This window comes from Siniperca chuatsi, linkage group LG11 (genome assembly GCF_020085105.1).
Source record: "Siniperca chuatsi isolate FFG_IHB_CAS linkage group LG11, ASM2008510v1, whole genome shotgun sequence".
NCBI classification, from domain to species: domain Eukaryota; kingdom Metazoa; phylum Chordata; class Actinopteri; order Centrarchiformes; family Sinipercidae; genus Siniperca; species Siniperca chuatsi.
This window is the reverse complement of record NC_058052.1, coordinates 15,821,296-16,109,653: the sequence shown is the minus strand read 5'-3', so window position 1 is coordinate 16,109,653 and position 288,358 is coordinate 15,821,296. Positions and strand designations below refer to the sequence as shown.

General features: G+C 40.0%; 16 protein-coding genes and 2 long non-coding RNA genes across 39 annotated transcripts; 9 read left to right on the top strand and 9 right to left on the bottom strand.

Annotated features, from left to right (window-relative positions):
• Positions 1 to 49,132: 49,132 nt before the first annotated feature.
• Positions 49,133 to 55,602, top strand: LOC122884643. The gene is made up of 3 exons (XR_006379936.1): positions 49,133 to 49,511; positions 49,736 to 49,820; positions 51,659 to 55,602. It is a non-coding gene; the product is annotated as an uncharacterized LOC122884643 (long non-coding RNA).
• Positions 53,574 to 61,561, bottom strand: chst3a (carbohydrate (chondroitin 6) sulfotransferase 3a). Its single transcript, XM_044214803.1, has 4 exons — positions 61,084 to 61,561; positions 59,059 to 59,219; positions 57,637 to 58,176; positions 53,574 to 56,721 (listed from the first exon to the last, which is right to left on the bottom strand). The coding sequence occupies exons 2-4, from the start codon at positions 59,136 to 59,138 to the stop codon at positions 56,025 to 56,027; spliced, it is 1,317 nt and encodes a 438-aa protein (XP_044070738.1). The 5' UTR covers positions 59,139 to 59,219; positions 61,084 to 61,561; the 3' UTR covers positions 53,574 to 56,024.
• Positions 61,562 to 66,399: 4,838 nt separating this feature from the next.
• Positions 66,400 to 80,975, top strand: cdhr1a (cadherin-related family member 1a). Of its 2 annotated transcripts, none has more exons than XM_044213749.1 (17): positions 66,400 to 67,666; positions 68,452 to 68,547; positions 69,064 to 69,209; positions 69,306 to 69,356; positions 69,461 to 69,550; positions 69,645 to 69,731; positions 70,376 to 70,492; positions 70,868 to 71,011; positions 71,767 to 71,845; positions 71,931 to 72,031; positions 72,411 to 72,614; positions 73,182 to 73,334; positions 73,471 to 73,635; positions 74,665 to 74,732; positions 77,570 to 77,798; positions 77,900 to 78,157; positions 78,963 to 79,883. In XM_044213749.1, exons 1-17 carry the CDS (start codon positions 67,606 to 67,608, stop codon positions 79,161 to 79,163), a joined length of 2,250 nt encoding a protein of 749 aa, XP_044069684.1. In that variant the 5' UTR covers positions 66,400 to 67,605; the 3' UTR covers positions 79,164 to 79,883. The 2 variants fall into 2 exon arrangements, with proteins under 2 accessions (XP_044069684.1, XP_044069683.1); XM_044213748.1 differs by having other exon boundaries at positions 67,512 to 67,666; positions 79,750 to 80,975.
• A 3,210-nt stretch (positions 80,976 to 84,185) lies between these two features.
• On the bottom strand, positions 84,186 to 89,929 carry lrit2 (leucine-rich repeat, immunoglobulin-like and transmembrane domains 2). Of its 2 annotated transcripts, XM_044213751.1 has the most exons (4): positions 89,679 to 89,929; positions 88,630 to 89,420; positions 85,256 to 86,001; positions 84,186 to 84,978 (listed from the first exon to the last, which is right to left on the bottom strand). In XM_044213751.1, the coding sequence occupies exons 1-4, from the start codon at positions 89,786 to 89,788 to the stop codon at positions 84,952 to 84,954; spliced, it is 1,674 nt and encodes a 557-aa protein (XP_044069686.1). In that variant the 5' UTR covers positions 89,789 to 89,929; the 3' UTR covers positions 84,186 to 84,951. The 2 variants fall into 2 exon arrangements, with proteins under 2 accessions (XP_044069686.1, XP_044069685.1); XM_044213750.1 differs by having other exon boundaries at positions 84,186 to 86,001.
• A 566-nt stretch (positions 89,930 to 90,495) lies between these two features.
• lrit1a (leucine-rich repeat, immunoglobulin-like and transmembrane domains 1a) lies at positions 90,496 to 96,884 on the bottom strand. The gene is made up of 4 exons (XM_044213745.1): positions 95,135 to 96,884; positions 94,156 to 94,616; positions 92,933 to 93,238; positions 90,496 to 92,599 (listed from the first exon to the last, which is right to left on the bottom strand). Exons 1-4 carry the CDS (start codon positions 95,254 to 95,256, stop codon positions 91,533 to 91,535), a joined length of 1,956 nt encoding a protein of 651 aa, XP_044069680.1. The 5' UTR covers positions 95,257 to 96,884; the 3' UTR covers positions 90,496 to 91,532.
• A 1,527-nt stretch (positions 96,885 to 98,411) lies between these two features.
• Positions 98,412 to 102,946, top strand: rgra (retinal G protein coupled receptor a). Its single transcript, XM_044213747.1, has 7 exons — positions 98,412 to 98,602; positions 98,872 to 99,028; positions 99,519 to 99,640; positions 100,254 to 100,407; positions 100,529 to 100,646; positions 102,105 to 102,218; positions 102,777 to 102,946. Exons 1-7 carry the CDS (start codon positions 98,524 to 98,526, stop codon positions 102,918 to 102,920), a joined length of 888 nt encoding a protein of 295 aa, XP_044069682.1. The 5' UTR covers positions 98,412 to 98,523; the 3' UTR covers positions 102,921 to 102,946.
• An 11,908-nt stretch (positions 102,947 to 114,854) lies between these two features.
• Positions 114,855 to 117,512, top strand: slc18a3a (solute carrier family 18 member 3a). The gene has a single exon (XM_044213744.1). The coding sequence runs from the start codon at positions 115,370 to 115,372 to the stop codon at positions 116,924 to 116,926; it is 1,557 nt and encodes a 518-aa protein (XP_044069679.1). The 5' UTR covers positions 114,855 to 115,369; the 3' UTR covers positions 116,927 to 117,512.
• A 693-nt stretch (positions 117,513 to 118,205) lies between these two features.
• chata (choline O-acetyltransferase a) lies at positions 118,206 to 126,531 on the top strand. The gene is made up of 15 exons (XM_044213743.1): positions 118,206 to 118,413; positions 118,744 to 118,843; positions 119,298 to 119,489; positions 119,859 to 119,977; positions 120,607 to 120,660; positions 120,774 to 120,954; positions 122,176 to 122,353; positions 122,456 to 122,625; positions 123,128 to 123,228; positions 123,339 to 123,467; positions 123,553 to 123,675; positions 123,769 to 123,910; positions 124,148 to 124,210; positions 124,307 to 124,444; positions 125,106 to 126,531. The coding sequence occupies exons 2-15, from the start codon at positions 118,796 to 118,798 to the stop codon at positions 125,538 to 125,540; spliced, it is 2,073 nt and encodes a 690-aa protein (XP_044069678.1). The 5' UTR covers positions 118,206 to 118,413; positions 118,744 to 118,795; the 3' UTR covers positions 125,541 to 126,531.
• A 645-nt stretch (positions 126,532 to 127,176) lies between these two features.
• Positions 127,177 to 127,778, top strand: lg11h10orf53 (linkage group 11 C10orf53 homolog). The gene is made up of 3 exons (XM_044213742.1): positions 127,177 to 127,356; positions 127,462 to 127,581; positions 127,686 to 127,778. The coding sequence occupies exons 1-3, from the start codon at positions 127,263 to 127,265 to the stop codon at positions 127,748 to 127,750; spliced, it is 279 nt and encodes a 92-aa protein (XP_044069677.1). The 5' UTR covers positions 127,177 to 127,262; the 3' UTR covers positions 127,751 to 127,778.
• A 47-nt stretch (positions 127,779 to 127,825) lies between these two features.
• Positions 127,826 to 144,633, bottom strand: ogdhl (oxoglutarate dehydrogenase L). The gene is made up of 22 exons (XM_044213718.1): positions 142,744 to 144,633; positions 142,179 to 142,349; positions 141,301 to 141,403; positions 139,067 to 139,182; positions 138,814 to 138,968; positions 138,200 to 138,346; positions 138,017 to 138,107; positions 137,747 to 137,926; positions 137,491 to 137,619; positions 137,022 to 137,201; positions 136,785 to 136,937; positions 136,026 to 136,128; positions 135,785 to 135,913; positions 135,161 to 135,311; positions 132,587 to 132,714; positions 132,310 to 132,488; positions 132,102 to 132,173; positions 131,369 to 131,494; positions 130,448 to 130,520; positions 130,189 to 130,352; positions 129,930 to 130,084; positions 127,826 to 129,809 (listed from the first exon to the last, which is right to left on the bottom strand). Exons 1-22 carry the CDS (start codon positions 142,963 to 142,965, stop codon positions 129,686 to 129,688), a joined length of 3,051 nt encoding a protein of 1,016 aa, XP_044069653.1. The 5' UTR covers positions 142,966 to 144,633; the 3' UTR covers positions 127,826 to 129,685.
• A 1,153-nt stretch (positions 144,634 to 145,786) lies between these two features.
• Positions 145,787 to 171,912, bottom strand: parga (poly (ADP-ribose) glycohydrolase a). 2 transcript variants are annotated; one of them, XM_044213724.1, is made up of 18 exons: positions 171,743 to 171,912; positions 170,934 to 170,999; positions 170,028 to 170,696; positions 169,744 to 169,876; positions 168,821 to 168,943; positions 168,616 to 168,696; positions 167,639 to 167,713; positions 163,575 to 163,667; positions 162,195 to 162,349; positions 158,739 to 158,818; positions 158,570 to 158,630; positions 157,202 to 157,277; positions 154,904 to 155,051; positions 150,419 to 150,497; positions 150,161 to 150,269; positions 149,005 to 149,110; positions 147,742 to 147,870; positions 145,787 to 147,025 (listed from the first exon to the last, which is right to left on the bottom strand). In XM_044213724.1, exons 2-18 carry the CDS (start codon positions 170,960 to 170,962, stop codon positions 146,853 to 146,855), a joined length of 2,319 nt encoding a protein of 772 aa, XP_044069659.1. In that variant the 5' UTR covers positions 170,963 to 170,999; positions 171,743 to 171,912; the 3' UTR covers positions 145,787 to 146,852. The 2 variants fall into 2 exon arrangements, with proteins under 2 accessions (XP_044069659.1, XP_044069660.1); XM_044213725.1 differs by having other exon boundaries at positions 170,934 to 170,996.
• Positions 171,913 to 172,443: 531 nt separating this feature from the next.
• On the bottom strand, positions 172,444 to 193,144 carry myofl (myoferlin like). Of its 2 annotated transcripts, XM_044213717.1 has the most exons (54): positions 193,010 to 193,144; positions 192,478 to 192,533; positions 192,147 to 192,238; positions 188,893 to 189,001; positions 188,558 to 188,654; positions 187,813 to 187,970; positions 187,145 to 187,273; positions 186,695 to 186,757; positions 186,536 to 186,586; positions 186,354 to 186,384; positions 186,147 to 186,262; positions 185,917 to 186,043; positions 185,725 to 185,828; positions 185,562 to 185,630; positions 185,419 to 185,462; positions 185,249 to 185,331; positions 185,110 to 185,145; positions 184,678 to 184,802; positions 184,465 to 184,578; positions 184,007 to 184,184; positions 183,684 to 183,808; positions 183,457 to 183,566; positions 183,064 to 183,256; positions 182,750 to 182,905; positions 182,512 to 182,643; positions 182,241 to 182,404; positions 181,687 to 181,801; positions 180,769 to 180,871; positions 180,506 to 180,645; positions 180,250 to 180,414; positions 179,881 to 179,968; positions 179,574 to 179,651; positions 179,223 to 179,404; positions 178,890 to 179,048; positions 178,699 to 178,800; positions 178,318 to 178,479; positions 178,060 to 178,225; positions 177,897 to 177,967; positions 177,790 to 177,804; positions 177,599 to 177,697; positions 177,080 to 177,208; positions 175,722 to 175,877; positions 175,484 to 175,575; positions 175,181 to 175,351; positions 174,882 to 175,030; positions 174,596 to 174,735; positions 174,363 to 174,451; positions 174,192 to 174,287; positions 173,919 to 174,060; positions 173,702 to 173,801; positions 173,371 to 173,564; positions 173,174 to 173,283; positions 172,900 to 173,047; positions 172,444 to 172,758 (listed from the first exon to the last, which is right to left on the bottom strand). In XM_044213717.1, the coding sequence occupies exons 1-54, from the start codon at positions 193,095 to 193,097 to the stop codon at positions 172,720 to 172,722; spliced, it is 6,150 nt and encodes a 2,049-aa protein (XP_044069652.1). In that variant the 5' UTR covers positions 193,098 to 193,144; the 3' UTR covers positions 172,444 to 172,719. The 2 variants fall into 2 exon arrangements, with proteins under 2 accessions (XP_044069652.1, XP_044069651.1); XM_044213716.1 differs by having other exon boundaries at positions 173,174 to 173,564.
• A 6-nt stretch (positions 193,145 to 193,150) lies between these two features.
• Positions 193,151 to 199,086, top strand: LOC122884209 (centrosomal protein of 55 kDa-like). 12 transcript variants are annotated; one of them, XM_044213735.1, is made up of 10 exons: positions 193,151 to 193,266; positions 194,929 to 195,113; positions 195,337 to 195,456; positions 196,452 to 196,517; positions 196,761 to 196,911; positions 197,168 to 197,294; positions 197,395 to 197,584; positions 197,691 to 197,765; positions 198,111 to 198,233; positions 198,772 to 199,086. In XM_044213735.1, the coding sequence occupies exons 1-10, from the start codon at positions 193,188 to 193,190 to the stop codon at positions 198,961 to 198,963; spliced, it is 1,308 nt and encodes a 435-aa protein (XP_044069670.1). In that variant the 5' UTR covers positions 193,151 to 193,187; the 3' UTR covers positions 198,964 to 199,086. The 12 variants fall into 12 exon arrangements, with proteins under 12 accessions (XP_044069670.1, XP_044069663.1, XP_044069672.1 ...); XM_044213728.1 differs by having other exon boundaries at positions 195,337 to 195,579; XM_044213730.1 differs by having other exon boundaries at positions 193,228 to 193,266; positions 194,952 to 195,113; positions 195,337 to 195,579.
• A 711-nt stretch (positions 199,087 to 199,797) lies between these two features.
• Positions 199,798 to 203,357, top strand: LOC122884210 (free fatty acid receptor 4-like). The gene is made up of 3 exons (XM_044213741.1): positions 199,798 to 201,102; positions 201,197 to 201,328; positions 202,605 to 203,357. The coding sequence occupies exons 1-3, from the start codon at positions 200,563 to 200,565 to the stop codon at positions 202,989 to 202,991; spliced, it is 1,059 nt and encodes a 352-aa protein (XP_044069676.1). The 5' UTR covers positions 199,798 to 200,562; the 3' UTR covers positions 202,992 to 203,357.
• Positions 203,358 to 207,775: 4,418 nt separating this feature from the next.
• Positions 207,776 to 213,585, top strand: LOC122884208 (leucine-rich glioma-inactivated protein 1-like). Its single transcript, XM_044213726.1, has 8 exons — positions 207,776 to 208,605; positions 208,825 to 208,896; positions 209,479 to 209,550; positions 209,643 to 209,714; positions 210,692 to 210,763; positions 211,196 to 211,365; positions 211,472 to 211,636; positions 211,780 to 213,585. Exons 1-8 carry the CDS (start codon positions 208,409 to 208,411, stop codon positions 212,595 to 212,597), a joined length of 1,638 nt encoding a protein of 545 aa, XP_044069661.1. The 5' UTR covers positions 207,776 to 208,408; the 3' UTR covers positions 212,598 to 213,585.
• Positions 213,586 to 213,756: 171 nt separating this feature from the next.
• LOC122884205 (serine/threonine-protein kinase MARK1-like) lies at positions 213,757 to 243,978 on the bottom strand. 6 transcript variants are annotated; one of them, XM_044213719.1, is made up of 19 exons: positions 243,586 to 243,972; positions 240,616 to 240,816; positions 234,784 to 234,837; positions 225,663 to 225,711; positions 224,973 to 225,038; positions 224,543 to 224,613; positions 222,874 to 222,930; positions 222,474 to 222,710; positions 220,873 to 220,992; positions 220,089 to 220,188; positions 219,884 to 219,996; positions 219,595 to 219,793; positions 218,638 to 218,819; positions 218,307 to 218,398; positions 217,993 to 218,133; positions 217,632 to 217,883; positions 216,226 to 216,252; positions 215,563 to 215,607; positions 213,757 to 215,444 (listed from the first exon to the last, which is right to left on the bottom strand). In XM_044213719.1, exons 1-19 carry the CDS (start codon positions 243,634 to 243,636, stop codon positions 215,099 to 215,101), a joined length of 2,403 nt encoding a protein of 800 aa, XP_044069654.1. In that variant the 5' UTR covers positions 243,637 to 243,972; the 3' UTR covers positions 213,757 to 215,098. The 6 variants fall into 6 exon arrangements, 5 of the variants coding, with proteins under 5 accessions (XP_044069654.1, XP_044069656.1, XP_044069655.1 ...); XM_044213721.1 differs by having other exon boundaries at positions 219,640 to 219,793; positions 243,586 to 243,971; XM_044213720.1 differs by lacking the exon at positions 216,226 to 216,252 and having other exon boundaries at positions 243,586 to 243,971.
• Positions 243,979 to 253,533: 9,555 nt separating this feature from the next.
• Positions 253,534 to 273,927, bottom strand: efemp1 (EGF containing fibulin extracellular matrix protein 1). Of its 2 annotated transcripts, none has more exons than XM_044213713.1 (11): positions 273,714 to 273,927; positions 273,009 to 273,112; positions 272,764 to 272,809; positions 272,206 to 272,502; positions 259,466 to 259,588; positions 259,218 to 259,337; positions 257,894 to 258,013; positions 257,627 to 257,746; positions 256,729 to 256,855; positions 256,448 to 256,640; positions 253,534 to 255,474 (listed from the first exon to the last, which is right to left on the bottom strand). In XM_044213713.1, exons 2-11 carry the CDS (start codon positions 273,087 to 273,089, stop codon positions 255,313 to 255,315), a joined length of 1,389 nt encoding a protein of 462 aa, XP_044069648.1. In that variant the 5' UTR covers positions 273,090 to 273,112; positions 273,714 to 273,927; the 3' UTR covers positions 253,534 to 255,312. The 2 variants fall into 2 exon arrangements, with proteins under 2 accessions (XP_044069648.1, XP_044069650.1); XM_044213715.1 differs by having other exon boundaries at positions 273,724 to 273,927.
• A 3,393-nt stretch (positions 273,928 to 277,320) lies between these two features.
• Positions 277,321 to 286,387, bottom strand: LOC122884201. The gene is made up of 3 exons (XR_006379844.1): positions 286,302 to 286,387; positions 283,308 to 283,413; positions 277,321 to 277,519 (listed from the first exon to the last, which is right to left on the bottom strand). It is a non-coding gene; the product is annotated as an uncharacterized LOC122884201 (long non-coding RNA).
• Between the last annotated feature and the right edge of the window lie 1,971 nt (positions 286,388 to 288,358).

The window sequence follows — 288,358 nt, the reverse complement described above, 5'->3', positions numbered from 1 at the left end:
AAAGTAAAAGCACAGGGACTGCTTCTTCAGTGTAACTTGGTCCACTTGAGTGGACAACAGAATGCTGACAGCAAAACATAATACATCACTTCACTGTCTTACTTACTTCACTCTGCCTACCTAAACAATTACTTACCCTAGACAATGTGCACAGTTCATGTTATGGTATGTTAAAATATGCATAATTATCATTAGAGATTATTTCAATCATCCAAACAAACATCAATAAAAGCTAAAGTAACCTACAAAACAAATCTACATAAAAATGAATCATCTTATGTTAGCAGTTACTGCATTATTCTTTCCCTCACATTTCTTTTTAACAGAATGCAGTCACTACTGGAAGGAGTTAAGTTAAGTTATTCTGAGGTTGTTTGCAGTAATAATTTATTCCTTTAAAGTCATAATCAGGCAGCATCAGAGGAATGTAAGAAGTTCAGCTCCATTGCTACCTTCCCATCAGTGAGTCATTATTACAATATTGCTGCTCTTAAGTAGCTCACTGACTGGCTGACCAGCTTTCAAATACACACTAAACCACTTGCAAGCCTGCACAAAATGGCTGATTGGCTCATTGATTTCAGTGATAAAATGAAGAAACTCACAACAAGGAGAACACTGACACCTGCTAACACAAAGTTGTTTGTCAACTCAAACCTGAGGCATTTTTGAAGGATAACTTTTTAATGTGTTGTTCAGTTTTCGGTACTGACCTTATATAACTGCATTTAGTTCAGTTTTAGAATGAACTGCTAATTATTTTGACTAGAGAATGACCAGTTAAGATGCAGCTCATTAGAAAGTAGACTGTATGCTAACGTATAAATGCACATATTTATATATAAAAATAACAAAAATAATGTTTGTCATCATAATTTTGAAAGATGACATTTAAAACTTGCCTCCCTGTGCGCAAAAATGAATGTGTGAAAATAAACCCATTTTCTGCAGACAAAACCATTAGGACAATGTTGTTCAATTCAAATGAATCTGTAACATATCTTAAATGTATCAGGTAATCATATTTGATGACAGCTCCTTTAGGGCAGTGCTCATTTTGTTTGTGTCCATCACAACAGTTGCAAGTGTAATTGCTGCTAAAACCCACTTATTTGATTACATGCTGTTGATTATTGTGGATTAATATTAAAATTGTAAAACAACTGGAACATTTCGTACTATCAGTTTTCTAAATTATATAGCATAGATCCCCAAACACACACACACACACACACACACACACACACACACACACACACACACACGCGCGCACACACACACACGCACACTATGGACAGCCACTTAAATGAATTCATTTGTCCTGTGTTAAGCTCATTTCCAGGAGATGAGGAAATGGAGTGGGTTTTTTTCTTCCTTTTCATCTTTCGATAGGATTTAGGAAGCATGTAAGTGAGGTTTTCTTTGTTATTTACACCAGGGCCTGGGCCCCTAAGTTTATCCTACCTCATATGGAGCCAGCTTAAGGGGCGGTGAGCCCTGGAAACAATGCCTCTTAGAGGAAACAAAATGACTCCTGTGTTTCATCTGTTGTTATGGTAAAAAGTGGTGGCTCTAAATGACCACTTCTATGCATATGTGGATTGGTGTTTGCCTTTGCTCTGGCAGGGAGCCAGTGGCTGATCCTTCTGTTCCCCATATGGCAGCATTGTGGTGAAAATGCTGGACAATCGCCCCCTCGCTGGGAGAAGCCCCCGGGTCTCGCTGCTGGAAGAAAAACTCTTGATTTCACTTTTTATCAAAACCACCATAGGCGACCAGACAGCCTGCAGGCACACACATACAGGCAGCCTCACACTTGCACTCTTTGATTGATAAAAATACAGGTTATTTAACAAGCTTTATGATAGCCGTAAATGATTTGCATTAAACAGTGGGAGGCAGAAAGATATGAAGGAGGCAGAAAGAAGTGAAAGGGAGCGTTAGAAGTTTGCAATTCATACTAAAAGGATTAAATGTCATTTAATATACATGGGAGTGTTGTTTCTCTCTAGCATCAATTATATCATTGTGTATAATAATCCACTAAAGGAGAGATTTGAGTTAAATTCAATCAGTTCATAAACCTACCGATCTGAGGCTTTCTTTTCCTCTGATGCACATCTAAATAAACACCTTATCATTACAGCACCTCTGTCTTCATGTGATAAATCACTTTGTTTCATTTGCTCAATAGTTGATAAAAAAATAGAAACTGTACTACTGCAAGTGAGCAAGGCCCCTGGTGGAAATACCCACAGGCTCTAATAGCTCACTTGACTAATTTGGAATGAATTTTAAAAAGTTCATTACTATATGTAAATGCATAGCCACGATGAAATCTGCCGTATCTGCAAATATGCTGATGATGCAGCGACAGACAATGTAGCCTGTGTTGTTTTATTTTAATGAACAATGCTTTCCCCGCAGACGGATAATGTGATTACCCGTTGCTCCTCCTCTCCAGTTGGGTTGTCTCAGTTTGCTGAAGTTATCGTGTCTTCCCTGTCACTCTGCTCTGTTTGCATGGCTGTCACATCGGCCACCCTTAATGGAGAAATTAATTACCACTGGTGTCATCTCTCATGACACAGGAGTCAATTTGATCATGTTAACCAAATGAAAGGACCACTTGATATACCCGTCCTTTGTAATCATGCTTTGATGGAGAGGATTAAAATGCATTTAGGCTATTTGACTGTATTCATTACACAAGTGCCATTATGTGATGTGAACTATTAATTGTTTAAGGAGGTCACATTCTCACTCTTTAACCTTGATAAAAGTATTTGAATTGAGATGTCACACACATCAAATATAAAGTAAAGATATGAGGGATTCTAAAATACATCAAATTAGATTTTTTAATTGCTTGGCATTAGTAAGATCACATGTTATTAGAAAATAAAATGGAGAAAATCTTGGGAAAAAGAAAAGCTTTCATGTGTTTTGTACAAGGAGAAACGTTACACAGTTACCTGGCATGGCAGCTAAGTTTTGTAGATTTGCAATCAGTGGAGGAAAGTAACTAAGCAGATTTTCTCAAAAACTGTGTACTTACTTGAGTATTTCCATTTTATTTTACTTTATACTTCTACTCCACTACATTTAAGAGGTTTCAGATGTCTGTCTGTTGTTCGCAGTCCCACCAAAGAGACATTTCCCCTTCACTTCTCACATGATTTCATTTAAATAACTGTTCGAGGCACAAAGAGGTAAAAATATAAAATATTTCAGAAAAAAAGCAGAGAAGAAAAAAAATAAAAACAGATTTCTCCGGTGACCCTCAGGAGGGCCCTGACCTTACATATTGATGCATCAGTATTAACAGTCTAATAATACATCAGTCACAGAGGCCATTTTACTGCAGAACAAATACTTTTACTTTTGTTGAAAGTCTATTTTGCTGATAATACTTCTGTACCTTTGCTTAAGTAGGAATTTGAATGCAGGAACTTTATTTGTAATGGAATATTTTTACTTTGCTGTATAGGTTTGGTGCTTTTGCTTAAATAAAGGATCTGAGTACTTCTTTCACAACTTTTTGCGATCCTAATGTATCTTGTTAACCTACCGCTGACTTGTTAAAATGGGAATCCCCTGCCTGCCTCTTGAAAACACATACACACACACAGACACTAGACCTGTCAAAGGACTCCTTTGTTCATTTCATCATTCATTTCTTTTTCTACCAAAGTTCACTCCTAAGCCTACCCTGGACTCCCCTTACTAGAACCATCTGAATGTTGCTTTGTCACTCCTCGCAGATTCTTCATAGAGCTCAGACGAAGCTTAACTAATCACTCATAAATGTTGTGGACGGCCATCGCACACAGCAAAACAAATCACTCGCCATGAACACCCTAATTGGCTCCAAGGTCAGGCGAGTCAGAGTTTCAAGAGAAAACACTGCTATTGGAGAAGAAAAATGTATCTGTTTCTTCTATTTCCTTGCTTCCAAACAAACCTGCACGCCCATGCAAGCATGTACACATAAACTAGCACGCTCCTAAACACTCCCCACGACCCTCTCCACCGCTGTGTGGGTTTGTGAATTGTTAAAGAGTAACAAAGCTGTTTTGTGCCCGGCAGATAAAAGACCTGTATACCAGCGAGGTCGGCCACTCCATAAATATGTTGGCTCTTCTTATTACAAGCTGTGTCCATGACAAAGGACAAACAGCTGGGGAAAGAAATGCTACATGGCAGAAATGGACATGGGCCATTTTCAGCCTGGCTGGTCAGACACCAGCCCCTGAGCTGTCCCCGCGAAGGCTGTTTACTTGACCCACAGGAGAGAGAGAGAGATAGATAGAGAGAGAGGGAGATAGAGAGATAGATAGAGAGAGAGAGAGAGTGAGAGAGAGAGAGAGAAAGTTGACACAGTAAGACTTTAGCTCTCTGCCCTCCATCTCTCACTCTCTGATGACAAAGATTAAACCTTGGAACAATATCCCCAATGCTGAGGAAGGGTCATCAATTACCCTATGATACTCTTCATTACCTTCCACCTGTTTCATCCACCACCTCCCCTCGATGCTCTGCCTGGTTCTATGATGTTAGTCGCATCATGAAGGAAAGTTTAGAACAACGTGCGGAGCTGTATTTACACACCTGCTAAGCTGTCAGCTTTGCATGTTTGAAATAAAAAAAAAATAAAACATTCTTTTACAGTGTACAGTGCACAGGGTTGTATTGTATCTGGGAATTTGGCAGTTTTAAAGACCTGAATGAATTTACATTCTACAATTACACATACATTACACATGGTTGGTTTTGAAGGCTAATTCAAAAAAAATCTACACTAAATGTTTGAAAGTTTTTAGACATAAAATATTAATTTGATAATATTCCTCCCAGAATCCTGGCATTGTGAAGGCTTTGAAACAGCATTTAGGGAGATACAATGTACATAAAAATATAACTGAGAAGTTAAATAAATTATAAAATGAGTTATTTTGGTGGCTATAGTCAAAAATTTTCTTCAGGGGTGGGGTGGTGCTGGGATGGGATGGCCTCAGAATTTCTAAAATCCTGGCTACAGCCCTGAAGTTGTATGCATTATTGCATTAACAAAATCTTTGATTGCGTGAATAAAGTTCCCATGTATTTGTTTTTGTTTGAGATGCGACAGCAATCACATTTCATTATGTAAGAATGATGGAGAGATGCAAATCACAAAACATTGGAGGGTAAAAAACATTATTATTTTTGATTAGTTGTAATTTTATACTGCAAATTGCATCATATTCCTTTTTTTCTAAATGTATTTCATCTTCCGCTGTGAATTCTGCTTTAAGGTTTTTCTCTGAATTAGATTATTTCTGATACGTGGATCAGTCATAGTGGAAGAACCTGTTTGTCTGATAAAGATGATTGGTTTCTGAAAGAGAACAAATAAATTGGCAGTGTGTGAGGTGCATTCAGAAAGAGAATGATGATGAGAGTGATAAAAAATACCTACAAAAAAAGGCTCTCAGGCAACCACAAATTCATACATGAGTATTCTTTTTCAAGAGCTTGCCATCTCAGCCAACTCTGTTTCACAACTATGTTAATTAATGCTAATGTAATGTTTGGCCAATTCATTAACCCACTGCTATTCATCTCCTATACTCTGATAAAGGAAATCTGGAGGATCAGTTTAAGCGAAACTTATATTTTTTTTCTCATTGCTATCCTTTTAAAATTCATACTTATCGTTATGGGATTTTTAACTAAGCCAAACTACCAACAGACGTCGTCAACAAAAAAGCCATCGACCAAAGAGATACATCTTTGGTTTTAATAGTGTTGTTTTTAAAGGCTACTAATTAAAAATCATGAACATGACATGTCTTTTTGGCAAAATTATTGATTACTTAAAATTTTTGCTCAGGAACCTTGACTGCTTCCTGTATGAGGGAGGACTCCTGTTGGAGGCAGCATTTGTCAGAATGAGAGGGTTTTTTTCCGCCATTATATATTCATGTAAAGTACAGGATTTCTTATCTGGGCTGACCCCCTGTGCTTGCTGTGTGTCAGACCGGGTATGATGGTGGGGATTTGTTTATTCAGTTGATTTTGGCTGCAGTGTTTCTCATTTAGTTTCAGATGATGTTCATCAGAGCGCTGCTCTTTTGGGAATTGTGCTTCTGCTTTTCCTCCTCTGAGATCATTAATATTTAAAAGATGTTTACTAACTTTAAAATTCTTACAAATGTTGATTAGCGTTCAGTTAGTGCTGTGGAATCAATGTAGTTTCATTTCATAATCAAATGAACTTGCTTATTTTGTTTTACATACACATAAACAGACTTGCATACAATATTATCTATTAATTCCTCATTCTGATTATAAAAGTGCACAACATGTTTATTTATAAATACAGTGGAATGAGCAAGACTGTATGATTCCCTAGCTCTTATTGTTATTTGTGAGCAATATAGTCACCTTTTAAAAATAATGTCAACCTTTTTATTCATAAATTAGTGCAATATTTTATTTTAATGCACACATTCATTACTGAAATACTTCACATGAACTTTAATGGCGGCTCATACTTTTCCTTCGCTCCATCTCACAGCTATCTGTTTCAAAAGGCCTCATGCAAAATGAATTAAGGGGTATGTATGAAGGAAACCTAATTCCTGAGGGAGGGAGATTTGTCTAGGTGTATTTAAGAAGCAATGCTTGTAATTTATGAGTTTATTTTTTTTTGTAATTAAATACCACCTGAATATTTAACACCACAGTATGTTGTGCAGCTCTACAGCGAAATGGGCGCAATGCCGTTTGGACTATCAAGTAACTATTGTCTCACAAAATGAGATATTAACTGAATTGAAAACCATCCCCTGTCGCATTTGATAATTTATTTGCATAATAAGGTCTTAATTTTAATTCACTATGCAAATATATGCCCCTTTTAAATCGCATTTAAATGTGAACTGGATCCAATGTCAGGCCTAATGTGAATGTATTTAATTGTATTATCTGGAAAGCATGAGGAATTGTTCAGGGCTAAATAGGAAAAAGGAACAGCACTCATGATTTAACAAGATTTGAAATAAAACACTCAAACATTTCAGAACATTTAGGCCATGTCTCAGAAAAAAACAAATGTTTTCTCCTACAATAATCATGTTTTCACAGTGTCTCACAAGAACTTTGTGTTGAATTATACAGTATCTGTTTCTATTTGGATGTCCCTTCCTTTCTAGGGAGTGTTATCTCTTGTTTCACTTTTTAAAAAGGAGTTGTGCTTAGGAGGCATGTATTGCCATCTATTATTCTGTGAATCAAATGGGGGCAGAGACAGGGCAGCTGAGAGAGAGCGAGCCTCCGGTCCAGTCCAATGGTGGCCTTTGTGGACTGAGGGAATACAAACTCCAAGACAGGACAAAGTCAGAGGAAATTGACCTGCTTGATCCTTTCCCTGAGAGGGAGGCGGCACTCGTCCTTTCATCTTTTCCCAAGGGCCCAGATCTTTGGGCTACACTTAACAAACAAAATACTGTCTGGACCTAACTCAGGGTTGTGGTTGTCTTTGGAGCTGGGAGATGCTGATACCCAGGGTGGCAGTGGGCTGGTAAGGAGGAGGAGGGGGGTAACCTGAGACAGACAGGCCTCTGGGGCAGGGAAGTAGCCAAAAGGGACAAATTAGCTTTAGACAATAGGGGACCTTTTCCGCCAGGGGTATAATTAAACGTTTCTTCATCAAAGCTGAGACAGTTTGCAAGCTGCTCATTTTGTAATTCTATCATGTTTGCCCCTGAGATATGCTTTCTGTATTTTATCCACCCCCACCACTCGAACCCCTTCCTCAATCCATCGCCATTGCCAGTAATTTAGATACTGTTTGATTACTCTATAGGGGTGTTAATTATACAGTTAGCACTGGTCTAATTGAGCCCAGTGGAAACAGAGGGTCTACTGGAGTGGCAACATGTATGTTCCCTCTTTTCATACTGTACAAAGGCCTTTGTTTTCCATTCTTGCTCAGTGTGAGAACCATTCAACAACACATTGTGAGTCTTTTGCAATTATTGCAGGGCATGGTAACAGGTCGGTTTGCCATTGGTGATGAACTGCTGATGATAAAGCAGGGTTAAGAAGCTGCTTCTCCATAAGTTAACCTGAGGTATGGAAGATATAATCACATAACATTAAAACACAGAAAAGAATGTACATTAGAGCACTTTCATAAGACTAAAACTTATTTTTCTTTCCTGTGTGTATGCATGCGCTTGTGCTTGTGCTGTGTAGTACATGTCCAAATGGGGGTGATGCATAATGCGCATGCCTCTGAATGTGCGTATGGGTAAAAGACATTGTCCAATGGGTCTTTTTCCTTGGCCACTGAGCTGTGGACCACAGGGTTTGTTGTGTGCCTTGGATCACACGGAGGAAGCTGAATGATGTTGCCCCAGCTCTCTGAAGGAAGGCCATGCTTGGCTGACTGCAGAACAGCCTTAACAGGATATCACAGAAGAAACTGTGGCTTTTGTCCAGCTCTCCTTTAAAAAAAGCTGTGTCAAAGGGACTTGGGAGGGTGTTTCTTTTTCAACAGATGCTAGAACAGTGTGTAGTGGCTCTCTGGAAGCCCATATCTACAATGGCGCCTATCTAACCCTGTGACATCATCAAAGAGCGTGCTGTGTGGGGCTGCCGGGCTGCAGTGTAGGATTCATGCCATTACAACACCAGCAACATGTCTCGTAAGGCACCAGTGAACAATGCTGAGCGCCAGTGCTTTTACCCACGCTGGAGCGTTTTCTAACATACTGCTGCAACAAGGTAAACTAGGAGAGTTTGGATTTGATTCTGTCCCAGAAAGACAGTAGATTTTTCTGTACAGTTGTACACCTCTGAAAATAAATGATAAATATTGCATTTGGAGGGCTGAGCAAGATCTTTGCTATAGTCTTTGTGTTGGAGAGAGGATAACCAAATTGCACAAGTGCCAAATCTGCTACTTTGACTCTATGTACTATTTATTCACGCAGCATGCACATACCAACATGCATGTCTTTATATGTCTGCATGCACAGTACAGTATGTTAACAATATGCCTGCATTCACATAGGGAGCATTACAGAAACAGTCAGAGTGTTTGTCAGGGTATAGCCATGCTGTGAGCAGCCCATCTCTGTGAAAGTCTTAGCCTCCGGGCTATAGACAGACCCCTGGGACCAGCTGGCACTCAAGGGCCTATTTGTTCAACAGAATGTGTTATTCTATCACAGCAAGCCTGTCACAGCAGCAATCATTCAAATACCCATTCATTTCTGGAATTCTGGATCCTCAGGCCTCCAAGGACCATCAAGGCCCTGTTTATTTGTTTAGTTTTGGAGTGGGCTTGTCTCTTTGATTCATAGACACTGAAGTTGATATCGCTCAGAAAGACATTCATTTGTTCTTGCAAGATTTTAAGACCTATGTCTATGATGTCTCTCAACAAGCAAGACAATTATAGGAGCCTCATTTTGTGTAAAGAATAAACATAGTAATGATAAAAATAAATTTTCTGCCATAGCTAAGCCAGTCATTCACACTGGAGAATACAGTAACAATCTTTCATCATAATGACATATACTGTAATTGAACCTGTTGTCACCAGGGTTAAAGACTAACCTAGAAGTAATCGCAGCTATATTCAGTTATAATTACAAGTCTAAAAGTATTTGGATTACAGATACCTGTTGAAAAACAGATGGAATATACGGTAGCATGTTCAAATTAGGAATACAATTACAGTAGATTATGCGATTCTTGATACACATGCATTGTGATAGACCTGTCCACGGTGTTGCCCAATGCATGCTGGGATAGGCTTTGGCCTTGTGCAACCCTGAACAGGACAAGCGGTACATAGATGAACTGATTACACAAATGATTTTGAAATAACACAAAAGGCAAAAATATTTTTAAGACAAAGTAATCCAAAAGTGAGTTACTGAGTTAAGTAGGTAACAGATAAAGGTAACTTTCTCAACCCTGTCTTTCTCATTATTGAAGCTGAACATGATAGTTTTTGGATGCAAAAACTTAAATTAGCTGCCTGGTGTGCCTCCTGTTAGTTGCTGCAGTCATTTCAAATCCACCTCCATCCCTGCTCATGGATGTTTTTCTAATTGAAAGTGATATCTTAGTGCGAGTCGTTGGTCAGAGCCTGTGAAGAGTGGTGGTACAATAGACCTGTCAGGGTTGATGGATCTCCAACACAGCTGGGATATGGGTCCCCAGACCGAAGCCAATAAGAGCAGGGCCGGTATGTAAAAACAGAGGCTCAGAGCTGTCTGTCCGCGACTCACACAAACGCACATGAAAACACACCTACGTGCACACACACAGGCCTGATCAATAGTATATTCCTCTGAGGGAGAGGAGGTGTTCTGAAATACATAACTGGGATTATAGAGTGAGTGATATTGGAGAGAAGTGAAGGGGGCTGTGAAGATAGTTTCTCATAATCAGTATTTTGTGTTGGGCCACTGGATTTTTTTTATTTTTTGAGTATAATCAATGAGAGAGTCCATTTGGGCCTGGCTGGTTGATGATAGCCAGTCATTACAGATTAGCCAGTGTGAGTAATGGGAGCCCCACAGGGCAACTTAATGCAATTCAATAACTGCACTTGTGGGAGGGTGTGTGGTTTGTGGTCATGGTGATTATGTTTTTGGTTCGGGGGAACATGCTAACCTGGCCAGAATTCACCAACAAAAGCCCACTTTTATGCAGTGGTGTTTCTTTTATCTCTGGTTATCTGTGAGATAATGAAGGGGGTTAAAATGTGTATAGATAATGTTTCTTTTTATTCCATAACTTCATACACTAATCCCATCACCTGCTGTGGTGAATATTTCAGTCTAATCTCTGGCTTACTTTACTGTTGTACTACTTGAAAAACAAAACAAGGCACCCCTCTGATGCCAATTAATTAGGAGGATATGAATATTTCAGTGCTCTATGATACAATGGTGGCTGCACCGAGATAGAATTCACTACAGCTACTAATGGAATATTAATAATGTGGTGACGTTATGTTCTTCTTTTTCTCAGCTTCACTCAAGGTGTACATGTGGGTTCATACACTGGTCACACTCCTTGATAAAGAGTTATTAGCCTAAATGTCTCTTTTTTCCGTGTTAGTGGCAGAAACTGAAAACATTTAATTAAAATTCAATGCAGTTTTTGTTGTATTTAAGGTTTATTCAGATGATTGGTCCAAAACATCCATCCATAAACAAACCTGGAATTTTAAATTAATAAAAAAATAAGTGCTGCAGCACATTTGTTTTACACTCTTGCTGCCGTTTGCAACAGCTGTTCATAATTTCAAACTTAGCCCACTGTAGTTATAATGTTAACTAGGTGGAGATTTACACATCACTAATTAACTAAATGCAATAGACTGGGGGCGCTGTTTCACTTATTGCCTTTGAATATTGTCCACTGTACAGTAGGTTAACTCTTTGAAAATTAAATGTCAAATGCCATTTTCATTTTTGTTTTCAAATTGTTAGAAAATTGCATTTTCATTTTCATTTAGACACCATGGTGACATGTAAATGTAAATGCAATAGACTGGGGCGCCATTTTCGCTTATTTCATTTGAATATTACAAGGGGTACGGTCCAGACCTGCTCTATAGGAAAAGTGCAATGAGATAACTTCTGTTATGAATTGGCGCTATATAAATAAGTGAATTGAATATTGTCCATTGTACAGCAGGTTAAAGGTGGGGTATGCGATTCTAATCCAATACATGTCTTTTTGTCAAATTCAGTGAATCTGCTAGTTCAGTGTGTGCGCTGAAAAAAAATCTGGTGTTTGTACACAGCCCCGGCTCGGACCGAGCCACACAACACTATTCCAGCCATGATTTGTGTGTCAGGTAACGTTAAATGTCTTGCTCAGGGACATTCAGCTTACTTTCTAGTTTGCCAAGATATGAAGTTGTTGTGATAAATGGTAAATGGACTGTACTTGTGTAGCGCCTTTCTAGTCTTACGACCACTCAAAGCGCTTCACACTACATATCACATTCACCCCATATTCATACACTGATGGCAGGTGCCAACTGCTCATCAGTACAAAGAAACAAATTCAGTCACACACTCTAACACATTGAAGGCATAGCCCTCGGGAGCAATTTGGGGTTCAGTGTCTTGCCCAAGGACACTTCAACATGTTGGTTGGGGGAAGCCGAGATCAACCTTCCGATTACTGGATCACCTGCTCTATCGCTAAGCCACAGCTGCCCCTGATGTTTGCTATAGTAGCAGCAGGAGAGTTGTGAGTATCTCTGTCTGGAGCTGGTTTGCTGGCTCTGGCTCTAGGAAACCATCTTGTCCTCTCTAGCTGTTAGCTTCGCAGCAGCAACTCTAGGGACAATTTGCTAACCCACAACTTAGCTAAGGTTAGTTATATTACTTATTATATCTATGTCATGGTATTTGTCATGGTATTGGATTTCTCCAGAATCATATTCACCACTTTAAGTCTTTGAAAATGAAACGTTAAATGCAGTTTTCATTTTCATTTTCAAATTGTTAGAAAATTTCATTTTCATTTTCATTTTGACTTAAATATTGCTTGCATCAATGGAAAATCAGGTTACATTATTTATATTTCATTGTCATTTTCAAATTTGAATTAAAATTAAATGAATTAAAAAAGCTTTTACATTTTCATTTTAATATAGTCATAGAATGCCCATGTGAAAATTTTCATTTTTACTCAAATAGCACATATATATGTGGAAAAACTCTATTGTGGAATTACATTTTAATTTCCAAGTTTACATTATCATTTTAATATAGTACCTTCTCCTGGACTTAGAAAAAACTGCTATGCAGCAGCATGGATAGCTCCATTAATTAATTTAAAGGAACTGATCTTGTGCCTCTCCATCACCATCTCCAACACCATTTTGTATTTTTTCTGATCTCTCACAAAAAGTCTCACTACCCTCCCTTCAGCAAAAAGAACAAATATAACCCTCCCCCTTTCTGCCCCACCTCCACTGTTGTGTACAGTCCCTATTGGTAATTATGAAAATGGCATAAATGTTCTGTTTAGCAACATATGGCCCTAACATGGGCGTTATCCCTATAATTTCTCTATTAATTCACTTCAGAGAACAAAAAAACAATGTTAAGAACCTCAAAAGCCTCATTATATTTTTCAAGATTCATTACTGCATAGTAAGGAGGCCAGAGAGGGTCCTTTGTTTGAATATGAGAGTCCTACTGACCATTTACCAAACTTAAATAAACAAGAGAATAGTTGTGCTTACAATATCATAATGAAAGTGAGAGTCTGCGTTTCCAGCCATTAAAAATCTATGTCTGACATGAATGTCAAAAATGTGCAATAGTCACATCAGTTTCGCAACATTTTGCCAATCATTCCCTCATGTAGTTCTGCTTCATTTTCTTAATACTGACTAAGATTTGCATGAAGGTGTTCACAGATACCACAGGGGAAATATTTGGGACACAAAAAGCATTTCTGTGCCAACAAAACATTTCAAAGCTGTTGTTTTACATTTATTCATTTAATTATTCTTCATTTTCATGCCAAACCCATAATTATTTTCACATTAACACCTGCTGCATTTCCCATGAGTATGTATGTTTGTTCTATCTGTTTAATCTTCATCATTAGGTAGGTTAGCCTGGGCCATGCACTGGTATTAATTATACAAGAAAGTCAACTTCATATACTATTTGTTGGAAACTGTGTAACAGCATAAGGATAAACCTGCAGTTATGATATGAAAGAGATGTAGAGTTAGTTTCCCTCCTTTCTTCTCTCTGGCAAGGATCATACTGGCAGAGCTTATGTTATTCATGGACAGACTCATTTCCTGCAGCAGCAGCAGCACGGTTCGATAGTGAAGCTGTAAAACAGTTTCAGCTAGCCATAAACACATTTGATGAAAACAAATTAGGAGCGAGAAATATAACTGACGGAAAACATAACAGCCGGCAATGGAATCACATTAGAGGGGACGCTGAATGCCGCTGCAAATAAATGTACATTTAATAAATGGATAAATACAACACATAAAGCCCTATGTTGCCAAAACTCATTCATCATTTAAATATCTTCCTCTTTTTCCATTAAATTCCATTTTAAAACACCTTACAAATAAATGTGAGGCTTTAACAACTTGACAGCTCACCACTGCAGTAACCTGTTGACACTCAGGTCCTGAAACATCACTTAAGGGGAACTTAACGCCTTTCAGATGAAATCACTAATGGCAATAATCTTTTGACAACATGAGATGAAAGTCTCTCTGATTTGTTGCTGTGATGCAGTACTATTCTTGTTAATGAATTTTTAATATCCTTAATGACAGGAGAGGAACGATGTAATTAAAAGAGCAAGTTGGGAAAAACGCTGACTCCAACTCTTTATGGGGGCCATTTTAATGTTAGTTTAATTGGAACTAACACATTATCTTAATGAACAGATTGCCTTCAAGGAGACCATTTCCCCTCCCCTTTAGCAATCTCAAACTAGCTGCTATGCATATAAAGAAATTTCTTTCCCAATCAATAAAACTACAAAAAGGAGGGTTTTGAAGAAAAGCCACTTTGTTTTTTTGCTCTGGCATAATTTATTTTTGTAAACTTCAACAAAGCACTCTGTCACAAGGCAGGGATAAAGAGTTTAAGGTGGTGGGGTTGGGGGTTGGGGTTGCAGGCCCAGTTGCTGCAGAAGCTTTGTGGCATGAAATACATGCACAAAGCCAAACGTGGCCAACAAGCGGACAAATTGACCACTCCACAACCTTGACACCGCTGACACCTGGACACATATCAGTGCTCTGTCCGTTTTTTTACACCCTGTGCGGCTGAGAGGAAGACATGGGGAGGCGGGATTGAGGTGAGGGTGTTTTTACGCTGGGGAGCTTTGGGCAGTTGAGTTTAATTTGGGATTTACAAGTGACATTGTGCCCCCATGGCTGTCTTCTTACTGGGGCCAGGTTTATGGAGTGAGACAGTGGGGTCTTTTCCTTGTGATTAGCAGGCCTGCGACCAGCCATGCACAAAGTATTATAGCCCACAGCATTATGTATCAGAGTTTACAGACCCCCTCCATTTCTGCAGACCCCTTCATCAACCAACGATCAAACCCCCACCTTCACTCACACCTTTGGAAGGTCAAGTCTCTCAAACAAGTCAATAACTAATGAAGATGTGCAATGTCTCTACTAGACACAAGGAAATGAAAAAGAAAAGAACATTTTGAGAGAAAATTTTGCAGCACAAAAAATGTGGGACACACACACAAAAAAAACAGATTAATATTATTTAATGATTTGGGGTTTCCAACTAAGGGGGGAAAGCGGTGTATGAACTGTGAACAGCCACATGACGACCCGGAGGCTTATCTCGCAGAGGCTGTTTGGCTTAAGCCATGGCATTAATACACTGATAGCCTACGGAATAGCCAAGCATAAAATGAATGTGAAAGGATGAAGAAACAACAAGAAAAGGGAGGAAGAAAGAGGATGAAAGTGGTTAGGCCTCCAGCTTAACAGACCAGAAATATAGAACTACCAGGAGCATTACAGGGAGACCCTTATTGATATGAGTGTTATTTCTGAGACATGCTTTTGTCACTGCTTTACAAACAAAACCAAGAAAGACTAATAGAAATAACTTTTTTGGAAAGTTCTCCATGGGCCACAACATCTAGAAATGTATAAATATTGAAAGGCAAAAAAGATAATGAACTTGGACACATTTATCAACAAGACAGAATAATAAGGTGCACTAAGACTGATAATTGAATTTGATCAAACATAAAGATCTGGTAAAACAGCAGGGATTGAAGAAAACAAATACTCCATACAGCCTTTGTAACCTAGCCCAGTGCTGAGGCTTTTATCCCTTTATTTTATTGATTAAAAAAAATCCCAGAGGCACTAAAACGTACAGTCAATGATTAATGTCCCTCTCAGAAAAAGAAATTATATGGAATAAATTAAACTACTGCAGCAGCAAATTGAAAAATAAGAATGTAAATGAGCTTTGAATACTTAATATCATAGAGAAAAATAGGCAATGAGGCCCAAAAATGATGAGGGATTAGCACAGAAACATGACATTAGCTCTAATGGCAAAGAGTAGATTTTCTCTACTGTCAAAATTTAACTGTCGCATCTGATTTTCTGCCAGGTAAATGAAAAATGGGAGACAGTGTGTGGCAATCAAAAACTCTAACGTTGTTCACAAAGTGATAAAATATGGACTCAGAGTTGCATATCAGTACTCTAAGTCTGAAATAAGAGAATAGAGAAATAATATCTATTTTGAAATGCAATTATAGGGGCTAAGTAGCACTTATCCATTGTATGATTTTAATGTAGTTTTTACAGTCATAGGTTTTGTTTGCAGGAGTAGCAGGGAAATATCTTACAACTATTAAATAATGACAGACCACAGAGGAACATTTGTAATGGAATAGAAAAGATATATAGATATTGACCTGTTGTAGCTTAATGTTTTCTTTCCAGTGCTGTACTCACATCTGCACGGGAACAAACAATCTCTTTGACAGTACTTAAAATGCAGTTTTTGGCTGCTATCCTGCCTCCCACATTACTCCTCTAGTTATCCTGCAGGAGAGAGGAAAGGTGTGAACTGCATCAAGCAAGGCTCTCTCAGTTGGAACCTTTAATTATAACTTCACAGTATCAGTTACAGCAACCTTGCACAGATGCTAAAACCCTCAGAGGCTTGGCTACTCTACCTTACTTAATCTGAGCAGGAGGCACTGAAACAGTACTGTACCATCAGCCAATTCAATCAGAAGCCAGGACGGCACTGCATTCTGCATCAGGGTCCAATCACAGCCCAAAACAGTTCAAGTCACATGACCTAGCTATTTAGCATCCTTCATCAACACCTGTTTTCTTTTTTGTTGTGCAATATTGTTATTTGCCTCTTCCTCTCTGCCTCTCGCAGGCTCTCTCTTTCCAGAGGATATGGCGGGGTCTGTGCGTGCAGAGCTAAAGACGCTATAAAAATTGCTGAGGTATAAAATCGAAAGTGCTCAAGCTGTCTGCGACTGGAATTGCTGGCTGGCTCAGGCCTGTTGGAGGTGGTGAAGGATCCCCAGCCAAGACCCGCTAATGTTGTAAATCAGAGAAAGTTTGTGCTTGTTTGTTTACATATTACAGGCTTTACAGTGGGCCTACTACAGTACACAAGGAGCTGTGCTTGGCCCAGGCTATTGTATGGGTCATAAAACTAAAGAATATAATGGCTGTGTTCAACTTGAACCACCCACTCCGGCACTTGTTCACTGGTAATACTGTTATGTTCAGATGAGGGAAAACTTGTGTTACAAGAACAAATATTTGGAAAAGAACAACAAGGATTTCTTTCAGCTGAATATTGTAGGTGGGGGAAAAAATGTATTTCATGTTGTTGTATTTTTGGCTACATAAAAAAGGTTGATTATCAAGAATGGGTGATGAATGCAAAATTAATCAAAGCCGTTTACAGTACAGTATGTTAAAAAAATGAGCATTTTGATGAATCAGATCTCGGAAACATCTCTACAAAACCTGTGTGTATGTGTGTATAATCCCCAGTTGGTACACTGATATACTGTGGTACCCTGGTATACAGTGCATTTTAAAAACATCCACTCAGGTGTTACCGTGTCTTTCCAGGTGCACTGTGAGCCAAAACACTTATCCTTAAGAGAGATCAAGCTTGCACACTATCTTATCAGTGCTTACAGTGGTACACGTACAGTAGACGTACACTCAGCTACTCATGCAGACCCTGCTTAGAGAAGATCAAACGCAGGTCAGAGACTCCAACATACTTGTTTATAATCCACACAAGTGCCTCTCTGTATGTGTGTGTGTGTGTGCGTGTGTGTGTGACAGAGAAAGAGAGAGGCAGAAAGTGAGGGAGAGCGCTCAAGGATTTTTCTGTGTGTGTCAACAGCAGTGGTCTGGTTGTTTTGTGACAGTCATAGGCAGAGCACAGGAAATGCACCACGATGTGGCCAGTCACAGTTGAATTTCTTCAGTGATAAGGATAGATTTTTTTTTTCCTGAGAGGCCTGACAGTCCATCCATACAGTACCATAATGCATTTACTGAGGTTTGATCAGTAAAGCAAAATACACCAGAAAATGTATGTGTGTGTTCTTTGCGTGGACAGAGAAGAAAAGAGTTACTTATGTCAGCGAGACTGTTTTTTTCATGTGCATTTTATATTTCTATTTCTTGTTCTACTGTATGTGTCAAGCCTGACCTCTTACATATGCACTCACAAAGTCATACACACATAGACACATGCACACAAAAGGGGGGGAAAATGAAGGATAGAGGAAGGTGACAGGTAAACAAATTCAGTGTCATATTCTCCTGCTGTCTTCACTGTGCCACTTGGCATTTTAATGGAAGGGAATCTGATGTAACATATAGTGGTAACTACAACAGCAGCCTCGTACCAGAGGGGAAAACTTAACTCCTCAGACCTATGCATTAAACATATTGTAGAATAGAGTGTAACATTTATCACTGTCATTCCTAGAGAGTTTGTGTAAATTTAAATGCGCTCAAGCGTGCTGATTCCCCCCCCCTCCACAATGTATGCGTACAATGCCACCCCAAAGCCCATTTTCCTGAAATCCTTCTCATTGTTCTGCACGACCATACCACCAAACAGCTATTCATCTTTGGGGAATATGCTGTACAGAAATGTCTTTGTATGTGGATCTTTTTTCTGTTACTGTGTTCCATGTTTCATATAGCAGAATCTGTCCGCCTATTCTTCATGGTTTGAAAAAAAATGTAACTAAAGAAAATATTTCCAACAAGACTCCATATTTATTTCACTGTAAAGGACATTTGTAGGCTGATTTCAGCAAGATATGTATAAATTATTACCTAAAAATGGGTTTCTGGCAAAGGGAATATTTTATATGTCGAGGTTATGTGTGGTATTTCTGATTTGGTCATTTTTAAAAAGAAATTACATAGCTATAATATGGTTTTTGGTTTTCACTCTGACCTACAGAAAAAGGTATCAACCACAGAAAGGCCTAAAGACAATTAAATAAGACTTTGTGGATTATTCATGACAAGTACTTTTCCAGGATTGTGAGCCGAAGTAAAATGGAACAATAATGCCTTTAAGTGTGGAATATATCGGGACAGTAGTGCATGGCAATACCAGCTGACACATTAAACATTAAAATAAATTACCTAACCTTTACAACTTGCAGTGCCAATAACAGGAAAAATGACAGATCATGGGTTATTATTCACTGAGGGATCCTATACATAATAATGATGTCATCAATAATGGCCATGATATCATGGCTCCTGCTGCTTTTAAAAAACATTTAAGGGAATTACTTTATTTGAAATCATCAGTCCAAGTCCAGGGCCCAACCACTCATCTGGAAAAAAAGGACAGAGTCTTTAAAAGAGTGTAAGAGAGACCGAAAGAGAGAAACAGAGCGAGAGAATAAAGAGTGCTGAGAGAGGAAAGAGAAAAATGTGCCACATTACGTTTCTGTTACCAAACGGCACTCATGAGTCAATTTGCCAAATAATGCGAGCAGAACCTGACTGAAGAGGCACATCAGTACTGTTAACGTGTACGATTGTCAGTGACCAGCAAACGACTAATATATCTCATCTGACAAATAACAGAATTATCCTGAAGGGGTTTACTGTCAGTGGTGGTCTTTTATTTTTGGCTGGGCTGTTGTGCTCCCTGCAAGTAGAAGTCATCTTGATTGAAGCAAGGACATTAAGCCTGTAAATGTGTATAAATACATGATGTCTTGATGCTTGTCACAATTCACCTTCATTTTCTTTGCACACAAAGAAAACAAAGCTCAACAAACGTAACTTCAGACCTCTATAGCACTGCATGCATACTGTATGTGCACACACAAATGAACATAATTTGCACACATTAAATTCAGTGCATAAGAAACGCTTTTTCTATGGTGGTTGTGCTTGTGTGTGGACACGTGCATCTGTGCGATACTCCATGTTTGACTGAGCCTGTACAAGTCTTTGTTATATCTATGCATTCTTGTTTCAATATTTAACTAAGACCACAATCTTTCCCTAACCTTAATGCAGTGCTTTGAGTGCCTGAACATAATCATTGAATATTGTAAGAAAAATAAATGAAATACATTGTCAGTGAACATTTTGCAGATATATTCTATATGAACATTTTGTGACTTGGCAGATACGTTCATTAAAAACGCTTCCTCATTATGTTAAAAAAGAAATTTAGGTGGCATTATATTTCTCACAAAAATGTATTTGCTAGTGCAAATTAGTAGTATTTAAACTTAATTTTTAGGAAACAGGGTACATGTATGAGTCACTTTAAAACCTATATGCTGACTGTATATGTATTTTAAAAGGTTGACTTGTGCATTTATATAAATAAATAAGTACATAAAAAAATAAGGAATTTAAAGGAGAAATCATTTAAGAAACTGACAAATTTTATTGCTCTCTTTGCCTTTGAAGTTCCTCTTAATTCAAAATAAGCTTGCTGTCACATCATAACAATAATAATCTACAGCAAATCAGTGGAAATAGTGGAGAGAAAAATAGCCTTCACTTGGAGAGCTGGCCTAATCAGTACTCTCTCTCAACTGTTAAATGTATTTAAACACTAAATTAACAACCCATAAAGGGCCTCTGGTACACTACATTCAAATTAGAGCCAGTTCTTATTTACTGCCACAGAACTGCAAAAGTGACACTTTCCCTGATCACATTAAGAAAAGCAACGGAGTGACCTTGGCGTAATGGAGGTGGATGAGATACGAGCGCCACCACCCTCATCCTCAAAAACACACAGATTCCCTGTATCCTCAGCCAGCAGGCGGGGATGAAAAAAGAGAGAATGATAGAAAGAGGATGACTGTCCTCATCTACAGTGTCATTAAATCATCAGCTAATGGTGTTAGCATCAGTTCAGCTACTAATGCCGTGGCGAACCAGTGAGATTTATGGGAATGACATCTGAGACTTGGAAAACAGAAGAAAGACAGAAACATTCCATGTCTTAGTTTTAGAAAAAGCCCAGCCAGCTTGCAGTTCACCTCTAAGTTCTGTGCCGGGGGTGTTGGTGTCATCTTGTTTAGTGGGAGTTGATCGTTCACATATTTAATGCTTTAATTACACCTCAACAGCTGTGCACAGTGATTTAAGTTTATGGATGTGAAAGCTCTTAATTATGAAGCAAAACGCATAAAGTAATTTCTGATGGTGGATGCAGACAATTAAATTTATTTAAGATTTTCTGCAGAGGCAGAGTAAACGGCTTTCTGAAAATGACCCTTACTGAAATGCACAATATGCTGTAATGTGTCCTATAATGTATGATCAGTGTGAACAGAAGGCATCAATCAGGAGGCATCATTGGAAAACAAAGAACAAATTCTTGTTTTTCACATTCAGACACAGTTTCTCTAAACAATGAAGGACAAATATGTGAGCCTCACACAAAAGAGATGTACCTTTTTATCTGGAAATATCTTGGGATTTGATGAGCCCTGACAACATGGCTTGCGCCTACTTCTCTGGCAGTGGTGGCAGTGGCACGTTATGATTTGGCATTGGCGCAAACAAACAAAGGAAAAAGTGTGTTTTTCACAAAAAGTAATCTAAACTAAAAGATAATTATCTAAGCCCATGTTCTTCTTACTATTTAGTATTTTGTCATATTCATGTATCATATATAGAACGTAATATATCTAGTATTTAAATTAAAAAATTCTGTTCATCTTGTTAATCTCCATAACAACTGGGTATTTGTAAAAACAAAGTAGTTATTTCTAGGAGACAGAGTTCCGTACAAACCCATAATGTGTTAAAATTTTGCATCCCTAATGAATTTGTGAAAGTATAGGTATACATTTTATTTATTTTTTTAAATCTGCATCTCTGGTCAGAATCATCAAATAGCTATACCATGACATAATACTTAACAGTGGTAAATCAAATTTGTACATCAATGCACAAGGAAACTGATACATGGCTTCATTCGCTGAGCTAAGCCCAAAGGGCAGCCTGCACTGCATATTGCTCACTCTCAGCCCAGTAGCTACAACTGATGAAGTCCTCAAGTTTTCATTGTCTTTTATTATTTTTCTGTAACTCACCACTTTCGCCCACTTCCTCCACAAGCTGAGAGCACACAGTGGCCATGAAAGCCACTAAGGCCCAACCAGCCACCTCCACACTACAGATTTCTCCTGACACCTAATGCCAGTTATGAAATTGGAGGATAAGTTAATGTGTCACAGTAGCATTGATTTTTCATTTGCTTCTCACTGCCCCAAGTCCCAGAGCCAGCCCAGGCCTTTCCTTCATGCTTCAGGATGGATTACTGTGGTCCCAGTTGAAACATAGTATCGTGGGGTGACAAGGGAGCCAATGCGGGTGTTCATGAGAGGTGCCACACCTGATTACAGGTGACACTATACCACCGTCATCCGCTGTGCCAGGAGAGCTCAAATAACAAGATCAACTCCTTGTTCAGTGTAGTTTTAATTTAATGTGTCAAGAGTACTCCAGTTTTAAAGCATTCCTCAGTATTACTTCTATGAAATATGTATTTTTGTGCATTTTTTTACACTGACAGACTTTTTACAAACTGAATATAATTTATTTTCTTTATCTGACCTATAAATTGTCAGAAATTTGAAGTCAGTTCTAATGATGTATAGAACAATAAGGAGGCCTCTACAGCGGGGATAAAATGAGTGGTACAAAAAATCTGTAGCTGGTCCCTATGAAAGGAAAAATACGCTCACGTAACAACAACACGGTGCTCAATGAGCTATGTCCTCAGTTCCATATGAGATTGGTTAATACAAAAGCTTGCTGGTGAAAAACATTGTCCTGCTCCCAGTGACAAAGACAAAGTGCCTGTGTTTGGCGTACGCGAGTCAAAGGGACAGGTGACGACAGGGAGGGAGACCAGGGAGGGAATTTGAATTTCACATCTAGGAGGAGGCAGCATGTCATTAAAAACCCTAATTTCAGTGTCAGGTAGACTTACAGGTGATCCATCATCTTGTCAGAAGAATTTTATTTATTTTCAAAGGAGTTCAAAGCAGGCTTTCCAGACTTTTTACTTCAGTTCCAATTAGATTTAAACACAATTAACAGAAAAGTCTAGTCCCATGTGTATGGTCGAGAGACACCTGCCCGTTCAAGCAGATCTGAGGGAAAACAATTTATAATACAACTTACTACCAAACATTCTGCATAAATAATAAAGGAACTAAACTCCTTTTACAGTATGTATTTATCCTCCAGCACAATGAAACTATATCATAATTAATAGATAATTACTTTCAAGTTAATATTCCAGTGTTGCACACATAGCTGCTGCACTGCTCTTCGTATACCACCAGCAAACAGCATATCAGCACCCATGAATGCCATTTATTGGTACATTTCTAAATGTTAACGCCTGTCAACTCCAATCTCTCCAAAGGAGGCGCTCAGGAAATAAAATGCATCGGAGGGGACCTGAGAGGAGGACACACGTTAACCCAGATAGGCTGTGACAAAACACCATTACCCTCTCCTGTTCACACAGCGACGTACAGGACAGCTAGTAGTCCCCTGTTCCTGGGAGGAATCCATCTAAACGAGACGACACACACACCGACACACACTGATGCACACACACACATGTTCTCACACTGTGGGAGAACATTCTTTGAACATGGACTGTAAACTTTGGAGTTTTCTGTTTCTATAATTAACAGGAGTGACTATAAATCTGCAAAGAAAACATAAACTTGTATATTTAACTATGATTTATTGTTCTTATAGTCAAGCAACTATTGAGCTGTAATTTTTTTGTTTTTATTTGAAACTCTTTCTCTTTTGCATGCTCCAGACTATGTAGACAGTGGTGTAAGCAGTATTCAGATTATGTATCAGTGTCAATACCACAAAGTAAAAATACTCCATTACAAGTAAGTCCAGCATTTAAAATCTTACCCAAGTACAAGAACATAAGTCAAGTAAGTTTTATTTATGCAGCCAAATATCACAAATCACAAAGTTGCCTCAAAGGGCTTTACAATCTGTATAGCATACGACACCCTCTCTCCTTAGACCCTCAATGAGGAAAAACTCCCCAAAAAAACCTTTAGTTAAGTATAGTCACAAAATTTACTTAAAGTATCAAAAGTAAAAATACATGTTATGTAGTAGAAAAAATGGTCCATGTGAGCTTTATATTATTTTATATATCATGTTATTGTATCTGGTGGATTAATGTATAAGCAGTGTTTCTATGTTGTAGCCGGTTAAGGTAGAGCTCATATACTGATGGGTAGTTTAATCAGTGGTGGAAGAAGTATTTTGGATAATGTATTTAAATAAAGTAGGAATACTACACCATAAAACACCCTGTTACAGGTAAAAGTCCTGCGTTCAAAAGTATATTTAAGTAAAAGTACATAATTAGGAACTAAATGTACTTAAAGTATCAAAAGTACTCATTATGCAGAATGTCTCCTGTGAGTGTTATATTATTATATTATTGGATTGTTATTATTGACGCATCAACATATGAAAGGTACTTAGTAGTTGGTTGAGGTGGAGTTCATTTTAACTGCTACATATACTACTGAAATATACTACTGGATAGTTTAATCTATAATAATTTATCATAAATTATAAATTGATCGTGGGTTTTATATGTAAAATCTTAAAGTGAAGAGTAACTATAGCTGTCAAATAAATGCAGTGGACTAAAAAGTACAATATTTTCCTCTGAAATGTAGTGGAGTTGAAGTATAGTACAGTACTTCAGTCAAGTACTTTAATTACTTACACCACTGAGTTAAATCTGTAACAGTGCATTGTGTTTTATAAGTTTATCATATGTTTTCAATTTAAAAAAGTGACTATAGCTGTAAAATGAATGTTGTAGAGTAAAAAGAACAACATTTCCCTCTGAAATGTGATGGATAAGAAGAACATACTGAGTAGAGTAGATGAGTAGTCGATGAAAATACTTAAAGTGAAGTAACTCAAAACTGAACATAATTTCAGTACTTTGTTACTTTTCACCACTATATGTAGAATGTGAATAGCTAACTCTGACTGCTTTCTCTGATAAAAGAAAATGCATACTGTAAAAGGCAAATCCTTTACACCCTCTAGTGTGTAGATATTGAATGGTGACAGACCTCAGATGGATGTGACACCAGCAGTCCAACCACAGAGTGCTCCTGCTGGTGTCGTAACATGGATATATAACCACTGTCGTCCTTACATCAGGCTGCCTAAATGGACAAAAATGCCAGGGCAGCAAAAAATAGCGAACAAACCCAGGGCTTCATTAGCAGAACCTTCCCAGCATGCTTTGCGTTGACAAATGATTGACTTGGAACAATATCTAAGGCGATCAGGATAAAGTACCAGCCATTTCAAGGCTCAGCTAAATTCAAATTCTAATTAGACCTTGCACCACATTCCAAATAAAAATGGGTCCCTAGGTGGTTTACCCTATCAGGTGTCTCTCCCAGACCACTGAAACAAAACGAATAAAGAAAATGATTAAAGCGATAACAAAGGCATAAAATTCAAATTATAGCAGCATCACATCTGGGATCTGTATGTCACTACACCACCCTTTCTGCTCTCCCTCTCTGACTCTCTGACTCTCTCTCACACACACACACACACACACACACATACACACACACACACACACACACACACACACACAGCATTCCTTTCTTTCTGCATGAGGGCAATCAAAGAACAGAAAAAAAGACAAGAAAGCAGGAGAGAGAGAGTGACAAAGCAGGGAAATTAAAAGGTAGAGAGCGAGAACGCAAATAGGCTCTCAGCTTTAAGGTTATTAATGACTCCTCAAAAATGTGCGACTTTTCCAATCTCTCTGAGAAGCGCTTGAAGGAGCCTGCAGATGAAGCTGACCTTCACAATGTTCTTTGGTCTTTAGTTAAGAAATTCACTCACCATTATGGCATCATTAGGGAAACAAGGATAAAATTACTCCATGGTTAATGACCTATAGGATCCCCACCAAAATTTGTTTCAGATCTAATAAAACTGAGCTTAACACACTCGAATGAATTATGAGGACTGCTACGCGGGGTATTAAAATGTGGGGAAATAGATTTTCTGAAGCTAGGAGGACTGGACTTTTCAAATCAGATAGTAGAATGGAATTTTCTGGGCAATAAATTCTACCATGTCTCAATTTCATTTTTTTTTTACCTCACAGAATTTTTCAGGCTATGATGGAATCTGTGAGTGGGATGGCCTCTAAAAATTCATTGCCAATTGCCGTCTCCTCCTCTATCCCCTTAAGGTAGATAGATTGATGGATGAATGGCTAAATGGGCAAATAAGTGGAGAAAAGTATAACCGAACGAAAACTCAGTGTATGATGGAAATAAATGATACACACATAGTGACTTAAAACATCCCAGAAGGCACAGTAAAGAAGACATGATAAGTTTTAAAAAAGTGCCTTCAAAAAGTGTATCAAAATCTGCATTGATGCTGATTATTTTATGTGTTTACATTTTCTCTAGCTTGCCGCTAAATTTAGTACATGCCAAGCTGGTCATTAGCATAATGCAAGGGCAGTTAAGAGGACACACAAAAACTCAATGAGGAGAACAAAATAAAGCTGCAGGCGACTGTGCGTCTGCAACATGCAGCACATACACATGCATCAAAGTGTACACGCTAATACACCTATGAAACTTTGCATGTAACATGATGAAAACCATCATGAAATTTTCCAAAAAGCCATTTTAACAGCAGCATTGGTTTAGCACAGTTTGGTTGCAGCCCCTGAGAAAGGGTTTGTGAGCTAATGGCATTTGCTCTCTTTAAACTTTAATCTTTCCTATTAATTCCCTGCAACTGGAGAATGTGCGAGAGTTAATGTTCCATGAACGTGTTTCTCACTCTGCAATCTCTTCAAGCTAATTACCTTCAGGTGCTAAATGGGGGGAAATTGCAATCCATTTGGAAGGGAGAAATTTCACCTCCCCTTTGCCTATGTAACACTATGGGTGCAGTTAAAAAGAAAGAAAATCAAACATATGAAGCCCGGTCTAGAGTACATTTAATCAGAAAATGGACACTGTGCAGAGCCCTGATTGGCTCCTTCTTTCCAAGGTAGCTTTGGGAGAGTAAATTGCTTCCTGTAGTTTCCCGCCTCACTGCTTATTTTGCAGGTCACTTGGAGGTCAGCAGGTGCAGCAGTGGACAAAACGCCAAACAGATGTTTGATTGACATGGATCACACAGATTGGCAATCAAAGTTTTCTGATGTGAAAGGAGAGGCTCACTGAATGGCCATTTTGAAGGGTGAACACCAAGGAGATAGGGAAGAAGCCGAAATACAAATTAAAAGCAGATTAAGTCAACGTGACAGATTCATGGTTGCTTGTACGGCACATTAAATCTCTGGGAGTGACATGGTATTCATCAATGACAGAATCAAGTTGCGAGTATTCAAATGGTTCCCGAGTCAATCACTAATCAGTAACGCAGGATGGACAGGCTCATTTCAGACAAATCGCTTTGATAAGTTTTACCTTTTAAGGGCTAGCCTGTGGAGGAGGGTCATGTGAAGAGGAAGTGGAGAGAGATAGGGTCAGGGCGAGTGAACAGTGGGGGTTCTTCACTCTCCTCAGAGGAGTCTGGAGCGTGGAGGGTCACTTTGTCCCCTGTTTGATCTTTGTCTTCAGATGACACGACAGGAAATTAAAGATGAAAGGAGGTTCTGACTACTGTCTAATAAACACAGAGACAGAACAGCCTCATTTGCTGCCACATATCCGGTCTAAATATGTAGGATCTGTGGGTGATCCACACATAGACCAGGATTAGCCAAGCCTTTTTGTACACAGGACCCTTAAAAGCGCAGGCTCATCGCATTGTCAACTTTAAGAATTGTGTTCTTATCAATACAACTTTATTTGTTTTCGAATCTCTTAAAAGTTACAAATTAAAAGCTGCGATACAAACATTTATTGTTTTTCTAACTCATTGCCAACGTCTTTTCATAATAATTCACTGTAAATGGTCTTTTCCATAGTCATTAGATACAGTGGCTGTGTTTAATTCATCACTGAATATATTTATGAGCACACTCACAAGAGATAAAATGATTTGTATTAACAAAAAGCCAGATTCTAATATGTCTAACTAATTCCAATTCTTAAACCAAAAGGGAGGCAGTGTCATGATGTTCAATGGAAAAAAACCAAACAGCAACACACATTTTTTCCCGGCCATATTTCTTGTGTGTAATAATAAATGAATTAGTGGTGGGGAGTACTACAAACAGTTCATATCTTAGACAAACACTCGTAGTGACGGCCCTGAGCTCCCACTGTGTTGAGGAATCTCCTACTAACAGCACTCCCTCCCATTTGTCTCAGTGGCTGAGAGCAGGAAAAAGAGCACAGGCTGGGAGGCTGAGGAAACATCAAAAGAAGAGCATCCCAGATAACTGCAGCTCTGTTTTTCTAGCGCCTTATGAAAAACACCTCCACGCTGGTAACTAAAACCCAAGAAGCAAGATAGCTTACTCGATTGCACTCTGTGTGGCCTTTTGCTAGATCATTTCATGCAGATCGCTTGAAGGCATAAGTAAACCTCAAATGGCCGCTGATGTTTTCTTGTGTTTTGATTTCTTTCTGAACCCTGTTACTATTCTTCTTTTTTTTTTTTACTATCCCCCTAAAATGCCAAAGCTATTTGGCTAAATCATTAGAGGTGTTATGGTCGTAGAATGGCTCAGGCGAGCAGCATCTCTGTGTAGTACTGAAAGGTTATTTTCTTCATGAACACTTGAGGGTCCACTGATCCCTTGTAAGTGTCTGTTGGAAAATGCATTGACATTTTACATGAATGGAAAAACCCTCCTCAATAGACTCTCTTTCATTGCTCTTCAGGTTTCAGGTCATTATACCCGCAATAGGGGACCACTCAACCTAGTTTGGTATTACCTGTGAGAAAACCCTTATGCTACTTCACTTACTACATTCACAAATTCGGTTTGGAAGTGAGACAAATAACCCTGACTTGAAGAAAGATTTCGCAACATGTAAAGGTGTTTGTCCGGTGTAAGCATCATTGATTCTTTTTTACAGCTTGAGTTTATGAAAGATAATGTCTAATTATGCATTACTGTAATTGTTTAACTTACATGCTTGCATCAGTACACATTTGCCAGTGACTACAATGCAATTGATTTGTTGAAATTTCAAAAATATAGAATATTATACAGCATAAAAAGCATTTTCTACTGCCGCAAATTTTGACAGGTGAATTGCTGCTACTTCAGAACAAACATTGAAGTTAGCTTGAAGCAGACATGTGCAGTACTCACATATAGATAAAGGGTATATGTATAAATATATCAGAGTACATGCAGGGGGTGGACAAAGCAACAGTCTGTGGTGAAAGAAATACCCAGAACCTTTACTTAAGTAAAGGTAGCAATAACACAATGTAATACTCCATTACAAGTATAAGTCCTGTATTTAAATATTAACTAAGTAAAAGTAAGAAGTAAAGTAAGAATTGGTAACAAAGAGAAAAAGAGGAAAAGTACTCATTATGCTGAAGGGATATTTTTATTGCAGTATTATATTGTTGCATTACTAATAATAATAATTACTAATACAACCAGCATTTTAATGTTACAGATGGTTGTGGTGGAGCTTATTTTAACTACTTTAAATACAATAATGTTTGGTAGTTAATCTATAGCAGTCTATCATATTTTATAATCCCATCATGTGCTGTGTATGTAAAATCTGAATCGGAGTAACTAGTAGCTGTCAGATAAATGCAGTGGAGTAAAAACCTCAACATTTCTGTCCAAAGGTAAAATAAATTGGAAATACTCAAGTAAAGTACAAGTACCTCAAAATCATATTTAAGTACTTAGTTACTTTCTCCTGAAAAATATAATGCAGTCCAAAACAATGCCATGCAACAAAATGTACCTCTCTGAATTTTGTAAGGTTTTAAGTCTGTTTTGAAAATGTGTTGACTCAACTATGTTAATTTCTTAGGCTATAAATTGTGTTATTGTTGTGTTGGCTTACATTATATTCCTGCTATTTTTGGAGAAAAAGAACAATATCACCTCCATAAGAGTATTGTTTTTTTTTACTGCAACGTTATTGCATTACAGTATAGTTTACACGTGTTGTTGTGTCCATCTCATATACATAGATTTAGCAGAAACTAAATAAAAGTTAAGGCAAAGTTTCATTCATCAGGCAGGATTCAGATATAGTCATGGGCACCAATCTCCACAGACAAGTCCATTCAATGCAAATGCTGCACCTGCCACGAGTTGTAAAAGCTTTTGCAATTTCAGTGAAAACAGGGTTCACATCATTTGGAAAGGTAGACTTGCCATTTCACGCACCAGTATCCCAGCAATCCGTAAAGACCAGGAGACATTCCTCGACAGGATTAGAATTTTACGATCACCAAGAGAACGACTTCACCCCTAAAACGTCATCCTTTCCTTATCTGCTTCTCTTACTTTGTCCCCAAAATTTTGATGTTAACTGCTTGTATATTCACTCTAATATACAATGTTTTTTCTATGTATCCTATAGCATACATTGTGAGCATTAAATTGACTAATTTTCAATGTCTTAAGATATATGACGAGTCATATCAATATATATATATATATATATATATATATATATATATATATATATATATATATATATATATATATATATATATCTTACATCAAATCCTGAATAATCCTGTCAATTACATATAATATACTATAAATCAGCCCACCAGCACTGAAGAGAGCTACAACACTGAGATGGTCAGAGACTATATGGATAGTAGTTGGCCAGGCTTCCAAGTCCAGTCAGGCTGAGTTGGTTCACACTGATAACGTAGGTAATGGTGTTTCTGGAAGAGTGAGGCCAGATGAAATACACCACACGGACAGATACCACAGGCATACTGGCCCCTTCTGTTGGAAAATTTCATTTTTTCCGGCAGGAAGCCATGAATGCTGAGGCTGAATCCAAATCCGGTTTTCCACACTTTATCAGCGTGTGGCCCACCAAGTGGTGAGATGGCGGGGGGAGTGGAGGGTTGAGGAGGGGGGTGATCCACTCAGCCGAGACCCTCCACTTTAATCCAATTTACAGCCTCCCCCAGCAAAAGATAATTACAACCCTTAAACCAGCTAGGAGAGGGGTAGAAAGAAAAGGCCTCACTCACCCAAACTGTGCCTCTGGCCCCTGAAGTCTCCACCTAGAGAAAGAGAAGAGGGGGGGCTCTGTTAGCAAGTCTCAAGCAAAGGCATTGTGACAAACTAAGAGTGTGTGTAGCTAATGAGGCAAAGTGATTTTTTTCCAACAAATGGATGCCCGCTGGGCAGCGGTAGAATGCACCCCAGGACTTCTTTGCTCGCTGATGTTCACCACAGATGTAGGGGAGGTGTATTTGAGGTTGGTATTTCAATAAGTGCGTATATACTCCATGAATCAATGTACTTCAAAAACACGTATTAGTAAAGCGCTCCAAAGTCTGTGGTCATCACTTTGTGTTTTAACCCTGTATCAAATAATCCTAGTACTTTTAATAAATTGTTAGTTTGTCAGGAATTTACAGTGTTATCCTTATTGTATTTTGCTATAAAAGGGGATTCCTTTGTTGTTGTTTACAATAAATAGATTTGCTTTTAAAGGAAATAGTTTTCGAATGCTCTGAAATTAAAGCTTAAATGTTCGCCATTTTTCTCCTAGACCGCATCTTTGTCAGAGGTCTTTGAAGTGCGAACGAAGGAATGGGGTTAACTTTTGCAAAAGAATGTGAAGAAATAATAATGAAGGGGCTCACAGGGGAGCGGAAACGCTGGCCAGTCCTAATTAATAGAAGGAGAGACACTCCCAAAGTCTCCCATTCACAAGCTCACAATGGAGTTCTCCACCAAGCAGAACCTGGAATGGAATATGGGAGGAGTGAATGGAGACAGGGTAAAAAAAAAAGAGACTCAAGCCCTCATTCTCTTTGCACCCATCTCTCTTATTGTATTTCTATTTTATAGCATTAGCCCCAGGCCTATGGTCCTATAGTCCATGTTCTATTCAGTGAAACTGTGTTCAGAGAATCCCACTGGTCAGTTTTGTAAATATGGGTCCTGGCAGTGCGTATGAAAGGATGGCACATTTCCAGAACTTGTCCAATGTAGGCCTCTCTCCTCCTGCTCTTTCAAATATTGTTCCATCCCATCCTCACCCCCGTGACTCTCTCCCTCGCACCATCTCTCTCTCTTTCAGGTACATTGACAGTGGCTGGAGTCAAGAGCGTTGGTAGCCTATACAGGGGGGAGGCTTATTTTGCCACAAGTCAAGTCAAGAGAGGGAGGGGTTTGTGAGGGGCAACAGGAGAAGTGTGGACCCACCTGCCACTGATTATCCTCCCAGTTAGAGGGTTTAGTCTTGACCTCTGAACTTCAGAGCTGCCCCACACCACTAATCTGTTAATTAACCGAGAAATACCCTGGAAAAACTTTGAACAGCCATTGTGTGTGCGTGTGCATGTGTGCACGTAAGTGTGTAAAAGGAAGAGACAACAAGAGCAGCAGAGAGAGAGAGAGAGAGTAGAGTATAGAGGTGTGTGGCATGTGGTTGCTCTGTACATAGCTGGCACATTCTCCCGCTGCTGTGTTGCTGGATAAGTAGGACACTTAAGCCATAGTTTTACATGGTCGGCACTTGACTTTGTTGCCAGTGTATTCAGCCTTCTGATAGAGGCCACCATCTCTACAGCTTGATGACACGCACTGCTTCTGACCCCAAATGTTCTGAGGACCCCAAAGGACAAGCAGTGTATATGCATATTGTTTTATTCTATATTTTTTGTAATAAATTGTTTGCAACAATTGTTTTTTTTCCAATGTAGTATACTATGTCAACAAGTCCTCCAAATTAAAGACAAAATACACATAAAAGCATTTACTGAACTGATGCCACTATCAACAGGACTTGTTAAGGTTAGGGGACCTTTGCTGTAATTTTTACAATAATAACTGCAAGGTCAAGGAACGACCACGGTGATGGTTAAAATAAACCAACAGTGACTGTGGGTTGGAAACAAGCAATATCCTGTCCATTGTTTTGTTGACCCAGCCATCCATCCCGACCTCCTCTCTACACTCTTTGCTTTTCTATTGTGACATGCTGGATATTTTTACATCCTCAGGCATTCAAAATTATTCGAATGAAATACTACAAGAAGGGAAAATTACTCTTTCGCTGAACATATTTAATCTATGACAAGGGGTCACAAGTGAACATTGATTTGCTTTGAGTTACAAGCCAAAAAGGTTGGGAACCACTACTATGTCCTTCATTTCTGATTAATGTATTATTATAAAAAGTTGTTTTTTAGGAAGAGAATCTTTTTTGTGGCAGATTTTATTTGTAAAGCTTGGGACAGATACATTTACATATCTTCTTTATAAAAAGGCCTGGATTAATTAAGCTGATTTCTGATACATTGTTCTCCAATATAATGACCCCATAACACTAATATAACAAACTATATTTTTCTTGGTTGATGAGACACACCTGGTAGTCCTGCTGTAAACAAACAAAAATCTTCGAGGTTGCTTTGACTGGTGAGGCAGCTGATAAGTGGGGCAACAAAGTCAATTAGTTCTGTGTTTATTAGTATGTGACAGGTGCTGGGTCATGCAGATTAACTCACAACCCTTGGAGGGATGGGACAACAATAATGGTGAAACATGTCCGTCCGACCAGAAAGTAAAGGTAGCAAAAGGAGCATAGCAAAGCCTGCTCAATTAATTATGTGGATTAATGAAGTTCTGCTTGATTAAATGTTGATGCCATTAAAAACGCCTATTTTTTCTCCTCAATGTGACATAATGGACACTCTTACATAAATAATGGAATCCTTCATGGTTAGGGAAACCAACACATTATATGTTATAAACCACTCCTCCTCCTGAACCTCAATCGATTAATTAAGGCTATTGCCCTTGATTATCCAATCAAAGGTTTCATTCAGGTTTGACCTCTAACCTTCAACCTTCTCTGACTGGAAGGATATTGATTGAGGGGAGTAGTTTATTTTCAGCTACTGGAACAACCTTACCTTTAAAAAGAGTTGCTGACAAAGTGTCCTTTCATTGACCCCAGAGAGCTGTTGCTTTTGTACACTTCAGGTTGAATGGCTCAAACATCAAGTTGCACCCAGTTAGACAACTATTACATGAAATAATTGTCAAAATGAAGTGAGGGATCAATAACACTCACTGTTCTCTGAAAGCTACTGATGCAAAAAGTTACTATCCTGTAATTCAGACACAATAATACCTAGTTTATTTTTACTTTCAATATAACAAATTTATTATTTCCACTATTTTACAGTATGTGGGTGCATGTGATTTGATTCATTTGACAGAAATGTTTCTTGTATTGTTTTGTGGTAAACCCACTTTATCAAATTTGTGTTTATTTCCCTTTTTTCTTATGATGGAGGATCGTTCTCCTTTTGTGACAAATTAAGCATGTAATGTTTGCAAATGCAATTACAGGACAACTGATGTTTATATAAATAAGCAATGCATCAACAAAATGCGCCAATCAATGGTTCACGTCATCCTGACCTGAAGGTGCTCACCAGTCAGTGGAGCAAAGCGATGCAGGCATAATGAGCTATAGTATGGTCAAACTATAGTCAGCCTCAGGATGTCCTCTTCATGGCAACACTTTGATCCGATTAATAATCAGCCCTGGTCTGGTCTTTACTGTTCATTTCAGTGAGTTTAATCTCCTAGGGTTGCAGTAGGTCTGGGTTTGTTCACAAATCTGCCTTAGCTCTTGTATAGTCAGTGATGTTGAAATGGATCAAAATGTATACACAAAAATAAAACTAGCTTCGCAAGAGGGTATAATCAAAATCAGAAGGGAATCATGTGTGATAAACCTCCGCTGTACGTATGCATTGACATGGTTCTTATGCCTGTTTCTTTGTAGACAGAATGTGTTTTTCCTTTGTAATTATTGCTTATTATTAGGATAAACAGCTACTACCACGGTGATACTTTTCCTTTCCGTTGTCCTTGTCATCACCATGGGGCCCAACTGTAAACAGCATTAACACATTGTTAATATTTAAACAACCAAAGTCATGACACAACTAGAATCTGCCCTCCAAATATCAGTTTTGGGTAGATGATTAACTAAAGGTTTCTCTTTGCTCTTTTTCTTTTTTAAGATGAAATTCAACAGGGTGACTAAAATTTTTGTTCTACTGCACCTTCCCCAAGTGGATTTGAACTGCAAGGATTCGTGTGAACAATTGTGCCCTTGGCAGACTTGGAAACACCACTGATGTGTCAACATATCAAATAACCGTTGTGAAATGCCATGGCTGCATTCATTCCTTGTTTTGGTGCTTGCTGAACAAGGCTGCGTGGGATTGCTCTCCCTCACCCTGTGGTCTGTCCTCTAGGGTGGAAGGAATCTGAGTCACTCACTGCACATCAGGCTTTCCCCCCGGTGGCCTGGGCACTGGCAGAGGCAGGTTAACAAACTGTAAAGGCTTCAACTGAGCAGCACACAAACTGTTTTCTCTCCACAAAGGGACTGGCTCCAACAAATGTCATAAGCCTATAATGAGATAGCTGATCTCTGTAGTAAAGAAGAAAAGAAAAGAAAAATGCTTCCCCTCTCCAGTCACTGGCTATTAGAGTCAGTGAGAGTAAAAAGGGGAAGCTTCCCCATTTTCTTAGAAGCCCTCGGAGGCTGGCCAACATGACAATGCTGGTCAATTAATTGGTGAAAAAGTGAAAATCCAATTAATGTGTATCAAGCTGGCAGTTTTGCATGATGATGGCTCATTAGGAGCCCAAGCTGAGAGTGGAGGAGTAGATGGGTGGAGGGGCTTAAACCCCACTCATTAAAGCTCTGTCTTTCTAAGTGGGGTTTCAGGGACTGGCTTATTTATGCAACAGGTTCTAAACAAAACCTCAATGTAACGCTCATTTAGTGGATTTGAAACTGATGAATTCCTAAATGGCATGGGTGGGGATTCTTTGGTTCTCAGGCAAAACTTACTTGTACCCATAGCTGCTGTATTTATTCGACATTCATCCATATTGGATACAACAATAAAGATGTGAACATTGAATGGATCCACTTTTAACATGCACACATTTTATATATTGATTTGTTTTGTTTTGTTATTTAATTCTGAATTTAAAAGCCTAACTAGGCAAATTAGCTTTAGCTACACGCTCAATATACATTACATCTGTTGCATTATTTCTTCTTATGCAACATTGTTTATCTGCATTGTCCCTTTTAAATAAACTAATAAATAAATATTCTCATCAACAACATGCAAACCATTGTCAGTTCACACACACGGATTAGCTGTTGATAAAATTGTAAAATGTACATATAATGCATCAGTGTTATATACAGCATTAGTAAAATGCACATCAAAACACATAGTTGTTTCATTACGTAACATTTACACACAAGAGATGCTATCAAATAGTTAAAAAGAGAGGTAATAGCCCTATCAGTGCATTATAAAATGAGATGATGGTGCTCTCTCGGCCACTTCTGAACCTCCCCATATACTGACAAAATAAAGAATGTGCTCCCATACTCTTGCAGCCAGAGCTGTGTTTGTCTAGCCTCTGCCTCTATGTGTAAGATTAATACTCTTGCCACACTCTCATAGAATAATGTCACTTTAATCTTGTTTGGGGCGAAATTCGAAGTGGAGTGTGTCTACTTGTTTCCTGAGATTACTTCATCTTTCTTTCGGCAGCGGTGTGTGACTCTGCCGCCTGCTGTCCCCTGGCATTGGATGTCCCATTACCCTTCACATGCCGCAACTTTCTGCTGTTTGCACAACACTGGCCACAGGACCCAACAGGAGGCCAGTATACTATTGATGTTTTTAGTTTTTCTTTACCATTGCCAAACACATTCTAGTTGTGTGAAGCCTACTATAGAGGACTATCGCCAGTGGCTGAGCCATTGTGAATATTTTAGATGCTTTAAAATGTTTCACCCAACAAAGAATATCACTGCATCATGTGTTGCTCCTGTTGTCTGCCCCAAACAGCATGTAAGAGAAAACATCATGTTTTTTTCTGCTTTCTTCTTCTGTTTCACAGCTGCAAGCCATAGTTACTTTGAATTTAGGCAGAATCCACTGAGCATTTAAATTTTAGCTAGTGTGCTGATATATAGATAATAGACATCTTTTTTGATCACATTTACTCTACTGCTTTCTCAGAAGCACATTTATGAAAAATCATTAATAATAGTGACTAATTTCAAATGTGTCTAGGTTTTTTAATCAGGTAGCCCATGAAAATGGTCTTTGCATATTGTATCACAAAGTTTCACTTTTCCGATTATGAGCTAATTTGATATTCAGTCATTTATATTTTTGCACTCTCCTTCAGTAATTTATAATAAGTGTTTCCACACTTATGCCTTTCCACTGTGTTGACCCCAGCATTTCTGAATGAATGAGCTGCAGTGCGTCAGCTATAAATCTCTAATGAGGCTTGATGTAAACACCACAATACAAACCACATAAATTCCTTACACAACATGTACACACACACACACACACATGCGTGTACACTCAAAAACACACAAACACAACCTCTGGTCCAATAGCTACTAGTCAAGATGTGTTTATTCTTTCTTGCTTATTGTCTTTTTTCTGTGTGTTTTCTGTGTGCTCTTTAAAAGCTCTAAATACTTCATTTGATTTGACAAACACTGTAGGTCTAAATTTACAACGATAATTGTATGTTTAACATTCTTGTTAGTGAATATGAATTATAATTTATGTCTGCAAATGGTCAGTGCTGCTATTTCCATAGCTTCTTTATGTCTGAGGCAGACAAACACACTTTGTATGGCAAGCTTTGTGCTGTTTGGAGAAGCAGTGTGTTTTCCCCTCACTTCCTAATAATCTATTCTGTTCAGCCAGCTGCATACATTGACAAATGTTTCCAGCATTAGGTATTTACCCTGTGAAAGGTAATAGATGCAAGGGTTTAAAAATGCCTGCTGCAAAAAAACAGCAAGCACAGTGGCAAAAAATATCACAATAGGAAACATTTGTCTCTTCTTCACAACAGGAAGATTATTTACAATGCACAGTTTCTCTATAAAACAAGGAGAACATTTTAGAAATTTCACAAAAACAAACAGGGACATTTTATGTCCCTTAATAGATGCATTTTTTAAACCTTTTTGTATCACTAATCTCTGTCTTCAGAATATTTTCCAAATAATTTTTCACTATTTATGGGGGGGTTACTCTGTAAAAATGTACAGTTTGACCTAAAAGTTGAAAGGACATGTATTTTTTCATACTTTTGTGTCCTGTGAGTGAAGAGTACTGCACATGGGGAGTTGGTGAGGAGGCGGTTCAGTTTGTGTGGCTTATCTGTCACAAGATGCTCTGAAGTTCTTCAAAGATTCACTTAAACTGTGTTTAAGATACAGGCTAATTCACTGCTACTCGTATAGTAAAACACACCCACATAAAATCAAGGGATTCAGTTTTTCACTTTGTCTAATCTGTTGATTGTCTTTTGGTTAGTTTGTTGTAATTTTTTTTACATCTCTTTCGTTCTTATTTATATCGGTGCAGCTTGTTCTTGGAGGCTAATGAAAGCTGTGACTGTGCATTCATGAGCCTGCTTATTTCAACTGAACTCCACTTCCTCCATTTACCTCACTCACTTTGTTATCCCAATCCACATTTCCTCCCCCACTCTTGTGTACTCTGTATCATGCTATTAACATTACACCCACTCCTTCACTCTCTTATCTCACACTTCTCTGAAATAGTTTTCTTATTTACCGGCTCTCACTAATGTCACATTCTTTAACATGAAACAATGTTGCTGATAGGATTAGCAGCATCATAATGTGATGTTGAGCAAGGCGATGACAGTAAAACTGTGTCAGTTTTTGAGAAACAAAAGATAATACTTTTGTTCATCTGTGTGTTTTTGCAAAAGTTCTTACAGTTTATCTGATGTACAGTAGGTGCAGTAACAATGTATTCCTGCCTTAGACAAAAGGGGAATTGCCATTGATGCATCTCTCTAAACAAATACATTAAAAAAGGTCAGTGTCATTTCTGTCATATATGTATCTTTATCTAGAATGTATATTGTACAACTTACAATAAAAAACAGACTATTATTATTACTACTACTACTACTAATACTATTTTTTGTGTCAATACTGCAGATGATGGTTGAATCAAAACATTATACTGGCCCTTTTCAATACAGAAATAAAACACAGAATTTATAAAATCATAAGCTCTAAAGCGCTTCATATCTGTCAAAGGCCCTTTTTGTATAAATTTCAGAATAATCAGGAAATTAATAAAAGAAAATAATAATTAAACAAGATAGTCCAAATAAATGTAAATGTAGGAATAATAGGAATAATGTCTCAGTATAGTACACATCCACTACTGGCAAAGGGATTTAAATGAACAAAACGGCATTACAAACAGAGCTAAGAATCAAAGAATTTTTTGGTGTTGTACGCGCGTACTCTGCTGGGATTAATGGACAACTCCAGTGAGAGACGCCTCTGTTCTTAGGCAAGACAAAATGACCACAGGCAGCCAAAGAATTTGGCGGTCAGTAACTGTGGCTGTTTCCCATACATATATTATTATAGCAATAGCAGCAGTGGTGATTGAATTTTTGACCTTTTGTTGAAATGGGAAAGGGGGAGGGGTGCATTTCAATTTTTGTTGTGTCATTCATGTCTTAAAATAACTACAGGGATGAAAGATCATGGCTTGATTCAATTACAGTGCTGTGTAAAGGCTAAAGATTACTGTATTCAACATGGAACCTCACTTGTACATATCTGAGATAAATATAAGTGCTGATTTCACACACTTTGGATTGGTAATAGGTTAAGCAAACATTTTTAGGATTGCTCTTTGGAGCCTATTTGGAGCCTAGAAAGCTTATATTGTAATAAACTACAAAAATGAAACAACACAGTTATTTTAGCCACAAATAAATCTAACACATGGCTCAATCAACAAATGATTTATATATACAATAGATTTTGGTTAGAAGGGATATAACTCCAGTTTCAGTTTAAGCACATTCTCAAGATGACAAACCTGATACTGGACTCTTCATACCACACAATCCATCCAGCACTCGAGAAACTAGAAGCCGCCAAACTAGAAAAGTTTGGTGGTAGAACCTGGTCGGCTCTGCCAATCAATAGCAAAGTTTACATTAAAAACTGCTGACAGCTGTGGGAGAGAGTTCCCACTTTCATCTAGCGCTGACTGGCCCTCCAGCTAACCTCACCGTCACCCTCTCCCTTCGCAGACCTGCTCTCTTTATTAATCTTTGTCGCATCCCACAGCCCGACCCAAAGAACTGCCCCAGCCACGATTTTCACTTATCACTAAACTTTTGGCTCATTTCATTTTTTTTTCTTTATCAAAGAACACTTCACTTGATAGCCTTGAACCGAGGGCCCTCCACTCCCCTAGTGGAGCCCACCCAGCAGCTCTGTCTCACCATATCAACCTGTTTGCTGAAAGAAGGAAAACGAGCTCACCGAATGAAGTGTGTGTATGTGTTTTGTGTATGAGGATTTGTTTTTCCCTTAAAACTTACCTTTTTTGTTCTTCCTGTAAAACTCAATTTGTTGTAGTAAAAACTAGCCAGAATATTACAGTATATAAAAACGGATAATAACGGCATACTTTGATTTTCAGTTGCTGTGTCTGTTGAACTTTGCTCCTTTGTTCCTTACTGCTGTTTCCTTGGTTGTGGAAATGAGAGGGTCCCACTTGACACTTGCTCAAAGATGACGTGCCTCTGGTAAATGCAGGCCTCTGCTGCCCCTTAGGGGTGGAAGGAAAAAGCAATATTTAAGAAGTCCCCTCAGCAACGGAGGAAAGACTTTGTTATGAATAACATCTATTTTTATGACTATTTACAATTAAAATTGAAATATTCATTAGTTTCCATTTTGTCCCAATGAGGATTATTTTGACTTAGAGTGAAAGTTGTTGTGTAGGTCTTGAGCTTTTCTGTCAGCTCACAGCCTAGTGTTTGGTGTGTGCTTGGCACATCTAATCCCATTAGTGCTGCTGATCCTGGGCCTCAGGATCTGTTGTGTCTCTATCAAACCTGCTTTATGCTTTGTCTGTTGAACCCCAATCTGTTTGCTTAGCAGCAGAAGTAAACAATCTTGTTTACAGGTTGTACACAAAAAGACCAAAGCAAAATCTCCTCAGGCTCCTTATACACATCTTTTTACAGTTTCAATTTGTATTTTGTCAACACCATGCTGAACAACTGTTTTTATATGACTCCTGAGGAAATATATAAGCATTATACCTGTACAACTACAAAGGTTAATGCAATATTACAGTTTTAGTTGGATTATGTACAGTCAATACTGCCCCCTGGGCATCAGAAAGAGGTTTTAAGTTTCCCACTTTGTCATTTATTTTTAAATATATCATTACAGTAATGAATTATATTCATGCTTACCTTAAAATTAAATGTCAATAGCATTGCAATTGTAAAAATAATAACTTCACATCAATGAAATAAATCAGGAGTGTAATGAACAAAATTATACAATTGTGAAATAATCTCCTTTTAATATAATGGAATTATAATTAACATGAAATATATTGTAAATCGAACATCTTTCCTGTTAATGTCATAATTAGAAAGTTTGAAAATTGGTTTTTAAAGCTTGAATAAAGTGCCTGAGAATTCTTCAGCAGTACGTATGCAGTGCCAATTTACAAATGATTCACAACATGCATTAAAGCATGGTGCCATGTTTAAAATGAGATGAATATTTATAGAAAGGAAATTATCTGGGATCCATTTGAAAGTAGAACAAAAATTGTTGCAGTGGAGACAAAGTGCATGCGACCACATCAGTTTTAGGTGCAAAACCTGTCAGCAAAGGTTAGAGCTACAGATGCTGTAAATATTTGTGGCAGAAACTGGCTCTTGGCATGAGGAATGTAATTCTTTTGAGTGTTTAGGAGGCTGAGCGGATAATCAAGTGGTACAGTTTATAACATATTTAATAAAATCTTCATAACAGTGGACAAACTGGATGATAGGGGTGGTCGCTCTACTTGTCTGACATGAGAGGTGCCGGGTCGATGTGCAATCGATGTGCAAATATTCATTACTATCCATGACTGGTTGCTGCCATAGTTGCCACTTGTTGAGTGTATACAATAGGTGCTAGACTTGGCTGACCCCATAGTCCTAAATGTAGACTTCAGTGCTTATATTGGTAACAACTAACCAACAGAGCAATAGAGTTCCAGATCTGAACTCAAGCTGTGCATTGTAACTGCATTTTTGCACACTTATTATCCACATCAAAACAGAAAGCATGAAAGCAGGTAACCTGATATCATTGTAGTCTGGACTGATTTAAAATTACCCCTGAATAAGCTTTTGGAAATACTTGGAGTTCTAACTGTGAATAAATAAAACTGCTCATCCTCCCTGAAGGCCCAACACCATGAGGCCTTACAAAGGGAAACAGGCATTTGTTAAACCTCAGTTTCAGAGAAAACAAGATTCTATGATGATCATGGAAGAGCTTGTTGCCATCTCAGATAATCAGGAGAACATGGAGGTTTTGCTACATTATGTTTTGTAAATCTGGAAAGGCCTATCACCATGTTACACAAGGTATCTTTTAGGAGGTATTGTGGGGAATTGGGTGCTGCACACACATTACAGCCTTTATCTGAATTCTTGACAAACATTTAAGCTTGTTTAAAGTGGACATGGGATTCTCACAAGGATGCACCCTATTCCCTTACTGTTCCTGGTACTTAGAAGCCTGCATACATTATCTGGGGGCTGTAGAGGTCTGAGAGGGTCCAAGGATGGTCCAGGAGTTCAGGTATCTCAAGGAATAATTTATGAGAGAGGTTAAAAGACATTAACTTCCAGGTTAATATATTCCATTAGGTTCTGTGGCTACAGCAATGTGAGTGACATCATGGATTTAGAAGAAGTCCAAAATAAGGTGGCTTACCTTTCTCTCTAAGGTAGTTGTTTTTAATTGGACTAATAATTATTATATTAACAAAGTAAATGTATGACCTTGACAGAAGCTACAATAAAATATCAAATCACCACATTATTACATTAATGATAGATTGTCAAGCAACTTATATATATACATATTTTCTTATTTCAGAATCTTCCCATTTGTCTTCCCATCTTGTGTAACAGGATAACATGGCAGTTTTCCTCTTTTAAGGGAGAGATGAGGGTAGCTAAATGGAAGGCCAAGAGGAAGTGTATGCAATGGCATTATATCCTAAGGTGTTAAGTTCCTTTTTGTGAGTATTAATACGTGTACTTAACCTTCAATCCCCAGCCCCTTTGGGCTTGTTACCTAAGAAATATGTCTCCTCTTTTCTCTCCTCAGTGGGGTTCCCCTGAAACTTGTCAACAAGACAATGTGGAAGGAAGTAAGAGATAAAGTTGCCTGGCTCTCTTTCTGTGCAGTGTTTATTTGCTGTGTCAAGGATTGAGAGATTACACTGTTTCTACGCAGTAAGGGAGGAATCTGGTCAAGCATTGCCTCAGGCTAAAAACATCACTTGAAGAGGCAAAAGAGGATTACTGACACCTGCATTAAGAACGAAAATCCTGACTTGGACCCATTTGCTGTGAGTAGGGAGTCATCATCAATCATTTGTGTGGAGAGGCCATTTACATTGTAAAGGCTTTATTTTGGGCTGGAGATACTAGAAACTTGGCCTGTACAGTATTAAATGGCTTTTCTCTTTTTCAAGTGAAAAGTTGTGGTAGACCACATCTGTTGTCTAAACACTGAAGTCTTTATGGGGATATAAGCATCAGCTTTCTCTGAAATCGCATCTTTGCATCAATTAATGTATTTAGCATTAAATGTATTATCTTTATTGCAAAGGGCTTAAAATCTTTTATGTATCCATTTATTCACAGTAGATTCATTGATAAAGGCAAACTAATGACAAACTTAAAATAAACATACTCACATATTCTGTTAAATGTGATAATAAAGAAGATTTTTGTTTAAAGATATAAGTTGGCTCAAGTCTGTGTACAAATGTTTGCCACATTCATGCACATACAGTACAATATTTTAACACATGATGCACCACATATTGGCATATTTTTAATTAATATATGTATTCTTATTAGTTATCACCTGTCCGTTGTATTCAATCTGCAGACGCCCACTCAGAGGCAGTGGGGATGGTAACACTAACCCGCATGCTGTCAACAGTGTGATTGATCACCAGCAGATAAACATCAGATTGGCGAGAGAACAGGACAGACATTGATCCCCAGAGGAAGAGAGGACTTGTCACACATCAGCATACACAAACCTCTGTGAAACATCTGTCAAAATAACACAACGACAGAGAACTGTACCTCTGTAACTAATATGGGAACCCACAGACAGCTGTCAGCTGTTTTGGATGCTGGTTGATGGCCAGAGAGTACAATTCTTTTCCATTACTTAATTATACTGTCCAAAGAGTAAAAAGTTTAAATAGTACACAAGCTGACCTACAAAAATGTTACTGATCAGTGTAAGAAAGTATAAAATTCTCCTTAAAAAGTAAAGAATTAGACAAATAGACAATTGAGATATTACAATGAACTCTTCCTGCCCTAAGGCACACCAAACAACAGAAGAGGGTGAAGTATTCCCTGTTGTTCGTCTTGGCCGCCACAAAGAATCCCCTGTGGCAGTTCTGTCACAAACAGAACAGAAAACAAAGTAAGAAATGTGTGTGTTTTCACAAAACGTCAATCCCAACTGGTCACATGAAGCTCTCTCACCTGGCTGGGCCCTGGATATGTTTTTCCTGTCATTAGCTACAGGCCTCATGCAATGCCCCACTTAAGAACAGAAGAAAGAGAGGGAAAGAAAATGAATGAGAAGTGAATGGTCAGTCTGACAAAAGGGGGCCAGCCTTGCGTCGACAGGAAGAAAAGCATTAGCACCCTTTATGTGCACGGTGGCGGATTTCCGTGTGCTACACTGTCAGTGTATTTTCCCCTTAATTAAAACAGTCACAAGTTTCATTGAGCGGTGAATCAAAGGGTGGCTACACCATAAAGTAGACTCAACTCTGTAACCCTGTGTGTGTGTGTGTGTGTGTGCGTGCGTGTGTAGAGTTTGGGAATCTGACTCAAGTGCACACACAGGGACCGGGATGGAGGGGATTTAAGCTGTGCCCATTCCCATGGTCAGTCACTCAGAATTGGTCATTACTGTCATGCCTGGAGATGAAAACACGAGCGATTAAGAATTACTTGGAGGAAAACATGACCATTTCTAAACTGCCTCCCCATAACCCTATGCCCTCAAAGACAGGAACGATTTTAGATTCCTTTGTTGTTTTTTTATTTGCAGTTTGTCACTCAAATAATACTCATTACAGTCGCCTGTAATGCTGCCAAGGAAAGTGATGTTTGATAAATAATATTCAAATCATCCAAAGACAGTAACTCTTGCAGGCAGGGCATTTCCCTCAACAAGCCACTTTTATATTTTAATTGTCATGTTAACCCATCCCACAGTGAACCAGAGCAGGCTTCTCCAATGACAAACCTTGTTGTCTCTCAGCAGAATAACACAGCTGGACAATAGCAGACTCAACTGAGGGAAGGAGAAAATGATTGCTCCACTTTGGTCAGTGTATGGGATCTCCTCTCTGCTGCTTTGTCATACTTGGTCTCTGGATCGGGAGAGCACCCGATCCCTAACGGCCTAATGACCCAACACTTTCCACACCATTTCATTTCCTTGATGGTGGAGAGGCAAACCTGCACCTACGATCATCCCCTCATCAATTATAAATCATCCAGTGTTTGGATGATTAAAAATGCAACATTATTTTTTTACTCCCACCACAAGACAAGCCCTCTGGGTTTTTGTTGGAGCAGGGTGGGATTCCCCTCTCGTGTTCTCTCCAGGGGACAGTCAAAAAGAACGGAGGGCATGAATTATGCAGGGTGGATACATAATGGTAGAAATTGCTAATCATAGCTCATGCAACTTGAGAAGGTTGGACCAGCAGAGTGATTGACAGCGGGGTGCAGAGGAGACGACATAGCATAAGGTAACACTGATGTTTTCAGAGTCTTCTGTGGGGCTCGCTGTGGGCTTACCTTGATGGGGTGCACGCATCACTCAGGACAGAGGTGTACTGAAGAGCACTGGCATTATAATAGAAAGGAGTTTATATTTTATTGTATTCGACCACAGTGCAAATAGAGGTTTGGACAAATAGAAGATCATTAGGTGTCAACACCAAAGGCAACTTTATGAAATTTGATTGCTAAGTGTGAAACATGATAACCATTTCCCAAATCATGTCAAAATGAGGCTGCAATAGTTGGATAAAAGCCACTGTTTTGGAGGTAGCATGATAACATTTTAATGAAGACAGTGGTGGCAGCAGTGATGAGATTGTATTGTCTGACAAAGCTGACATTCCCAGAGTGAGTTTTAATCCCCAACTCTGGCACTTCTGATAGACCTTTCCTATGGGGCTCGGTGTCTGGAGGACATTCAGCTGCACACTGTTACCTTTTGTTTCATGTCAGTCTAACATAACCTGGCTGCCTCTGTGAAGTTCACTGGGAGATTAAGGAGTGAATAGGAGGGCTTAGTATTACTTAGAGGGCACAATACCATATGGTATCAATTTCTGTTGAGGATGCTGCTGCTATCAGTTTTGTAATATCAGTTACATGTTCATTGCAGTTTTTTACATGTTGGATTACAATGATGATTCAACAAAAGATATAACATTCAAAATACTGTTTGATAGAATTAAAAAGAAATATAATGTATGCAGCAACTCATGCTAGCCCAAAATTTGGTACAAATTAATTCGACACAGAAAAGAAACCTGAACTTGGCTGAACTTCTTAATTATATTTAATGCATTCATGATACAGCAACAGATACTGAATGTCTTAAATCAGTTCAGGATAAGCATTCCCACTTAAAATAATTGCTATTATATCAGGATTTTTTATTTAATTTTAATTAAAGTCACCTTACATTATTTTATTGCTACTTTGTACATATGTTTATAAGTATGTAATGTTTATATTAATATTTATATCTTGTTTTTATCTTTATTTGCACTTTATTCGAACATACTACTATACTGGGTCCATCTGGGCCAACAGTTGACCACCAAGCAAGGCCAATAATTGATTATGGGACACACACCCAGGTCTGATCAGCCTGCATGGGCCTGCCTCAGCAGAGGCTGTATTGTGAGTAAAAGGCTGAAACACCCAAGGACACTGACGTAGACAACTGAAGATGTGTCCCAACAAATAACATCCCCTGGTGGTCAACTTTCCGCCCAACATCAGGACAACCCAAGTCAAGTAAAGTACTGATTAACAGGGATTGTAACACTCAGTCCTATTAACCAATATGAATGTACATAACAGATCTTTTTTTTATTGCACCCATGCAGTTTAGATGTTTGATGTTTTTGTCTTGATGCTGTTATGGGTTTGTCTAAAGTTTGGTTAGGGTTTACACCCTGGTCTGTACTGTATTTCTCATAGTTAGAACGATAAATAGACTTAAACTTAACAGCTCTTTATTTTTCAGGTTTAACAAAATAAAACTTTAAAACTGTATTGGAAATTTTAGTCATCATTATCTTAGTAATTTAATGAGTGAGTGCAACTGATAATCCAAATATTGTTTACTATTACGATTACAGGTTTTTTTTAGTACATCTAAGACAAAGAAAAGATGAAGAGAGGATGTTTTACTACAACACTATTAGTACACAGAGGCAGTGCCACAAAGTCGGCACAGCAAAAAACATACAGCGTTCTATGTTACAGCTGGAATGGAATAAAGAATAAAAGAACAAATACAACATATCCAGGACATTTACTCTTCAAATCGAGGCCCCTACACAATTTGCTGTGTAATGGGACCAGCATAAAAGCAGTGATTAAACAAAAACGGGGCTAGTTGGTAGTGAGCATTTGTGTGTTGTCACTCCACTCTCTGTCACAATGATGGAGTGTCTGTCTGACAGGTGCTGTGATTTCCCTGACCCCATTGTATTCAAACAACACAGGCTCCTCACACAGGAAGAGCAGAGGAAACAATAGTACAGGTAAGTCTGGAAGAATTTTCCCTCAAGGGCTGCCCACCTGACAGTTAAGAGGTGTGTGTGTGTGTGTGTGTCTTGATTCTAGTTATCTCAAAAATACTACTTTTAAATGTGCAGCTTTTAGTAATATGGACAGAAGAAAACTCGTCTAGTAATGTACTCTGTGGTTAAAAGTTCAAAGTTGACCCTCTTTCGCTCATTTCATCCCATGATAATTCTAACTTGTCTTTGTCTGTAATGCATGTGTTATATTGTACGATGTTCCCCATGAGGGATTGCTCTATACCGTCAAAGATTAGTAAGTAAGGGGACATGTGTGTTAAGTCCAGCCCTGCCTGCCTGTCATTATTTGTGGATTAGTGCTGGCCTGCACCCACTTTGATGTGGACATCTTTCACACTTCCGTCTCATTGAGCTCTAGGGACGCGGTGAAGGGAACAGAGGGACCAACAATGGATTGAACAGGAACAGGCATAAGCAGGAGTCATTTTCTGCTTTGTCTTGAGCTGCAGGAAAACTTCCTGTAATGAGGAAGATAAAACGTCACAACAATTACCGCTGCACATGTGAGCGATCACCTGAGAGAGGCCCCACACACATGCAAATGCACATATGCCCACATGCATATAGAACATACATATATGCATTTCTGTACGCTTGTGTGCACACACACACACGCACACATATACTATACACAGTCATATGTTCTCTGTACACACACACTCACACACACACACACACACACACACACACACACACACACACACACACACACACACACACACACACACACACACACACGACAGACTCTTGATGATCCTGTGGGGTCTACTGCCCTCTGCAGGACACACAGGAAATAAATGCAGCATATCACAGTATGGCACTATATTCTAGCTAACATTATTTATCCTGAAATTGTCACTGGAGGTAGCTACTACAACGGCATTATGTAAAAGTTTTGGGTTTTAGGTTTAAAACTTGTTTTTTTAGAGCTGATTCCTTTTTGGGGTGTTCCACACGTATGGCTGAGTGGAGCCACCTTACAGAGGCAAACACAAGGCCTCTTTCAGGCATAGCGGCTCCAGAGGCATATGAGGGCACTCAGTGTTCCACCCCAACCACAGGATTTATTTACCTTCCAGTGAGGGGCAGCCAGTAAGAGGAGATGGAGTGTGCTTTGAGAAAGGTAGGGGTCCAGTGTGTGTGTTTGCTTGAGGGGTGGAGAGCGGGATTGGAATAGCATAGTGATTGTGTGACACTGGATAGCTTAAGATAGAAAGAGGCTGTCATGATCCCAAAAAAAAAAAAAAACAAAAAAAAAAACAGCACAAAGCAGGCACACACCCAAAAAAATAAAACAAAAACATTCCATTTCAAGAAACCTGCATTTGTTTATCTTTCCAAAAACAGTTATTACCTGTCCAAATCACCAAGAAGACTGAGGTGGGACAGGGGATGTTTAAGGAAGGAGGAACATGGATGAGAGCCAGAAAAGGTGGGTTTCCTGTTTCTTTAGCCCTCTCCCTTCCCTTCCACAGCACAAGTAGAGTCATTGAATCTGTGTGTGCATACAAAGACACTGTGTGCATCTGTTGGTACAGTAGTTTTAATAGCATGACAGTCTAAACCAGTGTCACCCTTGGAGCAAGTGGTGCCAAATTGTACCTTAAACTATCTGGCCATGTTATAACTAAAGTGAGCTAGTCATCTATGTATAGTGTTACAGATAAACAAGCAGGTTACTATGCACTGATTCTTCTAATATGTGTAGGCCTACAGTACATCATACAGCACAAATCAAATTTTCATGTTTTCATATAGCCACAAAATGTTTGGTGTGTTTACAAAGACGATGAGCTAAAACAAAAATTATATATATATTATAATAATAATCATAATCAAGAAAAACTAATTGCAGGGTTCATCAGAATTTTGGGATCAAAAACTGAGCTCATGAGCCACAAAAAGGTCCATTGTGGTGTACAGCTTACTCTCCAGTTGTCTTTAATTATCACAGTTACATGTTATCCAAAAGGTTTCATTAGTATAGAGACCAGACTTACAAAAAATAATTCTTTATCTAGTTGTAACTAAAATTTGTAAAGTATTCAAGTTGTTTACTTGGTAAAACAGCATTATCTGAAACAACATTTCACCTCTTCTGCCTTCTTCAAGATAAAAACACAAACCATCTGGGTGACATATATAGAGTATAGGGCAGGTGAGTCAAATCAGTGAGCTCAAGGGCAAGCAACATGATCATAGAAACAGAGTCCATAGAGAGGAGGGCCTCCAGTTTTAATATGGCCTCATTCTAGAAGACAGTAAACACAGAGAGTAGAGAGTAAGAAAAATAAAACATTTGGATGCACAAATTTAAATTAAGCAATAATTCTACAGAATAATACAAAAATGGAGCCAATCACACATACAATATTCAAGCTTAAATAAAGAAAGAGCAAATATCTGCCAAGTAAATATGTAAATTTGAATAACTGTACTAAACCTATGCAATAACTTTAGAACATTTTATTGACGCTATACATTGTTCAGTTATCCGAACACTCCACTCCACACACTTTCTGAGTGTCTATTTTCTTTTTGTCTTATCAACAAAAGTAATCAAATAAATAATTAAACAAACATTTTGACAAAAAGGAAAAAAAGGATTTTCAGACAGACAATGTTTGAAGCGATTACATCTGTATGTGTGATTGCATTGAGCAGACCATTACATCTATAATTGCCATCTGGTACTCGAGCAGGCAAACATTATGAAGATTCAACCTGAGGAACCAAGACAGAGCTGAATATATCTGGAAGCTTAGGTTGAGGAGAGAAGACATCTAAGGGAGATTCAGAAAAAAAAGGCATTTATCAGACTGAAGTATGTGTCAGTGTTATGTCTTACTTCAAATGTTTGGAGTATTTTGTCGTAAGGCCAATAGAATAAATACTTTTTTGTCTTTGAGAAAGATTTTCTCCACAGTGCCAATAATCTGTGAATTTGAGTAGCCCCTTTGTCTAAGATAGCATTTCTGTGACATTACGATTAAATTCAGCTATTAAAAACATGGATGCATTTCTTGTACAGTAGACTTATATTTTCTATTTATATTTATGCACCTAAATGTTTTTCTTTTTCTGTATGTTTTTCTCTGTTAGATTCTGTACTGCTTTACTTTAATGTATGCATCCAGAAGTTTTCACTTTACTCTGTGAAATTGACCTCATTAGTATAAATTTACTTTACTAAAATTTACTTTAAATTTACTTTACTGTGATCTTCTTGATTTTTACTCTGTGACTTTCTATTGTATTGCTGGTTCCTAGAACGAGGACATGTGGATGTTGGGAGACCGCTATGAACAACCTCTCTATGGACTCTATTTCTACGTTTATGTTAATGCCCTGTAAGCTCATTGATTTCAATCACCTGTCCTAAACACTCAAATTAAAAGATTGCATCTGTGTTATGTGTGGCTCTCCCTCCTCTGATGTCTTCCTGTGAGCCAACACCTCACTAAAATATGTGCGTGTTTCCCTTTAGCTCTGCACCAACACATAAACACAACTCATTATGCCAAGTAGGAAGTTTGAATCCACATATATACAATTCCATGTCCATGTTTTGTTTTCCTTTTTTGAATGAAGATGTGGTATATTATTTTTAGAGCTCCTTTTCTTGGACCCCACTGAGGAAAAATCATGAAATCAGTAAAAACACAAGATGCTGAGTACCAAGTTATGAACAGCCCAGTTCCCGTGTCCACAGATTTGAATGCTGCTTGTTTGTATTTTTTCAGTTGAAATCTATCATGTGACTGTATGTGATGGGGTAGGCCCAGTTCCTGGGTCAATAACAGCAAGGTCATGGGTCAGAGGAATCAGTTCATTGTAAACAGTCAATGTTTTTCACAAAAGAATTGTATCCTCAGGGCCAAACATGTTCAAACATTTGCTAGCTTAAAACATCCACAAACCCTTTTAAACTGTTTAAACCTCTACTGTTTTTATAAGCTTGCTTGTCTTCCTCTTATATTTTGGTGCATTGTTACTTTTTGCGACAACTTACCTCCATCATGTGTCAGTATACGTGAAACTGTTAGGGGGATGGGGCTACTGTGTATAAGTTTAGTTTTCAGTGTATGTAATTCGGCTTATTGGCACAACTGATGACTGACCTAAATATCTCTCACAGTCTCATTTTGTACTCTGTTCTTGCACCCACAAATAGTGTGCATGTGCATCATTGTGCATGTGCTAGTAAAACACATTTAAAAAACCTCTGGGATCCACTTATCAAACTCACTGCTCTACAGCAGCAGTAGTGGTTAAAAACGACACCTTAAGGAAACTTGAGATTGGGCCAGTCCTGGCTCTTCAGTGGCTTATCACCAAGACTTTTCCTCTTTTGCAGGATGGAAACATCTGTTACGTTGCTGTGGGAATATTGAGCATCAGGGAAACAATGTAGGGTAGAATCAGCTTGACCAACAGCTGTTGAACTCTAAAGTGCTTTCTCTCAGCCGTAGAGTGAAACAGACTGAAATAATGCAGACTTGAATGGGCTCCCTGTTTCTGCCTTTTTTCTCTAGTTATTCCCACTCAGCCTTTTAGGGATCCTTGGCAACAGCATGTATTTAGATGTGGAGCAAGACTGAGAGAATGCAACTCCGTAAACAATTCCACATTAATCCATTTTATCCATGTCGTTCTCAGCCTCTATGCATACAAATGCTTAAAAAAATACACTGATAAGAAAGCAGAAATATTTGTTGTGGAATTAATGGAGGGGGAATATGCCAAAGTAGTGACTGTGTGTGCAGATTTATCTGGAATCAGGTTTTTCTGCTGAAAAGTCTTTAAAAGGAAATGCAGAGATCAAGGACCACAAAGAAATACACGTCTTCTCTCTTGGCAGTGCCAGAAACACTTTCTCTCTAGAACCGTTCCACTTCCTCTGCTGGGCAGTTGATGGGATTTCATACTGTTGGGAAAACTTGAGGAATTAATATTACCAGTGTATTTTGGCACACTGTAACGTGTTACATGTAAAATAGCATTTAAACATTAAAAGAAAATACTGACAGCTTCATAGCTTCAAAGCACAACAAAATAATAATTTTAATTATAATTTCAATAGAAGAAACTAACATTTACATCTGTGTGATACATTTCTAGTTGCTTAAGCATAACCTGTGCTTTGGCCCTTGGTTTCTTCTTCAAGAATAACCAGAATGCGATGGTAAAGAAGAAAGTTTTAATAGTAAACACTGACAGCAAGTCAAGAAACAGGGAACTATGAACCTATCAAACTCTTACCCACTGCCTCAATGAGAGTTAAAAGTGATTTTCCTCTATAACCTCTTTAGTCTTAAAAACTCTGAAGTGTGTTTCACCACAGAGAACAGCAGCTGTACTCAGCTTGAATTCATCTGTTTCAATGGCTACCTTAGGTGACAAGTTTTCACACCACAAAGTATCAAAACATGCAAAGGAATTTCTCGAACTGCTCCTGCAGCATAATCAATTTCTCCACTGTCCACCTGCATGTTAAATTTATTCCAAGCACTAATTGTTTCGCTAAAATATGGCTAAATACAGTACTTTCAGTAGAATTTTGAAAAGGGCGATGGCTTGACACAAAAGCACTGCATTTATTTTAATGAAATGAACAGACTGAGTATTGATAGACAGGGTTTCTGTTGACCAGAGCTGTAGACTTGTACTCAAAGTCAGATTTAAGTCACAAAAATTAGGACTTGACTCATGACTTGCAAGCAAAATATTAATGCCTCAGGTCCAACTTTGCATCACCACACGGTGTGAATATTTAATTATTAAGCTTATGCAATGAAAGGACTTGGTCTCAGCTATGCAAAAATCACTATTAACAGAGCTTTGGAAGAAGAATTTTCAAATACCATGGCATTTTAAAAGTCAGCATTGAGAGACCTGAAAGCCTTGTAACTAACTTACTGATGTTGAGACTGAACTTTTCCTCAAGGAACTGAGACTTTACTTTACAAAAGACTTTTAAAAAAGGCACTGCTTTTGATGTTTTGATACTTTTTTTCCACCATGAAAACGTTTAATTAAAGGTTTATGAATTAACCTATGTAGGTTGAAACACCAGATTTTTACAGTTTTTACCGTCGAACATATATCTTTATGACAGATTACATAACTGCAAAACTATATTGCTCCAAAATGATTATTGCTACTCTGGCTATCTGGGTGCATACACTGACTACACCCATTCTTTCAGGTGCAACTGGTATTTCACAGTATTCCTCTTGGCTTAAACACTTCAGTAGTGAGTCTGGGCAGCTCAAGGCCTGCGAGTTGTAATGTATTCATATTTATGTTTTAAACACTAACTTAGTATAAGCCCACTACTATATGTACCTCTAATGTATATCCCATTCCATGAGCAGTGCAACAGTTTCAGCGGTGCCTCAGCCAAGCTGAACACAATGCTGCCATTGAACTAGAGTAACAGTGGATACATTTATATACCATCAAGAGTGACAGTTAACGCAGCAGCACCTGGGTTTCACTTAAAAGTGATAGGCCATATTAATGCAGTTACATACGTACATCTTATATATCAGTTGTCACCAAAATCATCAACATACACAAATCTCACAACTAATACCTTTAAAAGGGCAAGGTCTTAATATTTCTGGTGATTTTATTTATCTGAGTTGGGAAGTGATTAAAACAACTCCTTTGCACAAGCATTTTGTTTGTGTGTCCATGAACACATCTGTCTGAAATCAATGTATCAGCTCTGACTCTGGCAGCCCTGGGAAATACATTACTACAACACTTGTATGTTGAAGACACATGTAGGTATCTGAAGCAAGATATAATTCTTCTATAGCGTGACACCGCTCATTTTATATAACCAAATGAAGATTATATATCCATCTTAATTGGCCTCTTTTTTAAGGTATATTGTAGTGACGCCTAAATTACATTACAAGAGAATTGCTTTAAAAATGGCTTTTGGCTAAATACATCAAAGATCATTCTGTATTTTCACACTGTGTGCTTTTGGGAAGATATGAATAAGCCACGAAATGCAATCCCAGATTCACTTCACCTGAGTCAGATATGTAAAGCCCTATGAAATCACATCAGGTTTAATCTAAAGTGATTCTATAAGTTGTCTAAGTCTAGTGCAGATCTATCAAACTACAAACCAGGTTGAACTAGGCAGAATTAAGCACTGGCCTTATAAACCCTATGAACAGAAACATCCTCTCTTTCAAACACACACACAAACAAAACACACACGACTTTCACTGTAATTTATCCCTGAAAATCTAAACACGATCAACTATTGATAAAATCTTTCATAATAATCTCTTACAAGTTAGGCTTGACATCTATGCATATTCCATTTTAAATGAAATACAGAGCGTGACGTAAAGCTTAAGTACCAGGCTTCTCAGTGGACACAGTATGCAAATAAATACTTCTTTTTATCAAGTGGCTCTTCATTGTTACAATGAGGCACATCACTGGTGAGTATGAATATTATTGTATGGCCCAAATCTTCCTGTCACCAGTAAAACATTGTGTCTTTCATGGCACCTTTGCTTACTAGTTTCGGTCTGTGCAATAATGGTTTCTTCTGGGTCCGCTCCATCGTGTGCGGTGTTTTGCAGATTCACATCTACATTTTTGATTAATGAAATAGTTTCTCCTCAAGCAAACTGATGGACTTATTGATCAGTGTCTTTTCATCATCCACAAATCTGTACCCAAACAGCTTCATGGTGGGTCCACACACTCTCTGCACTACCTGAGCCAGTGTAAAGGGAATGCTAAATCTCCATTTGTCTGCCTGTTCTGATGAGTTCTTCTGGGTGGAGTAAATCCCGCTAGCTTCCTGTGTGGTCTGGGTGTTCCTCAGAATCCACTCCCTAGCTTGGGGGCTAAACGGTATCCCTGTGAACCTGTACATCTCCTCCGCCTTCTGCATGGGGTAGCGTGCAATATCCTCATAACGCACCAACATGTAGCGGCTCCTCAGCCAGCGGGGTTGGCTCAGCCCCACCTCTGCAGACATCCTAATTTGGTCACAGTTTCCTTTGAGCCTCTTCACCTCCTCGTCATCTTCAGGCACCTGGCCGTCCTGCGCCCAGGCCTTCCACGTGTGGTACTTTGAAGAGAAAGCCACCATGCGGGATGCTAAGATGGCCCGTGGATCTCGGACTAGGTGGATCACTCGCACATCCAGGTGAGGGTCCTCTACCAAAGGCTGCAATGTGTCCAGCTGGCGCACACGGACAGTCTTAATGGCATGGTGCTGCTTGGAAAGGCAGGATTCAGATGCAAGGGTCAAGTTCAGCGGCCCACAGCGACGAGTCTTACAGTGATACCTAAAAGAAGAGTGGTATTATATGATAAATACCTTTCATAGGGTTGCAAAGTGGGAGGAGTTATTTCAGGCTTCTAAGATTCCTGAAGTAAATGTCTTGTATGGGCATGAAACTCTCTTGGCTGAATCATCAGTACAAAGGATGAGCAAATGCCTGGTTCTTTCAAATAAGATCAGATAAAAACTTAAGGGGTGAAGTCAACTATGACTCCCATTTCGGTAAGAAACATCCAATCACCATGCTTAAAATTTTGTTGCGTATAGGGTTGCAACTAACTTATTTTCATTAATCATTAATCTGACAATTGTTTTCTGGATTAATCTATTAAATGTCTGGTCTATAAAATGTCAGAAAACAGAGAAATGCCCATCACAATTTTCAAAATCCTAAGGTGATGTCTCAAATGTCTTGTTTTGCTAAACATTACAAGCTAAATGTACATGAAATTACTTTGTAGAAGCTTATTTGAATTCTGAGTCAATGTTAGATGAATTCAGCAACTATGGTGCAATGTTTTGTTCCCAGTTAGTTCTGAATGTGCTACAGCTCTGCAATGTAGGCTGAGGCTAACGGGTATCATACATAGTTTTTAGAGCAATTCACTGTACCAAAAGTAAAAAATGTACTTCTCAGAAACTAAGTTGATATAATTAAAACTGATGGCTATAACATAAACCAATAGTATCGTTAAATTATCCAGGAGACTTCTGTCTTCCTATGTTAAAGAACATTGAGGATATCATCATTAAAAGAAAACTTTCAGAGGGGAGCTTATAGTGGTAAACAATACTGCCAGAACCAGCAGCCCCTCCCTCTTTGCAACTGTATCACAGTTCAGTTTTACTTCCTTTTTCAGATTCGACCAACACTGTAAGCTTGATCAATAATAGTGAGTATCAAGAGAATTTACAGTACCTCTCAAAAACATCTTTGATTACAGGAGAGCAGACAGATTCTTCACAGAGCGATAAACTAGACTCTCTGCGGAAAAGAGCCGGGGTGACGTGGTCCTGAGGTGGGGGAGAGATGAACTTCTCAAGAGGAGAGAAATCACACAGGAAGAGCCCCTGGAGTACATCCCGGTAGATTCCTGCCAACACTGTCCCGTTGTTTGCCTCTGCAGCCATGGTCAACATGCGCTCCACATGCCACAAAGGCTCAAACAGGTAGAACATGTTCTCGCCGTGCTGGTTGAAAAATTCCCCCACAAATGAGGAACCTGTTCGTGTGGTGGCCAAGAGTAATATGTGCTTACGGCCGCCACTGTAGCTGTACGTGCCTAATTCATCTAGTTTTTCCTCCTCTTGCTCCTCAGAGAGACTGGAGTAATTCCTTTTTGTACCAGTGAGTTGAGAGAGCACCATCAGGGAGCCATTTTGTGTTGTGCTGCTATAATCCAGTGGAGTCTGTGGAGTCTGCTGTGGAGTCTGCCTCTGGATCAGCTTATCAGAGACCCTGATGAGATACAGAGGCTTGATTAAAAAATAACAATTAACAACAGATGAAGCAGTATAACCACCCAAGATAGCACTTATATTTTACATTTAGCTGACACTTTTAGGTGGAGCTAATGTTAGACGAAACGACAGATCCAGAGGATCACGGCCAGTCTGAAATCCTTTCAAGGAATAGTTTGGCTTATTCGCTTTCTTGCCGAGAGTTAGATGACAAGATCGATACCACACACGTCTGTGAGTTTTATACAAAGCTACAGCCAGCTGTCGGTTAGCTTAGCTTAGCATAAAGGGGGAGCAGTTAGCCTGGCTCTGTACAAAGGTAACAAAATCCACTGCTGGCGTCTAAGTAATAGTCAGGCACAAAACCCCGTAAAATCACAACTTTGTTACATTTCAGTCTTTGAATGGCTTAAACACGGAAGATATAATCTAAAAATGTTCATCAGTGAGCCTTAGGGTTGCCAGTAGGCTGATTTTATAACCTTTGGACAGAGGCAGGCTAGCTACTTCCCCTGATTCCAGTTTTTATGCTACGATAAGCTATCCAGCTGCTGGCTGTATTCATATTTAGGGTACAGATGTGAGAGTGGTTTAATAATAAGTGTATTTACCAAAATGTTATTGCTCTAAAGTTACAAAACAGTCTCTAGCCACTAGGATACAATTCCACCCAATCTGCTGAACACCACCAATATATTTTCATCAGTAAGCCAAGATGAAAGCTAGTTGGACGATACAAAAGCTCTGGCTCGAGTTTATGTGAAAGAGACAGGAGTTTGAGCTACAATTCCCCTATAAGTAATAACTCCATACCGAAGGATTAAAGTTCTTATGACTTACTGCATTTTCTTCAGCAAAGTCAAGATTGTTCTTCTCTTACCTTGATAGGATGTTGCTTTCCTTTTCGATGATGACCAGGGCCACGATACAGATGAAGACAATTGCATATTTGGTCTTCATTCTTGAGTGCTGGCTTTGTTGTTTCTAGAGTCTAGTCTGTGTGTTGGTCATAGCTTGTCATGCAGAGGCTAAAGCTTCATTCTGCAGTAAGAAAGGTACTCCAGTAAAGACAATAAAAACCAGAGTATGCAAAGTAGAAAACAATATATCATAATCCTGGTGCATTTAGTCAGGGCGACACGGCCGCGACTGTGTGATTTCAACACCCCAGTCTCTTTAACATGATGCCACTTTCAAAACTCAAGAAGAGTGTCTATGGAAGTGTATACGGGACTATATTCAAATGATAATGTAAACTCGAAAATGAAAATTTAATTCCACAATAGCATTATCATTTTCCACATATGTATGTGTTATCTGAGTAAAAATGAAAATGAAAATGCAATAATCCAATTTTCATCTTCACATACTTATGGGCGTTCTATGACTATATTAAAATAAAAATAGAAAAGCTGTTTGACATTTAATTTTCAAAGTGGTAACCCGCTGTAGAGTGGACAATATTTAAATGTTAATTAAAATTTGAAAATGACATATAAGCAATGTAAACTGGTTTTCCATTTATGCAAGCAATATTTAAGCCAAAATGAAAATGAAAACTGCATTTGACATTTCATTTTCAAAGACTTAAGACAACATTCAAATGCAATAAGCAAAACAGCGCCCCCAGTCTTGGAAATTATACATTTACATTTCACCATGCTCTTTTGGTGTCTAAATAAACCCACATTTATGTAGCCAGACCAGCACACACTGGTGTCACATTGCTATTCTAAAAGACTTTTGAACAAATGAACTATTTTGACATCGATTTTCATTTGAAATTATTCAGTACAACACATTTCTTAATTCTGAATAAATTGTCTAGGGACTCTTTTTTAATATTACTGAAAAAGAAATGTAGACTATGCACGCCTCCCCACATACACACATGCCATTTGGACCTGTCAAGAGAGTGAATAATTTCTACAAAGCATATCATTAAGGAGTGATTGTGTGCTCTGTAAGTAAATATCACCCAATTATCTGAGCTTAATACGCCATAGCCGTCAAACTGTCAGGCTGAAGCACTTGAGCTGAGCACTTTTACATATTCAAGAGTCACTGGAGCGTTTGGCAAATCTGACTCTCTGCTCAAGCAGAAACACACATCACTCTGTTTATCATCTCACTACAAATTACATTAATGGCTGCTTTCAAAGCCTTGATGCAGCATCTCATGGAGACGCTGAAAGCTAAATTCCCACTGAAAGCTCCGCTGTTCACCCAGGGGTATTTGTGTAAACAATTAACTGTTATAGAGAAATACTGAAAACCATTATAATTTGTGTAGGTGTTGTTTATCATTTCCATGTGATTGAGTGATTTTAGTTTGGATGTCATACTATTTGCCATTTGGAAATAAAGAAAACTACCCCTCTGTGTGTGTGTGGTGCCCATTTAATACTATAGCAGTCATTTAGGGGGAGGGGACTTTCAATTCAGGAGCGTTTCCAACACCCCCACTGTTCCAGAATGAATACAGACTAATGAATACTTCTGCATACTATTAATGCCTGATGCCCTGAGATGAGGGCATGATGCTTTCAAATATCCAAAATTAAACCTGTAAAAATAGTTATATGAGCAAGTCGCATCTATGATAGAAAGAATTATTGATTATAGTTGACTGCATGGCATACACAGCCTCCATATTTGCACAATCATCATTTATACCTGCATCATATGAGGAAACACCCATACATCACTCACGTATCGTTTGACAGCGGTGGAAATAGCGTTAGACTTTATCATTATTCATCGTGTACAGCGTTTAAGCGCATGGCAGCAGGATGTTTACAAGCTCTACCGTGCGCCGGTGGACCAGGGTTGTTTTTTTAAAGAGTCATTTCCTGCCACAATACATAAGATGTGGAGGTGTTTACGTATAACGGCTGTTACAAACCTTTAGCTGGTCTCTCTCTGCAGTCGAGCAAAACGTCCCCGATCTTGTTAGAAAACAGTATCGTCCCTTGGTAGCATCTTACGGCATTGTCTCGGACAAGGACACACTGCTTCATTGTATCCTCGGACGCGGGCTCCTCTCCTCTGCCAGATGAATGAGAGGCAGCGCGGAGGCACAGACGTCGTGAAAGAACATCGACATTAAGGAGAGCGAAACAGACGACAAGCGAGATGTTTGTTTTTTAAATCTTGATTCAATATTAAGTTAAAAAAAATAGCGCTGTGTCACAGGTGTAGCCTATTTGTAGAGTTTCCCGACACCCGGCAGACAGAAGCACTAACTTGCCAGAAAATTTGTTTTGTGTTAAAATATCATCGCTTCTAAACTTTTCCTCTAACTTTCCCCATGTGCTGAACCTCACTGCACGGGCGTACTGACTGTAGCCACGCTTCACGTCACCGCTCCCCATGCGTGGGACATCCTGTGCAGGGGAGGTCACGTGATCCCCAAACACCCTGCAATTTTGTATAAAGACCCTGTTTGAGGAAGCGCCTCCTGAATATGTCCATGCCATGCCACTTTGTACACTGCATCTTTTTTTTAAACAAGCATTTAATTGTATGTTGTGAATGCTGTAACCTAAACAGCCAATACGCTGTTTATTTAGGAAGTAAGATAAAATTAGATAAAATAAGGTTTTCCATGCAAGGAAATTGAAGCACATGAAGTCAAATAATCTGCCTCAGACATCATTCAACATCTTCAGAGCAACACAGTTTAGCATGTACTGTACACATTTTCATCTTATTAAAAACTCCTTTAACATGGGCTAGTTTTGTTAGGAAGACATGAATAAACAGAACACAACAAAACATACAACATACATACATTGAGATAATTAAGACATAAGACCAAAATAGAGGGGGTTTTAAAAATTGGAAATAAATGCAAGTATTGGTCTTGAATCAGCCTTAACATCCTTTGCTTTCATTTTGTACTTGGTTATAACATTCTTTGTAACTTGTCATGACTTGTAAATTTGTCCTGACTGCAACCCTGTTGTAAGATAAGCCACTTGAATTGAGTATACGTAGGCACAGTGTCACACTGTATTGTGAGCTTTAACACATTGTTATCCTTGGAGAATGAGACCTTACAGATGGGGACTGTAGATCCTGCATGTCACCTTCCTCTCACTGCTATCTGGTGGGGTTCTGTTGGGCTGGTTAACGTCTGTTAGAGGAAGTTAACGGCACCTACTGCAGGTCAAACAGTAGCCACTATCTATCATCACATTCCCAGAATTTGAAGGACAGTTGCGACGTCCTTCACATTGCGCACAAACATCAACTATTCCAAAAATGTGCACTATGTTTCTGCATCGCTCGTGCTGATCTTGAACAACCTTGAAGTTATTTAATCTGGTCCATTTTTTTTATCATGTACATACAGTAGTCCTTACAGGTATTTTCACTGAAGACATTTTGACATGTAACAAAGGCACAGGGCTGAACTGCATTTAGCTGCTTCAGTTTCAGGGTTCTGATAGTATGCACTGCACTCATGTCAATGCACAGTAATTTATTAGTACATTTATTGTCCACCACCAGTGTTTTACCACTTGGAGGCAGCAGTGTAAAAGAAAGAGAGTACTGAAGCAGTGTGAGAGGGACTGCCTGTCTGAGAGCACTGGCTTAGTTTCAGCACCAGTGGCCAACTGATGTACATCAGTATAATGTCAAATACACTTATAAAAAATATTTGATGCACCTCATTATTACAAATTTTATTTTAATACACATTTTAATGTAAAATATATTTTGGACAATAAAAAAAAGAATTTTGTTTCAGTTTGTACATTTTTATGAACTACAAAATCACTTCTTAGACTTGGTTTCACACACACATTTTAACATTACTTACATTTACTTTAATTGTATTTATGGTTTTTCTGTGTTGCTAACTGCTAAGGCCTCAAGGTTTTGTGGAAATCTTAGTAAGACCCACAATACAGGACTAACGTGTTCATAAATTATCTTAGCACCTCAGTGGACTGCTGCTAGTGGTCATTTCAGCCCATGATTATTCCTGCAGAAGTAGTGTGTCATATCTTTTAGGGTTTTGCATGACTTTTTTCATGACTGTGTATTCACTCTGCTAGCACTCACTGAGGTTTATGAAATGAAAGGGCTGCTAACCTACAGTATACTCTACATGGAGAGATTAAAGGAGTGACCTAGTTTTAGAGTGGACCAGGACTAAAAGCGAACCTCTGCCCTTGGCAAACCACACTAGAGATTATTAATAATAATCCAAAATGGTAAAGCTGAATTGGGTATCTTGACAACAGGTGCTCTAACAGACAGAGTGATCCTGTAGTGACACAAGTACTGTAGGCTACAAATTATTCAAAGTTTCCCTTTCTTTTTTTTGACCTGGTATATCTCATTTTTCCAAGTAAGCACCGGAATTCCTTTTTTAATGTATTTTTTACAAGCAGGAAGAAAACAGTAATGGAGATATGTGATTGATAAATGATTGATATAATGATACTTTTGATATATTTGGTGGGTGTATTTTTAGTATACTTAGGATTCTTGTAATCCAAAATGTTCTTGATGTCTTAGTAATAAACTGTTATTTCATAGTCTACATGTTTATTTTTATGGACCTTCACGTTTCAAAGACATGCACAGGACTGGAGCCAAACTAATTCTACTTGCAGCTCTCTCTGTCAACATCGCTTCTTGATAAATAGCCAAAAACATGCTCTAAACTTCAACCACATAATGTAATCATACACAGCAAACACAAATGTTGCTGAGGAAATATTTTTCTCTTTCTCATAAGAATTGCATGTCATTTGAAGATAAAATATATTAAATGCTTCAACTATTATTTTATTAATAACTGACCACATGTTTTTTTTTTTTTGTTTAATTAAAATCATACTAGTATTTTTAGAATGCACTAGCACATATTTATCAAAGGCTTTATTTTTAACCATTCACTTTGAGTGCCTGAATTAGATTGTTTTGTGCCACAGCCCCACCCATTGATGAGGGCATAATCAAAGTCAAAGAAATGCAACTTTACTTATACAGCATATTTCATACACAGGATCGTGCAAAGTGCTTTACGTAAGACTCTGAGATAAATGATAAAAAAGAAGGTGGGATAGTAAGAAAGCAAATTAAAAGGAAAAGATAATGACAAACTAATTAAGATGAAAATAATTTAAGAGGTGAAAGAATAACATTTATAGTGCAGATCTAAAGCATCTAAATCAATGGCAGATTCCTTGCTTTGATTTGAAAGTAGTCCATGTTTAGGCAAGCCTGAGATCTCTTAGAAGTGTGTTCCAGATATTTACAGCATAGAAGCTAAAAGCAGGTTCACCATGTGTGGATTTAATTCTAGGAACAATCAGCAGAGCAGTGTCAGCTGACCTGAGAGGTTGAGCTGGTTGATATTGCAGCAGAACTTCCTTGTTGTGTTTTAGTCCCAGAGAAAGATGACCTCTGCTCTTTTCTTTATGACTGTCTTATGATGTAGCAAAGAAGGAAACATATTAGTAACTACTATATGTGTCATCCTCTGCTGCTTTTGATTCCCTGAATTTTGTTTGTTTTCATGTAGATGCTTAACCCTTTATTGGTGACATCCTTTTTAAAGTACGCAATTGAAGTGGTCCATCTGCACAACATGATTTGAGACATTGTACTGTCGTGTCAGTGGCTGATTTATACCAATACAAATTACAATATTTCAGGATACACTGAGTCTATTTGGACACAGGTTTGGCCTTGTCTATTGATGACAGTAATCCAAATCAAATGATGCACATGCAGCAGCAAGATGAAGTCATAAGCATCTCCCTGAAATTTCCCTACGGGCAGCCTAATGACTCTGTCCCCAACACGAACAAAGAGGTCAGCATGTGCCGCTATGATTGAAGGCCCGGGATTAGAAACTAAGAAGATGACTAACAGATGAGCAGTGAGCTTTTATCCATTTAATTTTTTACAGTCATCATTGTAAAGACACTTTCATGTATAAGCTTCAGTGATGGGTTTTTATCACAGAATGCATGCACTGACACATCTGAAGGTTTAAACATTTTAAACAAAAGGTCATGGTTTGCTATGACAGATGATGACAGATTTGTGAACTCACATAATGTTGCACACGTGTATGCAACATATCCACCAGTCGACTCTGTGGCTGCTTGTAGCAACATTACATTGTGTGTGCTAATTGTGCTTTACATTTATGTCTGATGGAGCCTGTGTGACCACAAACAGGCTCTGTGCATTACAAGATGAGGAGAGATTAGAGCACAGTGGGTTAATCTTTAGGCCTGCCATCTGCCAGGACCATGAGAATTAAAGCTGAAGCCATGGTCACCAACATACAGAAGTAACCTGACAGGTGATCTTTTCTAGTGAATATATATTGTGTGACCATCGTGTGAAAGTTTTGCATATTCTGCATTAAAGGGCATAAAAGCCATTGATGCGCCTTTGAATACTTTGCCTTCTGGACACATTAGGTTTCCAATCTGAAAGCCTCAGTGTACATGCAGGGAATTTGTCTGCTGCCAGAGATCACTCTGAATGTGATGGTTTTCATTCTGTATGTGCGTGTCGTTCTTTTCCTCCCTGTGTGTGTGTGTGTGTGTCAACTTAGAGCTTTCTGAAAGCACAATTTGTACACCAAGCAGCCACTGAGCTCATGCTAAATACTGTACATTCTACCAATACCATGCAGATTATAAAGTAGATTTAATTTCATTTCAGTTTGAGAATGGACTGAAAGGTTTATTCATGTGTGTACATCCCTTCGCATGCAAGATGTTTTAATGGTGTGCATAGGCACCATACAATTGTTTTGTTTGTGTGTACCCCCATAGGAATGGCAATAATGATTTTATTTTGTCAGTATCTATAGCCTGTGCAGATTATAGTACATGTTTTCAAACACTAGGTAGTAGCAAATCAATTTGGATTTATTAATGTATATGTATGTTGGATTCACCTACTTTGTCTGGATTGATGAAAAAGATGTTAAAAATGTAACTAACTCTTAAACTTGAAGATAGTTTATTCTGTCAATGCGTTGGTAGTTGTAGAAATATAATCCTAGTAAAATGGACCACTGGGTTAATATTATATAACATTTGTTTACAAGAGTTTACCTCTAGGTGGCAAATAAGATTATCAAACAAGAAGATTAACCAGCCCCCCCCCCCAAAAAAAAACACATTCAAAAAGTCCCAGAAAGACATTAAGTTAATCAATGGGGTTTTTAATTAAATTGAGACAGTTGGTATAGTGAACATAGAAATGAGAGAAATTAATAAAGAAAGGAAGAATCAACCCAAAAAAAGAAATAAACAATACTTGCATGTAAAATAAAACACACCTTCTGATACGGTAAAAATGTCATCCTGCCTTGTTTGTCATCATCATTTTAGATTTCTCAGTTTATGTAATCAGGCCACACATTCACTTCATGATTTCTACCATAACACCCAAACAGGAGCTATAATCTCATCAGATCATTCATGGCTGTTATCTCCATCATCCTGTTTTATGATTATCTTAGAGTAAATAGTGGAGTTTCTCTTTTTCCTAATGCGACAGATTGTTGTGGAATGCATAGCAGATGGCGCTGTATACAAGATGGGTAAAACGCTGACCAGTAACGGTACAGTTTCTGCATCATGTTAATCCCTCCACTTTGTCTACGAGAGAGTTGGTCACAGCACTTTATGTAAAATAGTTCAAGTTAAAAAGGGCAGATTACAGAAGTTACATTTAATACAGAATTCTCATTCATGAAGGAGTGGCACTTTCTATTAGTTACAATTCAGTAAAGACTGTGTGGATGTTAATAAAGTAACATAGTCCAAATGTTAACAAGCAAAATATTTCAATAGCTGAAATTGTGATTATCCAAAAACAGTCGATAAATCTAAGTTTTAGGCATTTATCAAAGTTCACATCCTGAGAGTAAAGTTTGTAATGACAGTATTTATTTATTTATATGTATCAGACTGATGAATAGTATTGAAACAATCACTGACAAGTATAATGTGACATTTGTAAAGTCATAATATTTTTACAGTTTAGCTTTCCTGCCTTCAGACACAAGCATCTTTTTTATGAATGAAGGCATTTAGACATTATCAGAAAATTTCAATGTTTATATATTAGTTGTGGTAAATGAAAGCTGTTGCACTACATCAGAAAAAGTCTAAAATATACCTGTCCATCATCTGCAAAGTTACGGTATATCCTTGTTTGACAGAGCCATCTCCTGTGGATTGGTGGTTGAAGAAGCCGAGTTGGACTGAGGGGGCCCAGGTGTAACTCTTAAGATGTGTCATTGGATTAGCATGTGAGCATCTGCCTTTAGCCTTCTCCAGTCGCCCACAAACACCTTGAGAGCTGCATCTCATGCACAGGACTCTCGACGGCGCCGTCTTTATGGTGCGCTTTCATGACTTGATTCTTTAGGATGAAGAATGTAAAGATATTACATTTGCCACTGCTTTTTGTGTTTGTGCATGCTTGCTTTGGTAAGTTTCACTTCTAATTCTCTGCTTACAGTTGTTGTGTTTCTGTGATCGGATTGTGAATGCTGTTCAGATACATTTGAGAGCTTCAAGATTGATGATTGTAAATTTCTCAGTTTATTATTGAATTTTATTCTGTTTTCAAATCATTCATGTTCTTGCCTTGGTTGGTTGCTCTTATTAGGTATGTGTGAATTTATACTCTGTATGACTATCATACTGATTGATTATTTTTTATTTATTCATGAATTTGGTTTCAAAAGGTAATGTCAGTTATATAGCTAAAAAAAATAAGTATTTAGATGAATGTGATATTACAAATAAAAACAGCATTATTTCTGCCACCAGAGATCTCAGGTCTATGTATAGAAAAGGTATTTTAGTAGGTTGACGTAACTCAGCTGTAATCCCAGGCAAAGTGACTGAGAAAGCAGGAGGCGTAAGCGCAATAAATTCTAAAAACAGTGTAACAGTAGCAACAGAAGAGAAGAGTCATAAAGTTTTCAAACTGACTGAGTAATGTAAGGAACAAAACAGCAATATCTAACTTAAGTTTGCTAACATTAGCACCATAAGCTACTGGTCACACCAGACCAAGTAAAACTGTTGCAAAAACCCTGAGTGTACTAAACTGATTAAGGGTGTGTTTAACTTGTGAATTCAGATTTCAATTTGTAAAGAGGGAGACTGTTATTCATTCTTTTAAAAAGTTACATAGTCTCACTTTATAAGCTGAATTACATTAAACTTTCAAGCATTAAATGGTGGTTTTATGTCTCTGTCCTCAGCACAAGCAGACTTTGCCCCCTATTTCTACGACAATGGACCCTACAGCCACAATGGTAACCTGGCACTGTTCAGCCTCTCAGAGGACACGGCTGTTGGTGAGCGCAACCTCTGACATGCAGGTCATCTCGTGTAAACAGCTAATAGGCTGGTGGAACAACCAATCAACAAAATGGCATGTTTTGGTTGCCAATATAGAGTCCAGGATGTTAAATAGTCTTTGATAGATGAACAGATGTTGTGTGGCATGTGCATACTCACACTAACATGCTCATCTGCTGGTGCCACCTGTTGAGGGACAGTTTGCTGTCTGAGAATGTGGTGCAGCTGTCCCTTTACACCTGCCATCAGTCAGGGAACTTATTATACTGCTGCCTACAGTGTCTCATCCTAGTTTGTTCCACAGCAGTTTTGCCCAAACAATGGGTTAACTACTCTCGACTGCTAGTTAGAGACTGGTTAATATTGCATTTGGAACCAGTTTTACAAAGTTATTTTTTAATTCTTAAATTTAAGAATGTACACTTTTTTTTGAAAGATTAAGGTTTTCACTCTTCCAAATATGCCTATAACAGCTTAGGCTAATTTGACTAAATTATGACATTGTCTTTTAGGTACACAGATCTATTGTCTCAATGGCACAGACCCTGAAGGCCAGGAGGTGAGATATGGCCTTTCCTTTGATCCAGGGTCAAAAGAATACTTCAGGATCGACCCCATATCCGGAAACATCACATTGGTGGAACAGCTGGACAGAGAGGTAAACTTAGCATAGGCCTCAGGACATTAGGGTAGAAGAAATTATTGATATGCCTTTAAACTTAACATATAATCCTTAAACTCCATCTCTGCTCAGAAACAAGATTCTATTGATGTTCTTGTCAGCATCACAGATGGGCAAAGCAAGGTATTAACACCTATATCAATGTGTGATTTTGCCATTTAATGCCATCCCTTATAATGAATCAAACTAAAAAACTTGAACATGTTTCATGTGGGTTTCTTTCTTAGGTTGTGGAAAGAGTCACAATATTTGTAATGGATGCAAATGATGAAAAACCTGAATTTCAAAACATGCCGGCAATCATTGATGTACTGGAAGTAGGTTAAGCAAAAAAGTGTATGCTTTATGAACATAATTTCTTTTTAAGCCCTATACGCTGTGACCTGAATTAGTTTGTGTTTCACATTTTAGACAACTGAGTCTGGCAGCAGCATCTACAAAGCTGAGGCAGTGGACAGAGACACAGGCTCAGGTGGCTCAGTCACCTTCTACCTCCAGGTATCACTCGGCAGTAGAAAAAAAAAAAAACCCTGCCCAGTCACATCCCACCCACTCTGACTTCTGCAATAAATGAATACAGTGTGTAAATAAGCAATAAGCTCCTAATATTAAACTCTAGCTGAAACTGGCCAGTTCTAACGTTAATCTGCATGTACTGACGAGGTTATCAGATTTTCCAGTACTCGTGTGTATTTGTGCACGTGTGCTTGAATATGCTGGTGTAGTTATGAGAATGGGGATTAAATCACAATTACATTTGTGTCAGGTATTGGAGGCTTAGAGGGCTGCTTTGGCAGGGAATGTTAGTTTGCACTTTTGGACTATTAGGACCATGAACAGCTGGCCTGAAATGATAGTGACAAGTGAGGCAGTGCATATCTTGACGCAGCAGCTTTCACCTGACTGCCCTGTCCTTGAGCATATGGGCTCTTTACATCCAGATGGACAAAGAGATACACTTTATACAAGATGTGGCCTAATTTAAGTGGCTACAGAGTGTTTTTATGCAGCCATCTGACGGCTTTTCATGATATCTCACATGAGTGGCTGTAAATGGGGTTTAAGCTGGCCTTTACTCATGTGACCTAAAATGTGTTTCTGTATGTGCACGCTTTTGAAATCCTGCTTTTGTCCTGTTACAGAATCCTCAGTCCACTTTGTTTGCCATCGACAGACACAGTGGTGTCCTTCGTATCAAATCTGGAGAAATGTTGGACTATGAGAAAACAAAGACACACTTTGTCACTGTCTTTGCAAAGGTAATGGGTGTATCAAAACTCTGTTTGTCGTGCAATAGTGTACTTTCATTTTCAATTAAAAAAAACACTGGGGAACTAGCTAGGCCACTTGACAACAATTAACAAAGACAATCTGACACAGAACAAAATAAGCACACAGACTTAAATACACAGGTGAGGGCAGGATAATTAGACACAGGTGAAACTAATTAGGGCGGGGCAAACAATCAAAACTAGAGGGGAAAGTAAACAAAGACAGGAAGTAAAACTATACGAGACACATGAGGCCGAACACATTACAAAATAAAACAGGAAATAGATGAACACAAACCCAAAACCATGACATTATGTCTTTTTTTTAAATGCAGATTTAAACTGTGTTCCACTTTGTTCCAGGATGGTGGTGGTAATTTTAATGGCAAGGAGCAGTTTATGTCATCGTCTGCTACCCTGACAATCAATGTGATTGATGCACAGGACACTCCACCATCTTTTATTGGGACACCATATTTTGGCTACGTTTATGAAATCTCAGTGCCAGTGAGTATGAAAACATCCTTCAGAGACATTCTGCTTTGACTGTGCCCTTTAACTAAAAACACAAGAGTTTGTATAACAACTATAGCACAAGTCTTTACACATTTTATAAAGTTCTTATAATTTCTGTCATATGTTTCTTTTGTATTACAATAACCTAACCTAATATAGTGAATGCAATTTATTTCTATAATCACAGTATAAATAAGAACCAACAAAAGAGCCCAAAACCCAGGGCAGCATTACCTCATATCATACAGCTTTCATTGCTGGCATTTTACAGTGATGCCCATGCTGCCTTCTTCATAGCTTTTCTCACAGCAGGTGAAAGCCACATTATCTCCTCAGTCACAAAATGTCACTGCAGGAGCGTGTCATAGCAGAGAGATAACATATTCTGACTTTCATCCAAAAGGGAATAATTAGGACCATGACATTTCAATGTAGCTACCTTTGAAGACTCAAAGATGAAGATCAGGTGCAGAATAGATTTTTGTGGTATGTTTTGACTAGCTGTGCACCAGCCACAAGGTGATTCAATTAAAATTCCTGCTTCATTTTTGTACAAGGTGTTTTGGAACATCTTTATTGACAGAAAAATATATCAAGTACCAGTTATTGGAAAAATATGTATAATCCTTATATTTTACAGTAAACCAGCTGTGTAGCAGGTCATTCATGTATGTCTTTAACTCATTGTTATTCTTGTTTCACTATTGATTTAACAGCAAAAACTTTCCGATGATCTTCTCCCACAGGGATCTGAAATATTCACTGTTGTAGCCAAAGATGGCGATGTGGGAAACCCGAATCCAATCCGTTATTCCTTTGACGATGGTAAGTATTTCACTCAAAGGAGACTGGAATGATTTTGAAATAAAGCAAAAGTGCCCATAGGTCTGTCTGTTGCTTGTCTCGCCAGGTGACGACGGTGTTTTTAGCATCAATAAAACAAGCGGTTGTATCACTCTGCTGACTCTACCCATTTATCTGAAGAGAGAAATCTTTAACATTAAAGTCAAGGTAAGTTGAGGTTCATTCATCCATTCTGTTTTACAGTAAATAAAAAGTTTTTGCATTTTTCATTGCTGTTTTTACTTTTTTGCATGAGTCCACCTTAAAGATTGTACAGTATACATTACATTTAATAGATCTTAGTCATTGTTACAGTATATTCATAAAGAGAATAAACAATGGATCAAATGCAGAAAATGAGAAATTTTACATGAGATAGCCTAGCATATGAAATCACAGCAAATGCTTAAAATGGTTGAGTAAAATTCAGTCAACTGATCAACAGATCTGGTGAAACTGGTAGATAAAATATCTCACAGGCTCATCTACTGACTACATATGTGATATATGTGGGCTGACCTGCATAACTTTTACCCCCTGTGTCCAGGCATCAGAAGTAAGTCCTGAAGGCAGACTCATGGATTATGGGGTGACCACCGTGGTGATCCGTGTGGTGGACCTGAACAATAATCCACCTACTTTCTATGGAGAAAATGGCCCACAGAACATGTTTGAGTTGACCATGTATGAGCATCCACCGGAGGGAGAGATACTCCGGGGACTGAAAATCACAGTCAACGACTCTGATCAGGTAATATAATGAATAAACATTCATTGTACCACAACATTGTGTTCAGGCTAGTGTCTGCCTTTCTGTCTATGAAATTACTTTAAGCTTGCCATTAGCACAGACTATCCTTTTAAAATTGCATGAATTTGAAAGTAAGCCAACACAAATTAAAAGGTGCTCCCTAACTATGCCATTTGTCAGTTTATGCAAGGCTCTGTGTTTTCCAGCTCCTTGGATGAGCCTTGTCCAAATGGCTGATGTTCACCAAATGTATTCTCTGATAATACTATTACATCAGGGCGAGCTCTCTTTGTCCAATGATATTGTGTTCACAAAGAATATTACTGCTGCTACTGATGTCCTATTGATTTCTCATACATTACTGTAATAATGAAAAGATACAAAGCTTTTATATTGATTGAATAGACTATAAACTACATGGATTATACTGTATGTCTGCTTGTTTGTGATAGCTTTGTAACAAATGCATATTACTATAAATAGATTCATGCATGTATAACCTAACTCTGTCATTTTCACTAATGAGACATTGTTAATAATATGAGGATGTGTGTTGTGCTCTTGCAGGGTGCGAATGCTAAATTCAATCTGAGACTGATCGGACCAGGAAGGATGCTGCGAGTCGTTCCTCAGACTGTACTCAATGAGGCCCAGGTCACAATCTTAGTAGAAGACTCTGCTGCCATGGACTATGAGAAACACCATTTTCTTACATACAAGGTTAACACATCGCACCAAAAGTGGATTGAAATGGGATTAAATATCACAAATGCAAACATTTCTCAACAAATGACATCTGCGTCTGTCGTATATTGCTCTTTTTCACTGATTTATTTCTAACCTTTCTCCTCTTTAGCTACTTGCAGTTGAGATCGATACGCCTGAGAGATTCAGTGCCACAGCAGACATTGTCATTCATCTCCTGGACACCAATGACAACGCTCCCAAATTCTCCTCAGATTACTACATCGCCAGAATTCCAGAAAACTCACCCGGTGGCTCCAATGTGGTGTCAGTCACGGTGAGCGAGTCTTCATCCTGTCTAAAAATACATGCCATCACCAATGTACGTCACTCTGAGCTAAAGATGAATGCTGATTTTAACAAAATGCCCGAGAGGGCCATTAATTCCCTAAATGTAGACTTTTTGGGCAGTGGGGGTTGGGATAATATGTGAAAACATGTAGATAAAAGCTAGGCGAGGTAAGCTGCCAGATGGCTATCACTTTCATTTTGTTGTGTAACACCAAATTCCCAGATTTTTTCCTCCTAATGCTTTGTAGCACATGCAGCTGCAGCACAAAAATATGTGCAGAAATAACATGAACACTTTTAAGGACGTGTTGGGTTTTCAGGGTCATTTAGTTTAAAAACGATAGATAGATAGATAGATAGATAGATAGATAGATAGATAGATAGATAGATAGATAGATAGATAGATAGATAGATAGATAGATAGATAGATAGATAGATAGATAGATAGATAGATAGATAGATAGATAGATAGATAGATAGATGTTTTTTTGGATTATCTCTTCCTTCGCCCTTGTCAGTTCATATCAGCGCCCTGCAGAGGCTCAAAGCAACAGGGAGGCTCACTAATAAATCCTGCCCTTGCGTGAACACCACATAGGCTCATTTCGTTGATCCTAGGCAATTTCAATCAGATAAAAGAACAGTCAACAAGTGACCTTGGACACATGGGGACAGCGAACAGGCATCCCTGCAGCGACAGACAGACAGATTAGCTGATGCCCATGATGATGTTCCTATGACATCAAAAAGTCAGTCTTTTTATAGCTGCCCCCTGTAACATCATGTTCCAATCCAGCATAGATTCATTCAGTTTACTGAGTTCATGGTGGCAGACAGTTCTCTTTTCTGCTCATTCAGTTTAATAAAGAGATACAAACAAATCTAACATCAATATTTTGAGGTTTATCAGAATAAGTAAGTAAGTAAAGAGAAGGCACACACAATATTGGTCAAGTGCTACAACCAAACTCATATTTTTTTGTATCTATAATCTGTCTTTTCTGTTTGTCTACAGGCAACAGACCCGGACTCAGGGCCTTGGGGTGAAGTGAAATACTCTATCTACGGATCAGGGGCTGACTTGTGAGTATAAGACTGTAACTTAAACTGAAAGAAATGGGCTCTTTTCACAAGAGGCACCCCCTTCAAATTCCTTTCATCTTCATAACGCTATTATTCTATCTAGATATCTGGATGTAATATCTCAACCACAATACACCTCCACACATTCAACTACTGACATTTACTTATCAGTGCTTAAACAGCATTATCTTGCTGTCAAAATAAGACATTTAAAATCTAAATCCTTCCAGGGGTAAGAATTTGTTTTTTATTCTGCACAAGAAAAATAAATGAAAATTACAGATTCCAACCAAATCGTGTCTTCAAAGTGCGAGACTACCTTTTTGCTGCCTCCCCTGTGTCTATTCATTGGTCCTTGTATAGTGAATATGTCAGTGTAAACTTTGTGGTGGAAGTGGTGACATTCCAGCAAATGAGAATGAAAATATATTTTTTTTAAAGAATCCCAAATGCTTATACAACATTATTAGCAGCTGATACCATGAGTATTTGTCAGCAGTAGAAAAACAGACCACCCTGTTCATAAAAAAACATCTAAGGCACACTTATCTCAAGAAAATAGCTGCATAAAATGACAGAAATTGGATCTGAGCCTCAATGTGGTGTTTTAATTTTAGACTACTATACTAGTGTACAGTATATGAAGCCCACCTACAGCAAAAACACATCTGCCTGAAAGCTATACAGAAATATGACAAAAGACTTGTTTTTCATATTAGGACTTGGTTCTGTTTATTGCATCTAAGCACTGTAGTCCCTCAGAGGATTTGCTGGTATTTTCACTCAATTCAATTTTTATTATATTTCCAGTAGAAGTTTAACTTCTGAGAAAAAGGCTCAGTGGTCACTGTTCTCTTTTAGTGAAAATAACACACAGTATACCCACAGCTTGCCTTTCCTTTCATACCACTGCAGATACAGTCCTAAAGATCACCTGCGTTTTATACAAAGTTAGTACCTAACACATCTCAACACTGTGACAATCAGTACAGTAATTGTTCAAAAAATTGTTTGTTTTTTCAATCACATTTTTATCTGCATGTCTTAGAGGACCTGGATTTGGAAACATTTAGAACAGTAAAGCAAAGGAAACGTGAACCTGTAATGTGCAGTGCCAAAGTAAACAGACAGAGTAAGGACATGTTGAATCTGTTACCAATAAATTACTTGCTTTGTACAATGAAATATAGGTAGAAACAAAGTGTTTTTGGACCTCTCAGTACAGATTCTGAGCTCTTTAGCGATGCGTTATATGCGATGCGAGATATGTGATGTCACATGACATCCAGGAGAGGGATTTCCAAAATAAGCAGAGGAGAGAGATTTAGAACACTTTTATCTTAGTGCATACTTATTTCGTCAAAACCATTTGGAAACTGTGTCACCTCAGATTACTCCAAAATGCCTCTTTGAATGTGAAATTTGTTATGAAGCAATACATGGCTACATTTCTTGCTTCTGCATCTGCAAAGATTTAGCATTTTATATTTCTGACATGACTTTTTTTTACACAAGACCATGCAATCCTGATCTTTGCCTGCTCGCCCTCTCTCTTTGTTAATCCTCTAATGGGATTGGAGGAGAAAATAGATTGCTCTTTGCTTCTGACTACCTTTGCACTGTGACAAAGTCACTGTAGGGTAACTAAACAAGTCAGTCTAACTCCACTCTTGCTCTGTATGTTTACAGTTCAATCTTTCATGTCTAAAGTTTATTGATGTGGGACAGTAAAGTGATACTTAAGAATAGTTGAACATTTTGGGAAATACACTTATTTGCTTTCTTTTTGAGTTAGATGAGAGGATCGACACTCTCCTGTCTATGTGTTAAGTATGGAGGTAGAGCCAGGAAGTGATTAGCCTAGCTTAGCATAAAGAGTGGAATTAGGGGAAGCAGCTAGCCTGGCTCTCTCCAAAGTTAAAATGTCTGCCTACCAGCACCTCTACAGCTCACTATTATTACTATAAACTTGTTGTATCTTGTTTGTTCACAGAAATCTAAAAACGCCAGTTTGTGGTTTTAGGAGGAGTTGGGTGCTGCTTTATCCAACTGCCCGGTATGTTATATCTCTGCAGTGTTTCCACTTGTTCCAAACATAACTCCCCATAAAACCACAAATTGTCATTTTTACATTTCTGTTTATGTACAGGTTACAACATGTTAGTTAGTTAGTTTTAGACATGCTGGAAGGTGAATTTTATAACTTTGAAGATAGCCAGGCTAGTTTGTTTCTGCTTCCAGTCTTTATGCTAAGCTAAGCTAATTGCCTGTAGCTCCATACTTTACGCAGTGGTATTATCTCACTTTCAGAAAAAAAAAATGAATAAACTTATTTCCCAAAATGTTGAACTACTGCTTTAAAGTTTTAAGTGCAACATATACATCTTGTTTGAAAAGTTACTTTAATTCTTTGTAAACTTTTCAAACCCATTCATGAACTTTCAAAAAATGATGCATTCCAGGAGTAATATAATCTATTTTCTGTTTGCTCAGCTAAAAAGCTAAGTTTCTACACCTAATTGTCTCTCTTAAAGTTCTGACCTGTCGGATTTAGGTTAGGGCTATCAGTAGCCTAAGTAATAGTAAATCTAAAGCCCCAAATCCCTGCAGTAAATGAGAAAATCTAGGCGTGAGTGTGAAGTGCTACCTATCCTTACACAAAGGTGGTCTTGAGCAAAATGCTCACATCAGAAAATAGAGTATACATTCTCAGTCAGTCTACCCTAAGAACAAAATAAAGGTTTACACAGTAATCATAATCAGTCTAAAATATTCAAGACTGTGTGTTAATATGGTAAATCTGAATTAACTTTCCTAAATCAAGTCACGATTTACAGGTTCCTGATCCAGCCTGCATCTGGGATCATCTACACCCAGCCGTGGGCAAGCTTGGATGCAGAGGTGAGGTCCAAGTATAACTTCTATGTAAAGGCAGAGGACGCAGAGGGGAAGTACAGCCTGGCTGAGGTCTTTGTGACTGTGTTGGATCTGAATGACCACCCACCTGCATTCAATGACAACTTCCTCGAGACGACTATGGTGATTGGAGCACCAGTGAAAATAGAGGTATTTGCTCTTTCGTGATGTACTATGTCAGATAAAGTGAAGCTCAAGAATAATGTAAGTACCATTCTGTTTTTTGATTAAATGCATCTACATCTACGCAGGCTGTAGACGATGATGCAGAAGTACCCAACAATGTTATCGAGTATGCCATCATGAAAGCTGAGCCAGACAACAACATCTTTGAAATTGATGCTGACTCAGGGGAGATCATGCTCAAGTCTTACATCAAGTCAATGGCGATCATTCATAACATCACCAAGCAGAGAGACTGTACCTGGTCACTCGTGGTGCAGGCCCGGGACCGAGGCCAGCCGTCCTTCAGCACTACTGCAGTCGTCAAGATCGACATAACTGAAGCTGTAAGTTGCAACAAAGTAGATGAGTAGCAATATGTCACTTAAACCCATAGGGGTCATATCTATACAATATGATGAATTCTACAGATTTACCACAGAAATTACACACTTCAAATACAGGAAAAATAGAGTGCGCAACTATTAATTCATCAGTGATTAATTATGTTAGTGACAAAAATATCATCATCATTTCATGTCTTATGCTGCTTATTCTAGCTGTAACTACAGGTTATGAGTATTATATAGAAAATTGTAGCAATTATGCTTTTTTTATCCAACAAAGCCTTGTGTAACTTCTTTGCACCACCCAATTTCCAACAGTATTTTAAAAATCAAGAAAATAAATAGAAATTTACATTTTATACTTAATAGTATATGTAATATATACTTATATTAAATTAAATAAATAAATAAATATAGTGTAAAAACATTTTCACTGCACTGTAGCCTAGAACATAAAGAAGGAATTGGTTCTGCTGAGGATATAGTGTGACTGCTTATTCCCTCCATATTCACAGTGGGTAATTATCAACTATTTGTAATGCAAGCCCTGAAGCTAACGTTTGATCAAAAGTGGAGCTGCAGTTATTAGTTAAAATATACTGTAAATAGCAACTGTTCTACTTATCTGTTTAATCCTTCCCCATTATCAGTTTATATCTAGATTATGTGTTGAAACATCTGATCAATTTGTATGTGAAGGTGCAGCTTTTCTGCAGAATAACCCATATCAGATGTTTGCTTAGGTAGCAATTAAAGATTTGCAGTCATAAAAAATCTCACACAAATGCAATTGTCATGTTTTCAGATCAAATCCAGATTATTCTCTTACTTCTTGGGCCTAAGGAAACGTCCAGGGGCTGTATTTGGGATTTGTTTGACCGTTGTCACCTTCGCCATTTCACTGACAATCTTCATTTCAACTCTTATATACTGGAACTCTGTGAAAAAGTCCCGTGTACAATCTCAGGGCAAGATCAGAAAGATTATAAGGAGGCCTGTGCCATAAATGAAGCTTGCCTTGAGATCATCAGCACAGCAGAACTGCTGTTTTTGTGGTACCAAGAATTTGTAGCAATTCATTTTGAAAGGATTTGGTGGTTGAACAAGGCTGTGTCTGTAAAAGAGTACAGGAGCACAATATAAACTGTCCTCTCAACATGTTCCCATGGTTTTTTTCAAAATAAACAAAGCAGTTGTGCTTTTTCATTTTCACATGAATTCATATATTTATTCTCAGATGCTGGATGGTCTCAGCTATTTGTTTCCCAGTCAACCTCTCTGATCTTGTCTTGACAAAATATAAAACAGTAGAACAATCATCATTTGTAGTGTTTCATTTGCAAGACATCCACCAGGAAACAGACAAATATTCTGTTTTTATACAAACAGTATGATGGCAGTACATTTGCAGTCATTCATTTCTGGATTTTACACAGTTTTGTATTTTTCACCTCACATGATATTTTTGGCCAAATGATGAATACATTTAATACTAAAGTACATACACGGGACAGTATATAGAAGTTAATCTTTGTGTGACAGACTATGACTTCAGTCCCATGGATGTGAATTCTCCCTGTGCTCTTTTACAGACCCAACTCAGTGGGGGGCCTTTGGGATCATTTTTGATGCAGAGTAGAAACAAGCCATTGCAAATCCTAGGCATGCTTGCCGGTATCATTACTCTCACGGTCATAATCACAGTAATCATCTCCACTGCAACATTCATGCGCAACAAAAAGTCCAACCGGATCCTGCCTAACCGCCGCATAAGGAGGAGGCCAAGGAACCAGCACACCTGGAACTTCAAAAATCCCTTCAAGAAACCAGAAACTCCCGGAGAGAAATTCAGAGTGGAAGAGGAAGAGCGGGAGCCGGAGGTCATCGTGGAGAATGTTAACTATAACAACAATGTCAGCAATGTTGTGAGATCCTGGCCCCCACCCACGCCACCTTGCGCCCCAACTCTGCCCCCTCCACCACCCCACTACATGTCAGGGGAGAGGCAGTGGGCGGTACCCACCATCTCAGCCACAGTGGTACCCAAACCTAAAAAGAAGTCAGTGATGACCAGACAGGACACTGTGAACAATGCACTGGTTTCAGAGCTCAAGATGAGACTGGAGCAAAGGAGGATGCTGAAACATTAATAGTGCTTGACAAAACAATCTCACCTCAAGGTCCATTTAGTAGCAGTCCTGGACCTTTCATCATCTTAATCAGCAGATCCAGTCTGCCCAGTTGTCATGGAAATGTAGACGTACAAATTTCCATTTTTTCATAGAACTTTAAGGTCTTCTCATCCATGTAGCCGTATAGACAAATGAAATTTTTAAAATGGAATTTTTAACATCCACATATCTGACAAGTGGGTAGACTTCTTTTGAAGATGAAGTGATGTGATCAAAAGCTCCAGAATAGCCGCTAAATAGACCTTGAGGTAGAGATTGTTTTGTCGACTGATGTTTCCAAGGTCAAGAATGAACATTAAAACTCAGTCATTCATAGTGCTTTGTGTGTGTGTGTGTGTGTGTGTGTGTGTGTGTGTGTGTGTGTGTGTGTGTGTGTGTGTGTGTGTGTGTGTGTGTGTGTGTGTGTGTGTGTGTGTGTGTGTGTGTGTGTGTGTTTTCAGAAAGATGAAATATACTGAAACAGCTAACAGCTTAATTCCTTGTGTATCAATAATGTCATTTTCATGTGACAGGAAAAAAGTTCTGATGTGTATCATCATTCAGACCCTGCTTTTAATTCACAACCATTCATTGTTTCTGCTTTCTGTGTCATTTTGTTACATATAAATCCCACCTTTTGAACCATTTGTTGACACACTAGTGGCTTAAAGTTCCTCAACCCAGATCCCTTGTCTGGAATTAAGTCATTCAGATTTCAACAAGCGAGACTGTTTATTTGGGATCCAACCAAGCTCCTTACAAGAGATTACATGACACTTGAACTGACTAAAGAGATCAGTCCGGAGGAAGGGAACCAAAGTGATCACGTTAGGAAGACCTTTAAGCCTACTGCGCAGGTGTTTAGAGCCTTGTTTTGCAGCAGTCACAGTGAAAATACTCCATTACAATAAGAGTCATTGACAATTTTGCTGACATTATGTAAAAGTGTCAGCAACAAAATGTACTTAATGTATAAAAGTAAAAGTACTCATTACTGCATGTCGAGTGGCCCCTGTCAGTGTTATATTATTATATTCTAAATTATATAATTACTGATGCACTGACATGTAAGCAGTACTTTAATGTTGTAGTTGGAGGTGAAGCTGACTTAACTGCTTTCTATACTTTTAGGTAGTTTAATCTATAACAGTGCATCATCTTTTGTAAACTGATCACGTTTTGTGATCAGTTTTGTGTCAAAATCTTAATCTGATAAGTAACTAGTAACTACAGATGTTAAAGTAATGTATTGCAGTAAAAAGTACAACACTACTAACACAGTACTTGACTAGATGTACTTAGTTACTTTCCCCCACTGAATTTCAATGTTACATGAATATGCAGTTGGATTATTGATAACAGCAAGCAGAGATATTATGCCTTTTGAAACTTTAACTCACTCAGTTGTTTCTGAAGATATTCAGGCTGCCAGTGGGACAGTGTGGCCTATCTGATCACAACCAGCTACAACTGTCCAGCATTAGAACACAGTGAGTCCAGACAGATTGTAGACATGAAGGCTCTGTGAAACACAGAGAAAGCTTTGTTTCCATTAGCACAACACCTCCTTAATGAGCCTGCAAATATACTCTACTGCCCCCTTCTGGAGACAGAGGAGAAGCTGCTTGACCACAGCCCTCTGTTGAAAGACAAAGTGCGTCACAATCCTCAAACAAAATGATAATGACTAAAACTGAAGCTTTTATGGCCTTAAGGGAGATTTTGCTGGATTATATTGTCCATCCCTACTGACAAAGCAGAGGAAAGAAGTTGATGCAGCATGTGCTAAGCTAATGTAAAAATTAGAGAAATATGAAGCAGTGTATCCCAACACTGAATAATAGCTATGTAGAACAAGATTCAGGAATATGGATATTATGGGAGTTAGAATGAGGTGTATGAAGAAGGCTTTACACAACACTATTACATTTGCTGTTGTTTTTAGTACAACCTCACCAGATGTTCAGCATATATGTAATATATTATCGTTATACAAGCCCCTTTGCTCTCCTCAGCTCCAATATCAGTTTGAGCACTACCAATTATGAAGTTACACTGAAGCACTCACTGAGTATTTGTGTAGACATCATGACCAAACATGCACACTATTTCAAAGTTAAATAAAACATGAAATTTGCAGATTACACTCTCTAATCCAAGGACCAACTTGTTCATCTTTGAACAATATTGCATCCTTGGCTACAAACCAAAAGTCCATCTGCCATGATCTAGTTTAGACTGACAAGATGTGTGTGACTGGCAGCGAACTTTCTGCAGCTTTGAGGCCGACACATTTCACATGGTTATGATGACGCAGAGCGGACTCTGGGGATTTAATTTTTTTTATTTGACAAAAAAGACCTTCCTCCTAAACTCAGTCAGATTGTACATATATATGTGCTTTTCTACAAATGTGTGACATGCTGTTTTTTTCAGATCAGTAGCTGAGCTAACCAAACCCAGATTTTAGGTCAAAGTCGACATAAATAAACACAACAACTTTTCAGTTTTGCAAACTGTTAATGCTCTGAAATTAAATGAGGGAATATGAGGAACAGCCCAAATGATCATGCATTATGCCATGTAAGAGGCAGCCAGGATTACTGGGCTATTTGATGGAGGATTACAGAGTTAAAAGTTGCAAAGAGCATTGATGCTGAATGAAAGAAAGCTATGCGCAGGGTTGTGTGTTTGAAGCAACTGAGGTTCTAAAGGGTAAATTAAATATGTGCTTTTCTGAATAAGAAAATTAAGAAAGAAAGCATTACGCGTACATGGTTAACTCCTGATCTTTGAACATTGCTGCCCATGAGATCAGCAGCCGTTTCACAGCGTAGCGTTTAATACACTGCTTTATGCAACATTAAGGTATGTAAGGAAAAAAATAAGATAAGCCCAAATAAAGATGTAATTCATGTGTTCTGTGCTTAAATAGCTTAAATTGAGCATTTACAGAATTCACATTGTCTTGTGTCATACGCAATGGATAAGGATTACAACAAAAAGCAGCATCAATCCCCCACCCGTAAATCATATAAACACATCTGAACAAGCAAGAAAGCAGATGTGTGTCTGTGCTCCAGAAAATGAGATCTGCCAATCTCAGCCAGTCATTTAAAACCATGATCTTAAGTCAAGTGAAGCGGGTCCCAGCAGAGATAAACTGATCTCCTTGCATCCCAAGAGACGGCACACAGAGATGGAGGAGGGGGCTCGTGTGATCTGATCATAAAGTGACGACAGGAGGGGATATTGGAGAGGATGCCAGTGTTTGGGTATTATGTCATATGAACAATTTCATTGGCTGAGACATAACTGATGTGCCATCTGTCTGGGCTGGGCAGCGCAGGTCATGTGTGACGCATGACTGCTTTGTGTTGTGTTGACAGAAGTGGGAGATGAGGAACTGTGACGTACATGTACAGTGATGCAAAGAGGATTAAACATATGTTAATGAAACTTCCACAGTCCTCATTCTGTGCAAAAAATATATTCCAAAGTTTATATGACATTAATATGAGGCTTCAACAGCCTTCACAGTGACTTTGCAAATTATCCACTTGACTTGACTATCTCAAACTACTGAATATTAGCTTTAGATACAGTTTGGAATACATATTTGCAGGGAACGAGGACTGTGGATTTTGTCCCCATCATTTACATTGGAAGAGCATTAGAAAAAAATCTCTTAATGGCAGTATGAACAGGAGGAATAATTACAGCAAGCAAAACCAGTTTCAATGTTCATATGGGCACCGGACTGTTGATTTAAGACAGACTTGAGAAATTGTGAACCTATCCTTTAACCTTTGTCATTCACTTGCCAGCATCAAACATCAATTAATAAAAATACACAGTTTGATTAACAAATCAATTTAATTCAAATCCAACTTTAGTATGTGTTACCTGGTAACCATGAACAGACACAATAAATTAAGGTTTTGTCACTTTGTTTGATGTTTTGTCAGTCATAATGTCATAAAAAGCTGTAATTGAAAGATTTTATGTTATGTATTTACCCAAATCCACTGATACATGATGTGTCCTCTTGTGCTTTAAAGAGCAATAAAATCACTCAACATATATTAGTAACATACAATATACTATTTTAACTCCATTAAACTAAATTTAATGAAGACATTGTCTACAGACAGAGTGCACAATCACTTAATTATTTCACATAATTACCATCTGATTTAAGAGATTTTCTTGTTCCAGAATTGTATTGTATTACAGTAAAAATATGTCAACTTAAATGTTAACGTTGAGCCAAAAACATACGCCAAAATAAAATTTGTCTGACAAATAGATAAATACCTACAGTATATAAATACATAAAACAATATTAAAGTTCTAACTCGGAACTACACAAACATAAAGCAGGAGATAAAGTAAGCACCTACTACTGAAAGACTTTTAGAAAATATACTCATCAAAAGTAATTGTGAGCAGTCCTCCATTTAAATCAATCACAAAGGCTTCAGATAAAGCAGCAACTTAAAATGTGTGATAACTGACATTTAAACATATCATGATAACAAGACAAACATGTCGTATTTCAGACAGAAACAAACTGCAGCACTGCAAATCCTTGAATTACACTCTTGAAATAACGGTCATCATTCACATCTTTGCAACAAACTCCTCGGCCTAGAACAGAGGAAGAGATGAGATTAAAACAAAGGCAGACAATATTGTCATTCTTCCGAATATTGAAGTTATATCAGTATCAAAGTCAACATCATACAGCAGATCTATTTTTTCTATTCTATTTTACAAAAAGAACTGGGTGAGACAGGTCTATTACAAGGTTAGTTTCATGTTTTCAGTTGTTGATTTAACAAATAGTAATTTAATATAGTTCAGCTGTGAGTCTGCTGTGGTCAGCCTTGTGCTTATGCAGTCTGTCATCTGACCTCCTCCTCACCTTCCTGTCTTCACTGGAATCTTTATTAACCAGGCCCTCATCGCTGGCGGCCTGCAGGCTGTCAAAGGTGCCTTGCCTGTCCCGCTCAATCCCTGACGAGCTGCTTTCTCTCCGCCGGTTCTTCCAGGATTCCATGATACCCTCCAGGCAGGCAAACTTAGTGTCAGTAGTGCAGGCATACATGCCTATAGGCACTGCCAGTACCATGGCTAAAACTATCACCACTATATGAATCAGCTTCTCCCTCTGTTCCATCTCAGTAATGTCACTTCCGGTTACAAACACAATGCACTGGCCGGGACGTGGTGCCTGGTTCTTGAGCGTTACACAGATTTCATATTTGGTAGCAGGCATCAGATCTGAGACGGCATAAGAGTGAATCCCAGGGCCGATGTAGATCATTTCTTTCTTGTCAGCGCCTGCGCGGCCAAAGTGGATTGTGAACCAGGTTTCAGTCGGGCTGTCCAAGGTGGCGTACCACTCAATGGAGATACCGCGTATTGTCTGTTTGGCGATGCGGATGTCAATGTAGACATTTTCATCACCAGCAGCAGGTGGAGCCGGGATGCCAGGGAGGAGTGATGACTGGGAGCCGCCAAGAGAGCGGACGTCCAGGAGGATGTTGACAGAGGAGTTTCCAATGAAGTTGACAGCAGTGCAAGTGTAGACCCCACGGTCAGCTGCATGGAGGGAGGGGATCACCAGGAGGGATCTGATGGTGTCTTCGTCCACTCTTTCCTGAGACTCTGGAGGAAAACAGGGATATCCAATGTTATTCTAAGGGGCATGCAAGCTTAGACAATAAAAATCTGTATGAAAAAACTCATTTTGTTAATTTATCTTAAAGGTTCTGTAAATAAGATTCTGAACATTAACTCAGCACCAAACACTTATTTGCTATGTAATGATATAGTGGAGTAATGGCATCCTGAGCAGAGGATGATGTCACACCTCCTGTACCTGTGTTGTTACCCTTTCTGTGTTTGTTTATACAGCCACATCGGCTGTGCGTGCACGTTAGTGCATGTGAGTCCCCTGTGTGAGACTGTTTGTCTGTAAGGAGAGCTGTTTCTTTTCTCATCTAATGCGGTGAATTAAGGATTTATTTCGACCAAACCAGAGTTGGTGATTGTTGTAACAGTGGAAAGACTTACAAAGACAGTTTTGGTGAGTTTTATTTTGTTTCTGTCCAGTTTGAATAAAGTGTGTTTTATGATGATCTGCAAAGTAAAATTACTGTTTTTCTCAATGGAGTCCGGTGCGCCGTAGAGCCTATTTGTTCTGGTCTGAGATGCTGGTGCTCTAGAGTGACATTTAGTGGCAGTGAATGTCACTTATAGCTCTTTTAAGACATTTTTCCACATATCACAAAGTTGAGCACAAATTATTTCAACAAATTCAGGTAACTGTTTACGTGAAAAAAACACTAACTCAGTCACACACCCCAAAAGCACAGCCCTCATGAGCAATTTGGGGTTCAGTGTCTTGCCCAAAGACACTTCATCATGTGGGCTGGGGGAAGCTGGGATCAAACCGCTGAACTTCCGAATGGTAGATGACCTGCTCTAACACGAAGCCACAGCCTCCCCTCATATATACTAGACATTGTAGGGTTATAACTAACACTTATTTTCATCATCAATTAATCTGCAAATTATTTTCTCAATTATTTGAATGATCATTTCATCCCTAAAATGTCAGGAAATATAATAATGCCCATCACAATTTGTGTAAATCTAAGGTGAAGTGATCAAATGACTTGTTTTGTCTGACCAACAGTCCAGAACCTCAAGATATTCAACTAATTATAATTTAAGACAAAGAAAACAAGAAAATCCTCACAACTGAGAAGTTGAAAGTAGAAAATGTTTGGCGTTTTTTGCTTGAAAAATTACTTAAATTATTTAACGGTTGTCAAAAGTGTCAAGTGTCAAGTGGCCAATTATTTTTTTGTCAATCGACAAATCGATTAATCAACAAATGTTTAAGCTCTAATAAACATGTTTGGGGGATTATCTCAAAGTGTACAGATATTGCAACATGTTACTTTTGGGGATAATACTTACATGGTCCATGCATGTAATGTGCACATAACAAACAAAGTATGGCATAAAAATTTGTGTTGTGTCCTTGTAAAAATTTAACTAATTATCTAACAGGAGATGATGTGTGGTTGCAACAATATCAGTCATGTCTACATGGAATAAAAGAAGTGGGAACAAGACAGCAGTGTGCTTTTCCTCATGATGTTACTCCCTACTCAAGTAGTTTGGTACCCTTTGTAAAGGGTTTATAAGTTGTAACTAATGGCTTTATTAATGTTTAATAAATCACTTTTTGTAACTTAAAGACCTGAATAAAGATCAATTCCATTCAATTCAATGCTTTATAGATCAGCCATTAACATGATAAGAAATCTGGGCTGCCAGAATTCATGTAGCTCCTTAATTAATCAGGAAGAGTGCTTCAGTGGACTATGTGACCTCTGATCTGCTGGAAAACAGCTGCAGAGTATCCAGAACAAGATACATTTATTAGGAACTTATATTTAAAAGTGCAGACTTAATGAATTAATAATAATTTATTTTACAAATCCTTTATTAAATTACTTATATTAATTTATAATTACAAATGACTGACTAACTTTTGCTGTTTGCTTATTAGACAGTGAGAAATCCTTTATTAATTAATTATAACTGCAGACTTGATGGCTTATTAGAAAGTTATACATTCATTACTTTTGATTAGAGATTTTATTAATGACATGACTATTAATGACTCACCAGCAAGGGAGATTTTTCACAACTTGGCAACCAAAAGGTTGTTTTCTATTAATGGCTTATAACTGAACTATAAGCATTAATAAATCATGTAGTATAAAGCCAGTAGCTACAACTTCACAACATCATTATTTTGTCATTCTAAAGTATAAATATAAAAGTACTTTTGCTCTAGTGACAGCTACTCTACTCACCTCTGGTTTCTACCCAAAATAATGAGACAGCTGACTGTTAGCAACAGCATACTGATAGCAGTACAGACAGAAGCAGCCTGGTTGCTGTTAGTTTATGATGGACTGGTCATGACTTGCAGTCATGATCTACAGTAAGCACTCCACTCTAAAGGTTAAGTCTAATGACGCAAATGTTTACTTAATTACACAGTAGCCCAGTACTCTCAGTCAACACTGATGGTGTTGTGCAGATTGAGAGAATCAGTGGTGATTATATCGCGGTGGGCCATTATCCAGATTTAGCCCGCCTCATCTTTAAGGAGGGGTTATAGGGGTCTGCGATTAAAATGTGTGTTTAAATATCTAATTTACTACAAGATATCACTCGAACTGGGTGTGCGGATGACATGCACACTCTTACCATGAAATCCTCTGATTATCTTCAGACCATATGTCCACCACACCGTGGAGTCTGGCCTGGCCTTGGCGAGGCAGCGCAGGGTGAGGTTTGCGCCCTGAGGCAGGCTGATGTTGGAGGACGGGGTGGTGACGATGGGCTTCATGCACGCCTGCAGCTCTACCTCGTGGAAGAACTTGCCCGCCCTAAAGTCCGGCCCTGAGCAGGTCAAGTAGGAGTTCATCAGTATAATCGGGGGGCTCAGGGACCTGATGAACTCCACGAAGCCCTTCAGGCGGCAGTCGCAGAGCCAGGCGTTGTCGTGGAGCGCGAGGACGACGTTCGGCCCGAAAGCGGTCGCCTCCCGCTCCTCCATGTTCTGTAGTTTTTGGTAGAGAGGCCAGTTTTGGAAGACCTCCTTCGATATGACCGTAAGCCGATTGAAGGATAAGTCTAAGTAAGTCAGACCTGGCAAAAATTTTAACGCATGCTCCGGCAGGACGTCCAGCTGGTTGTGCTTCAGGTCCAGGATCTTGAGGGCCGGCGCGTCCTCGAACGCTGTCCATGGTACTGAACGCAGCTTGTTCCCTTGCAGGCGGAGCTCGGTTAAGTTCCCCAAACCCTCCAGACCCTTTGAGTTTATCACTGTGATATCATTGAAGTTCAACCACAAGTTCTCCAATGCGGGCGTTTTTGAGAATGCCCCTCTGGGTATTTCAGTGAAATGAGATTTTTCTATTCGTATTTTGGTCATATCATCTGGAAGGTTCTCTGGTATGGCACCAAACGCGCTCTCCTCCATACATATGAGCGACCTATGATTAAAGGGAAGAGCTTAAATAAACATTATGTTACTGTGTAGCCTGATGCTTCATAAACACTATTTACTAGGACCACATATTAGAACTACAGACCTCAATCTAACCCCTAAAGCTAACATTTCTTGAGACAATATAAGCTATGTAATTGTCATATAACTATGTGTCTTTATCTACGGTCACCCACTGACACAGTTCTAGGTTAAAAATACCTCTGCCATGGTGAAGACTGGACTACGTGAAATCAGGTTTTACCTTCCATGACGGTCTTCTACACAGCTGCACCCGCGTAAACATTGAGAATAAGTTTCATACGCCTGGATGTTGAACAAAACTATAACTAGCAGGTAACAAATTATGTCCATAGTCCGCGAAAATTCCTAAAGTTGAGGGCTACATTCGTGCTCAAGACATGCCGAGTGCGGCAGACGAGAGAAGCCTATTAAGCTTAATCCCTGATGTACAGTGTACTGAACAAGTGGCGTCTAATTCTTGGGAAAGACACGCATGATTAACACTTAACTTGACATTGTTAGTAGCTCTGACCCACTACGTGTTTAATTCGGTACTCGGTACCACTTTCTGAGTCCGAGGTGATGAAGTCAACCTTTATGAAATAACTAATGTAACTAATAATTTACTAATAAGAACATGGTTTTTGGGTTGCCTGTTTGTGAAAAATCCCTTTGACTGATTTAGCCTGCCCTTTCTATTTAATAACAATGCAGTTCTGAAAGTTGGCAAGCCATTAATAAATACTTCAAGTCTGCAGTTATATATGTTAATAAGTTGTTTTGGCAACCCAAAAGGTGTTCTTATTAATGGTTTATAACTGATTTATAAAGCATCAGTAAATGATTTATTAACATTAATAAAACCATTACAATTTACAAACCCGTTATAAATTGTGACTTATCACAAAGTGGTACCTTTAAGTCTTAGACCACCTGAATAAAATAAAGAGTTTAATCTGTGTCACCCTTTTTCAAATCCTTGCTGAATGGAAACCCACTTTGAAAATTGATCAATATGTTGAGGTGTAAGAACTATAAGAACACACAGTACTGCTAACTGGAGATGTATATATAAAAGTTTATTTAACTATATTCAAATAATATCATTGGAATAATAGATCTACATTTAATGGGATAATGATGCCTCTAGGTGGCACAAAACAGGTATATAGAGATATTTCAGTATGTGTCGCATTGCTGGGAATAAAAATTGTTTAACATTTTGTATCATTTCCACCATATTTACAAAGTGTCATAGTTCAGTCCTTTCTGTACTTCTCTCCAGCTCCAGCTTTTCTCCATGTTGAACCATGCCTGTGTGTATATCTTCTCTGAGAACATATGACAGATATATACAGAGGCACAGACTTAACTGTATATGTAAGTGTACATCATCCAGTAAAGTATATACAAATCATACACATACATATATGATATAAATAATGGAGTATCAACCATTGAGTTCCCTTTTATGTCAGATCAGGTTGCAGAGGTTTCTTCGCTGGGCCATGCAAGTGAGATGAAATATAAATTACAATGATTGTTATGTTCTTTCAGCTTTTGACATGTTTTCTCTTACAGGCTTTGTGATAAAAACATTCTTTTAGACATGGAAGCATGAGTGTGCTTGAATGTTGTCTTACTATTAATGCATGGATACATGTATGACAGTCCAATGAGTTTCACTCTATCTGCAGGAAACACGAAATATTCTACACATATCTGGAAAAAACAAGTTAACTAAAATGTTAAATATTCTCTAAACTGATATTTCCATTATAGTGCAGCGTGCAAAAGTTCTTTGATAGAAGTTGGCTCTCTGTGGCGGGGGAGTTGGTGGCGTGATCCAGCGAGGAGGGACAGGTGGGGGGGAATCCCATGATGTTGGCGTACGGGAGCGCGTGGGAGGGGGGCTGACGTCAGGATGTTGCTGAGGATGAGAGTGCAGGTAGTGATGGGGATATGGATGTGGGTGGAGATGGGGATGGGGGTGGTGATGGTGATGTGATTGGGTATTGGGGTTTGGACTGGGACGTGGATGCAGGTGAGTACGAGGAAGATGGCGTGCAGCAGGAGCCGGAGCTGGAGCATGATGTCAGCAGAAGTACTCGTTAGGCTGTCCCTCTATCTTAGCTGTGGCCTCAGAGTCCAGGCTGGAGCGGGCTGACAGCAGCCTGTTGGACTCCTCTGGGTTCAGTCTGTTCAAATACTCGCCCTCCAGCCCTTTGGCCTTAGTGCCAGGTGACAGTGTTTCAAAGGTCACATATGAATCTTGGATGTCCTTGGATTTCTTTCCCCAGTACTTCTGAATGCGTCTCTTCAGCGCCCCACAGCACACGATGACAGTGAGCGGGACCGCAATGATACAGGCCACTGTGATCACAATCACATTAATCAGCTTCTGAGTGCCAGTGGCACTGGCTGCTTCATCAGTGGAAAATATGACACACTGCTCCTTCTTAGGGATCAGCCCCCTCACACACACACAGGCAATGTACTTGGTCCTGGGTACCAGCCCTTCGATGGTTACACGGTTCTGCCCCGCCCCAACATTGATCTTCCTCATGTCCCTCTCTCCAAACACAGCATACAGCACACTAAATGATGTTGTGTTCTTGGCCTTAGGGGCTCTCCAGTTCAGAGAAATTGTGTTGTCTGTGTCCCCCACCACCTTTACTGAGCGGACCACTCTGTCCGGGTCCTGCTGCAGCAACGAGGTGTTGGCCGCCAGGTTGCTTAGATTTGTCTTCTCTAGATCCAGCAGCGCATCTGGGTTGGAGGAGGTGGCAGGCCCCGGGGTGGCTCTGTCAGCCAGGCTGTAACTGGCTAGTCCAGGATCAGGACCAAGACCAGGTGGAAGGCCTGGATCCAGGGCAGGCAGGGATGAAGGGGTGGAGGTTGGAACCACATATCTGGCCACCAGTTTCTCCTGGTAGGCAGCTTTGCCCATCTGGTTGAGTTTCTTGACTTTGGCTTTATTGTCATTACTGGTTTGGTTCCCCTCTGGTTTTGGTGAGTTTGAGACAATGAGAGAAATGACAGCCTCAGCATTCCCTGCATAGTTAGTGGCCTTGCAGATGTATTTCCCTGAATCACGATGGGACACAGCTGAGACACTGAGGATGGACCAGGTGATTCCCTCTTTTGAGGTTTCCTGCTGGACTGTGGCGGCAGAGAAGAGAGAATATGGTCGTTACATAATGGTTACAAAGGGACAACATCTGAAAAAGAAAACTAAAATATGATGTGGCATCTGAGAAATATCCCCTTTCATACAAAGAAGCGCCAAGCAGGTGATTATACAATGTTGCACTGATCATCATCAGTGTTGCATAACTCACTGTTTTAGCCACAGCTGTCAGTCAGACTTTCAACCTCACTATCTCCACTGATCGCTTTCTGTTTAATTAACAGCAGCACTACAGTGCAGACAAAAGCATCTTATCTCAGGCACAACAGAGAAAGACCCTGACTTTCAAATATGTGGTGACTCACCTGTTCCATTAAGGACTCGTCCATCCGTCCTGCGCCACGTCAGGTCTGGGATGGGGACTCCAATGGTCCCACAGCGGAGCAGCACATTGTTCCCAACAGCGCTCCGGACTCGTGCCACAGCTGTGTGGATACGTGGGAGCTGACAGCGACGCAGCTCTGCGTCACTGAACAAGACCCCTGATACACTCTCAGGAGCTGAACACCGGAGCCTTGTGTCAATGAATGCCACTGAGAGCGTCGGAAACTTCTGGAACTGGACCAGGTCATAGAGCCGACAGTCACACACCCAGGGGTTGTCATGGAGACCTGAGGGTGAGGGTACAAGTGAGGCTACAGGAAGAAGAAAAGTGTCCAGCTGTGTGCAAAGTGATAGACCAGCCTGCAGATGGCCGGTGTGGATGTTAGGATGTTAATCCTGTAAGAGGATTAATATTTAATTCATAAACTACATTATGACCATGACTACGGCAATGATGATGATGATAGTGGTGATGATGATGATGGTGGTGGTGGTGGTGTACTAGTGATCAAGGTCAGGTTTTGCTGTCATTTCACCCTCCTGTCCTTGACCAAAGCACCAGCCTTTAGAGCTGAACCTGGAACAGCTGGCCACCGTTCTGAGTATGAGGATGGGTTAAACACAAATGAACTTTGTACTTGTATTCTAAACATGCAGTAGGCTATGAAGTGCAGCAACGCTGTGCATGACGTTGTTCTAAATTTAAAGGCAAAAGGCAAAAATTGCCGATCAGACTTCTTCCACACTTAATTAAATCACGCCCTTGTCTTCGGTTCTAAAGGGTCAATTGGGGCAGAATGGGCCAAGGCACATATATAAGCATAAAGAGAAAAAAGGATATTCCAAAATGAGAAGGCCATTAGAGAAAAGGCCATGTGTTCCCAATTAAGAGCAAATTTAAGTGCGAAGAAATTGAACTGATTTTTTTCGTGTTGATAACACTTTACTTTAACTCTCCATATTCAGCATTTATAAGTACTGCTATATAAAGATTTAATTAATGGTTTAACACACACTATAATGTAGTTGTAAGCAGATATAAGGACATTTTAAAGTGTTTATAAATGTGAGGGAATAATAACACACTTTCCTTTACGCATGTTTAACAGTGCGCTTTAGGTATTTAAATGGAGGCAGGCATAAACCACGACCAGAAGGTTTGGGTGAAAGAAGGTTGGACGTCAGGATGCGCACTGACTCTTACCAAGTATCATTTTGGAGCTCTCTGGCCCTTGCACAGGTTTTGCGGCCAACCAGGTGGACAGCACCTCTGCCGGCAGGGTCAGCAGGCTGTTGCTGGATAGATCCAGGTAGGTGAGGTTCTTGATGTAAGTGGTGGCCTCCGCTGGCAGCGAGGTGAGCTGGTTGTTGTGCAAATCGAGAAGTCTGAGGCTGGGCATATCCATGAGAGATTCCCAGGGAAAGGCGGTGAGGGAATTCCCATCCAGACGAAGCTCTTCCAAGCTGAGCAGTCCCCGGAAACTGTCCGGGTTCAAGGCGGACAGCGTGTTGAAAGACATCCACAGGAATTCCAGACTGGAGAGGTAGTTGAAGGCTTCGCTTGGTATCCGCTGGATGGCCGTCTTCTCAATCCGCAGCTTGGACGTGTCAACAGGGAACCCGAGAGGCACAAGCGATATCTCGGGATCATTGCAAATCACGCTCCTAAAAGGGAGACATCATAAGTGAATTTGTGTTCACCTCCAAATCATCCGTCACAATGCTTACACGTTACGCATTGAAGGACAATGTAAGGACAATGTAATGTTTTACAATGTAACAAAATAAATGAAAAAGTATTAATTAGAAAATAGCACAAAAAGTCTAAGATTAAATCATGTTTTGAAGTCTAGAGGTTAAAAAAATATGTGGTAAGTTCACAAGTAGCAACAATGCTGTGGCTAATAATTCTGAAAAAATACCCACTCTATCCAAACTCGCATAAAACGCATATATGGGGGGGTTGAAAGTGCCTTTGAGAGATAATCCTGCATTAAATAAAATTGGACCGACATGCACTCCCTGAATTATATTTTGTACACATGTTCACCTCTATGAAAACATCTGTCCTGATATGAGGACAAGACCTGTCCGTCTAAAAAGATGCGTCTGTGCGCACAAACCAGAACATATTATAGTGTGTTTTTGATATAAAATCATTTTCGTTTGGACAGCCACCTTACCTGGCTTTTGATCCATCACTCAGGTTGTGGTAAAAACAGCTGCACTGCGACGGGCAGGAGCTCACTGGGAAGACAAGTTCACCTGTGGCCAGGTAGAGCCCCAGGAGCAGGACGAGGAACATTTTGGCCCACTTTTACGCATACGCAGCTTGCCTACATGCGCCCAGTTTGCGCCCACTGAGGTCAAACAGAGTTGCTTTTTTCTCTCATTTACAGGAATATCATCCGCATGGCTTTGTCCCACCGCTTCGCTGTCCCATAGTGATCGGACTGCTATGAGTCCAGATATAAAAAGGATAGACAAGGATTAGCGAAAGGACTGGCGTTCTTTTCATTTGGATGCGTATTGCATCCCGGAATCCGATAGGCTGCGCAGAGACGTCCCTATTTATTATCATAGAAAAACACTTCCGAAATGGATATAATCCACTGTGATGTTTGGATTTTTTTCTTTCCCTCAAATGTAGCTTGTTCATTTGAGCCCTGCCGTGACTGTAAATCTGTAAGTGGACAGCACTATGTTTTACCACAAGGTGGCCCCTATAGCATGGCCTGTGGCTCCTATTTTAGGACTGCCGTTAAAAAGCAGACATGGAGTATTTGATTTGAGCGAAACAGCAATATTCAAATACATTGCATTCTCATTCCCTCTTTTGGCACTCCCATCCCATTTCATTCATTACATTTATGTACCTGCACATAAATTACAAATGTAGACTATTCATAAACATGAAACAAAGTAGTATTTTCTAAACCAACACAATGTGTTAGAATAAAAGACTACAATAGTAAGGAATGTATGTGTAATCACTTTGAATGAAAGATTCACAGTGGCTTTTAGATTTCACCGCTGTAATCCATTTGGACAAAATCCCACACTACTAGGGGGAAATACCTCCAATTCTAAAGCTTTTGTTTTGCAATGTAGGTAAATACTACATGTGTTATTTGGCACATGCTCATTGTGTCCCCCCTTGTATTTCATCACACTGAAAGTTCAGTGTTACACTTGGCTGGCACTGCAAAGTGTGCCGACTCTGGCCTGAAGAGATGGCGAAACAATGTGTGTTTAATGTGTTTGAACAACTTGGCAGTAAGAACCCACTTTACATCTGACCCACATTTAACCACAGAGCCAGGCCAAAGGTTTTTGTACACAACAAAAAGTTTAACAGAGATGAATAAATTCAGATTTATAAGATGAATAGGGACAATAATAGCTACTGCATTTGGAAATCTTGAATATACTGTAGTCGCTCTCTCTCACTCTCTCTGTCTCCTGTGTGTTATGTGCCACATACTGATATATTAAAGTCTTCCTTCTTCCATCCTGAGTATTTGCCCTTTATTTTAGTTTTATTGCTCTGTTTAACCTTTTTGTATTAAAATCCCTTTGAGTCGCAGGTCTTTCAGTGTGTATGGTTTTAGAACCGTGCAGGTCTGTACTGAGGCCCTAGCCGTGTTGAGCAATCATATTCCCTCGTGTTGAAACACTTAAACATTCCATATCGCACTGCAAGTAGTTAATCTCATTTACTAAAGCCAACAAAGCTGTCCTTTTACATTGTATGAACCAGAAGATTGGATTTTATTTAAAGTGCAATGTCATTCTTAGTGTGCAAAAAGTCTAATTAGAATAGATATACTGATGTAAGAGTAGAATAAATAGGGTTTTGGAGTGTTTGCTGTATCATACAGTATCATTATTGGGCTAAAATGAAGCAAGAGTTGTCAAATTAAACTTGCTTCAGTGCACAAACACTTTCAGCAGAAACCGTCAGCAAAAAACATCCAAATATTATTAGTATTATAAATACACCTATTTGTGTTCTCATATTTTTACATTTTGAGATAATTTTTTCCCATATTTAATCTGGAATGGGATACATTTGTAAATGCATTTAAGTGTTTTCAGTTTTTAGTGTGACCAATTTTAAGAGAGCCAATTTGGACTGGAAAAAAAACAACCCCATGCAAAAATGTGATAACAATTCAGCTGACTGTCACAGTGTTACCGTGTTACCACATAGTGTAGTGGTTAGCTTTCTTATCATGGCCACATAAATCATCTGATACATCTAAGTTCTTAAATTAATACACATAATTAGAATTTTGTTTTTAGTAAGATGTAAAGTGTCCTAAAATAAATTGGATCTTGACCATCAGCATTCCCATATGATTTTGCACTTTACACACATTGTCACCTATGTTTCCCAAGATTCCTGATCTTATAATCCTGAGAGTGAGACAAACTTCTAACCCCATGGTATGAAAAGCTGCAAATGATGTCGCAACTGAAACATGACGAATCCATCGTAGGCTGGGGAAGATGACTTGTTTTCATGTATTTTACACGCTTGCACGTTGATCAGCTAAATTGGAACACTTAGCTTTTATTGTAAACCACATTTGCAAAACTCACACAGGAAACTCCAGACTGAATCAAACTTTTACTGACACATGTTGTGTCTGCAGTTCCAAAAGTGCAATTTGGTTTTGTCCTCTATCATTTCAGGCAGATGTCACAATTGGTTTAATCTCTTGAGGTCAGTGTGTCTATCAGAAGTTTTATTCCCTGCAAAAAGGTCCTGCTTTATGGTACAAAGGGTTAATAAAGTTACAAATCAACAATATTCACATGGACAGGGTTACTACAATGAAGTACATCACACATTTCACTTTAAGATAAACTGTGCATAAGCTGCAAGGCACTGATGTGCATATAGGAGGCAGTGAATAATACATTGTGTATCCTTATCTTTTGCCTGCAGACAAGAGCAAACGCCACGTCTTTAGACTTATTCGCATATTTTTAACGCTGTGCCTCTGGATGTACCAATCACAATGAATTTAACACTCATGCAGAGCCTTTGGCAAAGACATGGAAGTCTAAGAATAATATTGTTGTTAACAGAGGAAATCGTTTGATGTTGTGATTGGAGGGTTTTGTTTTCTTATTAAATGTGAGTATAGTTCTGATTGGCAGGAGGCTGAAGCGCTGCTGACACCTGTTGTGTCGGACGCAGAGATGTGGGCTGCATCAAACGTGTCATCTCGTCGTTGGACATCAGCGAGGGCTGCATCCTCACCGGGATGCAAAGACACAAAGGCTTGTTGTGTAACTAATTGACGGCTTTACCGCTGCGGTGGGCAAATACGCATTACGGGTTGCGGTTTGTGTGGTTATGTTCATTAAGACATTCCTGCACGGATTGGGGCGACAGAGAGAGGGGGGGTTTACATAATAATAAGTGCATGCTTTTCACGTGAATTCCCCCCTTTAAAAGCGGGCTCCCTTCGGTCACACTGAGGCACATCGTAAACGAGCGGATAGAGAGGAGTGAAAAGTCTGTGACAGCTGCATTTTGTTGTGTCAAATCGGCTCCAGGATGGTCTCGTCTTACCCTTTACCGGATGGCTTCTCCGAGTTTGATGTCTTCTCCCTGGGATCGTGTCTGCTGGTGGAGGGTGAGTGTTTTCGCATTAACCTATGACAGGACCTGAAGCCACCCGGTCGCTGACAGTATAATGTCGTGGGAGGAGGGGATCTGTAGCGTTCTCTTTAAACTCGCAAATTAACCTTCACTTCTAGTTTGTAGACAAAAAACCGACTGCGATGTTGGAAAAGAGCATGTTTACTCTCGTCTTGAAATGTCACGGTGCTGCATGTGGCGCAATAAGCATCGCTGTGCGCACTGATTTCCATTCATGATTGTTTATTTTTGTTCCACCAAAAGGTCTGCTGGGCTTCTTTTTAAATGCGGTGACAATCGTCGCTTTCCTCAAAGTGAGAGAACTGAGGACCCCCAGCAATTTCCTAGTGTTCAGCTTAGCGATGGCTGATATGGGCATCTCCATGAACGCCACCATCGCCGCTTTCTCCAGCTTCCTGAGGTGAGTGATGTAACCACCCCCTTTCATAATGTAGATCAAGGTCTGACCATATGTGACCAGATGAAATGTAATGAGCAAATAACACCGTTGAAATGACTGGCTACCTGTCCTCTAGGTGAGCAATCGACACGGAGCTGAAAATCGATACAGGGAGGAACAATCAAAGCTGTAGAATGGAGGGGTCAACACACTGCTAAACCCTATGTCATTGTGTGCAGAGGATTTTCAAGCTGTAATCAGGAAATGAGAGATGCTGCTCTGTGTTCATGAGTCCAGGGATTATAGGCTATATATTATTATTGTTATTATTTATTTTCAAATATAGACCCATGGTCTAAAATAAGTAAAGTGATTGATTGCTTGCATGTTATATTTCCATCAGTTTCAGTGTGTTTGGTCATGAACATAAGCTGTTTTAGCACATAGTGAGCTCACTCTGAAGGGACAATTTGTAAATAAAACAATTTATGCACTCACCCTCTGTCTCCAGGTACTGGCCTTATGGCTCTGAAGGATGCCAGACTCACGGTTTCCATGGCTTTGTGACAGCTCTCGCCAGCATCCACTTTATAGCCGCCATCGCCTGGGACAGATACCACCAGTACTGCACTAGTAAGTTAACGCCTGCTTCTGTCCCTGCCCAGTAGGTAATGCACAGTTACATCCAAATACATTCTGCTTACTCTCCCCTGTGGAGCACAGGCTCACACACACATGACATCCACGCATACACTGAACTGGTTCTTGTTCTTGGCCTCCAGCTTATCTTAAGACCTCCTGCGATTCTGAAGAGGCCAGCTGGTCAACAAGTGGCCTATTGTATTTAAACTTGCCACAGACCGTTCTGATGACTGAATATCCTTAAAATAATAAAACAGAGCAGTTGTTATTAGCAGATAAGCAAATGGTGTTACGACTGTGACCTGGGATGCTTGAGTGTTAGTAGAAACTCTTTACTTTTTATGGTATTTTCAACACTGAGTCATAAAGCCATTGTTAATAGCAGAAAGAGGAAGTTACTCAACAGGTAACCTGCAGTGTTCACATTATTTACTGTGGAAGTTATTAGACAGCTGGTTACTCTGGTATAAACATGTTAAACAAAGTGCTTCTGCAGTAGTGTGACCTTTACCAGACTGAGAAAACATATAGTCAAGCACACATTCATGTTGATGAAGGTGTTAAAAAAAAGTAATGATGAATGTTTTGACCTTGTTCTTGTCAGGGACAAAGCTGCAGTGGAGCAGCGCCATCACTCTAGCTGTATTTATCTGGCTCTTCTCTGCCTTCTGGTCTGCCATGCCCCTCATCGGCTGGGGAGAGTACGACTATGAGCCTCTCAGGACCTGCTGCACTCTGGACTACAGCAAGGGAGACAGGTACTTTCTCACACATGCACTCTTCACAATGCTATCAGGATATATGTAGATAGTCTTTGGCTTCTCTATCCCTCACTGGGAGTAGTTTATACTAAGACTTTGTGCATTTTTCTCTCCACAGAAACTATGTGTCTTACTTGATCCCCATGAGCATCTTTAACATGGCCATCCAGGTGTTTGTTGTTATGTCCTCTTACCAGTCCATTGCACAGAAATTCAAGAAGACTGGAAACCCCAGGGTAAGTTAAAAAAGAAAAACTAAATCCACAAACTGCAACAACATAGGATCAGAAGTATAGAGTGATGTAGATTTACACACTGAGATTTCAAATTCAAGTTTGTATAGCAATTCTATGTTTTCATGTCAATACGGAGACAGACTGGCTCTGTTTTGCTACAGTGGCTCCAATCCCAAATTTAATTACATGCATGAGGCAAAGGAATTTAGAAATAACTAAAAGAAAAGTTATACCTAAAGCACAAATCCTTACAAAAATATGCAATCCACGTAAAGATTCTTCCTTCTTTGAAGTCACCCATTGGAAGGAATCAGAAGAATTCACTTTATATTGACATCAATTTCATCTCTTCCTAGTGTAAGCACAAATTCCTCACATGGTCCTCATTCAGAGTAACAAAACAGACTGTGAATGGGGAGCATGTAGGCTGTGACATATAGGTCATTGCCACGGGGGGAAGACTGAGTGCTTCATTTGGGAATGCAGGCAGTAGCTGGTGTGCTGTGAAAACAACAATGTGTCCATGAATAACAAGTTCAATAGTGGAGTTCCTCAGGGGCTGAATCAGGTTGCCTCAGTTTATATTGCATAAGCCCATTACTCACAGTCCTCTGAGTTGGCTGGAGACACCAGAACAATTCATTTATGTAATATCTCTAATGTAATGTGTATGCCATAAATACGATTGTCTGGGCGTGTCCCATGGCCGTGAAGTGGTGAGAGGTTGTGTCTGATGTTGCTTTATGAATATCTTTAAATGCCTCTGTGACTGGCTTGTCAGGTCAGGACTCATTCCAGCCGGGGAGTCAGTACAAACTAATGCTGTGCAGCCAAACTTTGTTCAAACCCACAGAACCTAATTTTAAATTCTAGTGGCGATCCCAAAAGTTTTCAAAGATACCAAATAGTATTTTGGAGTTTTGGGCCAAGACATCTAGAATATTTCCATTTCATGGAAAACATGAAGATGTGGGTTTGAATGTTTCACTAAACGTCATACAGCTTCAATGCAGAGTCGAAATGAGCTGATATAGAATATATATGATACTGTCAGACAGTGTGGAATAAAATGATTTTTCCAACTTTAAAGCTACTGAAATGATGGAAAAGGGGGGAAACTGTATGTTAAGGGGTTACATTTTGCTCTGTATGTGTAATCACTGACTACTTTGACCCGTGGATTACAGCAACCTGCCCCTTTACGCACTAGCTGTTTCAGTTTTCTAGCATGAATGATCTTAACACAGATACTGTTTTTCTCCCAGTCATTATCCCAGTCATGTGACTTGCCCGCAAGTAAAAAACCTCATGAAACAAGGCATTTTGTCTCCTTCACTCCTTATGGTTGATTGGTAACTAATTATTCTTGTCCTGATCCTCTCTCCCTCTCCACTTTTCATTCCTTCCCATGTTTATCCCTCCTGCTCTGCCTCTCTCTCTATCCTTTCCCCTCTGTAGTTCAACCCCAACACTCCTCTTAAGACTATGCTGTTCTGCTGGGGCCCCTATGGCATCCTGGCTTTCTACGCTGCTGTGGAGAATGCCAACCTGGTCTCCCCCAAGCTTAGGATGGTAAGGACTGCCAGTATATACATGCAGAAAAAAACCTCCACTATAATCCAAACTTATTAATGTACAGTACCAGTCAAAAGTTTGGACACACTTTCTCATTCAAGTAAATGGGAAAGTGTGTGCAAGCTTTTGACTCATACGCTATATATATTTAAATGCAGCTCATAGAAGATGCTCACGCTCACATGTTGGACATACATAAATATACAGTCAAATATCTTAAATTTTAAACTCCCTATGCATAGAATATGAAGATCTGACTGTGGTAGTATCAAAAAAAGACACTGTGGCAGACAGCAATGCATGCTGCTATCTCTTCACAAACAACACATAGACTGTACCAATTTAACCGGGAGTTTCATTTTCAATAATCATGAGAATCATTTTAATTTTGATATAATCATATAAAAATTCGACACATATTGGCTTTAATTAATTAGCTGAACAAGCAGTTGTGCTTGATAACTGTATTTTAGTGAATTTTCATGAGAATCTGTAACACTCCTTGAGGTCTTTTAAGCACTTACAACCTTGTTGTGCTTGCACCTGTCTCTGCAGATGGCTCCTATCCTGGCTAAGACCTCTCCCACCTTCAATGTCTTCCTGTATGCTCTGGGAAATGAGAACTACAGAGGAGGCATCTGGCAGTTCCTCACTGGGGAAAAGATCGATGTGCCTCAAATTGAGAACAAGTCCAAATAAACTAAGCATGCAATAATTACACACAATTACTGTCCTGGTGGTTTCTCACAGGTACCTAGGTGTTTCTGTCTGTAAGTGTACGTGTGTGTGTGTGTTGTGTCTTGAACAGTGGTAGCCATTGTCCCTTGTAAACATATGTCCTGGATTTGTTGTCCTTTGTTTCTGCAGTTGTATTTCAAAAAGGTTTTTGTCAACCAAACAAAATGAATTGGAATATTGTAAAAAAAAAAAAAAATTAATTAATTAAAAAAAAATATATATATATATATATATATATATATATATATATATATATATACCACATAGTAAATGCAACAAAAAAACATTGGACTTGGCTACTTCTGTAACAAACACGTGATTTCTCTGGTTTTCTCAGGTCAATATGAAATTTTATGTAATATCTTTCATTATGTTGGGGATGACTTTTATTTTGAGTTCATCTTAAGAAATGCTTATAGTAAACAGACGTAATCGGTGATGCCCAAATATTGTATTAGTTTCAAGCTTGACTTAAAATACAAACAGTCCTACAAAGAAAGCAACGTAAGGAGCTTCAAACCAAATAGATCAGTATTTTTAAAAGTTAGAACAGAGGATTCAACAGATTGCTGACGTTTGTGACCGCCCTTGTTTATTGCGCCTGTCAGTGAAATGCGAAAGTGTGTGCATGCCACTGACATCTCATCATGCTCTGTAACGTCAGGAGTGATCCAGAGTAGAACTGCACTAATCTTTTAAACAAGAGGACCATTCTTCAATACACAGCCCCCACAACAAGTTAGAGATTAGTCGGTGGCAGTAGATTAACTGGACGTGCTTCCCGCCTCCAGATTTACATATGAAATAAAGACAGAAATCTGTGCCACTTTTAAATAGCATCCAAATAAGAGAAGTCAGAATTAATTATTGGAATCTACTTAACAGCATTTAAATGATATATTCCTGGTTTAGATTAGGCTTTAAAATTTAATAAAATGTGGCTGCTCTTTAATGTTTTTTGAAATCCTTTCTATGACTGAGATTTAGACACTATTTAATTTACATATTTAACTTGTGCATATCATAATAAAAAAAAACAAATACTATGTATCTTCACATATGATTTTGTTTCCTTACAAACATTACATTAGAAACAGGGCATTACTTTGTCATTTCTTTGAAATGTATTGTCTAACGTTGACAATACACCATAACATACTGGTTATCATATAATCAATATTCTTACAGTAGGTTTCAAAAACCAAGTAGTCCACTTTTGTGGTATTGTTGTAGCAGCTGTAACAAAAGAGTTTCCCCTGGGGGATCAATAAAGTATTTCTGATTCTGATTCTGACACAACGCGTGATCAGACTTTGGGTCAGAGTGGAGTGTGTTTCTAAACTGAATAACATTACAAGAGCCATTGTTCTAAAAAGTAAGGTAACATATGGGATACTTTAACAGATTCAGTTTCTATGTTGTATCCATGTGATTTATGATTTCTTGTAAAACAGCACAAACAGGCCTATTCACACCCAAACTCTCCCATGTAAATGAATAAATAGCTTAAGTGTGAAGTTCTTTAAAATCCTTAAAGATTAGTGAGTGGTGAACATCTGGACTCCAAATGTTAGAAGCCCAGATGACAATTATCCTATACTGTACAATGTAGTTATATATAGATTTTGTATAGTATTGGTCCCTATGAAATCCTGTAAACTTCATTTTACTTAAATTTTTACATATAAATTACATTTTTGTCTATTTGCTGTTAGAATTTACAGAAAGTGATCCTCCACAGAGTGATTAACATAAATAATAACAACTTAAAAAGAACTTGCAATTCTTGGATAATTAATAAAGGATTAAAACTGTCTAGACTCTTTTTGTCTTTTTTTTGTAGCAGTGGGATCCATCTAATGCATGTTGACCACCATTACTACGATAATGCTTCAAAATGTCTACAGTGACAGTTCAAATGACACTAATGTGTGTAGTGGTGGAAAATATACATTTAACACTTGTACTTGTACTCTACTGAGTAATTCCATTTTATAGCATATACTACTCCACTAAACTATTGGGAAATATAAAAAAAATAAAAATAAAATAAAACTATTTACTCCACTACATTTGTTTGACAGCTCTAGTTAGGCTACTTTACAGATTCAGATTATTAAGACAAAATATAATCAACAAATAAATGATGATGTATAATTATAGATTAAGCTACCCAGAAGTACATACAGTAGTAACCTTTTCTACCATACAGTAGTAGTAGTTAAAATTAACCCCACCTTTACCAGCTATAACATTAAAGTGTACAATAATGCATCAGTGATTACAATCCAATAATATAATGTACTGTATATATTATTCTGAGATGGGCCATTCTGCATAACGTGCACTTTAATGCATGATTTTTACTTGTAACAGAGTATTTCTGCACTGTGGTATTGCTACTTTTACTAGGAGATCTGAGTTTTTCCACCACTGGATGTTTGTCAGTACAATTAAAGCAAAGTAGACGTTCAACCAGCGTGATGAAGATAACACCCAGAGGTTACAACATACAGTAAACGCCCCCAGTTGGTGTTTCTAAGCAGATTAATTGATGACAGCCTGTCAGTGGAGCGGGTTGTTGCATAATTATGTGGTAATGACACATGGGCAGTGGGCAAACCCAGCCCCTGTGGTGTCATCAGCATCATTCTCATTTATTCCAGCTAATTCATTCATCTGCAGGAAAACACTATGGATTAGACTTTTCAGATGTCATGAAATTAACTTGAAATAAGGATTAAATTTGCTACATGCATCAGTCCTGAGCAGATTATTTTCATTATAATTGATACAAATCTTCCACCAGACCCTTCATGACGTAAACATCAAAGTCCCCAGACACTGATGGACATATGGAGCTGTCGTCTGGTGGGAAGAGTTACTTTGACCCCACTTCCTAAACCACTGCAGGCCAACATAATCAACTGCCAAAACAAATGGATGGTTTGAAAGAACATTATGCAATAAATAATAAAATAAATAAACTTTACATCAAAGTAACAAAGTAAAAAGCCCTTCGACCTATTTATTCAGACTTTTGTCTAGCTCGTTTAGTCATTTCTCCAGGAATCAGAATAACAAAGTATCATTGGCTGTAGATCAAATAAGATGCGCATTCATTAAGTTTATCACAAGTTAGCATATTATCACTGTATATTTGTTCAATGGTCCTAATACCCTTACACTGCCACTGCCTGTCACGCAAGACATGCCCTACCAGATGGGGCATGGCACCCGTCGATACCAAGTCTTTTTTGGATAGCAATGGAGCAGGAAAATGTACTTATATTGTTAACCAAAGGAACAGGGGGTTTGTTGTGATACCACAAAGATGTTAGGGAAATATTGTCATATTGAGACAGGATTGCACGTTCAAGCCATACCCAGCTGCCCACCTCTTGGTATTTGCCTTTATATTCCCAAGAAAGCAGGTGCTTTGAATTGTATTCTACATTTCAGGAACTCCTAGGCCATCTTTAGCTCTAGGTGTCTAGGTGTAGGAATTTCATTTAAAAAAAAGAGTACGTAACTCCTTAAAGCAAGAGGATGGAAACATGAGCGGGATTAAAGATATGACATGAGCAATCCTGGGTAACACATTCATTTTTTATTTTTTGACTCTGGCCCACAAGGAGAGGAGAAGAGACAGCCATCTATTAACATAATCTCTAATGGGCTTCATTACATCTGGGCCATTTAAACTGAACATTTTTGTTATAGGGGAGGCTATATTTATACCCAGATATTTCATTCCATTAATTTCCATATGAAAGAAGTGCCTGACAAATCACTCTTAAAAGTGTGAGGGTTGAGAGGAATGGCTTTGCTCTAACTCCAGTTAATCTTTTAGCCAGATATCTTACAAGAATAATCAGCTGTATGTTATACAGCAGGTAGAGATGATTGCTGAGGGTTAACAATAAATCGTCTGTATACATATTTAATTTGATTTAATTTAATTGTGTCCATAGAGGTGCATTCCATCAATATCTTCTTTAGCACAAATAGCACAAGCTGAAGGCTCGCTCTATTTCAAAGATGAACAGTAAAGGACTAGTGCTAGGAATATGCTAACTTTTGAACAAATTAAACTGACTGACTCTTCTTTTCTTATGTATATACAATTATCATTACTGATTAAGAAGAAACTTAGCGATGGTATTGCCCCTGCCTCTTGCTCAGAACATACCAAGGCCTTATAAAGGCAACAACCTCCAAAGGTACAGTGGCCAACATGTGTAGATCATTAGCCTGTGCAGCACCTAATATCTACTGCTCCACCCAGCTGGGGACGGGATTTGAATTCCTCCCTAACTAGTTCAGACAGGGAAAATGTTTGGAAATCGGCAATTAAGGCCCCTAAATGTGTAAGTTATAAGGTAATTCAGTAGGACAAATATCCTGACCAGTGTTGGCATGGTTGTGGGAGCAGGGGTTTCTTTGTTTATCCTTTGTGGGAGTGCCCAGAAGTGTTTTGGTCCAAGTTAGTTTTGGTTATGAATGAAATCCTACATGCTAATTTTCCAGTTTGTCCAATACCATGCTTTTCCAATAAACCATCTTTTCAGGCTGGGATGTCTCTCGGCAAAAAAAGAAAAATCTTGATGAACTGGAAAGAGCAAGTAGTAACTGGTTGGAGGACTATCTTGATGGAGAGAGCAGCAGTCTTCCTTAAATACTTTAATAAAGGCCTGGGCGGCCACTGGGACATGGCTAGGAACTTCATAGAAACACACCATGCAGCATATTCATTACTGTATTATCAATAGTTCTGTATGTATCCCCCCATTGTGTTTGTTTCTTCTGTCTACTGTCACAGATGACGTCCAACAAATTAATTATTTAAACCACACTGGCCAGAGATAACTGCTGGATTATGTTATAGCTTTAATCCAAATGTCTGGCAGGAGACCACAGTTTTTTTTCATCGGCTTTCCCTCTCTTACAATCAAACATATTCAGGTACTTAGAGTTCACTGAGGATTATGTCTGATCAACCAGTGAAGTTTTCATATGGCCTTTTTGAGAGGATTACTGAGCAACATGACCATGAGTGCAGGAGAAAGAGAGAATCAAAGAGAGTGAGGACTGTTCCAGAAAGAAAGAAGTTTGTTACATGAATCAGCATTCCCCTGAGCAATAAGGGAGGGAAAAAAACAAAAAATAATATGGGGGCTGATGAGGCTGGTTGTAACACAAGATAATACTGGTAACCCCATTCAACAACAAGCTACAGATCATGCGACTTCTGTATAAATGTTCCCTGCACTATCAGCCTTGCAGTGAGTAAGTGAATTTTCACGCTAACATACTGACAACAATAATGGTAGCATGTTGATGTTTAGCAGGTGTAATGTTTACCTTTTTAGTTTAGCATGTTATGTCATAGATGACATAAACATACAACCATTTATGCTACATTTTAAAAGAAAAGATGTTGCAGCCATGCATAGTTTCCTAAACGGGTGACTTAGAAAAATTATCCTGACAAAAGAAATTTCACCTGGCCAAACTTTTTCTCCACCTGTTTCACAGATGAAAAAAAAATAAGGAACTAATAAAAGATTATCCTGGCAAAACCTTTTGTTTTCACATTTTCTTAAGTAATAAACACATGAGAGAAAACCATTTAGATTAGATTTAGAAAATGGATCGCCAGATTTTTTTTTCTCACTTGCTTCTCAGTGCTTCTGTACTTTGCTGCTCTGTGAGAGGTGGAATAAAGAGAGTCTTCCACACATTCAGTCTTAAGACAACAATCAAATACACACTTAACACATTACATATTAGGGGGAAAATTGTTTTGAAGAAACAGTATTTTTACAGGATTAGTGTTTCAGTGTAATCTGGATTAAAGTGGAACTGTGCATCACTGCTCTTTAGAAATCACTGTTTTAATTCATTAAACTGCTCACTTTGAACAGTATAGGGTAGACAATATTGTGACCACTATTCACTATTCACACTCTGACTTACACTAACACACACACAAATACACACAGAACATCTTGTGCTGAACAGTGAATGTCACTGAGACAATCACCATTTCTACTGTTACAATCATGATGTTAAGATCATCTCATTGCAACAAATATGCTCTGCTGCTGGTGCTTTTGAGTCTGCCCAGATACATGTGGAATGCTATTCACTATTTCCTTTCCATTAGATGTTTTCACCTTACAATACATATAAAACTTAACCAATCATCTCCCGAGGACATAGATGAGGGGCTGCAGTTTTCCTACAATGCTGCTGACGGTGACATGTCTGTGTTTATGCAGGGATGTTATGTTCACATGCAGTTCTCCTCTTTTGTCAATTATGAATCTCCTCAGCAGCTGCACTGGTAGCAGCTGCACTGTGCTTTGATTAAATAAATGGATTTCACACATAGAGATGATGCCACTTTCAATCCATTCAGCTTTACGGATTATCCTATCAATCAACTTTTCTTATTTTTCAAATGCAGCATACATGCAGCACCAACTAAAGGATGTATATGTAATTCTGTATTGCTTTCCATTTCCATCTGCGTTGAGTTGTTGAGTTTCCATACAGGATATTTATATAAACGCATCTATTCTTTGACAGTTTAAAGGCTTAGCTTTTGATTGGTGTACAATGTCCTCTGCACTCCAACTGCTGCATGTTAGAGTCTAATGTCACATACACTTCACTACATGGACTACCAGAGCTGGAAAGTATTATTCAAAAAATGATGCACTACAACAACACTGTACTGCAATGCAATGTCTTATTGTACATTAACATGAGATAAGCTTATAAAATACTGTATCACTGTTGTCAAGTAATGAGAGTCAGCATGCTCACAGTGACAATGCTACATGCTGTTTACCAGGCAATGTCTACCATGTTCACCATCTTAGTTTAGCGTGTTAGCATGCTAATATTTGCTAATTAGCACTAAACATAAAGCACAACTGAGGCTGATGGAAAGGTCATTAGTTTTGCAGTATGTGGTCATAAACCAAAGTATAAGACACATTTAGACCTGATGATGGTGCTAGATGGAAAGTCAAGGGATCACCAAAGTTATTACAATTCATCCTGAGGGAACATGAGTGTCTATATCAAATTTCAGTCCATCCAATAGTTGTCAATATATTTCACTGAAAGCCAAAAATGTCAACCTCATGTCCAAAATGTAAACTTGTAACCTTACTTTCCTTCTTTCCTCCATTTCCTCCTTCTGTCTTTCTTTCCCTCTTCCCTTCTTCCTTTCTGTCTTGTGTCCTTCCTTCTTTTCTTCCTGTCTCTTTTCAACTGATTTCAAAGCATGGAATATTTCCAAAACTGCAGATTTCACCCAACAGAAAACCTAAACTCTGCTCGTCTTCACAATGAGAACTTTTACTTTGCTCTGCTAACACTTGTTTTCTTTTCCCTCTTTCCTGATTACTTTCCTTCTTTCTCTTTTTCTCTCTTTTCTTCCTTCTTTCCACGTGTCCTTCCTTCTTTTCTTCCTTTCTCTCTTCAGCTCATCAGGAAGCATGACAACTGGAGGTACAAGGTTTTCACCTGACAGAAAACCTACTCCCGTTCACAATGAGTGATTTGACTTTGCACTGCTAACATCTGTTTACTTATATTGATGACTCTTATCTGCAGTTATGCATGGTATTGCTACATTTATTTAAGTTAAGGATTTCAGTGCGTATCTCACCACAACTGAAATGCAAACCATGTGAACTCTGATAGTCTGATAATCGAGGAATTTGCCTTTAAATACCTTTACAGAGTGCCAAAAGTTTTCAAACATATCTCTGTCCTGTGTCTCTACTGCAGCAGGCAACTTGTTGCTATTTTATGAATGCTCAGTCAATCTATACTCTTCATCCATTTACAGATTTCAGTCTTAATATTGTAATCATTCAGGTCCACCAGGGTTATTTTTCGTCTTTGTGCATTTGGCTGCAGTGGCTTGGGATTTTATACAGCTGTTAGAAATTAATACTTTGGCAACTGCACAAGATTACGTGGTGATCTTGAATTTCCTGAGCTACTTTCAAATCAGATCAGAGCAGAATCACTGGGAAAACAGCAAAAAATGTTGATCCCCTAACAGCCAATCCACTTATGAAGATGGTGCAGACGCCGCCCTATGCAACTAGTCAAGAGGACACAGAACTAAAAACAGATTGTTTTCCCTGAAATAATAGATGACTCTGAGTTTTTGTGTTTGTCTGTAACTTTGTGTGTGTGTGAGAGAGAGAGAGTGAGAGTGTGTGTGTGTGAGAGAGAGACAGTGAGAGTGTGTGTGAGAGAGAGAGAGAGAGAGAGAGAGACAGTGAGAGTGTGTGTGAGAGAGAGAGAGAGAGAGAGAGAGACAGTGAGAGTGTGTGTGAGAGAGAGAGAGAGAGAGAGAGAGAGAGAGAGAGAGCACAGCAGTCTCTTGGGTGAACCAGAAGCGCAGAGTTCTGGCCTTCATGACACTCTGCTTAAGCTTTCCAGTTACAGTATGTCCGCTGAGGGAAATAAATGTGATTATCAAAGCTGTTCTCTCACTAATGTGACGTAACGTTTCGTCTAAAAATAAAACCGAAAAAATTTGAGCCCCTTTTTGGTTAGATTCCTAACATTTATTGCCTGGATTTAACCCGTCTACGTCAAACAAAGCTCCAGAGGGAAACAACAAGCTGGATTTGTCTGATTTGTTTCAAAGACACTGGAGATGAACAGCATCTGTAGTGGTTTAAAACTAAATTCATTGCATTCAACCAATATTCATCCTTGCCTCTATTGCCCGACAGTCTGACATGTACATATATCATACACCATTGCACTTGCCAGAACTCTCATAGGAATGCTTGATTCACCACCCAACAGTATCAAGAAAAAATCAGTGGCTAACTTATGTTTCCCTTGTTCCAAAAAAGACAACAAGTGTGTGTTCTGTCTGCATATTGACACACCCTTGTGGAAAGGCAGATATAGGACAAACCAAAAAAACTCTCAAAGTTTGTATTTTAGAGCACAAAACAGCCATTAGAACAGGAAATCTTCACTGTCCACCATCCTCCCTACGTCTCATTGGCCATGAAAAAGTAAGTCTCATCAGAAGACGTGATATCGCAAAATAGCTCACCCAAAGAGAGACGTTTGATCTTAAGGCTTAATGACAGTTTTACTTTGAAGCTATTCTCATAATTGTGTTTGAATCTTGAATGATATGGTGGTCTTATTGAACGCAGTGGCAGGTTAAGACCACCTGTCACACACACTAAACAGTATTCTCTCTTTAATCCCACAGGGGATATGAGTAAAAGCAGAACTTTGTCAGGAGGATGAAAACTAAGACTTTAATTTGTTTTGGTCTTAGTCTGCTTTTATAGTGCTGTTTGGATGTTTTTATCTATGGTTTTAATTTGTGGGTATTTGTTTCCTGCGTTTTGGTGATCAACCACTAAGTGACGTGCTGTTAAAAACTACTCAATCTGTGAGGAAGATCTCTGATCAAAACACGTCAGCAATTATATTTCAATGAAACATGAAGCTGCACAGACATTGGCCGCTTTGATGGTGTGCTTCCTTTTTCTGCTATGATCACTTGTGTTTTCCTGGTTTAAATGTCTTGTATGTTTACCTTGCAGTTAAAATGAGTCTTTGTTATGCCTCTATTCAGCCTGTGACTGGATCATCAGGTGTACAATTTGGACTGATGAATGAAGACTTTCCACAAGATGCAGAGTATTGACAGTGTAATGTGGACAATGTTATACTGTGACAAGTATAAAAAGATAAAGTTGGAAATCAGAAAAGTAGTTATTCAGTGAAAATGTAAAGGGATATGAGGACATCTACTGGCTGAACAAGGACACATGACGCTGAAAGAGAAAAACCAACCAAGGAAAATTTGTCTTTGACTGTTAATTTAAGCAACATGACTGAAACCTAAGATGTCAACACACAAATCTCTGGTTAATGAATTAGTGAATACATTATTTCATTCACAAATAGGCTAACTCTCTCCACCTCGATTACATTCATCAAATTGTGTTTTTTAGCACTGAATCAGCAGATTTAATTCTATATTCAGACATAGAATAAAATATTTAGAGGGAATCTGGCAGGGTCCACTTTTAAGGTTTCAAGGGTTCCTTGACCAATTCATTCTTCCTCCACTAGATGTCAATACTACTCTGTCTCATGTTTCAGATCTAATCATCAATACATAGCCTGCTGCAAAAGCTGACAAGCCATTAGTGCCATTATGCTTTTTTTTTTCTGAAAACAAAAGAGACAAAAACAGACAACGCCTCCCATGGAGTGAGATCATATCTTAATCAATATCTCGAAACAATGCAAATAAAGGCAGCTGACTCCAATATGATAAGTGATTCAAGAAACTTCTCTAAAGACAATTATTTGCATTTGAAATCAAATTATTTCCATTAGCAGATTGCCAGTGGTGGAAAGTAGCAATGCCACAGTGTAGAAATACTCTGTTACAAGTAAAAGTCCTGAATTCAAAGTTTAACTTAAGTAGACGTACAAAAGTATTAGCATCAAAATATACTTAAAAAAGTAAAAGTAATCATCATGTACAATTGATCATTTCATAATAGTATATATTAAGCTTAAGTAAAAAGTATAATGTTTGCCCTCGAAATAGTTCAGTAGAAACATAAAGTAGCAGAAAATGGAATTACTCAAGTAAAGTACAAGTATCTCAAAATTGTACTTAAGTACAGTAATTGAGTAAATGTACTTAGTTACTTTCCACCATTGTAGATTGTTTTCATGGAGGACAGTACATGTTGGTGACAGCTGCTGAAGCTTTTCTAAACCGGTAGATGGCAGCGCCCAGCTTGATTTAAACCCCCAGTTCACACGGTTGAAAGCGGAACAAATAAGATCTCTTGAAGCTTTCTTGAAATATCAAAGTAGTAGTATAGCTCCAGATTTAACTGCAACGATATGTGTCCAGCGTGAACGTCTAAACGTTTGCGATATTGTTTTAAAAGCTAAATTTGTTCAAAGAACAAAAGAAAAAATGTTCAATAGAGTAGATTTTGCGCAAAAGAACACATTTTGAAAGAAAAGTAAAAGGAAGCTGGCGCCTATAATATATGGAAATGTAGATGATAACCTGTAGGTACATTTTTATTTTTCTCAGATCTTTTAATACCGATCGTGGAGAGTAACTGACAGTGGGAAGATATTTCTCTTTTAAGCACAATTATCATACACGCAGAGGTGAGAGCGCCGGATCAGCCTTGCTGGATCAGGCTTTCAGCGCTTTGCTCAGTTACACTTCAGCAGTGTGGAGCTTGAAACTAAACTCACCTCGGCTCCCTGCTGTCCGTAAAACACCACCAACATCTTGCTTTTAGAAACAAAATGCAGTGAGGTGGTTCTATTAGACTGAATGATGGAAGAATTAAAAGATTAAATGTCAATTTCATCACTTTAACCTCCTTTTAGTGACATCTTCTGTGGAGCTGTCCACTGGAGTGTGGTGCTGAATCAGTGTCGTTCTTATCCAGTAACGCGGAAATCTGTGTTTGTTTTCGTATATTTTGTATTTTATCTTTGTAGGAGTGTTGCTTCTGAGCTCAAGTTTAATAAGTAACCGGTTTCCTTATGCTATTAACCCCACGTTAAGTCAAAAGCTAGACGTATAGAAGTATTGCAAGAGTTTTAACGATTTATAGGCATGTCCTGCTTTTCGACTTAAATAATCAAATGAGTATAGTTTAAAAGTGAGGAGGTTAAATATAACATAATCTGAAGCAAGCATCCGCGGCTCTGTCTTGAAGCAACTGACTGGACAGCAGTGCGCACTCGGGATTTTGTATTTAATTAGCATAAAAGATCTTCTGGAGAGCAGCAGGACCGTGCGTCACAGCCACCGGAGAAGATGGGAGGGGGAAGGGGGACACCTATGGGAGTCACAAACTGCAGTGTGTATTCTTCTCACAAAAACCAGTCCGGTTGATGTGAAATGATGACTTAGCTCATAGCGTTACAGGTGACTGGAGACAGCTGGTAGCGTCTGGAAGCCGGAAGGGCGCAGCAGACGGACCTAAAAGCGAATGCGCTGATGGAGCCGGCACTGTGAGCTGTGAGCTGTGAGCAAGGTGAATCCCCAACCTGTGAGTGCAGTCCGGGACCAGCGCGTCACCTGAATGACGGGATATGAGACAATGAAGCAACTAGGGACGACGGGGATAAAACGAGTCGGACGGACGGCGCAAGGGACAGAGAAGAGGTAAAGCAGAGGAAAGTTATCTAGCTCATTAGTAGTGCTCCCGGTGTTGGATAAGAAAACGACATTAAAGACAGAACAGATGTGCAAAGCGTGCATAATTCTATAAACAAAGCAACTGGGGGAAGCTGATTTTCTTTTTCAAAAGACAAGACCAGAGCCAGAAAGGGAGAAAATCATGGAGCCGGAGGGGACCACAGAGGGACAAGCCACTAATTTGGCGCAATCTGCCGCCTCCAAACTGTCCCAGATGGGTGAAAGAACTAAACAACTGGGCAATGTAATTCAAGACCCAGTTCGGCAGAAAAGGATTATTCTAGTAATAGTTTGTGTAGCACTTTTGTTAGACAACATGCTTTACATGGTAATTGTGCCAATTATACCCGATTACCTTCAAGGGCTACAGAATGCAGCGGATCGTGCCCAAGCTGCTGCACCACACATCAACTCCACTAACAGCACCATCAGAGCACCCAAGGGGAACTTCGACCTACAGATTGGTGTTCTTTTTGCCTCCAAGGCCATCCTGCAGCTCCTAGTGAACCCGCTAAGTGGCACGTTTATAGACAGAGTCGGGTATGATATTCCACTCTTCATTGGTCTCAATATCATGTTTCTCTCCACACTTATTTTTGCCTTCGCTGAAAACTACGCGACTCTGTTCCTGGCGCGCAGCATGCAGGGCCTCGGCTCGGCATTCGCGGACACTTCAGGGATCGCTCTGATCGCAGACAGGTACTCAGAGGAGACAGAGAGGAGCAAAGCGCTGGGTATCGCCTTGGCTTTCATTTCTTTTGGAAGTCTTGTGGCGCCCCCCTTTGGAGGGGTCTTCTATGAGTTCGCAGGGAAACGGGTGCCCTTCCTGATTCTGGCCTGTATCTGTCTCATCGATGGTATATTGTGCCTGACTGTACTGAAACCCTTCTCTAACCGAGAGAGAGAAAACATGCCAGTGGGCACCCCCATGTATAAACTGATGATTGATCCTTATATAGCTGTAGTGGCTGGTGCTCTGACAATTTGTAACATCCCTCTCGCCTTCCTTGAGCCCACTATCGCCACCTGGATGGAGGAGAACATGCATGCAAGTCAGTGGGAGATCGGCATGACATGGTTCCCTGCCTTCTTCCCTCATGTTTTAGGTGTATATCTCACTGTTAAATTAGCAGCCAAGTACCCACATCTCCAGTGGTTTTACGGGGCTATAGGTATGGTGTTCATAGGCGCAAGCTCCTGCACAGTACCAGCCTGCAAAAACTTTGGACAGCTCATGATCCCGCTGTGCGGAATCTGTTTTGGCATCGCCTTCGTGGACACGGCGCTCCTGCCAACACTGGGTTTCCTGGTGGACGTGCGACATGTGTCAGTGTATGGCAGTGTGTACGCCATCGCAGACATCTCGTACTGCGTGGCCTATGCCCTGGGGCCCGTGGTGGCTGGACAGATAGTGCACGACCTGGGCTTTGTTCAGCTCAACTTGGGAATGGGCCTCGCCAATGTACTTTACGCACCGGCGCTCCTTCTGCTGAAGAACGTGACAAAGATGAAGCCTTCTTTCTCCGAGCGAAATATGCTCCTGGAGGATGGCCCAACGGGACTGTATGATACGATTAAGATGGAGCAACGAGAGAAGAAGAGAAAGGGTTTGTGCACAACGATCGACGAGAATGGCGTTGAAACTTTCGCGCAACGATCGTATTCAGAGGAGGAATCCTCAGGAGGAGAGTATGCGTAAAAGACCTTTAACTGAGTGTGCAAACTATCAAAGTGCCCATGTAGAGTTGTGTGTATCCTGTCCGATCCAATCAATTGCATAACACGATTAGGATTGTGTAACAACATAAATCATTTACTGTTTCTGGAGACAATTCCCCCTGGTATTGTCAAATCAAGTAGCTTCAAGCTTTTGCAGTAGAAAGGCGCCCGCTGGCGTTTGTTCATCTTAAAGTGAGAGTATTGTGAACGATTTGTTGACATAAATGTCTATTCATTAACAGTATTTATCACTGTATCAGAAACGGACTCATATCATATTCAGGGATTATGTGTAAATGTATTTTAACAAAAGAACAATTGCAATGTATATGCGTCTTTCAATGTAATCTGTATTCATTTGAGTTGTGCTGCTAAATTCAGTATGCAATATTGTGTGTCAAGCGACAGTTTTAGAAAGATACAACAGATGGACATGAACGGAAATCTGCGTCTTGTTGTCTGTTTATTTTGTATGATGTACTTCTGGAATGCATAGCCTTGTTGTATATTCTGCGACTGTACATACATGTATATTCATGTACATAATTAAATCAATATTATGTGAATGATAATGTTTATGGATTTTCTTATTTGGGCAATTACTGAAATTACAAGACACACAAGACAATTTTATTTTCCTGAAGGAGTCCACACTAACAGAATCATCATGATAATATGCTGTTACTTTTAAAATGATTATATTTATAAGGCACACGTTTATCACATTCCTGGATTTTTGCCTTTGAATACGCATCAATTGAACAATCGAATATTAGAGTTAATTAAAGTTTTGTGTTCCTTATTAGTAATACAAAACAGCCGAAAGTTAATACTTAAGTCCATTATAGAGAAGGTAATTTCTCTGAATAAAAAAAAAGTTTTGTTACCAAATTCAAAAATAATTTCATGTAAGAACCTGAGGTTATTGTGTGTAAAATCAACAGTTTCTCAAAGCATCGGCGCTTGTCCAAAACGCAAATCTTTGCATGTAATATTAAATAAACAACGCCAATTAAACCATTCAGATGCAGTGAGGTGGAAGCAATGCATGCGCCCAAATTGCTCGACGAAAAGTGTTGAAAATTCAGAAAGCTAAAGGAGGAAGTCCATGCAAAACACATCCTAATTGTTCTTCGGCACAGTGTGTGAGCATCTGAGGCGTTCAGTCGGTGTCTAAATAAGGTGGGTTGAAGATGTGAAGTGCCAAATAAACTTCTCGGCGAATAGCAGGACTTCTGGGAGGAGCCTGGCTGCCAGGAGGGTGAGGTACCACTCTCAGCATCTCTCCTGAGCCAGCGAGCGAGTTGTGCTCTTGCCATGCTGGGGATTGAAAGATGCTCAAAATGATAAAGGATCAAAGTAGTAAAATTTCAAAGACATTCTGCCAGAAATGGACTCAAGTCTAGATGGATAAACCTAAACTCCGTGCTTGAGCCCCGGGTCGAGGGGGATTGTTTTTTCTTTCTGGTGAGTAAAACATTTGATTTTTATGTGATAATTTATTTAAATTTGGTACATTTATTAGTATTATTTATGACTGCATGTTAACATGAAATGCGCAGGTTTGCGAAGCAATTTCGAAAATGATGCTGCATGTGAACATCTCCCAAAGTGCGCATGCTTGTATTCTTTTAGTTGTGACAGAGATACATTTTATTTATTGAGTAGAACTGTACATTTGTCTTAAATATTCCCACAGTAGCACAACGTTTAAAGACAGTGAGTGGCTGCCACTTATTTTAAAGCGCACTCGCGTGCCGGAACATGATACTGATATAAGTTTATTTGTGGACACAGAGTCTGTCTCAAAGGTAATCGGCCTGCTTGACTGCCGCTCTGCACCGCCAACATGCCAGTTCTGGACCAAGATCCCTCCAAAGATTTAGGGGGCGGAGATGTAAATATCTTATATCTATATATGGATATTTAATCTATTATTAATATGCATGAGAGAAATAATGTTTTACAATCAACTTCAAAGGAACGTCAAAAATCCAATTTCAGTAAAGCATATTAATAAGATTAAGACATAAAAGTGACTTTTTGAAAATCAGGTATCTATGTATGAGATTTTATAAGAATAATTAATATGCTGTGACATTTTAATTAAATATTCCCTTATTCTAAGTAGTGAAGTTAATAATTTACAATTATGTAATCTTATAGTTGTTGTCAGTTAAAAAGTGACTAAAAAACTGAATTACTATTTATTTTTGTCTTGATAAATTGATATAGTGTGTGTGTGTGTCAGAGGAGACTCACAAGTTTTACATGCTGATGTGTAGTCACAAATTTAGAATCAAAACTGGTGATGAGAGTTTCCTGAGTGTTTCATCCCCCACACTGCTCAGGGTCTTCCTAAGCTGCCGCTCCCTGCCCTGAAAGACACACTGGACATGTACCTGAGGTGTGTGAAGCACCTGCTCACAGAGGAACAGTTCAACAAGACCCAAAATATAGTGAAGCAATTTGGAGCCCCTGGAGGAGTGGGGCAGCTACTACAGAGCAAACTCATGGAGAGGAGGGAGAACAAGGCAAACTGGGTAAACAGATGAGTGCAAATCCAAAAACAAGTTGTATCAACTAGCAACAGTAAGAATTACGATTAACGATTAAAACTTAAAACCTTAAAGTTTAGACAAACTCTTCAGTAAATAACACTGTGGTAGGAATACACAGTTTTAAAGGGCCAACCAGTAATTCTTTGATATTTTTTATATAAATTCGATGTATAATTAAGATACGTAACTGAAAGGTTTGAGTTGACACTACTGATTTAAACAAACATTTTACAGGATTGGAAAACCAATTTCAAACTGATAGCCACATCCAATCTTGTGTTTTATTCACTATTAGATCACTATTACTATTAGATTGTGCCTTTAAGCAAATCCCTCTATTTCCTACTGTAGGTGTATGAATACTGGCTGAATGACATGTACCTGAACAACAGGCTGGCTCTGCCCGTCAACTCCAGTCCTGTGATGGTCTTCCCACAGCATAACTTCAGGGCTCCCATTGACTCTTTAAGGTATGAAACACTGCACAACCGAGACCAATGAACCATGAGAGAAACCTCACAGTGTGATACAATAAGACAAGATGGACAAATATATTGTCATCCAGTAGCATTGTCTGTTGTTAGCCATCCTCTACAGCAGACACTGTAAAAGAACAAGCTGTGATTGCCATGCCTTGTAAAAATCAAAGTTATCACTTTACAGGCAATTTTTGATTATTATGGCAGGAAGACGTGAGAAATGATGGTGAACTGTTTAAATTACTTACAGCCCGGCTTTGATCGATTATACCAAATTGAACACTTCCCGGCTACAAACTGACAGATAGGGTCATTACCCAGAACACCTTGAGGCCCAGGAGGCCAGACCAGGTTACTGGTGGCAAGGTTAATAGACAATGAAGGCTGTGGTTTGGTTAACACGGTACTGATCTGGGACTGGCTCCTTAACCAGCTGATCTACATATAGCATTTATATGGTTAAGTTTAATACAGCTACACAAGAACAAGGCTTAAACCAGAGAATCATTATCCCAAGTACAGAGAGTGTGAGAAGAAGAAGAAGAAGAAGAAGAAGTGACTGAGTACAATATGTGTGTGTTTTGGGAAGCATTTTACAATGTAAAGTTTTTCTTTCCTAGGTTTGCTGCACACTTAATTTCTGGAGTTTTGGAGTACAAGACTCTTCTTGATGCGTAAGTTGATGTACAGTGAGAGCACAAATTAACTTGAGAGATTCAATCTCAACAGAATTATTTTCTGTGGTTCATTTGTAAATAAAAGGCCTGTCGCGTGTCTCTGTGTGTAGACGTGCTCTGCCTGTGGACTACGCCAGGGGCCAGCTGGCTGGAACCCCTCTGTGTATGGAGCAATACTATCGCCTCTTCTCTTCCTACCGCCTACCAGGGCCTGAGAGGGACACACTAGTGGCCCAGGAAAGTAGCGTGATGCCAGAACCTGAACACATCATTGTGGCTTGTAAAAACCAGGTCAGACGGAGTGAAAAACAAATCCAAAGTTGTCATAGACTAATTTGACAAAACAATCCCAACTCAAGTTCCAATTACTAGCTTTTTCTGGGACTTTCAACCACATGACACAGCCATCATCAGTGGATGGAGTTTGCTTAGTTGTCATGGAGATGGATCGAGTTGACATGTGAGCTCAGCACTTTCAGGACCTCTCATCTGTGTTGGCTTATTAAGTTAAGCATGAAAATTCATTCTTGACTTTGGAAACATTAGTTTGACAAAATCTCAACTCAGGGTCGACTTATCAGCTTTTTCCAGAGATTTCAACCATGGCACGCTGTCTTCATCAGTAGGTCAAGAATGCACTTTCATGCTTAACCTATGAGCTAACACTGACGAGAAGTCCTCAAAATGCCACGGTTGAATTCAGAACAGATCACCTCACGATCGACAGAGAACAATGTTTACAGTGGCAGTTTCACTTACTTAGAGTGAGAATTAGACTATACATCGTGTCCCTGTCACAGCAGAACATATCGATCATCTTTCACTTGTGTCTGATGATACTGTAAGCAGGCTCTGTGGGCACTATACTTACTTATTTCCAAATGAGTCATTAACAGCCACAGCCCACTGACAAGTGCTCTCTGTTAAGTTAATTATCTATAACACGTGTGATATTTGCACATCAGCCAGCAAAATTCAGCATTGCCACTGTGTTGCAACTCTACAGAGGTTCTATCAGTTAAATCAGAAGAATCAAAGGTGCTCAAATAAGTAAAATAATTAAAGTCCATAAGAAAGTGCTTACTAATGAGCCGCTCTGTGAATAGCAGCTGTTCTCACTTGCAATAATTGCTGAATATGAAGATAAATACATCAGATTCAGATCTATCTAGACTTAGTTTAGCTTTAATATGGGTTTTTCCAAGTTATAGACTCCATCCATCGCAGATTGAAAAATAGGGAAATGGTTCCCTTGGAAACTGTAGTGTTTAATCTTTATTTAACTTATTTACTTAACGGTCCTAAAAATTGAGACTTAAGTTGTAATAAAACATAATTTTATTTAATCCTTTAAGTATCTGTCGCCCTTCACCATGCACATCCTACCAGATATCCCAGATAAACAATTCTATGTCATTCAGCCTGCAGTATAGATACCCAGCTAATATGAAAGTAAGACCTTGGGGACAAGTGCATTGAAACAGCTTGTGTCCAATCTGAACCTCTGTCCAGTTTTTTGTGCTGGATGTGGTGATAAACTTTCGCCGACTGAATGAAAGAGACCTGCTGACTCAGCTGGAGAAGATCGTCAGGATGGCTGACAGCGAAGAAGAGCAGCTCCCACCCATTGGTCTTCTCACTTCAGATGGACGGACAGAGTGGGCAGAGTCTCGTAGTGTGCTAATGAGAGGTACGTTTTGAATAAAGGTTCAAGACTTTCCGATAAAAACTGTGTGTTTCTAAGTCCATTTGTCCCACCTGATTTACTTTTTTCTAACGTATTATCCACTAGAGTCTACTAACAGGGACTCTCTGGACATGATTGAGCGTTGTCTGTGTCTAGTCTGTCTTGATGAAGCTACTGGGCCTGAGCTAAGTGACACCACACGTGCCATGTTGATGCTGCATGGCGGAGGAGTGGCCAAGAATGGGGGCAACCGCTGGTACGACAAGCCCATGCAGGTTAGTGAGCACAGCTGGCTAGTAAGGCTACTTTAATGTGTGCGTCCTTATGTGTCACACACTATGTTCCCTGAATTCTCTTGGAGAATGGTTAAACAATTGCTATTGAGGAAAAGATGAAAGAATGAAGTGAGGATGAAAGGAATGTATATGAATGAAGAAATTCTGATGGAGAGTGGACGTTCCCATTGGATTACAAGCCTGATGTCATTAGCATTAACTTTGATGCAGATGGTTTGATAGAGTTCAGATTATTTATTCAGATATTATATGATAGATATTCACTACCTAGAGATTTGGAGGCTTCCTCTCTAAATTATTTCTTCACTGCAGGGTATAACATGTGGATGAAATGTATATGAAGGAACATGTAGTTGCAGTATGCAGCAGAATGCACCAGTACGGTGATGAAACTGCAAATAAATTGAATCTTAGATAATCTAGCATTGTAGTTTGGTTCAACTCAAGAAAATCCCACTGAAAATATACATGACTGTGTCAGTTTGTCGTAGGAGCTGACGGCTGCTGCGGAGTCGTGTGTGAACACTCACCATTTGAAGGAATTGTCCTTGTGCAGTGCACAGAGTATCTTCTCAAATATATGTAAGAAATGAAATGAAAAATGTCTGTGTGATATTTGTTGGCATATGCTTAGAAAATCCAAATAAGACTAAGAAATAAAGACAAATGCCAAATTATACTTATAACATCAGGATTGGCAGCCCATCAAAGTTGGTGAGGGCTGCAAGTGTGAGCGAGCTGCCTGCACCACGCAGACTCCGCTGGAAATGTACTCCAGAGATTCACAAACTCCTCGCCTCTTCTGCTGACAAACTAGAGAGGTCTGGTTTTACTCTGGTTTCTGTACAATCAAACAAATGAATACATGCTTTCAGCTCATAACAGGATTTATTTTTATGTGCTCAGGCTGGTGAAAAATCTGGACATGAATGTCCACAAATTCTACGATTACGGGAAAGAATTCATCAAGAAGCAGAAAATGAGTCCGGATGCCTACATCCAGGTTGCTCTTCAGTTAGCCTACTACCGGTAAGAAAAAGATGAATATATAGCAGGATTCTCATACGTCACATTAACCAGGGGCTCCAAACTACAAGGTTTTCACTTTGTGTGTTACTCTAGATGTCATGGCAGACCAGTGTCGACCTATGAGAGTGCTTCTATACGGCGTTTTAAGGAAGGCAGAGTGGACAACATCCGCTCAGCCACACCAGAAGCCATGGCCTTTGCCAGAGCAATGACTCATGGGGAACTGAGCACAAGCGTAAGATGTTCTAGTCAGATGTTACAGTCATACTGTCCAATTTAAATGAATGCTGCTGCAGTGTAAAAACTCTGTTTGATTGATGTAATGAGATTGTCAGATTTCTTTGCTTTTAAGAGTGTCATTCGATTTTCTACTTCAGTCTGCGTTGATGTACTCCACCATGAAAAACTATGGTTACTGTAAATAAAGGGATTTAATAGTCTAGTATTGATTCTCAGTTGTTTGTTTCTCCAGGATACAGAAAAGATGGAGCTGTTACGAGGTGCCATAACTACACAGACAAAGAATACTATTCTGGTAACTATTCTCTAAACTCATCCAGATTACTATTATAACGTTGACTTTGCTTTTGAAAGAAAATACAACAATATATGGAATCATTCTCCTTTCCAGGCTATTACAGGGAACGCAATAGACAATCATTTACTAGGACTTCGGGAAATTGCACATGAACTGAAGATAGAGAAGCCAGAAATGTTCAAAGACGAAGCCCATCTCATCAGCAATCAGTTCATTCTCTCTACTAGCCAGGTATGGTCATCTGATTTTAAAACAATAAGCTGTAGCTATACTTCAAAAATGTATTAAAGGGGCATTCCACAAATTTTACACGTGAGGTTCAGTTTACTCGTCATAGGGAGTACTGCTCAAGCTGTGAAAACAGTTGTATAATGTCCTCAGTGGCTCTGCAGGGGGCTTTCTAAAGTCTGAAAAAATAACATCAATGATGTCATCAGGGTTTCTCAACTTGTACTTGAGACTTTGTCTGACCAACAGTCCTAAACTCCAAAATATTCAATATACTATAACGTAAGAACAAGTAAAACTTGATTGATTGATTTTGTTTCGATCGACTTAACAATTCATTGTTGCAGCTTTAAATGAAAGACACTACTGAGTTGCATCACGGGAAGTGTAGAATCCAGCCCCATACTACATTCTTTTTTGTCTCTTGTGAGTGACCCAAATTTATGGAAGTGCAGTACTAAATCTACAAGCACATAACTGTCTTGTTTCAACACAGGTGAAACTAGAGAGATAGAGACATGTTTTCAATAAAATGCCACTTGGTTATTTTAGTCAAAACTGCAATTTAGGTTTTGTTTATATAACTGGCAGACATCAAAATTTACAACACACACCCAATAAAACCATCAGTAGTTCAGTACTGAAGGATTCACTCTTTCCTCAGGTCCCTACTACTGTTGAGATGTTCTGCTGCTACGGACCCGTGGTTCCAAACGGATACGGAGCGTGCTACAACCCTCAGTCAAACTACATTATCTTCTCTGTGTCCAGTTTCCACGATAACCCACAGACATGTTCAGCAGAATTTGTAAAGTGTCTGGTGCGGGGACTCCTGGACATGAGGGATCTGTGCAATAAATGTAACTCCAGCTCCAACCCGACCGCCCAAAGACAGGGTCAGACGCTGGAGACGCACACGCAAACAGACACAAACTGGCAAAATAAAACTCCAAAGCAGAGACCGGCTGACCTGACCAAGAATCAGCAAACACTGCCACAGGTTCTGCTGAAACTACCGGACCAGCCTAAAGTGGAGGCTCAAACGCAGACTTCATCACAGGGAGAGGCACATGCTTTGAAGAATGGAAGTAAATCATAGGAAACTCCCAGTGAAAATAGCGGCGGTGTGATTTTAAATGTGTGTTTTTGTGCTGCATCAATGTACTGTATACCTCTTGAGTCATTCACAAAATATACATTGTAGCTGTGAAAAAAAATGTTATGTAAAGCTAGTTTTGTTGTTTAATGTATTGTAAAATGTATCAAGTGCTGATGATAATCTAATCTATTTATTCTTAGAAAATATTAGAGGTGTTTGGATGTTATAGAGGACATTTTCTGCTGTCGTCACACAAAAAAAAGTTGAATATACAGCAGTAATTCAAATGTCTATCAAAATGGCTACTGTACGTAGGTAAAAATACAAGCCAAATTAAAAAGGAAAAAGGAGAGCCAAACACTCAAGATTCATTCTCCCTTTTCCATGTCTGCATTATTTTGCCCATGAAGCCTGTCAGTCAGTTTGACAGAGCAAAAGTAGTCTGTGAGTTATGATAAATGGCTGATTGTCTCACTATACAGTATGTCAACTTGCAAATCGCATGCTGCTATCCAATGATTTTCTGAAGATTATGGTACATTGTAAAACTAGAATCTTCTATGCAATTTCCATTTGTGTTGTATTCATAAATTGATGTGTCTATTGTACCAACAATACATGCGGTATTACTAAAGTGTCTGTTCAAAAAAGTATCCTTTGATAAAATCATTAGACGTTTAGTTCATACTGTACTGTATTCCATATACTGGGACTCATACTGTGCTTGTGTACATAAGAAACAAAAAAACAACTGACCAGGGATATTGTTTAGTTTAAGTGTGATGAAAACTGTGTATTTGTACATTTATGAGCAGAATATATCAATTAAGTTATTTATTTTTGTATGATATAGCCTAATGTTACAGGGTGTAAATGTAAGTTTGAAAAGTAAGTATATGAAATGTACTAACCAAAGGTGATGACTGTGTTTATGACTGTCTAAGTATTGTATTTATGAAGTGTTGAAGATTAAAAGAAACCAAAATCAGGACTTGTGTTCATTTTGCTGTTTACAGAGTAGATGCATATCAATACCATGTTTGAGTTTAACGAAATCTCCTTGATTGTGATTTATGAGAAATGTCACCTTACACACACATCCACTTAGTGCACATTACAGACACTGAAGCAACTGAGCATGTCAGAAATTGCTCTGAACTTATTGACCAGTTGCTATGGATATGTCCACCTGATTTACAATCCACCACATCATTAATTTTTAGCAAGTTTTTTGCTTCATTCTTATGTCAAAATTATTTATTTATTTTTACATGGACAATGCGCATTGATCAACATCACTGTAAATGGACCAGTGTTAGCCAAAAGGCTAAATTCAACCTTTGGAATTATGAGAATTTATTTGAATATTTAATTATGACATAGGAAGCCATATTATATTATCTTAAGAAACTTAATAAAGTTTCTTGAATTACTGAGACCTTTTCATTAAGTGGAATTAGCATTTTATGAAATCTGTTATTTATATTATAAAAAGTAAAATCAGAATTTTGTGGTTCTTATTTTAAGACATATTGTAATTTAGTGTGTCTAAAGTATTAGATGATACAGCCCTAACAACGTAATGATGAAGTTTGTTTTTAACATGTGGAGCAAATGGGATTCCTGCACACATTTTGGGAAAGAAGGCCGCGTTAGCAATTGGTGCATTGTGTGTGACAGTAGACTGTTGACAGACCGTTACCCTGGCGACCACAACAAACAATGCCGAAAAACGCGCGGGTGACAATTTGCAACGGACCTTATGAATCCAATGGAGTCGTAGAACACAGGTCCTTCCGCCTGCAGGGCCTCCAGGGTATGTTTCTTTCCGCATCAGAATCCAATTAGGATACCTGCATGCTGTCTGCTTTCTTGACTGTCTTAGGTGAGGTCAAACATTGTCCTTCCAATATGTCTGCAGCTGCTCTGACAGCGCGCGGGCACCAGTGCGTCTTGGAAGAAACGCGCGAGTGGAACATGGTGGAGCTCGTGGTCAACGGGGAGATCGTCTTCAGCTGTAACATAAAGCAGCTGCAGTTTGGTGAGTTTGCTTAGCTTTGACGGAAAGACTAGGCCTACATGTTATTGTGACGTCAGTGTATGATGTTAAGCAGTCTGACAACCTGTTGTGCTTTTTCCCCGAAGGTGGAGATGGAGAACTGGACCCTGTTTGCAAAGAAGCTGTTACTGCTGTGGAAAACGCTTACTGAAAATAATAGAAACCTACCACATACAAGACACCCATGTGCATTTTTTTTTCTTATTCAACAATCCAGTCTAGTGTGTATACTTATTGTATTTTTATTTGTATCGGTGCATGAATTCACAGGTGTGCTGCTGGTGATGGGTTTAACTCCATGGACAGTACATTATTGCAACAACGGCCACTGTGGCCACAAGTGACAAGTATGGAATAACGGTAAATGAAAGCAGCAGCACAGTATAACAGTATACAACTAGAAAAGAGTCATAAAGTTAGCAAACTGACTGTAATGTCAATCACACAGCACTATCTTTCTATGTCTTCAATTTTCATGTACAACCAAACATCATGATGAAAGCATGTTATTAAATTTAAATATATTTTATTATTCCCAGTATAAGTTGTGCATGTTTCAATGCCACACTAATATGTAATAATAACACAAGTAGACCTTTTTTTATTTTTTAAATAATTAAATATGTAAAAGTTTGTGCATGGCTTATGGTTATATCTCCCAGCTGGACGTGTATAGCTTAACAGGGAGCATCATTTTATGGAGCATTTCTAAGCACAGTGTTAGCTAATATCAATATTGTTAAATACCTGGAGATTTTAATGTGACAACTAAGCGTCAATATTGCTCTCAAAGCATCCAAAGCTTTGCTGTGTTTATGTGTGTGTGCATCCCTCAGACTCCGAAGAGGAATCTGAGCCTTATGTCCTAAGTAGAAAACATGGCTGCAAGTCTCTGTGCCAGCTGGCTCATGTCTCCTGGTGAAGTGAGGTGTGACAATAAATACAGACTCCTCACTAACAGCAAAGGTAGCCAAAGCAAATACAGGCACTAAACCTACTGCTGTGTTAAATTTCAGAACAGTCTTCATACCTGTGATATGTGATTCGCATTCATACGTACACCAGATGGTGTTTTATGTGCGTCTGATAATTTCTGCTATTCATCTTTAAATCTATAAAAATTAATGCAAATACAAACAAATACTACTAACATATACTAGTATTCAGCATGGCAGCAATGGAGGTATCTACAGTACTAAAGCTACTCCAATAACAGTGATTGTCACAAATCAGAATTTTGGTGTGTGAATGTTATTAAGGGTACAAAGAGTGTACTATTGCTACTTCACCCCTCAACTAGGTGACAATTCTGTGACTGAGTGATTATATTTAATGTTTGTATAATCTTTTTTATTTTGAAATAAAGGTGTTGGAGCTGAAGCACCATTTAGAGGCTAAAAATATATGTGTCTAGTAGGGCTACATGATGCTGGCCCGAAAATGGCCTGATGCCACAGACAAGGTGTTTTTGGGGAGGTTTTTCTCATCCAAATCAAGGGTATCAGGATAAAGGGTGATAGAGGGGGATTTGCAGCTATATAAATAAAAATTATTTGATTTCACTTGACATAAGGCATGGCCAGGGAACAACAATGCACAACAATTTATCGTCGTAATGTGTCACAGTAAAAGACAAGTGATTCTGCCTTTAGGACACGAGGCCCTGGAAAGACTAGTACGTCTAAATTTGTTTAGCTTTCTCTTGCCTAGTTGTGCTTTATGATGCTTCTGACATCAAAGTTGTTGCAGGTTGTGAAAGACTGCAAGCTATGATTGGTCGGGATTCAACATCTATTTGGCATGGCTCCAAGTCACTTACTCTGACATAGAGACCATCACAAAAGACATCAAATGTTGCGCAGTCTGATCCAGGCATAAGTCAGTTAGCGTTGCAGACTCATCTTTCAGATATGATTATCAAAGGTTGTAATGATGTTTACTAAAAACACTAGGCTATGCTCCAGATTGTCACAAAGCTAAAAGAGGTTTAAAATGTGCCAATTTGCCACATCAAGACTTAATAAATAGACCATGGTGGTTGGAGATGAAACTGCACCTCCTGCCTGGTTCGTGTTCCAGTTCTCAATTACAAGTCCTTCCCCTGGAAGGCGATCAGGTTGAAAGCTGTGTCCATAAACCTCTTCAGCTCATTCAGGTGGGTGGACTTGTTCCCTGTCGCAGGAGCAGCTGCAGGGTCCCGTCCCACATACCTGAAAGACACACTGAAGATTTGTCACCAGTGACTGGAGTTCTAATCCTTCAGCTGATTCTCTGAACAGATTTACCTCTATCATGTATGTATCAGATGACAAGTGAACAGAAATCCTTACCAAATGGGTTTCTTGTTGGCCACCACAGTGAGGAAACGTGGCCGGACGTAATCATAGTAGCCCATGTTCTTGTGCTCCTCCTGACACCAGACCAGCTCAGCGTTGGCATACTTCTCTACCTCTGCTCTGACCAGGTCAAACGGGAATGGAGAGATCTGATGGGGAAGCCGAAGAATAAGTGGAAGAAGACAAAATGGCATCACAGTGCACAAAATCCACAGTGTATGACATGCTCAGACAGAGGAGAGGGGTTAAACACCTGTTCAAGTCTGATGATGGCGATGTCTGTCTCCAATTTTTGCTGTTTCCTCTCTTTAACCAGTTCATAGTAGACTTTGCCAGTGCAGAAGATCACCCTCTTCACTTGGGCTGGGTTTTGACTCGCAGGGCTCTCGTCTGGAATCAACCTCTTGAATTTAGTGCCTGCAGACATTGAACATGATACGTTACCTACCACTGTACACCAACATATATCACAAATTCTTAGGTCACATTTTAGAGATAAAGTAAAACTCCACCTTTGGCGAGGTCATCAAAACTGGACCTTGCATCCGGATGCCTCAGCAGAGACTTTGGAGTGAAAATGATCAGCTATGAAAAAAAGGAAAAAGTTTTTATCAATGACAAACAACAGATTGATTCCATCATCCGTATCTTCATTGTGCGCTTTGAAAAAACTCTAAAGATAAAACTTTTTATCTCTTTTCACGCTAATTTGTTGCCACCATATAGTACACAACATCAGCATTGGGAAAACAAAACATTTCTTTAACAATCAAATAAATAAAACCCTTTCTGCTCAGCCGACCAAGTCCAGAATTTCAGAGTTTTTCATAAAAAACAAACAATATTATCCCCTATTGGCACCCTCGCTAATTTGCTCAGGAAGTAATTTTCTCATGCTCTGCGAAGCATTGCATTTATGTGCGACAGGGGATCAGTTAAGACATTCACTGTGGCTGAAAACTATGAGAGACTGAAAAGGAGCTGTGCATATACAAAAAAAGGAGAAATGCCAATGCTACATAAAAACACGCTAAAACTTCATGCCCAAACTAGTTCTACTTTAGGGGTTCAAAGTACTAATAAGGAACATACAGAACCACATTTGCACTGTAAATGAGTTAGGGTCTGTCATGATGAAGCAATGAACAAATATTAAGACATAACCCCAGTTTGTGCCTCTCATGTTTTCATATTTGAGTCTTTGATGTAATTCGAATAACAGATATGACCTGCTGTTTTCCTCAAAGATAAAAACAAGGCAAAATATTTTTAATGTTAGCAGGAAATAAGAGTTTTAAGACTCTAGAGGAAAGCAGTGGCTTATATGTGTGACTTCAATGTAATCTATGCAAAATTTCAAATGTAAAATTAATCATTACATGACAAGCACAAACTGAAGTCAAGCAAGACACAGATAAAATAGACGATGTTACCGGTTTTCTGAATGGCAGCAAAATCTGCCGTCTGATCACATGACAGTAGTTAGCAGGCGTGGAGCAGTTGACCACAATCCAGTTACAGTCGTACAGCTGCTGGACTTCAAAATCTCCATTGAACTCCTTTGTAAAAAATATATATATATATTACAAAGGAATTATAAAGGTAATTGACTCTGAAAACAGAAATTAAACTTTATGTAGACAAAATTACAGAGTTATAGTATTGGTTGCAGCAATGTTTTTTTCTCATGATTGGGCAGGAGATGTACAGTAGTGCACTGTGTCTCTCTCTCTCTCTCACTCACACACACACACTCACTCACAAACACAGGACAGAAAATGTTAATCCCTTACTATGCTCCCACTAATAGTTTGATCAATATCCCATTTGAAGATTAATCTGGTAAGCTTCTGCTGATACAGCCCACTGTGGTTCCCTCCTTGGATGTTCCCTCATACCAGCTCACCCCTGGGACCTGAGTTACTGCTGAATACCGACGCTTTGGAGGCCATAATGAAGAGACCTTTCAGTTCTAGAGAAATTTGCAATCATCACTTAAGCCATCACTTAAGTGGTCATGACATCAGCATAACCAAAAAAACAGAAATCTATTGGATGTTAACTGCAGCACACTGTGTGGCTACTTTGGCATATATCATTAAGTAATGATGTTCCTCAAATGGGTAACCATTTGAGCCATAATGTAAATTGTACATGTGAACATACAGGGAAGTGATCGGGATCATCTTTGCTCATTTGCAGAAAGCGTTCAGGTCGAGCTGATGAATGTTCTGGGCCCTGAGGACAAAAGAGCAAGACACTTGATGACAAAATGGAAGAAGAATCCCACTAAAACATATATTCCAAATAATGACATTGGCCTACTTGTTTAATTTTCTAAAGCAGTATTTCCTGGTTTATTTTCAATTCTCACCATTCCTTCCATCCCATGTGGCAGCAGTAGGACAATACCATTGTTGCGGACCCACTTGGCCTGGCCCGGGCTGATGAACTGATCAATGATACACTGGGCTGTGTTGTGGAAGTCTCCGAACTGGGCCTCCCAGAGGATCAGAGCATTCGGACTGGCCATGGCAAAGCCAAGCTCAAAACCTGAAGTCATCATTACACAGATGACTGTCACATGTCACATTACACTACAAAATGACTTAGTATAGCATGCTGTGTGACCATAGTGGCTTCAGTCTTACCTAGCACTCCATACTCTGATAAGGAGCTGTTGCAGACAGTATACAGAGCCTGGTTAGCCCACAGGTGGTTCATGGGAACACAGATACGTTTGTCCACCTCTTGGTCGTGCAGAACATGATGACGGTGACTGCAAAACATAAGATAGGCAGAGGCTATGCTAATAATGCTAATAGCATGCTAACATTAACACCAAAGTCATTGGGATTCATTCTCTGGGGACCATGGCAATCCATCCAATAGTTGTTGAGATATTTAAGCATGTACCAAAGTGGAATGACTGGCTGAGAGAAAGACAGACAGGCCAACACTGCCATCCCTAGAAACATGCTAAAAAAAAAAAAAAAAAAATCACTGTTGTGCTAAGTCATCCATTTGTGTATAGTACTTAAAAAGATTGTGGAGCGTAAAAAAATAAATCATCTGTTACTAAGAGAGCATATGTATCACATTTAGCTGAAATTAATGGATATAAATAAAAACAACCACACTAACCAATTTAAGAGGCTGTGACACATGTTGTATACAAAAACAAAGTGTGTTATTTATAACTGCAGAACAATATTGCCACAAATGATTTTCAGGACTTTAAGCTGTCTTAAATGATGGTGGTGAAAACTACAGGTTTTCTAGGGCAACAGGATTTATTTAAAAGGTTCTTAACCCAGTTGATGCAGGGTAAAACACACGCAAGCAGTACGTGTTCTGGCCCACAAAGGCACTCCATGAAGAGTACCCTCCTCTCTCTTCATCTTCAGTCTCTATGAGGCCCAACAAGAGTTGATGGGAGCAAAGAGCCAAGCGTTAACAAGCTCTGCCAGTCCGCTCACTCCCAGTGTAGGAATCAGCCTTCAAAGCTAGCACGATCAGACAATCACTTAAACCCCTTTAACATCACTTTAATGACATCTACACACACACATACACTCAGACACACACACACACACACACACACACACACACACACACACACACACACACACAGTGCTACAGGTTATGTAATGGTCAGGCGGAAGAACTGCAGGAAATAACCAAAACCTATTGATTATTATCTTGAATGTGATATATTACCTCCTAGAAGACTGGATGATCGTGATTTGAGTCCTTTGAATAATATCATCCATAATTCCGGACTAATGAGTACACATAATGTACTGCCTAATTGTTTTGTTTGATCCTTGTTCCACATTTGCAGGATATACACTTTCTCTTCAAGAAATCCTTTGATGAAAAACAAAATCAAGAGCATCCAGCATTAATTGAGGTAACACACATAATTTCATGTTTCATTTTCTCAATCCACTCGCACACAATCCAAAGAGGACCCCAAAACCTCACGAGAATGAGGTCTTTCTCTGGGATTGCCTCATGAACCTCTCTCTCTTCTTTCATATACACAAAAACACACACACACTTTCTCTGCCTGGGGGCCCCATTAGTCAGGGAAAGGGGTGCACGGCGCAGCGCAGCGCATGCAACCGACCCAAACACAACGACTGAATCCATTAGTCCACGCTGTTACGTACATCACAGAAACGCAAGCATGCTCACTCAACTGTAACATGCCAATATGCTCAGTTCCTAAGAACTATGAAGGGAAGAAGAGTAGTGGGGGATGAAAAAAGTGTAACTGGGAGGAGGAAAAAAGCAATAAAGGGTGGTGGTAAAAGGACTAAAGTATAGCTGAAGTACGATGACAAAGAAAGCTTGTGGACTCTCAACTGACACAGAAGAGGATTTAAATAAACAGCAGGTGATACAGAGATGAAGGGTAGATGTAGTGTTTGACTGCTGTCATTTTTTCCAGGCAGGCAAATTACCCTGCTGAAGAGGACAGCGGACGGGGAGAAGTAGATGTCAGTGGTAAATGCGAGGCAAAAGAAAAAGCCCCGTAGCCTCTGGTTAGTTAGTGTGATGTATGCTGCTGTGAGCTGAGGGGGGTGGGGTGGTGTCAGTGAAGATGGGCTGGTGGAGAAATGATAGGGGACAGACGAGACAGGCGCAGTGAAAGGGGGAGCTGGTTTTGTTCATGTGTCACTTGTTCCCTCCATACCATGACAACACCATGTGGGCTTCACAGTTCCCAGGAGACTGATGACGTCTTCTGTCAGACTCCCTATCGATATACTATACATCACAATATAGCAAATGTATGCAAAATCACATATAAAATGAAAAAATGATTTTCAAAACAATGAACTGTGCTCCAGTGTTGTACATTACATGAGAAAAAACTCTAAATACATATCAACATTCAAGATATGATTTAGCTGAAAACTGATCAGCAATTATATTTAATTAGCACCCAGCCCTACATAATGGTAAGGAAAGATAAAGCTTATGAGTTAAGTGAGTTCATTGAGTGAGTGGAGAGACTGTGACTTCAGTAACTTCACTTGAGGATCCATTAGCACAGCAGAGCTGCACACTGGTCAACAGTAGGAGACTATGGTGGCAGTGGGAGCTCCTTCTGGTGTGAGAGCATTAATACAAGAAGGCACAGAGGTTTAAAGAAGATTCATATAGATCCTTGTAAAGCCAACATTGAGTTTTCAGTTGTGTTGACATGGACTCACCTAAAGGTGCCCCGCTCTACATCCTGCCCGCTGAGTCGTACATGGATGCCATCTTTTAGAAGGGAACCAAAAGCCATGTACTCTCCTAGAGCCCAGTCCATCTGCCGATTCTTCACCAGGTCAGCCCGACCACGCAGGATACGAGACACACCTGGAGAACACACATACACAGATAGAGGAACAAAAATGAAACCAAGTGATATCTTAGTAGAGCACTGGGGAAGAGAGTGTAAAACACAATGGACTGATGTATTGTATTGTAAATAACATTAAAAACCCCTGTGGCAGTTTTAATTGCTAATGCGTGAGCCAAATCAGCTGTGCAGGCCAAATACCTGCTGTTAGGAAAGGATGTGTTTACAGGTGAACTGCTTTAATTGACTTAATATCATCCCTGTAGACAAAAAAAAGAAGTAACTGTGGCACTGAGGTTTATGTGTTTTATGGATGTTTATCATATCATTCAGCAGAATGTATCCCATATTGTTTTGCAGTAATTTGAGCTCTTCTGTCATTGGGTAGATTTTTAGCACAGTATATCAGTATTACTACTACCATCAGCATTACCATGACTATTAGCCTGTCTCTCTATTCTAGTCTCCAGCACAAAGCAACTAAACTCACCAGGATGGATCTTAAAATCTTCCAGAGGCACTGAGCTGGCTGTCTGGCCAATGTGCTGCAAAACCTCCTCATCCAGTCCTGTGGGGACACAGCTCATGCTCTTGGGCTCTCCCTCTGCTGTGAAGAAATCTACAGAGAGAGACAGCTTCACTCCAGCAGGAACAGAGAGTATTCACAGAAAAAGCAGCCAATCAAAAGAAAAAAAAAACTTGAATAACTGGGTTTCAAAGGGACAATTTACCTGGCCAGGGGGAGTCGAGCCAGTGTCGAATGTGTAAAATCTTTTCATCCTTGGAGCTGGTGTATGCCTCCTCACATATCTTGTCATATTTGGCAACTTCTTCCTGCAACCACATTTTGTCATGTGTGATAGGGACAATGAAAAATGCCACATATTAACTGATGCACAGTTTGTTTACTTCAATTAGAGGACTACAGCTGACTAACCGAAACTGTGTGTAGCTGAGACAGAGAGAAAGAGATATGAGGGGAGGAAAAAGGTCTCCACCAGCAGTAATGGTTCTGCCTTGATATATTACAAATGGGCTTTTGCAAGAGTCCAAATAGCAGGCCACACAACAGAAAACAATGTCCATCAAAAACCAGGAACTAGCACACCAGAGAGGTGCTGCAGTATTTCTCTGACATGTGGTATAAAAAAAAAAATTTAGAATGGATGTTACAATCAAATTTCTGTTTTGGATGAAGAACCTGAGCAATTGCATTGAATGGCGCCAGAATCTGAGATATACTTCAACTTCATTGAGCAATATATACTCTATGTGAAGAATTGTGAGGCAAGGTGATTGAAATGAGGCAGTAAATTGAAACTCAAATACAGCAGCGCAGGCACAACGTATTCACTCGAAGGCTAGGGTAATATCTAAGTGTGATTTAAAGCACAAAGTCCAGCGATGGTGATACCAAATAAAACAGCATACAGTAGCAGCTACCAATATACAGTATATTTAACAAGAGCAAACAGTGTTAGATCACAAACCTCAAATTCCTGCAGCGTCACCACTCCCTCAGCAATGAGCTTGTCAGAGTACTTTTTCAGCACATGCTCCTGCCGACGGATCTGTTTGTACATCAGCGGCTGAGTGAACATGGGCTCATCCATCTCATTGTGGCCAAACCGCCTGTAAGAAACCTGTAAATACACACACACCTCAAAAACAGAGGCTGTGTCTAATTGTGTTTCCTGTCAATCCATTAACACCCGGCTGTGACTAACCAGGTCAATGACGACATCCTTGTTGAAGGTGGATCTCCACTCTGCAGCCACCCGGCACACGTACATGACAGCCTCTGGGTCATCGGCATTCACATGGAAGATGGGTGCATTGACAACCCGAGCCACATCAGTGGGGTAGGGGGAGGAGCGGGCCACTCGAGGGTCTGTAGTGAAGCCAATCTGAGAGACAACAATCATACGCCAAAATTAGAGCCTAGAATCGCATACAAAATGATGTTCAGTACAACAAAATACAACAAAAACACAAAATCACGTCTTCACATCATGCAATTCCACCATCCAGCCCCAGTTATTAGTATTAATAGTTGCAGAAGTAATAATAGCACTAGTAGTAGAAGTATAGCAGTAAGATCATTAGCAATAGTATTAGTATTACTGACATAACTGTTAGCATGTGAGCAAATTATAAAATATATGCATGTTACTGTGACACTGAACTCTCCACTACCTGGTTGTTGACCACCACATGGATTGTACCATGTGTGGTGTAGGAAGGGAGCTCACTTAGGTGGAAAGTCTCATACACAACACCTTGTCCAGCAAAAGCAGCATCACCATGTATCAAGATGGACATCACCTGGAAAAATCACATCATAGACTCAACAGGACAGAGTAACACATCTGTGTATCTCTTGTGCAAAAATCTACATTTACAACACCAAACACAAAATAAGCCCCCATGTACCTGGTACAATAAATGTTACCTTATTTCCCTGAGTGTCTCCTCTGTAGAACTGTTCAGCTTTGGCCTTGCCCTGAACCACTGGATCCACTGCCTCCAGGTGGGAGGGGTTTGCCATGAGTGACAGCGTGATGTTCTTGTCTGTCTCACGGTTGATCCTCTCGTGGTACATCCCAAGGTGGTATTTGACATCGCCAGACCCCTACAGGTGTAGAAAAGGTTATGAAATAAAGCATCAGTTGTATCTCCAGAATGCTTTCTGATACTTTTCACACATCAGCAGTTCCCTCACCTCATCAGCGGCCTCTAACTTGGGGTCAAACTGACAGAAGATCTGATCCAGCTCCTTACGGATCACATTGGCCAAGACATTCAGTCGGCCCCTGGAAGTAGAGTTTACAAAGTCTACATCAAACATGGAAGGGTGAGAATTAGCTGCATGCATAGATTGAACTGAGAGGGGAATACACGGTACCGATGAGGCATTCCCATGATCACACTGTCGACGCCTGCAGTGCTCGACTTGTCAATAATGGTTTTAAGAGCAGGGATTAGAACTTCACAGCCCTCCAGACCAAAACGTTTCTCTGATGACCACTTTCTGGCCAGGAAGTCCTCAAACCTAGACATAAAGAAGTTCAGATGAAGGGTTCATTAATGTTTTTGCTACTAACAGATTACTGACTGATAATGATGATAACTAATGCTCCATTACAAAAAACAATTTTTGCAACAATACTATGATGGTTTAGAGAACTTGTATATGCAAATTTATCTCAGTACCATTGTGTGTGTGTGTTAATAGGAATGATAACACTGCAACAGCACAGAACAAGCAAGAATACAATACAAATAACAATATGCACAGCAGTAGGCAGATCACTTCCAGGAACCTCCCGTGACTTCTTGGATCATTTATCAAAGATGGAAATGAGCTCACATGAAGAATAGGACATTTATCTTTCCAAATATATGCGTCTACAAGAGTTTTGTTTATATTATGTGAGTCTCTGATGTGAGCTATAACTAAAAGTGAGGTATTATGCTGTCATCAACGTGTAAGTCAGTAGATGTTTATTCATTGCTGACCGTGTGGATCTGATCAGGCGGGCAAGCAAAGTTCTCTTGTCAGCATTAGTGGACTGCATGATTCCCGGAGTCTCAAATTTCTGACGAATCCACTGACACTGGTCCATGTTGTTAATGAACATAAACTCGACCCCTATGTGACCACAGTAGGATGTCTGAAAAAGAAGAGATTAAAAAAAAATCCATGATACGGTGTTATGGCTTTCCCCCATCATTAGACACATGCATGGACACAAACACACAAACAAAATACCTCTAGTCTGCATATGATTTCTCGAAGAGGAAGAGTAGTGTTTTCTCCTCCGATGAAGGTGGTGGGAGGCAGTTGAAAGCTCCTATCCAAGTCAGACTCATCAAGACCATAGAAACCTATGGTAACCATGTGAAACACAAGTTTGATTAAGACTTTCGAGACTGGCCACATGACCACATGATTGGCCCTGAGCACATATTTCATGTCTTGACAAGTAATTTCTTTATTTATTCATATTTATCAATTGCAATTACATTTTGGTGCAGTACCTTACTGTAGAGGAAGGAAGCTGTTAACTTCCAGGCAGAACTATTCTAATGCAATTCAACAGGACTTAAGAAAATCCAAGGATTCAAACAAAGGAACACCCAGAACAAATCCTTTTCAGGACAACAACATTCATAACACAAAGACCTGCCTTCAGCCAAGTTTAATTAATGACGATTGTCAAGATCTTAAGTTTTGCAATTTCTTCTGATGGCAGCAGAGCTGAGCGTGTGACCAATACTAAGAAGTATAAAAATGTTTTATTATGATTACTGAAATATTTGGTATGTGTTTGATCACATACCAAATATTTACAGAGAAAGGTTTAAGTCATTTATGAAACATGAATGCCAAAAAATCATTGGTTCCAGCTTCTCCAAAAGTGAAGATTTGCTGATTTGATCTGTTTTGCACCATTGTTAAATGATTCCTTTGGGTTTTGGACTGTTGGTCGGGCAAAACAAGCAATGTGAAGACATCACCATGGGCTTTGTGAAATTGTGATGGCCATTTTTCACAACTTTTTGACATTTTAAAGACTAAATAATTAATGCTTTGACTGAAAAAATTAGAACCAACGGATTAATTGATCATGAAAATAATTGTTACCTGCAGCCCTAGCTGAGACTGCAATTTCCCTGAAAGGGTTTTTTTTTGTTTCATTGCTCCCTGCAAACTTAGAGCATAAGTGAATTAACTTAAATTTTGATCCAAGCAAATTTGTTTTTGATGGCACAAACTATGAAAATAAAGCTTGGCTATGAAATAAAAATGATTATCGAGGATTTGTAGACAGTACAATAGCAGGACCTGTGGAGATACAGCATCAGTATCAGCAGCCCCGCATAGGTTTCTGTGCTGACAAAGCCCACCTGAGTGAGCTGGTCAAGCTCAAGATCGCAGGCAACATAAGAGGAGACAGGTGCAAATCATATTAGGAACATAGCAAAGACAAAGGGGGCCAAGAATAGACTCTTGTACTATCAGCTGACCAAATAAGAGGCCACGGAGGCTGTCATTAGCTTTCATTAAGGAGCTATAGCCCTGGTGACAGTACATAATGCAACGCTATGTCCTGAGACACACTGATCACTGATTATAGAAACAATGTCTCTCTCTCTCTTCTCTTTACTGGCTATTACTGTAGACTTCGATCGCTTTCTGTTGCTGTCCCGCACCCACCGATCCTCTGTCTGCTAAATGAAATGGAGAATGACAAAAGCTAGGCCTGAGATTAATGACAGCATTAGGCTGACCAACCCTGATATTGGCAGAGAACGTGATGGGGCCTTTTATACTGGAATACCACTTACACGCTTGGGTCTGATGAGTTATGCAACCATGGACCAGAGATTTGTGTATAGATGCACATGTATGTACTGTACAAACCCTCAAAGGGATACAGAAATGTTACTGAAATAAAGTGCAGGAAAAATACCAATCAGATATTTTCATTATGAGGCAAATAAAGCTTTTGAAGTAAGCCCGCTAATGAGAATAATATGCTTAGGAAATCCTTATGCACGACAAGTATCATGAGGTAATTAGAAGAAAGGACTTCTATAATAGGAATCTATTCAGCATATATACTGCCTGTGGATTAACTCCATATGCCTTTAGTTGGGAAAGGGGGATAAAATAAGGAGTTCTATGCCTCTTCTGTACAAAGTCTTACTTACTTACTAATTACTGTAGACGTGCATTTAGATGACAAACTTGTGTCTTTGTATCAGTGTTTCAAGAACAATTTTACAAATTTCTTTTATTTTGACATGTATTTTTGAAATTCTACAGCCTGATTTACATGGGTTTCATGGTTTCAAGTTATGAAACAACCTCAGTAAATGAAAAACAATGAAGACAATCGACTCAAGACAACAAGAAGAAGACAAAAATCTTCCTCTTTTCACAATTTAGAATCTTGGTAGGTGTTTGCCTGGGATGATTACAACAGTTGTGAAGCTCACCTAATTTATCAATGGTGGTGATCAGGTCAGAAGGAACAAAAGAGTCCAGGTCAGCCTCCAGGATTCCCAGAGGGTCTAACTGGGCAACATGGTGACCACGAATCTGCGACAGAGATGTGAAGGAGGAGGGAGAAAATATGAGATGAGGAGAATCAGAGAAAGAGAAAAGTGACAGGCAGCAGAGAATAAGAGACAGCAAGGAGCTGCGATCATGATGCAGGTTCAGATCATGCTGAGTATGAACATCTTGAGAATAAGCTAACACTCAGTTACAGGTCAACCTTCTGAGAAAATAGCCCCATAGGAGTAGTCTATGTACACACACGCACACACACATACATACCCATCAGGACTGCAACAAGCTGGGAATAAAAGCTTTGCCAAAAGACAGAATTTAATAAATCCCTTGGATAGTTCCTCGAATTAATTTGAGGGCGAAGGGAAATGTTACCACCTGTTATGTTTAAGTAGTCTCTTTGATATTTCCATTTTCAAAAAGCAGCTGGGGTAAGTAGGTTAGAGTTAATCTTGCAATTTGCATAACCTCGTGCAGTGGCAAACTAATTGTATATTCCTTTTAATACAAGGACACACAGTATAAACAGCTTTCATTGCCAGTTGCATCTGTTTTGGCAAGTCAAGTGGATTTTGTTTGATGCATTTTTCACACATGCGTATACAAATAGTTGAGGTAGATGACATCTTAATTCTGTACAGACACTGCATTAAGATTTAAATGGATGCCCATGAGATATGTGATCAGTATTTTAATTTGTAAATAACTAACATCATACAAGCTGATAGCTGGTGTGTGTGTGTGTGTGTGTGTGTGTGTGTGTGTGTGTGTCTCACAGCTGGGACGGGTGAGTGTGGAGTACCTGGTAGGCTCTAATGAGAGTGTGCACAGCCAGGTGGTCCTCCACCACTTTCTGTGCCATGTCTGGTGAGTGGGACAGCACTCGGCCCTGAAGCAGAGCAGAGGGGCGTCTCTCACCCGCCTCGCCAGACAGACTGGTGGCCTGGATGTTACGGAAGAATGCGTCCCAAGACTAGAGCACAGAGAAAGACAGATCCAGCAGAGGCAAGCAGGTCCATCGCAAACATGGACCAAAGTATCTCTGCTGCTTACTGACAGCTAGGTTGGGGGATGACAGGACAGTGAAAGGCTGGACGGGAGTCCAGGACACTGAGCTACCAGCACACCCTAGTGCACATTTATTTAGTGCCCTCTGGCTGAACTGTAGTTCACGACCAACACTGGGAACAGCAGTTAATTTTAATTTAGCTGCTAAACCAACTCTGTTGTTGTTCCCTCTGCAAGTATCCATTCATGGGCAAAAAACCAAAAACAAACTTATATTCAATATTACATTATTTTGATTTCATTATTATTATTCACTTAGGCCTATGTGGGAAGAAGCGGCACATGTTGCACACTGTTACCTCGTGGACGTTTTTATGATCCTCCAGCCAGGCAAAGTACATCTCCTCCACATAGCTGGAGCTACTGACCACCGCTGAGAGGACAGGCGCAGACCCGGAGGAGCAGCCTCTCCTGGGATCAACCCAGCGCCTGGTCGGGCCCCCTCCCCACCCTCGCAGCCACTGACTCCCCCCAACACACCCGCCCCTCACCACACCCGCCAACGCCCGAAACTGACTCATGGCTAGAGAGACAAAGTGAAAGAGAAAGTTGGGGGTTAGAGAGAGTGAACAATTAGGCCTTCAAATACAGGCATCTCGGTTGTTTGATTGACAATCATTTTTTGCAGAAAAAAGTGTGCATGACTGGGTTTGACGTCGCAGTTTTATTACAAAACATCCTCTGAATGAGGATTTTCTGAATGTCACACATCAAACAACATTCCAGCTGCTTAAACTGATTGTAGGTTTTGCACAGAGCGCATATTGCACTTAACGGGGACTAGTCTATAATTGCACACGGGCTCGTTATGGGCGAAATGACCTTTCATCGTATATTTTCGATGGGAATTCCACTGATCGAAGCAGCATGTAGCCTACTTAATGTAAGATATCAGCAAGAGTAGGCTACTGGCACGTAACGGCCTGTGCGTGCTTCTGCGCAAAGTCTCTCCAGCTGCAAAAAGCGTGTAACCGCGAACAGCCAAGTATGACGGTGTAGCCTACTACTGCAGTATCTACCCGCTGCTACAGCTTCCTCACCTTTTCCTGCAGGACGCTTTACATGCGCCTTTAGGCTACAGTGCCGACATAGGTGTCAAAACATCGCCGATTTCATTCTGGGTCTGCTACGCTTTGCCTGGACCACTAATCTCTCAACGTCACCATAAATCCTCATAATCTCCCCTCAGCTACGCCATCGGAAAAGCGCGGTATCACGGGAAATAGGACAGTGCTTTAAAGCGTCACCTACGCTATATTTCTAGAAATTACATTTACCTTAGACTGCACCGCTCTTTGACTCTATTGTCATCGCCGAAAGGTGTAGGACAGGTATCAGTGAAGGTGACACAGATCCGTGTGGCTTGACACGCCCCCCCCTCCCTTCCCTTCTCCTGCACAGCGAGCAGCACCCAAGGGTGCCGGTGGTGCCTAGGTAACAGCCAAACAGACAGCTCAGGAAGACAGAGAAAGGAAAACAATCATCAAACTTAATTATATTTAAGAACTATTCTTAAATAATACAATTTATAAAAAGATCAGAAATCAATTTAATATTGTGATTGTGGTGTTTTGTTTATAACAGCAATCGATTTTATAATCAGAATACTTACCCCTGCACACACTTTTCATCCAGACAGGTCATTTTTTCCCCTCTAAATTACATCACACATATGTCTTTCCCCTCAGTGTTAATTATATAAGCCAATTAAACTTTTATAAAGGCTGAACATGAGTCATTTGAGCAAGTGGTTTCAGATTGATGGGCTTCTACCATGAGTGGGTTAAACAATAAGATAATTGGCCCTCCCCCCAACCTTTCCCTTATCCAGATTTTCATCATTCATACTTGCTGGCACAGAAGGAACAGCACTATCAGTCATGACAAAACGAAATGAAAAGGGGAAAATGGAGTGGGCACGAGTTGCAAGAGGATCTACCAGACAGAACAGTGTAGGTCTAAATATCAGAGCATCATTATGTGTGTGTTTTTTTTTAAACTGGTGATCTTTGTTCAAACCACCATTTTAACACCAAAATGTCTAATTTAACCATTAAAATATTTATTCACATGACCCACAGCATACTGTAATCAAACACTAAAAGAAAATGTTTTCACCCATGCCAAGAATATATTCACTATGCTTTAACTCAAAAACAACACACAACTACGCTCTGTGTTACCTGAAAGAGCCCCTCCTTTTTCATTATTTCCATTTGTGTTTGTTGCTGCTCTCCGGCTGACCTGGTGAACGTAGGGTCAGGCAATTATGAACTGAAATGCCATTTTGATGTCGTGACTTTGCTGCCTGACAAAGATCGAGTGAAGACCAGTTGCTTTCTGGCATTTTATTAATAGTGTTCATCGATGAAAAGACCTGTGCAGCCGGGTAACATTATGGGCTTGGTGTTAAATTACATCCTGTTTAGAATAATTACATCACTAAACAGGACAAAAGTGGACCAGCTGCTCAGTGTTGGAAACATTTCTTGTGTATGGGGAAATTAAGTGGCAATTCTCTAACCTCATATTTCTGGTGACATAAATTGTTGTTGAAATGTGAATAACGAAATAAGTCATCGTTGTTGTTGACTATGATTATTCATTTGCAGGATTTGTAGGATTTGCCTGGCAAGTTCAGTCAATGCTGTGTCCAAATAAATCTTTGATTCAATCCAGGAGGGACCAGTAACCTAAATAAAGTTCACGTCCAGGTGACCCACGCTCATGGCAGCTATCAACAGCTAGGTCTGCCAAACCAAATTGGCTTTGCACACGAGTCCACAGCTCATCTGGTCAATGCCGGGCTCAGTACAAAAAGCGGGAGAAGCAGATCATGTGTAATCCACTTATCGTAGCCAAGCCTACACACCATTTATGGAAGTCCACGTCATGAGGTTATTTAGGAACCCTAATTCATCTAATAAAGCATGTTTGGAGGCAGAATCAAATTTGTCTGAAAGCCCTCGGTACACGTGCTATTACAAAAATCAATCACATTTCAAATGATTAAATAATGTATGATTTCATGAAATTAAGTGACAAATCTGTGGTGCCATGGCACGGTTACAAACATATGTATAAAAGGGAACTGAATTCTCTCTGATGAAGGCAAAATCTGCTATTTCCACATGATCTATGAAAAATCACATTACCCTGATGTAAAGAAACTACATACTAAGAATACTGCAGAATGGTTTCTTGACATAATGCTTGGTTACACATTACAATTTGTGAATTAACTGAAGTGAGGCTATGCAACCTATAAATAGCTGGAACCAAAATGATTTTGCTATGGTTTTTGGCAGTAAATCATAGTGTTTTGAGCAGAGAAATTTTCAATTTTCAATTTTAACAGGATATACCTTTAATTAAGAAATCATAATAAAAAGAGTACAACCAAAAAAACCTAATGTCCAGTACTATGCAATACAGTTACAACCTTTAATCTATCTATGAACCCATTATTAAATAGAACACTGTCTATCAGAAAATACAGTAAATAATGAAAAACAAAACCACAGCCTCAAAGTAATTGTTGAGTAAAAACATTAACAAAACTATTTTGCGTGCAATTCTTTCTTTATCTGCGCTCCCCTTTATTTGGATATACAGTAGCAATACTGTGCTTAACAGTGAATATAATTGATAATGATTAAATTACTCAGAATAGAATCAATGGTCTAAGATGAAAATGACCATTCATCCCTTGTATCTGTTTCATCTGAGATGATTCTCTTGCCAGTGACCATTTTATGACTCATTAAAATAAGCCTCAAGGACAATATGTGTGTTGCACATCGACATCCTAGAGGATATGAAAGAGCAGCATATATTTGTAGAATATTTGATAAATAAATAATACACATGCATAGACTACAGAATGGCATTTCATCTCTCTGCATTCAGGAACCTCACCACTGCCTGGGTATGGTAAATAGAGAAGACAACTCATCTAAAAAAGTAGCAAACACAATATTATAGGACAAGATAACTAGGGAGGATTATCATGTCCTGGATCATCAATAACAAAAATTGTCCACAACCATGCATATGATGAATATTTGACCATATTTGTAAATAGTGTGTAAAAACAAAAGAATTTCACATCACATTTAGACTAAAGAAAATCCAAACAGCAACTAGGATTTACTATTGCTATAAGTCTCTGAGCCATTTCACCACATTTGGTGACACACTACAAGGCTCCTAAAATACCACCAACCTGAAAGGCAAAACTGTGTTTTGGTAGTTTGTGTGTTGGGATCACAAACTTAAAGGGAGTGTGTGTGAGAGAGAAAAAATGATTGTAAGCACAAGGCTGAGAGGACACTGAGGTTTCTGAACCTGGAGTCTCTTTTACACGTCGAGACAGTGGGAGGGGGGTTAAGATGCAGCTCTTCCCGTGTTAATGAGAGTCCGATGTTACAGGGGACATCTTGGCAGAGTCCGGGGCATCGGCGGTCATGGGGGAAGAGACTTTCTCATGGATGAAACTGTAGAGGCTGACGTCAGGTCGAGTCGTGCGGCAGTTCTTACACACCAAACTGGAGTACTGGTTCAAAAGGTTGTACAGCCTCCCTGAGAGGGAAAAGTAGGGCGGTGAAGAGAGGGGAAGACAGAGAGAGGAAGAGCGACAGAGTGAGGGGATGGTGCAGGGGTCAAGAGGAAGGAAGAAATATGGAGGGAGATAAAGGATTTCAGAAAAAAAGAAAAAAGGACAAACGGGTTGAGAGTCAAACAACAGAGAGACAGAAATTGTAACAGAAAAAAAATGAGAGAAAAATGAAAGCGTTCGCGCTCATTTATAAATCACGGGCACATACACATGCACACAAGCCGAGAGCTTTTTCTCTGTAGCTCCACTTTAGGAAATGGATGGCTAGAGGGGAATTTCTCTGAAAGGCTTCAATAAATGTCAGCAGGAAAAAAATGAAAAGAGGGGGAGGGGAGAGGCTGGGGTCAGTTCAGGCAGTAATCCACTCTGCAGCTAAGGCTCAATGGATGGGCTGAGGAACAGAGATGGCCCATAAAGTGGAATAACTTAACATACAGATGGACTGTATTCTGTTATTTATGCGCACTGTCCCTGTAATGACGGTAACAAGGACAACCTCCATGTGCTGTATGAGCCTCAAGAGCCCCACAATCTCAACAGTGGCTGGTATCATCACCATTCCTGCTCGTTATGTAATTTACTGTAAGAGCAGGGCTGACGGGATAATAACTGTGTAAATGCAGCGTGGACAGAAAGTCTTCAAAACTATCAAAACTATTTGGTTGTGTGTGAGTCTTACCGACGGTGACATGTCTCTCGGTGAGGAAAGTGTGTATTTCATGAACATCTTTCATGAGCTGAGCATCTCCAAACGTGAAGTACGCCACGTCTCTCCCAGCCTCTGCTGCAGCCATCAGCTGAATCAGTGCTGAAAAAGAGAGAAGTAGAACGCTAAAGGGAAATTCAGGCAACAATAATATATCATATTATTAGCATCATTCAGTTTCAGAACGAAATCATAAATGTGTAATTGACCACTGAAAATAAGCTGAGGAAGTAATTGGTCAGTAAGCTGGATAAGGTACGGCTTCGGGCAGAAAAGAACACAAGTGACAGGGGCAATTTGTATCAGAAGAGTAAATAATCCACCACTGGTAGCATAGCCTCATCAACAGCACTCAATCTTTTAGCACTTGCAAATTAGGTCTTAAGACTTTTAAATATTTAACAGAATGGATATTGATTCCAGATTAATAAACACACAAAACAAACCATCATTTGCGAAAGGTTTGTAATCTTTACGACAACATAACAGCTCAGTCTTATGTAACCACCACATCTCAAGTCAGCTCCGGGACTATAATGTAAAATACAGTTATTGCCTTCTAAAAATACCAGCTATGCTAATTCCAGGGCTAATGGGCGGGGGTCCCCGGAAGCTAATATCATCCTCGGGGACTTTGTCCAGTGGATCTATTCATAGTGTGCTGCAGAGGAAATTAACAGCTTCAGTTCTTAACAAAACTGTACACAAACATACTCCAATCTGCATTCATAATGCAGGACATTTATGTGGTTTTTAGCACAGCACAGCCTCCATGAATCTAGGGATAACACAGAGGAAGCTCCTCCTTTACTAACTAGTAGTATGAGAAGTATGAACAAAATTTAACATTGTTCATACATTGACCAGAATGGTCAAAATATTCGAGAGGACACTAAGAGCCCCCTGCTTATGAAGAGTGATGTTGTGTAAGCCCGCAGAGACCTGCATCAATCTGGATTTATAGTGTCTCTTCACTGTAATCAATTGCCCTTTTAATGGAAAACATAAATGTGTGTCAACTGATCAATAAAGGGAGGGAAGCAATGGGTGAGTGACACCTTGGGTGAACTACTAATTGACCAGAGTGGTCTGTGACTGTGCCGTACAGTCCATAAGCAGAAATGCTAGAGCTTCAGGTGCTGGGACAAGCAGTGCAGATAAATGGGTGATCCTGTCTAAGCTACTGATATTTAGCTCTTGCTTGAGAATCCAGGGTTGTAATTTAGCCAGTGTTACCTTTGAGTCGTGTGTCTCCACCAAAAGCTCCACAACCCCAGTTGCCTGTGGCTACTGCAGAGAGGTGCTTGCTGTTGGTGTTACTTCGGAAGAATCCACAGTATGCCTGGGATAAATGCACAGGGAGTAGGAGGAAGGGAAGGAGGGGGGGAAAAAACAAGAGAAACATTTTTATGATCCATTTGCACAATATGTTAGAATTTATAATTAAATCAAGAGTGTGCCATATTGAGATATATATCGCGTATAGATCTATGGCGTATGTTATTTTCACGGCAGTGTTTGGTGGGTTTCATGTGAGCTGGACATCAACAAGCACAAGTAACCGTGCTTAAAGGGAAAGTCAGCGATTCTGGAGAAAGACTGTTGATATTTGAACTCAAGAGCCAAACAAATACATTCCTCCCTTCAGTGCTCCTTCAGAAGCTCCACCACCAAAATTCATAGACGTGCATTGCCAAGGCAACAACACTAACAACTGGGCTTATATCTCTGACGTTAATTAGATTTTCTTCTTGGTGTAATTCCACAGACGAGCACATATGTGGGATGACTAACGTTACACGGGCGAAGACATGCAATTCCAAGAGAAAGAATGTGAGGTCTGTCGTAGCAAGTAAAATATTTTTATACCAAGTTGGCAAGTTAATAGCTCCGATGTTATTTATGTTTCATTACTATCATGGTGTAGCTCCGTTCCTCGAGGTGGAAGAGTAGCCGAGCACGATCGAGGTTGAACCATAAGTACATTTTTTAAAATGCAATGAAGCCTTTGTAAGTGCACACAAGTGCATAATATTTTGTCTTATTCCTCAACAGAAAAAGCTGTACTAAATGACAGTACCACTAATATAAATAGGTGTTGTGTAGTAGTAGTTGTGGTCAGAGAAGCTGTCGGTAGCCCTGAGCTAAATTCAATGGTGTTACAGAACACAGAGCCTTTAATTAACATCTTTGCAGGTGGTACCTGACAATATGTCAAAGTTCACCACCATGAGATTTTAGTCAAAAACATCATAACGTCCAGCGTTATCCTAGCTGTCACTTGCTGACAAAAACTAAAGACACATCTGTTTGAGGTGTAATACTGTATATAAGCCAACTATATTTTTTCAATCACTGCGCAAACGCAGACTAGGACATCTCTCTCTCTCACCTTGTTGAGTTCTCTGATCATCTTCTCAGGGAGAAACTGCTCTAGGAAGTGCCTGTATCTCAGAGCATCAATGGCCACAATCTCTGTACATCTTCTCTGCCAGTCATCCCTGGAAATTAAAGAAAAGCAATGAGAGAGATGGGATTGACAATGATCCTTACATCTTTACATCTTACAAACTTTCTCTGACTGGATTAAATATTTACTGGTTCGAAACAAAACAATACCAAAATAATAAATGGCGTGAGGAAAAAATACCTTGGAGTCTCATCTTTGTAGTCTCCCTCCCATTTGTAACTCTCAGCATAGCCAGAATATTTACTGTACTGTTCAGTGCCTGCAGAACAAGAGAGGAAGTCAAGAAAAAAATGACATGACTCAATATTCAGCAGTCAGAGCACACAGTGGGGCTAAATCTGTTTCAGCACCTTATTTCTTAAATCAAATTGTGTGCTTTCTATGCTCCCCATGTGAGTACACAGTATCAGCTTGTATTGGATTGTCATAAATAAAGGCCATTGATTTAATAAGTAATCCGCTTTGGGGTTTGAAATGAAAAGCTTTTAGCCATAATAAGAAGAAATGGTTAGAACAGAAGAAGCTAACCTTGTCCACATTTGCAAAATGCTTGCAAAACATGAAACATCACAATATTCATTAACTGACAGGTTTATAATGTGTACTGGTATATGCTCAGGGTTAGAGCTGGAAAGATTTCATCATTCGTCACTGCAAATACAGCCGTGCTCAATTCTGAAAATGATGCCTATTAAAGGCTACATACATTATGCATTAGGTATGAGGAAGTTACCCGGCACTTCAATGCAGAGCAGGAGTTAAACATGTGATTAAAATAGCCTTTGAGGTTCTACTGTATGTACTGTGAGTTACGTGTGCTACTAGCAGAGTGGGATAGTTTTGTAGTTCACAACAACTGGAAAAGATCAAAAGAATTTTGCATGACATTAAGCATTGTAAAAGCAATGCTAATGTCATTCTTTGACAGTATGTCTTGAAAAGAAGTAATTACACACTGCTTTTACTTTGTCATAAATGATTTAATTTCAAGCATGTACTGCACCATCTACCAATACTGCAACTGTAAAACAAACTTGGAGTCTAAGCGTGAATGATGACTTTTTTGTACCTTTCTAAGACAAAATATGGCCTGTGCTGGTGCCAGGACATAAACCAACAACAACAGTACAACTGGGCAAATGAGAATGATGTTTCTATGTAAAGCCTTGGCTGAGTGAACAAAAAGAACATTTATTTTAAACATCTTGCGCCATCACAAGTCCAGCCAATCAAGTGAAGTATTTTCTACGAACACTAGCGACTCCTAACGTCAAACAATAGGCTACCCATATCACTTTCTCCATCAACAGAGCTGTCCTCCTCCTCCTTCACCATGATCCTATTTATCCTGGCAACAGCCCATCACAGCCTCCTGGCATACAGGCTTCCATCATTAGATTAGATCGTGGCCCTCTACCTTCTGATCTGAAAACGCCTATGGACAAAAACTAATGTGACATATAAGTTCCAAATGCACTGGAAGACCCATGTTAGGACACCTCAAAAGACAACGAAAAATGATTAACTAGACAGAAAAGAACAACAAAGACGGGGAGAAAGAAATAAGACCATTAGAAACAGACACCAGACTTAAAGAGGAAACACTGCATGCGTGCAATGAATATTTTGCAAGGTTTAAATGAATCTATGGCGTAACTGGCCCATTCCATTAGTGGAGCAATGACCTTAGTTGGGCTATAAATTCCTTTCTGTCAAAATGTAATAAAGTTAAGTGGAAAGGAGGAGGAGGGAAAGAAGGAGGGAGGCAGGAAGGGGGACTGTGACTAACCACTGAAGGTGACTTGGAAGAGATGGGAGTTTCAAAGAAGACAATATGGCGCCATAAAAGACAGACAATGTTTGGCTTGCTGAGAGGAAAGTACTAAACAAGACAGAAGTCGATTTTAACATTGACTGAGCAGAACTGGTTGTGTGTGTGTTGTGTGTTTCGGCGGTATTACCAGTGTGGGCTCATCTGGTTGTAACATCTGCTGTTACAACCAGCCTATAAGCAACAAGCAATGTATAGCAGATAGAGGGTGCTGAGGGTGCAAACTCTTAGTCTCTTCATATTTTGTTTGTCCATATGTCTTTCTTGTTAGGCACAAGTTCAAAGAAGACTCCACCAACAGAATCAATTAAGTGCAGACATTTGGGAGCACCATTTTATATTTGAATTTCTGCATGCACAGCTAAGTTATAATACATGCCCTCATGTCAAACAGATGGATTTATCAAACCGGATATTGATGCCACTTGTGTCATCAAAGGCAAATCTGATGGCTTGTTTTAATGCCTCAGTGAAATATAGGCACCAAAACAGGACAAGTGGATGTTAAATATTTGTTTTGCCAAGCTAACTAGATAAAGTGGCAATAAAATGAATATGATGTGGGCATAAATCAATTGACTAATTCATCAATTAAGGCCATTTTGAAACATGGTGAGGGGGCAATGAGATAAAACGTCTCCATGTGTGTCCAATGACACTACAAACCAAAATAATGAAGGTAAACTTGAATCAACATGTATGTATTTGACTGAATTAAATCATACAGGCATTCATGTTGTCCACCCTTACATTTATGTTATTTAACTTTTTTGGCAGTAACTGCACATAGGCTTCCTGTATTAAGTACTTGCCTCCATGATTTGAATCTGTACTTGCCCTTACTTTGACCAGTGGTGGGCAAGGTACATCTGTGAGGCAGGAAAAAAAGGTAGGATGGCCAGAAGAGGCGGAGCGAGGCAAGTGAGAGGGGAGAACACTTGACAGGTTGACCGAAGCAGAGTGAGTTGGAGGTTGAAAAATAAAGCAATTCTGCTGGACAGAAATGAAGGATAATTGGGCAGTCCCAAGCAAATCAATGCCATGGATTTACCTTCGGACTGAATGGAAGGATGGGGGAGGGGGAATGAATGGAGCCCAATAAACACACAGGGCTCATTGAACGAGAGAAAATAACTCAGAGACGAAAACAGCAGTAGTTTAGCCAACCTTAAGTGTAATATTAGAAAGTGATGTGAGACACACAGATGTGTGTGGTTTCTATAGGAGAAAGAGGAAAGCGAACAAAATACCAAGCAATTCAAGTAATAAAGGTCCAATACACCACATGGTATGACGGTGCATTACATTCAGAGTATTCATAGTGTGGCAGCTCCATATATCTGCGCCTATTGGTTCTGTATAGATTGTATTAGTATTTACTTTCTGCTTGTAGTTATACAGTATGCACAATGCATAAGGGGACTAACCCTTACTCACATACGCCACAACTAGAGATAGATACCTGCTCTCTGGTCTTATATGACCAAATCACATTGGTTTTCTGTTACTATTGATCAACAAGATGCTACTGGGCAGATAACAGTGGCAACGAAATATACCATGGCATAATGGCACGCTGTCTGATTGCTCTACAATGGCTCCATTCCCTACACATTGTGGGCAAATAAGCCATGCCACAGAAAGTCTTAACTGGGTGTGTGTGTGTGTGAATGCACAAGTGTGAGAGACATCACAAAGACTGCCATTACTTTTTTTTCCTCATAAGGGTATTATGGGAACTTTACAGCCAAGAACAGAAACAAAGAATTGTAAATATTTTGTCTATAATGTGATGCTAATCCGAGTCCCAAATGTAGTGGTAGTGGCAGAAGCAAGGTAGCACAGATGTCTTTCACCCTAACCATGTCCTCCAGCAGCTCTTGGGGGATCCTGTAGCGCTCTCAGGCCAAGTGGGATATATAATCCCTCCAGAGTGCTGTGTCTGCCCGGGGTCTCCTGTCTGTCTCTAAGAGTGAGACCATACGCAGTTGCAAACAGCACCAGTGTGTGCTAGAGGTCACGGCCCGATAAAGCCACACAAACTACACCATTTGCGAAGCAGAGAGGCAATCCTGAGGTCACCAAACCTGACATTCTCCACTGGTCAGCTGCACCGGAGATTCGGCCCATAAAATCACAGACAACTTCAGGGGAACCCATTCACTGAGAATGCTGCTGACTTATTGGCAAGAATACGGACAACTCTCGCTCCAACTACACATATGCCACATCACTTAAGCTTTCCTGAGGAGGCTGAGCATCGTGATACCAACATACTTGGAGCACACCCTTCAGTGCTGTGAACTCATCCCACACTTGTGTTATTGCTTACGTTACTATAGAATATGCTGTCTGTCTGGCCTTCTGATAACTGATAAACCTCAAAGGACTTGTTAACGGTGTTTTATTTCATATACCAGCATTACTTGATTGAACTCTTGAATGATTTTTAATCCTTGACTTACAATAGTACACTCATGTTGTTCTGTGGTCATTTATTTATTCTACTCCATTTTTTTATGACAACATTTGACTATTCTGTAAATCTGAAGCCACAATTCTACCTTTGTGGACAATACTTTTCTGTTTTATCCCATTTTTTAAATCCACAGAAGAAGCGAAGACAAGGAAACCGCAAGAGAGGAAGGAATCGATTGAGTCAAATGAAAGACGCATATTTGAAAAATGGAGCTCTGTATACAAACAAGGTAAAGGTGTTCAAGAGGCCTAGTAATTAATGCCATACAAAGCAGAACCTGGAGGCTTGTGTGTGTGTGTGTGTGTGTGTGTGTGTGTGTGTGTGTGTGTGTGTGTGTGTCTGTGTGACTATGTACCAGTGATGATGAGGCATTCATTGTATTCCAAAGCTTCTGTAAAGAGGCGAGAGACAATGAGTTCGGGGTTGATGAGGAACCTGATCTCTTCCTGCACTAGTCCATGTCCTGTTACTCCTCCACCTACAAGCCTGTTTGCAAAGTCCACCTAGTGAAATAAAAGAAAATAAATGGAAGAGTTAACCAAGATGGCACAATCCCTCAGTTCTCAGGAGTTATGTCCTTTTTCATCATTGCTCTCAAACATTCTTGAATTACCAAATGGACCCATTTGACACACTCAAGGTGTGCAAGTTACAATGTGATTAGCTAAACCATATATTCACAAAACAAATTCTGATTCAACAATGTTAATATGTTGCCCTTTGTCCTGCTCATTCAAAGCAGTTGAGAAGAACTGTGAGGTTTTGCTACTGTCACTCCCATTATTTGAACAAATGACTCTATTAGTGTCTCCTTATTATCTGTCACACATTGTGGTCATTTAATACAGATAAATGTCTAAGGATCACTGTACTGCTTCCTGCTTGTAAATAATCAAATCAGGAAATCGTAGCAAAACAACGCACATGAAATCTAAAGAGATAGTTCCAACACCAATAAAATCTACAATTAATTGTGAGCAGCGCAGTAATACAAAATCTGCATGAATGTGTATTTTTATTCCTGTATTTTTAAATATGGGATAAGACTATTGGCATTCCCTGTGTGCGTGGTAAGTCGATCTGTCAGTAGGTCCATCACTTTGGTGCTGACTGAAATATCTCAACAACCGTTGGACAGATTGCCATGAAATTTTCTACAAATATTTATGGTCCCCAAAGGATGAAATTCCCTTGATGGATTGGCACCAAATTTTGTACAGACATTCATGGCTCTGAGACAATGAATCCTAATGGCTTTGGTGATCCGAAATGTTTCAACAACTATTGGACTGATTGCATGATTGAATTTGGTACACATGTTTTTGCCCCGCTCAGGATTATTTTTAATCACTTAGGTGATCCCTCTGACATTTCATCTATTAGGTCAAAATTTTAATTTGTCCTATTCTTTGGTTTTTGACCAAATATCTGGAAAACTAATGACATTCCCGTCAGCCTCAGCTGTACTTGGGCTTTTTGCTAATTAGCAAATGGTAGCATGCTAACACACTAAATTAAGATGGTTAACATAGCAAACCTTATACCTACTTAACATTAGCATGTCAGCATTGTCATTGAGAGCATGTTAACATGCCAACGTTAGCATTTAGATAACATTTAGCTAAGCACTGAGATACAAAGTCAAAATGATTGATGAGATTACTTTAGAATTATACCTGCTTGTGGTTATTTCTGGGACTCCTGTTTCAAAGTAGGAAATACTTTGATGTGATACTGGAGCTTCATGCCATGTAAGCAGACTTCTTGTTTTTGTGGCATGGATAAGAGGACAGCCCATTCAATCACAATGCTGCTATTTAAGCAGCCTGTCAGGGGTGAGGGTTCTGCTCACTGGCCCACAGCTACGTCAATCTGTGTGACAGTGAATGTGTTTGTATGTGCATGTGTGTATGTTGTCTAACCGGTCGCTCAACTCCTCACCTCCTTCAATGGTTCACCCCTAACCTCACCCTCCTCACACCCTTCAATCTCACCTCCCGACAGAATGACAGCCCACTCTGCCCTATCGAAACTCAACACACAGCCAGTGCCCAGCCTGCTGAGGTAGCCATCAATCCGCCTGCAGGACTCCTGGCCCACTGGGTCGCCCCAGTGAGATGGCTCACCCTTGTCATCTTTTCCTCCATGCGCCTCTTTCTCCCTCATCCCCTACCCCAGGGTCTTCTCCTCCACCCTTGCCTCTCTGAGCTACTCAAGTGTATACATCAGCTGTCAGCTAGAGTAACAAATGCACCAGCCATCCTTGGAACACCGAGGGCAGTGAAGAGATGGGGTGAATTAATGCAGACATAGAGTCAATAACCTTCCCAGATATGCACAAAAATCATACACCCGATTTTGATTTTCTGCAGGTAGTGGACAACTATTCAGACAAGCTGTAGAGTCTCTCTGACTTTTGAAAGCTAAAAGGAACGCATGATGATGGTCAGAGTCATGTTTGTCTGGTTTGACCACAGCAGCAAGTGCAAAACAGGCATGCTACATCAAATCTGACACTCCGAGCCAACAACAATTTTGACACTGAGTTTGTGGTGCCACTGTTACAAAAAGGATATTTTTATTTATTTGTTATTCCAGGTTGATCAACTAGTTCTACTTGGCATTAGATGCAAAACTGTAAAGGAATTCCTACCTGCAACATCCCGTATCCATCATCCTCAATCGTCCCATCATAAGTGATATGAAGGCGCGTCAGCTGAGTCTGGGAACTTGACAAAAAAAGACAGCAAAACTTTAAGTTGTTCTTTCACCAAAGAGTAATTAACTGTATTAATACAATATACTAATTTCTAATTAGTATTCTGAGGGGAACAGAACTGCCAGTAAACTGATCCAATGCTCTAGAGTTGTTTGAATGAAATAAATTAATACTTATCTCTTCTGCTTGTAATTTTAAAGCACCATCAAACTGGACTATATACTCACTCAGATTGATTACTTCTTTTCATGACTTCAAGACTTCTTTGCTTGCTGACCTCAAATGTACTTGTTCTTTTTTACTGTATTTACCTTAATTTTTAGTTTATAGGTAGAATCGGTACTTTAGCATAATGTTAATTTGTCTGATAGTGTTAATTTATTTTATTATTCTCATTAAGTTTGCATAGATGACACTTGTAACAGATGTAATGTGATTGGCTTGGGATTTCGGGAGAGCCCTTATGTGTATGTTCTTGTTGATGTTACTATGTTGACTGTTCTGTGTTGTTGGATTGTTTATTATTACTACTATTTATGTATTTATTTTTTGTTAATATGTCTGTTAATCTCCATGTGTTTGTGCCTGAGGACCCCCTTGAAAATGAGATGGTGCATCTCAAGGGGTTTATCCTCAAATTAAAATTTGAAATGAATCTCCTGAAACTTTTCCAGTCATAATGTTGTTGGGACATTCTTTGGAGCAACAGTATCAACTTCTTTAATCTCCTTGGTTATGTTCTGCACATCTAAATTTTGGAATTCAGGCACATTCTTTCTGGCAGGTTTATTGAGGCTTTGTGAGGTTGGATTTGACAGGGCATCTGTGATTCAAGCCTGAGTTTTATCTGTGACATTGAAGGACTTTACATCCCTTCTGTGAAGACATCCCCATGTTGATTCGGTGGTAAGCTTGATCCTGATAGAATATAAACTGGCACCTCAACCTCAGGTCTTTCCACAGGAATTAATGTATTTCGCACCATTCAGTCTCACAATCCCACCTGCTAAAAAGCCACCAAACAGCACGATGCTGTCATGATTATGTTTCATGGTGGGATTGGATGATGATGATGAGCTGTGCACATGAGCAGCAAAGGAACTCTGATGTGTTGATGTTGTTTGAGTGGTCCTTACTCAGACACATCAACACAACACAGATTTGTTCAATCAAGTTGCAGGGACATTTGAATTGTCAATGTATGTGAAAAGAATATTTACTGACCCAAAACATAGCAAATTTATTTTAAATTCAGGTCATTAAATCATTAAATTCATAACGTAGCAGAATAGAGAGTAGTACCTTTCCCAGTTTGGAGGATTGTTCAATGTTTGTCTTGTGAATGTAACCAGACCCTTGGGCTCTTGAAAAAAAAAAAAAGAGAAAAAAAATGTTCATCAACTGAAAAACTGGGAGAGCATTGCAGAGAAACAGTTGCTGCAACATCATGTGGGATATTTTTAATGCTTACTGGTCTGTGTAACTCTCATGAAGTAACACAGCAGAGTTTTCAATTTCTCAATTTTTCTTGGTGAAGAACCTTCAAATAACCTGAAACAGAAAGCAAATGAGAATTTGAGTTCACACAAGAGATTTTTGTAGGGTACTGACTTTGATAAACAGTACATGTGAACATCTTTAGAGTGTCTAACATTTTACCTAAAATATAGATTTTTGATATTAAATAAAATTGTATGTATTTTAGCAGATTAATGTTTCAGTCAGAGTAATTATCTATAGCTCACTGCACAACCATGCTACAGCATGTCATGAGTGAGGTCAAGCTCTTAAACTGGCATGATGTCTCTCCCATCTACCTCCATTCTTCATACAATGGCATTGCCTGAAGCCATGTTTCAGTTCTTCAGAGTTACCATAAAAACTAGGGTGGATGGAGGGAGAAGGGAGAAGGGAGAAGGGAGGGGGAGGGGGAAAGAGAGAGAGAGAGAGAGCGCATCGGGGACAGCATAAATCACCCCATACTGGTACTCTCCTTCCGTTAAAAGCGACCTATGACTAATCACAGTTCAGCATTCATCTTTCCCTCCCACCGCTTTATCCACTGTAACCTTACTTACTACATAAAGTGCACAAGGAGGCAAGGTTTCTGACAGTCTTAAGATTACCAACTAGGCTATTTTCTTGCAAATGAGGTAGGCCATCTCGTGGTCACTCAGTTCAGAAACAAAAACAAAGGATCTATTTCTCAATAATGAGCTTTCATTGTTGACTAAACTGTTAAACAGGTTTCCTATGTCATTTTCTTCTCAAACAGAGGAAAACACAAGTTAAAAAGATAAGTCTGCCTTCTTTCCTCCCCCTCGAATCTATCCATCACTTAACGGAGGACAAACCTTGACAGTTCTGCCAAAACAGCAATCAGCAGATTGCTTGCTGCTCAGCTTGTCCAAGACAGAGCGCTACTGTAGACGATAAGCAAAGTGACGGACACTCCCTCAATTACAGGGGGAAAGGGAGGGCCAGTAACGATCCAGGGTCCATTTTAGACTGCACTGGTTGTGTGCACTTGTCTCATCTTCTCAAAAACACCATGACTTTTCCCCCCCTTTTGCTGTTTCTTGCATTTCGCTGCCAGCAGAAATGCTGATAGTGAAGTCAGAGCCAAGTGCTGGCATGGGTCTGAAACAGCCAGCCCTGCAACTGGAATCAATGCTTACATTATTACAGAGGCCTCTTCACTTAGCCTGCCACTAATATTTGATGTGAAGGCAGATATCATGCACCCATACAGATGCCTGATAGCGAGAGGACGATTAAGGTTCAGATAAAATGAGGGAGTTGAAGTATGAATGTGGACCAAATCACACATAATCAATATGACCATCCCTGGGATTCATAAAATAATACTGCTTGACCCTCAAGGGAGAGCAGATGGCTAATTAGACTCTTGATAGCAGTTAGGGTCCATGCAGATTACAGGGAATATCAAAATTAAATGGTACTAAGCCTACTAGGGGTGTAAGTGGTAAAAGTATTTGACAGTGCTCCTCGGATCGGTACGCCCTGTGACTCAAACTATTACTGTCAAAATAGTCTATTTATGTCAACTACACACACATGCGGAACAGAAATTCTAGAGCGAGAGTGTTACCCGGAACGTTTTGGTACGAATATGTTGATTAGTGGAACGAGACAAAAACAAACTGGAAGGCAAGTCCTTCTCCCCACAGCGTTCAGATTTGGGCCGTGCCAAATCAATAACTAATGCTATAGGAGTATTTATCACTGCAAATATGCGACCATACTCTGTCTATATATACACAGTCTATGGATCATAGAGAATACAGAATTTAAGCATATAGTCGTGACCGTGACCCTAAAACCGAGGTACATAACGAACCGTGAATTTTGTGTACCGTTACACCCCTAAAACCTACCTTCATGTTCTGCAGAGTGTAAGCACTATCATAATAAGGTATTACCAAACCAACATCTCCAGTATGTCAGGCAACAATGCCGGAAGTTATTACACATATCACTAATGAGGAGATGCTGCCTTAAAGAAATACAGGGTAATTGAGTTGAGATGATATCTGGATTATGTCCGGTGTAGTGTGGTGCCTACTGTCCATAAAAAAGGTAATAGAGCTGGTAACAAAATCTCATTATAACTCCAACCCCACCTCACCCATACACAACAACTCAACTCTCTAAACATTGTCAGCTGTGACAAAAATACATGAAGATGTTAGTGTCCAAAAAATGATTCAGTTAGACGTCTGCTGAAAGTCATCATATCAAATGTCTTGAGCAGAAAAAACATAACAAGACAAATAACCACAATTAAGTCTTTCTCCTACAGACAACAAGCTGGACCTCATTAACAAAGACAGATTCCAGAAAACTGTGATAACAGACAACCTAAGTGCAATACTGCCACACCTTCTGCCGCAGTCTGCACACGTTACACCAGCAGAGCAGAGGTTGTGTACTTCAGATACAAGAGGGCAACAACTATCACTAAGTATAGGCCTGACCACATTTATTGGCCATCCCAGGCTTTCTTAACAGACCACTGGTTCTGAGTAGGTAGAAACAGAGAACACCAATTTAAACACTCCTACTCTGAATCTCCCTCCCACACAAAAAGACATAACAAAAACATGGAGCTCAAAGAGATTCTCTGCCCACAGTCCCATCCTCAAGTCTATAAGGTGATAGGGGCAGCTATAGCACACAATGTAATCTTACAACTTAAAAAAAACAACATAAACATGCCCTTTGACAATAAAACAATACCACAAGGTGTAACTCTGTTTAATGGCCAGATCCTTATCAGTTCACCTTGTTATGACCCACAGCATTCAAGCTAAAAAAGAAACTTTAATGTGACTGCATGTAAACTTACTGGACACTAACTAAAATGAGTAGAAGCTGAGTATAAACAGAATTCAATTAGGGGTTTTCAAGGCAGCAGTGCCCCCTCATGGAAATCAGTTTACTTTCCTCCTGAATGGGAGGATCACTAAAATAAGAGCAACTTGGTCAAACTTCTACCAGTTTGTAACAGATAGTTGTAATTAATCATGAAAAGAATGCACATCTTTGAATGTACTTGATGCCCAATGACTGGAAAGGACACTACTGAAAACATTGTGAGAGCACCTGACCCTGGTATTATGCCAATAAAACCTGGGCAATGCGCGATGTTTCACAATCATTTAGGACCAGAAAAAAGTATAATGATGCCAATGAGGCTAACTCAGGATCAATACCTGAATCTAAGATCTACTCAGTCTCCTGCTTAAAGTAATGGCTTATAAAGGGACTCAGCGAAAGACTCAAGGGCTAAATCTCATTTTGTGAATAAAATACTAACAACTGCAGCTCACTCAATTACCCCAGTGAGCTTCTGATTATTGTTTTGTGTCCCTCCAGTTTTCTGCAAGGGCTGGTGTGCCTTTACCTGTAGAAGTTGATCTCAGGATAATTGCAGTACTCTGACTTGCGGGAGTTGCGTCGGGGGAATGTGCAGAAGAAGGCGTTAGCCAGAAGACAGGCTATTTGCTCCTGAGACAGAGTCAGGGAATGGTTCATCCTTGACTTCAGTAGGGGAATTGGCTAGAAAGAGAGAGAGAGAGAAAAAAAGAGACTAAAATAGAAAGAGAACACAGTAAAGGTGCGGAGATCAGAATGGGAAATGTAGAGACACAGAGAGATGCAGAACACGCAAGGTTACGTAGGTGCAGTACTGTAGGTCTGAGGGCGAATCGGGATAGATAATTTGTTTAGCAAGCTAGCAAGCAGAGAAGACAAGGAGAGTTCCAATAGGTAAATGGGTGGTAGTAATTAAGAGCCTGGTTTTCTTGCTCTCCCCCAGGTTCGTTCAGTCAGATACACAGGGCCCATCTATCTTCACTGATTAGGGCTAAAGAGCCTCCCAAGGCTGCCCAGTTAGCAGATCAATACCAGCTCTAATAACACACACACACAAACATTAGCCTTGATGCTTAATACTGCAAAACAAAGCGGAGAGTCTGAATTATCCAACCGCTACAAATTATTCTGAGGTGAAATCTGTACCAAAAATTTGCTCCTTTAGTTAAATCTGAGCATCCTTGACAATCTGCTCCCAGTTTCTGTCTCTAGTAACAACTAGAGGGGTTTTCCCATCCTGCCCAGAGTGGGAGCTGAATTAACTTTATTAAATTAAACGGAGGACTCTGAAATAGATAACTGAATTACAAAAATACTAATCTTGGAACTCTTCCATTGCTATAATTGATGACAGAGTACGAAAATGAAGACAAATGGGGATGACATTTAAAAGATCTGTGACATGGATCAGCTCCATTTACTGTGAATAAAAGCGAGGTCCTCTGAGATTTGATGGGGGTGATATCAAACCGTGTTCCTCAAAATATATTGCTCAGAGGAGGAAGTGGAAGTGTGGATGTCCAAAGGAATGGACTGAATTTTAAATTTCATAAGCATAACACATCAGATGGATGACTGGACATGAGACAGACCTCTCCTCTCTCAGCCCTCTTTTCTAATGAAGCAGTTCTTGATATGGACCAAAACGGAGCATTCATTACCAAGCAGTTGTAACTCATGAGCTGATCTTGTATGACATTCAACAGCTAACCCTTTGCCTCTCCTCCCTGCTGACTGCACACACTTCACTACCTTCCTCCTATATATCTTAACATTGCTGATCTCTTGACTTTTTAAACCCACTACCCACTGTATCGCAACAGCTCACCTTTCAATTTCTTCACACAAACTCCAGCAAAACCCCCTAAACATACACTGTGTGTACATAATCAAAAATAGCTGCACTTACCATTGTGCAGAGGCGAGGAGCACTAAGTGCTAGGTCAACCATAGCTGGTAGTATGACCTCAAACAGTTGTTGTACCTTGCAATGCTCAAGACACTGGAGAGAAAAAAGAAAAAAAAAGAGACATACAGGCAGAAGTATTGTTAAATGGGATATCTCTGTGGAGCTGACTGCCTAGTTAAGCAGGCAGTTACTCAGAGCCAGCAGTCAGAGTGACTGATTAGATCTGAAGTGACATACTGGTTTGTAACACCACTGATTTTTCCAACCAAAATGTTGAGTAGAAGATAAATCAAACAAGAACATTAAAGTCACAACCAAATAAAAAAAAAAGATGATTATTTTTGTCTTGTTTTTTGACAATTCAGTTTTTGAGAGTAGAGCGAATTCCAAGTTTACATCTCGCTCTATATTATACATACAGATAATCAAAGTGAGATAAACAAATAATAATAAAAACATCAACATGAAACAAGTGAGAGAATTTTTTTTTTTACCTTGTTAGTTAATAATTTACATTTATTTATATTTAATTAATACATTCTAAATGTTTTGTTTTTTGTTAGTTTAGTTAGTCACATTTTACATTAAAATTGATTTTCTGGAAACCAGGTTGATTCAGCGATACCTTATTTTGTACAGGTCAATTTCCAACAAGTAATACTATCACAGTTTTTGAACCTTCCTTTCAACAGGAAGGTTTCCTTTTCATCCCCACATTACCTCTGTTTCCACTATTCTGTTTCAACTGGAAATACAATGAAATGTGAAAACTCAACATGCAATTTCCTTTTCAATAATTGCAATAATATATTTTAGGGTTTAGTATTGTCTTGTTTAAAAATATGAGGAGCACACTACACACTACAACCATTTAAACTTTGCAGTTTAAATTGTCTAATAACTGTTTGACAGTGAGTCTAAGGACATAACCCAATACCAGTAACCAATATCTAAGGAAAGATGCTCAGTTCTCTCATATCCAACAAGAAACACCGGTGTCAGTGAAGATAATGGAGGTTTATTGTTGTTTTAGGGTGAACTCACACTCCTCAGATATCAATAATCAGCGGTGAAAGAAGAAACAGAAATGCTGCAGAGCTACTCACTACATAGAACCTGCTTCAGAGGAAACTCCCATCAATCTGGGAGCGAGCCTGCCACGGCAGAGGCATCCATACTTCAGCCTAAAGCTTACCTCAGCATCCATCTGCAATTCCCTCTAAAATAAACACCCAGTTATTCCATCATAGACCCAGATTTACAACGCAATCACTTATGAGTGTATTGGCTTCGAACGTCACTGTCATCAATCACTTGCCTTATTCTATCAAGGTGAGCAGGGGAGCTTGAGCTGATTAAATGGACCTTCTGCAGTAAATGCAAATGACCAATTGTGGAGAGAGTGGCAGGGTGGCTTGATTTTCCACAGGAAGTCTTTGGTGGGTGATTTGGCTGGGGGGCCTTTATATAGCCGCAGAGCAGGTCTGACTAAATGCTGTCAGAAGTAATGAGATGGCAGACATCATAAAACGCTCCTGTGGGACTAATAGATGGTAGTTGGTGATGCGGCAGGATGAGGGTAGAAAGATGATCCCCCAGCCCTTCCACAGCTACAGCAGCCAGCCACAACGGTAACACACAGGTTAGGCTGCACACACAAACTACACCTTTCACATCAATACATATGACAGACTGAGTTCCAGCAAGACAGTCCAGATTTACTGCTGCACAGACTAATGACCGATTACACTCTAATCGACCATCCATTCTGGTCTTTACAAGTTATTTTCATTTCCTGGCAGCTCAACCTATGCAAGTCTCGATTTCACATTTTCATTTAGAGAATGTTTTTTCAGTGGATTTAGTATCAAACTCTGACATTTCAATAATTTTTTAAATCACTGTGTGAGAGAAACAAAACAAACGACAAAGCACAAAAGTGAGAGGGATACAGTGTGTTGTTTTGCTGCTGAATACTCATGTACTATTGGAACATTAGCTCTACTTACTCCGTGACTGCTTTCCTGCTCAGCCCTCCAACATTCATCAGAAAGTGACACAGTGACAGTTTCATTTGGCAGGGGAGAAACTCTAAGACAATTTACAGACAAGCCCTAATTTGGATAACTGTCCCCCTCCCCCCCCATGGCTATTACACATTGAGCGGAGTGTCAATCACTGGCCCAGGGGCAATGTACCTCTTGACAATTACCCCAGTGCTGCACAAATGTTGCTCCAGATTTAATTAGGTCTTGGTTGAGGAGTACAACGGTCGCCACAAACTACAGCAAAAGAGGTGTAACATTTAAAAAAAAGAAATGAGCACAGAAACAATACAATTTATTCTGTCAAATACTAATCAATTGGGTTGCCCAAAGAATGGCTAAACAAGTCTATATGAGTCACTACACTACATTAGTCTGTGCATGAAAGATACATCACTTAGCATGTCTGCTGTGGAATGGCAGCTGAAAATCATTCCTGCTCAATGTATTGGCATGATGCTCTGAACGCTCCCTCATTCTGCACCCATCAACTATTTGAAATGTAACTGACAGACAGCAGTGACAACCAGTAGGTATTTTGTATCTGCACACATTCCTGTATCACTTTTGCCAATTACTGCACATATAATAACATTTTGAGTTCTATTAACTTTTGATAATCAAACCTTACTTGTCCTTCTCCTGTGAGCACCATCCTCCACTGTTAAATGCCTCAGCAGGAAAGAAAATAAAAAATAGGGGGAAATATCGTGCTCAGGACGTGACTGGAGCCGCTGACGCAATACTCTAGACTCTTGGAAGGGCGAGTTTCCTGCTGGCTTTACTCAGCATCCTTACAGATTTAATGGGACCTTTTAATTAAATTGGATTAAGCTGTAAAAAGGCTCGGACAGCTATTGATCTACCGAGCTCTCTGCTTTGCTCAGAGAAATTATTTTAGAGAGGAGAAAAAAAGACCATTTTGGAATGGTTTGAATGTAGAGTAATCAATGATGAGAAGAGACGAACATCAGGTTCAAATATCAATCTGACTGGAGTGTAACAAGTAGCAAATGTTCCCACTTAATTGTAAGAGCTCCATTAAAATAATGATCTTGTTCCTAATGGCTCCAACAAAGACATGAATACACCCAGAAAAAGAATTTGACAATAAGCTACATGCTTTACTAAATGTAGGTAACCAAATTAGGCTTCTAGCTGAAATTGGTTTGCTATCTATTCAAAGACTAAAAAAGAATATATATGTGTGGTAATATGGCATAAATGAAGTTCACTTTGAAGTAAATACACTGCCAGTAGACAGGCAGTACTACTAATACTGTATCTATAAGATTTCAGGAAGGAATTTCTGCAAAAAGGCCTGATGTTTTACTTGGAAATCCTACATTTCTAAAACTGTTTTAATGAAAGACAGGTAAATATTAATCCCACACAACAGGTATGTAATTAAAGTCCATAACTGTCTGAACAGAGGATAAGAAGTGTTAAAAGAAAGGAGGAGGGAGACAGAAAAAAAGAAAGACATTCCCCTGGTTCATCTGCAACAGCTGCTGCCGCCATGCTATGTGCTCATCTGTCCTAACTGTATGATGCCTATTTGCTCCTGTGAGACTCCCAGGTACTGGGAGAGGACGACGCACACTGATGGGCTTGCAGCCAAACAGAGAAAAGCAGGATCCCTTTGGGATAACAACTCTAGTTTAGTATCAGCTTTAGCTTCATTCTTCATTAAGGTAAATTTTAAAGACATAATTAATAATGGTGAGTTAAACAAACACTGCCAGCATCTACATGGCAAAGTTCACACTGATGGGGTGTTTATTTATATGTCAATTCTCTTAAATTACAAATATGAAGCCTATTATATAGCAAGGTTTCCCAGAATTGGATTCCAATTTCATATGCTTCATGTTCAGCAAAGAAGCATGCCTAAGACATGTTTTGGCAATACAGTATGGTCAGTAGGCTTTAGGGAAGCTGGTTTAATCGTCCTGCTTTATCTTTTGAACAAGACCAGCCTATAAAAATCAGATAACAGTCATGTTTTGGACAGCTTACCTCTGTGCAAAGAAGGTTCAGGGCAGTGAAGTCCCATTTCTTTGCATAGGCTGTGTTGTATTTCAATATTGCATCCTGAAGAGGAGAATTAAGAGTTATTTATTCATAGAAGACTATTTTTAAATGTATAAAACTGTATGGCAGCAGATTAACAGTGGGTTATAGCACAAAAATATTAAGGATCACATATTACAAGTCTTCTTTTAATACATTATGTAGCAGACTATATTTGTTGTGAACGCTGCCACCATGTGGTTGTTTATGGAATATGTTTTGTGTGTATATATATATATATATATATATATATATATATATATATATATATATATATATATATATACACACTGCTGTGACAGCTCAACTGAAAGTATCAAAGCATGCTGGCCAAATGAGCCAACTTTCCAACTTTATTACAATGCCCAAATTTGAAAGTTAAATTTGAAAAGACACACCAAAAATAATGATTTCAAAAATGCTCTGAAAACAAAGAGTCTCAAATTTTCGTGTGGACAGGAAAAACCAAAGCTTTTTGCCAAAATGATGACATATGACGGCTCAGACATGTTCATGTTCAGAAGCCAACTTTATGTTGGCCGTTTCTCTCTCTCTGCTGTCACTTTACAAACCTAACGGTGTGTTCAGCTCTACTGAAACACAATATAAGTGATCATGGAGAGTAGGAGGTGCCAGAACAGAGGTTTGAACTGCTAAGACCAAGCAGAGTAAACTGTGTACTCCTTACCAGATGATGGATGTAATGTGCAATTTTGTTGTTCGCTAACATAAAGAGGAGGGAGAAGAAGACAATTTGCTGTTTCCCTAGGTTTTGGTGTTTCACAGGGGACAGAAAACTTCTAAAATACGGATGCAAGTCATTTCACATGTAAAAAGCTGTTTAAAGATGATTCTGTCTTAGTGAGGACTCCGAATATGTTTGGCCTAATTCAACCGAGTCCAGCCCAGCACAGTTGTCCTACCGTCACATCCAGAGAACTCTTGAACCCTCCCTGCAGGGCAGTGTGGATCAGCTCCCACCGACTTTGGACACCACCTCCATCCTACATGACACAACCAAAAGATATACGGCTTTTACTACAATGTTCATACAGCAACTAACCTTGCTGTAGTACAATGGCATGTTTTGAAAAGCATGCAAAGCACAGCTGTGATGCGCTTGTATACCTCAGTCTCCATAGGAAACAGATTCTTCTCAGAGCAGGGCATCTTCACAGACACATCATCCCATGCATCTTTGAACTTGGAGGGGTACGAGACAGGGGCCGCTCCCTCTCTGAGGAGATCTGTCTGTAACAGGGAAACAAAATGGCAGGGACAACGAAATGTCTTTACTGGTTACTGTTATGTGTAGAGAAGTGATGATTGCAATAACTGCTTTCTCTTTGCTTATCAAAAACATGCAATAGTTGGCTTTTAAAAACTTCTGAAAATTAGGACATGGTATGGTAGATGTTGTCAAAGTAAGAAGTCAGTCACTTTGGTTCATTACTTCTAAACAAAATTAATTAAGAGATTGGTATATATGTCTAATGCCTTTCTTAAAACTGAATACATAGAAAATGGGCATACAAGTTTGACATGTTCCTTTGCTGGCTGGCTAAACAACTGAAAGCTGTCCTGATGTTAATGTAGAGATGTGATTTTCTTAAAACAGTTATTAAAAATCCAGTATTCTTGTGATTTATGGGGGTGATGGGGAGAGTCTATCTTGGGTGGCAGTGGTTAATTGATGGGTAGCAAGTAGCAGCTACACAGCAGCACTGACAGTGTTCCTGTGGGACTAGTAGTGGAGGACACAGTCTGATAGGAGCTTTACTGTAGTGACAGGAGGCCCTGAGGGGTTCATGGAGGATGGCTCCACTTTGCCCAGAACTGTCTCCATTTTCATTCCCACTGTCTGTATCTAAACAGCCTTCGTTACATTCTCTCTCCCACTTTTCCCTCCCCATCTTGTTTTCTCTTATTAAAACACCAAGTGTAGACCCATCATGCAATGCCCAGTCACATCTGCAAGCACATTCTTGTTATGACTGCAGTATTCTTCACAACATATCACATACAAAGAACACAAGCGGCTGCTGACTCACCCTGACTGTGACAGTGTGGTTAGGCACTACTTTCAGGTGTGACAGGGGGGGGGCACACTGGGGCATTCTGTTCAGCTCATCTATAGGTGTCCCCAGCCATCCTCTGTCCATGTTATGCGATGTATATGAAACACTGTACAGAACAAACACAGAACAGGTCAGTATACCACACTATTACTGAAGGACAGTGTGAGCACAGTGGAGCTAGGACACAACATGAAAAGGTGATTAATTAACATAAAAGACAAAAAGTGGTACTGAGAAGTGAAAATGTCCACAAGCACCTTTCAAAAATTGCACCTGACTGGCTTCCAATTAAGTTCTGGCTATTATGAGATGAGCCACTGCACTCAGCTGCTGTCTCAGCATCCTCAGCTCCCATGGCAACCAGATGGACTCTGTCTTTAGCCGAACATCCAGAATCAGAGTCTTTAACAAACTGCTGAGATTCCATTACCTGAGCCTTCACCAAGCCAGAGTCCTCTGCACAAGCACTGCCACCGTGATTCTTGTCTGCAGAGTTGTTGACAAGCATGGTTTTAGAGCTGTCTGGACTCTGCATCTCCACATCACTGGGCGTACTTATACCCTTCCTGGGACTATTGCTAAGACAGAGGGTGAGTTTTGAATTTGGAGAGTGTGCAGCAACACAGGTTGTTTTAACAGGGTGAGGACCAGGTGAACTGGGCCTCTTAGATTTCTGCCCATTAGAACAGTGTGTTTGAGCGGTGTCACTTCTGTTGCCTGCAGGGACAGATTCATCCAGCCCACCTGCAGACCCACAGTCCATCGACTTCTGAGATGAGGCGTCATCTTGTGTGTTCACTATTAGCACACAGTCTTTTGTAGTGTCATGCTTTTCTGGTTCACAAAAGAGTTCATCTTTTCCATCTGCGAAGTCTGTTTTTGGAACATCATTCTTTAAATCCTCTGGCTCGACCTCAGCAGTCACACTGCAACAGGACAGAAGGAGAACAAAGTGAGAGAAGGCGTTTTGTTTGCAGGCTGAATCTACAAAATGTTATGATCATGAGGATGCATCCTCCCTTTTCCCAAAGTGCACTTTACACCCTTGTATATTCTATGTGCCTATTCCTTAATTAGAAACATACATGAAGAGATCAAGCAAGGCACAAGCATGTGTCCAGCCTTGAGCACACATTATCCTAATGCTAAATTGACTGCTTTACCTTCTTTGAGAATCCATCACTTCATCCATCTTTGACAGGTCAGACAAGATGTATCAACAATAGCTGCTTGAGAAAGAAAAACATTCACATGTTGAAAAGCTGTGACATTTTTGATAATTTTATGCACTACTAAATAGTTATGATATAGCTATATACTGCCCGTTTTCAGGTGTCATTGGACTTCACATGGAGTCAAATAAAAAGATTTGCTTATGTCTGGTCTTGGACGGACGCTACACTCAGAGGTTTGGTAGGGACAGCCAGTAAAACTTAGAGGAGTGTTTCTGGACTTTGTTTGGTCCACTTTTTCAAATCATGAGGCTGGGCAGCTCGCCGGGGTGAGTTGTGTTCTCAGCTTTCGATTCAACCTCTTACCTAAAGTATCAGTTTCAGTTCCTGACGGTCATTTTGTACAAACAAGCCCTCGCTCGGCAGCCAGCACATCGCGAAGAAAAGCTGCTGCTGGCAGGTTCCACAAAGCTACAATGAGCTAGCTAACTGACCCAACCAACCTTATACCTTTGACATTACCTTCACGGTAAAAAAAAAAATTAAATAAAATAGTTACTCGGCTATAAGTGGCACAATATTTTTTTCTATGGGATTTTGTTAGTAACTTACTACCTTGATGCGGACATATCTTGCAGGACAAAAAACAAGTCATCTTGAGCTAACTTAGCTTTGACTGGCTAAACATCTAAACATTAGCCATTATTCGCTAGCTCCGATTCTTGTAGATAGTACTAACGTAATTCAACCTGATCAAGCTAGCAGTGCTGTCTCAATTAAAACCAAGAGATACAACTTACAAGCATGCCCCTCTTTGTGTAAGACTTCTGAGTTAGATGCATTACATAATTATTTATTTATTTTCATGTACAACTCTTTCTCCTCAGACCACATATCCAAATGTTATCGTCCGGTTTACTTTCACTTCGTTGTTGCAGGCAGCTGCTACACCTTGACGGCAGGAAAATCGGGACCAATCAAAACATTTTTCTTGGAAAAAGAGGCGGGATCATGAGTTGGTATCCTAGCAACTGGGTCAAAAAGGAGTTTACTGTCGTGAAACTATTAAGGAGGCATGAATAATATACTAACTAGTAGAGAAAAGTAACAAAGTAGCGATATGTCAAGTATCCGTCAGTAGTATAAATTCCTTAGAAATGTATTTTAAGTAGTCCAGTTTTCCACACTATAACAAGACACTTTATTTCATGTTGTACTTAGTTTACAACATGAACTTAGTTTAGCCTATTGTTTTTGTTTATTTATTTTTTAATTGCTTAAATTACTATTCGGTTTTCTCTTTATTGCAGTCAAGTTAATGAGTTGTATTGTAATGGCATGTTATGTGGTGCCTGTTTGAATTTTTGTATAAAGGGATATAATATATAAATATATAATATAAAAGTCTAAATAGGTCTAGTTAGCCACCATAACTATAGATAGTTTCCAAACATTTGTACTGAATTCAAATGTGTGTAAAATATTTTTTAAAAATGAACAATTTGTTTATACAAAGTTTATTAAAATATATCATTCTTGACATTCTTGGTTTTTTTTTTCAAAATTTGAACATAAGAGAGATTATTTGCTACACAAGAAACATAAGCAATATGGAGAGTGAAAAAAAACCCAGACAGGTCTGATATGATTATGTGAGAGGAGAATGCTGAATATCAGTCTGCTATGGCATCAACAGAGATATTTCTGAGGGACGGTAATAGTGAAGAGGACCATAGATTCTGCAGCAGGAAGGCAGATAGCTTCTCTGCAATACTCCTTAGGAGAAAGGCTTCACAATCTTCATTGAGATGTAGTTCTGTGGATATGGAATAGACATTAAAATTCATTCAGATTACAAAATACTGAGAAAAACAATATGTGTGATGGATACGAATAATTTATGGTAGTTTCAGAAATATTCAAATCAAAAAATTATCAGCAAACTAAGTAATCTTACCGGTAGGGAGTAGAACAGGATCCCGAGGAACAAGATAACCAGCAGAAGGATAATCGTTAAAATGAAAATCCATCTGAATCTGCGCCAAATTATGAACTTCATGGTCTTACAAGGATTTGTAAACCAGAAGAATGACGTGTCAGGGCGGCTGTTGAATGGAGAAAGACAGCAACATTCATATAATGTAAATTGACACTAAGAAATTCATAAAACTACAAAATCATAATTTTGATTTTTGTTGTTTTTTATTGTTTTAAGGGCTCTGATTTCTTACTTGGGTTGGTCCAGTTTGGGATTCATGTTTGGCTCATCTCTGCCTTTCCCAGCAGGTCTTTCCTCCATCTCCTTCTCCTCCACTATTTCCAGTGTCATCTCAACTTTCCCCTGTGACATTTTGAAACACATTCTTAAACAATAACCAGGAAACAAAAAAAACTTAACTAGGGACTGTGCTGTGGAATATAAACATACACCAAGGACATGTTTCCCATCCTGCTCGATTGCGCATGGCCACCAGCCTCGTGCAGACTTCTGGGAGAAGAGTGAGTTGGGCAGTGGTTTTTTGGAGGAAGCTGAGCCCGCCATCCCTGGCAACATCTTTAGGCTGCACTTTTCTGGGCTCTTAGCAGGGGGGATCAGATTGACTAGGTCCAGCTCAACTGAACCTGTAACAGAGGTATAGATAGAAAATGGCCATTTGTCTTTTATTATAGTAGTTCTCTCTAGAAGATTTTGTGTCTTTCAGGGCTTTCCCTTTGTATGATCATGGCATAAAATGAGGTTAATAACAGTGCTGTTTTACCTAAGTAGTCATCCAGGGAGAATTTGTCATTGTCCCATATCTGGATGATCAATTTAGGTGGAATCCTAAATTCAGTTTTGTCCAGATTCCAAAAGTGTTGCTGTAAAAAGAAACTTTATTTAGATCATTACCTGCCATCATACCATCATGACAAAAATGATATGGTTATGAACAACAATAATGTGATGCTTTGTTCCTGCTCCATGATCTCACTCACTTTCCTCGAGACAACGCACAGCTGTTCTGCAGGCAGGTAGTCAAACTCAAAGATGAACCTCCAGTTGAAATTTCCATCACCATCCAGGGATCTGTAGTGGACATCAGTCTTCTGCTTGTCCTCCTCCATACCTGGCATCCATCTGGGAAACATGGTGATGTTGAATTCAGATTAGCTATTTGTGAGTCCAAAGGGTAGAAAAATGCATTTTTAAGTAAAACGTATATAAGTACAAATGAAGGGTTAAGGTAAAAGAGAGGTCAAGTAATGTACCCTTTGACATAGATGTCACTCATGTTTTCTCCAGTGATGCTTGTTTCGTCCAGAGTGACATCAGTTGTGTTCCAAATGATGGCTCGCAAGAAGTACCTGTTTTAAATATACCATTATATTTCATCCTTAAATGCACTATGATAAAATATTATTTTGTCAACTGTCTCTTACTTCTTGGCTTTGCGTGGAATGATATCACATGGAGGCCCTGGCAAACCAAGGCTCTTGGGGAAAATGTCTACCCACATTTGAATTTGTCCCTGTATTTGTGGAAAAAGATGACTCTTTTAAACAAAGCTATCATACAACAACATTAAAAAGTTTATTTCACAGAGCATACTTTATCTCTACTACCTGCAACTCTACTAAAAATATGAATGCAGTGTTACTGCTGTTGTTTTAACCTGAGACAGGTTGGGTTGGTGGGAGCTGCACAGAGTTCTGGTCTCCACATGCTCTGGTACCAAGCCCTGGTTTCTGAGGACATGCAGGGCCAGCCTCTCTCTGGCTGGGCCCAAGTGCGGGTGGATTACAGTGTTTGCCTCTGCAAAGGGCATGGCAGATCACAAAAGTCAAGAATGAAAATATATTATACTGTAGAAGATGCATGTTAATATCAAAGATATACAAACAGCTATAAGTAATAATACCACTAAAATGTGATAATATGGCATTCGAGAATGGCAGTACCAAAATCTTGCAGGTTATATTGTTTTCCCGAGTAGGACAGTGAGCTGCCATCTCCCTCTATGCGTGCAGGAGGGACGCCTCTCACCCTAGCCACGTTGTGGAGGATCTGAGAAGGCTTCAGTTGGTCTCTCCACCGATTGATCCCTGAACTGCAAGAAAATTGTTGCTTTGTAACTTTGACTTTGAGAAACTAAAACACATGAAAGAAGAAGTGCCTGGCCTACTTTGTAGGATGTATCGACTGTGCTGTAGATGTGGCGTTCATAGTGCACATAAATACACAAAGAGCGCATACTTACACACAGTAAGTCTGTGGCAGGCCACAGCAGGGCCTGAAATGAGACAGGAGTCTGTTCTCCAAATCGATGACTGTCTCACCCACTTTTTCATCTCTGCTCAGTAAGTCATAGTCATACACAGCAATCTTCAGGTCCTTGTCTTGAGGCATGAAGCAGGACAGCTCAAACATCCTGGACAAAGATGGAGGACATCATATAATGTATTTGTTGCTTCTGTATGTTCCTACACAAACTTAAAACCGGTCTTAATCATTTGAACAAATGAACAAAAAGTTCTGTGAGCTGGACACATCGTGGTCTCACCTCCCAAACTCTGGATTAAGGGTGTTTGGTTTGTAGTTATCTCTGTCATCCAGTGTTTTCCTCCCCAGTGTAATCTTAATGTATGGGTCACACTGAAATGAGAATGAAAAACAATGATCTAAGCTTCAGTATCGTCAATCATCTTTTGTACTTAATAAAAATATAGAGCACAGTTGTGACTCAAATCTTTATAACTAAACCAGGGGGTTGTTCACTTGTTGCTTCATATAAAACTCACCATGCCATTTGTATCCTTAGGCTGCAAGTTAATACAACGCACCACATAAATCCTGATCAGACACTCCTGAGGTCCGCTCTCAGGAAGCTCTTTGAACTGGCGGGGTGGAGCTGGCACCCCTGGGTCGTCAGACAGTGGGTAAATCTTGAATGAGCCCTGAATATAACCAAAGAGTACAGCAACTTTAGTCATCTAACATCTCCTCAACAAGCTAATGACATTCAAACAGGAACTTAAGACCATATTCCTATAAGGTAACAATAGATTGAAGAATCAGAGATGATAAATTAAATCTCTGCGGTTTTCATTCTACCTGAAAAATAAACTGCCAAAATAAAGCTGATCAGCTGTCCAACAAATGAAAAGTACTGGATAATTTTATTAAAATTATTAAAAAGTTAAAATGTCATTCCACTAATTCCCCATGCCCCCAAACAGTATGTGTTTCTAGATATCAATTTACTGATGTTGTGCCTACATAGCTACATTAAATGCAACTTTATTATCCACTGAAAGTGGAAAAGTGTCTTTAACTTACCATGACACAATTCAAGCTCTTAAAGCATATATTGTAATTAGTAAAAACTAAAATCAAAATATCACGAAAAAACAACCAGAGCTGATCATTGCTATATTCCTATTCCTGAAGACATGTAGGTCACTCAGCTTGGTCTGGGGTTTTTAAACATTTTTGCCGCCATTAATTATTAAATATGCTTGCTACAATACAAAGAATGATCCAATTTCAGGGAATGATATAGCTGAATTGAATTAAACATTTAGGACAGGATGAAAGTTGTGGATTTTAACTCAAGAAGTATGATATAATGTAGCAAACTATTCATTCACAGATTATCCAATTTGCAGTCTATATACATAATACTGCTCATATACTGTGTTTATGCCACTGTAACAACAACATAGTTGTTGAAATGTCCCATCCCTTAACCAATATCTCAAGAACTAAATCCTACTATTTTGTAGCTACCAAATTAATCCATTGATTTAAATTTAAATTCATAAATTATCCACCAGAGGGCAGACAAAGGCTAGGAAAAGAAGCTATTCAACAGCAAAAGCAGTGATGTTTATATTCTGAAAATCTCCTTTCAATCCTTAAAAAAACTGGAAAAGAGGAGTGCCTTAAGACTCTCTGAATTACTTGTGTTATATATAGATTAAACCACCTTAAAGTTAAAGTTGATTTTTAATTTAATTTAAATTTATTTTTCTTTTGTTTTCTTTCTTTTCTAAAGTATGCTGCTTGGAATTATTGTTAAGTGTGTTTAACAATGATAAGTGATGCTTATGTTTCAATAGTTCAGGTATAATGGGATGCTCAGTGACAGCTTCTTTACCTTGAACTCTCCCACCACAGAGGGATCATCTTCCTCATCTTCAGTCTTTCCTCGCTGAAGTTGGAAAGTGCTGCAGAAATCAGTGAGACCCTGGAACTGTGCAACCTTTTCTAGTTCACTGTCATATACCTGGAAACCACATAACACAGCTACATCACAAAAGGGTAATTACAATTACAAACTTTCATTACTGTGAGCATTCAACCTAACTATACGTCACACCTTAGTGGCAAGTTTTCACAGAACTCCCACATTTGTCTTGTTGTTTTTCATTTTAAGAACTAACTACTGAATCTTCCTAATGTTTGGCTACCCTTGTCAGCATGAGAAAAAAAATCTTTTTGTTTTGGAAATATACTACTGCAATCTCTTATCTACAAAACGGACGAGAACAAGGACTTTCTGGTCACAACCCTGTCTGTCACAGCTTGCTAGCTGTGGCTCATAAAACCAACACAAACTAAAGCAAAGATTAACTCAATTATTGTGTTTTCGCAATGTGTGATGACATGTTCTCACCTGTAATTTGTCGTATCCCTTTTTCAGGTAAGGCCCACACTTTTCCTGCTCTCCAACAGAGGCATAGAACTTACTCCACCAGTCTACTGCTTCCGCCTCCTGCACAATGGAAAATATGGTGAACTTTTAGTTTTACTATTTTTAGAGATGTTATCTATCAGTAGACTATCTGTGAAAAGAGAAAATCTCACCTTTTCTGCTTGAAGCTGCAAAGTGGGAAGCAAACAGAGAATATTTATCAATAAAAAAAAGTTGATGAATATTGTTTCCCACATTTAGTGAGTGCATTATTATTTACCTCAGTTATCATGATGGGTCTCTCCTCAATGTCTATGACAACATCTCCCTGGGCAGCAGCTATCATTGCCACTGCAAAGTCAACGGTAACAGGATATGATAAGTCTCTACTGTATGCAGCTGAGTGTGTATGTGTATATATGTCCATGCATGTGTGTATATACCTCTAGCAGACATGCAGACTTCACTGTTAATGCCATACGGATCACAGCGAAACTGCTCCAGGCAGTCGATGGTGCACTGACCCACTACAGGTTTCCTTCCGAATGGTCGGTGGTCGATTACCTTCAGCACAATGGGAGGGGTGTACATCTCCTCTTTGGGGAGAAGCTAGGTGAGAGAACAACAGAATAGGCCATGTAAGAAAATATGGAAAATCCAGAAATGACACTATTTTCACTAGAAAATTTGAGGGTTAGTACCACTTTGAGTAGCAGAATGGATCCAGGGAAGTTTGGGTTCTTTTTGAAGTTCTTGATTACAGCGGTTTGAATACTCTCACCACCACATTCCACTATCAAACTGGGGGAGGAAATTGTGGCCAACTGGTAGGTCTTCATGTTCCTCAAGCCCCAAGTCAAGACCTGGGAAATAAATACATTAACATACTTACAAAAACTAGTATGGGCAGATTAAGGGACTGGCATGGTGGTAGTACATAAGTGAAAGAGAGGAAGGGAGTTACAGATGAGAAATGCAACCACAACAGATACTTAGGGTTGGGCTGGTCATGTCTGATCATGTAATGTATGTGAAGGAATTTATAGCGGCTGGCAAAGGAGCAGGATGGCTTGATGGTGTACCTCAATCGCAGTGAGCTGGACTACGGGCCTGATTCCCTGGGGAACCATGTAGAGCTTCTCTCCCCGTCGAGGAGGCACCAGGGGCAGATCTCCATCATTCACCTGGAGGGCAAAGCATAGTGTCACCTCTTAAGTACAGTTTCATAAAGCTGCAGTTACAGTATGTTTACTTTCTTTAGTTTCTTCTTTACCTTGTCCTTCAGCAGGAGCTCTGCAGCCAGCAGTACCTGCCCAGCACTGCGACCTTTTTTGGTGACTGGGAACCACAGCAGTTTAGGACTAACGGCCACACTGGGGTTCAGTTTCACAACTGGGGGGCATGTACAGTGACCCATGGGCTCATCTTTACCCTTGTATATAAAGTACAGCATCACACAAAGACTTAGCAAAGCCTGATTATCTGAAAGCCTGATTATGAAATACTAGTGAGGTCCATCGTGAACCCCACTAGTATTTCTAGGATAAAATTCTGTATGTCTCTGTGATTTGATTAGATGTTTGGCAGATTGGATATGCAACTTTACCACTTGATCACTGTCGTACAGCTCCAACACCACATCAGGAGGGTTGCGGGCAATACTTTGTGGGTCTCCGTAGATTTCAATGTCCTCAAAGATGAGAGTCTGATCCCATGTGGGGTTCAGGGTGGCCCTTATGACTTCCGTGGTCTTACTCAGATGTAGGAATGACACATGGACGTAGGGATCTGGAAAGGACCAGGGTATTATTTTGATGGAAATGTGAACCTGTGATGTTTAATGTACTTTTTACTTCTGCAAAATTGTACATCCTGAGTAGATTTCATGTATTCCTCTTGATCAGGCTTGTACTTTGACTGGTTATTCTGAGCCACAAGTTCTCTGCTTTATTTTTACCTGAGAAGCTGTCTTTGTCCATGGCACAGAGATTCCTCGCCTGATACACGTACACTCTCAGATGGTAAAAGTAGGACCCTGAAGGGAGATAAAATTTATCAGCGTGTTAAACGGTATCACCACCAAAAACAATATTATCTCACAGGACACCTGATACACTGCTGATTAGGCATGTGCACATATTTATCCAGATTTTACTAATGATTCAATGTTATTTTACATTAGGACCAGTCAGGAAGTTTGTTGCCTGAAGCCTTTAATCAGCATGAGTGACCAGGAATTCACTTTATCTGACCCAACTACTTACGGCTGAAGTGGCAGGAAACAGTGGGTGTGTTGGCACCAAATACTTTGGCTGCATCCGTTTTACTGGCCTTCTCGTCAATATCAACCCCCTGTTTACAAAACGCAGGGTGAGGTTCTTAAAAAACACTTCTCAGCAAACATTTGAGCAAAACTGAAGATTTTTTAAGAAAATAATGCAGAACTAAAATCAACTTCCTGAGTTATTTGCCAACATCTGACAGGAAGAGGCACATGCAGGAGAATAATGAGAGGATATGACTCAGATGGCATAAAGTAACTCTTGTTGCCATGACAACTGCTTCATTGGAGGATATTTAAGAATACAACACATATTTAGCAATATTTCTCAGGGAACTTAAGTAAGACTCACTAATGCCCCTTCCAGTCTGAAGATGGCGCAGGCCCCGATGCGATCTGATGGGACCATCTTTCTTCTCCAGCGGCGGCGGCGGAACGTGTCAGACGTGCGCTCCTTTCTGTGGAACTTCCAGCCAATGAGGGAAGAGTATTCCCAGCCTTCCCCTGGTTCTTGCCTCTGTGGAAGAGACAAGGACAAGAAAATAATAAGAAACTGCACTCATAACATCTCTCAAATCTGCTCTTTTTCTCATCTACCTCTTCCTTACCTCAGTAGCAGCCATTTTATCAGATATCTTCTTCCGTGGTCTTATGAGTCTCTTCCTGCGATGGACATGGTACATTTTCTCTGCTGCAACCCAGGATTTGGGCTTATCATTAGGAGGAATGGTAACTCCATATTCCCAACCTAGTGCCAAAAGACACACATAGACATACACATAGGCCTTGTTAGACTTGCAGTATTTCAAACATGAAAACACAGTGAAGAGAAGATTTTGATCACATATTTCAGTTTTAGTGTTCGTATTACCTCTCTCATCAACAGCCCTGTTGCTGTCAAAGCTCCAGTCATCCTCCCATGTCCATCCCAGTGGACACTCATACTCTCTTGGGCTTTGAGTCTTTTCTCCATTCTACACAACACAGACACTCATTCATTTATGTGATGTATAGCTGTAAGTATTTAGTGGTTCAGAAATTTCAATCTGATTTTGTTTTGGTTCCATGTTAATAAACACAAAATTATTGATTAACGTTTAATTGTTTAATTAATGAATTTTTTTTTGTTACTTGGGGCCTGATGAATTCCAATATTCACTCGCTTTTAGCTCTAATTTGCTCTCCACCAATTCCTGAGGGAAATGTCTGGTTCTTTAGCTGCTAAATGCTCCACTATGTTCACCAGCTAGTCAATATTTTTGTCTGTTTGACATTTGTTGCTGGGCAGGTAGAGACTTTTATCTGCTATCTGCTGCCTGCTGCGTCTGGAATGAGAGTGAATCAAAACAGTAAAGTTGTGGGCCATAAAACCAAAACAATGAGCTGAAAGATGCAAAAACACTCCATCGAGCTGAGACCTGCAGAGTCGGGTGATAATTCTCTGTGGGTTCATCACTACGAGCGACCCCTTCCACATTACACATAGTCATTTGATCCATTAAAAATAATGACTATAGCAGATTTAAGGTTTTTTGGCTATTGTTCAGACCAAGTACCCAAACTTATGTCATACCCTTGTAGCAGCCATAAAGGAAACTACACATCACAACCATTAAGACACTGGGTCACATCCATAAAAGCTCATGTGTTTATTTACGTAAATGCAACCACAAAGCAACCCACCTGTCCTAAGTACATAATAGCACAGGAGAAACTGATAACATTACCCTCATTTCTCACATAGTGTCCCAAATGGTAAATGTGTGTGTGTGTGAGCAGTACGTCGTACCACGTCTGTGTAGGGCTCTGCAGCGGGTTTCCACTCCCCACCAGGGAAACGTGTTTCATTCTGAAAAACTTCATCTGTGAACTCTGTGTGGCCCGCATCTGCTTCTGTCAACAGGCTGTAGAAAACACCACCACAGCACACAAGTTGATGAGAAGCTTAGTGACTCAGACAGTAGGTATGTAGGATCATGATAAGCAGAGCGAAACAGCTCAGGAAGACGGGCTTCAGATAGCAAAAATTATTTATAAGAGCCTCTGTGGGAGAATGTAAGCACTTCAGAAGTAGGAGGCACCAAGGGAGAGAGGGAGACCTACTTTAACCAAAACACTAGCGGATACCAAAATTCCTTTTCATTTCCTGTGATTGTGTTCATAATATGGTTCTGTGCTGTGGCTGGTACAAACACTGATTTATCATTACTGCCTATGATACTATTCCGGAGCGTGTTCAACTGCATAGTGATAACAGGACGTTTGTACTTGAGACTGTACAAGTCATGAATCATGTGGGGGTGTGTGTGCTTGTGTGTGATAAAGTGAGTTTCTTCAACTTACCATCGCTCAGGGTCAACAAACCAGTCTCCCTCCCATTCCCATCCACGTGGTGGCAGGAAGCGCTCTTGTTTGAGTTTCACCTTTCCAGTCACATCTGAAAACTTATGGCGACCAACCAGGCCGGTAGTTCCCCACTTCCCAATCACATGGGCCTGGTTCTCATACTGCAGAAAGAAAGCAGGTGTGTTTGAGAGCATTATTTTACACAAAGCATATTAAAGTCACAGATAACACAGCAGAAATCAGATAAATGCTAGTATAACTACTGTACCATTTCAGCAAATACACTGAAGTTCCCTTCTGAGAAGCTGTTGAACTTCTTCTCATGAGCAGAGAGCCCGAGCCACATGTTGACCCGCAGCTGAACAGGGATCTTCACACCTTTATTTTTGTCCATGGGGTACTGACAAACAAAAATGATTAGTGTGAGAACTCTTTCTGAAATTTAACAATTAAATATATAATTAAAAATAAATGAATGTGTTACTGTATGTTAACTAGTTTTGTACCTGCATGAAGATGGTCTGGGTCTGTCCACAGTGTTTGCCACGTGACTGTTCGCTGAAGTTGGAGTACAGGATCTGGTTTGCTGGGACTCGGGCAAAAGCCACCCGCCTCTCTCCTCTTAACATCCAGATGATCACATCTGGCATGCTGTTCTGAGGCTAATGGAGACACACAACATTTCAGTTACATAATAAAGTTTCACTGACATCTTCGTGAGCTACATAATATTATATTTTTGCTAGAGGTGGCAGCCTGGGCCCCTTATAGTCAAGAACAGATCTGCATGCAACCATGGAATAGTTTTATTTCTACTGACTTCGTCTGCCAGCTGTTTGATTCTGTCCAACCAGTCTTCAATGTCACCGACAGTAGCCTTGACATCTGTGGCCTCCTCTCTCATGCGACTGGCCATCCGTGTGATACTTTTCACAGCAGCATCACGCAGGTTTTTCATCTGGAGATCCAGTACAGTCACATTGGGCTGGCCCTCCAGCTCTGGAAGCTGGAAACTGTCAAAACTTTGTTATTGAAAGTAATGCTGGATGGGAACAACACAAGTAAAACAGAATTCAACCCAAACAACCACCTGCAAATGTATTGGACCCAATAGCAATAACCACACTATACCTTTCATAATAATCACTTACATTATAGTGTTACATCATACGACACACAGGCCCAGTGTAGGATCTGTCTGGTCCTGTCTTACCTGTTAAGGTCCTCAATCATGTGGTTGATGAGTTTGAGCCAAATCTCTGCCAGACGTGTCTCAGAAACCTTGGCTAAGATGGCTGTTTTTAAAGAGGTGAGGTGGGACTCCTAAAATAAATCACATGACACACAATCACAAGACATTACTGAGCAGTACTACCTGTGTAGACAAGTACAATATTTGGGAATACATTCTGCCAATGTGTCACTGTGACTTGTTCTCACCAGTCTTTCAGCGATGAAGAGGAGAATGTTGACAGAGTCCAGGCGGTGGCTGATGTCTTCCCAGTATGAAGTGAGAATCACTACAGGCTTAGTGTCAGCCCAGGGCAGGTAATGATAGTGATTACCTGTGGCATACAAAATAAATATACTAATTTTAGTTGTGGAGTAGACCGCACACTAACATTTGCTGTCCATGTGGTTCTCATTCTCTTTGGCTTCATGGCCCCTTAAACACAGACTTACAGCGTAGTAAACAGTCTGACTAAAGAAAGAAATGGAATAAAGCTTAGAGTAATGCTTTGAATTCTCGCAGACCTTCGTACCATCAAACACAGCGTAGCTGTACTGGGTGGTGGATGACAGGGGCTTGCAGGTGGAGTCCAGCTTGTTACCATAGTTACCAATGCTGACCTCGAACTGGATTGGCTCGCCCGGTTCTTGGAGCATGCACGCACTGTGGAACACAGCGCACAGACAGTACTTCCTCCTCCGCTGGTATTTCTGTGCTCAATTAAAAAGGAGGGTTAGAGCGTATCCTGTCTCTCTCTTCTCGACCAGAAACCTCTTTAGCTTGACACTGAGCTACTAATATTTGCGGTAAGGAAACCTTTAAGACTCACATTGTAATAACATTGTCAAGGAAAAAAGTAATTAAGCAATATATGACAACTTACAGATTCAAAACCATGGGCCCTGTATCTTAAGGGTTATAATATAAATCAAATAAATAAGGAGACAGCAGTAATTACAGTATGACAGGGTTACAGTATACAGTGTATACCTGTGCCACTAGGATGTCATCACTGGAGATGTCATCCACATTCTTATCAACCTTTCCATCCAGCTGAGTGGACAGCTCAACAAGGACCCTCCCCCTGTAAGCGACCCCTTCACCCTGCAACGGATTAAAATGAAAAAAAACCCATGTACACATTGTCATGTAGGTGAAATGTCACACTGAATCCTGTGTATTGAGCTGATAGAATAGTCTTACCTTTCCAAAGTTGAGTTCCTCATATGGGTCGGGCAGGCCAGTAAACTCTCTTGGGCTACCGTACAGGTTGACATAGCAAGGCCCAAAAGCTGGGAGAAACCCAACCTCTGATGCTTCGCTGCTCACTGTAACACACACACACACACACTCTGTTTAAAAACCTACCTGGACAGTTTCAAGGCTTATAAAGCAATAAGGTGTATGAGAATAGATACACAAACAGAAGCAGAGGGTTAAACACTCATTATTTTACAGTAATGCTAAAATAATGCCAAATATTTGCTACATAGCTTGTCATGATGTTAACTGCAGTGTGTCCTTTTATGAATATTATGGTCCAATCTGCTCTGAGACGGTAAAAGGCTAAAATCAGAGAGGTTTTTAAGCTAGGTAAAACATGATAAAACATACACTTGACCATAACTTACGTACATTCAGACACTGTGTTGCAATTTTCAGCCCGTTTGTCTGTTTCAAGTAGGGGAAAAAACATATATATTCATATTGCTATATCAAAATTTAAAACACCGAGTGACAACAATCATTACAAAAATACGGATTACATGATTACCTTCAATCTCTCCACCAGAGGAAGACATTGTGCTCAGATTTAAATATGTTGTCCCTATGGCATCATCCTTGGTTAGACGATCCCTGCCAAGAGTAAACTGGCACATCAAATATTGGCTGTGATATTATTGTCACTTGTGCAGCCGTGTATGAATGAATTTTAGCTCTTACCAGTCATACATAGTCAGCTTGATGCGTTCACACATGGACGGGAACTACAGAGGCAGACAGAGGCATGTGTTAATTTGTGCTGAGGTGTTTTTTGAAATTTGAATCAAGCCCATGAGATACATCTTAATATGCATTTTTCATACCTTGACTTGGAGACTGATTAGTTGATTCCACTCCGGATTAGCATTTTTCTCAATGATTTTGGTGCGCAGCTAAAACAAAGACAATGCCATTGCATATAAATAATATTCACACAGTGAGAACATAAAAAAAAATATATTCTTTTTACTTGAAGTAATGAAATACCTTCTTGCCAGCAAAGCTGACTTCCAAATATGGATCCACCAAGTTTTTCCTATCTCCATCCCCTCCAAAGACCTGTTTTACCGACTGAATAAAGGCATCATCCACTGCAATGTAAAGTAGGTTCTAAATAGAAGTTTTTCAAGAGGATCTGACCACATTCAACTACAATGGTTATGTTCATGGGTCACTTACTCTGTGGCATATCCTCGGCACGGTAGACTTTGAGGTTGAGAGTTGCCCATCGCATTGTGACACCAGCTGGCAACAAAAGATTGCTTTCTATGTCATCCTGCTCCTCGCTTATCTCTCTCCTGTCAGTCTGGAGAGAGGAGAGGAGAGTTTGTCATAGTCTTTTTCAATACTGATCTGTACTCTGTGCCTAGTAGACAGAAATCTGATGGTAAGTAAGAAGGTACACGCACCGGTGGCTCATCTCCAGTGCCCAAAACAATTATGCTGACTTTCAGGTAACCTCTGGCCCCTGAGCTGGAGTCATCAGGATCACTCAGGAGGAGCCATTTCCTCATTATCGCATGACCTGAACATGGTATAATATTCAACACGTTCAAATACCTACATATAATATAATAATTTTTCAGAGAGTATGCACTTTACATGGAAACACTGACCTGGTTCATCATAGATGTAGCCAACATCCAGCTGGGTAAGCAAGAAAACATTTTAATTATTTGAAATTTTGAAATCTGTCAACCTGCTGGTGATGAAAGCCACAATTCTGCTAGGGAGTGCTAAATCACTACAGGTTAAAATTCTATTAGATAAGGACTTAAAAGCACTTGAATTGGTATACCTTGAACTCTCCCATTAGACTGTCAGATCTGAGGGAGAAGGAGTCATAAACCTGTCAAGAAAAACACAGCATTACAGCTTCCGCAGATGTAGAAAATCCCTGATTTTAAAAGCACATAATGGACAGTTAAAATTGTATTAAAAGGAGTTATATGCACACCCGAAGACTGATGCTCTCGTCCAACAGTTCTGAAGGGAGCATGTTAACGTTGTAGAAAAACATCTGAGGGACAAAAGCAAGTCAAAAATGAATGAATATTTCTCTTGTCACAGTACATCCACAATACATTTTGATGTCAAACAAACTTTGTTTGACATCACTTACAATTTATTAAGCTGAGGTGCTTATGCTTTGGTAAAAACTGAGACTAGGGAAAATGCATATGAGAGGAATTAGAAAGCTGAGTACACTGCCATCAAGCTCCACTGTCATATCACCGCTGCAGATAAAGAAAGAAACACCCCAGAAGGTTATTAAAGCTGGTGGAGATTAAGTGGCAAAGAGAGAAGACAAGAGGATGTTGAAAATAGACAAGCAAGATAAAAGGCAAAAGTAAGTGATCAATAATGAATGTCTATTAAGTCATTTTTGTGGTGATGGACTCATTACCTCGTCAAAGAACGGGTTATTTCCTCTTCTGATTCTAGTCCTGTGGGTCTGTTCACATACATTCACCTTCACCACTGGCTTGATGTTGTTGCCAGGCAACTGTCGGCCCTCGATAACCCGAACACGAATCTGGACATTGCAAGCAACAGTGAGGCAGCTGAACAAACAGCGACACAATTTATCTGGATCCTTTTTTTGAAAAGGTACTATTGATTCATTTGGGTTGGCAAATACCAACTTATTCAATACAAACACAAGCCTGCTCAAATTGATTTCTGGACCTTTTACGGGAACAAAAATTTGTTTCCAAAGAAAATCATATGTGTGATTCAGACGGTGTAGTCCCTCATTCGTCCAGGAATGTTCCATCGTAGAAAAGGTTTCAGTCGTAGTCGTGATTTCCAGATGGGAGCCGAAACGTCTTGATTCTGAAAACAGTGCCCAGATGACTACAACTGAAACCTTTTTTACGGCATATGTGTGATTGTTTGCCCTGATGCAAGACCACATGTTTGCAATTGTCTAACATGAGGGATAAATGTTGTAATTCACTATTGGCTGGCCTGGTGTTCAATGAAGCCTGCTGTCATTCATGTGATTAACAATAAGAATTCCCTCCTAAATTGTGCATTTGTGATTATCCAGGAACGGAGTAATCAAAACTAGACCTGGAAGTCCTGAGGCTTATTGGCCAGGGCTCTATGCCTCTTACGGCTGAGACGGATTGGCTTGTGGCTGGGTTTCCCAGGCTGGTTTGGTGAAGTGGGAGCTCCTGGACCTCCTCCCTCCACGTCTTCCTCCCCCTCATCATCTTCATCACTGACTCCTGTGGTGCAAAATCACAATAATCACAACATTGTTTCAACCAATATTCTTTTTTCTCAGCTTGATTTGTATCCATCAAAAACAGACAGCAAACACTCTGTCAGTGGAGAAAAGCCTACACCCCCGCGAGTGTGCCATCTATCTGCTAACCTCCAACAACATGGCAGACGCTTTAAATGTGTTTGAAACCTTGACGACAATAATCAGAGAGAATATACTCACAGAACCTTGTTTGTTTCTTTTAAGACAATAATCTTCTTGATGAGTTGTTATCAGCGTATAATTTAAGTAAAACTCCCAATGAATTTTACAAAGTTTGGGCTCCCTTGTTAGATTTCATGGAAAACACACAGTTGCTGAGAGGGTGGGTGTTAAAACTACTATTTATGTGTTTGGCCTTTTTACGTTTTTACTTTATTTATATATTCCCTTTTGTGTGTGTTTATTGATTGATTAATATTTATCTTTGTGTATTTGATTGCTTCTTATTGTGACTCAGGATACCCTATGAAATGTACTGATATGAATTATTGTAAAGGCAAGTTATCTAGTGTCTCTTTTCATTTCTTAGGTTAACTGTCTACTTACCAGCATCCACATGAGACATGTCTCCAGCCGGTTGATCATTTAGGTTTGGAGTAGTGCTGGAAAGTGGCTCATACACAAGGAGCAAATTAATGGTTGCCTGAAAAAGTAAATGTTTTGTCAATTAGCATTATCAGCTCTACTATATATGTCTAATACCAAATGATATGCCATAGGATCCAGCAAATTCAACCACTTCCTGCAGATCTATATAGATACCAGACATCATCCATTGCCAGAGCTGAAGCTGCCTTATACCGTGTCATAAAATTGCAAAAGTGTCATATGTAAATGCATGGAATCTGTTTAGGAAGATGTTATTAACTAAATGTATTCACCCCAACAGCCTGTTGTTTCTCATTGATCAAGGGCACATTCTTGAATGGGAGGGACTTCACTTGACCACTGGCCAAGTCTGTCAGAGAGATTTTTGCCGAGCCAATGAACCTGAAAAGCAATCACATAAATTTTCCTTTGGTCAGACTATCATACATACATCAGCAAATTAATCAGTGCGGCTGGAGAGCAATCTTTGTTTGTAAAGACAACAAGGACGAGTAGCTAAAAGAAACAATAGGGAGACTCAGTGTTTGTGACTGTAAATGCTTGTTGCTTTGGATAGTTAGTTAGTTTCCACTTCCCAATTTCACTTCTTCATATACATACTATATTGTGACAAACTGAGCAATGACACCTACAACAGAAGTCATGTAGCAACTGTGATTAATAACCACAATGAATTGCAATAATACACTGATTGCAACACTAGGCATTTTCTAAAATCATCCCAAACCAAATAAGTCCATCACAACTTGAATTCAATGATTAATTATGGTTATAGATGGATGCCATGAGGCCAAATAGCCTCTTGACCTCTTATTAACATTCATACTGTATCTAAGAAACATTTTCCTAGTGACAAACATCTACTTTTTGGGAGCAGCAGTACCATCTTTCAAGAGAATAAATGGGATACTTTGCTGAGTGACAAGGACCAGCTGGTTACACAGGCCAGCAACTAAGATGATGAAAAAGTACACAAGAAAAAGGAGAAAGATGGAAACACTTAACATCCACCACAGGCATGTGCTGGGTGATCTGTGCCCAGTTTAAGGGTAGACAAATATAGAGCCAAGGAGAAAAGAAAAGGAAAAGGCAGTCTTAAGTAAGCAACATGAGAACAGGCAAAATCATATTCATGAATATGCCCAGGCTCTGTTTTTCTTCTCCCTTCGCTCTCAACAGTGGTGCCATTGTTTATCATTATAAAGAGTTTATAAATACTGGGTTGTCCTTGGAAAGCAAGGTCAGCTGTGGAGGATAATATGGACAGGAAATCTGGTATGGCAATTTACTGTCTCTACCGCTGCAGAGGCCACATGCAAGGACTGGTTTATACAGATTAGCATTTGTATACATGACACTCCTACGAAAATAGAAAACAAAACTTTAAAGTCAAGTCTCAAGTATTTGGAACTGCTCCATTGAAAAAAAGAAACCACAGTGAAGGCGCCAGATGATGGTTTTCCTGGCATACTGATAGATTTTCCACTGCTTACATATCACTTTTAAACAAAGCTAATTTAGAGGCTATAAACTGAACCTGAAGAGAAGTTAGCTTTTTCCTGTTAACCAATTGGCCATGGATTAATCATGCCCACTTCCCATTTAAAGTAGAGTCAATGTCTTTCACCTACCTTGAGGTGAAAATTGCATTTACTTTCGAAGCATTGTTTAAACATAATTTTAATCCTTTAATTAATCAGACCAAACAGGATCTGACACGCTGGTCAACTTTACCCATATCTCTACACAATTAACTTTCGTTTCACCCCAGCCCAGATAGACCCAGCATTTAAATTGTGGTTCAGAAATGGTATAATTTTCTTTAAAGACCTCTTTGTAAATAACAAATTTATCTCATTTGATTCCTCAATCTCGTTTTTTTTTAGATACCTACAAACTCAAAGCTTTGCCATAAAACATTATACAACATTTCCCCTTCTCCCACCAAACTGCCCTTTAGAGAACTGTATAAGGCCTGACGCAAAGCTTAAAGGCCGTATTTCAAGAATATATGAGATGCAATCCAACACATCAATCCTCCAACACTGACCAAGACAAAAGATGCTTGGCAGCAAGACCTTAAGGTAACTATTCCTGACACCTTTAGGGATCTCATTATCAGTCGCTTTCACTCCTCAACCATTTGCATCCGCCACTGTTTGCTAAAGTTCAAAGTTACTCATTGTCTCTACTTTACTAGAGCTAAATTGTCAAAAATGTTCTCAGTTTCTGAGGCCAGCTGTCCTAAATGTCACATGTTCTGGTCATGTAACTGATTAAACAATTTCTGGACCTCAATATTTTGTGTAAGTGTACTCATATATCTGAACAAAACAATAGATCCTAATCCATATATGGCAATATTTGTCGTACCTTCAACAGAACATAGCATTACTTCATATCAGTCAAACGCTATAGCATTTACTTCACTGTTAGCGTGACGATCAGTTCTAATTAGATGGAAGGCGGCCTGTCCCCCGTCTGTTATACAATGGATCAATGAAGTCATGATGTGTCTTCAAATGGAGAAGCTGAGATCAACTCTGAATGGATCACTTAAAAGATATAACATGTGGAGAACTTATCCCTCCCAGCAGTTTGATGACAAATTTTGTACGCAAGTTGATACTCTGACCTGATTCTGATCTAAATTTCATTTCTCTTTTTTTCTCGAGTACTCGAAAACTTGCATACATTTCCTACACTGTACAGCTGTTATTACCTGCTACATTTTTTCTCTTTTTTCCCTCAAACATACTTTCCTCCAGAATCCACTTTATATTATGTCTAAAGTTAATTTGGGAAAGCATTACAGGCTGAGCTACTACTAGTCATCAGAGATATGCCAATGACAAGCCGGCGCAAGCTCTGTTATTCACCCTCCCCATGCGTTGCAGGCAGTGATCATGGAAAAATTTTAAAAGCGCAATTGTGGCTGAGGCAGACACCCCTCCACCCTTACCCCAACCCTTGTGCCTGGCTCAGAATAATTTATACTGTACACAATCGGTCATTAGAGTGACTCAGTGGTAATGTTATCATTTGGTCTACTTCTTGCCTGCACTGCAAAAAGAAAAAAAGGGGCAGACTCCAATGTTACTGAGTGATAAATAACATGTATGGCAGGTTAAAAAGAAGTTACTTTTTTCCCTTTTATGGCAACATTCCTCGTAAGAGCTGGAGTGCTATTGTGAGGGAGACAAAGCACCTACTGGCACTGCAAGTCTTAACATGGCCGCAGTGAGTTAAAACATGCTACTCTGCTCCTCAGGAAAAGATCAAAATAACTATTTTCAACCACACAGGTTAGAATAAATAGTGTAGTTGTAGTACAACTGCTAAGAAACAAGCACTTTAACAGATTATAATTACACATCTAACTGCGCCTTCAGTCGTGCGCTACCTGGGGGGGTTTCTGTAATAACCGCCTACTCTGGGAAGTACTTGTGAAGTAAGGCTGAGGGTTATGTATGACATGCAAATGTCACAATTTCGCTGCCTGGTGCTTTCCACTCTGTACACATACTTGTCTTTGCCGATTGTTTCATAGTCTTTTACAACCACGTTGATGAATGAAGATGCATCCAAGGAAGAGCCTTTCAGATCAAATTCAAGCACCTGTAATTACAAGGAAGAGACAGTTACAATCAATCACCAACATACTGTAGTTTTAACTGAGGTAATAATAATTAACTTTATTTATACAGCACTTTTCAAAACAAAGATACAAAGTGCTTTACATGGTTGAACCAGGATTAAAACATTTCAGGACAGCAGCTCTCAGGTTAGTAACCATTTTTGAACAGATCCACATACAAACTCTCACACCTTACAGCTAACTTTAATTCCCCACTTACTTCATTCCAAACAGGATTCAATTCATTGTCAACTGCTTTGGTTTTCTTCTTTTCACCTGTTAACACAATAAACAGTAGCATATTTATGTCCAAAAATTCATAATCTGGAGTTACAGTCTTATGTCCAAGTGAAAACTGTGGACACAAACACTTCTTCCAACTAATAAATGACTTAATCAACATTTTACAATTTGCTGGAAACAGAGGAACACTTAAGGCATTTATTTTGGTAAATAGAAAGAAAAAGCCCTGTGGCCAAAAAAGTTCTCTAGGGACAGAGGGTTATTCTGACCTTATAAGGATATACTCTTCGTTTTGTATATGAATCACTGCCATAACAGATTAAGCTCTAGGAATAGATGCATACTGTAAACTGCTACTACTTTTAACTGCAAAAGTGATGTCCAAAACCTTAAGGATGACAGGAAAATCAAACACTTTGTGCATGATCAATCGAGCAAAGCGTTAACGGAGCATACAGCCGTCTCCCTAGAAAAAAACATACAAAGTAATAGTCAATGGTATCTCTCACCTCTAAAGACCACCGTAGCTATTGGATCTGGATTTCCAAGTTTCTTTTTGGGGATCCCACTTGCGGACTCAATAATGACCCGCAGCATTTTGATAAAGTCCAAATTTATTCAGAGAAACGAATCATATTCCGTTGAGACTACAGAGGGAGCCCTCACAGAGGGAACTGAAACGCACAGATGTGTGAGAGGACAGAGGAGTGGATACCGGAGGGCAGCCTCAAGAGTCAGAGGCATGACACACACCAGCCCGGGAGAGGTGGGTTAACAGATGAGAAGGACCTCTTTAGCTTACTCATTATCTCTTCAAAATGCTTCATACTTATAATTCAAATGTGCTTGACATCACTGTGCAGTGATTTGGAGTCAGTCCACTCATCTTCTCTTGTACTGCAGCGCCCCCCAGTGGGGATGCAGCGTTAAGTAATGCTTCCTTAGTAGGCTGTCGGAAATTACGGATTGAGCTAACATAGATGTTAGCCGCACATTACAACATGCTATCTTACAGTAATTGTTTCCAATTAAGTAAGCCTTAGCTACATACTTTGACAAGATATAAACACAACTAAAACACACACATATCATTAAGTCACAAAACGCTCTTCCAGGAACAATATTATTGTTATTTCCACATTTTCGCGTGGTGTGTTTTAAGCATATTTAAGCTAGCGTTATGTTAGACAGAGGAGTTTAGGCGCGGGTAGTGAAAGCAGCACAATAACGTTATTTCTTTCTATCCAATGACAGTTTAGCTGTCTTCCCTCCCTCCCAAGGTAATGCTAACAAAATATCACTTAAAGGTATTCCAGTGGACTTGAAATAGTCATTTTAAAAAGATAAGGGTTAATTTTAACGTTTATTCTGACATGGAAAGTCAGATTTCACTACAGTAGCAGTAATAACTTAGTACTTTATTAGCACTTTATGCTAGCTAACGCTACAATATTATGCTAGCGTTAACTGTTTTTTTGCAGCTAACATACGATAGTTGCCTAACTAAGCTAACGTTATGTGGTGGTATCTTCTCTTTGCTAACAAAACCTAACAAAAGCTTCCTAGTATGAAAATAGCTGTTTTGTTTTGTTTTTTGATAAGTTGACATTAGCTAACTGCTCATTAGCTTAGTAAGTCCAGCATCCAATATCCAGCTTGAACACCAGTCCTACCCTCTTGAGCAAGTGAGTGTGGATGTGGTATTAGTTAATGTTAGCCGATAGACAGAAAAAGCACGAAATTAAGTAACATTAGCTAACTTAACAGGTAGAATACCAATCATTTACTGTTGCCAAAACAGTAGTTTCTAGGTCCATTTAGTAGCTGTTCTGGAGCTTTCAGTAATATCACATGATTTTCACCAGCAGATGGAGTTTGCCCAGTTATCCTAGAAAAGTAGATATTTCCATTTTTTTCTGAGCACTGGGCAATGTTGACTTAAACGCTGAGTTACATGAAGCAACAGTTGCTCTTTAAGGCTGCTCCAGGTTTTGATTCAACTCAATTACATTTTAGAGGCTATAGTCAGCTAGTAGTGGTGTAATGGTGTTTCTAATGTTTGGTTTATTATTAAATTTAATTAGCTACAAACACATTTCAATAGGATGCAGTCAAATACAACCATCAGCACCCACACCCATAGTGTTTTGAATCAGCACCTCTCTGACACAGTCATGAGCAATTTAGTATTATAAATATAAGAGAGTTATTGATTTGCATTGCATTAGATTGTAAATCTATTTGTAAGTTGTTTTCTCTTCTGAATTACTTAGAAAACACGGCTGGGTCCAGTTCAGTTTTTCCCGTTGCTGTGTCTGCCACTGTCAGCAACTGAAAAGAAATAAACCTGGAAATATTCAGAATGTTTATTTTTGAAATTGTACTGTATATTCTGACCAAATCCTAAAATGTATTATTTTTGTGTCAGTCTCTTGTAATATTTGTCAACAGGTGATTGAGATGGCGTCCCCTAAATATAAAGGTTTCCTCAGAAAAAAGCTCAACTCAGAGCTTGATATGGTTGTCAGCAGTCTGAGGAAGGAGAATGCCTATCTGAAGAAGACCCTGGTTGAGTTGTCTCGTCAACATTCAGAACATAATAAGCTAGTAGAGGTAAACTTAGTCAAACTACTCAGTCAGACACTCAGTGCTGTTTCTCTGGTATTCAACCAACATAAGTCAACTAGCCAAGGTTACTCACTGTACCATTAACTCCACCTAATGATGTCACCAGTGAGAGCTGTGGTGGGGGGGGGGTTAGTCAGGGTATTGTTTTACAGTATTAGCATTACACAGCATTAGTGAAACAACTTATTCCTCAATGTCTTTTTTGCAGAGATTTCTCTCTCTTGAAACTGTTAGGCTGGAGAGTTGTCAGCAGATGACGGCCAAAGATGAGAACATTGCTTTGCCGCCAGAGCAGCTGAGTAAGAAAGAAGAAAAGCTGATGGACGTAGTGAGTATGAGGAGAAACAGAAGCATATCCAGTTACGCCAGAGAGATTGAAGAAATCAAGAACAAGCTTGTGAGCGTCGCAGCTAGGTGTCAATATCTCGAGAACAACGTTGCAGGGAAGAAGGTATAGCAGGGCTTGATTTTAATATAAGTGAGTGTAGTGCTGAGGGAAACAAAAACAAACTGTATGTCTTTATAAGCAGGAGACAATCCTCTTGATACTGATACAGAACACAATATGTTTTTAGTTATGGAAATTAAAACAAATGTTACTTTTTCTAATAAAATTGCCTATTTCAATTCATGATATTTGGCACTTCCAATAAAATCACTACAGTGTTAGATGCTAACACTATAAATATAGCTTTAGGAATGCAGAATTGTGGCACATAATAGGCCATTTTCCCAGCAGGCATTTTGACTACTTGTCATAGTAGGAAAGGCACAGGTGTTACTAATAACATTAACGATGACTCTGTTCTATTCAAAGTGCCCCAGTAAGCTGTGACAGTGAGCCAGGATGCACTATATCAGGACCCTGAAACCGATGCAAATAAATGGAATTCAGCCATCATTAATTTTATTACTTACACTTGTGCTTTTCCTACTGTGACATGTCAAAATATCTTGTGTGAAAAAGGCCTATGGTTGTGTTTCTGCTTGAGGAGTTTGATTTACTAACCCCCTCTCGCCTGTTACCAGTTTTACACCGCTAGATGGCAGCAGTTGTTTTTTAAGCGTCAGTCTTCCATTTAGAGGAGGAGTACTGTTCTCCATAAAAGCCCACTTCCTCATACAGAGCGTACCATCACAGTGATACTCTGGTTATTGTAGAGGTCATAACACTCTAAAGTTGAGCTCTAAATCCTACTGTACCAATGTTTTGGGCCTTGTTATGACATGTCACAATGTCGTCTCTTTTATAAAAGCAGTTGGGTAAAGTCGGCTCATTCACATATGTGTAAGGCTGTTCTGTATTTTCCTGTTGTCAAATAGGACTCAGCTTCAGATGAATCGGCCTCGACCAACAACGAAATAGAGCTCAAAAATCACCTCAGTGATGTAAGTGCTGTGTAGTTGCCCCACAGCTGGAAAAGGTCTCTTCTGTTTGCATTTTTCAATTAACACCTAATCCACCTTTTTGTATTTTTAGTTACTTTTAACTTTCTACTCTGTGTGTGCATTTGTTTCTAAGTGAGGATGTGTACCTGTGTACAGTATTCATGTCTTGCTGACTCCATCCTCGTGGCGCAACTCTGTCTTTCTCTGTTATGTACTTCTCATTCTTTTATTCAATCTCCCTAGGCCTTGGAGAAGAACAAGCAGTGGCTGGAATATGACCAGCAGAGAGAGGCCTATGTAAGGGGAATTGTGGCCAGAATGTTATGGCTGGAGAAGCAGCTGAACGAAGCCAATAAGCCCCACTCACAGCAGCACAATGAGGACCATTCAGATGGTGAGCCAGAGAAGCAGTGGGCACTCACAACTGGGGCAATAAGGGGCAACAGACTGTCACAACAAGGTTTTTAAGATATCGAGATTGCCCTGGAGTAGCCCACTATTACAGAATCTGCGGCTTGCAATGTTTTGTCAAAATTAGGTATTTTATTACTACATGGTGCGTGTATAAGGCTGTATCGAACTGTATGTCAATGTGTAATTTCCTCCTCTTTTTTTACTTTTCTTTTCATTTTCATCTGCTTCTCTCATAGAGAAGGAGCGACTAAACCAGATGCTGGAGTACTATGAAAGACTCTTACAGAAAGCTAAAGACGAGCTGGAGGTGCTCAGGGAGCAGGTCAACATGACCCAGCAGAACCTGATAATAACCCGAAATTGGTATGTGTGCTGCTAAAAATAAATAAATAATAAGGTCCTGCTCAAAGTTGGAGAAGGTTAGAGTGATAGTCAGCTACATGACAGACCAATTGATGTTTAGGTGCGAGGAAAAGGAGAGTGAGGTGGAGGAGCTCAAGCAGCAGCTGCAGACTGAAAAAATGAGCAGAAAAAGTGCACTGGAAGATTGTCATTGCTCTGAGAATGAAGAGCAATGGCTGAGGGACAAGACCAAAGACTTCCAGCACAGACTGGATGAGGAGAAGCGCAGGTCAGCTAACTTTGAGCTGCAGGTACGTCTTCATTGAACAATTCAGTCATTAAGTAGGGGAAAAAAGAAATCTTACTATCATCATATGAGGGAAGAAATTCACCAAATAAAAAATAAATCTCTCTTAGGCGAATCTCTGTCAGAAGTTCATGTTAAATCGTCATCATGCAGACCAGGAAAAGATTGCAAATCTGGAGCGACAGGTATAACAGGCACACTCCCTTTGTATCAGTCATCTCAGTTTTGATCCTATATCTCCCTTACTTTTGAAGGATGTTTCTAACCAGTCGTAGTAATGATACAGATTAATTCCACTTTGAGGAGGATCAAGGACTCATGTCCATCAGTCTGTCCTTTGTGATTCTAAACCTGACTCAATCACAGGAGTGGGCATGTCATACTTTTCTTACCTCTTTGCTTTCCTTTTAAAGGCAAAATATCCGTCCCCACAGAAGCAAAGGAGATAATTATTTATATTTCAAAAATATTATTTCCACACCTATACTATATTATATTCTCCATTGTAATACAAACTTTTTAAATTCTAGATCAAGATTTCTTCACAAGACCTTGAGGATGAGAGGCAGGATTGTTCATATTTAAAGAAGCAAATGGTCAGAGTTTTGAAGACGCTGCAAAAAACTAAAGACCATGTGAAAAAACAGTCAAAGGTTGGCATGAATAGTGCAAAAGACTAGATTAGTAGTTAGTATATCTAAACTTCATCGGTGATGAACCTTAAAGTTGCATTAACACATTTTTGGCGGGCAATGTAACAACCTAAAAACACAACATTGGCATATTTTAGTATAAAGTTGTTATTGCAAACTATAGCTTATTTACACATCCAACATTTTGATTCATGTCTCTGGTCACTTGCCAAATTTAAGTCCAATATTCACTTCCCTTTTGGCCCTGGAAACAAGGTTGATAAGCCAGAAAACCAAAACAGTGATCCAAAATAAACTAAAAGGCTCCATAGAGCTCAGAGAATCAGCAGAGTTAGTTGATAATTTCCTGTGGCTGTGTCACAATGAGTGACCTCTTACACACATTACACATAGTATTTTGATCTATTGTTAATGTTAAAAAATATTGATTAGTGCAGCTTTAAGGTTTGTTGGTCAAAAATGATAGAACTAGTTGAAAAGCTGATTTAATCACCCAGTCTTATTAACCATAACTGATGGATGACTCTGTTTATATTAGAGAGACCATCAGGATCACAGTTCATGTGAAGCGGCACACCCACCCTCCCTGCCCTCCAGAGATAGCCTTACATCTTCCCCTCACAACAGCTTGGTGAATGAAAGCTTCCTGGAGTGTCCCAGCTGCCGGGCTGAGTATCCTGCCAGTCACTACCGAGAACTGATGAACCACCTCGAAATCTGTCTAGACTGAGCTGAACCGAGAACTTCTTCAGTTCTGGATCTTCTGTAATACGGATTGGTTTTTGCCTATACTGTTTAACCAGACGTTTAAGTTAGACGTTTAAGTTATCTTAATAAACTGTTGAGTTGCTGAGGTTGTGCTTCTGAGTATTTCAAATGAACCCACAAAGCTAAAGTTAGCAGTTTTTTTTAGCCACGCTAATGTTGTGGCTCTGTTCAAGGTGTTCAAGGTCCCAAGAGGATAGATTTTTATGACTTTGGTGATCCCCCTACTTTTCCTCTAACAGCACCAGGAGGTCAGATTTTTCACTTATCCAGAGAAATATATCAACATCTAGTAGATGTATTGGCACAACATAATGACTTTGGTGATCCTGACATTTCCTCCAGCGCCTCCATAGGTTCAGAGTGAAATGTCTCAACTTGGATGTTGGATGGACTGCAAGTAAATTTGGTATGCAGACTTTCATGGTCCCCACAGGATTAATCTTTCTGACTGTGCTGATCACCTGACTTCCTCTAGCGCTACCATGAGGTTCACATTTCTGTTTTTGAGTGAAAGCTCTTGACAACTATTGAATGGATTGCCTTGAAATTTGCTACAGATATTCAAATTCTGCTGACTTTGGTGGTTCCCTAACTTTTAATCTAGCGCCACCACCAGGTCAAAATCAACTACCTGCAAAACTAATGACATTCCCATCAGCCTCAACTCTACTTTGTTTGACAAACCAGGATGCTTGACTTGGGTACACGTACAATGACGAACTGACACTGAACAAAGGAAAAACTCAGACTAAATCCACTTAGGTAGGGAAGACACAGATGCAACTAATTTGGACAGGGTAAAAAATCTAAAGTGGAGGGAAAAGCAAACAGACAGGAACTAAATCAACAAGACACACAAGGAGAAGAGCACGCTTCAAAATAAAACAGGAAATAAAAGCCCAAAACCATGACACTCCTCTTCCTAAACCTTTTTAAACCTATCCCTGTTGGGTTTGCACAAAATGAAAAGCCTATTTTCAGGACAGCCAGTGATCAGTTACTGCATCACTACTAGATTACCAGGAAGTTAACCTGGTAATCTAATTCACAGCGTAAATAAAAGTGTCAAATTTATTAGAGCTCAACAGCTAATTTGCCATTTACACAGTATTACTGTTCAACAGCTGCATTGAATGAAGATTAGAACCTGGATTAACCCGCAGGAAAATCTTGTCAATCCCAGTCAACAACAAACTAGTGTATTGTAATTAAATGTAGAGCTATTCCTAAAGAGGTGATCCACAGTGTGCAAGCCTTGCCATGTTTGGTATTGGAAAAGTGCTATGAAAAAGTTTGCAAAAGAAATGTGACTGATGTGTCATCGCATAGTGGAAGACAAAAGCACAAAGAACATCTTGTAATGTTTGACTCCCCTTCAGGTAGCATCTGGAGCAAACAGCATCATAAAGACTAGTCACCACCCTCCATCCCTCCTCCTCTCCTCCCCTTCTCTCGTCTCACTTTAGGCCTTATCAGCTCCTTTACCCCATTCAATTTTCTGGCAGTCTCCAGGAGTGAAATCAATAAGCATCTCGGATCTAGATCACCTTTTTCAGCCAATATGGATATTAATGCTGACACTCACTTACTCCACTTCAGAAACTTCACTTATTTTTCCTTCTTCTCTGAGCTGAATCACTCAGATCGTGCAGCCACCACTATTGTCGAGACCCTGGCTATCACCACTGTCTTCCTGGTCTCCGTGGCAGCAAATGCGGGAGCTGCAGCCCTGGTAACCTGGGAACGCAGACTGCTGGCCAACAAAACCATCCTGACCCTCAACTTGTTTGTGGCCGACCTACTGTTTGTCAGCATGATCCCACTGATTGCAGCAGTGCGGTGGACTGTGTCCTGGAAGCTGGGGTTTACAGCCTGTCACACTGTGCTGTATGTCATCTGTATGAGCGGCTGTGTCACTATCACTACCCTGGCCTCCATCAGTGTGGAGAGGGTCCAGGCCATCCTTCGGCTGCAGACTGTGCCCACTTTAAACCCCAGGATGGTGACTGCCACCCTCTTCTTCATCTGGGCCTTTTCTGCACTCACCTCCATACCTCTCAGTCTGTTCTTCACTGTGATGGAAGTGGATATCCCTGAGCAGGTATGTATGAATTGATGGATGACAGGAAAGCTCAGTGTCATTAATGCCTGCCATTAATCTATATTTTCTGTATATTTTTGTGTCTTTTCCCCAGGAACGTGTACACATTTGTACTCTCAAGTGGCCTGACACAACTGGAGAGATTGTGTGGAACGTAGCCTTCACTGCCCTGTGCTTCCTTCTCCCAGGATTAATAATTGTGGTCAGTTACAGCAAAATATTACAGGTGGGTTTATTGTGCTCTTTGACTGGCAAAGATGTCAGGAAGTGAAGGAAGGGACTGTTTAAAAGACGGGTCAGAGGATCCCAGCCACACTTTTTTAAAAGATAAGGCTGGTGTTTGTCTTTTTCCCACTGTTAACAAATCTCACAGAAAGACCAAAGCTAAAAATGTGTTACTCCCTCTAACTATACTTAACAACTTTCCTACTCTGTTCCACTCAGCCAGAAGCCCATTCAGTCCTACTGAAGACGTAAATCTTTAAAAATGGGTCACAAATACAGTTTTATTTCTAAAAAGGCTAAATAATCTCCTAAAATATTTTGCTTTTAGCAAACGTTACTCAAACAGGAGTAAATAGCGTGTTTGTTGGGGGCTATTTTCAGCAGCGGATTAATACATATTTGATGCTCTAGTAAGTATTTACAGCAGCAGGAGGGTGCATGTGAGACTGACTAAAAATAAACTACGGTGTCCATGTTCATGGTAATAAAGGAACATGTCACCCACTGCAATGATGTAGCTCACTGATGTGTTTTGAATAGTTTGTGAACAACAAAATGTCACAGAGGAACAAGTTATATCAGGTGTTGGATACACAGGCAATACGTGACTGTTGGTTTTGGTATTTTCATGGGATTTGTTGACAATAAGAAGAACATAGAATATTGTCAGCATTATCCTTTAAAACTTGGAAATTAATGTGAAACGGTGAAAGAAAAAAAGAAAAGGGACTGATCACTGTAGACTGTGATTTTGTACACATTTTGTACTTTTGCTCCAATCTTTTGATAATGATTGTTCATTTAAGAAGCATTTTCCCTTGAATTGTAAAATTGTGTTTCATTTATGGATATATTGACATTTATCTTTATGCCGTCTGTGAATATTAGACATTTCTCTGACATTGTGGGGAAAGAGCTGCATGTGCTATATTAATTACTGAAGCTGAAAATGGTACCTGTGTGTGCAGGTTCAGAGCCTTTCACTATCAACGGTCAATATTACATTGGGCAACAAGTCCTACCAATGTGGACATTAAAGTGATACAGACTGAATGATTCTGAGAAGCCACACATTGATTTTAGCTCTGGGAAGACTTTATGGATGTTTGAGACACATTGGAGACAAACATAAATGACATCATGCTCCATGTGTAAATCCACATGTAGATCAATCAGATTACATAGATGGTTTCATTGTTTCTCTTTTGTCCACATACTGTTATGTGACAAAGTACAGAATGCCAGTATTATGTAATATTATTTTATTTTTATTACAGATAGCTAAACATTGTAGGCGAAGGCTCCGAACCCGAGACAGCCAGCCCCCAGTTGGAGACCCTCTTGAATACTATGTCTCCCGCCAGGATATGAAGCTCTTCCGTACTCTTCTGGTCCTCGTGCTCTCTTTCTTAATCATGTGGAGCCCTGTATTCATCATCACCTTCCTCATCCTGGCCAGGAACTTTCTGGGTGACCTATGCGTCTCCTCTACCATGTTCTTCTGGGTGGTAACGTTCACACTGGCCAACTCAGCCCTCAATCCCATCCTCTACTCACTCTGCCAGTTCAAGAACGGCTGGCGCAGGCTCTGCTGTGGCTCTGTTGTAGCACCGCTGAGAAAAGGACCTTGTGGCAGTGGTCGAATGCAACGGATACAGCCATGATTATCATGATTGTTTTGTCAAATAGAGGATTCAAACTTGCATAAAGCTAGGTGTTGTCCACACCTGTGGTGATGTTTGATATACAACATATACCTCTACCTATAAGATACAGTATTTGATTGTTCGCTGCACTCCTGAGCTGGTGTATTACTCTCAAAAGTAATAATTCTAGAAATTCTTTAATACTTATTTTAAGATTGAAACACGTCTGAAAGAGGAAACGCTGCAGAGATAGTTAATTTTATAATAAATCTTTACCGTTTTGTGATTTTCAGTCATTTCTTTTCAGTCTACAAAAATGTATCTGACCTTGAAATGCCAAATAATAAATGTGTGTTGCAGTAATACAGCACAACTATTACAACACAACTACTACTAATCGTTATTATTATTATTATAATCTTTAGTTATTTTATAATAATCTGTTCCTTAAAAATAACCGTACTGAATAGTGTTTTGATTCTTAAAATGTCGTAAGTAGGGCCATATCAGGTGTTCAGAAACTGACAGCAAATTAATCAAATTGTCTAATATAATTCAATTTTAAGAATTATTGTGAGAAAACTTGGGAGCACCTTATTTAATAGACTATTTTGTAGTCATGCCATTGCCTTTTTGTCATCTGGTGTGGAAGTACATAATTGCCCAAGCAGGAGTTAACAATTCCACTTAATCCTGTCAATGGTTAAATGTAGCTGCTATCTAACAGAAGTGGCCCAGAACAGCCTGGCCCGTGAGATAAACACACTCATTTCCTTCTGGAGGAGTGCATGTAGATGAATTCTGAAATTAGCCAAAGTACTGCTGGCTGTCAGTACTTGTTCTGAATTGACCTGCTGTGGTGCAGTTATTTCAGCTTGCCAGGTGGCACCATATCATTCCATGAATCACTGTATCTCATACAAACCTTCTCAGACACCATAAGAGACTTAAACACAACTTTTATCAAGTAGCCAATGGCTCATCTGACCTTCTTTGCCTGGTATTATTGTTCTGGTATTATCCTTACAGTGTCTCTTTCGGCCACAACCTTTGTTACTTTTTAAAATGAATCAGTGCTATTTTGAATGTTACTATGCAGAAGAGATGAGCCAGTCATCTCAACTACAGAAGGGATCGTTCATCCAAACTTGGACAACATGGCAGACAAAGACACTGTAGAGAAGTTCCTTGACAACAACCCACTACGAAAAAGAAAGTCAAGGCAGATGTGATCACTGCTGCCTTCAACAGCCAGGTCCAGGTCAAAGACCCAGGCTCTTACAAGGATGCCTCCACCATCCAGGAGGCTGAGTTCATATCCATTAAGGAGATGCAGGGCAACAACCCGGTGGAAAAAGTGCTGAATAAAATTTTCCAGAGGATTGCTCTGCTGATCCAGGCTGATCGCTGCAGCTACTTTGGTTACAGGGCTCATAACAGAGTGCCTGAGCTGTTTACAATCCTCTATGATGTGACACACAATACGCCATGGGAATTGTTGGCTGGACGGCCCACTCCAAGAAGCCTCTGAATATTCCTGATGTTAAGAAGGTGAGCTAATGACAAAGATGATAAGTGAACTCTAAATTTACAAATAAACTAACGTGTGGACAAGATGTTCATTTTCTTTTAGACTTGCTATTAGTGTGTTTGCCAGAATTACTCAAAAAGACAAAATCAAATAGACCGCACTTAGAAACTGAAAGTATGCCGTTGAGGCCGCAGGGTTTTGCCCCTTGTAGTAGACAGATAAATTCAGTACGTGGGTCACATCCTTATCCTTACTTGCAAGGTAAAGTCATACTTTTCTTTGCTATAGGTGTTGCTGTGGTCTGCCAACAAAGTTTTTGAAGAGTTGACATATATTGAGAGGCATTTTCACAAAGCCTTATGCACAGTGAGGACATACATCAAGTGTGACTCCTGGTCATGACCAAAGAAAAGGTGCTTAGAAGAAAGTCTGAAAAAAGCTTCAACTTTAACTTTCGGTTGCTCTGCTTTCACTGCCAACAATTATATTTTATTATGTATTATATCTGCAGCTACATGCGCTGCACTGCAGCACTTGTGCATTTATATAAATTAATAATGCAGTATATAGAAACATGATTTTGGCCTTTTCTTCACCAGGAATTCTTCAATGAGTGGCCAATCAAACTAGGAGATTAGGAGCCATACAAAGGCCCCAAGACACCTGATGGCAGAGTAAGTCCAATGCTGGGTTTGTTATTGTAACATTATTCTCATCCACCAATTTGTGAAGATTTTAAAAAATATCAAAAAACACTTTTTTATGTTCAAACCATGCAGGAAACAACTTCTACACGATTATTGACTACTTACTCGAAGACAAAGAGGAGATCAAAGTTATCCCGTAAGTATCATGATGTGCTGTATCTAGCCTGATTATACAGCTTTATTTGCATATTTTTAACTGGTAGTCTAATAAGAAGACTTGCACTTACTTATCCTCTCTGAACTCACAGCAGCCCTCCTGCTGAACACTGGGCTCTGTTCAGCAGACTCCCAACATATGTGGCTGAGAATGGATTTGTAAGTTTTTACTACCTACAGTAGTTAAATAAATTATGTCATTGATCTGCTGATCACCAAACGCACATGTGATAACTTTTTTAACTTCTAGATCTGCAAAATGATAAATGCTTCGGCAGATGAGTACTTTGTATTTCAGGTGAGACACTCTTCACTGACAACTGGCATTCAGTTAAATTCACTTTGTTTTTTACAACACAACTGTTCACCAAGGATAGCTTGTATGAAAGAATTAGGTAATAGTTGAAAGTACAGAATTAAATTGGTTGTTTGGTATTTGTCCTTGTCACCAGGCTCTAACCCAGTTCCTTGGCTGGTTCACTCTGAATAGCGACACATACAACAAACTGAACAGGACAGTGTGGAGCAAAGATGTTTTCCAGGAAATGCTCATGTACCAGACAAAGGCCACACTGACTGACGTGCAGATCATTCTGGTAAGCTGCTGCCCCACTTGACTGATATTCCTTTAACCAGACTGAAAACAGATTAGTAGATCAAGCTCCTTTTTAACTCTCATTTCCCCACAGAACAGTTTTCTCCACACAGAGATCACCCCCATGTTCGATAGGCTCAATATCAACAGGGGAGAGTGGAAAGCTATGGCAGATTTATTATGAGGCCAAGATGAAGGCCATCGAAGACGAGAAGAATAGGCTGGAAGGCTGAGACGCACAAGGTGAACACTGATGTTTAAAATGTGTAAATAGAAATATTAGGCTGGAAATATGTTGCAGTTTGGGGAAAAAAACATACAAGGTAAAACATTTTAGCCACTGTGGACATGAATTGTAGATTTACTTGTTTGTTTTTTTTAAGTCTCACCAAAATAAATAATACTGATGGTTTTTGAATCACAACGCTCTCATCAAAGCTCTTCCTCTTCAGGTGGAAATTCAAACAGACTAATTTTAAAGATCTGAGCGCTCATAAATCAGTCCACCTCTGACAGGGCTCTACCTTGGCTCCACATTTCCCTCTAGTGGGGAGGTGAGTCCATCAGCGAAGACAGTCTGGCAGAATGGTTGCTTTTTACACCTCCAACAAGAAAAGAGTTAATGTTTTCTTTGGAAATATGTTTATTTTTTTAATAGTAAAAGTCTATTTTTGCAGCTATAAGAACAAGGTAGTGAGGTCATGCACATTAATATAGTCATATATTGATTATTAGTTACAGAAAACAAAAAACACAGATCCTAAAAGTCCATTAACAGTCAGAAACACCAGACTCAGGCATATCAATAGCAGTGGACATCGCTGTGATCAAATAGTTGCTGGACAGTGTGTGTTCTATTCTGGTGATGAATGATGGCATTTATGAAGAACAGACACTACCCATCATCTTGCAGCACAACAATAATATCCAGTGTTCTCCATTTTGTCCAAAAGCTGCTTATGAAAAAAAGACATTTGTTACTTTCTGTCCTTTCCAGCTTCTCCATGTCCACAATTCCCCTCTGTGTATTTCCTCTCAGAAGTGTCCCCCTCCCTGGTAATAGCTTTATTCTTCCACCCTTCCCTCTAAAACAGTAAAGCAGCACCATGAAACAGCTCCCAGAGCATGACTGCTTTCAGTTTTCCAGACGAGACAGTATCATGGTGAACAGACACTGGATATCAAATGGTGTAATCACATCAGGGACAGAGAGACTGGAGGTCCAGATCAGCATGTATTTATTCAGAGACCTTTTAAAACCCACTGCACATGTTTCTCCCCAGAGGAGTTTGACGCATGCAGCCCTGCCAGGCACAGTGAGTAAACATATTAATCTTACAACTCTGGAGGGATCTGAGAAATTAGATGAGTGAGGAAGAAGTCCTTTTAGGGCTCCCATGTCATGTCTGGCACAGCAGAAGAGAACATTGCAATAAAACTGTGAGGGCAATGTGTTATAGCAATAAAACTGAAAAAAGCTAGGCTTTATTATGTGGCTTTTTTGAAGTGAAATAAACATAAACATGATGCAGAATGGGAGTGAAGACCTGTCCTTTGTTTGTGAGAGGTAGGCTTGAGGGGGATGGGGTTCATTTGACTAAGGCAGAGCAGATGTCAGGATGACAGGGGGGCTTCCCTACACCCCTCCATCACAGGGCAGTCACATTTTGCATCCACCAGTCACCATGGAAACCGCGTGTAAACCAGGAAATAAACCCAAAATGCGCAAACATTATGAGCAAAACACAAGGTTATAATTACATTGACGATACACGCTATGTAAAGCCAGGATGTTGGCAGTCTAGTGGAGTACACTGAGCCAATAGGCCTACTACAGCTATATTTCCATGATTTATGACAGCCTAATTTTCATCAGGTTTCCCACCCGCATCCCGCAAAGAAAGCCCGTGTGCGTCTGCGCCACAGGCAGCAATCCGCTGGCTCATGCCAGGGCTTCATTTTCTCCAGCTGATTCACGAGAAATTACACCATTCCGCTGCCTATTGGGCGGAATCCTGCGGGAGCTTGACACGGAGAGTGTGGCGTTTGCTGAAATCATAGGCGTGGTTTTGGATGGAGATGCTCCGTCTGCTCCCGCTGGGATCCCCACCTGCAGCCAGTCACACCGCGTTTGTCACCGCTCCAGCTGCTATTTTCTTGAGCTCGAGCCACTACAGCGCGAATTTGATTAGATTTTTGTTTTTGTCACAGGGTATATTGATTTTTCGTCTGGGGGTGTAGTGTAATTACAGCGCTGTGGACGTACGTGCGCCCGGTTTAATCACCTCCAGAGCGGCGACGGCGCACGGCACTTGGCGGCGGACAGCGCGTCGCTTGGCCTCCAGGCAGCAGCAGCAGCAGCAGTGGAAAAGGAGCCACGGCGGAGACCCTGGTTCATGTGCAGGGCTGTTCGACGCGCAGGTCGTGCCCGCAGCGGTTCGCAAGGATGGAAAATACACGCAAGATGCCCAAAAGATCGCCCTGGCTCGGCTTACTTGTAGTGGCGTCTGTTTTACTTGTAGTGGACAGCAAGAAACCCAGGCAGCCTCGCTGTCCCCCATCATGTACATGTACCAAAGATAACGCGTTATGCGAAAGCGCAGGACTGATCCCTCGCAGCTTTCCCCCCGATGTCATATCACTGTAAGTCATATTTATTATTGTTCTATAATGAATTCCTAACCAGTGCTTTCCATCACAGAGATTTCCAAAACATACGCGGCTCTATCTGCTGGTTTAAGACGTGGATTTCCGCTGCACAGTCATGCATATCCAAGGAACAGAAACTGTCCGTATGAGACAGTCTATATGCTTTAAAGCTAATCAGTGTGTCTGTCTGTCTTGTCTCCCCCTCCTCCACAGATCATTCGTCAAGTCTGAATTCACTGAAATCCCGAAAGAGAGCTTCATCCACACGCCTGCCCTGCATCTCCTGTGAGAAATCTCTCTGGAGCTTTTTGTTCTTCAGTCTTTGTTACATGCTGTCAGTCCCCAGTGAGGTGATCAACGCCATGTTTAATGTTCAAGACATCTCCCCTCCGCTGATGCTACACATTATAATAGAATGGATGTTGCTGTAGCCTGGTCGGAATGGGGAGCTCAAACAATAATCATTACCTTTCTAAATGATTTCCCTACATGCCTTCTAATATCATGGTAGAATATTCTCTCTGCTGGGCATTCATCCAAACCTTAAAATGTATCTATTGTGAATCAGACCTGGTTTCAGAATGAGCTTTAATTATGGGGAATCCCTCCTTTTGAAGAGGGAATCCCCCTGCCTCCTGTCTCATGGGGTGGAGTATTGACTGAGTCATCTTTTCCTTCAAAACAAACATGTAAGACTGCAGGAATCCTATTAGAGCATTGATCCTTGTCTTTGATGTAACTGGGTTACTGTTAAGAAGAAACGAGAGGGTTTTCTATCACAGGTCCATTTTCCAGAGTATACAGCTACTAATGTGGGACAACAGCTTGTTGTTATATATTTATAATATTATGGATCTCTCTGCACAGCCTCTTCACAGCCAACAACCTGGAATCTATAAACGAGGATGCTTTCCTTGGTCTTCCTCATCTGGAGTATCTGTGAGTAGATGACACTAATTTATCCTGGAAGCTGTTTCTAAAAGATGAGATCTTTTTTCCCTTCTTGTGCATTTATTCAACACCTTTTTCAGGTTCATCGAAAACAACCAAATCAAATCGATTTCACCAAATGCTTTCCGTGGCCTGAAAACCTTAGTGCACCTGTAAGTACATACTATGTTTTTTACTTCCTATGCAAAACACAGAGATATTCCTCATCAAAGATTGTACTAACAATTAGATGACGATGTGAATTCTGGTTGATTTTAATTTGAAATCTTGTCACTGATGGTCTCTTTGTAAAGAAAGAATGTAAAGACGCTTTCTGTTACTTTGTATCAGTAGAAAGTGTTGTAATCTGTCTGCAGGTGCAGGCAAGCGCTGATCCAGTGAAATACTGACAAAGTTTATTACACAACATTTATTGCCACACAGACATTTCTCTGGGCGCTGTGCAGCTGTTAATATGATTATGAAGCAAATCCTGTCACCATCCCTGTCCAACTTAATAAAGTTTAGAAGCCTAATGCCCATTTTATATACATTTTGTTACAGATTTAGTAAAGTGCCATCTCTTCAATTCTTCCTTGATGTAAGCAAAACATCATTAAAATTACATGAAAAAGTTGAGTTAGCCTTACTAAAACCAAGGTATCAAAAAAGTGGTGCTGAACATGAACACAAGATGATGTCATGATATTTAAGATACAGCTCTGAGAATATAAACTACAACAACCTCCTCAACAGCAAGATCTACCTTTCCCCCCTTATTTTGTGGCAGAGAAAGCCATAAAATGGCTGAGGAGGCAGCTCTAAAAATAGCTTAATGTTTCCTCAAACTCACAATAAGCAATGTTCCTGCCTTCAGTCTCCAGGGTGGTGATACGTGCCCAAGCTCTTAAAAAAATATATGTTTTATTCCACTGCATGGAAACATTGCATAACCACATCCACATTTAGGTTTTATGAAGAAGCACTGGAAGTTCTAATTCTTACAAATTAACATACAAACAGTAGCAAATGTGTATGATAAGCATTTAGTAGTATGAAGAGGGAAGGTCCATTTAATAGATGATGAAACAAGAACAATAAGCAGTATATCTGATCAATTGAGCAGCTGCCATTCTTTCCTCTTTTTCAGGAGTCTGGCCTACAATAATCTGGAGACTCTGCCCAAAGATTTGTTCAAGGGTCTTGAGGCCTTGACGAAAGTGTAAGTATGAATTTTAATCCTGCATTACCTGGAAACACAGATATAAATTGCATGGTGTTACATAACTTAAGAGTATAATGTATGCTATTATGGACAATGAGTTATATATATACACTGTATCATTATTCCACTTCAGCCAAGGCTTGAAAAATGTGTGGGTGGTGCTTTTAACGCCATTAAAATTACATGCAGCAGTGAGGAAGAGAGATAGTTTGCCATCTATCACCCACTGAAGATTTTCAGTTCTCCTTTATAATCCCTCTTGATATTAATGAGAGCACAGAGTGCAGCTGTGAGGGCCAGAGAGCAAAAGCCAGCAGTCATACTTCAGTGACTGCAGCGTTTAAAAAATATAATCCATTCAAAAAGCTGAGAGCATTCCTGTTAGCTTCAGAGAGTTTGGAAGTTAGTTTGGTGGTTTTGTGCCTTCAGAGACCTGCGAGGGAACCAGTTCAGCTGTGACTGTAAGCTGAAGTGGTTGGTGGAGTGGATATACAGCACCAACGCTACAGTGGATCAGATTTACTGTAAAGGCCCGGCCTCACAGCTGGACAAGAAGATCAACGATCTGGCGCCACAGTCCTTCGACTGCATCACCACAGGTGGAGTACAGAAAGTGCTGGGGTTTAATTTAACTTTTCTTACAATCATCACAGCTTCTCCTGACTTTTTAATGTGATTTAAAGTGTGTTTTTGTTTCTCTTGCAGAGTTTGCTTCCTACCAGTCCCTAAAGTTTGAATCCATATCGGTGGAGGCGTTTTCCTTTGAGAATGACCAGTACGTTGTGTTTGCACAGCCCTTCATTGGGAAATGCAGCTTTCTAGAGTGGGATCATGTGGAGATGGTCTTCAGAAACTTTGACGATATTGACAGTAAGCAAAAGTTATTTCAAATATACTGTAATGTGGTTGTGAATGAGTTTAAAAGGAGGGGGTGAGATTGGAGGAGGAACCACTAGATGGAGACAAGACAAAGTGAAACTGTATTGTTTTTGTCCTTTCTTTCTCTTCAACAGGCACATCCACAGTGATTTGCAAACCTCTGGTCATTGACAACCAGCTCTTTATCATTGTGGCTCAGCTCTTTGGTGGCTCACATATCTATAAGCGTGACACCTCTGCCAACAAATTCATCAAGCTCCAAGGCATTGACATCCTCAAAATCCGCAAACCAAATGATGTGGAGACGTTCCGCATCGATGGAGAATCCTTCTTCGTCATAGCGGACAGCTCCAAAGCCGGTTCCACCACCATCTACAAGTGGAACGGTAATGGCTTCTACTCTCACCAATCGCTCCACCCGTGGTACCGGGACACGGATGTGGAGTACATGGAGATCTCCTCCAAACCCCACCTGATCCTGTCCAGCAGCTCCCAGAGGCCGGTCATCTACCAGTGGAACAAAAGCACCAAGCTGTTTGACAGACGCACTGACATCCCAGAGATGGAGGACGTCTACGCTGTGAAGCATTTTCAGGTCAAATCCGACCTCTTCATCTGTCTGACGCGCTTCATTGGCGACTCCAAAGTGATGCGCTGGGACGGGGCCCTCTTCAGAGAATTGCAGACCATGCCCTCCCGTGGGTCCATGGCGTTCCAGCCCTTCTCTGTGGGCAGCTGGCAGTACGCCATCCTGGGCAGCGATTACTCTTTCACCCAGGTGTACCGCTGGGATGCCAAGAAGGGCGAGTTTGTCCATTTCCAGGAAGTGAACATCCAGGCGCCGAGGGCCTTCTCTCCTGTCTCCATAGACAACCGGCAGTTCCTGCTGGCCTCAAGTTTCAAAGGGAAAACACAGATTTATGAGCACCTGGTCATTGATCTGAGCAACTGAGCAATTGTTTTCTTGACTGGTTGGCTGGTTGTTTGGTTATTTGAGTGGTTTCTGTGTTTAGAGATTGCAACAGATCCAGTGCTGAACAACACTGAAAGGGTTTATCATCAATCGATCCTAACTTGAGCAAGGCAGGCATTACTCTTTTCTTTTTTTAAATCATCCTTTGAAATCAGTGCATGACACATGCAAAGATAAATGCATGTATCTCAACCAAATATATTTGGCTGAGATGCCTGTCGAGTTCAATGCATGCCTCTCAAGTTAGGATTAGATCCAATATGTTGTCAAGACATTAATGCATGACCAGGGCCTCACACAGGCCATCCCATCCTGATGAATGCAGCATCCATGCTCATTAATCCATGAAATCTTGCATTGACCAGTAGTTTTGTGTGTGTGTGTGTGTGTGTGTGTGTGTGTGTGTGTGTATTCAGCTTTTCATGTGACTCTGCGATGTTTATACATTTGTAATCTCATATATTTATCTACAGAGTAATAATGAAATGGTACTTTTTAACCTATTAACATGTTTAACTGAACAAATCTGCCAAAACGAAATGTTTACAAATGTTTCTTGTCTTTCCACTTGTACGCTAAAAAGATTTGTAAATGAAGCTTTTGTAAGTTTAAGAGGGACCACACCAGTTAGATACATATTTGTTTAGAATTTGGAAAATATCAACAGAAATGTTGTGTGAGGATCTACCTGTAAATCCTTGCAACTTACATTTTTATCATTACTGGTTTATAATGTTTAAAGTATTGAAAATACAGTTTTTCATAAGAAATATGGAAAACACTTTTGGCAAACTTGGAACTATTTTCACACACTTAAAGGAACAGAAATGAAAAAGTGAGGATATTGTTCATAATGCTTTGCCTTTGACTAACATGTATGCAAACTACATCAATTGTGTCATGATTAGGATTATTGACTAATATCATGCTATTTAGAGTCAATAAAGGTTTACATTAATAACTGTTACATCTCATCTGAGCTCCCTGCTGGCACTGTGTAGCATGCCATCGCCTCAGTGTGAAACCTGGTCCTCAAAGCAAAACAACACACACTAACACATCTACTTCATTGCTTGAGGAAAACTGTCATCTTGAAGTTAGTTGTGTAATTCAGATATGAGAAATTAAATAAAATTAATACAAACAAATAAAATCCTTTTTATTTTCTCCAACAAAGTGCACGCCTCAATTCTACAAAGCAGCACATTACAATGTAATGGAATAAATACAATAAAATCCGCTGAATTAAAAAAAAAAAGAAAAACACAAGCAAGGAGATACATAAGTACCTGCATAATCACACTGGTGGCAGGACTAAATCAGGTTCTTCAGAAAGGCTCCACGAGACAAGCTGCTTCTTTCAAGGTGATTGTTTGACTCTTCGTGCACCTACAGTCCTTTGAATAACGACGTCTTGTCCTCCGCTTTCTAAAGTAAACCAATTTAAACCCTGCTTTTTTGTAATTGAGGACTACCAAACTAACACGAAAGAAATACAGCTGCATACTCTCATGTTCATACACATCACCCTGGAAAACTTGTGCAATTGCAGCAGGATCTCCAAATCACCTACCTACTGCTGAGAGAAAATAAAGTGAACACATTTTCAGTTTTAACTGAAGTAACTACTCCAGTCTATGTGGTGCAACTTACTGTTTTTTTCCGTAGGCAAATAAAATATGACATAAAAGGCAAGGGAGCACATCCCTTAATATTCAACAAAATAATTTAGTGCTCTTTAAATAAAATTAAAAACACTATTTTCATGTGGTGGCTCTTAAAAAAAAAAGACTTGAAAAAACCTCACAGACCAGAAGGATAATGCTTTAAGAGACATCAATTATATTAGGAAAGAACTCAAATCCCATGAAAAAAGACAGTATTGACAATAAAATTCTGTACAGAACGTAAAATCAATATACAATACAGTACCTGCAGATGTTATGCATACAGTACAATTCTCTTTTTACATAGTTTTAGTATGGGCTCCAGCCTGATCTATATACTGACTTAACACAGGTGGAAAAGCAGCTATTTTAGCTTTCAGTAATTTTAATGGTTATTCAGCGAGGAGAGTAGATCTTGTAGTAGGCGTTTAGAAAAAGAGATTGAAAACATTATTGCAGGATGGTCATCTTCAGTTGCATACTGCATGTGTTAAATGAATGTGTCCTATGACGGGGAGCAGCGGGTTGATGAGAGAGACAGAGGGCTGGACGGAAGAGAAAAAAAAGGAAAGGGGTTTAGCTGTTTTTGCTATCTCTCCATCACAGAGGTTAAACCTTGCGATATCTCTCTGATCCACTACCCTGTACAGTACATTCGTGGCCAGTATTGCACGTTACCAGCCGAGTCCACCCTGATTCTGTGTGGTGAGGACCTTCAGTGCTGAATTTTGTCCTGTAAGTCAACACTAATCCAGTGATGAGATGAGACCGTAACCAGAGCTCACCAAAGACTGACTGGGACTCCATCTGCTGTCACAGTTTGAGCTCATTGGCAATTTTGCAGGCGATATTCTTAAAGGCGATGGACGTGCCCGATATCCTCTTGAAGCGCACGCCGTTGAGTGAAAGGCGGGGCAGCTTGCACACCTCCATCTCCCATTGGACCAGGTTGTCCTGGCGAGCATCGCCGTGGACACAGAAAAGCAGGAAGCGTTCACGCTGCTCGTAATCGCAGCTGTTGGCGTCCAGTACCTTTCGGATCTCCCTCATCATCTCGGCGGGCTCCATGGAGGAGGTGGTCTTCATGCTCCAGGTGAAACGCAGCGAGCGGGGCTTGGAGTCCCGACTGCTGTCTTCCTTAGTATCTCCTGACACACTTCTACAACAACAGAAGAAAGAAAGAAGACAGAAAGAGAAATGGAGAGAGACGTTGAAGGAGGCAGAGGTTGGTTACAGGCTCTCCATGAAATCTACGTCTCAATCAATCAAATTCTTACCTTGGTGTTTCTGTCCTGGCACTGGCCTCTCCCTCACTAGGCACCCTGAAATAAACCAGGAATACACTGTTACTCCCAAGAACATGGGTTCCCCCCACCCGCTACCAACACCAGCCCCATCATCACTGGACACAGAGGGTTGTCAGGCATCATGCCAGGAAAGAATCCAGTCCTGGGTATCAGAGTTCAGCACACAATGAGGTGACTGTGACTTCTTGAGGCACATACTATTGTAGCTCCTTCACAATAACCAAATGCATCATCCCATCTACTGCACACTACCTTTCCTTAATCCCCACTGATCTGTAAAGAGTGAAAAAGTGGTTCTAAATCTTTGATTTGGCCTCCATAATTTGATCTTTTCTTTTAAGCTCAGCATGAAGACGGGGGAGAGTAAGGAGAGGAAAGCCAGCAACTTGAGAAGCAGTTATCGTGGCTTAGTACAGGAAAAGCTGGTGAGCCGTGAGGTTTGTTCTCAAGGCAGTGAACACAAGGGAAGGAAATACACGGCATAGCAAGAGTGTCAGTAGGCAAGGATGTGGTGTAGTGGGCAGGTACTTAAGGGGTTAAGGAAACACGGCCAAGGCCATAGTGGGCAGAGAGTTTTTTTTGGGGGGGAGGGGTTGACGGGGGACAGGTGCAGCAAGCGTTGTGTTCTCCTACCTCTGGGTCGACCTGAAAGACAGAGCTCTATGCGGGGAGAAAAGGAGAGAAAGCTGTGAGCCTCTACCAGATGGGCCAGCGTGAAGGTGACACAAGGAGCTAACTGCTGTATGGGTGAGGAGGTTCTATCCGTTGCTTGTCATACTGACAGCAAAGGGTAACAGTGTGGATGTATAATAAGCTCACTAAGGATTGAGAATAGATACTGTAAGGGAGTGTATCTGAGACAGGGAGAGTGTGTGATGCTTTCTTTGTTTTCACTGTTGAAAAAGTTTACATAAAGTAATCTGAGCACATTTTGCACCAAGTATTCCTTAAATCTCTTCAGATAGATTGGTTTTAGGGAATTGTACTATTTTTTAAGCTTAACCAGAGACAGACAAATCCATGGATGATTTTTTAAGGTAGGTTTTTGAGGGAAATATAATCTCTCAACGTATCTTAGCTCTGGATGGGACTGACAGCTACTCAATCCCCACTGAGAATGTAATAGTACTCAATAGCCCATCAATAGCCATTTTTAACCATTAGTCAAAATTTCAAATACCTGCAAAACTATTACCATCCGCATCAGCTGTACTTTGTGCTAATTAGCAAACGTTAGCATGCTAATATGCTAAACTAAGATAGTGACCATACATGTTATACCTGCTACACATCAGCATGATACCATTGTTATTGTGAACGTGTTAGCATGCTGACATTAGCATTTAGCTCAAAATGTTGTGGTGCCAAAGTGCAGCCTCACAGAGCTGCTGGCATGGCTGTAGACTCTTAGCCTTGTTCCATACTGTTTCGAATACATAAGCAAATTAATATATCAAGGATAAGATATTAAGCATATTAAGATTGTGGATGCATGTAAAGAGAATGTGGATATAAAGTAGCAGATCAGCAGTAGCAAATGACATACAGTAAAAATGTTAATTAACAACACTTTAGTTAGACCAGTCATCCATCTTTGAAGAAGTCTAAATTGGCATTTCCCTCATTTGAACAGAGCTATTACTTGATCCAACTCACATTCAGTATGATTAGTAATTAAGCAAAGATCAGTTACTAATTTCAACATCTAATAAACCTTCAGACAGCATGCAGAGACATAAAACGGCATCCATGAGTTTGTCTAAGTAGGAAAAGAACAACAATGTCTTCAGAAATGCACCAACCCTTTAACAATCTCATAAATACTGGTACTTTAGTCACTCAGGCAGTGTAAAGTAGCACACTTTGGCTTTTTATTCCTGGGGGTTTTTTGAGACTTGAAACTCTCAACCAAATTTTTGTAACTTCAACATGCATTTCACAATCCCTGCTAAAGGGAATGCGAATACCTTAACTGTTAGGTGCAAGAAGTGTTAAGTACAACCTAGTGTATCGTGTGCAGCCGTTTGTTCTTCACTGACCTGCGGACAAACTTCGACGTGATCTTGCTGATGATCCCAGTGGAGGTGCCTCTGCGTTGCTGAGCGAGAGCCCCAGTATCATGGGACAGTGTGGGTGAAGCCGGGGGGCCGTTGTAGGTAGCACTGCGCCGGTCTCTGAGCTGAGCTCCGTGGAAGGTGCTGCGACTGGTGGTACCGCGGGGAAAGCGGTTCTTCTCTGGGGTGCTAATACTGTGTGCAGACGGAGAGGTGGAGGGACCCCGAGGAGAGGAGCTGCAACATAAACAAACATTATAGGAGAAATCACTGCATGTGCCTAAAAATTCTGTATATCAGCATGTTCGCTATATATACTGTAATTTAGAAGTAAATTAAAGCTCACCTGGCTTTAAGCTCTGTGTTGTCATCGATGGGGGGCAGTGTGCTTTTTGAAGGATGCCCTGACGATGACATGGACTTGGTGTGACGAGGTCGTGTGGAGCTAATTGCAGTGGATGGGGTGCTCCCTGACACCTCGGTTAAACTGGGGACCAAGGATGAGGATATCTCACCAAAACTTGCTCATTTGTACAATGGGGTTTGTACTATGTGCTATCAAATTAGACAGAAAAATGGCTTGGACAAGACTAAAAAACACAGAGAACATGGAAAGCTAGATCTCACCCTGTACTTAACTGTGAATGTGTTTGTGTTTACCTGCTGTCTTTGCCATTAGGAATAGCTGTGTAGCGATCAGTAGAGGATCGTTCACACACATATGTGTTCCTGCGAGTCATTGATCCATTAGTCTGTTTGTGGAAAGAGAGATCAAAAAACACGTTAAAGCATTTTACACTGAGTATTAACGAAGCCTGGTCACACAAAGAGTGAAAAACTAGAATGATGAGGCACAAAAATATAAAACTTTTTCTTCAATATCTTCAATAATAATATTTTTTTAACATTATGGACCCACCTGCACCTATTTGTTTATGTGCATGTGGTGAATGTGGACATATGTGAGCAATTGTGTCCTCCACTTCCTCACCCCCACAACACTTGTAGTTTTCTTCCTCTCCTGCACCCCCAGTGGTGAAGCGGGAACATCTCCTTTTGAAGTGCTGAGCTCCAGCCGGCGCGCTCCGTCCCACTCCTCCCTGTGGTCACTTTCCACACTCAGGGCCTGGCCGCGCTTCGTATACGACACCGCCGGGGGCACAGACGGACCCACTAGGAGAGACACACATATGAGAACATGCTTACATACTTTCCACCAAACAGATAATTATATCTACAGCTCCAACATCAGGATTTTCTTCGACGAAAAGAACAGACAAAGACAGGGTTTTCGTTACAACAGCATCAAGCAAAGCCACTCAAAGCCAGGATTTAGACATCAACCAATCTATCAAATATAACACTCTGCAACAACACTTTGTTCAATAAGTTGTATAAGCTATAGAAGCCAAGGTGAGCAGGTATAAAGCAAAAGCTGTTCCCTCCTCATGCATTGTGGTGCTGTTCCTGAGGGAGCTGCAGGAAGGCAGCCAGCCAGCAGATGGCGCCAGACACAATGGCCCCACATGACAGGAGGAACCTGCTACACAACCAGTGCAGTGTTGAGGTTGAGTCACTGATTTGAACATTTAAATAAACTGATTATGAAAATAAACAACATTAAGCAAACAAACAAGTTAGTCTAGGTTTGAAATTTCCATTTTACATCTTAGGGTTTTCACCATAACAGTTGGTCAATTGTGAAGGAATGAAATGTGCTTTATTTATCATACCCAAGAGGAAAACTTTGCCTTTCTAAAGCTTCATCAGCTTTATTCAGCTATTTAAGAGCACCAGTGGTGCTGATAGTGCTTTAGTGCCTTGCTCAGAGGCACATCAGCAGGGTGGATACCGGTATCTGATCATGTCAGTGACTGAGAGCAACTTCCCTCTACACAACACGCAGCCAGCAGCACTCTCAGAGCTGGGAAAGACGAGGTTACTTTACTTGGCTTCTCTACGACACCACCACCACCACCATCATCATCCCCACCATGATCACTGTAGCGGCGCTGCTTCTGATTGGCCGAGATGCTGCGTGTGACCTTGGGATGGGCGGGAGAAATGCTGGAGCTGTTGTTGATGTCACTGGTCGGTCGCTGTCGCTGACCCAGGATGCTGTTGGTCAGGGGCTCGCTCCCCTCGAACTGAAATATAAAGACAGAGGATGAGGGATTATGGTCACATGACATAATGCTGGTGATGATGTCAAGATGATGTAAGTCACACAAACTGACCTCTGGAGCTTTTCTGCCCAACAGCAGGTAGGTGGCCATGACATCATCGTACTTCTGGCCATGTAGAGAGTCTGTGATCTCATCTTTAGGGAAGCCCATCGTCACCATGAGCTCTGATGGCAGATAGACGTCAACATAAATCAGAGTCAGTATACTGGACATGACATTAAGAGTGACATCTACACACACACACACTCATACACACCTATTCTGGATGAATCACTGAAGTCCGCCTCAGGCTCGATGTAAGGCTTTAGCTCCTCCTCCTCGTGACCCACATTCATCCAATGGTCTTTCATGATTTGCTAACAAAGACAATTAGAACTCATGTATGTCCAGTACAATTAGCTCAACTGCTATTTCAGTCATTAAACTTTTAATGGCAGATAATTAATCCTGACTCATGTCTGTTAAATTATACAACATGACAGTTAAGTCCAAAGCAAATGGCACAACAGACAGATGAGAAATGGATGACGTCTTTATGAAATCTTTTTATTCACAAGTTCAGCTGGGGCTGAACAACAGTGTGATCAACTGTTATTATTGGCAGGGAAATCTTTACTATTGAACTTCAGCCTGGTTCTAAGCGCAGGGGTGGTATTGACTTTGGACAGACTGAGTGTGAATTGAACTGACAACTATATTATGTTTGCAAATGAGAAACAAGCTACAACCAGTCCTAATTATGTGGTGTTATATCTTACAATGCTTCAACAAACTCAATTTAGTTTTATTATTTCTGAATGCTTTCATCAAAGAATTATGTAAGTCCGCTCTTTGATCTCAGATGAATAATGTTTCCAAATCTCCATCTGACAGACTGTAAATTGAAGTGTTCTGTTGTTGTTGCTTTCAGATGACGCACAACAATCATGCTCCAAATCATTAGGACTGTCTGTTGGACTGCAAGCAGGCTGCTGTGCAAAATATTTCTGAATGGAGAGCAAATAACTGTGAAGATGCAACAATGCAAATGGCGGTAATACCTCCAAACTGCCTCGTTTGACAGGGTTGAGCACGAGTAGTTTCTTCAGCAGGTTTTCACAGTCTGTGGACATGTAGAAAGGAATACGGTACTTTCCCCGCAGGACCCTCTCCCTCAGCTCCTGCACACCAAGCCACCGACAGACAGAGACAAAACCAAATTTGAAATTAGCGACAAAAGAGCAGCGTTAATTGATTTTTTTGTGGGTGGAGACAGTGAACGAAACCATAAAAACAACATTATTACCGTATAGAGTTGTTATGGTGAACATGTTAGCAAATTCAAACTCATCCAGCAGACATGGAGCAACATTAGCATTCATTTGGAGTCATGTTTGTTTCCACCTGATAAATATAAGTCCATTGCCCTCACTCCTTTTAGCTCCTTTTGGTCTCCATTAACTCCTGAGGGAAATGTCTGACTCTTTAGCTGCTAAATGCTTCATAATATTCACTAGCTAGTCGCTAACCTTCTCTGTCTGCAGTTAAATGCTTGAACAGAGAGTGTTTTTGCTAAAAAATGCTTCCTGTCATGGCTGAAAACAAAAGGTGAAATAACCAATGAGTTGAAGGCCACTTAAAACGCTCTGTAGAGTCGGTTCACCACCACGAGCAACCCCTTTTACATTACACGTAATCGTATGATCAATTATTAATATAAAAGTATTGATTAGTGCAGATTTAAAAAAGGCTCAGCACAGCTATGAACATGAATTAAAAATTACCAAATGTAGAATATTTCCACTTTTTCTTGACCTGCTGGATTCTCTGCAGCTTCAGAAAATATTCCAAAACTGCTGCATTATTAAAGCAGGGTGGATGAATCTCTGCAATGTCTTATTCCAAACGATAGACACAGTAAATTCCACTCTTAATTTGGTTATTCAAGTAACCCAGTTTTGGGCTGACACATGTAAACATCCTAACTCAGTTAGAAAGCCTGAGTTCATACCCCACTTATAAGAAACTTGGTTTAAGATACCAGGCTGTAGCACTTCACTTTAAACTTTTTATTTACTTTGGCCTTTGCTGTCTATGCCAATTCAGACTCAAGCAGAATTATTCATATATTTTTGATTAATAAAAAATGTCTGAGAGAAGTATTTATTATTACTTTTACTATTGGGACTACCATTTCCTTTTCCCTTGCTACAGAGGCAGCTGCGTCCTTTCATACTTTGTTTTGAAGTCTCAGTGTGTTTCAAATGAGCTAGGTTGTGTCATCCGAATATGTCTAAAGGCAAACGTGTTTATACCTTTTCTGAACAACCACACTTGAAAGTGGCGCAAAAAGCCTGTCATCATAGAGAGGGAGACCGCTGCACACTTCGGGACACACGCGCTTATTTGTGTGAAGAATGAAAAAAGAAAGCTTGAACAATGAATTTGCAAGACGGAAGTGTAATGTGAACATACCTTTAGAAGCATGTGTTTGCTAGAGGTGAAAAGCAATGATGTGTTAACTGGTTTAACAAGTATGGCTAATCAGAAGGTATCAAAATTTAACGGAAACAACTTGAGTAAGATCTTTGTAAAGCTATATATTCTTTTGCCCATATAAACATTTCCAGTGATACATCCCAGAACCAGATTAAGTGCCCACCTTTAGGTTCTGTCCGTCGAAGGGCAGTGATCCGCTGACCAGTGTGTAGAGGATGACCCCGAGGCTCCAGACATCCACTTCTGGTCCATCGTACTTCTTTCCCTGGAAGAGTTCTGGAGCAGCGTACGGCGGGGAGCCACAAAAAGTGTCCAGCTTACTGCCCACAGTGAACTCATTACTGAAGCCAAAGTCTGCTATCTTGATGTTCATATCTGCGTCTAACAACAGGTTCTCTGCCTGAGGTGGGGAGAGAGATGGGGCAAATCACAATGTGGATTGTCAAGGTATCAGCACTGACAGAACATGATTGATTATAGAGGGTTTTCCCAAAACACACATGCCAGATATGGATACTACTCAGAAATCAGATATCAGAGAGAGTAATAGTTTAGATCCTCACCTTTAGATCCCTGTGTACTATCCTCCTCTGGTGACAATACTGCACTGCAGACACAATCTGAAATACAAACACACACGTCATAGGACACTACAGGTATTTTAAATATTTATATACATAGATATTTACAGAAACATAGAAAATAAAAGTAGACACAAGTAGAGATGCATAAAAAAATTATGAAATGTATAAAAGATGTATAAATATTATCAATTAATCTGCAGATTATTTTCTTGATTAATTGTTTAGTCTATAAAATGTTAAACAAAACAGTGAAAAAGTGCCATTCTGAATTTCTCAGAGCCCACGGTGATGACTTCATTTTGCTTGTTTTGTCCAACCAACAGTCCAAAACCCAAAGATATTGAATTTAGTGTGATATAAGACAAAGAAAAACAGCAAAACCTCTCATTAGAGAAGCTGAAACCAGATCATCTTTGGCATTTTTGCTTGCAAAACAACTGAAACAATGAATCGACCATCAAAATAATTGCCGCTTAATTTTCTGCCAATCGACAAATCACTGCAGCTCAACAGCGCAAACCACAAAATGTGAAAAAATGGCATATGCTGTTGTGCGAGGTCTTAACCTTACCATGCTCTATCTCAGACTGTGGAGAAATAACCACAAAAGAGTGCTTTGGAGTTAGCAAGGCTTTATGTTAGCTTCACATTAGCAAGACTGTTTCAGCACCAAAATAAAATCTAAATTATGGACTTTTTTCCACAGGTAAGAAAAGCAAAATAGATAACCCTCATCAAGCACACTACTTAGTCAAAACTGAACTCAATTAATTATTCAGATTCACTGTCAATGAAGCAGGAGAATTTCGATTATGTCTAAACACTAACATTTACCTTGCATCATGCTAATGGAAATATCATTCAATTTGCCTAACGTTTACTAACATCCTCAATATTGTTAATGCCTGATACAAATTAAATTGGTTTACAGGAGGACAGGGAGGCATGACAGAAAATGTTTAAGCATCAATGGCCTAACGTTGTAATCTTTATCTGAGGTTTTCTCACGCAAGTGAATTTTGTGATTTTTCAGGCCAAAATGTCTCTCATGCCAAAGTCACTGCCATCGTGTGACACACAGTAAGCAGTTGCTATGACAGTTGACATATGCACGAATAGCTACAACATCAATCAAACACACTGTTCTTCAACAGATGCCACCCACACATGAACACTTTTACCTTTCTGAATGTTGATCTATTTATACTGTGACACACAAACTGCCCACACTGTGTCACACACAGTTCCTCTGAGTCATCCAAGGGATTTTAAATATGAACAGCGAGGACGTGAAAGAACTGGTTTATCAAGATCTTGCTCACATTACATTGAATAAAAAGAAAATTAGAAGAAAGAGACAATTGTTCCAATTTTGTTGATTTTCAGGGTACAAGTAAGCATGAAAGAGGCTGCTAAATCCATAAGCTGCTGTAGATGCCTTATTGCTCCTGTAGCACCACTAGGTGTCAGAGCAGCATCTTTAAGGAAGTTTTACTCAACCCCCCGGTACTCTCAGGCCAAGCTGTCTGTACTCCATCTTTCCTCTGCAGTCGGTGACGAAGCTTGATCTTGGTGCATGCAGTCTTCCCTCTGAAAACAGTAATGGAATGACGACAGAGGTGCGAGCGCTGCGATGCTGATGACTCACCTGTCTGAACTTGGCCCTGGCCTCCTTCTCCTTCATTCTGCCGTGAGCCACTAGATAGTCAAATACCTCTCCTGGAGTAGAGAGAGGAAATATGCAACTATAAATCAGTATATTCTCATAATTTTATATTATCTTTATCACAACTACGGTTACCATAATCATGTATTCATTCTCGTTGTGAGGTATTTTAGATAAAAGCACCCACGTTGCTTGTTTTGCACGCTTTACAGATTAGTAAATTTGAAGTTTTTTCTGTGATGAATATTACATTAGAGGCAGCTTAAACTGACCTGTAAGAGTTACAGGTCAGTGAGTTTTTGTCTGTGTGTATGCTTATTAAGTGATATTGTGGAAATAACAGGCAGGAATACGCTCACAAAATCAACCAAACATCACACATTTAGTGGACATCTATTAATGCTTCACTCACCACCACTGGCGTACTCCATCACCAAATAAAGTGTCTTCTCTGTCTCAATCACCTCAAACAATTTCACTGCATTAGAAATTGGGAAAAAGGAAAGAGTAGGAGGCAGGGATAAAAATAAATTAGCTATTTATAAAATATTGTTTTTACCAATAGAGGTTGTACATGGTGTTAGTTGAGTTTACTGGTCTGGTACCCTCATTGTATTAAAACTGATATCTGAGTCTGAATGAAGTCTTCAGCACTTTAAGAAGCCAATATGTTTCAAAAATCTTTAGTGAAGTCAAGCATTTGCATGTAGCTAATGCTACTGTTAAGATCTTCAAACTACTGGGTCATACCTCAATTTCTGGTATTTGCTTCGTAGAAGTGAAAATTTAGATTGGTAAAGCTCTTATTTTGAAAATAAATATCAGAGAACAGGAAGTCAGAGGATCCCACTCAAAATATTATAAATAAATCAATTCAGGGAAATAAATAGCACAAAACAGCACAAACTGGATTATTCTATGTAAGAATTAGAAGTAAGTGTGATCTCTGTCTTTTTTTAAAAACTTGTTTATTTGATGCAAGTTATACTGGTTTAGCTTGGTGCTAGGTGTTGGTTTAATTGTAAATATTAATAAAACAATTAAATGGGAATGTTATTGCTCAACTGTCATCATGCTGTTGCAGGCTCCTGTTTGAACTTACCTATATTTGGATGATTCAGTAACTTCATTATTCGGACTTCCCTGAAGAGCTGTTGAGACACAGAGGAACATTTAATGCATTCAAAAACATGTGGCATGACATTACAAGCAGTTACCCTGAGTGTCAGCTCTGTCTCTGCTGGGAAGAAGATGAAGTTTAGTATGTTATTAAGCACTGATTAGGGAGCTGAGCCACAATAAACTCCAAAGTACCACAGTGTGTGTATATCTGAAACTGGATTACACTCTGCAGGAACATGAGAGGACCCAAGGATCATGGGACTACTGTACTGTGTAAAGCAATATGACTGATACAGTGACAACGTCGCGCTAAACCCTGCCCTATACAGATAAGGAGCCGAATTACAACTCCACTGACACACTGCAGTCCAGCCAGCCGGCCATCCAAACACCCAGTCAGCAGCATCACACAGCCAGCCACAGCAGAGCAGCAGCACACTCTTACAGTCACTTAGGCATCTGCTGCCTAATATAATCATCTTAATATGGACATACAAAAAAGAGCAGCAAAATCATACTGATGCCTTAGACCTGCAGTTCTGGAAAACTAAAAGTAGCAGAATTTGAGCTCCTTTACAAGGTTTTTTATTTTTTGATAAGACTCTTTTTACTGCAGATGGGGAAAGTTTCCATCCAGTCTTATGAGAAATCCCTAAAAGGAAAATCACATCCTCCAGTCTATTTTCTTCAAGCACCATGTACAACAGCTGAGTCCACAGTCAGAGAGGAGATCATTCAGTTATAATCATTTAAAACCGTGTCTCCTCAGTCTCGGCGTGACTGTTTATGTCAGACGAGCTCCTGCAGCCACTTAGAGGTGCTGTTGAATCATTTACATTCTGCTGATTCCCAGTCGTGCTGAGGCTGTGTTTGAGTGTTAAATTTCAACACTCACTCAACTGGGATTTAGCATCTACTGCTACCCGAGACAGGACACAGATTTTGCCATTTGCTGACCACTTTGATTAAGCAAAAAGGTCCCGAGTGATGCTTTCATCTCTTGTCTATATAAATGAGAAAAATGACAACTACTTTACATGTTATTATTGAGCATGTCAAATTAAAAATGGGGACGGACACTGTAGTGGTGTGTATGCATGTGTGTATACCAGTGTGTGCGCATAACTTTTTCTAATGGCCTTTTAGGTCTTACATAAGGGCAGGGATATTCTATGTTTCTAGGTCATCAAACACAGACATTATACCAGTGTGAGCAGGCCCGACTCAGCTACAGTCTGGTTCGACAACATGCAGGTACTCTCTCCCAATCTAATTCTTTCCTCTGTTCTCTGTCTCTACTTGCTCGCCTGCCTCTCTTTTTCTTTCTGTCTGACACCTCTCATCTCATTAGACCCAGCAAGCACATACAGCATACAGTGAGCTGCTGCAGAGGGCTTAAAGAATAAGGCTTCCATATTTTTCTTATTGTCAGAAAATCCCATAAAAAGACAAGAGTAAGAAAACCAGAAAAGCTGTTTTTCCCTACAAACAAGAATTGTCGGTGTGGCCAAAGCCTGGTATAGCTCATTCCTTGGTGCCATTGAGCTTTATTGTTGTCAAAAACACATCAGTGAGCCACACTGTTGCACTGGATGACAGCTTCCCTTCATTACCATGAACATGGGCACTGCAGTTTATTTTGAATCAATCCCACATACACTGTCCTACTGCTGTACGTACTCACTGGAGCACCAAATGTGTATTAATCCGCAGCTGAAAATAGTCCACAACAAATGTACTATTTACTCTTGTTTGAGTAACGTTTGCTAAAAACTACAGTGTCAAGCTGTTTTAGGACTTAAACATGTACATTTATTTTTTAAAGATTTACATCTTCATTAGGAACTAAAGTGCCACAGACAGGGTAGGGAAGTCAAAAAGTATTGAAAGACATATTAACACATTGTTAGTTTTGGTCTTTTCATGGGATTTGTTGACAATAAGAAAAATACAAAATTTCATCAGCCTTATCCTTTAAATGAGACTGTACTATAAATACAAAGGGTAAAGGGTAAAATCTTCTATGTACAAATAATAATGTCATACATAAATATGTCAAATAATATGTCATACTGTGAAGAAACAGAAATCAGTTGTGCACAACTGCTGATTCCTCCTGATTCAGCTTACTTTCTAGTTTGCCAAGATATGCTGTTGTTGTGATGTGTGGTTTGCTGGCTCTGGGAAACCGTCTCGTCCTCTCTAGCTGTTCCTTCGCAGCAGCAACTGTAGGGACAGTTTGCTAACCCACAACCTAGCTAAGCTAACCCATACCCTAGCTAACATTAGTTACATTACTTGCTGTGTCATTGTTCACTCTGTATCATGGTATCTGTCATGGTAGTGGATTTCTCCAGAATCACATACCCCACCTTTAACTGTAACTGCATATGTAATATACTGTACCTGCACTAACCATGTACAGTATGTTACCAGGCATTATCATTGTATATTTATAGCTTTAAAGTATAGTATGGTCTTTAAATTTTACTTCAGTTTCTAGTTAAGATTTTAGTTCTTTATGTTTTGTTTTGTGATTCTCATGTGTGATTTGTCTGCTGTAACACTGCAATTTCCGTTTGGGATTAATAGAGTAATCTGTCTAATTTCAACTAGACATTTTAAAGGAATGTGCATGTGTGCATCGTTTGAATTTGTTACTGGACCATGTTTTTGTCCACAATAATTTTCAGTTCCTGAGAATAGCTCAGAATAGCGAGCTTGTCCTGTGTGGCAAACCCTGCTCCATATTCATCATCTGCTATGTTGGCCTGAGAGGTTCCCCCATGGTAACAAAGTCTATTAGAGTAGAAACACACTGACAAAATAACCAGAAGATGTCCTGCAGTACTAAAGAATAAACACATAAGTCACAGCCTCAGATATGCATCCATCCACGCATGTGCTTTAACACGTGATGCATCCGTCAAGACAGAACTTCTTTATTATTCTGAATGAGTGATGGACTAAAGAGTCAGTGTTTTAGTCTCTTATCTCTTCCCCTATCTGCCTCTTTCCCTCTCTCTCTCTCGTTTACGTCATTGCCCTAAAGCCCCTCACATGGGAAGCACGCGTGCAGCCACTTGGAAACAAAAATTAGAACAAATCTGAGAAGGGCGGTGGAAAACGGCGACAACACACACAGCGCCTGTCAATAGAAGCTCAATAGGGATGAAGCCACCATGGAGGCTGACAGAAGATAATGAGTTTAGGGTCTTTGATCCAGTCTAGTATTAATATCAATAATATCTACAGGCACAAAGGGGAGTCACAGTATGGCATAAAGCAGTTATGGTAAAGGTGGTACTTAATGGTACTTACTTACTTCAAACTAAAATGAATCAAAATGGTCAATTCAGATGATGAATTGAGACAGTGATGATTAAAAGAATAGCTGCAAAAACATAATGTGTATCACAAACATGAAAACACACCGTTTCCAATGCGCCTGAATCTCAGTAGTCTGTGCCAGTGACCTACTTCCAGCCACCCAGGGGTGCCCAGACTCCCAAACTAGCCTTAATTACAGCAGAGTCCCCATGCAGAAGGAGAAGAACAGCAGATATCAGACTGGGAACACTTACAGGAACTGGCTGGACTATTTCAGTCACAGCAGCACAGCTGCTCATTCAACATAGAGATTATTGATAGGATGAGTAGCCTGGAAGCAGTCATCCCTCTAATGAGTGTGTGCGTGTGTGTTTTCATGTGCACAAATAGTACTTCAAAACCGCATATCAGTAAATAACCACTGCTTTCTGTTTGTCAAAGAAAGACAGAGAGAGACAGAGAGACAAACATACAGGCAGACAGAGGGATCGAAAGTGTCACTAACATTCAGACAAACTGTCCTGTCCTGGACTCCTAAGGTGCTGAAAATAACCCCAACTCTCTGTCTCCATCTCTCTCTGCTTCTGCAAAGACGTGCCACCTCTTATTCATTATCCACAACACCAAGGCACAACTTAGCAGCAGACTTCACATTTTAACTCTCAATCGAAGCCACAACAGCACAGAAAACATATATGAACCCATAAATCCATGCATATCTTAGCAGCGTCAACATTTGATTTGTTTTATGATTCATCTCGAACAACAGTGCTGCCTGTCCAATTACATTCCACTCATCTGAACAAGACCAAAGCTCCTCTAGCCCATGGGCTCGACAGCATTTCATTGGCTAATGCGGAGTGGCAGGCGCAAGACAGACATAAACAACAGCCATTAAGAGAGCTTGACCCCCATGGTGGGCTTTTTGCAACTGCCAGAAAATACACAAATAGAGTCAGAGTATGTTGTTCTTAACGCTTTCTGACTGCCTTAAAAACCAGAAAACATCAGAAAACTCAGATATAAGATAGTAAGACTGAAGGTTTGCAATGTGGCTCTGAGCCTTGTCGAGGAAAGAGATTTTAATTTTTGGAGAAGCTGCCAGTGTTTCTGTCGCTTCATTTACTCTCTTCACTCTCTGCAGCCTGTTTTGCGTCACAAACCAAACTGCTCTACCTTTTCCAAATGTGAACGTGTCTTGCATTTTAACAGCACACGCTTTCATTTTGTCTGAAACAGCACGGTCGATCATATAACCTTTAACATGTCGTTGATGTTCTCATTGTTGAAGCAACAAAGAGAAACAACTCTTATTTACAGATTAGAAAGAGACAGAGAGCGATGGGATGGTGGGATGAGAGCAGTGTTTGCTCAGTGAAAGAGGGGATTAACGGAGAGGCCTATTTTAGGGCTAAAATGCCTAAAAACCATGACAACGTCAACATCCCTGACCACAGATGACATGTGATGCATTTCCTGTGGCTGATCTAAGGAGGTCCTTTGGAAGCTCAGCTGACCTCATTTCCTGTTACACTGAAACCACCACAAAGTCACACCAGGGCAGAGAGCGCCAATGGGCCATAAAGGAACAGACCAGAGCTTCATTCTAACTTCATGACTCATTCTGGCTTCTGCTAATCTCTTTTTAAAATTAACTAGTGATAAGTGATAAAAACTGAGATTTTAAGAATGGCCTCATATCTTCATCTCTGCGATGTGAATGCTCCTTAACAGGTCTAGTAAATACGATTTAGGTGCATCTAGCGTTGAAATTGCAGTTTGAATACCGTTCGGATCATCCTCCTGTTCCAAGTGTGTAGGAGAAACTACGGATGTTTGCAAAAAACACGAACTGCTCTATCTAGAGCCAGGGATTGGTTTGTCCATTCTGGGCTACTGTAGAAACATGGCAGTGCAACATGGTGACCTCCGTGGAAGGGGACGTGCTCCCTCTGTAGATAAAAACAACTTATTCTAATGAAAACACAAGAATTCTTATTTTCTAATGAAAACACATTTATGAATATTATATTCCATTTCTGCCAATAGCTCCTCCTAAATGTTACATACTGGACCTTTAAATCATAGACTATATAAAATATCGACGTAGTCTCCGTGACGTCATCATATGTTTCTAAAGAGCCAGTGTGAAGCTCAGTGTGGTGGCTCCGGCCGACGCCATCTTGGCAGTGCCTGACTCCGGGCAAAATGGGCAAAGACGTGGAGTGTGGGTGGAGCTGAAGCGGGCGGAATGAAGCCTGGTTGCTGAAACCAGCCACCTGTGACGACACCCACCTGTCACTCAAAGCTGCCACACAAAGTTATGCATAACTATAATATAATAACATATAACATATAATTTAAACGGGTGAGTTATATAAAAATTCACCCTCCGTACAGTTGTCATAAATGGGGAAATTGGCAATAGAGACCAACACCGTTTTTTGTACCAGGCTGTAGACATGTTTATTTTAACATGGGGGCTTATGGAGATTAACTCAGTTTTGGAGCCAGCCTCGAGTGGCCATTCAAGGAACTGCAGTTTTTGGCACATTTTTCAGCCCAGGAGGTTGACTCTTGCTCTAAATCCTACTCTGAGATAAGTTAGAGGATGCCTATGTTTGCATGTGTATATGAATGAATTAATGGCTGCACTCAGGTACAGGAATGCATGCATGTGTGTGAAAATGTGACTGAAACACTAAAAAAACTGAGGTTCTGCCAGCTTGAGCATTCTGCATAAACCAAAGGATCTCCTGTGTATGTCTGTATGTGTCATGCAGGCTTGTGTGCGTGTGTGTGTGTGTGTGTGCGTGGGTGTGTGTGTGCATGGGGCTGTGTAGGATCTGCCAGAGCGCTGGCTGCGCCTACAGTGCCAGATGGTGATGCCTGCAGCCTGGCTCCTCTGAGACCATAAAAAGAGAGATCAGTGGCATTTTGATGGGCTAACATGAAAGAGCCGCCGTTAACATCGAGCAGAGGAGTGATGCGGCCAGATCAGACCTCTCAAACCTCACTCACCCACACTGACAAACACACAGGATCACAAATATAAAACAGCACCAAAACACTAACAGTATACAGTGAATTGTATGCATGGCAGAGCAAAAGAAAGAGACAAGGTCAGCTTGGACACCGGATTTTCAGACGCAGCAGAAAATCCGTCAACCTCTGCTCTTCATGCATGTAAAAAGCCTGAGTCACTGAATCAATAATTATGCCCGTCTGTTGTTTATATCCGCTTCCAGAAATAGCCTGGTCCGATATCCAGAATGGCATTTTAACCATGAAACTGTACACTGTGGTAAGATCAATTTATTGTCCAAGAAGCTGTGTTGCAGAACTACTATGACTACTTTGTCATGGATGTGAGAGGAGGGGAGATCCTTCCTAAAACAGAATTTGTGATAGCTTCTTAAGTTTTACATCCATTCATTGTTACAATTTCTTGCTTCTTTCCCAGGCTAAGGGTCACGATGGGAACAGAGCAAGCAGAGCAGCCCAGACACCCTCAGGGAATGTAGTGAAATTCAGTCCAGACTTCTAAACATAAAGAATGCCTCCAACAAAACGAGCAGCCAAAGCAAAAATACTGAAATTACTGATGTCAGCGAGAGATGTTGACGTCGCTGAATACCAAAATTGTAGACAGTACCAAATAGGAATTTCTAATTAAAAGGGGAGATTAATAAAATTTTTTTACAATTTTAAATACTCTGAAATTAATTAATTAATCGTTGGAGGGTAAAATGATCCACAGTACTTCTGTAGATCCCTGAAGTCTGTTTCTTAGAGTGGTGGTTCTTTTTTCTTGTCCTCTTTCTTGACCCATTGCTTGTTTTGTTTTTTATTCGAGCCATCCAATCTGAAAATCATCGCCATTAACTGCAATTGACAACGTTGATGTGTTTCTTTTCTTGGACTTTTCCCAGATATTATTTGGCCAGTCACAGGAGTAACACAAGCAAAAACTGTATTAAGGTGGATGTTCCCTTTAATACATCCATAATGTAGTAGAGCTTTCACAAGGATAGCATAGGGCACTCTGAGTCAATGAGACAATCAATTCAATCCAGGAGACAACTGCTGCATTATAAGAGAAGCTTCTGCATTGCAGATGGCACTTCTGTATACCATTACAGCAATCTATAGTACAGAGCAGAGGACATTAAAATATACAACTACGTTTAACATAGAGATAAACATGTCTTTACACTCGGATACAGATACACAAACACACACCAGATTTAACACATGAATGCACATGTATACGCAAACATCAACATCAACGTGCATACATGCTATTACACCAATAATAGCCATAAAAAGACACAAGTCTTCTCCATATTGACCCTCTCCCCTCAGGTCTACTGCAGCTGACATCTGAAAGGCCCACTGAATAATTGATCAGAGAGATCCTGATTGGTCTGCAGTCTCACATGATACGTCGGCCCTGCCCATCACCAGACAGCGGACAACCACTCATGACCTAGACGAGACCCAAATCAGTAAAGTCAGAGTCAGTTTATATTCAGAATCTTAATGCCACACGCACACACACACAACACCTCTAAATGTTCATTATCCCACTGTGTGTGCAGATTAGAAACCACACAATAGGCTGTTTAACAAAAGAGCTCGCAAAATGACATTTATCTCAGTCAGATGAGATGAGTACGGAACTTGGAGCTTGAAATTCTCTCAGCATCTTTACACTGATTGGCTGAAGAATTGCAGTCGAATCCCATTAAGATCCGAGTCAATTACAGATGTGCTTTGCTTGTGGAGAACAATGCCATGAGAACTGAATCATGCTAGAAATGCCCCGAAATTGTCTTGTTTAACAGATTTACAAGTAGGATTTAAGCCAAGAACCAAATTTGTCATTTGTCGCACATTAGCCCTTTACAATTTACCCTGTTTCATTATCCCAGCCTTCATTTCCTCCAGTAACACTCATTGAGTTCACTCCTTTCATCCCCTGCTCAGACCGATGTGGGATGGCAGACATTTTGGGAAATTAATTGTTGTTATCATTGTGTCATTAAGACTTCTTGCTGCTGCCATATTTTCTCACCCCGGAGGTTTGGAGAGAGATAGAGGCCAAGAGGTCCATCAAGACATCAACTGTCATTTACATAGGTGTGGTGATTATAATGGTCCATTATTATAATGAGTCACCACAGCAGTTGCTTAGCAATTTGTTCATCCTTTACAAAACACTAAAATTAAAAGAGCAACGACGGTGCGCCATGCTACGATAATGTCATGACCATGAAAAGAATTTCTGTCAGTCAGCTACATACCTGCATTATATTTAGCTCATACTGTAGCAGCGACCGCTTTCCTTCCACATGGTCTAATCTACCATGAGGATTGTATGTGTATGTGTGTGTGTGTGTGCAGGCGTTTAATCAACAGAAAGAGCTGGATTTGGACTCAGTAATCAGGAAACAGTCCCAAACCCTTCGTTATAATTGGTTATGACTGCTAGACAAGGGTAAGTGACAAACAGGCAGGCATCTGTATTTTTAGCTGTTCCTAACCACAAACCAACAGAGAGTCAAGAGTGGGGTTGGAGGGGGCTGGAGATTAAACAAGCCGTGTGGTCTCTCCTGACTACATCTGATTACATTATGTAAAACAGCACATCCTGAGTTCAAAGAGCAAAGAAACAGAGCGGTAAGAACGCAGGAGTGACTAATGGAAAAGCCATGAGCGCTGTAACCAAGAGATTAATGTTACCATGTGGCCATAAAACACCAACTCACCTTCTGTAGACTGGTGGGATTCAGCTGGGTTTTGTCTATAATCTTCACCGCCACCTAGAGAGAGAAAAGACAGGAAGACAAAGACAGAAAAAGAAAGGAAGGGGGAGAGAGAGTGGGATTTAGGGATAAAAGATAACAAAGACGTAAAAACAAATTTTAGTTTTGTATTTGTGTGTTGCTTGTACAGTGAAAGCTTGTGCTGAAATGAACTATCCTCATGATTTCACTATTCTGCTGTGACGTGGCTTTGTCAAAACATGTCACAGCTGAATCTGTGCATTCAATCTGGACACACCTTAAAGCTCTAATTTGTGAAGAGATGAAGCTTTAATTGGCAGAGATTTAAAAAAAAAAAAACAACAGCCCAGAAATATGTATTTGTTCATGAATATAAATAAGACCCATTACACACAGAGATGCACTTATGTATATGTTAATGCATCCACAGACAATCTCTGGCTTAAGTAAACTGTCCCTGTGTGGCAGCCAGGCCAGCATCAGTATATATGACTCTGCAGGTCGGTGATCTACTGTTGGCTCTGCAGGTCTTGTTGGGCAGCAGTCTGAACCATCCATCTCAATAATCGCCACAAAGTGCACACACTGAAACAGACCTGCTCCCCTCACTTTCTGAGAGCTCAGCAGCTTTCACAAAGCCACTAGCTGAGCCATGCTGCAGACTCACCAGTAAGCCCATACATTATGCTGATAAGTGATTGACAGAGCACTTTTACTATATAATGTAATTACATTGAAATAATACATAAGCCCTTTTGTTGTTGATGAAAATGATTCAACCATAATTATACACTTTTATCACACAGACTTAAGAATAGCTGAATAAATATGAACGTTACCAGTGCTGGTAGGCTGGGTCTGTGGTCTAACTAAAGGGCAATTACCACAACATTTTTTCAGCCTTGCTAAGGAGAGCGCAGGGCTCTAAGGAAGGCCCAGATAGTTGGCTGGTTGGCTCAGACCACTTTAGAGCTGCATGGCCTCTATAGGCCTCAAGGGGAGTTTAGACTCTTCGTCTGTGTCCTCTCCTCACAGACCATTTCACAGTGTTAAACATTTTAAATGACTTGGTGTTTATTCTCTGTTGTAGTGTTTGTTAATGTCAGCGGCTGACAGGAAATAAACTCAGATCCAATCTGTTTTCTAGCAATGCAGTTCCAGTGAAATAGTCTCCATAATGATTCTTAACATGTTTTGTGTATTGTATACTCAAAAACACCAGCATGCACACTGACCGTTCTTGATTTCCGGGGTGTTGATGAGATGGGATGCTGTTGTTCCATAATATAACTTACAACTGAAAAGGAGGAGCTACTTATGGCTATTAACAAGACTGAGAGTTTACATCCATGCTAGTGGCTCTGTCCTTATAGGCACAGTAGTGTTTGAGCTAAATGTTAACATCAGCATGCTAACATGCTAACATGCTCACACTGACAATGCTGATGCTAACCAGGTATAACGTTTACCATATTAACCATCTTAGTTTAGCGTGTTAGCATGCAAACATTTGCTAATTAGCAATAAACACAAAGCACAGCTGAGGCTGATGGGAATGTCATTCATCATCCATGTTAACTTGCTGGCGAATTGCAGTATATCTTGGCGTGTTACTGCCACCCGTTGACCAGTGGAATAGTGTGAAACTATAGGAAGGACTGTGTATCACGTCACCCACATACGCATTTGCCCTCATGCATATGCACAAGATAAACAAAATGGACACCCACTAGGAGAAAACAGGTCCATAGTGCTACTAGAGGTAAAAAACTCAACAGGGAACCTTTAAACTGCCCAATTATTCCATTGCCAATTAGTACTGTACATAATATACTATGTAGTCAATTAGTTTTTTATAGTATAAGTATATCGTATTGGATGGGATACAGTGTTAATCTAGCTAAAATTGTGAATGACTGGGCTAAGGCAGCAGTTTGCAACTAAAAAACCCAGGTTAAAGAATTCTCTGTGATGGGCGTCACTGTAGACTAGTGGGCAAAGATGCATATGATGTAATCGTAACGTCCCCGGTTCAAATCCTGGGGACCTTTGTTGTATGTCATCAGCCTCTTCACTCTATACTATTAAAAAAAGGCTCTGATGAAGTGCTCTTGAGCAAAGCATCGAAGATTTTCCATTCTATACGATATGCCAACATTATTAAACTTGGTACTAATCTTCATTATAGACTATGTTGGCAACTAACATGCAGCCCAAGAAACCACTGCACTGTATGTTTTATACTAACAACAAATATAAAAAAAAAATCAGGCTTACTCTAGCTTCAAAACTGTAAACTTGACAAACACCTAGCGAAATATTTTTTCAAGGATGTTTTTTTCCTGAGCTTTATCAAAAGCGATTGCGCCACTAAATGCTTTTTCTCTCTTTTCCAGTCGTAAGCAAGTCCTCTTAAATTTGTTGCATTGTGAATCTATCAAGACCACACTCCAGACTTGAGTAAACTCATTTTGTCTTTTGTCATCCTGTATGTTCAACTGTTCGATAAGATTCTGACACAGGAAGTGCAACCCTGACCTCTGACCTCTCTTTAGAAAAAAGGAAGGGGATAAATTACCTTTGGAGATTAATCATACCATCAAATCATTAATTACAATTTATCATAACAGCATTACTGTGACTCTGGCCTCATGAGAGCTTAATAAACATGCTTCAGTGGGTGCAGACTCTGGCTCTAATCCCAAGCAGCCTGTTAAGAGGGAAACCGGAAAGCACATGCTGAGTCACGGTAGAGAGACTGCAGGTTATTCATCCTGAACAGAGTTTCCCCAAGATCTGCAGTGGAAGTTGCTGGGACATTTAGTTTCATCCAACCCCGGAAAAATGACAGCAATGTGGTGGCTGTGAAAGGAACAGAGTCTAGCAGGGAGAAGAGAGAGCTGCAGTGAAAGACTGCAGAGAGGCTCGCCGTGTGTAGACACACGCAGTACGCAGGTGGTGTCTATTTGCAGCCTGTCTTAGGTGGGCAGGTGCACAGACAGACCTCACTCCCTTCCTCTCTGCTCTCTCCTGTCATGGACAAAACTCAGGTGGAGGTATGTATGTATGTATGTATGTATGTGTGCGTGTGTGTGTGTGTGTGTGGATGTATGCCTGCAGGTGTTGGAGCTGCCCTCATGTCTCACTCTATTGTTCCAATTTCCACTATTCCCTTTGCATGAGTCAGATATATTCATTACATTTACTCTACGCTACACTGTACCACTATTTCCTTTTTTGTTCTCAGATTGAGAGATTTGATGAATGCGTGGATGGCATCACATCATATGCCAGTGTTTGTGTGCATGTGTGTGTTCTCTCTCTCTAGTGGATCTAAGAGTGAATAATTCAGTCCCACAGTGACAGAAGGGCAACGTGCATCACTGTTAATTATTCAGCGCCTTCGTAACACACGTCCCATTTGCTCTTCACCGTATGCAGGTCTTGTGATTGCACATGCATGTAAAACACATACACATGAATATTCAGATAGAGGACAAGGAGGGGAAATTTAGTCATAGCATCACTTGTGTGCTGGAGAGCTTTTTACATGTTCCTCTAAACATTTATTTCCTTGGAGTTCTTTTATCACGACCACAGGGTCATGAGCTAAAGGGAACTACTTATAAAGTCATATCTCATACGCAGAAAAGAAAGGCATTTACTGTTGCTAGGTAGGTAGGAGGGTTGGGTGATATGTTTGAAATCAGTATATGTTTGAACTTTATTGACCTAATAGTGTCATTCTGTCTGCCCATATTGTAATTTTGTGATTTTTGGGCAGTACAAATAAAATTGATTTGACTAGACTTAACTTTTTTATATGTGTGTCAGTTTTCATACATACTTGCCACATAGCTGTATGTTCATGTTTGCTTATCTTTGTTTAGCTTTGATGTCTTTGTTTCGCTGTATATCTATATTTAGTACTGTGTGTAAGTGTATAAAGAGCTGCTGAAAACCAGTCAAATTCCTTTTATGTCAACAACGGAGCTGAAACGATTAGTTGATTAATCGATTTAGCTGAGTTGTTTGTGATAATAAACTGAAAATCTTTATGTCTTGACAGGACAAAATAAGCAATTTGATGACATCACCTTGAGTTTAAGGAAATTGTAAAGCCATTTTTCTTGATTATATATATATATATATATTATATTTTCTGATGTTATATAGACCAAACGACTAATCCATCAATTAATAAAACAATCGGATTAATCAATAGCGAAAATAATCATTTGTTGCATCCCTAGTCAACATACTTTTTTTCTAATACTGCTATATATCACAATATGACAAATGTACACAAAATCAAATATAAATAATTCAACTGATCGTCAAAACAATTGACTTTGTTCCACTTTTATGCATTACATCAGAACTCTTCACATGTAAAACAAAAACTTTCATAACCCTTTTTTTAGGTTTTTGGAATAATTAATTTAGACAACAAAATTCAGTAAAACAATAACATGATATGGACATATAATTACGATACAATCGATAAATTCAATTAATAAATAATAATGTATCACCACCCCTCTCTAGTGGGTAGGAGATATGGGCATATGTTAGAGGCAAATGTTTCCATCAGTGCAGCTGAGCATGTGTGTATGTTTGTGTGTGTATGTGACACTCTTCAGCAGATAGAGGACACTCTGTCACCTAGAAGTGACTGTTGCTCTGTCTCCACAGAGCTCTTTTTGATATTTTTCTACAGAGTTAACCCTTTCTTTCTTTTAGCTGCGTGAAAAAATCTTTGCTGGTAAGAGACTAGCTGGACTCAAGCTATAAGAGCGTCAGTTTTAGCGAGTTATGTTCTTTCCACCTGTTCTCTCTCTCACTATGATCCATGTCTCTGCATTCTGATGAGCCAGCAAAGGCACTCAGGCACACAAAGCAGTGCCTGACCTTCTCAGGAAACAGTGGCTCGCATACTCAATATGCCTGTTTAACATTAGCATTATAGGACGCAGAGGGTATCTGAGGTGGATCCTGCTGACTGTAAGACAGTGAAAGAGATCGCAGGTCATTGTTTTCTCCTTAGGGAAAAAGGAGACACACCAAAGCAGGATGTCTATCACTCTGACAGGTCAGCAGTGTATGACTGTGTGTGTGTGTGTGTGTGTGTGTGTGTGTGAGAGAGAGAGAGAGAGAGAGAGAGAGAGCATGAGCTGACCTGACTGCGAGAACTAACATGGTCAAGTACAATACCGTCATGACAGGAGATCATTTATTCTCCTGAGAGTCAGAACGGGCCAAAACAAATGGGTTTAACTTGGAGCAAATCAACGTCCTATATACAAAATATCTTATATTAAATATGGTGCCATCTTTTTGTTACACTTTGGTTTCCCTGGTGGAGGTGTACAATTGTAACTCAAATGAGAAATGTGAGTTGAGATGAGCAGATGAGAGATGACCTTAAGTACACGTTGAATCTGAAATATTATTACTTTAAAGTGAGCTCTCTTGCAAGTTATTTTTTAAGCAAAAATGCTGAAAATTCACTGGTTCCAGCTTTTTTCTTAGTCTTTCTTGATGGTAAGTTCAATATCTTTGATGTCAACTTGGGCTCTGGGAAGTTGTGATGGACATTTTCGACTGTTTTCTGACAATTTATAGACCAAACCATCTATCGATTAATCAAGAAAATAATCAGCAGTTTAACTGATAATGAAAGTAATAGTAAGCTGCAGCCATAATTGTTAACATGCAGCAATAAAAGAGTGAGGCTGATGAAGAATGTATTGTATATGGACAAAAAAGTAATACCTAAATGATTTATGAAATACAAATAAAAACGTGTCTCACCTCTCGTCCAGTCAGCACATGTCGTGCCAGCTTCACCTTGGCGAAATTCCCCTTCCCAATAGTCTTGAGGAGGCGGTAATTGCCAATATGGGGGTGCTCCTCTGTAGAGGTGAAAGAGTTGCGGCATCGTGGCAGGCTGTGGCGACTCGCAGACTTTGTCGGGGGGACTGGGGGTTCAACGAAGCCATCCACTGACGAGTGCTGCAGGAAAGACACACATGGAGATCAGCAACATCGTTAATCCCTGACTGGAACTCTGATTTATATAGACACCAATACTACAAGTCCCTAAACCTCTCTGTCTTTTTGGCACACTCCAAATAAGTAAAAAGTAATTCCAAAAGCACCCTTCCTCTTGGTTGCACACATACAAACAATGCAGTAGAGTGCTGCAGGAGGGGTTTGTGTGTGTGCTACAGCTGGGTTACTCGCTGTGCAAACAGAGATGAACCCATTAACCTAGTCCCAGATTCAAGAAGGGGATCCAATGTTCTACATGTGCATGTGTATGTGCGTGTGAGCGTGTATAACCACATTTATTGTACATGCAGACACACATAGTAGTACACTGCGTGCAAGCCCAAAGAGGAACTGTGTGGAAGAGAATCAGGTTCCCTCCTCTCCCTCTGTGACACCTTAACCTCCTAAAGACCTTATCAGCCACAAGACAAGATTCAATGACAAAAGAAAGTGAATTCCTTTGACTCTGCGCCTTTGAGAATACCTACAAAATATGCAGTACAGAGTCAAGAGTTATAACAATGTTAGTGGCTCCATGGCCAAACCCGAAAACAACAAGTGTCCCTGTGATATGGCATGTGAAGGTGAATTAAGAACAGCTTGCTGTAAGTACAACGCTGGCACAGGCTACGTGCAGTCTCTGCTGGTCTGTTTCGTCTCCTCTACAACAGCTGCTGATGTCAGTCCAGGTCAGAGATCCCATGATCCTCTGCTCCTGAGCACCACACCCAGCCAGAGAATAAAGCCTTGGTCTGGTTACCCAGGCTCCCCTGCTCCTGTTTCACCGGGGAAACGCTACACCCTGCAGGGTGTGCGTCACCTCAGCTATCCTACATCCTGATGGAGGGAGAGCTACACTGCAGGATTCAAACACTCCCTGGTGTGTGTATGTGTGTGAGAGAGAAAGGAAGGCAAGGAGAAACTTTGATTTGATGCCAGTCAAAGTCAGCATCCTTGTTTCTAATGCACCAAAAACCATCTTTTAAATCTCCATGACAGAGCAATCTGTTTAGCTTGGACTGTCTTTCTTTTATTTGCAGCTGGTAAATGTCCACACTTAAGTTACTTCAGTTCTGTCCTTCAACTTTAAATCAGATCTGTCATATGGCCACTTCATCCTTCAGCCACACATGCGTGTACACATAAACAAATTCTGTAAATGAACCGAGGGGCATCTGGACAGGCAGGTGATTTGGAGCGCAAGTGCTTGATTAATACACAAAGTTTGTTTCACTCGCCCATCCATTAACTCCCAACCACTGACATTATGCCTTCAGGGAGGCCAGACCAAAAAAATAACACACACCTGTGCAGACACACACATAAAAATAAGAAAGCCAGACAAGAGCTTCTTCTATTTTGCTGCACTAAAAACTACTCATCTCTCTGAGTAATAAGCTGTTATGCAATGCAGTTCAGCTGTTAGTGGGCCCTGGGGCTGCCTGAAGGGAGTCAAACAGAGAGGCCGGCTAGGCTGGCTGGCTACTGCCAGTGCAGTGCTTTAATAGCCGCCTAGTAGTCTATGTCTATGAGACCTAAAGCAGTATTAGACTGTTAGACAGTTACATTAGCACTCCCCTAAGCCGATGCATCACTGAACACTGGCAGAGAATGATAAGTGAGCTGATATCATCATGTAAAGTTAACATTAGGGTCTGTTGATTTATATAACTTATAACAAATGCATTTTCCAATTTGAATTTTATCACTTGAAGATGAATAATCCACACACACATACTCGGAAATGGAGAGCTAAAATAAAAGTCCTATTTTTAAATCTATGAATAACCTTTAAAAGACAGCTTCCAGCTACTTCCACTGCTTGTCCTTGTAACGCAATATAAGACAAGGAGGCTTTATTCTGTGCCTCGACTTGTTTCCAGGAAAAATTAGACGAACCTAGATATGTCAGAGCCTGTCAGCATACATACAGCAGTCCTCATTTGGACTGATCTCAAAAGAGGTATTCTTATTGTCCTGTGCTCGGTGTGCGCGTGACTGCGTGCGCGCGAGCAGCGGTGGGGGTAGGTGGTCGTTCATAAACATTCCTTCACACAGTGAATGAGAAATCTGCAGCGGTTTAAGCCATTTCTTTAGCCTGTTAATAAATACATGTCTGTATGCTGCTTCAGCTTCATCAGTGCCGTGGCAGCAGAATGGTGAATAATAACACGCGCCCTCCTCCTCCTCCTCAGCACTGAGCGTGCAGTTACAACAGGGCCCAATAGGTGATGGATGTCACATTGCGATGCTACCAAGCGTTGCCATTGAAAAGTAGGGCAACATCCTCCCCCACCCTCCCTAAATATTGACGTTGTGGACAAGAAAATACCCCCAGTTGCACGAGTGGAGCAACACCATTTTCTCACAGGCCACATAAGCAACGTTTTATTTCTCAACATTAACATTAAAGCTTCGCGTATATCATTAAAGCCAGCACACTGACGCAGTGCGTTGTTTAGGCTAGCCTTGTTGTATAGAAGAAACTGGGGCAGACATAACCAAACTGCACCTTTATTCTAGGCTCCGTGCTTTAATTCCCGTCAGAGGGGGAAAAGAAGGGTAAAAAAAAAGCCGGAGTGCTTATTGGTCGAGTCGCTCTACAACACTGTAGCCCCAAAAAGCGCTGCCATAAACCTGCACCGACCAGTGCGCAAAATAGCCAGATCCCATTTATATTCCGTTCCCACGCCCGGTATCACACCGGTGTCCTTGGATAACATCACTTACATTCTCGGTGTCACGCTCGTTCACCGTTGGCAATGGCGTTCTGGTCGACATCTTGTGTGCTTCGCAGGCCGCTCAGCGGTGCAGCGGGCTGGGCAGAGCAGAGCAGAGCAGACACGGCGCGGTCCGTCGGGGAGAGCGGTGCCTCTGTCCCTCTCTACATCCCCTGTAAACACCGCAAACAGCGGCCTTTTTACCGCAGCATAGCGCGCACAGGGCCCAGCAGATACGCCAGATTTTCTTACTGGCTTTGTGCACTTCCCTTCAGGTAGGCTAGTGGCAGACAGAAAAGGAGGAAAGACAGACAGAGAGGGAGAGGGAAAAAGAGGGGGGCAGGCCAGGAAGATGCGTCGGCAGCGGACGGGTCTGCGCAGCGCATCTCAAACCTCCCACCAGGAAGGATGGAGGGATCTCTCTCTCTCTCTCTCTCTCTCTCTCTCTCTCTCTCTCTCTCTCTCTCTCTCTCATACACATACACTCCCTTTGTCTTCTCTTTATAGCTCATTATTCAAGTCACCAGAAAACAGTTAAGCACACAGTTGGAACAGTGTCCGTTAGATTTAGACCAGATCTAACTATAAGGCGTGTACAGCCTGCATATTACTACTTGTTGATTTCCTACTAGCCTGGATATAGCATTTTAAGGACACATTAAGCTTGTTTTGTAGTATGACTGCATAAAGGGCCCAATTAAGGCTGGTATAATAGGCCTATAAATAAAATGCCTTATTTATTTTATTTGTGATGTTGTTGGATGTGTCAACTCCTAAGTGTCAACTCTTTAGTTTAACCTTATGAGTGGAAATGTGTGTTTAATAGCTCAGTGATTTACTACTTCATGTGGTGTTTGAGTATGACAATGTGGTAAACACTGTCTAGAGAGAGGCCTAGTACAAGGGTAAGGCCTGTGTCACACTGTAAACTGGACAGACTTTGCCATCTGTTGGACAACTACAGCGTTACACCCCTCATTGTTCCTCCAGTTATGATCGATAGTATAACAATTCTTTTTCCTGAGTGAGCAGGGAACAAAATGTGAACAACTGTCTGCTACTAAGAGCTGGATTTTTTATTTCTCCTCTATGAAATCATTACCTGGATTTTTCCTGGGTGTGGTGATGATTATATGACGTGTGATCGCCTTTGTGCATGCGCAGTTTGTCCACTAGGTGTCAGGCTGCACCTGCAGTGTGTTAGATGTGGGGCCCAAACAAATGATGCCATCATTCTCATCTTTTTGTTTGAATTACCTTCAGCTTTTATCCTCTGTCCCATAAGCCATGAATGCACTGACATGTCATACTGTGATGAGGAACAAGCGGTGCAACAGGAGTTAATGTCCATTACTGAGTCTCTTGTATGAGATGTCACGTCTTCTTTTTCTCTGCAGCATTATTGTGAAATTAAGGCAGACAACGCACCTTCCCAGGTGTTACATGACTGACTGATGGTTTGTCTCACACAGCAGAGAGGCCCCAACCATAACAATGGACACCACATGACATAAGGTATCACAATAACTGATGATAGGACCAGAAAGCCATTGAGAACATTAGGTCTGTTTTTGTAGTTTTGAGGAATCTGTAGTTTATTTTTCACCAACTACAAACTCACTTCCATAACATCGGTTCACAGAGACCACCACCCTCCTTCTGATCAGCAGTCAGGTTAGAGTGCTCATATAAATTTCAGTGAAAACTGTTTTGTCCTCATAATGTTTTTAGTGAGAGATACCAGAACAATATGCCAAGAGATAAGATGGTTCAACAATAGAAAAGGGATCCAATACTGCGAATCTTGGCATGTACATGGGCATTTTTGGAATTCTGCATCTGATCCCAGCATGGATCAGGTCCCAACATAGCAGATCTTATCCTCTCTGAGCCCTAACAACTGGGACCAGCTAAATTATTCCAGCAAGACACATCCTCTTACTACTAATAGTGAGATATTTGGCTGTGTTTTGCTAGTATCTATTTTAGATTTGATAACATTTACCCAGTTTTATGTGTGTGTGTGTGTGTGTGTGTGTGAATTCATACATTTACACAATTAAATGAAATAAATTCTATTTTTGTTTGCATTCATCAGAATGACTGACTTGTTTACTTGGAAAGGTAAATTTTCACCTAAAAACAATCAGTGCAACTCAGTTTCTTCTTGTGGTCTTGTATTGAGCTGAGGCCTTCAATACTCTCGTGCTCAGTACTAAAGTATTCACAGAGCACAGAGTTCGTGCCTGGGATTTACATTCTGTACCTGAGTTGCACTGCTGTGGAATGTAATGGGCACTGACACTGGTTTAATGAGTGCATGTACACCCAGGGCCAAATGCAATTACATGCTCTCACAGGCAACCATCAAAAAAGAGGCAGCTGTTAACCGCCATTCATCGCGGATGGTCATGCAGTTAACTGTATTTGCAGGACAGGGGATTAGAGGAAAGAGTAGAAAGACAGAGAGAGAGTGGGGGGAGAGGCTAAACTCATTATGAGACAGATAGCGGAGTAGCATCTGTCAGCATTGGCACTTTACCATAGCTCTTTTTGCCTGACTCAGTTTCACCAGTGAAAGTCAAGCCATGCTTTCCAGTCAGTAACAATGTTTGCACACATCCTGCAGAAGTGTGGGAAATACCATGAACAGCCTCCTCAGGAAGGAAGATGTTCTGCAGAGTTTTGCATGCTCACATTTATCCCCCGTTTGTGCCTCTCATATATTACCATTACATTCAAGTAAAGACCTAAGTATCCATGTTCGTATCCACGAGAAACCCTGAAGGTTGATTAACCCCTACCGCTGTCCTGAAGGTATTTTCAAAATCCTCAGAGACTCTTCAAACCATCTGAATTAAACAAACTTCTGTCCACTGCACAATGAAAATGACTTGTTGCAATATTGTGGGAATGGCATATGTCCTTGCTTTTTTTGTGCAACACAAGAAAAATATGAAGGCATTATTTTGTATGAACATATAAACTATTGGAGAGTAACAGCATAGAAAATTATAACTGATAATCAGATTTTTATCTTGGTCCAGGTAAAATTAAAAGAGTACTCCACCGATTTTGAATTGCACTTTTACAGCACTGTCGGACTCACAATGGATGAAATATCAAAATCGATGCAGCAGAACCAGAGATATCATCTTTTTTATTCTATGTATTCATTGTCCTTGTCAAAACCTGGCACCTACATTACCCACAATGCAACTCAATTCAGTCAGAGATTCTGGCATGTTATGCTAGTAGCGGCTAATGTAACCTCAAACTGCTCACTTTAAGCGAGATGAGGTGAGGGCGGGCCACAGAGGTCTGGTAAGCTCACAATTTCTTTCTTTTTTCAAATTTTTCAACTAACTCAAGTGACATTACTTGAGGCAATTTATCAGACTTCACACAGCTCCTTCTGTAGCCACAAAAGGCTTTATACAACTTTTTTCACATATGCAGTAGTTCTCCCAAAGACCTGTAAACAGACTTTAATACATAACATCGGTGGAGTTCCTCTTTAAGCAAAGATTTGTATCATGCTGGCAGGAGTCACAGCTTGCAAAAAGGGTTAAAAATATTTTTTTATCATGCAGCAGACAGCATATGTTTTCATCCAGATGGTTTGAAGAGTCTTTAAGGATTCTGGAAATACCTTCAAAACAACCATAAGTGTTGTTAAATGTGCCAACATGAGTCCAGTTTGGATAAATACAGTCCAAGTCTGAAGTCTGATTTACCACTGTCCTAGTTCTAGCTAAAAACACAAAAGGTATCACAAATAGAAAGACATTGCTGCTTTAGAAACCTGTTAACTGCACACCTTACAAGGCAGAGCTTGCACTCTGCTGTCTGCTCTGACAAGTCAATAAAACCCACTGGTATGCTGAACATTTTTGGAAGGCAAGATAGATATGAGGCTGCGGTGGAATTTGATCAGGCAGAGAGCCAGCCTTCTGTTCATTACAGAGCTTTCCAGCAGTAACACACCCTCCCGGTGAGCACACCTCAACCTGAGGAAAAGTATTACTGACTGGCAGGTCAAGAGCCCGCACCCACCCTTGGCCTCCACTCACCTGCCTGTCTTCATCGCTGTCACACATGCATGTGCTGACACAAGCTACATACAGTACACACACATCATGTAGCCTACTCGCTCTCTCGATTTCTCCCATGTTGCACTGGGAGGGATGGCAGGGAAGTGGAAAATATGACAAGGCTTGAAAATCCAGGGGAGATGTGAGCTAACAGGGCAGCAGAGATGGAAGTGGACTGGGAGCAATGGGTGTAAGTGAGAATCTCAAGATTTCAGTCTTTTCACCATGTTTTGTTGGATTGTTTTCTGCCACTGAAGATATCCACTTACTTTGTCTAACTCAGATTACTGAAGCCTCATATTAGCTTCAAATAAACTTTTTAATATATTTTTACACAGGATTGTGGATTTTGTCCCCCATCGCTTTCATTGAAATCCCATTAGGCATGGATCTCTTAATGGCCAGTATGAACAGGAGGAATGATTACAGCAAGCAAAACCTGTTCCAAAGTTTTTACGGGCACCTGACTATTGTTTTAAGACAGACTTGAAAAATTGTGAACTTATCCTTTAATGGTGAACTGCAGCTGGGTATGAAGGAGAGAGTAGCATGTGTGTGAGGAAGCCCCCCATCAGCAGTGACGTTCCTTTTAGAATTATCTCCCTCAAACTATTTCCTGCTTCACCTTGACTTTGAACCAATCAGAGCCCACCCGGCAGACCCAACCTCCATCACTCCAGAATCAGTCAGTTTTCACTTTCTAGCCTAAGCTTTATTAAATAATTTGTAATGATTAATAGATCAGTACTAGATCGTTAACAAGATGAACGTTTGGGTTGCCAGGTTGTAAATATCATTTTGGCATCCTCCTCTACCATGATATTTGCTTTCTCTTTTTGGCTAGCTACTTAGTTCATCTCAAAGGCCACTCCAGTAGTCCAATACTTGTCATTGCAGCAAAAGCACAGGTGTTATTGATAACATTAACGGTCGCTCTGTTCTATTCAAGTGTCCCAGTTAGCCATGAGAGTGACAGCATGAACGATACCAGGACCCTCAAACTGAAGCACCTAAATGGAATTCAGCCTTCATTAATTTTATTATTATTGTTGTTATTATTATTAATCATTAATTTTATTATTTACACCTGTTTTTTCCAATATGACATGTTAAAATGCCTTCTGTGAAAAAGGCCTATTTTAAAGGCCCTGCACACCCACACAGGTGTTTTCATTTATCATGGCTGATTACACCTCTGCTCAGGTTGAAGTTGGGCAGAGCTATACTGGGAATAATGTGAGTTCAATAAAGTATATTAACTATGATAAAGGTGTAAGTTACCCTGCCCTAAAAGGTGCAACAAAACTAACAGGAGATTGAGAGAGATGCAAATTAAGCTAGTCTGAACATGCCTATACAGTCCTGACAAGTGAAAACACTTGTGTGGATGGACAATAGGGACAATTGCACACACAAGCTACTCCTTCCTCACAGTGTGGTAGCGGTGGGAGAGTGGTAGATAGTACATCTTAACTCATCTCTTTGACTTGCATTCTTCATGTACTCCCAAAAACATAAAAAGCAATACATTTTCTTGCAGAATGTCCTTTTCACATGTGCCTCTCTTAATGTGAAGAAGTGTGTTAATTAGTCTTCCACTATTTGCATGCATTACTTAGATATATGTTGCTTTGCTAGTATGTGTGTGTATACTCAGCACTATAGCACCAGATCAAGCCTCCTCTGAATAAAGCAACACTTCCATAGAACTAGCATGGCCTAACATGATGCACTCCAGGTTGAAGATATTTCCTCTTTCGACCCGGCAGCTAATGATAAACATTACACTGTGTAGCAGGCCCTCTAAAGAGAAATATAAACTTTTTCCCTGATATGAACTTGTATCATAAAAGGCAATGCTATTTACTGTTACTGTACTTGGGGATAATTATCATCCTAGTATATCATGTTTTCCCTTGTAATTATGTCATAATTCAAAGGCTTCCCTGGCGAGCTAAAAACGGCCAGGTACGTCATCATATAACAAACTTCTCTGAGGAACGGGCTATTAATTGTCAGGATATAATTACATTCACAACACCCTGAGGGCCCGTCTCGTTTAGTCATCTCAGAGTTACTGCTCCAAACTATAATTAGAGAATGTAATCACGCAGGTATGGACCTCCAGGATTTATTTTTCAGCCTGACTGAAGGCTGATTGAAACGACATCTGTGGTCGGGCACCAGGCAGGCAGTGTTTACGACCTGGCACGTGTTCAATAGCCACATGCAGTGGCACCAGGCCGCATACCATACCAGCAGAGTTCACAATTTACATACACAAACATGAACACATGGGCGGGTGGCTCTGCTAATTTGTTTGACGTATGTATTTTCTTGTTTCCTTGAGAGTGATTTCTTGAGTGGCGTGCATGTATGTGTAAGTGTGTCTCCCTGTGAATGCCCTTGTGTGGTTATGCCACCCTCATGTGGCACTTTTTGCCAGTGTTAACAAGTGACCTCATCCCATTATGTCTTTCCGATCTCAAATGCCATCCAATAAACTACTCATTTCTCACCTCTTCATGCACTCTCTTTCGCCATTAAAACACCTCTTACCTCGCTCCCTGACACCCACTCTGAAAGAGCTCAAGACAGGCCGAGGAGAACATAAAGTAACTGCACACTATGAAGTGATTGTGAGTGATTTCCCAGTGAGAAGTGATTAATCACTAGAGTTTCAACAACATTTTTGTGATGTAGGCCTTGGGTTTAAACCTGTATAAGTCTGAGGCCAATTAATGTCTAAATGAATGTAGTTCTGCTACACTGTAAAGACTGTTTCACCATACCATTTGTGGGTTTTGTTTTATTCTTTATTTTTTCTGTGTTTTTAGCCACACTAGCAGCCACACCGGCTGTAGGGATGGCAATGTTGGTCGGTCGGTCCACTACTTTGGTCCTGACTGAAATATCTTAACAACTAGTGTATGGATTAAGATGCTGTCTTGTACAGACATCAGTCATGGTCCTCAGAGGATGAATTCTATCGATTTTGGTGATCCTCTGACTTTTCATCTAGCACCATCAGCAGGTTGACTTTTTTGGCTTTTAGTAAAATGTCTCGACAACAATTGGAAGTTGGTACAGACATTCATTCATTTTGGTGTGTTATTACCTTTTTGGTGGGCATCACAAAAGACATAAAAACACAATAAAACGTACATGGTTTCATCTTCTTGGTATCATATACTGCATACTGTATGTGTGTGTAATCAAGGCTGAGTTACCAACGAGGTAAAGCAGGCAGCTGCTCTGGTGCCCAGACCCTCAGGGGCCCAGAAGTTCACTAGCAATTATTTTGTGGTAACTGAATTAATTGCAAATGTCTTTGTTTTTATTGTCAGTACCACAAAAAACACACAAAATCACAATTTAAACTGAAATGATGGGTTACCTTAAAAGCATAATATGTTACATTTCCGCATTAAAATGTCTAAAAATTGACTAGACCTATGTTATATATTTTGTTAAGTTGTGTACTGACATTATCCCAAGTGTTTCCAACAATGTTCAAACCCAGAGAAATCTGTAATTTTACTCAAGGTAATGGTGCGTTTCATTTGGTCACCTGTCAATGGCGTCATATCGCCTTTTCCCCCTCTAGTGAGTAGCAGTATCACTGCAGACCGGAGACTTTGAATGGGCGGGGTAACTGTCAATAATTTTTTTTATTTGGCCAATCAGAGGCTTACAATCCACTGTCAATCAAAAACGAATTTTACCAATAAGCAGCCTGGACCAGTTGTCAATCAGTTTTTAATTCGCTAATCATCTTTCTCATAGGGAGAAGGGGGAGGTTCCACATGAAGAAGCAAAGCTGCCTTGTTTCTCAATGTTTAGATCTTAATAATCTTTCAGCTCTAGTCAAAAGACAGCAACAGACAGCAACGTTTTTAATCAACATTTTAAAGTGGAACTTTTGATCATAACAGAATATAGTAACTTTTCACCACTGCTCATTTTATAAATCACACAGCCACAACTTTTGTTGGAAAGCTAGACGCTGGCGGCTAATGAGCTACCACAGGCTGTACGCAGTAAACTGTAAGCTAATGTCTCAAATTTGTTCAGAAACAGATTTTGGAACCCTACTACGCATGCTCAAACCCCGTTGGCTCACAGAACCAGTGGCCTCAGGAGGGAGGGCCGCAGTTGGACCTGGACCCTTACTCCGCCCACCGGGCACGATCCTGGGAAAATGAAGGCTCACTAGCTAATGCTGGAAGCCAGAAACAAACATCTATGATCCATTGTCCTTTGATAATCCAAACCAAGAACACGTTTTCTGGATTCAATGGAGCGTGAGTTGTTTGAGTACCTCCCCCCTTATAATAAATAAATAAAACTTTATTTATAGAGCACTTATCAAAACAAAGTACAAAGTGCTTCACAGAGAGAGAAATAAAATACCACAGTGAATGATAAAATATAAAATAATTAAAATACATAAAAACAATAAAATAAACTAAATAAATACTGTGAAGTGATTCGCTGAATTAAAAGGTGATTGACAGTTACCACGCCCTCTCAAAGTCTCCGGTCTGCAGAGATACAAACTTGCCTCTAGTTGCTATAACTTCCGGGAAACACGGAAAACAGATGAAACGTCAGGGAGTGAGGAAGAAAGTCGGCGAACTAGCTAATTCGCCACTCTATTGTTTATTATTGTTGTATTGCTCACTCCTGGTGGAGAACGATTACTTGTTGTCGTTTTCTGCGCGTTTTGTCGCTGTAAAACTTTAATACATTACCTCGTCCGTGAACATGATTTCTGCCGAAGTTAGATCAGACGCGAAGTCAAGTTAGATAGATTTTCATCGGCAATGGTGGTTGTTTAACAATGAAGACAACTCTACTTCACAACCTCATCAAAGTCCGCCTTTTGTTATTGTTTTGATTGAGAGACCCCTAGCGGCAGTAATTACATACTGTGATAATCTGATCCCAAACAAATTCAGGGTATAAAAACAGTTTGTTTTAAAAAATAGAGGACAGTTATTGCATCATTGGGATAATGTGGTGAAGAGATGACAGAGGGTAACAAACATTCAACTTTCTGAACTTTCCTGACTTTTTTTCTTTTCTGTGAACTTCAGCCAATGGCTTGGGCTTTGATCTATTTAATACATCTAACAGTGATTAATGAAATGTCTAGCTATATGCAGGGAGATTAAGTTAATTATCTTCGCCGTTACCCTGAGTGGAATATTAATCAAGAACCTGAAAATGTTGCTCTTAGTAAGTTCAGCGCATGGTTGAGTCACAGAAAAAGTGGGTGAGCAATGTTTTCTCCTGGGGGTTGAATCATGCACGGACAGCAAAAACACAGAGCTCCAGTGAGTGGGGAGCTGAAGATGGGGTTAGGGGAGCAATGACACATCATGTATCATCTTACACATCCCAACACTGCTCTGACTAAAGCTCTAGACAGCAGAATGATTGAGTAACAACTTACCATAAAACCACTCCCAACCAATTACAGATCTAAATATGTTGTGTGTGTGTGTGTGTGTGTGCAGGATTCACATTTGTCCCTCAGCAAACATTAACTCAACATACTATATTACTATATCCCCTCTGGATCTCTTTAAATATGATAGATGTGATGGCTAGGGCATCATGGTCACTGCATTTATCATTGTCATATACAGATGAAATCATCCTCACGTTTTCCCAAATGCATGGGAAGAGCAGCAGAGCATTTCACACAGCCGCTGCATTTTCCATTATACTGTACTTGAAGTCAAATCTTGTTCACTTTGGTACAGGCACTGTGCAGAGCAGCATTTCTTATGGTCAGTTTTCACAGGTTTGTTGTTGTTTCTCTGCTCTGTTGGATATAAAAAAACAGAACGATCAAGCCCCATTTATCCATCATATTTTATGCAACAATATAACTTTTGCTCTTCAGAGTACAATCACTATAAGATACATATGACAAAAATATATTTTAAATAGAAGCGAAAAACATTAAGGCATTTCCATGAAGGAAGTTAACAGTCTTGACAGCATGAATGATAGGATTAGTGTTACATTTTTTGGTGTTTATACCCTCTAAGGCACTATGACATGATCGCTGCTGAAACCACATAAAAGATGGATCCCTTTCCACACTTGAGTGGTGACAACATGTTGGTTTTCAATGTGGTTTTCAGTGCTGTGTGTCTACAGTGTACAGTGTTTCAGCAATAAGCCAGAGCAGACACATGGAGTCATGAAAGGCAATGCAGGTAGTGAAAGATTTCTCATTCTGCCAAAAAAGTGTGGTGGCATTGTATTAACACTTTAATAATCCCCTGTGTCACACACGAACCAGCAACAGGGCAAAGCACTGTAATTATGTTTATCACGCAAGCCAGCCTGGTGCCAGTGTGACTTCTTGACTGGGACCGACATTAGACAGCCCAGCTGTTCCTCTGGAGAATCACTGTGGCACCAAAGAGCGGTCAAATGGCCAAGGTGTGTTATGAAAGCCGTCATTTCCTGTGCGTGTTCTCGAGTTCAAAGATCTCTGTTATTGCCTCTGTGACCGAGGGCTGCGAAGGATGGCATCACAGAAACGCATAAACAGCTCAACCACATCCACCGAACCTGGAGGCAGAGAACAAGCTCTTTCTCGCTCTTTCCCTTTCTCTCCCTCTGTGTTTCACACTTTCACTTGCTTGCTTGCATGCATAAACAAAGCAGCCAGGCACACGCACTCACACAAACATACACACACACACGGATTTGTTACCTCGGTATGTACATGACTTAAAGTCTACGAGCATCAAGCCTGTTGTCATACGGAGTTTAGTACTCTCTCAACTCACAGGCAAATTCCCTCCCTTTACACTTCTGAACTGTTCTGGACTTCTCTGGAAATTATTACTCATGAGTAAAACTATACAGAAATGTGCACAAACAGTGTAGCGCAGCAGCACTAACCCCTACAACATTTATCAACAGAAGCTGTGATTTACAAGGTCTGTGAATTATTTTTGTATCAAAAGCTGCTCATATTGGATATTTATCATGTACATTTATATAGAAAATGTGATTGTTCTCTCTTTCCTACAACATAGTGCTTCACTGATGCACACACAGGTTATTGTAAGCAGTTTTGGGATGAACAAAGTGATAAATGTTGGTACAGCTGCATCAAAAATTCATCACAGTTAGGAAGTGTGTCCACTAGGCCTCTTTTCCTGAGTGCCACTGCTGTATTCCCAATTGTTTTTAGTATGTGAGGAGCAAACAGCCACTACAAGTGAAAATGCTGCATCCAGCATCTTTCGTATGTCCTCTTCAGGCATTTTAAATCCAAAATGTTTTAACTTTAAATTGTTTTATTGTTAAGTGCTGCTGATGAAACACAGGGCTTGATTCCTCAGGACACTAAAACCTTTCATCACAATGCTTCGCGGCACCTTGAGAGAAAAAGATGCCCAGTGGTCACATTACAGTATGGGCTGATCTGTCATGAGCAAGCCTATTGGAACTGCTGTACTGCTGTATGAGTCTGGGACAGCCTATGTTATATGTTGTATGCATGTATTGTATGAAAATGTACAGTATGTTATGCTGATACAGGCATCTGCTGTGTTACACTGCTATGTTTGCTGAACCAGACTTATGTGGGCTGCTGGGAATTGCGGCGCTCAGAAGGCGTAGGGCCCGACTATGATGGTGAGCCGCAGCAGTGAGCTGGAGCGGTAGTTCATGGTCAGATGGTGAGTGACCATCTCCAGGTCCACGACGTACTCCCTGGGGCCTGACAGCGGCTTGGTTAGCACCAGCATGGCACTCACATTGCTGGAACGCTGCAAGAAAATATGATCAGACAGTATGTAAGCATGTGAATACACACATATCTTATCACATATCTTTTTTGATACAATTTAACATTGGTAAGGTATAGTACATTGGATTAGATTTATTTCAGTTGTTTTTAGCCATGGTAGTGTTGTGGTTCTATCTATTGGACAGCCAGTCCACCGCTTTGGTCCAGACTAAAGTAGGCCTATCTCTACAACTATCAAATGGATTGCCATGACATTTTGTACAGACATCCATTGTCTCCAGAGGATGAATCCCACTGACTTTAATGATCCCCTGACTTTTCATCCAGTGCCACCAGCAGGTTGACTTCTTTAGCTTTTAGTGAAATATCTCGACAACTATTGGATAGATTGCTATTAAAGTTGGTACAGACACACATGTTCCCCTAAGGATAAATTGTAATAACTTTGGTTATTCACTTTGGTTATCAGATCAAAATTTGAATGTGTCCGATACTTTGGTTTTTGACTAAATACTTTCTAATGACATTCCCATCAGCCTCAGCTGTACTTTGTTTACTGCTAGCTTAGCAAATGTTAGCATGCTAAACTAAGACGGTGAACATGGTAAACATTATACCTGCTAAACATTAGCATGCTGACGTTACCATTTAGCTCAAATGGCTCTGTTAGCTTATGTGTAGCATAACAGAGCTGCTAGCATGGCTGTAGACTTATAGTCTTGTTTGCTTAGAGAGTGCTAAATAATATCCTGGAAATGGGGGGACAGAGCATAACTGTAACTTTTGTGTTACAGAGGTGCTGTACGAGGTGGAGTCAGGGGGATAATAATAATGTGAATATGTGAGTAATTTAATGGATTTAGCTTGAAACTGCAGATTATGACAGCATCATGACACTGTAACAGTTTAGCATTTAATCTTAGCCCAGTATCACCTGTTACACCCTCCCCAGCTTTTCATGCAACACAAAAAAAGTATTCCCATCGACTTACCCGCAGGAAAAATTCTCCTGCCTCATTCCCAGCTTTGATCCTGAAGGTGTTGTGTGTGTTGGCGTAGATGTTGGTGGCCTGAATCTGAAAGATGTCCGCTGGCACAGTCCGGTCCGCCTGGATGCTCATGTATTTGTAGACAATTGACGGTGGGAGACCCTGGCACTCAGCCTGAGAGCGGCAGATACAACGACTGCAAACACACAACATTTATGACAATCTCTGTGAAACTGGCTGCACTGATTATACTGAAACAAAAGTACTGGATGATTTTTACTGACTTTTCAGAGGTTTTGGCATAAGGCGCCTCACAGGGGTTTCTGGGATAGCAGCGGAAGCCTCCGTAATAGTTCCAGCACATGTCATCATCTTGGCAGTTATGGGTCCCTGTCTCACACTCATTTATGTCTAGTGATTGGCAGAGTGACAGAGAGAAAAAAAATATTGAATAATCAAAAATAGCTGGTTGACAATATTAGTATCCCCCATTTCCAAAACACACACAAACTCTACACGCTTCATGAAACAGAGCTGTGAAAACACAGTCAAAGTTCAGGACATGTACAGTTTGGGAATGGTGTTTTGGATATACAAGGAAACACAAGAGGGAAGCCTGCAGATCTGTAGTGGAGGGAAGCCCCCGATGCAACCCCACACAGGCCTAACTGCAGCTCTTTCCCTGCAGCACCATGAAAATAACCCCATCAAACGTGCCCCAAACCACAGGGCTATTTCTGGCACAGCAACCTGGATTCATCACCAAACGGTCCCTCTGACACAACTGGCCAGATTCATGGCTACCCCTATAAAGCCTGCACCTGACCGAGGGGGAGAGGAAAAAATAACAGCTCACCCTTTGAGCGAGCGCCGGAGCTTCAAATAAATCCACTTCAAGAAACCAACATCATGCATATAAATTCACAGAGGTGGCTTAGCAGGGCAACACAAACTTGCTGTGTTTGTGTTGCCTAACCTCTGCATTCTTTCCATGACAGTACTGGTCGAGAGTGGCTTTCATTCCCGTTTAAGAGGTAGAATAGTGGATGATATCAGGAATGATCAAGTTCCTCTTAACACTTATCTTCAAAGAGTTGAGGAAGAGGAGGAAGAGAAGAGGACTCACTTGGGAACTAAGGTATTAAAAAGGAAAAGGGAGAGGAAAAAGGAGGACTGAAGTACCTTGACACATCCTGTTTCCCTGGAGCTGATATCCCTCTGGGCACTCACAGGAGTAACTTCCTGGGCTGTTAATACACTGGTACTGACACATGTAGCTGGAGAAGCTGCATTCATCAATGTCTGTACAAAAAATATGCACACACACACACACAAACATAAATAATGAGTATGAGGAAGTACACATTAACAAACATGCATTTATCTGTATCTGTATATCTGTGTATGTATATACTGTATGTATGTGTGTGTTCCCGTGTGTGTGTCCACCTTGGCAGGAGACCGCGTCTTGTGCCAGCTCATAGCCCTGGTCACACTGGCAGAGGAAGGAGCCAATCAGGTTGTAGCAGTGGTGCTGACAGGGACTCTGCACGTCACATTCATTCACATCTGGAACAAAAGCAGATGTTTTACACATATGGATATAATAAGGATATTTCATGTGCCCTTTCAGTTTTACCTCCAAATAAAGTGGTTTAGATAATCGGGCTAAACTGTTGGTTTTGTTTACAACCTGTCTGATCATCTGACCGCTTGTTTTTTATCCTGAGGTCATTGTGACAGCGTTACCGAGTGCTCAGATCTCAGCAATCAGTATGGTCAGTACAATGTTATCAGAATGGATATGAATGATGGCCAACACTATGTAAGTAAGACCCAAGTGGTAATAAACCTGGAATTATACTTTAAGAAAGAACAGGAACTATAAATAATATTTAATTGGCTCATTTATTTCCCGTAGGGAAAGTTTGTAGTTTGGTTTCCCCAGTTCAGGTCAAAAGGAGGCAGAAAGACACACACACACAAATACAGTAATACAGTATGCACACATTCAGCACAAACACACATACACATGTTTCAGCACAGCTGAACTCATGGGTTTTGATGGATTTTTAAGAGATAAACACCTCTCTGTCACAGCACAACATTTTCAATAACTTCCTTTGACTTCAGCAGGAGATTTGCTGTGTGGGTTCAGGTTGCATGGTCAATCACATGATAGCTCTGAGCTTCCAGGCATAAAAAAACAACATCTTGTGCACCGTTTGTTTTGTTAAAGCTATTCCTGACCTAAAATATCTGCATCCTGAGAAAACTGAGAAATGAGAGAAACATGGTGAGTGTTAACACTAGACTTTTGTAAAATGCACATACACTGCACATCCACCTGATCATATCTTTAACTCAGTTTTATTCATGCATTTTTAGTTATTGCATTTGTCAATGCTCTTTTATGTTATGTTATTATGTTTTATCATGTATAATTCTCTTTTGCCCCGGTGTGTGGTTTTGTTCTACTTGCATGTACAATAAACCAATCTGTAAACATCAGGTTTTAGAAAGCGCAATATAAATAAAGGTTATTATGATTATTATTATAAACTCTTATCATTTGCATTGAGTTTGCAAGTAACAAGACATGCCCAAATCTATTAAAAGTCAGCCTGGCAACTAAGCAGATTAGGCGAATATCCACACCAACACAAGCTGCCTCTGAATAACAAAGCATTGAAGCAAAATGTTTTTATAATTCGATGTTGTACACACAAACACACACTGACACATGAGTACACATGGCTTTTCAGTGACTTACCAACACAGCTGTGGTTGTTGCTGGCCAACTTGTGACCTGCGTTGCACTCACAGTAGTACGAGCCCTGTGTGTTCACACATCTGTGCATGCAGTAGTTGGTCAGGGCACACTCGTCTCTGTCTGCAGCAAAACACAAACACGATAAAAGACGATGCAACAACCTTTGCAAAAGTTCGACACCAGTTTTAAACATGTGATAAAGAGAGAAGAGAGAGTGTGTTTTGCATCTGTGAATGACAACGACTCACCAACACAGTGGTCTCCGTTCCTCTGGTAGCCCGGAGAACACTGGCAGATGAATGAGCCTCTGGTGTTGTAGCACGTCTGTTCAGGGCCACAAGTGTGTCTGCCTGTCGCACATTCGTCTATGTCTGCAATAAACACACAAAAGCACATACTGAGAGGAAGCTACATGAAGTTAATGCCTTCTGTACGCAGAACATATGGCACACAAAGCAAAGCAACATGTCTGGACTATATGTACTCTGTGATCTATGAAGTGTGAACTGTTTTCCACAGACAGTGGAATAAGTAAAATATGTGATCACTGACACCATCACATCACACACATGGGCATAAACACACATGTTCACACAGAGAGCAGGCGATTAAATAAAGAGGGCTTTTATTCAGCAGCTCCGGGTGAGGGGGAAAACACAGATCGTTATCTTCTACTAAAAGGACAGCTTTATGAAGGGGGAAGTGTGTGTGTGTGTGTGTGTGTGTGTGTGTGTGTGTCTGTGTGTGTGTGGAGGGGGAGAGAAAGAGCTCAACTGATAAGTCATGTGCTTTCTACCATAACGCCTCGCTCTCCTCAACAGACATCTATCAAATCAAAAGTACACAGATCCAGACACATTGACTTTCTATCGCTCACCCCATCATTAATAAGTTATATAACATGATAAAAGCAGTACTTTGATGTTAGAATAAGAAGCTTAAAAACACAAAGCTCCTGCCAGAAAGATGCTATATTTCGCAAATAAATTCAAACCATTTTTACTGCAGTGTAAAATATCTATGCTGTAAACAACTACGCAGATGTATCACTGACGGACTTAATGATAAACATGATTTCAGGTGCAAACGGTTAAGGTGAGGTTATGACTTTGTGTCAATGTTTTAACAATTGGTTAAACCTCCAAAAAGCATTTTTCCCTTAATAGTTAAGTTTTCAGCAGAAATTAGAAATTTCCAGTGGCTAAAATACATGACACAGCAGTGGAAAGATTCTCCTTCTGATGTTGATCCTACAAACACATTCTCAATTTTGGTTTGTTTGGAGCCAGAGCCTCTTCAGAAAGCCTTCTCTCACTATAACCCTCTTTTTTCTGAACTATCTTTCTCCCACTGTGTACTCTCATCCCTATGGGCCCACCAGCAGTCCTCTTGGGTGGTCTGACACAACCCATCATATGCAGACAGCCAGTGGGCATCAGGTTAACAGCATGACAGACAGTTATCCTCAATACCACACATACATACAGGAAAGGAGGCAGGGTACTATAACTGCATTGTGAATAGTCAGAAGAACCTGACTGGAAGGTGAATGGAAAACCTAAAGTTGCACTCTGTCCTCACTTGCTGACTGAGCTGAACTTGACAGACATGATTGTATTAGCCCTCCTGCAGGGTTTAGATGCAATCAATGCAAAGAGTTACATACTCTAATCATAGAAGATCAAACATGTAAAATTGATAAATCAATTAAAATGAGTGCAGGAAAACCCAACTTTCTGCTGCGCAGATATCCTGAATTGATGTTCCCCTGGACATGTTTCATGTGATGTGGTCTCAGCTGGAAAGGATCACATCCTTCCCTGAGTGCCTCAAATGCCCTATATGCCAGTCCCACAGCCTCCACCGTGCAGTGGGACTGGTGCCGGTGAGAAATTGGCTTGATTTACTGCCGAGAAGTCCATGAAACAAAAGGTGGACAGAAAGTAAGTTGTCTTCACTCCTTAAAGGAAGGAATGGGAAGAGGGCTAAAATGTGCTCAACTCTGTGGGGGCACAGTGATAAGATGGACTCACTACATTAGGGACAAAAGCAGGGCTTATCTTAAGGTGCACCTGAGAGACAACAGGTGCGAATTGCATACAGGGAGGAATGCACAGACAAGGCTTGTTGCTCACTGACCCGCTTAGTGAAGGACGAAGATAAAAGCAGTGTTGTTCTGGAAAATCTATGCTCTGATGTGGCTTGAAAGGCATCTATCTGGGAAAGTGCATCCGCAGCCAGTACAGTGAGAAACCAAATGCTTGGATTCCAGCAGTATCACACTATGGGATACTGACCCACTTGCAACAGCCCAAAGGCTTCATGACATGGATGTTAAAAAAAGCCCTGGTGCATTAGAGGGTCTCAGTCACTACTGGTGGTAGACCTGCAGCATCAGATTCGATAGATTTCCCCATGTAGTGTGTATGGCCACAAATAAGCAAGGTTAGGTTATTATTACCTGGCAGGTCACTGACATTTTCATACTAAACACAATGAGGCGACAACACCTATCTATGCTGTAGTTTGAACATGCAGAAAGTTGCAGGTTGACAGCAGAAGACAACAATACAGGAGCCACAGTACTGTATTAGCTAGCCTTGACAGGTAGCTACACAAGTTAGCGAGGTAAACCACTAGCTAACCCTTTAATTAAAGGATGACAGTGATGTCAGAGAAAAAACTGGAAGTGAAATCCTGTATATATACAGTACCAATGAAAAATGTGAATGAATTAGACAAGAGACTGCAACAGTGAGAATCAAGTCCCTGTGAATCACAACCACACCTACTTACTGGAGGTATTTGGTGATTCATTGAGACTGGAAATGCCCTGCCTTCTGGCAGTAGATTCAGACAACACAAGTCTGAGACTCCGATTCCTGATAAAATAAAGTCCTGGGTGTTGGTGCTGCAACAATGCCAAGAAGCACACAACAAAAGTGTGATGTCAGTGAAATATTATGGTTTTAGTGACAAAGAAAAATTTGGCAACTTTGGCTTTCTTCATGTCACCGTGCAAGTTAACAAGACTTTACAAGATTTAACAAGAATCTACAGCCTAGCGGCTCTGCGAGGCTGTACTCAGCGACACCTGGTTAAATACTAACGTCGGTATGCTAGCATGCTAACAATGACAATGCAAGTGGGCAAGTGTAATGTTTACAATGTTTAGCGTGTTAGCGTGCTACCATTTGCTAATTAGCACTAAACACTTGATGGGAATGTCACTATTTTTTCAGGTTTTTGGTCATAAATACTGGACAAATTTAAATTCTAACCTGACAGTGGTGATAAATAGTTCATCCTAAGATTCAGCCTCTTAGGTCAAGAGATTTCAATCAATCAAATACTTGTTGAGACATTTCTGACCGACCAACATTGCCCTCCTCGAGCCACACCACTAGTGTGGCCAAGCAACAATTAGCCAGTCAGAAAGTTTCATAATGCGTTAGGTTGTTTTTGTCTTTCTTAAATTTTTTTTTTGTTTTTATTTCTTTACCGCTGTGACTAGCTGAACAGTGGACAATCCATTAGTGTAAGCATACGTTCTTGGCCATGATTAGTGCCAGCTCAGACAGGCAGTGGAGTTTGACCAAGTGCAGGTGGCACACTTGACTTTGTCCAGACTGAATTCAGGACAAAATCTGAGCCAGAGCTAGTCCACATGGATCCAAGACTTGGGCTACGAATCAGTTTGTGATAGCTGCATTTGCTCTTGTTTTGGGCCATTGTTGCCAACAAGAACACATCAGGTGCATTTGGAATGTTTTTGGTATGAATTACCTGGAGTCTGACAACTTTTATGCCACTGTTGGGCAGATTGGTTTTGGTTACCTGGGAGACTATGTGAACCATCAAACAAGGTGTCGCTGGTGCAGGGCAAACATCTGCGGCTGGATCACGTTCCAACACTCTCCTACATAAAGGTGTAGAAACCACGAACTGAGAAAGAAGTAACTTCACATGGCTAACATGTTTAAAAGCGAACAATGGAGTGATGCTTCCTAAGAAGTTCTGTGTCCGGAAAAATCAGAGTCATCCTCAATCCCTTCAAGAAAGCTTAGAGAGCTCTAAATAAAAGCATATGTGCTGAATGCAATCCAAAGGTTCATTCACAGGAATATCTTGTGGTAACTGCTACTTTGTCACTAAACCTTTAAAAAGCTGCCAATACAAAGTTCCACAAAAGTTTGTGTGTGCGTGTGTACAAGTGTGTGTATGTGTTGGTGGGGTGGGAGGGCATCCCACATTGGCTGGCTCTTAGGTCCCATAAAGCCTCCACAGCTTACCACATGCAGCATGGTCCATATAGTTTACACAGGAAAACAGATTTTACTGCAACAAGCCATCAAATGTGATGATGTGTTGCGTGTGGGAAGAAGTGACTCTGAGGTCAGTTTTTTTTTCCTAAAATTTATTTAACACAGCTTACAAGTTTCCTCTAAAAGTGAGTTGTTGCTGTAACATCACAGGGAAAGATAAGGCTGTCCAGCAGAAGAGTGGAAGATGTGGAAGGAAAGAATGAGGCGAAAGGGTGGAGGCTTTTTTTTTAAACAAAAAAGGGCTTTTTAAGATTTGAAGTTAGATTTACGGCTGTGTGTGCATATGTGATGTCAGAGTTAAAAACTCCTTGCTTTTCAGGGAGATTAATTCTAAATGCCTTGTGAGAGTTGAGGGAGTAACAGGGATGGCGGCAGCTCAAAGAATGTGAGTGTGTGTGTGTGTACGGACGAGTGGGTGTGTGTGCATCAGAGGTCCTGTTTGAGGTGCTCGAACATTAAATGGCCTTTTTTTAAACAGAACTTAAAATGTTTTACAGAATGGAGTGATACACTATGAAGAGATGCATATTTGGTGTGTGTGCGTGTGTGTTAGTGTGTGCATATGGGTGAAGAAAGAAAAAGCATATGTGCCCAAAACGGGGACTAAAAATTGTTTGGCCTGAATTCAGAACAATGTGTTATTTGCTCCAGATTTATACTGACATGATAGGGCTTGTTGTAATTATCACTTGAGAGCATTTAGTCTTGTTTTCACCGAACCACTGCAATGGAAAGCAGGAGCTGTTCCAAAGAACAGTTGGAGCCATCCTGCTGTTGGACAGCATCTCTGTTTCCCTCTGATTATTGGATAATTCAATCTTTGGGAAAGCAGGGGGCAAGATGTGCGATGTTAATAGCCCATAAAATTTCACAACGTCAAATTTATTAGCATGTCATACACGGTCATACACCAGCCCCTGCACGTTTGGTTTTGCTTAAACATTCTACAAGGAGTTTTTAACTGGTTACGAAACAGAGTCTCAATTTAATTACTGATGCCTCTATATGACCTACATAAGCAAACAAGACCATCAGATGTCACGTTTGCCAAACGGGGTACACAGGAAAGACAAGGGATAGGACCCAAAATGCAGACAACGGAGGCAGAGAAATGCAGTTCAGTGATTTAATGAAAGTACAAGGGCTTACATGGATTGTCAGGCAGGCAGAGATCGGAAGCAGAAAAGGCAGTCCAAAACACAGGCAACGAATCCGTAAAGGAGCAGGCAGAAAATCCCAAGTCCAAAGAAACAACCAATAAGTCCAATAACCGGGAAAGAAAATCCAACAACCAAAAAGGCAGGTCCAGGGGAAAACACAGTCCAATAACACAAGCAACAAACACTGGAAGAATGGCTGGAACGTAAGGCACATGGACAAAGACGATCTGACACAGAACAAAGGAAGCACACAGACTTAAATACACTCAGGTGAGGGGAGACAACGAGACACAGGTGAAAACGATCAGGGCGAGGCAGATAATCGAAATGGGGATAAGCAAACAAAGACAGGAAGTAAAACTACCAGTCACATGAGGGGAAAAGAGCATTTCAAAACAAAACAGGAAATACTATACATAACCCCTCAAACCATTACGTCAGCGAGAAGATTGGCTATTTCTATATAGTTATTCTTAATGCCTGTCACCGGGTCCGATTCCCCGCGAAAGAAGACGAAACAATTTACGGCACACACCACACAGACCAGAAGAGCCTATTTTACATTTTCCCAGGCAATGTTTCGCAGTGAGTAGTATGTTAGCCAGTTAAAAGGAAGCAGTAGGTGATTTTTCTTTAGATAATTTTATTTTTGATGTTATATTTTATGGTTATGGCTAATACTGGGAAAGAGAAAAAGCGACAGTGATAGAGCACAAGCAAAAACATGAGTCAACCTTGGTCGGTCATTCAACAGATGGAGAGGATTGCAGAATTCAAAACTGATCCTGAATTGGCCCTCGTCCTCCTAGACAGGTATGTAATATGTCTATGTTTATGGCTGTTAGTTTGCACCTTAGCATATAATGCAAAAGGCTGTGTACGGTCCATGGAGGTATAGGTCATGATGGACATTACTGTAATACAACTGGCTTATAAAGTAACATTTTATGTTGGCCTTGCTACTGAGCTACATCTTGCTGTTGGCTTATTAATATGAAGACATAACATTACTGGGGAATGTTGAGAACTTTAGCTTTCTCAACAAAATTACTATTACCGAGCAACCAAATCTGTTTGTTGTAGGCTTACATGTAACCTGGGTGTATGAACGGTAGTAAAACAAAGTTTACTTTGTTTCACCATCGTCATATTACAGTTACCAATCTTACATAGCCACAAATAAATACATTACCTCATCACTATGCATCCTGCAAACAGCTGTTTAAACATGAAAAATAGAATTAAAAATAATTTGTGTCTTTCTTTCACTTGCTTCCAAAACAAATGCACGGTAGCAGATCAAGATCTTTACGACACGAGGCGGTGGAAACACTACCGCTTTTGTCCACAGGGCCCGCCAGAATCAACACAAAATGAAAGTTCCTTCCCTCAAACACCTTAATATCACCCCTTGTGGCAAACGCTGCACTGCAATGTTGTTTCATTTGTGTATAATTCTCTCTGCAATGCAGTGTGAAATGCAGCTATCACTGGCTTAAACACGACCTTAGGACAAATGGGAGTGGTAGTGTTTCCCTTTCAAAGCAAGTCCAAACACAAAGCAGATAAGAAATCAAAGGATTCAAGACACTCTAACCTTATATTCTGTCTATTTCCATCCGTATTAGGGCATGAAATATTTCCCTGCTCTTGCTATTCGCACCACTCCCAAGATTCCCCCTCTCATCGCTCTCATTGTTCAGGAGAAACAGGAGTTTTAGTCATGCTGACACTTACTAACTGATTTGTGAGTTTGTTCCACACTCTTCTAAAGGTCGGGCAGAGTCTTGACATTCTTGAAAATCCGTCCAGTGTGCCAGCTACATTCCCGACTGATAATAATCCTTCCTGTTACTCTGAAAATGTCTAGAAAAAAAGAAGTGCTGAGCAACTCTCCTGCTATTCAGTGTGAAGAAGATCGATCACTCTGCCCACCTGACATGTCAGTAGCCAGGCTGTAGCCATTTACGGCCTTTGAAGCAAATTTGTGGTATGGAAGGAATGAAACCTATAAACACTGAAAATATGGTTAAAATAACAGCGTGACAATACGAATCAAGAAAAGGAGCAACTGTGTGAGAAAACACGAACCCTGCGATCGCATGTGAGTGTCACCCAGCTGAGCGCAATAGTGATTTATAGCAGCCCTGTGTCCCTTTCCATCATGAGGTAAACGGAAAGAGCAACACATGTAAGCACATCAGAGGAGGAAGCAGCTGGCCGTTGGACAGGCACCGACCTCAGGGAGAATAATAACAACAACATTAAGCACTTACACCAAGGAGGCACGGCAAAGCTGCTTCCCCTCACTCCTCTATGACATCGTTGATGTGATGGCAGCAAGGAGCCAGCGGCAAACCACATGCAATAACAGCATCAATACAGCAAGACTACACAGGCCAAAAAAAGGGACTGCCTACAGTATGGTTGGATTATATTCACAGAGTCTGAAAGATACTCTGGTCTTCTCTGGCAGCGTTAGGAAGCTGATGAAATACTGTCACCATGGTATGACCATTAAAACATAGGAGGGCTGGAAGTCATTCTCATTTATTCATTCAGTCATTCTGACATTTATTTTAAGATTCCTCATGTAATCTGTTGATTTCTTTTTTAGGATGTTAGTTGTTTCAGTTGTAGTTGTTCTACACTGATTTCTTGCTTTCTAAGATCAAGAGATTAAAAATATATTGCTATAGAGACACTGATGTCAAAATACATCCAGTAATTAAAAAAGCATTAAAGAATTTGAAACTTCTTTATCAGCAGCGGAGGAGTTGCCACATCATCATGTATTCTGGCACAGTTTACAAATGGAAAGTGAGTTTTGAAAGCCAGAAATCTCAGCAATGTTGATTCACTAGTATTGACTTTAAAACTTGACCAATAGTGGATGTTTGAGGCAGATACTGATATCAATAACTAGTTTAAAAATCTGTTAATGGCAATGACTTATAGGCCGATATTCCTTTTTTTTATTTTTAAACATAAATGCAAAACAGAAATGTTTGATAAGGACCACCTAAATTTAGTTATTAAAGAATTGTGATAGAAGATACTGAACAGAATAGTTTACAGTTAAAAAATAAACTTCTCAGTGCTCTCTGGTGGACAAAGTATATAATTGCAACCCTGTTTCAAAGTTGACGCAAATATATCTTTGGCATTTCTGTACAGTAACATTTCTTGTTACTTATCAATCGAGATATGTGCAGATACTGATATATCTGTGATAAGCTAATATCGGAAGATAATATTGGCTAGCTGATTGATCTGTCGAACTCTAGGTGACTTCAATCCTGTCAACATCCTGATTCAATAAGATGTTACAATATGTTAATCGTGCAAATCTTCTATATGGTACAAAAAAATCCTGATTTTAATATGAAATGAGAAAGGTCTTATGTTAATAGTTTTGCAGGTATTTGGCCATAAACTAAAGTAGTGAAAAAAGTAAATTAAAAGTAAGAGGATCGCCAAAGTTATTACAAGTTAAGACAAGTCACCCTCCATTCCTAGAGAGCATCTACAATTCAAAGGCTCAAAGATGCCACACTAGTTGTTACAGCTGAACCTGCAGTGTAACTGGTGCAATGAGCTGGACAATAAAATCATAGGGCAATCGTATAGAGAAGACGTACTGATGCAGGACAGTGCAAATCATCAGTCTGAGAGCAGGTGGAAGACAAGAGCTTAGCTGTTAATAGGAGGGTTCAACAGACACAAAGGTGTGCCTCAGGTGTCTTTATCTTTGAGTAACCCTAAACAAAGTGGGTCAGTTTTCATCAAGCAAAGGCTTTGTGTTTGATCCCACTTCCTCCCGCTGAGCAACAAAATAGTTGCAGAATGTTTTAATTTAACATCCTGTACATCCTGTATCGCATTCACCTCTGTGTTGATGTCTTTTTTCTCTGTGCAACAACATTTTCCAAATCTGAATTGCTTATCTTTGATGGATGTTTGGGAGAAACAAACACTAACAGGATAACATCTGAAGGAATTTCCTGAAAAACTGTAATCACTTTCTGTGTACCCTCACATCTTTTTACATTGTCTGTGGATCAGCAAAGACCGTTAGCTGATGCTTCTTTCTTCAAGTGCAAATGTCAGGATGAGACAACAAGTGGAGCTGTAAAGCATAAGCTGTAAAGGTCAAATTATGAAGCAGCGTCACGTTGTGCTTTGCAGCCACTGGGCTCTCTCTCTGCTTGTTCTGCTCTCTGCATTCCTGCTCCTCGCAGATCGATCCGATGCTTATCTGTCAAGGTGGTGAGTAATTCCTACCATCACAAAAGATGGGAGCAAACGGAAAAACAACCACCACTGACATTCCAGAGATATTCCTCCCAAGTGCATTGCATCTGCGTGGAAAAATGTTATTGCATGTGCTCTGCCTTGTTCGGAAAAGTACACACGTTCTCTGTCACACAGGGCTTAACAGCCTTAATAGAACATATTTAGGAAAGATTTCCAGCCACTGCAGGTGAAGAGCATCCAGACGTAGCTGAAATTAGTCATGCATGTAGGTGGTAATGTGGCCTGCATGACCTCAGGAAACCAGACAGGTAAACAGGAGTGGCATGTCCTTTCATGTTCCATACTGCAGCGCATGAGCATCTAATTTAGAGATGAAAAATAAACAGGCAGCAGCTAAAGTATGTAAAGTCAGGACTTCTGAGGAGAATAACAGAACCCACAAAGTGTAAAACATGACATTATGGCCAACATTATATGCCTGAAGTCAGTGAAAGTACAGTTATGTTCGTATTTTCTAAAACATGAGGGTGTACTACTCTGTAAACGAGAATCATAAAAGAACTGCTTTCCACTTTTCATCAGATTTAAGGACTGATTCGACTACTTTTGATGGACAACATTCATTTATAGGAAGAAGTGATCTCACCACTGCTGAAAATAAGAGTTAATATGCATACACAGGACTACAACAAGCCACTTGTAGGCATCTCCCGTAAACACAGTAAGTATGTGTGTATGTTTGGAGGATGGGGGAGGTCATGGAAATGCGAGGCATCATTAAGCTGTCACACATACAGTAAAGGTTCATAGTTTCTCTGCGTGGCCGGGCTGAAGCAGAGCGCCAGCTTCCCCTATGTGTCACTGCAACAACACACTTCGGCTCATGTTCACACTCAGGGCCAAGGGGCTTTATTGCACATTTGCAAATAGTTATCCACATGGGGAACGAACAATAAAGCTACATTTAAAAGGAAAAAATAACAGGGTGAAGTGTATTATATAATTTGTGGCTTGTTTCGCTTTTAATAAGCATAAAGAATAGTAAGAGAAGCTATTTTGTTTTAGAATTTTTTTTTTAACAATTTCAGTTGTGCTTTGGAAAACTGGCTTCATCTTTTTCCAGAGCATTTAGCTGATCTCTCTACTATTCGCCACACACTCAGCAGTAAGTCACCAAAACAACTCAGCAGCAGCACAATCCATGACGTTGGTACAACTTGGCTCGGTCAGTGCTCCGGCACTTCTGTGGTTATTTAGTCAGTGTCAGCCTTTCATCTTCCCCTTTGCCCTACCTGACTCGGCACTCTAGGTTTCCTCCACAGAGTGGTGAGTTAGCAGGGAAGGAGCCTGATGTAAGCGCTATTTGATCCATTGAGGTTTTTCCCCATTGAAAGTTAATGGGAATTCCTTTTCTAGCAAGATACGTAGCTGTGCAAAACAGCCACTGTGGAACAAAAAAAAGAAAGAAAAGACAATTCTGTGTCCAAGAACAATTGGCTCATTGTAGCGAGTTAAAGGTAATGACAGAGAAACCAGAGACTGATGTAAACAAAGATTATATCACTCTACCAGCAGAAATATACGCCCACATAACGGCACGAGACGCCTTCCAGTTAGAACTCCAGTCATTTCAAAGCAATAACACTCACAGCAACAGCCTATCTTTGTTTAGCCCATGCACTGAAACAGCACACCAGTGAATGAATAAGTATTATGCCATGCCAGCTCGCTTATGTGGTTACTTTAGCTGATATGCTGCCATGTTTTACTCTCTAATAAAACCTAATTGGGTTCCAATTCAGAGAAACACATAAAGCACCTCACACATATCTTTGCCCCAGGTGTAAAATCAAATTTGTTACTTTCACTGGAGCTCTATGACCGCAAGCCTCACCACACAACCACTCACCACATGCCTCTACCTATTGGCAAGAGGAGTTCCTAACCACTGAACACATGTACTGTACGGCAATGCACTTTGTCTTGCATTATATTTATACAGCTAACTACTCTCTTTATACAGCTAACCAAACACCCCACCCCATCTCCAAAAGACACATGAAAAACTAAAAGCTATAAGAGGTTACAAGTGACATCAGAGATGCTCTCTGTCAGGTGCACCTATGAACATCTAGCACAAAGCAGCAACGAAGGGCACCTGTGTGTGTGTATGTGTCTGTGTGTGTGTGTGTGTGTGTGTGTGTGTGTGTGTGTGTGTGTGTGTGTGTGTGTGTGTGTGTGTGTGTGTGTGTGTGTGCGTGTGTGTGTGTTAGTGAGACAAAGAATGAATCTTTAAACCATTCCCCATTTGTAAAGATCAAAGAGTCTTGCTCATACACAGGATCACACCCACACAATCTTACGCAGCTACCAAAATCACAAGCTAGCCAAGGCCCAGGGAATATCTACTGTAGGTGTAAAGGCTATATGAGAGCACAGATGTTGCCACAATATTATGAAATCTCCTTGATTTGCCCCTGAAGCGGAGGACCTCAACACCCAGAACAAGAACATTTTTTTTATGTTTTAGGAAGAAGCTGAACTCTGGCCAAAAACATCATGCTGCGAGCGACCAAAAGAGTTTAGAAAACATGACATCACAGTGAGAAAAAACGAGAAGCTTGCAACACATCTGGCAGCTACGCATGGTTTAACTGTTGATGACTGTCAGACAGATGGATGAACAGTTCACCTTTGGAGCTATGCTTATTGAGGCTCTAAAGTCGTTAGCAAGTAATTATCAAATACCTACGTAGCTCTGCTGGAGACACATTCAGACACATTCTTCCACGCAGCAGCACTGCATCTGGCCAAGTGCAACAAAAGCATACTACTGATATTAAGGAGATAAAAACACTCCTCAATATCGACATTGGCCAGTACACTGCAGTAAACAGCAGTCAGCAAAGTGGGATTCCAATCAATCAACCACATTTTTAGGGTGTAATCTATCTCATGAAGGCCAAAAGTCAAATCTTTAATATTCTGGAAGATTAAGGAAGAAATCCCTTTTGCACTCCTAGACCATATTTTGTGGCTCCTGCTGACAGAGACCAATGACCAATTTCTCTCCTGAGGAGCTTGTCAACAGCACTTGCTGAGATAAGAGGAACCGTCTCTGTGTGTTGGTGTAAAGCAGTAAAAAATGAAAGGCTAGTTTTTCTAGGTAGTTTGCTGGTACTTCGTATCATCTTGTAGCTGAACAGAGATGGGGGAAAGGGGAAGTGCCTGGGCAGCTGTTCTTACCTCTGCAGAGGTTCTGCTCATCTGCAGTGAATCCGGTTGTACAGCGGATGGTCAGGCTGGACTGAGAGACCCTCTGACTGTCTGAAAACACCCGTGGGAGATGAGGCTGGCTTGGTGGAGCAGCAGGGACAACAGGGACAGAAGCGACAGGGTCCGGCAGCGGCACCTGCACCTGCTCGCCTTCCTTACTGATATAGATGACGGCACTCTTGGGGAGACAGAGGTATCCACCAAAGTGGTTGATACACTGCATCCCTCCTTTGCAGGCATCATCTAACAAAGCACACTCGTCGATATCTGACACAGGGAAAACAGTATGACAGAAAGAAAGAAAGAAAGAAAGAAAGAAAGAAAGAAAGAAAGAAAGAAAGAAAAGAAAGACAGTAGATATGGCATTTTCTATACTGGAATTATTTCAATTGGTTAAAAGGACAACTTCTATTAAACATATGAAAAAAGATGACAAATAATAACAGAGTTATACTCATTAGGCATAAAAGGCTGCACAAATGTGTAGTAACCAAAGATCGATATTTAAGGCAATTCGTCATTTCTCACCTCTGCACTGCTCTCTGACTCTGTCATACTCATAACCTTCTGTGCACTGTGAAGGACAGATGACTACCATGAAATTATATATACACATTTACATATATAGACATATACATATTTTACTTAGTCCTTTCGTGTAACAACATATAATAAATAAAAACATGAACCCCGAGTTCTCCATCAGCAAACATACCAGGTTGTGTAAAACCTACACAGACAAAAACACTAGCTGGTACAAATCTCTCACTTACTGTGTAGGAGACGGGCTCCTCAGCCTCCTGAGAGAGGACATGTGTGAAAACCGCACAAAGACACACGCAGATCCCCAGCATGTCGACCAAACGTCGGAGGAGCACTGTAGAGGAACCAAATGGAGAGAGCGTGCAAGATCATTTTTCGCTTGACAAGCCTACATGTTTTAATACCAGTTATTACATCATTGATGGCATTGCTTAACGAGTCCCAACATCTCCCGCTGCTGGCGTGATGTTTATGTTGGCACCGCTCCAGCTAAATCTGCGACTTCAACTAAGTGAAGTGTTTTTCTGCTGTTTTTCTCCAAAAGGATTAGTGCGTAATACGCGTAAAGATCGTGCGTAAACATGCCCTTGTGTGTCAGTCAGTGTCAGGAACAATGGACTAGTTAATCAGCCATGCAGAGGTTGTGTTGATTAAAATCCTGTATTTGCACAAACCATGTCCAGCTTATCAAGCTGTCCAATCAAAATCTATGTGCGTTGTCTTGATTCTGCCTTGTTTCAAGACACTGACACTTGTTACCGGACAATTCCCCGAAACAAGCGAACTACATCAGAAACAAGTGCTATTGCAGATTTCTCACTTGTTACAGCATTTACACTACACTACACAACTCCTCAGTGTATTGTTTTCATTGTTATCTCATCAGAGCGTTGTATGCAGTAGCTTTGTCATCCTGTGGCGCCTCGGCGACGTACCTGCAATTACCTGCGGATCTCCAACCCTCCTGGCGTGCTGAAGGAAACGTCCCCGGTTTGTGTTTTTGTAGCAAATCCGAGTGTGTGCGCGCGTAGCAGGCTGGTCTTTATTCTGCAGACGGTGCAGTGGATGTTAGATGTTTGTCGGAGTGCAGGCAGCACTTGTGATGAACATGCGGCTCGTACAGTATGACATGCTGGGGGCGGTGTACCGGGCAGGTTTGTCTCTCACCGGGCTGCAGTTAACGATCAGCAGGCTACAGTGGCTCCCTCTATAGACTGCTGACTAGTGATAAAAAAAAATCATCAGAAGGAAAACAACCTAGAAATCATCTATTAGTGCTCCTTACTGATTATAAACTCACGTCAAAACTATATTTCCATCAGTCTCAGAAACCAAAGTAAACACAGTTAAGGTTAGCACCACATCTCTGCTTTGGCTCACATGCAGTAAACATTGAATAGAATTTATTGATGTAATAAAACACATTATAGATTATTCAGTTAAGCTTTAATAAAAATCTAAGTGTCCTTATTGTACCACAGTGCTATTTTAACACTCCCATAGGGAGTTTGGAGTGATCTTCTAATTTTGGTATGTTTTCAATTGTTTTCTAGGGGGAAATTAATTTTTATAGACTTACACCATTTCTATGTTATTTTAAGAATGAGTCTCCATAACTTTTGGGGTTGTAACATGCAGACCCTGTCATGCTGTGAGGGACTTTAGTGCCTGCATATATGTATAGTATGTGTGCAGCAGGTGGTAAAATCAAATTATGTGTTGAAGACCTCTGTCAGCAAGCACTACATTAGCCTCTAATACATTTCATGGTGTTTACAAGATGCCTGCGCTTCAGGAACATCTGCTAGAATTGGCATGGCTTCCTGGATTTCCCATGGGTGAAGAGACAGCAAGTGATTGTGTGTTTGTGTGTGCATACGCATGTATGTGTGCCAACAGCTTGCTTATATGAATAGATGGAGATGGACTTGGCACCACCTCCTTTAATGCTGACCTTCTGACCTTTCCCTCACAGGGTGTGGATGACAGAGGATTGCAGATACATTCTGCATGGTGCCATATATCCTGTAGGTGCAGAGTCAAACTCAAACTTTACTTGGCAAAAAGTGGATTCTTCTCTTCCAAGACACAAATCCAAAGTTTAATTTTTAATGTGAATATTTAACTTGTAATCAGCAAGAGTTTACCAGGTTAATCACATAAAAATTGGGAATTTAATAGGATTAAACTACAGAATATGCAAATAAATAACTGTACAAACATGGAGGACCCAAAAAATAACCACGCAAAAGGCTAGACTCTTCACTAAAAGTTTATTTGACTTGGCAAGCTATTCAACAGATGCACAAAAAAGGCAGAGACACTGAGATAAAGCACTTGATTAATCAAAGCCGTTTTGAAACAGTTTATAGAGATTAATAGAAGATTTTATCAAAGACTAATGAAAGAGAGGATGAGAGAACATTCCCCTTGGTCCTACTCCTCACTGGAACCAAATGAGACAGTCATGCTTGCAAATCACAGAGGCAAGGCTGAGGTGGGTGTGTCCCCCGGGAGCACCTTTAGGTGTGAGAAAGTCTCCACAGAAATGTTATTGAAGTCAAAGCAGATGATCCTTCTCACACTGATGTCACAAAAGCAAGAAAAACACACTAACATATGACCTCAAAAGACCCAGGCATCCCATTTGGACTTCAGTGAACAAGAGGGGAACATAATACACAAATAGCATGAACATACATTTAAATGTAACAGTGATAGATTGGACCTCAGCTTAACATAAGTACCGTTTTGAGTTTCACAACATCTCTGTGATCATTATTACCTAATCCCCCAGCCAACAATGGTGACTAACATACATGCACACGTACACTCTGGGTTAACCCTGTAGCAAGTGTGTAAAGTATATTGCTGAGAATGTGTTCATTATCACTGTTTAACACTCCTAAGAGCAAAAATACAAAACTCATAAGGGGTAAAACACTAGTGAAGTACATTTTTCAGAGCATAAAAAAGGAGCCAGTATGTTGTGATGTTTCTTTCGATGCTGAAGGCAATGCATCAGGTACTGTTGGCAAATGAGCATCAGCCAATCAGTTCCTGATGCAGTATCATCCACACCAGAAAGCTCTTCCTTCACCCCGACATCAGTGCAGGGGCAACAAATGCTGAGTAATTTACAACACATTTTGGTCCTTCTGCAATATCTCCTAATGGTGAGAGGGGGAGAGGAGTGATACAAAAATAACCCAAACTCATAAAAAGAAGCCATTATTATTCTTTTCATCCTACGATAATACAATAGCCGAATACTGTACAGAACACATCATTGTAAGTCAAGATGGCAGCAGAAGCATCTGGAAAGTGAATTCATGCAAATTCAAGATGGGCATGCATTATGAAAGAGCTGCAAGAGATGAGGCTGCACTTCAAAAGACTGTCGAAAAGAAATTTTTAAAAAGTGGGGAAGGGGGATGCAAGAGGAGGAAGAGCAGACTGAGAGGGTGTCTGTGAAACGCTCTTGTGTAATTGCAGTGACATCTTCATTGAGAGCCCTCCATCTCTTTCCTGTGTGCTCCAAAGGGCGTCGCTGACGCCGGTCGATGGGGAGAGCAGCCGAGGCGCTGTGTTTAGCATAATCCCAGAGGCCATTGTGAGAGCAGCTAGTGAACGACTCACAGTTGCCAGCTGAGATTTCACCAAAACACAGCAGAACACAAGGAGAACGGGATGAGACAGGAAAACCAGAGGTGGAGGAGGGGTAAGAGTGGGGAAAGAGCTCAGGCGAGAGACAGGAGGATTGGTAGAAGTAATGAAGAAAAAAATGCAGATGTGTTAGATATTATATTACAGGGAATCTGAAGCATAAGAGTAATGTGTTGTGTGTGTGTGTATATATGTTGCTGAGTTGTGGGGGGTGGCAGGGTGGTTGTAGGATCAGGGTAGTAGTGGTTATCTGTGGTGAGTGTGCAGCTTGCACAGCATCAAAGAGGCAGAGTATAAAGTGTCAAACCTGTTTTCTTCCAGGTGGACTGCACCTGTTGGCCCTTATTCATTACTGAAATTCAATGATCTTCCCCTTGTTCTTTCTAACTGTTTTGACTTGTAACAGTGAGGCATTAAGCAAAAGTGTCACATGGCAACATTTCTTCTATTGTGCAACAATCATTACCTTAAGCTAGAGTGTGAAATCCTCTTTGATCACAGTTTTCAGGTAGGCAGACGGTTTTTGAGCCAACCTTTGGTAAACAGTTTGGTCTCCACCTAACATGCTCCTAAAACTAAGATGAAAAATGAAATGTATTGTTCAGACAATACAAAGAAGTATTCATAGATCCTATAGTTTGTGATACAGAGAATGGAGATGAAAGAAAGACAGTTTAGGGGTTTATGTTATCGATGGTTTTTTAAGGCATATTAGACAAACTGCAGAATCTCTCCAGGTGATTGTGAGAACATAAAAGCACCATCACAGTTGCCTGCAGAGATTACCCAGTCAGCCCAACACACATACAAACACACACACTGTTCTGTGGTAGGTACATGTTATATCCATAAGAGTCAATTGGCAGCAGACGGTTAACACTGATCAGGATAAAGACCAAGCTTTGACCCCCCCGTTCCAAAAGGTCCTGCGTTACCATGGTGAAAAGGCCAAGGCACGTGCCTCCCATTGTTGTGCTGTATCCTCCAGGGTCAGCCACACACCCAGTTAGAGGTCAGATGTCACCCAGGCCTCTCACTTAGGTCACCACTCACCAACCTTTGACCCCAACAAACACTGAAACAAATTGAGAGATGGGGGAGAGGGGGGAGGACAAGATGGCTGAATTAAACATATTTACTCAACAATTCTGCATGATCACATGACAGTTTAGGATATTCTGACAAACGTATGTATTTGTTGTGCTTCAGGCATTTTGAGTGAAGATTAGCAGTGTAGTCCTGTGTGGGCAATGTACAGTATGGTGGAGAATCACTCCGCATGTTACAGTATGTCTCCCTCTTGTGGCCAAGTATGATGCTTTGAAAATTTCACATTTTATGTGGTCTTGATTCAAAGTGTGGCTCAAAAATGCAGAATATGGGGCATCCTGGTGGCCTGGATGTTAACACTCATACCATATAACCACAACGACACCGGTTCAATTCTAGTCTTATACCTTTGTTCCATGTCATTCCCCTTTATTACCCAATGTTTCTTGTCTACATCTACACTGTAAACTATCTAATAAAAGGGCAAAATGCCTGCCAAAAAAAATATTATATACCATATTTATGCTGAAATTTGTTGATCTGGTGTATCAAAAATGAGATAAACGATAATGAATGGCTTTTCATCCTTGAGGTCACTCAATGCTGAATTCAAACAAAATACATCATTTTACATATAATATGCCCACATATCCATCATGGTCAAGCATACATCTTGCTGAAAAAGCCTCTTGACCCAACCTTATTATGTTTAATTAACAAAACACCATCAGCTATTGCAGTTTAACTGACCAAATCAGACATATGTCCTCACAATTTGGAAAGTCTTTTGCCAGAGGTGCCATCTTTTTCATTGAGCCTCAATGCATGTTGGGATATTCAGGTCATCGAGTTGCAAAGTGTTGCTCAGGCGTTGACAAAAGAAAAATCTTAAGTTTATTAAACGGAACAGGCTGACAGTCCACACTTTGTTAGGCAGTGAATGAACAGAGTGGTTTTGACAGGCCTAACCTCTTAAGCTTCGGGTCCCACTGAGCTCGGCACAGCTAGAGCTAAATGCCATCTGTCCCAACATCATGAGCCCCCCCCAACCTGTCCCCCAACAGTTTAGCATAAAAACCATGCAATTCTCCTATTAAGGAAGCATATAAGATAACTGTACTCATCTGATATCAAGTGCCTAAATTAAAAATACCTCATCTTCAGTAAATGCTTTTTTCAGTCAGATTTTAAGGCTCTCCAGGTTAAATGTAAAAACAATAGCTGTACTTGTAATCCACAAAATTTGGTTTTCAAAAGGAAACATGCAATGTATATGTACTATGGATTATCAGCAAAATAGCTTTTTCTGAGGACTTTTGATAAAAGTTGCTGTGAAAGTATTTTTTTAATTTATTTAATAAGCTTAATGACCTAAAAAGACTAAATTATCTCATGTTGTATCATTCTTTCTGCCTACACCTGTAGACTGGGTCTTGGGTGTCTACTAGCCCTGCTGTACAGTTGAACTTGAAAAAAAAAAAGAGCAGAACACTGAAAGAGAAGTGAGAAAAGACTGAGCAGGAAGAAATGGTCAATCTAAACTAATACGTCCTTACAAAAAAAGAAAATAGCATGACGTTTCAGCCTTATGTTTGGAAGGTCAAGATCCTGCTGCAAATTACTGGTCTGACACGGACAACCTATTCAAACCACAAATCATTGTTTTCTTCAGTTAGTCTCTCACTGTGACTCATCAATGGCTATTTCAAATTAAGTTTTGAACAAATTAGTTTTCCGCTTTACTGACTTCCACATACAGCACTGAACAATAAAATAATGATATCACCATCCTTTCACAGTGTTGTCTGCTCCGTTAGCTGTCATCTAATGTTAGAGCAAAGAACGACCTTTGTGCCCAGTAGCCAGTGTGTGCTTTAGCACTTCATTAAGGCCTTGGACCTTCACTGCGCAAGCAATTGTCTTCCTCTAACAAAAAGACTGACGCATTGTATCAGTTGGAGGTAAATTTATCAAAGGAGGCCGATACAATGGACAGAGCAGCCCAAATTATGAAACAGGTTTGTAATGGACCTCCTGGTGAACCATATTATACTGTTTGTTGATGGTCCAGTTTGGACTGAATGACATGTGGTGAGATTCAGATAGAAAACAGTGCGGTGTGTGAGAGTTTATACAGAGAAATGCAGATGTAAATGTACAATGTATGAATCTGTAAATGTGAGTGTATGTGCAGCATGGTGTGGGAGAGTTGTGTGAAATGATGTGGGGTGTGGGTATACGAGGCCATGCTGAGAAACACAGGCAACAACCTCTTAGAGGTGCACACTGGCTAAAAACAATTGGGATCGCCGTGAACTGATGTGACACATGTATGTGTCCCAGCCTTTCCGTTAGAGGAGCCCTACTGTAGAGGTGGAAAAAAATATATATATGAAGAAAGGGAGGGAAAGAGGGATAGTAAGATGAGGGGGGGGGGTGCAATGAGGTCTTTGGCAGAGTGAAAGGCATCAATAAGATACACATAAAAACAGGCAGAATGTGTTTCATACTAAAGTGAACATGTTATTGTTTCAGTGATTAGTCTTGTGATAAATTTCCCTCAGTGGTCATGTGCATTTATACACCAGGATTACTAATCTTTAGAGCTGCAGCGATTGGTCGATCAAATCGATTAGTCAACAGAAAATGCATTAACAACTATTTTGATAATCGTTTAAGTAATTTTTTTAAGCAAAAACACCAAACATTCTCTGGTTCTAGCCTCTCCAATGTGACGATTTGCTGTTTTTCTCTTTTATATGACTGTAAACTGAATATCTTTGGTTTTTGGACTGTTGGTCGGACAAAATAAGATATATGAAGATATATGTCTCCTTGGACTCTAGGAAACTCTGATGGACATTTTTCAATATTGTCTGACATTTTACAGACCAAGCAATTAATCGAGAAAATAATCGGCAGATCAATCAATAATATAATAATCATTAGTTGCAGTCCTACTAATCTTACCTATTCAAAAACAATCTGCTGGCAGGCAAACACTTCATTTAGACTAGATACTTCATTTCATATAAAACACTTCTCTATAAAAGTGTGGAGACCAGTTTTAATTTGCCATTCCTTGGTGGGACTAGCTGCCATTTAGCCCCTGCAGTGCAGTCTCATATGAAATGGGCCGATGGCACATCAGACTACTGACTGTCCTGACCATATTTACATCCCATCTCAGTTATTGGACGCATAATTCCTCCACACATCTCTTCAATCTTATATCACCCCCTCACACACACACACACACGGCCGATACAATTATAATTTCATATGCCCCAGTGTATCAGCCACCCGAGCAATTTTCTGCCATTTAAATGTGAATTTATGTCTCATGTAAATGAATGCGGAGTCAATTTAGGCCCATTGGAGGACTGGCCTTTTCCCAGGGAGCATTCTGTTAGAGGCCTCTGGTCATTTCAAGGTCCCTGTTCATCACCTTGATTTAACAGACAGCACCAGCACTGAATGAGGCCTCGCCATGTTGTCAACTTCTCTCCTTACCTAAATACAGTATCACCAAATCTTACACAAAGTAGCAACAAAGTTTTACAAAGCTCACTAGGGGAACAATCGAATGCTAACTTAAAGCATCTTCCCAAAAGAGTATCGCCCCTCTGCTCTTAAACATGGGCACCATTTAGCAAATAGTTCCTTGAATTATAAAATTGTATTATTTTTGACTCATAAAAATACACAGAACAAAAAAAGCTATCTTTATGATCAACTTTGACTATATGTAAAAGGTTTCACTTTTTAAAATGTAAAAAAAAAAAAAAGTTTCTCTAATGAAGAGTCTTCTCTGCTCCTCTCTGAGCTGAAGAAAAAACACCACAGTTCTAATAGTGTGGTAACCTACACTGTACCATTGTGTGGGTTAACTACTGTATGTACTGTATGCCTATGAAGATGTTCAGAACGTTAGCACATGGCTCACCTCGGGCTACAGGGATGTATACTTTCAAACCTGCAGACCCCAACATAAGTAGGGAACTTCATTCATATTTAATCTTACATTTGCTTATTAAAGTCTGTTTTTAAATTTAATTACACAATTGGTTAAGTCATTACTTAAGTTTGTAATTTAAGTTCGTAATTTTACAGTTGCATGAATGAGGCTGAAGGATTATTTTATATATTTCTTTAAATGGCATATTTTCGATCCTGGGGACAAAACATTCTAATTAGTGCATGTTTCACAGGGTCAGTTATTGGCTGTTTTATTGTCCGCATCACAACATTGCAAGCAGTAATATGTGACCTTTACAAAGAGCATTGCTTGACAACCCAGGCAGCGCTTCAGTAAGACCTCAGAGGGCAGGTTTCTTTCTACATTCATCTGAAGGGAAAAAAAAAAAACATCCGTAGGTGTCTTAACAAACACTTCTACCCACTGCACAATACAGTTACATGTTTAATTCCTTTAATAAACTTTTCTCTATTTCTATGCTACTACTCTTTACACTTAAGTGGCCAAAATAGAATTAAAAGATTGTTTCCACACTTAACACAGAAAGAATAAACTGAACCTATATGAATAGTTTTAGGAAGTCAGAGAAGTTTTTACCCTATTTAAGTACTTATTCCACAATGAGTTAGCTACTGTTGTAGTTCAGGAGATAAATATGAAGTGAACCTTTCAGCTGATCAAACTATGCCTGAAAGACAAGGCCTTGACCACATGATCGATCACCTGCTCTTATCACAACAGTAACCAGTCCACCTGCTGCTTATCACACACGCTCTCCAAAACCGTCGGCAGTATTGCAAAATGCTGAGTCCTCAGCATACTCTACCTCATGTCTTATCCAAAACCCAAGGTCTTTACACTCATCTATCAAATACAGCTGGCTTTTGCCCATACCATAGAGCTATAGTTAATTTGATGGTGTCCTTGCTTAGTTCAATGAAATGTGTTTTTTAAAGAATTCAAAAACAGCAGATGAGGGAATTTTGTGAGACAATATAAAATAATAAATTAGGATATATAAGTGGTAAATACAAGGCACAGGGAGAATGTGGGTATTGATGATACAAACATAAGGACAAAAGTCTTTAACAACTGACATCAGGTACATGCAGGGAAACAAGTTGTCAAGCAGGCATGGAGAAGCATTGTTGTGAGGCTAATAAGGAGTACAGTAGTTGCAGCGAGGGAAGGGCCTTCAATAAGATGTTGTACTCACACTGCTTACAGTATGTACAGAGGGGCGATACCATGCAAACTCCTCATCCTTTTATTTAGTATATTTATATATGTATATTATATATTTTAAGACAGTGTGGAAACCACGACCATTACAGTATTCACCTTGTGCACATATTACTGCAACTAGAGAACCGAAACCTGATAGAAACAGTGTGTATGACTGTGTATATGGGGCTGATTTATAAGTCACACCATAAAATTTCACCCCTCGTCATAGTTTAAAAAGACATGGCACCGCACAAATGTGTTGCTTGAGTTACGGCACAGGGTTAAGACAAAGTCCAGAAAATGCAGTGTTGCAGGTAAAGTGCTGTGTAATTCCAGCCCAGAGAAAGGACCAGGACTTGAGGGACCAGGAAAAGAGCAATGCGGCTCACCATGCATTTGTGATTGATGGTCTCTGTCTGTGCAATAGCTGACTGAGCAACATGTACATCTCTCTTATTCACACACTTAATGGCATGCACACATGCTATAGTGTGCTCAGTCTAGCATATATACACCACAACCCATATATGTACTGTGCATGTGGAGCCTCCCTTAAAGTAATACACATCAGGCCCGTGATGGTGGCTCATTTGGCGAAGGAACATACCATGTAACTACAACATCCTGGTTTGGAGTCCGACCTGGGATCTTTGTCGCATGTCTTCTTCCACCCCCTGCTCCCTCCCATTGTTTCTTTCTCTCTTCATGGTACACTGTTGAATCAAAAAGAAAAAACAGCGAAAAAGTATCTTTAATCTTTAAAATCATTCAGAAATGCACATAATACATACATATCATTGTACTTTGTTGATAATATGGATCAACAATACTGCATACTGTATGAGGATATTTCCCCCCCCAATCCTTGATCCTGTCACATCTCTGTTGTCTGATGCCAAGACATGTCTGGTCTGGCTTTTGGCCAGGCTGGGCTGGTCGCCACCATGGCCCCAGCAGCCTAGCAGGCAGGCCTAGCGTAATGCTGACACATCGCTAACATCAGCCAGGGAGAAGAGACCTCTGGGAGATGCTGAAACATCAGCACAGCACCATTTCAGATTTACAAGGAGGGATACACTTGCGCATCTGCAGTAGAATTTAAGAAAATGTCACACCATCATTGCAGCCTTTAAAGGCTTAATAATTGCATGCATTTAAAGATAGGCTACCCATCAGGCCGATGCGATGTATATTGGCAGAAATTGTGGAAATGTCTAAAAAGGTCACACCCCCTACAAATAAACCTATGATTATTCACATAAAACAATCACTATTTTTCCCCTAACAACGAATCAAAATATTGATATAGTCCTTGTTTTCAGCAATTCACAATCAATGCAGCATACGAACACATAATAGATAACCAGTCTACATATTGGATAAATTGGTACATTAGTGATTTAAATTAGTTGAATATTGAATCACTGTTTGTTTGTTTAAGCACAAACAAACATTTAAGGCAGTAATAAAAAGATAACAGAACACCTGATTCCTGCAGAGACAATATATTTTCTTCTTTACAGGCATTTTTTGGTAAAATCGACTGAGTGGCGTTACCATTTATAAAACTGGATGGCGTTTACAAACAATCAGGATCTTATTTAAATGTCTGTATAATGAAGTGGGTTAAATTTACACAAAAAGGTTAAAAACCATTACTGTATAAGCTGAACAGTACTAAAAACTGGCACTACCCAGTCCCATCACAATACAAACTTACTTTTGTTCACATTTATGATTATAATTGCTGCCCTTTGTGCTTAGCAAGCATGCAAATGAGATTGGCAAAAACGAGCATGCGTCATCAATATGCACAGATATAACCAGGAGTGCCACTGATTGATGATGCAAACCTTCTCCCTACAGCCTTCTTTGTGACCTCTGACTTCTCACCCAGGGGTTAAACTTATTACCCTTTGACTCGTGTGACCTCTGCTGTGAAAGGAGCTAGATTGAAGGATGACCACAGCTTAGGTCCTATTGGCCGCTCTCTGACCAAACTGTGGCCAGAGGGCTGACCATCCAAATCCTAGAGGGATGTGACCCTGGCCCTGCCACACGCTCTGTGGATAATACTATTAACAGGTCAATACAAGCCTAAAAAAGGGGGGGGGGGGGATGCTACTTTAACCTCAAGGATGAGCAGAAGAAAGGGATGAGGGGGAGATACTGTGGAAGGAACAGATTTGCAGGATGGATTTGTCAGGTCTGTTTGAACAAATGGTCACCAATTTGATTTCCTAACAGGGATGTAATGACCTGGACAAATTCTGAATACCACTAACAGACAATAAGAGAAGGGCTGTCCTGAAAACTTTAACATTGTTAAAAAAATATGGTAATTTACAGAGTGTACGGTCATTATTGTGTCCTGAACAAACACACAAAAGCTAGGAAAGTCAGCCAAATGTCTTCTTTTTATTTAATAATAATAATAATAATAATAATAATAAATTCTCAGAGTAGACTAAACCCCACCAAAATAATGAAAGCATTTTAGCTTAGTCATCCCTGTAAAATCATGCTTAAACTTAATGTCACATAAAATGGAAGATGTGTGTAGAATTGCAGCAAATTTAGAACTTCTGTTGCAAATTTAAATAAAATGTCCATAGTAAATATTTGTATCAATAAATTAGAAAGTGTTGCTTTACACTGTACCTCCATGAGCAGAAAAGGGGTGTATTGGGCGCTCGCCAATACAGCACGTTACATGCAAGACATGTGCTCTCTCTCTCTCTCTCACACACACACACACACACACACACAGTAGGATTATTAGCCATTTTTTCTGCCATCTCCCTTTTTCTCTCTAATAAAACATAATCTCGTTCAGCCTTTGACTAATTGAGTTTTTATGTGACACATAAATCTTTTTTTTTCTGATGAAAAGCCGAACAATATGCAGCGTGGCCACAACTCAACTGACTAATAGGTTGTTTTTTTTATTTTTATTGTTACTGTAAAAAAATGCTGGGCAATGTGACAACCGTTAACTACCTAAAAAACTCCCAAAATTCACTCTGTTCATCTCCAACTCTTTCACACTCACCATCACACCCAAAAAAACCACAATACTCTTGCTGTTATTGTAAAGATGCTGCCATGTATTTCTACTAGACTTGATTTGACAGAAAGCCTCTACCCAAACATCATGAATACGCATATAGAGGGTGTACACAGATACACACATACATAATGCGCTTTGTCTCCCTCCACCCTTAAGAGTTGAGCGCCAATAAAAAATAATAAAATGCTAGACTAAATAATGCAACAAGCAGCCAAAGCCATGACCCCTATAAAATTAGTTTTGAAAAAGCCATTATACAGGATAATAAAATCGAGCTGAAACACATGTAGCCAATAGAATCCACTCTACTAAAGTTGTCAGACCTGCGGCTACAGTAGAGCTTGTAAACAACCATGCAAGCATGCATTCGGTCTCACACAAACGCATACACATTAGCAGCACAGACTCACAGATTACTCTGAACAATGAAGAGAGGAAATCTTCGAGCGAAGGAGAAAGAGCAAACCAAAGAAACTGAAGAAGAATTGGGATAAATGGCAGAAAGGAGAAGGAAACAAATTGAAATAGTACCTTCTAAAGCATCCTCGTGATGAGAGAAGGGTGGGACACCTGCAGAACCTTGCATGGTCTATCCAGAGCTCTTCAGCGACTGCTTCCTACGGAGCAGAGTGTGTGTATGAGCCAGAGAGAGAGTATGTGTGTGTGTCGGTAGCTGAGGGAGGGGATCCTACCCCTCCTCCTTAGGACTGTGCCTCCTTAACAGGATGGAGGGGTAGGTGGGGCCACTGCAATAAAGCAAACACACACACACACACATTTTTCTATGGTTGTTATGTCCTCGCTTCTCTCGCTCTTTCCCGCCTCCACACTTCCATCTTTCTGTCTCTTCCCCAGACTTGCTCTCAACATCTTTCCCTTGCAGACTCGCTCTCATTCCTCTTGCCTCACGCTTCCCTCTGAATCTTAGTCCGTCTGCAAGTCTCTTACACTCTCCCTCTACCTTTCATCTCACACCCCTCCCTACCCCTTGCCCCTATCCCTTCCTCTCTGACTGTATGGTAATATTAACATTAATCTGGAGAGGAGAGGGACATATGCTGTTTCTGGCTGGTGGTCCACAACCTGCTAAACTCCTGGTGTGTGTATGTGTGCTCTGTGTGTGCGCCCCGTCGGTCTTTAGTCTCATAATACTACAGCGCTACGATTAAGCGGGACAGTCAGAGAGCATGGTGTGTTTGAGGGATGAAAAGAGAGGAGACGGACAGCGGGAAGAGGAGACGAGTGGTGCCACGATCAACAGCAGTGAAGCACACTTTTTTAACCTTTTATAGTTCTTCTTGCTCTGGGTCGCTGTACCACCACCCCTGCTTCCCTCCACTCATCCAGCCACCAAACACACAAATCCCATCTGATTCAGGGAGTAGCCATCCCTACATAAATCATTCCCTTATTCCATTGGCCACACGTTACATTGAAATTATTGATTTTTTCTCCCCCCCTGCCGCAGCACTGATTGCAAGGAAACCCTTCACAACGGTCACAAACAGGAAGTGGAAAAACAAACCACGGGTGTGTTTCGATTGACCACAATGGCGGATTATGAAGCTTTGGTCACAACACTGAAGTGCTTTGCTGCACATAGCACATGTGATGGCCAAGACAGCACGTAAAATACAAGAATAGCAGGTAAAACACAAAGAATGAATCAGTAAAATCTAACGAGCAGCTCAAAACGATACTTCAACATGGGAACATTTGAAGTCACATTATCCTCAAAACAACCCAGGAAGCATCAGTACTACAACAGGAACAATTGCGTACATCTGTATTTCAATATTTCCAAATTTGATATCGGTCCACAAAGATTAATATCTTAAGTTTGGCTGTAGCCACATAAAAAACAAGTGTAGTTTTAGAGCTTTAAAGGAGTGAGCACCAAATCTTTAAAAGGTTAGACAAAATAACAGCAAATGAAACTATGGTTTTAAACAAACCACTGTCCTTAGATTAAAACTGACCATCAGAAGAGCAAAGGCTGCTGTTTCCATGACAGCACAGCTGAGGATACTTTGAACTCTGACCTTATACTCCTGCCTGTGCTCTGAAGTGGTGACCAAACCCAGGGTCAATAAAAAAAGAAGGTCAGCGGGGGTCAAATGGTAAGGACCCCTCTCTGGTTATGCAACCACACCATATCAACCTCCTCCAAGTAGCATCTAACCACCATTCATCCTAATCAGAGCAATGCACCTTCCAGGAGTACGGGGTGATGCTGCTTCTGTATAATGAGATAGGTAAAAGTCTATGAGATGATGCATGAAAGATCGAGAGTAAAATTTAAATAACTGATACAACAAAAGATGATCAAGTTACTCTTTAGCATTTAAATTTGTGGATTTCAGTCCATTCTTACAGTACATTGATGTGTTGATACCTCAATTTAATTGGTAGCAATTTTGTATTAACAAATCCCTTCAAGTATTGCTTTAGAAGCGACCACAACCGGCCAACATTATTTCACAATGATGCACTATAACTTGGGCTTGATAAAGAGGGCGGTGAGCGTGAGTAATACGAGCAGCAAAATGTAATAATGGCTGAAGTTACACATCTCAACACACGGTATG

Bases quoted from the DNA above. Each gene is read 5' to 3' on its own strand.
- chst3a (XM_044214803.1), bottom strand. From the start codon at position 59,138: ATGAAGACCAAATATGCAATTGTCTTCATCTGTATCGTGGCCCTGGTC. The intron at 58,177-59,058 runs GTAAGAGAAGAA...GTATCTCATCAG, and splicing joins GAAAGCAACATCCTATCAAG to GGTCTCTGATAAGCTGATCC. The intron at 56,722-57,636 runs GTACTGTAAATT...CTCTTCTTTTAG, and splicing joins ATCAAAGATGTTTTTGAGAG to GTATCACTGTAAGACTCGTC.
- cdhr1a (XM_044213748.1), top strand. From the start codon at position 67,606: ATGAAGAATGTAAAGATATTACATTTGCCACTGCTTTTTGTGTTTGTG. The intron at 67,667-68,451 runs GTAAGTTTCACT...CTCTGTCCTCAG, and splicing joins GTTTGTGCATGCTTGCTTTG to CACAAGCAGACTTTGCCCCC. The intron at 78,158-79,749 runs GTAAGTTGCAAC...GCTCTTTTACAG, and splicing joins AGATCGACATAACTGAAGCT to ACCCAACTCAGTGGGGGGCC.
- lrit2 (XM_044213750.1), bottom strand. From the start codon at position 89,788: ATGGACATAATTTGTTACCTGCTAGTTATAGTTTTGTTCAACATCCAG. The intron at 89,421-89,678 runs GTAAAACCTGAT...CTTTAATCATAG, and splicing joins GTAGAAGACCGTCATGGAAG to GTCGCTCATATGTATGGAGG. The intron at 86,002-88,629 runs GTAAGAGTGTGC...GTTTTCCTCCAG, and splicing joins GATAATCAGAGGATTTCATG to AGTCTCAGGAAAGAGTGGAC.
- lrit1a (XM_044213745.1), bottom strand. From the start codon at position 95,256: ATGTTCCTCGTCCTGCTCCTGGGGCTCTACCTGGCCACAGGTGAACTT. The intron at 93,239-94,155 runs GTAAGAGTCAGT...CCTCACCCTCAG, and splicing joins GAGCTCCAAAATGATACTTG to GTCTCCATGACAACCCCTGG. The intron at 92,600-92,932 runs GTGAGTCACCAC...CTGCCGCCACAG, and splicing joins ACGAGTCCTTAATGGAACAG to TCCAGCAGGAAACCTCAAAA.
- rgra (XM_044213747.1), top strand. From the start codon at position 98,524: ATGGTCTCGTCTTACCCTTTACCGGATGGCTTCTCCGAGTTTGATGTC. The intron at 99,029-99,518 runs GTGAGTGATGTA...CTCTGTCTCCAG, and splicing joins GCTTTCTCCAGCTTCCTGAG to GTACTGGCCTTATGGCTCTG. The intron at 102,219-102,776 runs GTAAGGACTGCC...CTGTCTCTGCAG, and splicing joins TCTCCCCCAAGCTTAGGATG to ATGGCTCCTATCCTGGCTAA.
- slc18a3a (XM_044213744.1), top strand. From the start codon at position 115,370: ATGGAGCCGGAGGGGACCACAGAGGGACAAGCCACTAATTTGGCGCAA.
- chata (XM_044213743.1), top strand. From the start codon at position 118,796: ATGCCAGTTCTGGACCAAGATCCCTCCAAAGATTTAGGGGGCGGAGAT. The intron at 120,955-122,175 runs GTCAGACGGAGT...ACCTCTGTCCAG, and splicing joins TTGTGGCTTGTAAAAACCAG to TTTTTTGTGCTGGATGTGGT. The intron at 122,626-123,127 runs GTTAGTGAGCAC...TGACTGTGTCAG, and splicing joins GGTACGACAAGCCCATGCAG to TTTGTCGTAGGAGCTGACGG.
- lg11h10orf53 (XM_044213742.1), top strand. From the start codon at position 127,263: ATGCCGAAAAACGCGCGGGTGACAATTTGCAACGGACCTTATGAATCC. The intron at 127,357-127,461 runs GTATGTTTCTTT...ATATGTCTGCAG, and splicing joins CCGCCTGCAGGGCCTCCAGG to CTGCTCTGACAGCGCGCGGG. The intron at 127,582-127,685 runs GTGAGTTTGCTT...TTTTCCCCGAAG, and splicing joins CATAAAGCAGCTGCAGTTTG to GTGGAGATGGAGAACTGGAC.
- ogdhl (XM_044213718.1), bottom strand. From the start codon at position 142,965: ATGAGTCAGTTTCGGGCGTTGGCGGGTGTGGTGAGGGGCGGGTGTGTT. The intron at 137,202-137,490 runs GTAGTGGAGAGT...GTTGTCTCTCAG, and splicing joins ATGTGGTGGTCAACAACCAG to ATTGGCTTCACTACAGACCC. The intron at 132,174-132,309 runs GTGAGAATTGAA...TTTTGTCCTCAG, and splicing joins CACATGGGATGGAAGGAATG to GGCCCAGAACATTCATCAGC.
- parga (XM_044213724.1), bottom strand. From the start codon at position 170,962: ATGGATGAAGTGATGGATTCTCAAAGAAG. The intron at 150,270-150,418 runs GTATTTTTTCCT...TTTAATTTCCAG, and splicing joins TACAAAGATGAGACTCCAAG to GGATGACTGGCAGAGAAGAT. The intron at 147,026-147,741 runs GTAAGACTCACA...TTTCCCTCTCAG, and splicing joins CGAGAGACATGTCACCGTCG to GGAGGCTGTACAACCTTTTG.
- myofl (XM_044213716.1), bottom strand. From the start codon at position 193,097: ATGCTGCGGGTCATTATTGAGTCCGCAAGTGGGATCCCCAAAAAGAAA. The intron at 186,758-187,144 runs GTAATGAGTCCA...TTTGTCCCTCAG, and splicing joins ATAACCCGTTCTTTGACGAG to ATGTTTTTCTACAACGTTAA. The intron at 185,146-185,248 runs GTAATCATGTAA...TACTTGAAACAG, and splicing joins CTCTGGTGGAGAGATTGAAG to ACAAACGGGCTGAAAATTGC.
- LOC122884209 (XM_044213728.1), top strand. From the start codon at position 193,188: ATGTGTGAGAGGACAGAGGAGTGGATACCGGAGGGCAGCCTCAAGAGT. The intron at 195,580-196,451 runs GTATAGCAGGGC...GTTGTCAAATAG, and splicing joins ACAACGTTGCAGGGAAGAAG to GACTCAGCTTCAGATGAATC. The intron at 196,518-196,760 runs GTAAGTGCTGTG...CAATCTCCCTAG, and splicing joins TCAAAAATCACCTCAGTGAT to GCCTTGGAGAAGAACAAGCA.
- LOC122884210 (XM_044213741.1), top strand. From the start codon at position 200,563: ATGGATATTAATGCTGACACTCACTTACTCCACTTCAGAAACTTCACT. The intron at 201,103-201,196 runs GTATGTATGAAT...TCTTTTCCCCAG, and splicing joins AAGTGGATATCCCTGAGCAG to GAACGTGTACACATTTGTAC. The intron at 201,329-202,604 runs GTGGGTTTATTG...TTTTTATTACAG, and splicing joins GTTACAGCAAAATATTACAG to ATAGCTAAACATTGTAGGCG.
- LOC122884208 (XM_044213726.1), top strand. From the start codon at position 208,409: ATGGAAAATACACGCAAGATGCCCAAAAGATCGCCCTGGCTCGGCTTA. The intron at 208,606-208,824 runs GTAAGTCATATT...CCTCCTCCACAG, and splicing joins CCCCCCGATGTCATATCACT to ATCATTCGTCAAGTCTGAAT. The intron at 211,637-211,779 runs GTAAGCAAAAGT...TCTCTTCAACAG, and splicing joins AAACTTTGACGATATTGACA to GCACATCCACAGTGATTTGC.
- LOC122884205 (XM_044213719.1), bottom strand. From the start codon at position 243,636: ATGTCGACCAGAACGCCATTGCCAACGGTGAACGAGCGTGACACCGAG. The intron at 220,993-222,473 runs GTGGGCACTTAA...CTTGGTGTGCAG, and splicing joins TCGACGGACAGAACCTAAAG to GAGCTGAGGGAGAGGGTCCT. The intron at 217,884-217,992 runs GTGAGCTTTAAT...TTTATGTTGCAG, and splicing joins AACACAGAGCTTAAAGCCAG to CTCCTCTCCTCGGGGTCCCT.
- efemp1 (XM_044213713.1), bottom strand. From the start codon at position 273,089: ATGCTGGGGATCTGCGTGTGTCTTTGTGCGGTTTTCACACATGTCCTC. The intron at 259,589-272,205 runs GTAAGAACAGCT...TGTTTATTGCAG, and splicing joins TGAGCAGAACCTCTGCAGAG to ACATAGACGAATGTGCGACA. The intron at 257,747-257,893 runs GTGGACACACAC...TTTTTTGTACAG, and splicing joins AGACGCGGTCTCCTGCCAAG to ACATTGATGAATGCAGCTTC.